Below are 288,358 nucleotides of genomic sequence, written 5' to 3'. Positions count from 1 at the left end.
CAGATCAGACATTTATAAGGTGTGGTTTTACTTCGGCATTGCAAACGTCTGAGACAAGGAGGCACTGAAGTTTGATTTCCAGACCAATTATTTCCCAATAAGGATCTGAATGTGTTTTTTGAACAAACTCTTTTAGGTTTTCAAAGTTTTCCCACCCATCCCTCAGCAGCTCTACTCTTCAAAGCCCTGTGGTTATTTAATCCAGTGGCATTCTGAAATCGTGCTGGCAAAGCAGGGCAGTTATGGATTAGTTGCCACATGGTGATCAAATCCTTACTGAGCATGAAGGAACACACACCAGAACCACATTTTCTATTAGGGGTATTCTGTTTCTGAAATCCAACTGCGTCATGGTGTTCAGTCTCCTATCATCAGTGCCTAATCTTTAAGAAGAATGAAATGGTCTGGACAGCTCTGGGCAGCAGAGTTGGGTTCACACCATGCTATGCAGCCGGCACCTGGGGACAAGGGCAGCCAGGGCGAGTGCAACTGCACCTCTGGGGCTGAAGCTCTTCAGCAAGCTCTAGGTCTTTGCTGCTGAAAAGAGACCATAATTTGGATCCTCTGGAAATTAGGACTCTTCAGATATTGCAGCTGAGATATCATTCTGTATTCACTTTGTAGTCAATAAAGAAAAAAATTTACTTTATCCTACTACTTCATGGGGGTATTAAGCATGCCCTCAGAGTGCCTCTTCTTCTTTATTGTCTATAAAGTCCATGATGGGAAGAAAAACATTTTCTTTCAAAAATAATATTTTTCTAAATTAATTTTTTTAGAATAGACTAGAAAAAAAAAATAGGAAGTATTAATGTGAAAAAGAAACAGGAAGTAGTAAAGTTTAGTTATGAGTGAAGAATATGCCCTTTCTGAGTGATCTATTGAGAATGCCCCATTGAGGAGGCTGGGGTGACCAGCTCAGATGTTGACAACTACAGTGAAGATGTGTCATGGACATATTTTATGAAAAGTCCTTTTGCTAGGATTTTTTCTCCTGAGAAGCTGAGGGACCTCAGAAATGGAGTGTAAACAATAATTATCTGCTGCTGTGGAATGCAACAGGTGGATCTTTGATTGGTCCCATGTGGATGTTTTTAATTAATGGCCAATCACAGTCCAGCTGTCTCGGACTCTCTGCTCAGTCACAAGATTTTATTATCATTCCATTCCATTCCATTCCATTCCTTTGCTTGCTAGCCTTCTGATGAAATCCTTCCTTTTATTCTTTTAGTATAGCTTTAATATATAATTTTCTTTTGATATAAAATATATCAAATAATAATAAATCAGCCTTCTGAAACATGGAGTCAAGATTCTCATCTCTTCCCTCATCCTGGGACCCCTGTGAATCCCACCACATTGATGTTAGATTTAGCTAGATTAGTCTGTTCCCTTTTGGGCCACATTCCTCATCAACTACTATCCTCACAGCTCCTCCTTCCAGTTTCTCTTTCCCCAGCTCAAAACTCCTCCTCCTGCTTAGGAAGCACAGATAACATATGCATGTTACACACCTGCTATTGTTGTCAAAACCTCTTCCTTTCCTCCTCTGTCACGTTTCTATCTTTGGTGATCTCTGAACTTCACAAAAGCTCTCCAAGACTTCATCTCTTTTCAGTCTCTTACCCATGGAATGCCATTTCATATAACACTTTGGACCAGTTTGGACTGGTATTAGTGAGCATTTTCAGCTATTCAAAATCTTACGCACTCACTGGGACAATTCAATTCTGAATTCTGCCTATTTTTTTTTGTTATCAGCTTTTTAAGCGCTGAACCACAGTTATACCTATACTGATGCTTTTGCAAGGCTGCCACCAAGAATTGCACCATGTAAGTTTTGGTGCTTATGGAAGGCTATTCAGATAGCAAAAAAATCTAATTTCTAGGCTTATGACTAGAGGCAGTTTTGTTGCTACCTGTGGTGCCTGGAACTAGAAGAGGTGTATTTGAGCCTTTGAGTCCTCCTAAATTGAATGTTCTTTGCATAAATATACAATAGGACAGGAAAAAAATGAGCTCTGATAGAAAAAATAAAAGTAACATAAAAGAAGTCTCCTTCTTGGAAATAAGAGGTTGGGACACCTTCAATTAGAATATCAAGCTGAAGAATTTGAGACATTTTAGAAAGCTGGATAAAACAATTACACTTCTTTCCCTTATTTGCATTTTAAAATTCCGGGGTGTGCAGGAAGTGACAAAATACCACAAAAGAGCTTATGTCTTAATTCTTCTGGCTGACTGTGACTGGGGAAATACTAGAAATATCAAAGGACCTTTTTCTTACATTTGCAAGTAAAGAAAGGAAAACGTAAAAAAAAACCCAAAAAAACCAGCCAACAAAACCACAGCTCAACTTCTGCAGTTAGTGCTGAGTTAATATCCGTGACCTAAGGTTTAATAGAGTTGAGTAGACAATTTCTTGATATTATTAATAAATCATATCAGGATGAGAGATGGAAGATCTAACATAAAAAGCCGTGAACTATAAAACAGAAAGTCTGTGCTACTCTTCTCTTTCATCACTGTCTCTCTCTGTGACTTTGTGAAAGGACAAGTTCCCTCTTCAGCTGGCTTTCCCCTTGTGAAATGGGGACAATAACATTCTCCCATTCCTCAGAGTGAGAATTATTTTGTGTAATGTCCTTTTTTTTTATCAAATATAGGATATCTGCAAATATTTGGATGAGTAAAAAATAATTAATCTTCTTGACACAGCCCTTGAGTCATCTTATTTGATTTGATGGTATTTTTTTATGTAATAAGTACTTCTTTTCAAGTTGAACAGTTTTAGTTACCCTATACGTTTATGGCTTCTGTAGCTGCTTATCCCTGAATTTAATTATTGATGTTGTCTAAAATACAAAATTTTAATAATGTCTGATAAGAAGTACGAAACAAGAACTGATTTTAATCTAAATTATGTAAATCTATGTATTTTTTTAAATACAAGAATCTCTTGGGTAGAACTCCTCAATGTATGAAATATATGTTCAGAGAACCTGGAGTCCCTGAGCCAAAATACCCATGGTGTGAGATGTGGCAGCCTAAGCTCATCACTCAGATGAACAACCACAAGGTGGAGATGTTACAAGCTCTTACTGGCAAATATGAAGCATAGTACCTAACAGTGGTTTTCTAGTTTTTGTCTGGGGAAATTGGATCGTATTTTAAATTAAAATTGTCTCCAGTTAACAATTACAGTGCAATAAAAGTAAAGGAAGTCTGTAATAGCAAAATAATTAAAAGGAAGGCCATTTGTATCTTGACCTTGAAATTAGTTCCTTATATTTTATAAAATGTAATGACACTAACTTGATTATTTCTGTCCATAAAGGAAGATGATTTATGTTCATGAAATAAATTGTGTACTTGATAATTGTATCTCTAGACTGCAGTTCAGCTTTGCACAGTCATCCACACATCCCTTTAGGCCTTTGCACAGCCATGCAGAAACTCTTAAACTGTAGGAGGGAGAGTAGCAGACACAGCGAGCACAAGCTGGGGGGAGATGTATTTTACATTTTCTGATGTACACAACTGTATGACGGAGTGCCACCAGATCTTGCCATATCCTCACCACAGGAAAAGAAGTAAAAGACAAATTTCACAATTGATAGCATTTGCAAGGATAAGGAAGAGAAATAAATATAAATCCTGGCCTTTTTTCTTTTTTTTTATGTTCTGTACCCAGTAGTCAGAATGCTGTGCAGGCAAGGAAAATGTCATTCAGCTCCTGAAATCTTAAAAGTATAAGTTTGACTACAACATCCTGACCATCTGACACTTAGGAAATTTCCTTTTAAAATAGAATCTATGGAGTCCAAGTCCTGCTTTGGATAAAAAAGCAAGACTGTCTTATTCTACTGCAATAGGTGTAACCTTCTCCTGACCTACCCTTTTAATTGCCCTTGTGCATCTATATCCCAACTTTTATATGATTCAGAGACTCATTTTCAAAAACACTGATCTTTCATTGCCCACATTTTTGGCAAGACAAATGCCAGAAGAGGGTTTTGAGATTGCTTTAATGCACTAGAGTTTACAGAAATTACCAATTTCTTTCCCCTTTTAGTCCATTTTCTAAATCCCTGGTTTTGGCATAGGCTATGGAGATATGCCCTGCAGAACTTGCCAAAATGCAGCATACTACTATTACCAACAATCCCAAGGTCTGTGAATGCAATAAATGCTTTCTGTCAAAGTGGAACTTCATTTGACTAGGAAAAAGTACAACCTATCATCTTGAACAGTTTTTACATCACTATCTTGAGACAATTAAGTCATTCTAGGTATTTTGAGACATGAGGAACATCTTTGGGGATAGTAGTGGTGTTATCTACATCTGTTAAATTTATAACTTCAGAATCATTTAAACTTAGGCATAAGTCATCTGCTCTTTTCCTGGAGATACAATCTGATACAGAAGGAACTAAAAAGTTCAAGAATCATAACAGCTTTATGTCTCCATAAAACATGTTACAATGCTATATAACTGTTGGCTAAAAGTTATGTATATGTTACATATTCATTTAAATTTATGTATAGCTGTAACTTCTGGAACCAACTTCTATCAAGCACATCCTTCAAACCAGCAAAAATTGCCCCTGTGGAGTTCTCATATTACAGAAATATTATAGCTCTGTTATGGGAAGTAAAAAATGGGGATTAAGAGAAATTTGCTCCTGTGTTTCACATATACTATTTGTGTACCTCTGAGTCCTGTAGTAATTATGTTATTCAGAGTTAGAAAAACATGGATGTGTAGTTTATATTTTATGTATATAATTATCTATATAGAAATTTATTTCCCTGATTCATTTTTTAAAATATTATCGTTCCTAAGATGTAAGAATCTTATACTGCAAATATGTTGAACAGCTTGCAGTTATCCTGGCAGAAGTAGAATGTTACTATTGCTAGTATCAAAGCTCAGAAATCCCCCACACTCACTGATGTCTGGTTTAAAATGCTGGAGTCTTACTAGTCTTTGTGATTACTGTATACATTGGTTTGGCTTTAAAAACTGGATAATGAAGATAGAAGAACTGCATAATACCAAAACCAGACTGTAAACTATTAACTTCAGGTGAAACACGCTCACTTGCAAAAGCCAGAAGATGACTGCTGCAGCTGGCACTCCACACAAATTCTGCATCAAGCCCCAGAATTAAGTACTTAAGGCTGATCCAGACAAGTAAAGGGTGGAAATAAGAAGAGCCTTACTGTGGGAGGAAGAAGCATATTTGGTTTATTTTCTTTGTTTTTTCAGTTGGTCTCCATATCCAGAGCATTTGCAAACACAAAGGCCCTGGTGGTGTCAATTTTTTCTTATTATCAGTACATAAACCCACAATTACACATTCATTATGAGTCACTACACACTTCTGCATGAACAAATGTAGTTAGACATTGTTCTCTGAAAAGGGAAAAATGCACCCACAGCTATTTCTAGCCCACTTAAGGAGGCCCACTGAATAAATGTCTATGTGTGTTTAGATCAGCAAAGACCCTTACAAGGCAGCAAATCCTTAAAGTCAACAGAAGTGTGAGCTGGTAGCTACTGTAATTGCGAGCAATGAGTCATGTTAACTGGGAAATGGTGAAATATGGCCTGTTTTATTATTATTATGAGGGGCTATAGCTAGATTCAACTGAAGAATATAGGACTCATGGGAAGCCTCATAAACACTGACATAATCAAGTATTGGTTTTAATACAAATTCATAAATTTTTATAGGTGTCGAGTTGTAAGGCAGATAATATATGACCAAAATCTGAATAAAGTATATAGAAAAAAAGCATTCCAGAAGGACTGCAAATATAACGTGATACAGTGCAATGCCACTGAGGACTGCAGCTTTGTTGGGACCAGAGCAGTGAGCAAAGGGGCACACAAAGCATTCCAGGCACTGCCTTTGAGGGGCTGGCCTGCCCCTGAAAGCCTTTAGTCTTCAGAGAAAGCTTCCTTGAAATGGTTAACTGAAGCTAGCAGAGGAACATGAGCCAGAAACATACTGAGTGTATTTTTCACAAGATTTCTTCTTTCTTCTTTACAAAGAAATCAGGATTATTGGGTTGGAAGATTTGCTGAAGGAAGAGATGGAGCCTTGCTCCAGTAAGTTGGAAGGCTGGGCTTTGTCCAGAGAAGCAGTTTTGTGTGCATCTATTAGCTGTGTTTCCCCAGTCAGCAGCACAGCATCACACAGGGTGCATGGAACACCCCTGTAAAAGATGACAGCAGAAGGAGCACAGATCATCTCACCCTCAGCTTTAGGAGTGGCTTTCTAGCTCCACAGTCAGTGCATGCAATGAGTGGGCTGGAGAAAGATTCAAACAGTGGCAGCCCATACTGGATAACGACTAGGGGGAAAAATAGCCTGAATGACCCCAGCAGCAGCCAATTTTACATTGTGGATTAATAAAGGAAGCACCTAGGAGGCTGCAGCTTCTTCCTGGCTCTCACATAGAAGAATGCAAGGCAGGGGCCCCTTCCCTTCTGTGCTCCATGGCTGCTCTGCTTGCCTTGAAACCCCTCCTCAGTGCTGCAGTGTGCTGGCCCTGAGCCACTCGCTGCTTCCCCACAGGCAACTACAACTGCAGTTGCAGGATGGAGGGTGTCTTGCCAATTGTGAAATATTATATTCTGACTTTATGCAACCTCTCCATGTAAAATAAAAATGCATGCAATCAGCAAGCAGAATGGCTAATAAAATGAAAATAAGTGGAGGGAGTCTAAAGAGACAGAAATTCTAACCTTGTTGAGATCAATGGCAGAATTCCCACTTTTTTCAGTGAGCCAAAGTTTCACCCTAGGTATTCATAACCCATTTAAGCTACGTTTTAGATAACTTGGCAAATTCTACAGCAGTTCATGCCATGTGTATAACTTAAAAGATTTTTATTCAACTGATTATGTTTGAGCCCTTTTACTTTGGTTACGTACCAATTCCCATCTAAAACTTATTAGCGCACGGCACAAATTACAGTTTTTCCTAAGAAGTATTATTTTCTTGGTGCTTGGAAGAGGTAACGTAGGTTTTAAGTTGGTTCCAAAGGATCTAAGGTTTTGATACCCCAGAGTCATCATTACACAACCAAGGGCTTCTGTCTGGTCTCATGGAGTCAGCTGCCCTTTGCCTGTCCCAGAGTAACCACCATTGTCCCCATGCAGCGCATCCCTGACACACCGGGATCCCGCTTGTTACATGGCAGCTCCACTGCAGTCTTCAGCCTTGGCTGCTTCCTTCTGAAGGCACTTTAAAGACCCATCGAAGCCCAGAAGTGGTGCTGCAACTTCCCTCTGACAGAAAATGTTTCTATTTTGATCAATGTCAAAGACAGACCTGATACGGTGACCTGTCCGTGCATAAACCTTGTCATGCACCGTGACAATTTGGTGTATCTGCTGTTTTGAGCTCTGCTGGTGCTCAAGAACATCAAAAGCTAAGTTTCAGGACAGAAGAGAGAGAGAGATAGGGATTTCTGGAAGTTATCTGGACCTATACAAATCCCACAGCATATTATGTAAAAAGTAACCCAACTTTTATAGAAAATTATGCTTCCCAGCCTCAGAAAGCTTGGCTGGAAACAGCATCTAGGAGAAAAACTGAGTCAAGTTACCTGATCCATTTTGCAATCCATCATGTGCCATGGTGCTTGTCTTCAGTACAAAATTACCCTTCAACTCAGACTGGGAATGGTTAGCAACCTTTGTTCAAACTGAGCAGGAGCAAATAATTCATACCCAAGCTTGTGTTCTTTTAATAACTGGGTCTGTTTGATGAATTTGTCTACTTTGGACAGTGCTTTGATCATTTTTCACTTCTGGCTCCCTCTGAAACAACCTTATATGTTATACTCTTAAGGAGAGACAACCTTATAATTTATACCAGTTAAATATATATTACAGTACCTTATAGCTAACATAAGCCTTTTGTTTTCCCTCAGAACACTACAGCAAGCCATATTATGAGTCAATAAAATCTGCTGCCTTTTCCCCTTGTTCAACTGCATACACTTGGGGCCTGGGGCAGTGCCAAAAAAAATCAACACATACCAATGGAGGTCATAAAGAAAAAAGTCTTGACATCTTCTCCTGCCACTCATTTTAGCATAGTTAGTCTGGCTGGACACATAATTTACTTTTTCAGATAATGTGCTAGTTGATTACTGCTGCTTACCTCTTAGCAGATATTTTGGTCAAATTTCTGAATTCTTTGAGCTGATACTTCTATTGTATGAATACTTGCTGGGCTACAAAATATCTGTAATAAAAAAGAGCATTTTTTCCCTTTCTTAATTTGTCCGGAAGTGAGAATTAGGCACTCTAAAGCTCATTCTTCAGGGAAATTGAGGGGGGAAAAGACAGCAAACAGTAGAAAGTTTTAACCCTGCGGGGATTTCTTATTGAAAGTCCACAAGAAATAGCATCATTTAATTTAGGACTAAAGGAAAATCTCTCACACAAAACATATGTTCCTTGCCTAAACCACAGCATTCATTAAATGTTGCCAACCACAGTTCATAGTGTATGTGCTTACTTTTATGGAACACCGCTTTGTCACACAAGGCTGTGCTTTTGTAAGCAGACTGTCAACACAAAAAGAATATTCACTTCTGAATTTCATTTTCCAGACTGTTCATACTACAACTACTCAGAAATTAACCAATTCTGTTCATGCTGGAGATGGTAGCAACCCTTGTATATTCAACAGAAGCTGTTCAAAGGCTTAGCCAAGGATGAAAAGTAGTCAGGAGAACTGGATCTGATCTGGGACTGATTCCTGCATTTCAACACTTCACAAGAAAACACTGAAATTTCAGTGTTTGGCCAAAGCAACTCATTTAACATCCCCTGAAGTCAAACTCAAAGGCCCATGTACCCTAATTCGTATCTGCATCTCTAATTAGCAAAAAAAGCCCATTGAAAACTAAGTCTAAATAACACTCTGGAAAGTCAGGCACTAAAGTACATCTTCTAAATGCTCCTCTGAATCATGACTACGATAAGAAACCATAAGAACAACCACAGGGAATATGATAATACCTCTAAATAAATATGATAAAGAATCTAAAATAATATATTTTACACTTTTACAGTTTGGAGAAATAACGCACAACCATTTTAAGTGTTATATATTATCAAATCCAGAAAACCCTCTTCTCCCAGCAGTGGCCTAACAGTACACTATATTTATAATGTCTGGTTTATAGATCTGATCCTGCAACAGAGCTACTGCACAGCTGCCCACATCACAGAGTGGTTACAAATGACCTTGCTAAGCACAGCTCCCCTGTCAGCTTGCCAGCACTTGCTGGATTTTCCTGTGGGCCCAGACCCATCCTGTCACTGTGATACTCCTCCCATTTACTTTAACAGTGTTGGAACACATCCATGTTCACAGAAAAGTTCAAGCAGAAGCAGGCCTTAAGTTTGCAATGCATTTCATTAATATTTCCTTTAAAAAATAAACCCTCATGAAAATGCAGAAAAAGTTCTTTTGATATGGTCTGAATGTCAATAGAAAAACTTGATTGCTTCCTTTTGAAAATGTGGCTTGGTGAGTTTTTTAGGCTGTGCTTTCACAAACAGTCCAGGCAGAGGGGAGTGAGCATTTTGTTATAGTATTTTTCTGGGTTTACTTTCCTTCCCACTTTTCTTTTATTAATACTCCCAGTTGTACCCACTACTCTGAAGCAGTTAAAAATGGGTGCATCCCTCTGCTTCTTTTGGAAGTGAACTCGAGCCCTTGAAGCACAAACCAGCACACAAAAAACCTGTTTCCTGATTGAGGGATAGTTGCTCACTTTGACAATTGTCGAGGTTATTTTGGACACTTTGTATTTTCTCTTTGCATTTTGTGTCACTTGTACAGAAGACCATATGAGGAGCCACACATGTGATGCGGCTCTTTTCCAGCCAGGCAACAGGGACCACTCAAAGGGATGTCTTCACCACACCAGACATAAGGGGTGACATCCCCAAGGTGATGAACGCAGGTCCCTTGTCACACTGCAGCCTCTATGACATTGAAAACCTGTTCCAAGAAGGCTCTTCCATAATTAAAGTCTGCAAAACCAATACCATTGAGAGAGGGGGTAAATGACTTTTTTGTCCAGAAGAGCTGAATGTAAAACAAAACACAGGTTTTTAGCAGCTAGAGCAACTGCTGCTGGTGTGTATAACCATGTGAAGGGCACCACCCTGATTTGCAAGACCATCTTGAATTAATTTATCCCTCAGGGCAGTCATTGCTCATAGCACTGTGATTACTTTGGAGGGGGCACCACACTATTCAGTTCACACACACTTGGAGCATTCTTTGACTGCTCCTCAGATGATTAAACTCCCTCAAGGATATTGCTGCTTCCATAAAAGACATCTGCTAGGAGGGCAATGGGAGGTATGAAGCCGGCCAGGTTTCTTCTGTGCCAAGGACACCAGGTGCCAAAATCATCTTGGATTGTCTGAATAAACCAGGACCTAAATGATTGCACAAGATAATTTTCTCTAAATAAATCATGATTTTCCCATTAACTAGTCAATGTAGGCTTTTGAATAACAAGGCTTTACATGCATTTGCTGTTCTAAATTTGCTGCACTTCATGAAAAAGGTTGAGGAAGCATGGTCCTCTTTTTCCTCTCCCAATTTTCTCTCCAGTTCCTGTCAATCCTTACAGATTCTTGGCAGCTGGCTCCTATCTATACAAGTACCAAGTACAGCTAAGCTAACTGAAACATTGCCTTCAAATGAGAGAACAGAGGAAATTGTAGAAAAACCTATTTTGACTTTTCTGTGTTTCAGAGAGCTTTGGCTTAGTTTGAAAGAGATGTAAATTCTTGGTTTATTTTAAAAGTAACAATGTTTTAATCTGTTTTTCTTCCAAGCATGTGGCCAAACAAATACCATTAATCCTGCCAGGATCCCCTTGGTTGTTCCACGAACTGAGGCATATTTGGTACACTCCTTCAGGAGTGGGTTCTCATGACTTTTATACCCCATGATCTTCCTACAACTTTACTGCTATAGGTAGCAAAGAGAAAAGTTACCCTGATCCAAGGGTGGGTTTTGTGCAGTGTGCTTCTGAAAGCTGCCATTGCTGAAGGAAGCCAAGGACAGTCCTGGGGAAGAGAGGATCCCTCTGGACTGGAATCAGCATGTCCAGACCTGCAGTGACCCACCATTCCCTCATTTCCTCTCTGCCTCCACTCTGCCCAGGAGTGCTGCTGCTTCCCATCCTTGCTCTCAGCCTGGTGTGCCGCTTCCTGCTGTGTTTCTGCAACTGTAGCATTTTGGGGTTGCTGCAAAAGTCCAGGGGGGCTTAAAGCCTGATATCAGTAAAACTTTGCTGCCTGTTTGATGGGCAGTTTGCCACCTATCTTCAAAACATCTCCATCTGTCAGATACCCAAACATCATCGGTTCTAGGAAAGTGTTGGTGTCTAGGAAAGGGCTGGTCTGTCCTCAGGCAGGCAGGTGAAAAGTGTCTAATCAACATTAGCCTGCTTCCTTGCTGGTCTAGCAGCAGCCAGAGAAGACTTGCAGAAATTACTCACTGGGTGATCCTGTGCAACAAGGGTATTGCCTTTTGCTATGTGGAAAAACTGGAACAATCAACCTCATTAATCATTCAGGAAAAAAAGTTCAAGTGTCTTCTGGTAGAAAGCAAAGAATTCATACTGAATAAAATTTAGATGTTTCTAAGAAGAATGACAAGAAATGTTTGGATAGGATGAGACCAGCTTGATATTTTCTTACTCACCCTAGCAAATAATTCAGTGAAAACCACTGAGAGAACTCTTTAGATGTACCTGCAACTTTTATTCCAATTGCCACATCAGAAAACAGAATTTCTTGGTCCAGAATATCATAGTGATAGAAAATAAACTCTGTTTTTCACTACTAATCAGTATAGGATTTTTAGGGGCGCATTTCAGTTATTCATTCTCCCTGAACAGTACCATTATGGTTAACCTTTTCTCCCAATTTATCTTTTTTCCTGTGTTCCTGAATTCTCCTGTGTTGTAAAATAAGAGTTATCAACCAGATTTGAAGACTGGTTGTTTATAGGATTGGGTTAATTGTGGAAGAACAAATTCTTTAATTAAAATGCCAACACTTGAAGAAGGTCTTGGAGATACATGAGCTGCTGCTATTCCTCTGGAGCAGTATGGAGCTTTCCTTTCCCAGTCATTTTCTTGCTGTTTTCAGTAAGGGTGCAACTTGGGCATTGCTTGGCACACCTTATGGCAGCAGACTCCTGAAGAAGAGGATTGTTATGGCATGTGGCTGCAAGGATGTGCTTACTGGATCCTGGTGTACACAGGTTTGGACATCTGCAGGCTGGAAAATGCCTTGATCTTCAGCAAGCTGCTCTGATGTTACCTGGAGCTGCAAAAGGAGAGATCCTGCCATGCTCTCTTCTGTTAGAAAAAGTTCATACACAAGCAGAGATGGGAATTTGACTGTGTTTCAGAACAGAATTTGACTGTGATTCAGAAATCCTTAAGAGTGGTTGATCCTTCATTTTCTCCTCTCGTGCAATAAATATTCTTGAACATATAGACCAGTCCTACCGCAAATGTTAACTCTTAAAAAATTACCATTTTACTTCAGCAAATTCGTTGTATAGACAGCTGATTGCAATAATACTGGTGCTATTCTTTTAACTTGACTATGGCCACACACCCTGAACAAAACATTGTGGTGCTGTTTTCATAAGCTCTCTTTTTCACAGCCAAAAACATTAGCCCTGGCTTGCACTCATAGTTACATAGGGCAGAGTGAAGGAAAATCCTGCCAGGAATCTGCCCGTATTAGCTCCAAATTTATTTTTATGCCTTGAAAAGCTAAGGATCATTTGAAGACTATCTCCAAACTCTCAGGAGAGAAGAAAGTGCCTGGATGCCTGTAAATACAGCCTCAGTAAAATGATAGGAATTTTTGAAAATATACTTTGTAAACAGATGTACATTGAGCTCAGTTTGCAAACATGCAACTCCATACTCTGTTTTTTTTGAACTGTGGTATTGGTTTATACTGGAATAAATCTAAGCAAAATTTTCTGTGTGGGCTAAAGGTTCTCACAGAATCTGCTTTAAACCACACAATACAATTCCAGCGTGTCTGGCAGAATGATAGGGGCCTTGTTGGCTGCAACACTGTGAGAATAGGAAAAAATTAATTCAGCACCATCCTGATGATAGCGAGGATAAAGCTTTATAACAATAACTGTAAGAGCCACTGGATAAAGTGTAACTGGCTGTAACCTCACCCAGAAGAATGTCACATTACTACAGCCAGAAAATAAAGATCATTTTGTTCCCAGTCCTTCTGTGTGTCACAAGATTATTAATGACACATCGCTTACTTTGAAAGCACAGGATTCCTAAAAACTGAGAAAAAGTCAAGTCTTTTACAGCAGGGTATTTACCACTCACATTAGAATTGTTTCTGCCTTCCAGTGGAAAGCTCTGGGGCAGAGATGTCCTTGCCAGGCAATCGCAAAACAATTGCTTCAGGGACTAAATACTTTCATTAAAAACATTTCTTATCCTACAGCAATCTTGTTGCTCATAAACGCCATGTACTGCCAACATAATTGGAATTAACATAAAAGGCACCTCTGTGTCTCAGGAGAGCATTTTGGACAAAGTGCTGCATGTGTCCTGTGCCCAGTTTGATCAATGAAGAATGGAAAAGCCTCATGGCTTGAAAATCTCAATGCTGAAGACTCTTTCTCTGGACAAACTGTGTTTTTTCCACTAGATTTTCACCACTCTCCCTTTTCACTGTCACGGCAGCTCCTACATCAGAAGCAGTAATGTCACCAGGAACAAGCTTTCCTGGTTAACACCTGGAGGGATTTATTTCTTTCCCCCTCTCTGCAGGGTTATATCACATTAATTGTATCAGAAAACTAAGCTTCTTTAAAAACCTGCACCAACTGCATACAGATTGGCCTTCCTAAACTGCTTTATGTTTCTCCTGTAGGAGTATTATTATATTGCTACAGATGGAAGTCTCCAAACTCTGCATCTGCCATTTTGCAGTAAGTAGGACACACTTACATACCCCCAGTTAAGACAACTTCCTCTAATCTTAATGGGACAGATTGCCCAGATTTGTGAGTGCCAACATTCCTGCTTCATTCACGTCCTCTTATCAGTTCATGTCATTGTATTTTTCTTGGCACTTAGGAAGATCTAAAGAGCAGATTCAAAGTTTAGTCTTTTAACCTTGCACACCTTCTTCTGAACTGCCAAAATGGAGATCTGGAAAGTGAATTTCTATGCATTTAAAAACAAAGCACACACAGGAAACAATTTCTGGGGAATTGGTAATAAACAAAAAGTACCTGAAAGAATGCACTGGAACCTCTCCTGTCTTAAATTTTTCCACTCACCAGGTGTTCTTATCCACACATCACTTGGTGGAATGAAGCTTGATCCTGCATACTAGATAATAAATCCCTTGCAGATATCCTTTATTTCATGCAGTGCTTCAGCATCCACCTGGACATTCCTCCCAGGAATATATCTGAATACTGTTCACTTCAAGTCCACAGCAGGTTCTCACACTTTTGTCTTTGTCTTTCATCACTTTATCTTCTCTTAAAAAAACTTCATTAATATTGTGAAGGATTTTCCAAATGTGTGTTTTCATTTCTCTCTCTCTCTTCCTCCAGAAGTTATGCCTTTTGTCTTCAGAGAAGATTAAAATTGCAAGAAATGGGAGGAAAAAACTTCTGCCAACACCTTCAGAAGGGGGATTGGCCTCACTGGAAATGGTGTGAAGATAAAGCAGAGCAGAGCAATGCTGTACAGAGGTAAAGGCTTCCTTGCTCTTCTGCCTTTTGCCATCATTGTCAGCACCTACGCTGGGAGCACTGCAGCTCCAGGAAGAGAAATGGGGCATTTGCAGGGAGGGTTTCAACACCTCATAGTGGTCTCTGCTTTATAGTTTGTTTCCTTATTTGTTCAAATCTCTCCAAGAGCAGATAATTGTAAATAGGCATCAAACCAACCTCACCAGCGCTCACACATCACCATCAGATCACTGCTTATCTTTGTCCCTTGTCTTGAATTTGGCTGCTTGCTGCTGCCACTGCTCCACCTGGTTGAATCTGTGTTGCTGAAACCTCCTTAATGTCTGTTTGATTTCATATCTCTCACACTATCAAAAACTGCTGCCTTGCTTATTTAATCTCCAGGTTTGCATTAGCTGATGCACCATTTGCTGTTCAGTAATTTCTGCAAGTGTCCTAGAGCAGAATGCATGTAGCTGGAACAAAACTGGAGGACAAAAAGATCAAAAATCTTTCATGGCTGCAATTTCACCTTTTGCCAAAACTTGGGTGGCGAGCTGTGAAAAGAGGCTTTTCTTCCTAAGAAGAGAGTCCAGATGGAGATAGCCTAGAAAGGAACTGTCTTCAATGAATTCAGGTTAATTGCAGGAAAGTGGAACATAATTGTTGATGAATGGCTAAGGACAAAACCAGAGAAGAATTAATTTAAAGAACATTTTTTTAAAAAACTTGATCTTAAAGACAAAATACCATGGAAAATCTGGAATTTGCTGTTTTTCACAGAGAGGCTACATACCTATGAAACACATGAATTTCTGTTTTGGTCATCATTATGAAACTGTCAGGCTTTTCAGATGGGTTCTTTCACCTGTAGAATCGGTTCCAGGTCATTACAGGGTAAGCTGTGGGCGCTTACATACATGAAATACATGACAATTGCTTTGGCTTCATTTGCAAGACAAAAAAGGGTGCAAAAATCTTTGTTCACTGAAGTTAAAATACAGAAAGCTACCGATTTCTTCATGCACAAAGAACCATTGTGTGCTTTTTACTCAAAACAACTTATTTCAGATATAATGGAAGCATGTGAGAAAGGACAAACCTCAGAGGCCCCAAGAGGGAGTTCAATTCACTCATTTCTTTTGGAACAGGCTGTCTCAGCTCTTTGCACAGCACACCAAACAAGCAGACTCCATGTTTCATTAAAAGGCTCAAAGCAGACAAAGCAAAAGATGAGGAATGATGAACAAAGCCCCACTGTGTAGGGTATATCTTACATACTAAAGGAGATAAGAGACATTGCCCCAAAGAGGTCACAGTCACAGAAGATGTATAGCTACACAAGTCTCCTTCCAGCATAAGGCATCAGATGTATTTCCAACAAAAATAAGCATTTTTTTCTCAAAAAAGCATTCTGTCTACCCAGATGTGGTGTTAAAAAAAAAAAAAAAAAAAAGAAAAAGAAAAAATGAATGTAATCCAGATCTTATGGAAGAAAATTCTGTACAGTTTTCATCAGGCAAAAAAAAAAAAAAAATCCATTTTTTTTGAGTATGGTATCTGTATGGTATTCTGGTATCTGTACATCATCTCTGGCATGTTCTCCTCCTCATTCTTTAAGTTGATTCTGCAGTAATGTCCTTATTCTGTCATTTTGTGCTATATATTTTTCTTTTTATGGCTTTGAACAATATGTTCTCATATGAAATGTTCTTATGGATGTACTGAATAGGCTATGAAATATCTAAGTATTCTCTTTTCAGATCAAGTGTTTGCAGACTTGATTTACCAATCATGATAGATAGATAGATAGATAGATAGATAGATAGATAGATAGATAGATAGATGTAGAAACATGATCTTTAATAGATATCACTAAAAAGGCAATTTTAAAACACTAGCTTCAAAGCAGAGAAATTAAAAGCTAAGGCTTGGAGAGCAACATAATTTAATCTATGTTTTTCATTATTATTTTATTCTCCTATGCTCTGGGACTGTAGGGACATATTTCAAGGGACACCTCAATACAGAAGCACTAATTCAAAATGTCACCATAGAAGAACACTGCAAAAGTCACAGACATTTTATTCTCTGGATTAGAATTCAAATGAAATACCTAATATCTGTAGATTGCAGAGGCATTGACTAAGCCCTGAGATCTCTCAGGTAAAACAGCTTGCTTAAGAAAAAGTAATTGGCATGAATCTAGACTTTATAAAAATATCCATCCAGAATTTTATGCATGAATTCCACATGAATTCACCTTCAGATAATGGAAAATTTTCTAAAAAGTCCAAGGTACCTGAAAATCAGTTCTATGTACAACATGGCCTCAGCAGTTCCAAAGTGGCCTATATTTTCATGGAGTTTTGCATCCTGGAAGAGTCCAGAAAAATTCTAGAAATTGTGAGACATTCTTGACTCTGTGTCCCAAGAGTACAGAGTACACAATAACACATTGAGAGGGCAATAACATTGTCCTGGCAATATTATTGAGCATTTTATTTAGCCTGTCTTAAGGAATCCTTGGTGAAGCCTGCCCATTTGTGTGGTGACACACATAAGAAAACTCCTCAAGACAACACAAAAATATCTCATCTTGTTGAATAACTAGGAAGAATACATTACTCAAAATAGGACAGCCCATATGAAAATCTGGATTTCACAATAAATAAACTAATGCTGCAATGGAATTTCTTCATTAAATTAAATTAAATTAAATTAAATTAAAATGAATTTATCTAAATGGATAAAACCTGGTGATGTTGGCACTCCCTTTGCTGTGAGTCTGGAAGCCTGATTTGTTACTGTTGAGGTGGCTTTTAGGACCCTCTCCGACATTTCAAAGCCTTGGTAGAGCAGTTTATTCAAGTCAGCTAAAAACCAACACCCAAAGAAGCTGCCAATCAGTACAAACAGTTCAAGCTGTGGTACAGCCAGCTGCAAATGCTGGGTGCAGAGATTCCATGCGGGACCATTAACTAAGTTTACAGTATTTTCATTAAGCCGGAAAAATATGTTAACTTTGATTTTCTGAAAATGTTTCTTGGAGAAGTTTTTTGAGTGTAGTTTTGAGATGGCTAGACCATGGAAATTACTTTGAATGACAGCAGTACTACACCCACCAATATCATGATTCAAGAACATTGGTCACAAGACAGTTCACTCTGGAAATAAACCAAATTACCAACTGAATCTTATTCAATTTTAAAATGTAGAATATCAGTTTGAAATTTCTGCACAACAGCAGATGTGATCTACCTTAGATGACTATTCACTGCAGAACCTGATGGAAAGCCTGTTCTGTGCTCTCCAACAGGAATACTTGAAAAAAAAGGTCAAACCATGTTCTCAGTTGGAGGTTTGGTTTTCCAATTTAAGAATTTTCTGGAGTAGTATTCCCAAGGTTAGCACTAGACATTCTGAATCACAGCCTCAAGCCTAAGGCTGTGTTAGGCTCTGGCTACAAAATGCCTTGGAAACTTCTCTTCAACATCAAGTAGACAAGTGCTGTGAAGGCCAGACCACCTTCCCCTTCATAAACCCCTTTTCTGTCTCTTTCAGACTCTGTTCATTAGAGATTTCATGTGTTTAACCATCTGAAGAATCATAGCTTTTACCCAGTATCTGATCCAGACATTACTGGGATCCTGCCTGCAACTAATGACTAAAAGGGTATTTTGTAAAACTGAAGAGGGCCTTGTGTGGCAGAGTCACAGAGTCTGGAGCATTAGCAGGTACTGAGCACAAGGGCTGTCCTTCACTCTATAAAAGGTTCTGACTCATGCATATGCACACCAGTACTACAGATATTATTTTGCTTCTTCTCTTTTTTTTTTTTTGGGGGAAACTCCTTTCACTTTACAGCCATGCAAGCTGCAACAAAGCTCTGCTCACATAACAATCCAGCTGCATCCCACTAGGACAGTAATCAAAAAATCTAAGACCTCAAAACTGCAAGAGTCCTTGCCAGATTTTCCCTCACCCTTCCTGGGTTAGCACTGCAGCCAGTTAAAACCACATTGAAATTACCTTTTAAACATGCCCTTAGGCAAAGAGCTAAAGCAAAGGTTTGGCAAAGCTCATCCTGCTCTTAATGTTCTAATGCCATATTATTACTACTCACTGAAAAGCTTAATGCATTTAAACTCAGCCCTCATGCCAAAATACACTGACGCTATTTAAGAGTTTGCCTTATAATTTGAACTGATTGTGTATTTATTGTTGGAGCAGTCTCAGATCGTAAAGCCTCCTGGTTTCCTCAGAAGCACTTACCCCTCTCAAGCTCTGATAGTCTCTTCCCACACAATTGTTATTCACAGCAGACTTCAGGGAATTCTTTATTTAATAGACAATATTTATATTTCTTCTGCCTTCCATCACTAAAGTTTTAAAGCTACGGTTCAGAGATTTTCTGCTAAAAAAAGTAACAACGATCAGCTGCTCAGATTCTCCTGTATCAATACATTTCACCCTGGCATACCCTGAGGAGCAAAAGTACCTGAACAACTGCATTTTGGATGTGTCTATACATGCACTGGGAAAAGATGATCCCCTTTCCTCGTGGAAGATGTTAAAACCAGTGTGAGCTGCAACAAATACGTTCTAGGGATACTTCTTTAATTCCTGATGCCATTTTAAGTTTGAAGGGTAGATACAGAAAAACTGAGAAACAATGGCCAGCTATTCTTTCAAAAAGAAATCTGCAACCCAGACATCCAATCAGGAATGTGCATACTCAAGACAAGAACATTCAACAGAAGTCTTGATATCTGTGTTAATAATTTTTTTTTACCCTATCACTTAAATTCCTCCTTGCCCTCATTTTGGTACCTTTTTACTTCTTACTTCTGAGGCAAATTCACAGTTGGTAGCAGGGTGCAATCACAGAAAGATGCACTTCTTGCAGCAATTGTAATACATTAAATGCCAAAAAATACCAGCTATACCCTCAAATTCCACTTGGGTAATTTGTCCAGTGACAGTAGCTCCTACCAAACCAGTCAGTTGACCCAGTCTCTCACAAAAGTGCTCCTCTCTTCTCCTTAGTTTTCCCTTTTACTTTGCATATACTCCACAACACCCAAGAATTGCTAACTACTGGATGTCTTTTCCCCATCTGCTTTCAGGAAATGCTTCCTTTTACTTGAAATACCCAAAAGTAACCCGACTTGAAATGACATGGAAACACAGCAGTGCCTTTATCATGGAGATGAAGGTAACTCTGCTATGGCACAGACAGAGCTGTTCAGTACTGGATCCTCTCTGCCTGCCTGGAAAACCCCCTTTGGCAGTGTGTTGAGGGACAGAGGTGTGGGCTGGGCTGCAGCCAGCAAGAGCAGAGCAGGTCTCAGGTGCCCCAGCGAGTTCCTGCAGTGGTAACTGGCAGCAGGGAGAAGTGTGCTCTCTTACACTGTAGCTCTCCAGCTGGCCTCCGTGCAGGAAGGCCAAAACAAGCATTTGACCCTCTGTGTATTTAACAGGATCTGTGCCAGGAAAAGAAGAAAAGAGCCCACACACAATCTGCAGATTTATCAAGTATCTTTCCAGAAGTTAGAAACAGTGAGTCTTTCTTGAGTGACAACTGTGCCTATGTTGTAAATCATCTCTTCCTCAACTGAAGATGGTACAGAATTCACATTTCTTTTTTATTTTTCCTTTCAGGCTTTTGGTTCTGTACCCTGCAAATGGCCAGATCACAAGCAGCTGCAGAGTCACCAAATCAGGCCTTACTAACTGAGATGATTTTTCTATATTATCCATCAAGCACCACGTCCCTTGTGGAAAAGTGAGACCATAAAAGAGTTAAACACTGAAGTCTTTAATTTCTCTGGATATTCCACTGATGTCAAAGTAAAATACATCTGCAGGCTAAATGGGAGGTACTTATGTATTTGAAGAGGATAGTGCTACTGAGGGTATGGGAGGCATAAAAAGAAACAAGACAGAAACCAAAACATACTGAATCATGCTGGTCAATTAAAGACTACAGCACAGTCACCCAATGGAGGGCAGCAGGAATCCATGAAAGTCTCAGCTTTCACCACATCCAAACAGGGGTATTTCACAATGAAGGCTTCTGTAGGGATCTGCAGTGAGTCTGGAGCCACCCACATATAAAGTATTTTGTTTGTTTTAAACTGACATGCTCCTTTCCTGGACTGATAAATGAACAGGAGATGGAAGTGAAAGGGAATAAATAAATCTCACATGTAGAAATAAATACATTTTCATCTTCATAACATCAGGAAAAGAGTTCTTGCCAAACTCTGAAAAGTGGGATGGCAACTGTGTGTTGTTTTATCATCTGAAGCTCATGGAGATGACTTTCATTGGAAAAATAAATCAATTTTGTCACAGAGTCTCTTTCAGCTTGATTTCTTGGCACTATACCAGCTAATACAAATTCACTTATGATATCAATGCTCGAAAGTCAGAGGCCAAGAGTTGCAAGAACAGCCAAGAGATAGTATTCCTTCAACATCTGGAAGTAAAGACCTACACATTTTCTTAAATGGCTTTTATCAAACAGAACTGTGAAGAGGGACTTGTGTCCCTCTTTGCACCCAGATACCCCCCTCTGCTGAATGCCTCTAGTATTGTAAATCTTTGCAATCTGTAGGCTGGGAATCTCAGCGCCTCCACTGCCTGGAACAGATTTTTACTAACTCCTTAGTAAGGCAGCTTTGAGTGTAGTGGAAAGTTGTTATCCAAAGAACAACAGCCCTCTGTGGATGAATCCTTACATATCTCTCTGGATCTTACAGCAGAAGCTGCTGCTGCCTGGCCTGGATAACTCAACCTTGGTAAATGTTTTTCTGTGACCTCAAAAATTTGGTATGTACCTTAAAAGAGAAAGAAAATTACATTGAACAAGTGTGTTAATACATCTGCTTTTAAATAGCCAAGGTCTGAAGAAAAGACCTAGACCATTTTCATGAGACTGTGATGATGACCTTATCATCACAGTTTTTACTAGTCCATTCTCTGCATTCAATATGATTAATAAATTTCTTCCTTAGTGTTTACCAATTCAGATCCTATTTTTTAAGTTTCTTTTTCCTTTGACAGATTTTTCATGAAAAACATGTCATACCAACCTTTCCCTGAGGAGATTTTCATTCCTATTTCTTTACCTCCAAACCATTCTATGCAGTGTTTTGAGTTTCAGTGAATCATAAGAAAAGGAAGGATGGGATCTGCCATCTGGAAATGATTATGAAAACCTATTGTACTGCATAAATATGCTTCTTTTTTTTTCCTTGCTAATTCTAACACAAAGCAGTGATACTGAAACAGATGCCAGACTAAACAGGGGAGAAAACAATGCAAACATGAACTTTGCCACCAGCAACTTCAGTATTCAGCTTGGTTATAAACGAAAGCACAAGCTGGAGTGCATGAATATTCTGAAGTGTGAAATGGTCTGTAAGGGAAAGTAAAAAGAAGTTTAGGTAGGGTTTTGGGTTTGTTTTTTTTTTTTGTTAACATCAGCAAAATTTGATATCATTGAGAACTAGCTGGACTTAAGCTGCTGAAGTGCAAAATCACAGCAGAAAGGTTTAGTTTCTCAAAAAGCTCTAGGAAAACATGCATCTCTAGCACAGAGGAAGTCAGAAGGAAATCAGCTACAAAGAATGTCTGCTCTATTTCCTCTGAGACAAAGGTATTTCTATCTCCAGAAAAGGCGAAACAATCACAGCTTGCCTTGGGCCCCAGCTCTCTCAGCCAGCTCTTTTTTGGGTTTTGTAATATATTTGTTGTTGTTGTTGGGATTTGAGTGATCTGGCACTATGATCAGTCTCCTTTTAAAAGGATTTAGTTTTTGTCCAAAAAAATCACTGATTCTACATTTAGCTGGGAATATGGCATTGGATTGCTTGACCTTATTGAATAATTCTTTTATATCCTAGAAATTCAAACAACATTTTGCATATATTGTCTGGCTCATTTATTCTTGATTCAATAAAAACCAAGTCACCAAAATTATCAACAGCCTTCTAAGGCTGATGACACAGCAGCCCAAAGCACAGAGCAGGGCTCACAGTGTTCAGTACAAAGAGGTATCCACCTGGTAGACTTTATAGTCATTGCATGCAAGTGGGAATGCACAGAGAGGGTGGGGAGAGAAAAACTAAAAATCTGCTCTGGGTACAATCAGCTCACCAGGGAGACAGGTAAAAGCACAAGGCTTTTGAGTACTCCTTCCATTTGACATCTAATTTTTGTTCACCTCACACAGATGCAGAGGTGATCTTACTGGTACAGAGGTGTAGGCACAGCTGGCAGGCAGAAGGCTGGATCTGCACTTCTAACTTTCCCTTCATCCTTTTTCCTCAGCCTCCCTCTCCATTTCCAGACTTCTTCCACTTCCTTTACCTTTCTCAGCCCTGTAACTCCATGGGACCTGATGATGCCCTAAAAGTGTGGTGAGCCCTAGTAAAATAAGCTTACCATTATTTATTAACTGTGTCTGTACTTCTAGCTGTGGCACACCTCATTTTTTATGCTGGCAATACTTCCATCACAACACCTTTGTCTCCTTAGTGACAAAACAGGGCAAAAAGAGGAAGACCAAGAAACAGGCTCCTGTCCTGTCCCATATCTGATCCCCAGTGGCAGGATGCACTGTAAGCAGCAAACACAAGACCCTCTCCTACCCATCTATGCATGGCTGCTACACAGGAGCCCTCTAGAATCTCTTCTGCCCCTGCCCCATGGAAGAGCCCATATACACAAAATCTTTAGATTTTGTCCATGCTTTTCACGTAATCAGAAGCTGGACTTGCAATTCTATTAATTGTATTTACTTTTGTGGAGAGATTGAGGAGATATTAATGACTGGTAGGCATAGAGTACTGCAAGTCAGCTGACATAAGAGCAATCTACAGATTATATATCAGGATATAAGCCTATCAGGACATTCAAATATTGATGTTAATCACATGCACATTACAAATATGAGATGGCTGCTGACCTTGTAAATCAGAAAAATTATGCCTCAGCTTATTTATCACTCAAAATCTATAGCATGTGATGTTATTCAATTTGATCTTCTATGTTTCACTGAAATGTCAGAACAAGACAATTCTCTGAAACAGTATAAAAAGTAGCAGTTATGAAAGCATTAAAAGGATATGAAAGTATAACTTTTCTCTCTTGCTCCACTGCCTTTTATCAGTGCAGCAGGGAGCATTTAAAGTTTGGAAATTCATATGAACAGAGATAACTCTGGTAAGCAGACAAAACAGCTCAGGAAATTGGTTAGCTGGGAGTGGCCACACATTGGAATTGCACAAGCTGTATCCCAGAGTGTCTTTGTTAGCCATGGCCAAATGTGGCCTCAAGTCACCAGCCCAAACTGCCTGGAGGTCTGAGTGCTTGGCAGGGCACAGTTCAGGGTCAAGCTGGTTCCCATGTGGGGTTTGGATTTTCCTGCCTGGGAAAACACAGTTGATTTGCCTGAGGCCAAGCTGAAACATGAGCCAATAACAGGAAGTGAGGATGGTGGGAGAGCCTGGACTCAGGCCATGAACCAAAGTGCAATTAAGCACAAATAGCATCATGTCAGAAAGCACTGCTGAAACCAACAAGTCAGCTCTGGCTGGAACCACCAGCCAGTTGGGTGTTATCAGGCAGTTATCTGGGCAGGTATTTAACTGGAATCACATTATCATCTGATTTTTATGCCACAGAAGGGAGGGACTTGATTGCCCTTCTTTTACAAATCTTCAGATATGACTAAGACCCAGAAATGAGCAGATTCTCGAACATCTCACCCTTAACATAAAGACCCAAACCAGCAGGAACAGCTTGGAGATGAATCACTCCATCTAGTCCATCAAATACCCCATGGGCTGCTTTCATTGATCTGACCACAGAGAGGAGTTCAAGTGGGAATTTTCAACAGCAGAGTGCTCAAAAGATATATTTTGAAATTGCTACTTAGCCTCTTAGGATTTTCAGCAAAGTCCTGCAACAGGTCAACTGCCCAAACTCTTGCATAAATGCCTTTCTATTCCTGATGGTTTGTGGTTATCAATTCTGCTATTGGCATCCAGGTGCCTGAACCCCTGTCAGGTTAAGGTCTTGGAGCTAGGGAATATCTGGAGCTTCTGCCTCAAAGGAATGAGCAAACTTTCAAACAAGAGCAAGCTAAGTATAGGACCTTGAACAAGAAGGATGAATGGGCTTGAACAAACATCTCAGGCTCACCCAAGTAAGTGTCACAGCTGAATGGGAAAGAGGTTGGTGAGGAAAAAGAGCATAAACTGGACAATGTGTGAAACAAGAGGAACACATGTGGGTGAGTAAGGAGGGCAAAACAGAAAGCACAACACACAGAAGGAAATTAAATCTGGACAAGAGGTGGCCAGTATATTCCCAGAACACCACTGAAAAGACAAAACCTAAACTCAGAAAGAGCAGGGAAAATCTGCATGAAAAGGTTGTTCAGCAGGAGTGGGGTAAAAAAAGCAAATTAAAACTTTAAAGCTTATACAGCAAATTGTAGTCTTGTACTCCTATGAACTGTAAGACAAACCTTGTACCTGAATGCTGCTGGCCCTTGAACACCATCCCACAAAACCAAACCCTAGATCAGACAGCAATGGAAATCACCTGACTTCAAAACCACAGTTTGTTGATTCTGTTTAGTCCTAAAAAGCCCTTGCTGAGGATATCACACATCTGCATTGAGCTATTTCAGGTACTGAAGTGTAGTCCAAAGTCTCTGGTCCCTTAGGAACAACTCTTTGTCTGCAAGCCTCTCAATCAGACACCTGCAGGGCTCTCTGACGTAGCAGTCCAAGCCTAGGCAGGAAGCTTTTATCCTACATATTGGCTTTTAAACGTGCAAGATTTATAATTCAAGGCCAAAAAACTACTACCAGCCTAGTCATAGCCAATTCTACTAATAAGTGCAGCATCTGGTAAACAAATTCCAGCTTCTTAATGGTATTTGATAATGCTAGTGGCACCCCACATTCCTCTCTGTATACTCACTGCTTAGCAGAGGAATTTCAAAAGCATGTTGATAAATTGGAGAGGCTGCAAATGTGATTTGAGTGCTGGAGAAAGCACAATATAGTGGGACTTGGCAAATTCAATCTGTACATGTTATTAAAAAAGTGGAGGATGAGTTGACCGTCACATAAAACTTTCAGAAAAGACAAAAACAGGGATTCAAGGGCTCCTCACTTTGAGGACAGAATGATTGAGATCTGTGTGCAGCCACAGGAGCCAGACAAAAAAAATCAAATTATATTGCAGAAGCACATTTTAATTGTGACAGTGATAAACTACTGTGGTGAAACTTCAAAGGATGTGGTGAGTTCCCAAACTCTTGCTACTTGTCATATCAAGGGTAGATGCTTTTCTGGGGAAGAAGATTTCAGTAAGCAAATTAGAAATGCAGTGCAGATCTGAGCCAAACTCTGCAGCCTTTGTTACGCAAAAAATGAGGCAAGATTGTCTGGTGGTCCCTTTTGGCCTCAAAAATCCGTGTGTGGATTCATGAACCCCTTTGCTCAGTTCTGTGCAAGGACAGGAGCAGACCTCCAGCGCTGCTGCCAAAAGCCCCAAAACCTCACGGCTCTCACCCTGCACCTGGGGCAGTGTCGGCCACCCCAGCCCTGCCCGCAGCCCTTCCCATGGACACGGCTCCATGGGACACACGGTTCTGTGGGGACAGACAGCTCCGTGAGGACACACGGCTCCATGGGGACACACGGCTCCGTGAGGACACACGGCTCCCTGGGGACACACGGTTCTGTGGGGACAGACAGCTCCGTGAGGACACACGGCTCCATGGGGACACACGGCTCCCTGGGGACAGACGGCTCCGTGGGGACAGACGGCTCCATGAGGACGCACGGCTCCCTGGGGACAGACGGCTCCGTGGGGACAGACGGCTCCATGGGACACACAGCTCCATGAGGACACACGGCTCCGTGAGGACACACGGCTCCGTGGGACACATGGCTCCGTGAGAACACACGGCTCCCTGGGGACAGACGTCTCTGTGGGACACACGGCTCCGTGAGGACACACGGCTCCGTGGGACACATGGCTCCGTGAGGACACACGGCTCCCTGGGGACAGACGGCTCCGTGGGACACAGGGCTCCGTGAGGACACACTGCTCTCTGGGGACACACGGCTCCCAGGGGACACATGGCTCCGTGGGACACACAGGTTCCGTGGGGATACACAGCTCCGTGGGGACACACGGCTCCGTGAGGACACACAGCTCTATGGCACATACACACGTAAACGTCCCCAAGCTGACCTCCAATACTCGGGGCGCAATACCCGCGGGGAGGCGGCTGCGAGCGCAGGTGCCCGGCTCTGTCCCGCTCCTCCATCGGAGGTGACTGCGCCCCTCAGCTCCCTCAGGGCAGCGGCCGCCAGGGGGCAGCGCCGCGCCGCCAGCGCCGGGCCCGCGCGGCCTGAGGCGCCGGGGCAGCGGAGGCGCCGAAAGCCGGGACTTTTCACCCAAAACAGGAGCAGCACGGGGCAGCAGAACGCTGCGAGGTGGCTCCGGTCACACCCCAGCCGAGGCATTCGGAAAGGATGTCACGGAGCTCAGGGAGCATTTGTGGTTGCCTTGTCTTTGCCCGCCGAGGCGAGGAAAGTCTCCCACGAGGGGAGCAGCTGTGACGCACGGCCGGATTTATGTTCGCGGGGAATATCCGTGGGGAAGCACAAGTTGTAAATGTCTAATTCTTCGGCTTAGTAACTGGTATGTTTCCGGAATTTACTATCCTTGTAAACTTGGAGGATTTGGAGCTTTTGTAAAACGACTGTGCGGTGAGCCAGACCTGCTGTCTGTGTCACGCCGAATTAATGTGCTAAGCGTCATTTCTGAGCCCATAAATGCCAGCTCCAAAGTGCTTGCAGAACTTGCTACACGACAGCAGTTTTGCTCTGCTCACTCTGAACCCAGAAAATGTGCAATTTTACCATAACACGAAATTTGGCCTTTATGTTTAACACACACTGATAATTGTGGCAGAAATATAGTGGCAATGGAAGTTTGCAGCAGAAATATCCATCAGCTTCCAGAGCACTCAGCAGATTTCCAGAATTTGTACTTGATACATGGCAACACTTTAAGACACAGTGGTGGCACACAGTAGGGATGGAAACATCCTAATTGCTCAGAAGATGAAGTTTGGCTTCTCTTTCTTCCCCCTCATGCTGTGATTTTTGTGTTTATTAAGAACAAACTATCAGGAAATTAATTTTAAATTTAAAATTACTATGCACTCAGTGCCTATTATATAAAACCCAATCATTAGGACTTAGGACTACTCACTGTTCCCAGTTAACCAAAGTGAGCTGTCTTTGCCATTGCCACTTTTCCTGAGCAATCCATATCCACACCTTCCTCCCTAAATCCTGCCTGGCTCTTTCTCCTTCATTGATAAAAAGCAGAAGGAGAATTGACTAAATTCTTTTATCTTAGGATTCCTTATTTGTTTCAAATACATCTTTTTCACAGAATTTGGACCCAGATCTTGAGGGGATAAGGAACAAGAAGAGTTTTTTGTTTCTTACTTCATTTTTTTGTATTATAGCACTAAAGTTAATTATCTTTTCTTGCAAGTTTATAATCACCAAAATAGTTCCTTTCAATGAATAGTTTCTGATAGATGACAAGTTACTTTCCCTGTGCTTGAAAGGGAAATAACAGCAAATAATTACTTTCAGAAGATAAATCAACAGGAAAGAGCTATACTTCAACATTATGTGTAATTTTTTTTTTTTTTTTAGATTTGTTGGTTATTGCTTTTTGTGACTACAGTTTATCTGGAATGAAGGGCTACATGCAATCTTTTCTAAATGAGAGTCTTCATTAGCTTTTCTTGTATTGTTTATAGATCTAATGTCATAAATGAGCAAATCAAAAATCTCGCTCATTTCAAACAATCGGAAGGTTCCTTCAGCTATTGCTGCTACCTACTCACTGCCCCTTTGATACTGAAACAGTTAAAAATGTCTGCAATTTCTTGACTGGGCCAAATTGCTCCCTGGTGCAATTCCACAGAGCATATCAGGGATGAATTTAGCACCATTTCGTCAGCATTATAAAAGCTGTATTCGGTCATTAGCCGGCTGATAAATTATTCAGGAGATTTTCTTCCATGTGGCTCATTAGGGATAAAGAAAATCCTTTTGCAATCAGTCACTGTCTCGTCTTTATTTTCGGTACAAGTTTAAGCACACGCGCCACATTAGCAAGTGATTAATGTCACTGGCAGGCAGTGGCCAATGGACCACTGTGTCCATGAGGAGGTGCAGCTGGAGCCCGTCCCACATCCCAAGCACCTTGGGGCTGGCAGTGGCAGCCTGGTGTGCTTTCCTGCTCCCAGGAAAGCTCCATCGCACACGAGCCCTGGGATGGCCCCGCGGTGCCCAGCTGCAAGTGCCTCTGGCTGCTCGCTCCTCACTGGCTGCTCTGCAGGGCTGCACCAAAGCGCCGATTAATGCTGCTCCTCGTGGGGAGCTCTGGGGAGCACGCAAGTCTGCCACAGCAAAACCTCACATGCCAAAAGAGATAACTTTCTGTTAGCACTGACAGAGGCCAAGGCCAAAGCTGTGCAGTGAAAACAAAAGTGAAGCTTTTTTTCCTATTACAGGATTTGGGAGGTGGACACTGAGCACAGCACATGCAGTTTTGTTAATGGTGAGGAGTATGTGTGAAGAGTATGTGTGTCATTGCCACAGGCAGGTGGGTTTGAGCTCAGGTGCCAAAGCCCCACAGTGCTGATTTTCCTGCTTCCCAAACCCTACAAATACCCATATTCTCTCAGCATCAGCTTCTGCCTGCCGTGTCCAACACAAGCACACATGACCTGAGCCCACAGCTTGTTGAAACATCCAAATGCTTTGCAGTTTTCACAGCTGCTGGATGATTATGCCCATTTCCTTGCTATTCATGTTCTAATAATAGTCAGTGAACACAGGGAGAGAAGTAGAGGCTGTTTTCTCCATTCCTCCCTCTCCAACCATCAGTTCTTGAATGACTGCAACAACCAGCTAAATAGTGGGAAATCTCAGCTAAAATCTCTCTCCCACCAGCTCTTTAAGAGCAGGACATCTAATTTCAATCTTGCCTCTCCTTCTTGTCATCAACTCTGTGGTGAAGCAGTGCTGGATTCTTTGCTGAATTGTTTTCATTTGTTTGTTTTGTTTGTTTGTAGAAGTTTTTAAGATACAAACCAGAAAATGGGGAGGGATTGAGGTCTCCCAGCTGAATGTCCTGGATATGGGGCTATGTGCTCATTGCCCTTCAAAGTAAATAGTTAATTGTACTGAAGAGCTACCATCAGGGACTACCATGAATATCTGAGATAGGTAAGCAGCCAAGAGGGAGTGAATTTTTCATAATAGCCCAAGAACAATGCAATTAAGGTGATTAAAGGCATTTTTCAATTTAATATTTAAAAAAAACCCAGACAAACAGAACTACACTTAATTGTATACACAGAGTTTTATTTGGATCATTTAAAGCAGCCCTGCCACATAAATTAATGTTGAATTTGTAAAATAGAATAATACAAGTTATCTTTTTCTGAGTTCTCTTGCTCATGGTGTCTAAAAAGGAATGGAAAGTTTTACATCTGCCTATGAGGGACGTCGAGAAACTGATCTGCGGAAAATGGAAAAAAAAATATTTCTGAGTTCAGAAGTGCAGCAACTTGTAGGTGAAACATTCACATCCACCTTATTATATTTCTTATATTTCTTATATATTACTATTTTATTATTTCTTATATATTAATATATTTCTTATATTTCAGATTTGTTATAAAATGTGGGGAGGAATTACAGAAGTTTCTAGCAGGCATAGAGGGAACTATGAACTGCACTAAAATTGTCTCCATAAAATGTCACTAGTTTTATCTCCATTTGAGTTGTGTAATTCTTTTTATATATTCACACCCCAACATAAATGGCTGGCCCATTCTCTCTTCTAGGGAAAGAACAAGCAAACCAAACAGTCAGGATATGTCTGTCCTACCAGTTTGGGCTCATTGCACCAGGCCCCAAAAGATAATGCCCAGCTCTGCAGCACAATACTCACTGCTCTGTCATGAGAGTGAAATTAATTCACATTAGGAGATAGAGTTGCACACTCATAAAGCCAATAACTGTGCCAAAGCTTTGATGCATTATATAAAAACTCAGTATCAGTTTTCATTCCCCTTCACTCCTGCCTCACTTTAAAAATTCCCCACTCAGATCTGTTATTTCCAATCCAATCCATCACAAATTCTTTGCAATATAAGCACAGAGCTCCGTCCTCTCAAAAACCAGATGAAATTTAAATTAGCTTCATCTATTTGCTTATTTAAAGCAGCATGACAGCAGGGATAGCTGAACTCCACCTTGATGGTATAATAAACTTGAACTCAGTGTTATGTGCAAGGGGATTGATTTATGCTGTTGACAGATTCTAGGCTTCAACAATGAATGTGTTAGAGGGGATGTAAATGCAAATGGCCACATGGTTTCCTGAAGACATGAGGGCTTCTCATGGTCTTATACTAATCACTTCCACATTTAGTTCTTATTTTTCTCTCTATATGCTCCCTGTTTTTCCCAGGAAGGTTATGACCATCCACACAATGCATTTATTCACCAAATCAAAGATTTTGGAATAATGGGCATTGATTCAAAAAAACTGAACTTCCCCCCCCCCCCCAAAAAAAAAAGGCAAAAATAATTTCACTTTCAGAAGTAACCCTTGAAGGTACCTTCTAATATGTGTTAGACCATGACCCTGACTAAATGAAAACTGACATAGGGTAAAAATCAGTATAAGAAATGTCAACCTGCATTTCCTATGTTGATACAGATAAATTTATACTCTTTTTTTTTACCACCTCCAAAAACTTCAATCAGAAACACACATCATCTGTGATGACAACCTCAATTTTTGCCAAAAGGTAGTGTTGGTTTTCCCTGGTTTTGGCAGCCTTTGTCACGCTTCCACTCTTGAGAACCATGGAACAGCCTTTAGTGACTCCTCTCAGACTGGCTTTCAGTGTGTGGATGTTTTAGTGGTGGCTTGCAATGTGACAAAAAATTCCCAACATGTTGTTACCTTTCCCCAGAATTTCTGCCTTGCTCAAATTAAAACATAAATTTTAAGCTATAGAAAACCTGCTAAAAGAAGCAGGAAAAGGAGAAATCCTGACATCTTAGCACTAGAACTGCCCATTGAAAACTGACTCAGTTCTTATCAAGATCATGCAGCTTTTGCCATGCTGCCAGCGTGGTAGGAAACAGTGCACCTCGAGCTCCTGAGCAAAGCCTCCACAGCCCTGTCCCGGAGCACTGCCCACCGCAGCGCCCAGCTCCTTCCCAGAGCCCATGTGCTGCCTGCAGGCACTGGCGCGCTCGGCCTTTTGGGGAAGGAAATGACCTTGCCTCCGAGGGGGCACGATCGCAGCCAAAACCGCAGCTGCGCTTCTGCAGAGGAACCACCGAGACCTCAGCTGATGCTGCCTTTTTTTCTTCCTGATTCTTGCACTAGAGGAAACAGAATACACAAATTTAGAGGAATGTCTTGAATGGCAAGAAGTAATTGAGTTTTCAAGCCTCTGACACAGCTCCCAGTGACGTAAAGAAAATTATAAAGACAAAGGGCTTGACCTTGTGTGAAACTGGTATATTGCTTTGTGAGGGAAAAGAAGTAATGGAAGGACAGACAGAGCTGTCCACCCAACTCCAGCCTGGCAGGGAGCAAGTACACACACCTGGGAGCTGATACCAGCCAGCAAGAGGTGGCCACAATTTCCAGCATAAAGTTATTTCCTTGGTTGTTTATATACTGGCAACCTAATAGCTCAACCCATCCTCTTCCTCTGTACTCTGAAGGAAGCAAATGCAAGTGAAAGACTCTCAGTTTCTCTGTGGAATCAATGATCAAATCAGTCTTACAAACTCGTGGTTTGTCCACGCTCTGCTCAGTAGCATTTTGTCAAAGTATAAACATCAAGGCCTCTGTTTGCCCTTGATCTTGAAACTGTTGGTCTTATTTTCATTTTTAAAGAGATTTACTGCCAGAATTCCAGAAAATGGAGCCTTGGGCTAAAACCAAAAAGGTCACAATGTTCACAATACCCTTGATAACAGAGCAATGCATATCTTGCAATAGCTTTGCAATCTCTGCTGAGCTATCGTGTAAAGACTCACAGAAGAAAAGATTTGGTTTAGCAACACCCAGATTACAAAAAGCCAATCTTTCAAAGCAAAACAGGAAGTCAGATCTCTGTGCCAGCTACCTGACTCATGGCAATGGAACCATTGGTAAAGTGCTGTTCAACACCCAGTCGGTGAAGGCCTTCTCACAAAAAAAACCCAAAAAACAAAAAACAAACAAACAAAAACCACAAAAAAACCCAAAAAACCAAAATCAAAAAAAACCTCCAAACAAACAAACAAAAAAAAATCAATGACCCGAAAGTTCGCTGCTACGTTTTTTTATTATTTTTGCATTATATCTTGTTTTTATTATTCAGGACAGATTTACTTTCAAAAGACTTTTATATGCTATGGGGAAGTCTATTAAATCATTACTCTGCACTTCCTTGTTCTTACATTTAACCTTTTATAAACCTGAATTCTCATGGTGTCTCAAAGCAGGCTTCATCTCTGTTTTAGAGAAAAGGAAAGAAAGCAGGTCATTGCAGTCAAGGCCAGGATTCAATGTCTGAGTCAAGATTATGACCGTGGACCTCAGCCTGTCATTCAGCTGTAGTCAGGGATAGTCTGTGGTGGACAGGGGTCTGTTGTGGCAGGGCAGCATTTTGAGCTTCAGCCTGAGCTTGCAGGGAAGGTGCAGTTCTCTACACAATTTGCAGAAGGGTTTTAGAAAACCAACAGTTAAAATAAAGTCGAAGTTATAGCCAAAACAGAGAGCAAAACTGCAGTTTCATTATTCTCAGTTTCTAAAAAAACCCCATCAACTGGTGCTGGTGTATAACACAAGTTTAATCACCTTAATAATGCCCAAAGAATTCATAGCTTGGACAGGTTTAGAATTTAAGGGGCTGTTGTTTGTGCAAACTCTGCTCAGAAGTGTTTTGCTGTCAAAAGCTGGAAAGCATCCCACAGACCAAAACCTCAGACACTGTGTTCATTTGCCCAGAGCACAGTCTTGGATACTCTTTGTGTGACCCACCTTTTTGAAGCAGCATATGCATCACTCTGCCTGGAAAGCAAAGCAGAGTCACAGATGGCTCAGAGCTGGACAGTATCAGATGAGCAAGAAGTCAGCATCTGAACAATTGAATCACATTCACTGTACTGGAATAATTAAGTTGAAATAGCCAGTGGTGCTGCTGTTCTACTGGGAGTTCCTTATGACAGACAAGGGAGATGAATAAAATACTTTACTCTAGATTTATTTTCACTCTAGCATTGCCTGTTGCAATGTTGCAACTTGATCAACACTCAAAACTGCCTTAAGCCATTGTCAGTACTGCAGAGTATCTCAAAGTAGTGAATGCTTTGTATTGAGACATTTTGCATAGTCTAATAACTCTGGCTAGAAAAAAGATAAACCTCCATTTTTAGCATAGTGCATTCACCTTAAATCACAATCCTCTGAACTCTCTCTAAATTTTAGCAAAATGGTGGAAAAGGCTGTAAAGCACCTCTCACTATTTCAACTTCTCACTATCCTTGCTGTAAATCTCCACACAGACAGCCTGGATACCAGCACACTGACTACTGTGCTTTTTAAATCATGGTTCATGGAAGAAGTTGCATATACTCTTGAAGAAAGAAATTAGTTGAATGCCCATGCCTACAGGATAATCACTTTCTAAAGTTTTTAGTTTTGTTTATAGCAGTATCGCCATTCATCAGTTAATTACCTTGCTTGGTATTGCTGTGATTTATTAAATGTTCTTTTGTGTTTTGATTACAGTGTAGAAACACAAAACAGGTACCCTCGGAGAGACCAAGATTCCTGTCCTTAACTGTAGGTGGCATTCTTCATCTGTTCTTCTAAGTTATTGCTGAAGGAATTTCAATATTGCTGAGACAAATGAGTTATTTTCATGTTCCCTTGATTAATGTTATCAGTCTTCTCCTATGTTTAATTAAACAGTACTTTTAATTGGAAGGAATGAAGGTTCATAAAATCTGGAGTTGCATAACTATGTTACTTGGAAGGATTAAAACAACTTTCTGCTGTTCTTGCCCTAGAAACTGAGGAAATGACATGTCTTTGAGTGATCTGGACTGTTTCCAGATAAATTCTTCCACCGTGTGCTATGAAGAAGAAAAAGCTTAAGGCCTGAAGGCCTAGAGACCATTTTCAATTACCTTGCAGCAACAGTGAGTAAATCCAACTACATTTTGAATTTTCAGTGCTATCTCTAGAGAAATCTCAAATAATTTCCTCTAGTAGGTGGATTTTGGCTTGCCCAAAATTTCTCATGCATACTTGGTTATCTGAGACAATTCTCCACTCTTCTAACAGCTTTAGAAAAGTTACAAGGGGAAAAAAAGAAAGAGAATTTTTTTTTCTTAAATGTAGCAAAAAATGTAGTGAGCTTAAAAAAGAGAACTAATCATGTTTTACTAGAATGAGACTGAACTACAAGAAAGCAAATTATCTATGAGTGCAGCTCTGAATACATTTTGCTCTCTAAGCTTTTCCAGCTCTGATCCTTCTTCTGATGTAATTACATCAGTGGTATCAGATTATGTACATCCTTCATGATGCAGGCAAACATCCACAGAGGAGAAGACTTAAGGACACAGGGTTCATATGCTCTTGTGACCTGGGAGAGGACACAGCTTCTAATCCTGGGAATAAATCTTCCAAATAGAAATGCAATTGAATTAAATTATTCATTTCCCTTCTCAGCTTAATCAAAGATTAAGCTACGAGAAATACGTACTTGTGCCAGATAACTGAAAACAGATGGCTGAAATTTGTTTAGCTCACCAGAGAAATTGGTAGGTCAAAGACATCAAGTCCCTTACATAGAAGGCTTTCTTTTATATAAAAGAACTTACTTTAGGGGTGACTTATTTGATATCTACATTTTTATTTCTGTTGTGACAGCAAGGTGCAGTCACAATTAAATTATCTGTTATCTGCATGGATGAGGGGATTACAGGAAACATTTCATAGGGATGTATTAATTTTTCACCTTTTTTTAATATGTGAATAGTGTTATCAAAATATTAATTTCAGCCTTCTTTATGACTGAGACAAACCCAAGTATTTTGATCTTATTGAAGGGGAAACATTCAGATGAACCTAAGTAAAATATTCTGGAAAGTTTAATTTTTTTTATGGCAGTTTGGGGCCCAATTCAAATAAAATAAAACATTGAATTCAGCTACAGAACTAATATTAGTTTTGATCAGTTCTAAATATTATCACTTTCTACAGCACTGATCAACAAACTTGAAGGAATATGAATTCTTTAACTCTTATGAAAGTTCAGCTGGATGATAGTGCTATTAAATTTCTTTTCTAGAAAAATTAATGATTGAAAGATAAAAATGACTTAGCAAATCCCTCTCCAGGAGCTCTGCCGAGATTTCACTTTACTTTGTATGGATTTTCTTAAAACAGTGAAGGGACACTAACTAAACTGTACTTATCTCTTTCCTCTGTCTCCCATTTTTATAGCTTGGGTCATTGTGCCTTCACTGATAAGGAACAATGAAGAAACTGGGATGAGTCTTGTCTCTCCCATTCACAGTGTTGCTGGGTTCAGCCTTTAGCTTACAAGAGCAAAAATACAGATCAGTCACCATAAGAAAACAGGGAAAATCCTGTATTATTCCTGAACACAACACTTAGATACACATTTTTCTTCAAAGCTGGAAAGGTAACACTGTCCATGTTTATGGTTTATTATTATTAGACATGCACAGAATGCTGTATTAGAATTGAGGAAAAAGGCAGTAATTAATTGGTTTTTGTGTTGGTTTGTCTGCTAAGTAATTTTATAAAAACTTAAGACATCTGCCCATCGGGGTCCAGCCTCAGTGGATGTCACACAAAGAACTGCATCTCCAGGCACCAGGTGAAGGCTGGACTGCAGCCTGTGGGAAATACTATGAGAGTGCAGAGTATGTATAATGACTAAAGAAGGCAGGCTTAGATTTGCTGCTGATGAGCACAAAATGGCAAAATATTTCACAGAGTTCCCTAATATCTATAGGATTATAGAATATTTAGCTCAGATTGGTAGATAGAAAATGCATTACTAAAGCTGGTCCTGTACCCTGGTGAATCCATTACAGTGCAAAATCCTGGCCATGTTCAAAGCTCCAAACTGCAACATGGTCCCTAAAGAAGTCAAATAAAAAATAGAATTGTGCAGCCCAATCTGTCTAAGCTCATGGATGATTTAAATCTCAGTCTTTCTTGCCTGGGTTTTGTAAAGGGTCATCAAAACAAGTTCTTTTTCAAATTGGACCAATATAAATGAGGTCTTTAGCAACATGGCTGATAAAGATGAACAGCCATATTCTGTGAGGAAACACACCACAGTTATATAAAGTCATCGTCTTGTATGTTTTACAGTTCCCTGTATGTTCTCAGATCTGGAAAATATGCTTCACAGTGACAGTTTAACTAGAGTACTGTGAGCTGAGGCATGCAACAGGTTTCTAGGTTTCATTTCAGGCAGAGAAAGAAAAAAAAAAAGGTTTGATTTTCGCAAACATGAGCCATTTTGGGATTAGCTCAATCTTGCAACTCAAGTCTGTTTCAGATACCTGTGGCTTTGCATAGATTTTTAGACTAAAGCAGCACATCAGTGACTCCCTCAGCAGCACACCACCATGCAGAGACAGCATATTTATAATATGCATTCATAAAGTCACATTCTATAGTGCAATGTTTTGGTCACTTCAGTGAGGATACACCTGATGTGGTGCTCCAGATGAAGTCATCTACATTACAATTCTACAGCAAATCAGGTTAGCAGCATTGCAGCCACCTTGGCTGCCTGGGATCATAAGCATAGGTATCTTTAATAAGCAACTTTGCAGCTATTTGAAGTCTACTTTAAAACAGTGCCAGTGTCTTTCCAGTGAACTGTTACAAGGGTAAACATGAACAAGTCCAAGGCAAAATTCATCCTTACTGGATATAGTTAAATCCCACCTCAGTCATACCCCTTGACTGTGGTGATGGATTCCCCTGGCTACTCACATGGTTGTAATATCTCTCCATTTTGCACTCAGTAGAATGGAGAAGAGATGGTCATGGATCCTGTGCAACAGCCTGGGAACTGAACCAAGACATCAGGGCAGCACAGAACCTCATGCTCTGTGCTATGACATGTGATCCTTACAGGTGACTGTGGGAATTAGTTCACAAATCCCTTCTCTCAAGTCTAGTAAATGTATTTGGCTAAAGTAAACATCAGCATATAATCTGGAGACAAACATTCAGAGAAGTAATAGTCACCACATTGTGGATTTAATAATGCAAAGTTTCAGGTGACCCACCTGGATCATATCTTTGCAAATCTTGCAGTGATTTTTCTACATGAAATCCATTCAGTATTTTGAAACAGTGCTTTTGGAAAGGAAGTTAATGATTCTTCTTGTATCTTGTGAATTCTGTGTAGGCATATTTTCTAATACCATAAGAACAGATAGTGCACTTTCCCACTCCCCTAGAAACTGAGTTAATGCAGAATGACTAATGTATCTGTTTGGACTGTCAAAATACTCATTGTAAACTTGATGCATAATTTAGCCTAAGTACATCACAGCAAAGGATACAGTCCAAGGAACACAGTTTCTTTTCCCTTGATTAATAAAGGCTGAAATCAGGCTTAAGAGCATTCTGTGCTCCCTCAAGGTCAAGAAAAAGATGCAATACTTAGAAGTATTTCATTCTGAGACATTAATCAGTACTTTAGCTCACCCTACATTGCTCAATAACTTGCTTTAAAAACTTCCATGTGGCTTCATCTACCCTTCCCCTCTCTCTGCCCAATGTTTTGTTTCCCTGTCAGGGTGGACAGTGCAGACCCCAGGGCTGCCCAGGCAGTCTTTGTGCCACAGTCAGTGGTAGTTGGACAGAGCTCTTGGAACAAAGCATGCACTTCAGTCTTCTATAAAGTGTCTGCTTCATGGGAAATATTGTGCAGACCTCTGACAGAGACTAGAGCAAACCCCCAAATTTATTTGCCTTTTATGTATGATTTCTTGAGTTTGGAATTTGCCACCAGATAATGCAAGCTGACTTTATAAGAGTGATATAAAACATAGGGAAAGGTCAGGTTTTGCAGGAACTACAAGGTCAGGTTCTTTAGGAGTTATGTGCAGCATCAGCAAACATTTTCCTTACAGCTTTCTTCCCAGCAATTTATTTCCAAAATAAACTGCAGTGATTGTGCCAGTACTAAAACAATCATTCCCCTGACTCACCAGTGCTAATAAACTTTCTGACACAAAAAGTACAGGGGATGTTCAGACAACACCAGGTCTTTTTCTGTCATAACACTGGTAAATAACAGTAAAGAGAAAGAAAATATTTGTGAAGAAAGATTACCAAACCAATGAGCATCACTTGGGACTAACCCAGATGATGGAGAAAAAAGCTGGATCAAGGAACAGTCCCCATGAATGGCTCATGGGGAGTGGCACAGTGCTGTACCCAACAGCCCTGGTGAGAAGGTGAAAGCCCACTTGGCACAATTGAAAACTTACCCCTGTGCCACAGCCCAGTGGTGAACAGCACACCTGCAAAATTCAGAATTTTATACCTTCCTGATGCTGTTTTGGGTTTTTAGCATATTTATAATAACATGATTATGATAACATGATTAAACAAGGTCTCCTGTATGTTTGTTTTCCATAGCATCTTATATAAAATTTATTAGTAAGTCTGAAGAACTTGGCTATAAATAATTTAAAATTGTTTGTTCAAATGACAACACACTGAAAGTATATTTTCTCTCCTGTGAAAAAAAAAGTCTTTGAGTGGCTTCTATAATATGCAGCACTGAATGTCTTGATTAATGAAACCCCAAGGGACATAGAATAGAGCCCATATCACAGGAAAAATTGGAATTCCCAGAAGCCTATTATTTTGTAATAATTACTAAGAAATTACAAGCATTCATTGCAGCATGTTCATTAGCAGCATTTCTATTTTATCATCACTGAAATACTCTAATATTAGTGCTGGTGAGCTCTTAGTGCTGGTGAGCTCAGAAATGTGGGGTTGATACAGGAGGTAAACTACTTTTAAAGGGTGGAAAGTGCTCATAGATCCATCTCAGCAGCCAGTCTGAAGATATCAGGCTAACATTGCTGTTTAGAAAAGAAGAAGCCTGGACCCCAATTACAAACATGAATGTCAGCTTCAGGTTTGTCAAGACGGCATCATAAAATCAAGTATATTAAGTACTCCAAATAGCCTGTGTATTTCAGGTGCCTTCTGTTCATCAATAAAAGGATAAAAGCGCTAAAAACTGAGGAATTGTTTTAATTGCATTTATGAATTTGAAATACCAACTGACAACAGCTGCAGTATCTTTTTACTGCTCCTTCAGGATTTATCAATCAGCTTAAAAAGAAATGATAACCAGTTTTGTGGTTAGAATAACAAATAGCTGTAAATAAGAAATAGTAAGGAAAAGAAATGTGCATAAAAAACCCAATTTCACATCGTAACACTTTTTTCCAATATCCCTCTATTCAATTCCATAGTTATCTAATAATATACAATTAAATAAAAAATAAACTTGAGGCAGATAGTCATTATGTGAACAAAAGATATAACTTATTTAGTGAAAAATTATAAGGATTGACAACAGTAAAATACTATGATCAAGGTAAGAAGAGCAAACTAAAATGATCCTCAAAAGTAAATGAAGCTTTAGTGAAAGTATGCAGTGGAAAAGAATATGGGAAAGAAAAGTTCAGGAAAAATGCAGTAAAGGGATATGGATAAAACAAATGGGAAAGAAAAAATAAACAAGGAAAATACTGTTTAAAAAAACAGAGCTTGAAATATCATATTCCCCCTTCATTGAAAACAAATCTAGTGTCTATTTCTTTTATATGCAGAAGGGTAAACACTGGCTGAAACACGCTGGCTTCCAAAAGCATTGCCAACATAAATACTGCCAGGAAACACAAGCTGTCCCTTGCATTTGCCCTGCAGTTAATTCTGTTGTTCTGACTTCCACAGGCACAAATCTCTGTGCAGGTTGTTGGTTAACGCTACACCTGAACAGCAGGCATTAACCCATACACTGCTGGGGCAGGCTCATGGTGTGTGCTCAGCAGAGAGAGGGGTACGTGAGCTGTCAGGTCTGCGTGGTGCCCTGTGGGGCAGCAGCTACAAACCCACAGGCTCCCTCTTGTCTGCTCGTTAAGCTGTGCAAACAGGGTATCTTTCACACTTGGCATTTCACCTCAGAAATGCAGGAAACTTACAACTGCATCATATTTCACACCAGTGTCCCCACAGCTAAGGAGAGTCTCATAGCTGCACACTCAAGAGCTGGAAACTTCTTTTAAATCTTCATTAGCTGCCTTGTTTCTCCAGAATCCATCCATCCACACATGGCTAAAACAAATTGTCTGTGATCAAGCTTCCCTACAGATAAGTGTGTGACAAAATACTAGAGTATGAGAACCACAGAAAAATTTGAGGATTTTAAACAGATCTTTCTCAGGTCAGTTAGAAGTTGACAGGGCTGCCAGATGTGATGGACAACATGGAAAACCTGCCCACTGGGGCACAGCTGCCAGCATCTGCTGAGAGTTGGACATAGAATCAAAGAATTGTTAAGGTTGGAAAAGATCTTTAAGACCATCAAGACCAACCCTTAACCCAGCACTAAACCATGACCCTAGGTGCAACGTCTACATGTCATTTAAATATCTCCAGGGATGGTCACTCATCTTCTCCCCTGGGTAGCCTTTTCCAATGCCTCACTACTCTTTTGGTGAAGAATTTTTTCCCAATATCCAATCTAAACTTGCCGTAGTTCAACTTGAGTGTGTTTCCTCCTGTCCTGTTTCTTGTCACCTGGGAATAGAAACTGTGCCAACTTTTCTGAGGGCTTTTCTGACTCTGTCAATATACTTTTGCTTGTTGACTTCACTTCCTTGCTAAGGGAGCAGGCAAGGTGGTGATCAAGCAGTTCTCATGGTTCAGAGATTCTGCATAGGGTCCAAAACATATGCCTGGCATTCCACATGCCTGTTCTTCCTGGGGCTGGAATTATTTGTTGCTGACATCAGTTTAATTGCCCTCACCTTGACATATGAGTGAGATCATGGCTTTTTAGCCAAAGAAGATCCAGATTGAGATCAGGTCCTCGAGCAAATCTTCCTGAGGCTGGGATGTGCTCAGTGACAACAGTCTGTCCAGCAGCACCCATGAGCCAGTCCATGTTTACCAGTACCATTGGGACAAAATTAGGCAAATACAAGGTTGTTTTAAGTTTAGACTATTACTGAGCCTGGATGAAAACCGTATTCCTTTTCCTTTTTTGAAGAATTGATATGGGTCCTTTATACCCTTAAGATAATCAGAACTACAGTTATTTGGGGAGGAAAATGTGAAATGCTTTTATATCATGTTTCCACTCATTTAAAGAAAACTTTACATGTCATGGCTTTGCCTTGAATATTCCTTCTTTGATGTAGGAAACAAAGGTAACATCATACTTGAAATATTTTCATGGATGAATGTAATATATACTGAATCTGTGTCAGGAGCAAACATTCCTATCCTTCTTTCCTGCTTCACCAATTAATTTTGCATGAAATGACAACATTTACCTTCTTAAAATTTCTGTGCTTGTGGAACAGCTAAAAGTGTGAGTGACTTTTACAACTAAAAGTGTGAGCTAAAAATAAACAAATCTTGACTTGATTGCTGTCTCCCATATATTTGAAAAGGTAATGTATGAAGGTAGTCACTGAACCAAAAATATGCAATGATCCATGGAGCACTCAAAACTATTTCTCCCATAGTCTAGAATCTGGAAATTAATCCAGACTAGAAAACACTTAGATACAGCACGTAGACAGGTAGCAAGCAGAGTTCTGTAATGACCTGTTAAGGTTCACATGCTGCTCAGTATTTTCTTACTCAGGAAGCCATGTTCAGCTATCTCAGCTCTTGAAATGAGGTAGCAAATTTCTGCTGACAATTGTGAATGCACTTGCAACTCACATTAGATTTCCCTGAAGTCCAGGTCTTGACTCCGCAAGACTGATTTCCTCTGTCACCAGTAAGCAAAGTCATTATTTGATGGTAAATGCATAAAGGCAAAAGGCAAAAAATGCAATTAAGTAGCATAAATGTATCAATAAAAACCAGAAAACCTATCTTGAGAGAGGACTGGCCAGCCTGTTACCAAGCAAAAATATTGACAGTGTTTCCCAGAGTGGTAGAATCACTTTGTTTTTTTCCCATATCCTAGCTTGAGAATGAACAACATACAAATAGGACAACATTTTTAAAACTATCCAGTGCTAATGTTTTGAACATACCAAAACTTCTGAATATTCAGAATTAAAATTGCATTAAAAAATGCAATTAATTTAAAATACATGCATGCATTGCAAACATATATGTTTTAAGTGTAAAAATAGAGTGCAAAATTGATGCATGACACACTGTGCAACCTCTTGGCAATTTTAGAAGGGAAATTGAGACGTCTGATGTTTTTCTATTTGTTCAAACATAAACAAACAAGATTTCAATAAATTTTGTTCTGTTTACTTATTTGTTATTGTTTTTTTATTACCTTTGTTTTCTTTCACTACATTGTCATTTAATTTGTTCATAGATAAGCATTCTACATTGATTTCATTTTTTTTAAAGCCAGGCAAGATCGTCAAAAAAATAAGATTAGTGGAAAAGAAATACAGGCTGTTTTAAGTCAGAAACTCAAGAAAGTTAGAGTAATTGCTCCCAGGTAACAAATTCCAGATCCTTCTGCCTGCCCTTGCATTAGTTGCTGCTTCTTTCTCCTTTCCAAGCAGTCTGAATTTACAACAGTGAAAATGCAGAGTAAATACTACTGAGAGTGCTTGACAAAAAAAAAAAAAAAATCCAAGCTGTGTCTCAAATGGAAAGCTTAAAAAGATATTTTTTAATGGCAAAGTTTTTGCAAAAAAAAAAGTTTACTCTTATAAGCCAATGATTCAGTAGCATTTTTGCGATCAGGAAATCCTTTCTCTACAATGGATACTTTGCCATGCCAAAAGACAGATCTAAAATTGCGTTGTGACTCATTCATAAGGCATTCAAACATTTTTATTTTCTTCAAATGTCTGGAGTTTGAATCATCCAAATCTCCATTAAAAAAAAAAAAAAGGCAGCAAGCAAGCAGTCTCTCCTTTCAGATGGGATGTTTTGAGGAGAGGCTACACCTTTCTCCAGCCAGTGTGGCCACATGTGGCACCCAAAGTTTGGTTGGTAACATCAGTGGTGTTTGCAGTATCCTGGGGGCTCAGGGGCTGCTCACCAACTTGTCTCTACAGATTTTAACCTCTAATAGAGCTTTTCAAAGAACAAAAGTACTTTGGCTGGGGTAAGGTATGTGTACATCATTATAACTTTGTACAAGCTATGTACTGTTGAAATTAATCTGTTTAGACAAGTTCCTCATCTGATTCACAGCTTAAGTAACATACCCTGAAAAGATTTTCATGAGGTTTTATTAATTTCCTGTTTTTATTCAAGTATTGCTGATGTAAAATTTTTTAGATTAACACAGGAACAGCAAAGATCTTAATCACTAACATTTATGAAACTCCACAAATTGCTCTCAAAAGAGGTTTTATTCCCTGGTATGCTATGTATTCATGAAAGCACCAATAATGAGTTCAAAGGGGGCTGACAGAATAAAGGGGGCACAGATATTTTAAGTCAATGTTCACTTGTGAAATCTTAGTAGTAATCTGTGAGAACTTTTTTTTTTATTCCTGAGAAAACCTACCATGGTTTTTTTGTTCCTCCTATTGTTCCTCTGCTGGTCTGTTCACTGCTGAGCACTTTTCACTTGCACAAAGTAGAAAATGAACTTTCATGGAGAAAGTTCATTTTGGTATTTTCTAATTTTTTCCTCTACTTGGGAATGATCAGGTTTTGATAATAAATTTAAGAATTACCAGATACAGTTTATTTAAACTTTATACGACAAGTGTTACACAGTGTAAAGGATCAAAAATCCTGCTTTTTTAATCAAGTGCAAACAATACCATGCCATTTGTTGATCAAGAACAAGTGCATCACACCACACGAAACAACTACTCAGCTCACACAGGTTAAACCAAATCAGTATTGAAATGGTTGGTAGAGTGACTAATGGCCAGGGTTAACCTGTGATCACAGATTCAGGATCAATATCTTGTTAATACAACAGATTCACTCCAGTAGCAGGAATTTAGGAAATGTTAATGAACACCTGAATAGTTCTAAACACATTTCTAGCACAGTTGTAGCTACTGCTGTTTCCATCCCAGGTCCCACCACCAGATGCACATCTTCCTGCTTCTTAGACCATTCACCTCTCCCAAAACTTATTGTAGCTACTAGTAATAAAGAAATGTGAAATATCTAGGTTTTTGCTTACCAGCCAAGCAAATTAACAAAGTTCTTACAATTTATCCACTTTTAGCTGTCACTGAAATGAAACAAAACACCTCAAATTTATTACACTGATCTTACAGACTCCTACAAGCCCCTACAGGATTGCCTAACTTTACCCACAAGGAGCAGTTCTATTTTAGCATGGACACACAGAGAATAATGAGAATAAATCAAATTTATGCATGTTTGCTAGAATGGTACTCCATGGCTTAAAAGTTGGTATCAACATTTAACATGTTGATTACCTTGACTTTATTTTAATGACAATTCAATTTTTAGTCTTTTCATTGCAACAGAGATGCTACAGACAAGCAGCAGCTGCTTGCTACAAGCCTTAAAAAGTGTTTTAAAGTATCTAGAATTACACCATGAGGTTTTATTTTTATTAAAATTTATTAATTTTATTTTTATTAAAATTCATTAAAAATAGCATGAATATTCGATTAGTTAGTTCACAAACTTTGTTCACAAACAAAGTTCTCTCATTCATAATGAAGGAATCTAAGAAAAACCCAGCTGCTCGCACAGCTTGGGAGCTGGTATTTTCAAACTCTTCAGAGGCACAAAAAGGCATACCTGAGATTCCAAGCCTTGGCTTTACAGGATTTCAAGCTCTCAACCTTAGAAAGCCTTATGAATAGAGAGTACAGGCTCTCCATACCCTCAATACCTGCTTCTGGCTCTTGCAAAGCAGACACTCAAATGCTGTGAAGATTGGCGTGCACAATTGTTGGTTAATCAAAGAGATATGCCATGGCCCCTATACCATGCACCTGTCTGCATTTCCACAAATGTATCTGTCTGCAGCACAGTTTTGGAGGTGTTAAATATCTAATTCCATATTTTGCAATCTAAAATTACAAAGAAGTTGTTTTTTTTTTTTCCCAGTTTGTCTCAATTCTAATGGGCCTACAAAAAATTAATTTCTACAGAGCAGTTACTGTATTCACCATCACCTAGAACATTGCAGAAAAACATTGTACCTTTTTCTACATCAGGCTATTTGTCCAGCAGAATTACCTTTTCAGGTTTAGAGATATATGTGCAATAAACTCTTTCCAGCCTTAGTTCACCTCTGTTTGGAGCTGGAACAAATCTATATAAGAATTGCCAACTGGAAAAGTACTGGTGGGGTAACAGATTTGCCGAGGGCTGGATTACACCATGCAACCATAAAAACCCCAGGAGCATGTTTCAGCCACTCTTTCTGGAATAATTTGTCCTTGTCTACTGTAGCAAGTCAAATGAAATATAGAGCTAGTTCAGGGGCAGCCTTTACTGACTGTGACCAGCAGCAGCAAGTGACATTTTAAGGTAAATCATTGTAGGTAGATCTTTAAAGGTAGATGATTTGGGGCAAAATCCTAATCTTAGTCTCTCTCTCTGGAGTGCCATTGACTGCAGTGGACAGGGGTTGAAAGATGGTTAGATCTGAACTGCATTTTTTTTGAAAATAATTATATTTCAGAATATTTAATGGCAACATAGGTTGACACTTTTGATAGGCAGCATTTTAACTTTCAAAGGAAAGTTACAGCCAGTGAAAATCACTACTGCTTGCCACTAATTTGCAGAAAAACTGTCCATTTCCACATTGTTATGTATTCAGCTGCCATTAGATTAGGTGGATGTTTTCCTTGTGGGGCTTTTGCAGTCCATACTGTTATGAAAAGTTGTGCAGTAGTGGATTGAAGCTTGACTATTGAATTTAACTGTAACCACAAACTTCCCTGGAACAGAATATCCGTAAATATACCAATCCATCTTAAACAGCTTATGAATGGTTGTCACAGCACAATAAAATCGCTTTGAATAAAAACCAATTAACTTCCAAACACTCCAACTGAAACTAACCATGAGGTCTACACAATAGTAGAACCAACAAATAGAACCTACTGGGAAAGAGCTTAGGCTATCACAGCAAGCCATGCCACGTATTTTCCTCTCTACAAGCCTCATGGATCCATGAAAAGGATCAAAACGTGATTAATTCCCCTCTGCAGTCTCTAGGTACTGGATTGTCTGTGCCTGTTGGTTGCTAGCACAGGCTAGAACAGAAATCCAGATTATCTCAGCTGTAACAACAGAAAAAGAACAATCCCACTTGAGGAAGGAGAGCTACAGTCTCTGCTATCTCTGTTCATTCTCCCCTGGCCCTGCCAGCTTAGTCAAGAAAAGTTCAGTACTACCAGATTGTGCAATGCAGAGGAATAATTTTGCATTCAAAGCAAAATATGTGATGAATATACCCACAAATAGCTCAGGACTAACAAAGAGCCCAGAAGTGTTACTACTAAAATGCTCCTCCAAAGGGGGACACGTGGCATTCTGCTGTTCTGAAATGGTTATACATAGTACAAAGACCCCCGTGTATTGATCAGAAAGCTAAGTAAGAAACTCACCCTTTGTGCTGTAGGAAATATTTAGTGCAGCACATTTGCTTTTACTGTTCTGCTCCTAACAAGAATGATCTCTCTCCTGGAAGAAGGCACTGTCAGTTTCTTTGGCCAAAAGACAGATGTCAGGAATTTCCTTCAAGTACTTCAGATGGCACAGTGGCCCCCGTGGACCTACCGATCCTCCCAGTTACAGGGTTACCCAAAATAGGATTCTCTAGGGATCATGGGGTGAGTGTCTTTCCAGATCCATCACAAAGCAGGCCTTCTGATCTCTGATACCAGCATAGGAAACGGCAAGGGGAGTCTTGGTCTAGAGAGAGTAAGAAGACAAGCAGAGAACAGTGAAAAATTACGAGCAATTACTCACAAATCTGTATTTAGTCATTTCTGGAATGAGACGATCATAGAAAAGTTACCTTTTACTGTACTCGGGTCATGCTGTTTGATCAGACTCTTATTTTAGAAGACCTGTCTGACCATTTCAGAAGTAGACATGGCATGAAGAGCAGCTCTGGCTCTTACCATCCCCCATGACCTCTGCCTGTGTAATTCAGTGGTGTTAGAAAGATCCAGAGGTTGCTGACATCTTTGTACCCATACACACACAGCAGCCAGGCATTTTTTCTTTTAAGGAAAGCAAAAAATACTCAGGTGAACATGCTCAAGCCAGGAGAGAGAAAGTGAAACATGTCAAGCCTCAGTTATTTTCCGATTGACCATTGCTTGTTCCTGGGGACTTTGGGTCATCCCAAACCAACAGAGTTTCAAATGGAATAATCTCATTTTCAGATGGAGGGCAACAGGTTAACAAGGCACATATGAAGAGCAGCTATGGCAATTCTTCAGAAATAGCCTTACTTAGAAAAAAACCCCATATTTTATCACTCATTCTTTGTTTTCACTTTACTGTGTGTGCTAAAAACCTCTGTACTGTGAGCATCAGTAATTGCAAAGCAAACATGTCATGTAATCTTATTCTACAGCTCTGTTTCCTCCATGAATCTCAAAGCACTGTAGGAAAGGAAGGGAAGTATTGCTATTCCTATTTAAAGTGGATGGTTCCTATTTCACAGATGTAGTTACCACACCACAGGTTCCCCTCAGACAGCAGAAATGCTTCCTCAGTGCAGCTCTAAGCATAAAGAGAATCATCCCAGTGATGCATTTGGACCAAGACACACAAGAGAGATGAATACATGGCTTGATGCATTTTATTTCAAAGTCTGCATCTCTCGAGGACACATGAAGAGAAGATCTTTCTCACAGATACACAAGTGCAAACACCTGTATGTTCTTTGGGCTTTATTGTATATAATGACTTCTTTTTCCATTCTGTTTAACCTGCACATCTTCCCTACAACTGGAAATGGTTAGAGAACAGCAGGAAAGTGGGGTTGGGAGGGAAGTGGGGGAAAAACAGAATGTTTGCACGCTGATTTAAATATTTTCCAGATTTGAGGTTTCAAGGTGGAGGGAGAAAGAGGAAGGGTCTGTTTTTCTAAAAAAACATGTGAAATCAAAAGTCAAAATCTTTATATATTAAATGCCAAAATTCAGTGTCATTAAGTAAAAGCAGATGTTTTATTTCAGTTTTACATTTTTAAAATGGACATAAGTTTGGATATTGTCATGTCATAACAAGAATTTCTGTTTAAAAAGGTCTATAAATAACTTAATTTTCCTTTTTCTGGAGTTTTTTTGAAGGGGGTGTTCCAAGGGAGGTCTTAGCAGGAAAAAAAGAAAGGGCATTCTGATCTAATCTACTTCCCAACCTGACTTTATTCTGCAATGAAAACAGCTCATCTCATAATCTTTATTATGCTCTGCTCAGAAAAAGATGACCCAAGAAGGTGTTAGAATATTCCCTCTTGTAAAATAGATGATGATATGATGTATTATGGGCAATGCAGACAGTACCTTTTATCACTTATAAATTATGGAGAAACTATAGGATATAGCATAAAGTAGGATATAAATCTGAAGAAGGGGAGAATACATTTTTTATTTTGAAAAGCAAAAATGTGTATTTCTTACAAATTTGTAGGTCTGAATTAATTTTATTTTTATTATTTTTCCTGATACATTTGTCATAATGTTTAACAAAGTTTTTGTGTTCAATGCTTGACATTTTACATCTTAGTTGCAATTTTTTGAAAGATGATATTACACTCACTTGAAAAAATATTAGAGCAAACCATGTAACCATACATATGCAAAGGCCCATTCCTCTGTATTTTCATTTTTAATCAATTTAATACAGCATTTTGTAATACAAAGGGTGGAAAAGAATTCTAAAGGTACATTATCTTAACTGTGTGCTATATTGAAAATGATGCTTTGTGAATTAAATAGTTGCCATATTTGCATGGAAATGCAAAATCTTTCTTAAATTTTGAAACTAAGCACCTGGCTTTTGGAATTCAATTCCTTTGAAAGGATTCCTGTACCACCACAGTGATATTTATGCAAATATGCCCTCTGAGATGAGCCTGAAAGACTGGGGAGCAGTTAAAGGGATTTTTTTTACAATGGATAAGCATAATCTGAGAGGAAGAAAAATGCAGTTTCAAATCATAGAGCTAATGGTGTGGATCCTGTGCAGAGAGAGGGAGGAGGGAGAGAAGGGAATGTGTCTCAGGATTCAAGCTAAGAAATACTAGAATTGCTTTGTGAAAGGCAGAAATAGCTCTTGTGTCTATTTTTGTCTTTTGCAAAGTAAGTCTAAATAGCACAGTAGAGCCCGGGGTCAGATTTTTTAAAACACAAATGATGCAGATAAGACAATTGGGGTGCAGAGAGGAGAAGTGTGTTTCTGTCATCCAATTCCCTTTGAGAATCGTGAGGTGAGCAACCCATTTTAACTTTAAAAATCAACCCTCACCTCCATGTGCAGAATAATATGAGAGAGTAGCATTTCCTCATTAACATGCTCTTCCATAACCCTTCAAGCCATGCTCATGTCCAAGAGCCATGAGGCAGAGAGCAGAGTGCAGTAAGGGCACCACAGAAGAGCAGGACATCACTGTTAAATCTGCACCCTCAGCTGTCCCTTTTATTATACAGTCCAAGAAAATACCTCCATTATGTCGGGTTCCTATGTAGCAGGGCTGAGCCTGTGATTTCACAGCAAGAAGAAAGCCTGCAGTTTTCTGAAAGAGTGATTTTTGCTCCCTGTGTCTGGACCTCAGTCCCACGCTGTCTGCAGGGCTGAGGCAACCTCATATTCACCCATGAATTACCAAGAACCAAACTTCAGCTTCTGGAGGGGTTCATTTACCCGTGACAGCATTTCCTGGGGGTGATGAGTGGCTCTGGAAGTGGCTGAGTTGCAAAACCCAACTCCTCCAAGGAGCCAGCACTCACTCTTTGGTCCCAGATAAGCAGTGATGTGTCACCCAGTGGGGAGGGAGACACAGGATATGTGGCAGCTCCCTGCACTCCAGGTTCAGCTCCAACCCAGGCTGTCAGTGTGGAGATCCACTACAGAACAATATTATGTTTACAATTAAATGTTTTAGCATCACCGTCCCTGTGGTGACTCTTGATTCAGCTTGCTGCCTATGGGGCAAATAAATCCCATTTTACATTGGCAGCATGCATAAATGTAGGCAAGGTGGCTTTTGGTCTGAGACTAAGCAAAGCGCTTCTGTGCTTGGAAAAAGGTCAAAGCACAGCAGCAGCTCTGGCCCAAAAAGCTCTCTCCTGTTTCTACTGGGATATTTTCTGTTCTCATGCAATTTTCAGAGTAATCAAAACCAAATGATTCCAAGCAGCAGCTAAATGAAGTTAAGGAAGAGGTTAATATAAACGACATGGAAAGATACATTCTTGAAAGAGTTTTCAGTGTAAGCAGGGAGACAGTGAGACGAAGGAGAGCACATACCTCATTCAGCAGGGAGCTGGGGGAGTGGTACAGCTTTCTGAAGCAGAACTGGAATGTCACTCATTTCCCTAAACCCATATGTCACAGTCCCCTATGCCACTCTTCACTGGCTCAGGAGTGAGTCTTCAATTCACATTTCAGTTTGCCATTTTTCAACTTAGTTTTTAATGTTTGGGTCAAACTTCCTCCTCAAGTGTGTGTTAAGATAGGTATTTCTGATTAATTAAACACAGTATGTTCATATGTGCACTGTGTGCTTCAGGACTGAAACCTTATTTCAGTGTTTACTAATATTTACAGAACACTATTTACAAGCCTCTTGACAATCAAAAAATTGTTGTTACTCAGAATGTTCCCTTTCCCCTCCGAGTCATCATTCTGAGTTCTTTTGTTTCTTTCTCCCTGGCTTGTTTGCATTCCCTTTACTTTCCAAACCCATCCTATTTCCTCTCAGGTGATTTACAAAGAAAGTCAGTGACCTTCCACTGTTCAGCTATTGTATAAACTGTCTTGACAGAATTGTGGGCCCTAAGGAAGGGGGTAGGCGGAGGAGTCTGGCTCCTTGTCCAAGGGCGCAGCTTCCCCAGAACTTCAGTTTGGGCCATACCTTGTTTGCAGAGCTAAATTACATCCTTACCCACCATTAGCTGCCCAAAAATTAAGCTGGTGTACCACTACATTCTTGTCAATCCCTTTGTTTTGACATTAGCCTCTATTTTACTGTAACAGGGTGATTGAAATATTTCTTGTATCATTTCATCATTACTCAGAGCTGAACAAGTGTGGCCAATGACTAATGGCACATTTGTTGTGGGTCATGGATACCCGGTGATCTGCATGGCTGCACTGATTTCCCAACGTTTACATTTCCCACTACATTCAGAAAACATTGTGCAGAATGGGACCTTTGTAATACAAATTGAAAAAAACAACCCTTCTTTGAGGTTTCTAAGTGTATTTTCTTACAGTGTGTTTGCAAGTAATCATGGCTATTATTCCTGTGCTTGTCCAGAGATGTGTCTTGGCATCTGCATGCAGACATTGCATATATATATATATATATATATATATATATATATATATATATGTATGTACAGATCACATTTAAAGCTGCTCAGGACTGGACTAACAGTTGCTTCCTGGCATTAACTTAGCAAGGAAATTTATTGGCACAAATAGTCGTTAATTAAAACAAGTCATAAGTGGCTCTAATAGAACTCTATATTAAATTGGTGTAATGCAAAATCTCAGTAGAAGCCCAGTTCCCTGACATATAGACATCTGATCATGGAATGTGCTGGAACACTTGCATCCAGTAAACACAAACTCAGCTTCATATGTTTGTATGATGTTGAATAATTGCAGAGAATTGATATTTTGTAGCACCACTCCCCATCCTAAAATTCCTTGTGCTCCTGCTACAACACTCTCCTTGTGGGCTTTCCATCAGCCAACAGAAGAAAACCTCTCCCCCAAAACGTCCCACAAGGAGAAGGGATGTTGCTGTCTCTGTTGCTGGGGTTGTCCAGAGAGGAACTGATGGATTGTAGCCCCAACAAAGAAGCTTCTCCCCATCCCTGCTGGGTGAGCAGACTCAGCCACTGTCTGCTCCACATCTGGTTGTCTGCTCCAGCTTTTGGCACTGAGTCTGCATGGATATTTGCAGTCTGTTGAGGGTGTGATGAACATATCAATATGATGGTCACACATGTCAGTTTTCATTTCATGTAGCATTGCTGAAGTATGTTCTTATTTAAAGTAAGGCTATTTTGAAACTCCCTTTCATTCTTCTGTGATGTCTCACAGATTATTGAAACTCATTTTGGGAAGCCTGAGGTGGCCTTGAGAGCTTAACCTCCATTTTTCACGGGCTGCTCAGGGAATGTACCACTCTTCCCCATGCTGAATGCAACAACAGGCAGATAGAATGGCTTTCAATGTTAAGCTTTGCACATGCAAAAAAAAAAAAAAAAAGAAAAAGTCCAGCAATGTTCACATTTTGCAATGTTTATATGTAAGTGTGCACAACAAACTTTCTCCCTGTTGGAAGGGGCTGGATCTGAACAGCATAAGAACTGTCTTACAACAGGAGAGTATGCTTCAAGTGAAGACAGTAAACAATAAGGAAGGAAAAATGTACAAATGAGGACACCCAGGAAAGTTAATTCTTATTTTCCTTTAAAATGGATTGGTTAAACTAAATTAAAATCTCACAAAGATGCTTTTTCTTTTCCAAAGGGATTAAGTAGTGGCAGCCACAAAGGTGTGTTTAACACTATCCACAGAACTGTTCACAGTTTGATTCAATTTAATTAATCATTTCAGAATTCACTCTTTAATTAAATTCAAGCTCACTTTTAAAATACATGATCTGCTGACAAGCCCTAAATGAATATCTCTCCTAACAAGGTTTTTTTTTGCTAACTTGAGAATGGGAAAAATAATTCTAGAACACTGGTTTTGCTTAAGGGGAAGGAACATTACGAGACACTAGTACAAGAGAGTTCTTGGCTTTGCTTTAAATGACAAACTTTTCTATTACTTTCCTTTAATTTTTCAATTCCTGCCTGAGGTTTCTAAGGAAGAATTCAAGATGTAATTAAATGATAAGAATGTCTCATTTTGGTGAGGAATCATTCTGTTTCGGTATATGTGTAATGACTTGAAACTTATCAAAAACAAGACCAAGAACATTCCCTTAGAGAAAAGTGTTTCAGCTGGAGCTTGCTTTTCCGAAGGTTCCATCCCAGGTACCAAGAATGGGCAGAAAGTATTACATTCATTTTCACACAAAGAAATGCCAGTACTTTTAGTTCAGTGAGCTGAAAACTGAGTGAGATCCAAGGTCTGTTGTACAACTGGATGACTTCTAGGAAAAAGAAAAATAAACTGAGTGACTAATGACTAGTTCATTTATGGTATAGTATGGTATTTATGTTTATGGCTTGAAGCCCAACCTGTGCTATTTGCAGGATGCACAAATACATTTGTGCATAGCAACCTTCCAAACTTGTTAAAAGGTAGATGTTGAAAGATTGAAATCTTCACTTTCTTGTATTGCTATTTATTGTTGGAGAAATTTTGGGCAGCTAAAATATCATTCCACAAGGGGTTATTAGACATTATCTTGACCCAATGCAGCACTTCAGCACCAAGCTTAAGAGCTCTGCTGCACCTTTAAGCCAGAGGGCTCTCCAGCACCTTGGTTATGACATCCCATGTGAGAGCTGCTCCTTGAAGAACAGCAAAGAGATTCCAGTCCTGTAAGAGTTAAAAGCACAGCTGCAGCATTCCAGTAACAACGTCCTGGAAACATCAGCTCCCATAAGAACACATTGACCACAAAAGTCTGTCAAACTTAAACACAGCAAATTGATTACCGCTACTTTTTTAAAAAGCCCTGTCTAGTGACAACACATTTATGAAGCAGATTTGTAGCTGCAGTTATGGCAAGTATCAAATAAATTTCCCCTCTGCAAGGAAAATAGGATAGTAGCAGACAGTGTCCTCCAAAGGTCTTGGTCAGCCTTTTCTTTTGAGTCAGGAAGAGGGAAGGGGGGCATCAGCAGCCATCACCTTCCACAGTTATCCCAGCTTTGGTTCACAGTCACCCCTAACAACATCCAGCCAGTTCTCCAGCTGGTTTACCAACCTAGCAGCACTGTAACTGTGTCACATTCAACACCCAAGCATGAGCTAAGACACTGAATGATGTGGAATGGCCCACTCAGCCAAACTTTACCAGACACCTGATCCAGGCTAATAACGAAACATAAATGGGTAGGTCAGAGCCCAATTTACTTTTAATCACCAGACCAGCAAACCCCATCATCACAGACAATGCTGTATCACTTGTAGCGTAAAGAGAAACCCTTTTTGTCCTCCAGGACTATTAATTGGGTTGGTTGTCCTCAGAAGGAGGTGGCTTGTGTGCCAGTGCAGAGATGTGCAGGAGAGAACTTGACCTGCCTCCATGAGAATCGGTGAGATGGGAAACTGCCTCTTTCTGGGTGGTATTGATTTCAGCATCTCAGCCAACTGATTCTTCCATGGCGCCTTGACAAAAATCAGATTTATCCAGATTTTGTCTGGCATTAAGTACTTCAAAAACACATACATATGCCAAGACCAGCCTGAGAAACACAGTGTGTTATCTGAAGAATACATGTATTTTTCCTACTTTTGAGATAGCTTATCTCGATGCTTATCTCTTATTTTTAATGATTACAGCATCAAAAGGCCATAATGTTAACAGAGCACAGAAGCATTTAGAGAGCAGAATTATGCAGCAGTTGAGACAAGGTCTGTAAGCAGAAGAAATAAATTTTATTAATCTTGCTGCTGCTACAGGAAGAAACAAATAAACTCTGGCCTTGTGTGCACTAAACATCTTTTGTTTACATTTCCTTCTTTACAAACTATGCCCTTCTTATATCTTATGTAATAGAGGTAGGTTAAACAAACAATAGGCAAAAATGAGAATAAGTTGGTTCTCTCAAAAATAAAACATACATATGTCTTATGTATACATATATTTATATATTTATGTATACATATAGTTATAGATATATGGATACAGATATAGATGATAGATATAGATATACCATTTTTCAAGTCTTAAGATGTTAAGTAGGAGCCTGGTATCAAGCATGGTCTGTCCTCCTTAGGTCTTAACATCTGAAATATGGCCCAGTCCATATTTTTGACTTATCACTTTGATTTTTGTGAAAACAAAGTAGCCCAAAAGCTGCTTGCCAGCCTTTCTATTTGTGCCAGGCATGGAGAAAGCACATCCTTTTCTGCTAGTTCTATTTTTCCCCAACACATCTTATGCTACCCTTTAAATCTTGGTAAAGATCTATGCTCCAAAGCATTATAACTGTAGAAAATCAGAATTGCAATCAAAAATGTGAAATATTTAGATTCTTGATTTAGAGCAATCTGTAGGCAAGAACGATTTCTCAAATTCTGTTTCTGAAATACATGCAAGTGGAGATGCAAAAGGAAAGAAACTATTTCAAGATACCAAAATTCACTGGTGATGGAATCTCACATTATTTCTTTCAACTTTGGCCAAACCTTTGCTTCTGCTAATACTAAGGAAATTTGTAGGATGCAGGAAAATTTGTAGGATGCAGGATGTAGCAAGGAAATTCTTGCCTTGCAATTGTTTGTTTAAAACCCAGTACAGCCACAACATGTGGTAGGAGAGCTGCCCTTTCAAGAGTAAGGCACTAAATTCAAATGCAATGATCACTGAACTGTAATTTACAGCTTGATCTGAAACTTTCCACAAGCAAAACCACAGCGGGTGAATCAGAGTTTCCGCCAGGGTACCAGCACTGCCACCCTGTTCAGGCAGGGAAATGTCTGACCCTGGCAGGGGGCCAGAGCCTCACCCCTCACTGGCACTGGGGACACTGACAGGGGAAAGGTGCCCACCAGCATGGCTGATGACCCAGATCCTGGTCCCTCTGCTCACAGGTGGCCAGGCTTTGGGACACCACTGAATGAAAGATGGGGCCATGAGAAATGCCTCCAGACTTTCTGGAGATAAGATTGAGGGCTGACTCAGGGGGAAACCTGCGCCTACTTATTCTTGCAGCACCCGGGATTTTCCCTGAAAACTCCTGCTCAAAAATTCACGTGGAGCTCCACCAATTTACGGGTGAGGAATCAAGAAAGACAAGTGTCATCACACAGAATGAGAAACGAGATCTGCTTACTGGGCTTTCAGTCTTTGATTTACACTTCTGTTTTCACTCAGTCAAGCTACTGTAGATGTCAAAGAAAATTTTGCCTGTGAATCATCTGGTGCTGCTCTGAAGTACGTTGCAAACCAAGATGCAATTTTTCACTGAAATAATCTCAGTTTTAGGGGGTTATGGGGTCATCCTGCTAATGGCCAATTCTACAAATGGAGCCTCTGTGATATATATCCTATCACCTCAGTAGACTTCTTCCCCAGATGTGTAATTGCCTAGAGTCAGCTTCCTTCCATACATACTATGAAATCTTTACATCACTAAATAGCCATTAGTGATAAATACTGGAAGTGTTCTAAAAACTTTTTTATTAATTATGTTGTTCTTTTACATCTTCATCTGCAGAGGCAAGTTACTAGATCTCTTTTTTGGTACCTGATTCTGCTCTTGTTTACATTAGTGCTAATTTTTTTAACAGCTTTATTTACTTTGTTTATCTTTGTATTTGTATTAGTATTTTATTGCTCACAGCAGAAATTGGAAGCCTTTTTTTGACAGCTGGTGAGCCAAATTGTACTTTCTTACATGACTATGCACCAAAAACAAACCCTTGCACTAATTCATTGCGTTTTGCAGATTCTCTTTCAGAATTCTCTTTCACAATTTTCAGTAGTAATTCCAAAGTCTTATTTCCCTTTGCATGAGATAACAAATCTCATTTTGATCAGCGTGAAAGAGCCTTTCCTTGAGAAGATAAAATGTCAGTGCCCTTGTACAAGTTTGCAAGCTAACAAAACTGCACTGCAACACTGCTTGATGCTTCTGAAGCTGACCAAAAGAACTGAGTGTGGCCCCAAATATTTTCCAGATGCTTTTGAGGTTGTTTAATTACAAATTCAAATTTTGTATTGTGGAGGATTGACACAAATCGATATCTGGGTAACAGGTTTTGCATGTTTTGTCTGGCCAGGCTTTTTGACAAGGTACTGATTATTTTTTCCACAAAGAGACAGAAACACACAGAGTAGAACTCTGTGCAAGCCCCTGCTGTGAAGAAGGTGAGTGCTCTGGATTTAGATTTAATCACATTCTGGTGCATGCTCACTCATGTAGCAATTTGTCTTTTTACATTAGGAGTAAAATATACAGTTTGTCAGTTTAAAGTATGCATTTTCCCTTCTGCTTCTGTTACTCTTTCACTGGCAGGCTGAGAAGTCCATATTCTGAAATGAATTCTAAGAGTTAGGGCATGTTTTCTTTTGGCAGATGATATTTCAAAGCTTTTCTCCTAAACATGTGAGATGTGAGGTTAGCTAAGCCTCATTCTCTCAAAAATGGGGCTACAAAGGGGCCATAAGAAAAACAGAAACAGTCTTCCAGAAGAAAGGGGTCAAGTACCCAGAGATGGCATGGTATCTATTGAAAAGAGTTTTCATGCTATCACATATTCAGAGCCTATTTTCAATTACAAAAATGACTGGCAATGGGAGATGGGTTTTGTTGTCAAAAGCAAAATGTCTTTCACCTTCCTGTTACACTGAGGTGTTTCTGACTGAATTCTGCCAAACCCAAGAGAAGTCAAGTGGTCAGAAAGATCACTTGCTGCTGATGTAGGATCCTTGGTATTCACAGCAAGTTTGATGGCTACCCCTCTTATGGAAGGGATGAGAGGACCAAATGACAGGATAGCATGGGGAAAATATTCCAGCTTGTCTTTCCCCAGCTTCTGAGGGGATGTGCTCCATCCTCAGCCTACTCACTGACCCTTCATTGGGCATCAAAAAGCTGAAAGTTTGTGAAGCTGAGTTTGGGGAAACATCACAGACACAGAAGAGATGAGGTGGAGGAGAAGACCACCCTCTGTGTAATTCATTGACTCAGTCTCCTGATAACACCCAGCAACTCCATTATGCAATGCAATCTCTCACCCTGTAATTCTTCACGCCTTTTGAGCTGTGTCCCATCAGTGCTACATGCTCCTGCTCCAGCATTTTGGAGTTGCCTTCCCCCACAGCCTATTGAACAGCTCCAGCCTGTTGAACAACTTAGAAAAACTAACATCACTTCTAGCTGCACTGAAAGCTGCTAAATTACTTTTTCAAACATCTGCCAGAGCATGGGGTTACTTCCCATTTTTGTCAGCATTCAGCCTTCTGGTCATATTCTCAGCTGCTCAGTCTTCATCCTTCTCCCCTCAAGCCTGCTTTTCATTTCCTGCCACTCAAATCCAGTCTCTCCAGCCTCCCTTCTGAGAAGGAAAAAGAGAAAATAAAACTATCAGAATATCCTTTCACAAATTTACAAAGAGTAAACTTATCTACTAATGTCAGGCACCAAAACTACCCACATCTAAGACATGCTTTTACTGGCACACTTAGCAGCAATGTATAATATCTCAGAAAAATTCAGAAAGAAGGAGTTTTTTTACAAAATCTGCATTTCCAGCTGTATACTCATTCTTTCCTTTTTTTATCCCTGCATGGAAATTAGTATATAAAATTATCTTTATGTATTTTTATTAAAACAAAATATAAAGATCTCTAAGTTTACCTATATCAAATAATATGATTCTTCATTGGTCTACAACCACATCCATACTTCAGCAGACAAAAAAGGATAAAATGTCCTAACAGCCACAGGGAAATGGAAAAAAGGATTGCCTATTAAACAGCACCAGCACTGATGAAAACCAGTGACCTGATGTTCACCTGGCTGCACCACTTGACCAAACATATTTGCTTGGGGCTGAAATGCAGCCTGCTTGGCATGGGGCAGCTTTTACAGAGCAAATGGCAATGGAAAAGGTAGTAAGGCATTGGTCAGCATTGAGTTTCCTTCACAAACCCATGAGCCCATGTCAACTACTACTAAAAGCAAGAGAGAAGTCTGCTGTGGCAACAAGGTGCTCTTAGTAACAGACACCCAAATAATGCCACAATAGTCATTGCAAGAGTGTCTCTCAATAGCAGATGGGTGTCACTGTGCTATGAGGACAGCAAAGCTTCTAGCGGAAAACAAATAATTTTGCTAGACTACTTGGTGTACTTGGAAGAAGTGAACAAGCTTTGAGGAACACAAACCCTTCTTCGAGGCACTTTCTGCCTTGAAGTCTGAAGCCACTTTCTGCCTTTCTTATCTCAGCCACTCCTCACACTCCTCAGTCTCCCAGCTGGGCTATTGCCACACTTGTGTCCCCAGCCTTGAGCTGCTGAAGCTGTGGCCTTGCTGTAGCATGAGGGACAACCCATGGACACAGGAGAGGGGCAATGCTGGAGTGACAAGGGGGTTCCTTGGCTCAGGAGCCCACAGCAAAGCCACATATTGTGGTTCTCCTGCTGTTACCTTCAGGACTTTCTCTAGGGCTCCTGGGGGACAGCTGTGCACAGTGGTCCAGCACAGCGGGGAGATTCCTGTGCACCTCCTTCAAAGCAGAGGCAGAGAGAACTCCCCCTCTTCCTGGCCCTAGGGAAGCCCACACCTGACACTGTCCTTGCCCTAAGGGGCTGTCCCCTCCTCAGCACACCATCACTTTCACCGGGTTCAACTCCTTCAGGGCCCTGCCGGCAGCACTTCAAGTCCCAGTCACAGGTGTGAAGTGGGGAATTTTTCTGTACAGCTGCAGGGGAATCCCACATGGCAGGAAGGCCAGGCGGGCTGTGCTGGCTTGAGCCGTGCCAGAGTGCCAGAACTGTGGTGAAGAAAAGCGCTTCCTTAAGAATAAAACTCCCTTCCTTTCCAGCAGTGGAAGAGCTCCTGTCACTGCAGCAATGCACACGCCTTGTTTTCCAGGAGAGGAGCAGAGTGGAGGACACATTTGAGGATGGCTGTGGGTGACAGCCAGCCCAGGGCAGGTGCCACAGTGCCAGAAGGATGAAGCCTCATTCCCAGCCTGGATCCCAGGGAGGGGCACAGATGCCAGGGAACAACCCTGCTGCTTTCCCAGCGTGCTGGGGAGGAGGCCGTTTCACACCACTGTCTGTAGGAGATTTTCTCACTGGGGAGCTGGCAGCTGCTTCCAGCAGCCCATGCACTACTCTGCCTATGCCTTTGACAGTCCTCACCTTCTCTTAAATACCTCCTTGGCTGAAATGCCAGGCTTGTGTTGCAAGTACCTCCCAAAGCCTTTCAGGTGCTCTTTTCCTGTGTGCTGAATCTGTGAAGTGAAGCCTGCCCCAGCTTGCATGCATCCCTGTGCTTCCCATCCTGAGGTCTGACCTTACAGATAAGTTACATAATGCATAATGTTGTCAGAAACTCGTGCAGCTTGTAATTTTCCCAAGATCCCAGTTCTCAGCACAAAGTTTTGGCTTTCTGTTTTATCAAGTGTAGTTCTAGCCCATATCGAAGTAGGATTACTGAAAAAAAGTGCTGTCAGTCCAGAAAATAAAGGGCAACCAAAAACAGAATCCATAGTTATTATTATAAAAAATACACAGTGTCAGATGGTCTCAAGATTTCTAAAGGCTTGGGGTTGGCAATAAAAAAAAAACAAACAACCTGCCTCTCATTCTTTGAGCCTGGAGAGAGATGTATCTGTACTGCCAAAGCACAGCAATAGAGATTTCATTCTCATCCTGTTATCATCCATCATCACTCTGCCAGGCACAGACACATGCAATTTCAAGCAGTCTGGGCCACATCCTTATTTAGAAAATAGTCTCAGCTTCTTCGTACTTTTGCTTGGTGCCTGCTCATGCCATGCAGCACATTAACATTACAGCTGACAGAATTAATCAGCAGTAATAAAAGCATTTGCATGACTTGACCTGTATAATCTATTTGAGGACATCTCTCTTTTGCCTGTTCTTTCACTCACCCTCTGTGTTTATGTCTAGTTCACTTATTCCTACCCATCATCTGCAGATCAATTTAAACGTGCTGCAGCACTTGGGTGATTACTGAGCTGCACAGCAGAAGTTACTTTTGGCAGTGGCTACACAAAGCAGGTCAAAGATAGCTGCAAAGCTGGTTTTAGGCAGCCTTTTTTTGTTTTTCTTTCTCTTAATGAAGACCTGTATTGAAAATATCACCAAAAAAAATGTCCTCCCCTCCCTCCAAAAACCCAATTAAGTTAAAAAAAATAAATTAAGAGGTGAAGCAAAAAAAAAAAAAAAACAAACAAAAACCCAACAAAAAAGCTTCACCCAGACTTGAAAACAAAAGAAACAATAAAAAAAACTAAAGAAGAGAAGGAAAAACTACTTCTTGGAAATGAGCACAAGATTTATTACGCATGATGGGAGATATCTCTCTTGTGTCCTGGTATGTTATTGTTGTTAATGAAGTATATTTAATGGAATCAAAAAACACAAAAGGGAAATGTTCTCACTAGGGCAATGAAATTTTTTACAGATCTGTGGGCCTTCCTTACAAGAAGAAATGAAAATGCCTGACTTTATTGCATTTGCAATGAAGTAAATGAGGACACAAGTAATTCTGTAAAGGACCATTCAGGAAGAAGTAGGGCAACAATTACCGTTTCAGCTATAATGCAATGCAGGTAGGGTTGGTTAGATTGAGGCTAGTCAAGCAACAGGAAACTCCTTCTTATGAAGCTACACATATGCATATTTTCCCCTGGGAATACCCACTCATGTTACTTCCTGAGGGCTCACCCCCAGAGAGTTGTATTGGTGGGATCATCTGAGGGGAGGTACTGCATGGCATCTCAGCTGGCAAGCGGTGAGAGCAAGCCTCCAGCACTGCTCTGGCTCTTCCTGTTCCCCTGGGTGCAGGTGACATCCAGGATGTGCCAGGAGAATCTGATATTGTGACTGACATGGAAAAGGATTCCTTTCTGCCCCTACCTTCTCATGCACATGGTGTGACTATCTAACCTTTCTCAGGAAAGTTAAAGTACAGGCAGATACAATTCCCGGTGCTACTTTTAAATTTGGAAGCATGCAAGTAAGGCATGGCCCAGGAGACCTTGGCTGCTGCCAGGGTAACACTGCATATTTGGGGGTGTTCCTTGATTAGTCAATTACATAACTGCTCCCCTGAAACAGCCTAATGGTTATAAGATACATTCTCCACCTGAGTCAGAAATGTATTTCCCTTCCTTCTCTCCACATTGTTGTGTTGATAGACCACACTTGCAAAATTTTTGCCTATGAAAGTATTGCAGATGAAGATGAATAAATTAAACCCTACCTTATTGAATACACTTCCTGTTTGTTTTGTCTGTATACTATCCATTTCCAGATGCCAGTTTTTCCAACTGTGTTTTATTGATAAATTGGCTCAGAACATCTCTTATTTCATACTGGGTGCTGTGCCTGTGGAGCTGCCCAGATAGACTTGTCTGGGGCAGTGCAGAGTTGCTGTTTGCTGGCTCTAGGAGATGATTAAGCTTCTAAAGAAGATGAGCATTCTTAGATCAGGTTCTAGGAACAAGCTCAGTCCTATAAAAAGTGCACATCTTAACACTAAAAAAAAAAATCTTCACTGTTAGTGTGTTGCAAAGAGCAAATCTCTAAAGAGAATTTCTTGAGATTTTTCTTTTCTGAGTGCAAACAAAAGGAAAGGATTTTTGGTACAGAGAAACAAATTTGGAATGGACAGGAAATGGTTGGATTTACTTTTGATTTTTCCTGTGTATCATCTCCTGGCAGTCCTTAATGACAACTCTCCTGTGAAACTAAAGCTATTGATCCTAATTGGGTTTGTTAGAAATATCAGCTTTTTGGATAGGCACTCTGGTGTCTCATTTAATGGTTGAACCAAACCTTCACCAATTGAAGAGTTTCTGCAGGTATTTTAATTCACTTTAAATTTCCCATGTTGATTCTAGAGGCAGTCACACAGTGGCCAGTAACAGTGCTTTTGGACTTTTCTTTCTTGCCTCCAGTTCTGTTGGTTCTTCTGAGTCTGCTGAGCCATTTCTGGGTCCACTGAAAGCTCCAGCTCTCTGAGACTAACAGAGAAACTGAAGGGGTCTTGAACAAACATATTTAGAAAGCATCACTTGCTTCAGTTCAGTGTGAAAAGCGCTGGCAGTCTCAACAATTTGCATCTAGTACATGGAAGAGGATAAGCCAGTTTTTCATAGGGTGGAAGGCAGAAAACAGTCATCAAGCCATGATCATGAAAGGGAAAAGAAGCCTCCAGTAGCATCAGCAGCACAGACTGCCAGAAAGAAGCCTTGACATTTTAAAAACAACAAGTGCAAGAAAAAAGGAAGTTTATTATAAAACTATGCGTGAGAAATTCATCTCACAACACATTGTAAAACCTTGAAAAGAGGAGCAAAAAAAATTAGGGCCAGCAGACATAAGAACAGTGAGATCTTTAAGAGAATAAGAGTAAAAGGACTAAGTTGCATGTGTTGGAACAAATGGTCATATCAGTGCATATGTTGAAACAAATGGGTCAGCTTTGAGAAGATGGCCAAGTTTTTGACACTAATGAACAAGGGAGCATGTCTCATATTATTGGGAAAGTTTGGACAATTTGTGTTCAAGAATTTTCCAAGAACTGCTGAGAATTTTTCTGAACTCCCTCCTTGAGTCACTTTTGATTCTGGATTTTTGTTTTTCTTCAGCAGCTGTTGAAATGTAGGGGAAAACCTGGGAAGAAAGATAAAAATCTTTTGGGATTGTGCCAATATTTAAAACAGGTAGGTAAGGTGAAAGTTATTACATGGGCGCTTGTCTCTGGATCTTAAAAAGAACATATCCATATATCTCTCACCAGGCTTAAGAGAGTGTATCTGTATTGCACAGTGCAGCTCTTGGCTGAGATAATATCTTAGTTTCAGGAACAATGTAGCTGTATCAGTGCAGCCTCTGCCCTATTTTAATTAGCCTGGGCATACCACTGTGCTGATGCAGCTGAACTGTTCCCAGTTCTGGAGCTGGTTCAGTTGGAGTTATGTCAGGTATTGTAGCATATTTTGGTATTGCACCATAAAGGCAGAAAGGATAGAATCCATATGTCTGGCCATGCAGTATAGTGCTCAGGGAAGGAGTCATAGTTGCACCAGTGAAGAAAACTTACAGTTAGAACAACAGGCAACAACACAATATAGGTCTCACTATCCTTCCAGCAGGGTAATTTGTAATTGTCCTCAGCAATTGTGCACTTGCAGTGTTACAAACAATGATATATGAGCATTCATGTGAAATATGGCTCAGATGTTGCCACTATATCATGTACTACTTTGCACAAGATTTTTTAGTGCAGATGAAGTCAACAAGGCAGTGCCAGCTGTAATGATTTACGCACACAGAACAAAAAGGGAAAAGAAAAAGTTGAGACAGAACTCTTGATTAGAAAGGCAAAGAAAAATAAGGGATACATAAGAAATCACCACATAATCTGCTATATGGTTTGTTGAAGAATAGAGGATGAGATCTCTCATCTGTGTATAATTTTGTTTTTTCTTTTCTGTGGCTGAGTCTTTGCTGGGTCTCTTGGAGTCCTATCATATTTCTTCCACAGTAACTGCCATGGAAGCTATTATCCTAATTGCACAGATAATTTGTGCAACCCACAGGCTAGTACTTGGACTTGGCTTTCCCCACTGCCAACTTTTCTTTTTCCCCAACAGATTTTCTTCCTTGTTTGTGCCACACTGCTTATCTTTCTCTTTTCCTCCCTGCTGTGAAAGTATGTTTCTTTTCTGCTCTCTCTAAAGCTCCTCTTGTCTGTGAAGATCTGGGGTCCTGCAGAACCATCCACAGGCTGCTCATAAAGGGGAAAACAGCACCTGCAGGTTCTGCTGCCTGCCTGGGGCAGTTCCCTCCCGAGTTACCCCAGCAAAGCCCTGCCAGCTGAGAAGCATGGCTGGTTATTCCTGCAGGAGTGGATATATTGCTTCTACTCCTCAAAGCCAGCACTTCCTGCTCCAGTGTATCCTTGTGAAGCTCACCGTGCTGTGGCTCTGGCTTTGGCATCACTGGGGCAGCTCTGTCTGTGTTGTGCTCAGGTGTCAGCTAGCACAGAGGAACCCCCTGGCTCTGCATGTGCATGGTCCCTTCATTTCAAAGGGCCTCAGTGCCCTGGCTTGAATTTATTTGATTGCTTTTGTCACTAAAATGACAAGCAGATAAAATACATGGGAGCTCAGACTAGAGGTAAGCCCACCTGGGCAGAGCAACTGCTCCTCCCTCCAAAACAGAACAGAGATTACAGACTCACATCATCTTCTCAACATCGAAGAACTTTCACCCCTAATTACAAAACATACCTCCAACATCCCTGAATGTGCACATGAAATCTTAAGAACAAAGTAGTGGGAAGAAAGAATGAGAAAGAAAAAATATTGTTTGTATCTATAGCTCCTGCAATGAAAGGGGACGAGGGAGGTAAAGTATTAAAGGAAGCCCAAGACTATTTCATGGTGACAGCAAGGCTTGCTTTCCCAAGCTAACACCCAATCTGCTTTACCACGAGATTAAGGAAGAAAGAAATACAATCTGCATGATTAGTTCCAGAATTTGCAGAGAGATGCTTAGCTCTGCTCTCACAGAAATGCTTTTGTGTCTTTGTGTATGCTTTTTAAAGTCTTTGGCAACCTCCCATCCCTACAATATATTGACTGCACACATACGAGTCGTATTAGAAACTTATTTTGTCCTTTACCTTCCCTCATCACATCAGCACTATCAGCTTCTGGAATTAATTTGATGTCCTCCTTCTCCATTCTTATTGTAATAAACCAATCCTTCTCAGCTACTTTTGTAATGTTTTGTGTGTACTATTTCTAACTCTTACAATTTGAATTTTTTTGTTTTGTTGGTTTGTGTTTTGTTTTTGTTGTTGTTGTTGTTGACTGTGGGTTTTGGTTTTTTTTTAATTCTGGTTCCTAGAGTTCTGTAGGTTTCACTTGAAAATTAATTTGCCCTCAGGATTACAGAGAAAAGTGGAAGCAACACTGAAAACTTCCAACAATCCAAAGCAAATGGAAAGAATTGCACAGCTGGTATTTTTCTATCTTGTGATTTTTAGACCTGCTTAATGATTTTTGGACTTTTGAATGCATAGGGCTGGTGCCTGAGCTTCAGTTCCTGTTGAGCTGAGGGGACATGCTGTTCACATGCTGAAATTCTGGCACTTCCTAGGGAAGAAACCTTTTCTCCTGAGGTAGCTCTGCCTGTAGTTCAGGATGCTGCCCATGTAAAGAGAGGAACAAATGCTGAGCAACAGAAGATCCAGCTGAAGAAAGAGAGGTGTTCTCTTTCCCCCCAGTAATTGTAGTTGGATTTTGTTCATCAATTTTCTGCCTGTGGTTTTTTGCTCTCTCAATCATTACCTCCCTGCTTTACACTGCAAAAGGCTTACACAGGGCAGGCATTATTACATAGGAATAGTCCATTTCTGCAATTTGGATTTTAACCTCACTGGATCAAAAAAGAACTTACTCTTGATTTAAATCTTTACAAAGTAGGAATGAATTGGGTTTATGTCAACCTATGTTTCTCCTGAGTGGTTTTTGGGGTTTTTTTTGACATGTAGGGTCTCGTTACAGTTCTGTAGGCAGAGCCCAGGGTCTGTCAGCACAAACTGCTGGTTAATCTGTCCTGTGGACACCCCGGCACTGCCAAGGCTCAGCTCTAAGCCAGTTCCCAATACACACACTGTACTGTGCAGCCCAGTACGTGTGCACAGTTGAAATAAAATAAGCCTTTTCATGCATTCTCTGCACGTATCTCTGTTTCATACAGCTCTGGTAGAAGTTATTCCAAAAATGAAGGTGCTAAAAATATCAAGACTTCAGAACTGAAATAGCAACCACATACTACAGCTTTTTTTCCCACGAGGTATATGTCCTTCTTATCAAGAAATGTTAATAAGACTCTGTACACACCCACATTACAAACTAAACAGTATCACACTTCTCTTTATAATATATTTTTAACAGCATTTACACAGACATTTAGCTAATAATTATTGGAAGTCATGGCACAACACTAGCCCAGTTCTTGCATTTAGAACTAAAAAGAGTCTTTCTTTCTCTCTTCTTTACTTTCATAAATTAAATACACAATATGCCCCTTTTGGAAAGTGCACACCACACTTCCAACATTTAGTCCTAATGAAAACCAGAAGGCCATAGTCTGGCTGCTCTGGAGCATGTGTGCACTGCAGAGAGGAGCAATAAGGTCCATTTCCTCTGTTTATGTGTCTCTTGTGAGTGAAATGATGTCTCTGCAAAATGGTGGGGTCGAGAGGCTGCAGGGTCCATGTCCTGAGATTCAGCCCTGCAAGCCTGGCACTGTGCAGGGTCTCTGCTCATGCTTCAGTTCTGATGGACATCAGGGATGGGGGGAAGAAAAAAACAGGGAAAAAACCACCCACTTTTGTATAAGCAAAATCAGATCCTAAAAGCTCTGAGTTGGAGACGTAGGAAGTGTCTCTCTCATCTCACATAAATATGTGTGTCATGATCCTCAGGAGTACATTTTGGCACCAGAGCCAAGTGCTGCAGAGGCAGTGGGCATGATGGAGGCAGTGCTGGCAGAGAGCTGGGACAGCCTCAACACAGCTGAGCAGTGAGTGGGCTGCCAGAGACATTCAGGAGAGCCCTGGCACTGCAGGGACTTGGGCAGAAGGAACTCACGGCATCGTGGGGTCCTCACCAACCTCCCAACTCCCCTGGGCACTCCTGATGCAGCAGCACTTCCTTAGGCACTACAGGAATGTGGATGTCCTGCCTGCAGTACAACTCACCCATGAAACAACAAGGAAGTGGCCGTTATGGCCCACAGAAAATTGGAAAGGAATATAGCACTCTCTTAGCTAATATACCTAAAACTCTGCTGAAGGCATTGGAGGCAGCCAAATACTTTTCTCCCTCTGTAAATACATATGATTTCCCTCTGTCTGTGCACAACACTGCTGGATAAGAAGAGCCACACACTGTACCAAGATGTACTTTCCAAACAGTAATCAAATTTGCCTCGTTTATATTCACATGCTTTTTGGATCGTCTTTCTGAAAAAATTCATCTAAAAAGCTTCTTTTTGAAACTGCTTGTCTTGAAAGAAGAATGTTGTAGAAATTCATAAAAGGGACAATGTGGGGGTTTGTAAGTGAAGAATTGCAGAGAATAAGGGGTAGGCTGAGACAAAAGGGTCTCAGGCAGGATTGCTGGGCCAGGATCCAGGTGCCAGGCTGGCATTACTGAAGTGAAACCAAGAGCTGGTGCTTGGGTGTCTCTCTTCCACTTGGGGTCTGCCTGTGCAGAAATCCACCTCCTGCACCTGCAGTGAACTGACAGCATGACTGTGTGGAAGTGGCTGAGCCAGAAATAAACTCTGCTGCCTCTTAGGGAAACCAAGAGCCCTTTTAGGCTGCAAATAACTCCGTTAAAGAACATGACTGACAAGGGAAGAATCTCATGGTGAAGGAAGGATTTGTTGTCTCCTCTGTGTAACAAATGGAAAGCTATAAGAAAGAGAGAGAACTAAATTACATTTGCAATCTGCTTGAAGACATGGAAAGTCAAAGGTAATGTGCAGTTGACAAGCAAAGCACAGGAAAAAGAAAACACTCTGTTGTGCTAAACACATTATACAGCTCTCCAAGGGCTTGCAGGAGAGAACACTGAAAACTCCAAAGGATGCCAGCATGAAGTGAGCAGGGCTGAAGTTTATTTTTTAGGAAGTTCCTCAGATTCAAACATTAGACTTTATGAAATAATGAAGGGACAATTAAAAGACCACTAAAAGAATGGAATAATTCCAAACATTTTATCCATTTAATCAGAAAACACAAATTAATGTGACTGGTTCATCCAGAACTAAACTCCAGATCCCATTGTTTAAATAATAACTGTGGTTATTCTGCTTGCATAGAAATAGTTCTTGCAAAGTATTTTCTTCACAGATAAATAGAACAATCCATACTTTCACAGTCTATAAGGGAAATGAGAATTACACTGGAAGTGCAAATAAACACATAGCTTTGGTTTGGCACTATGTGCTGCTGAAATACACTCAGGTTTGTGTGCACCAGAGGTGGATCCAGATTCTGGTAATTTTTAATGCTACTTGAAGCTAACTGGCAAGGCAGATCTGATGGTGTTGTTGCCATCTATTTGCCAGTTTGGAGTAAGCACAAGGGATCTATTGTTCAGCCACACTTCCTGCTGTGGTTTAGGAATAACGCTCAGGTTGCTGTCAGGGTGGCTGTTACAGGGAATCCATTGACATAATTAAGGCATTACAATGGCAAAAGAGGAAAAGAGATTTTTATCTACCCATTATCTCCCCAGCTTTTTCTGCCAGGTAACATTTTTTTCTGCCAGGTAACATTTTTTTTCTGCCAGGTAACATTTTGTGTATGCCAAATAACATTAGCTGTTTTTCTCTTTACAACTTCTTAATCACAGATAGACCTGTCTTAATGTGAGAATAAGGATAACATCTATATTTAGGAGGATTTGGAAGTTATTATATTTAAAAAGAAAACTTTGGAAATGGGAGCTTTAGGAAAATGTTAAATAGTTAAGATATGGCCAAGTAAATTGTTGTTATTACATCTAGGCAGAAGACTGAAAAATGTTTATGGAGATTTCATACTCATAGTATGGCTAAAAAGGGAGGATATTAACAGTAATGGAGAATGTGAATTTATAGAGCACCAATTATCCAGCACTAACTCTCTGCCCAGACACCCCTAATGCATAATGGATATGACATACCTTATTCCACTTTTTAAAGTAAAAGTGGTAGCTTTCCTAGGAATACATAAATCCAAGACTTTGCCCTCCATAACAGAGTGATGGGGGGGACGGAAGAGGCAAGTTGCAGAGAAATGCCTGTTTCTAAACTGCTATCACAGCCTTGTCCTAGATGAAAGCATGTGGTCCCAGCAGGTCCTGAGGAGCGTTCAGCATGATGCAGTGAAGAGAAAGGACTAAGGTGAGTGTGAATGTAGGTAATGTGAACTGGTGAGATCTAGTATGTGAAATAGGGTAATTTTTCCAGAGAGTAGTAGAACTTCAAAATTCCTTAATTCAATGCAGAATTCACCCAGCAATAGTTTTCAAGGACCATACATGTCTTCTTCATGCAAATCCTGCTCTAATTCAACCCTATTCCAAATAAAAAATTGTCCCACTAAAACCAAACTCTATGTGGTTTAGAAATACATTACATAGTTCTTGGTGAGGAATAAATTCCTCTTTTGAAAGAAGATTGAAAAACCTGACTTGACAGCCAACACAGAAAAAAGAGCATTCTTCCTCCCAAGATAATAACACCCAAAGGACTGCAGGGATTTCTGTGAATATTAATATAAACAAACAGATACTGTAAATTTATACCTGGTATTTATTTGTGAGTTCAGGAAGGAAGGAAGGAAAGAAGCAAGGGAGGGAGGAAGAAAGGATAAGAAAGTTTAAACTTCAAGGTATGATTTTAATTCTATACTACTTATCTTATCAACTACAGGAGGAACTGTAATGATAAATAGAAGCTTGGAAGTTTGAAGAGAGTGAATAAATGTGTTCTACCAAGACATTTATTCAAACAATGAAAGGGCATATGCTGAGTCACAGTAGTTTTTCAGTAGAGGTAAACACCTAGAACAATAAATTCAATTAACACAGATTAGGAGGTGGGTGTTAAAATCTTCCTCTGTTATTTTCTTCTCATATTCACAGCACTGTGCCTGAAAGGCGAAACTCCAACTGTATTTACTGAGATTCAGATTATCTTGACAATTGATGGCCATCCCAGCATTGTCTTGGCAGACTGAGAAAAACAAACAAACGAAAAATCTCTTTTAGAAAATAATAGGGAAATACTAGTAATTTCATACAAAATTATATAATTATATAAATTTAATTAAATTTAATTTCTTTGCAATCATTGGCATTAACACATAAAATAGAAGTTTTGTTATTAACATCAAAGAAATAAGGATTTCATCCTTAATTATATTCTTCAAGGGCAATTTTAGGGCCTAATGCAGAACCTTCTGAGGGTAACAACAAAAGACTGTGATTGATGTCAGTGGATTTAGTGGGAGTAGGTGATAATTTAATAATGCATAAAGGAGCTATGGAAAATATACAAAGATATTTTCCAAATCTTCTAGAATGTCTCAAATTCTGTGTAGTATTGAGACATATATCAGTAAGTATGAGTGAAAGGAGTGTTTTAAAGTTTGAGCCTTCTGCTTCTGAAGTAAGTGAAGTTTTGCCTCCCACTTTTATTGGAATCAGTCCTAGCCCTTTATAAATCAGCAAAGCAGAGAAAATAATGAAGTATTTGGTAAAACTGTAATGCTGAGACAAGATTTTTCATGAAAATTGCTCATGTGTACTAGACACAGTCCTTGCTTATTTTTTTAGTTTATTGCAGAATATGCTTACCTCAAGCAATTGCTGATTAACGATATTAAGCCACATTTCATTAAATGCTCACCTGATAGTTTTAATTGGTTCAAGAAAGGCTGGAAAAACAGATTGATGGGTGGAGGGTGTAGTACCAGATTTGGTGTCTTTGCTTTTCTTCCTCTTACCATGCAAATTTATCCTTTTCAAAAGGTGATGAAGAGCCACATGTGTTTATTCCAAACAAGATCCAGACTCAAGGGCTGCACTCCTGCAGGCAGCCAGTAGTCCTTTCTCACACCAGATGTCCCTGACTTCCCTGGGAGTCCCTCAGGCAAGGCCATGGATGGTGTCCATATCAATCACAGACAATTCTTCCTCATAAGGCAATGTTGGTGGGGTGCAACTGATAAATAACAGGTGGTCAGTGCAAAGGAATGTAGGCACATAACAAAGGCTGTATAGGGTTAAAACATTGGGATTTTGCCTGCAGCTGTCCACAATAAATATGCATAAGTTCATTTTTTGCTTAGTTATGGATTCATCCACCTGTTTTACTTAGAGTGCCAGACATTTTGAACTCTAATTATTACCAGGTCCTATCCAAAGTCCATTTCAGTTAGCACAAAAGAAGTTGTCAGTGATCTTGGGGAGCAGGGACCAAGCCATAAGGAACAGTTTCACTGCCATATTTATATTACAGATTCTCATTTTTGACCTTATATTTGGTCTTTCTGCAAAAGACTTAAAAATTCAGTGCTGTTCTTATTTCCAGGTAGTTTTTGAAAACAAACCTGTGCTCCTGTTAAATTATTCCAACAGATATTGCCGCAGGACCACAAAGTCAGTGCAGGGTTCAGAGCTGTGGCACCAGTGAGCAGAGATGGATGTTGCTCTGCTGATGGCTCCCAGCTGAATTCAGCCCCCAGACCTCCCCAAGCCAACTTTAAGGCTCTCTCCAGAGCTGATTCAGCTGCAGCACAACATTGTCCATAAAGCAGATGAAGTGTTGCTGCCACAGAAGTGAGCACACTTCCTTCTCCAGACCACCTTTCTGCTCCCCAGTAACACTCCTGATGCTTCTTGCTTCCTACCTGTTCTCTTTCACTATGGTCTCACCAGTTCATGTCTCTCAATTTTGGCTCTATTGCCTTGGTTCCCAGGGAAGGCCATTGGGTATCCTGCAGGCATAGTTCATCAGGAAATCCATAGTTCATCAGGTTTATATTTCACAACTCAGAATTATAACTTTATCAGGAAAATACCTGTAATCTGTGAATACTCCAGAAAATGTTGCATCATGATTTAACAAAAAAAACAACCCCAAACCATTAAACAGCAACAGCAAAGGAGTACCCAGAGAATTCCATGGACAGAACTGATCAGCTCTGTAGATAATCAGATGTACAAGCATTACCAGTTTCCAGTTAGTTTTGGCATCCATTTTATAAATCTAGAATTGCATCACATAATACACTATTATTTAACAATTCATGTAATTATGTAAGCCTTTATATTGTGCAACCTGGCCTCCTCTATTCTCCATTTTCCTTCTTAGTGAAACAAGCAGTGAAACAATTTCTTGAGCATGGCTATTCTGAATCATTATGCTTTCCTTTATAACAAAACCTCTAGTTAATCAACATCAGGCAATTCTATTTTTAGGACTGTTTATTACATTGAAGATGTTGGCTAGTCCTGAAACTGAGGCAGTAGAAATGTGGTTTGCATGTTCACTGACACCTCTCTGCACAATTAAGTTCTGCTGTGAGTCACTTGGGATGGAGATGTTTGTCAGCCAGGTTTTGGGAGGTTCATGGACATGATTAAGTGATGCTGTCCCAGGAGGCTAGTGCACAGAAAACAAAACAAAATCAGTCTTCCAGTCTTGGCAAGTTAATAGAGGAAGAGCAGGCCTAGACTTTGTTCTTTAATTCTTTAATACATCTTTAGTTGTTATTTACATTTCTTCATTTCTACTTTATACTTACATTAGCAGACTAAGCTAAAATATCATGTGTAATTTTCCTTTCTTCAATATTTTAATTTCCATTAGCTGTTTGATAGATCTACTTATGTGACCCATCAGTAACAGCCAATGGTTTGAGAATGAAAAAAAAAAAAAAACCAAACCAAACCTCCAAACCAATCAGGAAGATTATTTCCACCAATTGATTTGCTTTTTAAAGGCCGGAACACAAAATTTGAAATATCTGCTCTTAAAAATACAAGATATATTTCCCTGCTGCTGACCAGTTTTCATGCAGCACAGTCATGACTGTTTGAAGAAGAGATGGAATCCTCCCACTGGATCTGGATGTGGAATAGGGCTGCTTGCTGAGGGTGCCCCAGGAGAGGCCAAGGAGAGATCAGCTCTGGGTCCAGGTTGATGTTCACTTAACTGATCCCTGCTCTCTCTTTCTAAGTGCTCTGCCACCAAATCTTAGATCAGATCTATTCTCTTGATGAAGGTATTTTTTAAAATTAGAAAGTGTGGTAATTTAAGCATAAAACCACTGTGCAGCAGTTTTAGCTTCTGAAAGTTGCTGCAGTTCTGTGGACGTCTAATTATTTACTCATTTATTTTTGAGACATCAGCATTTTAGAAACCACTGTATACCCTAGTTGAAGATTTTTATTGGGGTATATTTTATTAAAAGACCATGTATGTAATAGAATATTAAATATTAAAACACAAGGCTCAATGCATTGTATATGTATAATATAATTATTCCTGCTACAAACTATTAATTCAGTAAAATTGATTACTAAATTATAAGTATTTTCCAAAGTCCTGAAAATAAGATATCTAATTACAAGAGAATCTCATGTAACAGTTAAAACAATTTCCATATCCCCAGGTGTAAAGAAAGCTCAAAAACCTAAGCTGAATGCAAACTGAACAGACCAAAAGGGACTAAAACCACACACATTTGTGAAAGACTTCTGCAAGCTGATTTCTTTCTGTGAGTAGAAGCCTGGTAATAGTCGATGAGACACATGATTAAAACGAATAACTGCTAGCAAGCAAAAACTGAAACAAATCTTTGCATATGTAAGGAAGATTTTACTGAACCCTGGGCCCAAAAGCCTTTTAACTGTTTCTGGTATGGCTGAGAAATGTTAAGAGCCATATTTTCCTTTTAAACTAATACTCAAAAATAAAAATACAACAGGACTTCAGAATGGAATCTCCTGGAAGCTGAATAATGCCTTTCATTGGAGTTTGCTGCAGCAAGTCAGACTGTACTTGCTACTGCTAAGAATTAAAATGGTAATTAGCAAAAACCAGGCAGAGATTCTTAACTGGATAAATTGGATTTCATCTGTACAGCTCATATGCGATGCAAAAAGACTGCCAAGACAAGATGAAGAGAGACTTAAGGCTTTGCTTTGTATTTTCCTTGGATATACAAATACAGACACACAAGATTAAAGCTAGATTTTTAATAAAGTCCTATAGCTATAGTACATGATGCAAAATTGCACTCGACTTTAGGAGCCTGGCCCACATCATAAACTTTATGGATGAGAAGTTAGTAATTGATTTGGCTCTCTATTGAAGACAAAGCCTTATTTCTCAGAAGCATCAGCATAAGCTGTAAAGGGACTTGCAGTTTATGGGAAAAACATGCATTGAAGAAGGATACTGATTTTACCATAAGTGATCTGCTCCAGGAAGAAGGTTCTGCAAAGAAATATCCCCTCAACTCAATAAAAATATGAAGCATTTCTTCCTAGCAAGCCTGAACTTTTTTAGTTGGGATTACCCCATGCAACAAATATGGAAAGAATCACCCTTAAAAAACTAACTAGTCTTATAAAGCATCGCTAATAATTTATTTTAAAATCAGACACATATATGCAAAGAGAACTTAACTTAGCAAACAAATTCTGAATTTTGTGGCAAATTATTTTCCTTGCAGATGAGCATCCAGAATAATTTCAGTGTAAATGGGCATCAATAAAAAAGAATTCAAGGGTACTAAGCAAGAATTTATCCTTGTTTTTCATATTATTTCAAAAGTAATGATCTTAAGAACCTGGAATAGGATAAACTACATAGTACTAACACTAGAAAAACTAGTTTTGTTTTGTTTAGTTAATGGTAGTAACGTTGCTCCAAATGTGGATGCCAGTATTTTAACGATACATATCTTTGATATATATCAATAAAATATATTTACATTATAAATTTTATCATTTAAGATTTATTTTAACAGTATCTTCAAAGAGCTTTAAATAATTTGAATAAAATGGGGTAAATCTAGTTCAACTGAAAATCTTGAGTTTTAGTGCTGTTCTGTTTGACATTTCTGTGTATCCTGAGACATTATGAAAATATTTTAATATTCAGAATATGAAGAAGTAAATCATTAAGTATAATTTTTCTAGCAGATGAATTCACTGTTCACTGGTGTTGATACTTTATTGTTTTGCATCTGGTGTAGTCATTTAGAGATGTGCATAGTCAGTGCAAAACATTACAAAATTAGAATCAGATTTTTCCAAATCCCTTTATGAAGGTGCTCAAAATGTAAGGCAGGAAACTGGAAAGTAACTTCCAGTGTCTTGTGGATCTCCCCTGGATACTGGGCTAGATTCTAATTTTATTCAACTGAATTCTTCAGAACTGATTCTTTTTATTGTTAATTCACAGTCAAGGATGAGATACATGGACCTGAACTCAAGAGTTCAGCCACGTACAGCATGGTTTCTTTGAACAAAATATAACCAGCGGTAAACAGGGGCAGACTCTCAATTATTCTCCATGGGGGGTTTTTTAGGCATTTGCTGGAATTCTTACAAGAAGAGTCTGCTCTGTGTGCTTTGCTGGACAGAATACGCACAAAAATATTTTCAAACTAAATGCAGCTGGTTCTAATCCTCTGATAATTCAATCTACATGCATCTCTAGCTTTAACATGAACCAAGCCATCTGTAAAATGTTAGTTACATTAGAAGACACAAATCTAGTTTTTGACCAGATCCGAGCCAATCAATAAGTCTTTCTTTCTTTGATCTTTGTGTTTTCTGGAATAATGGCAAGAAACCAAACCAAAGCAATACAAAATCAATCCAAGCCTTAATACACTCTTAAAACTACTCGGAGCAATTTTTGATGAGGGGCTTCACTGCTGGTGAAGTTTCTCTCCTTGAGACATGCATTCCAGTTGTGATTCAAATTTTTCTGCTGAGATGAGAGGATAAACTGTACTTGCAATCATATAGCAAGCAGTAGGAAGCCTAAAAAGGTAATTTTCTTTTAAAATATATATTTGGCCCTCCTTAGCTTATTTCAGATGAAATCCAGACCAATTTGTTTAAATAACCAGTAAAGACAATGCAGGAACTAAATGCAGGAAGAATGCTGAGAAAAAATAAAACGCAGCCAATTCCAAGTACACTGAAAGAATTTTATTCATATTGCATATTCACGTTACATTCAATAAGCACATTCATGTGTTTATTCCATGCTCTTACACTCAAGCTATAATGTGGTTCCAGTGACATTTACAGATAACAGCTTGTGTTTAAAAAGCCCAGGGTTGTTTTATTAAAAGACAATGAATTTGCATGAGAAATTACATTTTTTTTTGTGAAAGTCCCTTTGTGCATCACGTAGTTTTCCTCCATTTGTGAGACACATATTATTGAGCAGGATTTTCACTACACCACATTTAAATAAGAGAGACATAGTGGAGTAGGAAAGAGCATAAAGCACTGCTGCTGGAGTAGGGCAGTATTTTCATTTTCCTTGGTGCAATTGTGCAAGCAAGGGAGGGATGAACAGAGTATGAAACTGGTGTCTGCCCTCCAACTCCTCTCTGGACCTTGAGGAAAGACAGTAACACTCAAAATGCTCTCAAGTAATTTTTTTTGGCTACGTACAAAGATGATTCAAATGCAGCTCTTCACTTTCTGCTGAAAACAGCATATTTTCAGCAGAGTTCCTCCTATGTACATAAACCCATAAGGCACAGAAGTCAAGAAAAATATTACTAACTTGATTCCATGTCTGCTAAAGAGAGGCTGGTCTATCCCTCTAGTTGTCAGGTATAATTAATAAGTTTTCCTCCACATTTTTTTTCCTCTCCATTCCTGCAGTCCTGTATTTTTCTTGACACCTTATTAGCTTATTAGTTTTACAATACAGTTTTTGCAGTCCTCAAAATCAATCACTTTTTTTACTGATGTGGAACCAGCTAGAGTAATTTTATAGCTCTTCCAAACACCTGCCATCACAATCAGACTTCTGCTGCTTCATTTACCTGAAACCCTTATAGTCTATGTAGTGGTATTTTCATTTCAACAAGTAACTAAGGTCTACTACTGCTTGATGCTTTTTGCCTTTCCCACTTATCTGGTACCTTTACAGTCTCCTCTTAAACCAGAGGACTGGATGCTCATCCCCTTCTTCCATGCTGGTAAAAGACTTGGGCAGATTCCATTGTTTCACCCACTCTCCTGGTGTGGTGTGCCATGGAAATGGTTTTTCCCAGTTTTATGGTCAGTGCAGGTAACTGGTACTTCCTGCTCTGAAGGCTGCTGGAAGGCTGATATAGGTAGGGAGGGACGTGACAAAAGGAACGCTCTGGTCTCCTGGGCTTCAGAACATGACCTGAAGTACAAAATACAGTAGCAATCAAAGTGAAATTAGAAAAATATGAGAGATGAGTCAATCCCACCATTCCTATGCTGCCACCTGTCCTCTTCCAGCAAGATTTCTTTGTTGAAAGAACACTTAAAGTAGATTTTGATCTTCAAAAACTCTAACAGCTGGAGCTGCTCACAATGGCTTTCCAAATGAAGAAAATGCTGGTGACATCTCTGAATCCTTAAATTTGGCAGAGGAAAATAGTATGTATAGCCAATATAATCTGTTTGGTGCATCTTTTATTCAAAACCAAAATGTCATTCTGTGTCACACATACTTGAACCAAAGCATGCAGAGATACAGAATGAGAGAGGAAACCTTTAAAAGGCTTACACAGAAACAGAGAGCACTAGAACTTTGAGGTCACTGTGAAGCCATTAGAAATTTTACTGTTTTCATTTGAAACAAAGAACCTTCAGAGTATCACAGATGTGAAGCGGGATTGAAACAGGCAGTCAACCTGGCCGGGCCCTCTGAGCCAAACAACCTCTTCTATCTCATGGTAGAAGGGAAGATTGTGGAAGGACTGGCAGAGTAGAGAGGAAAAAAAACCCATTTAAAACCATTTAGAAATGTCTGATGAAGAGGACGAAGTTGTTTGTTCTGAAGTGTGGTAAAGGAATGTACAGAGCCTAAAACACCATTTGTAATGTTACAGGAATGGTTGAGACAGTTTTTGCCAAATTTGACCCTGTATTGTCCCTGTTTTCCTCACCTACGAAGTCCTAAAGGAAACTTGCCCTTCATAGTTCAAGGTTTACTTCCTTAAAACATGTTGTACCTCTGAAAATATGGAGCAGAACCCAATGCCCATGCTTGAGCTACCTGTGGAATTCCACCTCCACTGGTTGCTGTTCAAAGGATGAATTCATGAATGAATGAAACTTTTGTCTTCAATGCCTGTCTCACAACTTCAACAATATTAGTTTTTGAATGGCATTTTTCTTCCTCTTACAAGAAGCATTGCCTTTGCCTGTGACACTATTTATTCACCACATGATGCTCAGGAAGCACTTTTCTCATATCTTGTCTCCAGCCTAAAACATTCTCTGTATGCAGAGTAAACCCTGGGAGTTGTGGCCCATTAAGGATTTTGTCAAAGCAGCATGGTGTGGAAGGACAAATGTCTGTATTCACCAATATTCTATTTTAAACAAAACAAAAAACCCAAGTTTTTCTGGGAACTCACCTTTGCCTCCAGCACCATTTCCCGAACATTACAAACCACATAAAAGGACAAAGGATACTTCAGTGCCAGTCCAGAGAGACCTAAGCCAAGAAATGCCTTTCCAGGAGGAAGATCACAGACATTGAGATCACATGCCTGAAAGAAGGTAGATTTTTTCACTTTCTTATGTTTTCAGGACCAATTTGATGAGATATTAGCCAAGAAAGGATTCAAAGCCTACCCACCCAAGTGAAGAGGGCAAACCCCAAATCTGGACGCACAGTCAGTGTTGCTGCCATCTGCTGTTTTCATGTGGAATGGAAAATTTCAAATTACTTTTTCCCCTACCACATTTTTCAATTTTTAAATACAATCATAAAAGGAAGATTAGAGGGAGAGCTTTCTTTCTAACAATTCTTGATTTAAAAATCCTAATTTACTTATTGGACTGGATAAATTTTCCTTTAATTTAGTTCTGCCTATTTGGGGGCTGGGTTTGGGGGGTTTTGTCCTTGTTTGTTTTTTTTTTTTTTTTTTAACATGAATTCCCATTTGGGATAAAGGAAAAGCTTCTCCACTTCTACAGAAAAGCAAAGAAAGCAGATTAATAGGGGAAATAATGTATTCATTTGGGTGTATTATATACTTTCTATGACTAAATTTTAATTGGATGACTTGCATAAATGGAATGTAAATTTGTCTACAGCACAGCATGGATTTGGTGCTTTAAAAGCCAAAGTTCAACTGCTGATTTCATTAATTAGGAACTATAATTAGTAAATGTAGGGTAGGTAAAGGAAATGAAAACAAATGTGCTTCATTAACTGTTTTTCAGGCACAGGTAAATATGAGCTCATTCACTGCAACTGTGCACTGCATGCCTGAGACAGCCTTATTGGGAATAAAGTAATAACCTCTGACTACAGAACAGCTCACTGCCCTGGTTACATTTGTTAGGGATCCATGACTAGGAACCACAGTGCAAGGCAGGTTTGAAGTTTCCTCTTTGAGCCTTTACAACTGTGACCCACAGAAAGATCAATTATCACTGCCCCTATTCCACTATGAGCCTGAATGACCTTGGGGGTCTTCTCAAAGCAGGAGATATTAAGATGAATGGTTTTGATGACCATTAGGAAACCAAGATTAGAATTATATTTTCTTGATTAATTGGGCTGATAATAATATTATCAATTCACAAAGACACAATTAGATGCCTCATTAGACTTTGCAAGTGATACATGATTTCTGTAAGACCCATCTGAAAGCTGTGTGTCCTGAGCCTGGCAGAAGTTTCTTCCTACAGCTACATCTTCTCCTGTAAAGCAAAGTAAATGTCTGATACTGTAGATAGGAAAATACCAACGACTAAAAGCTCAGTTGTACATTGTTGGTATGCAGAGAACAGCCTTGCCCTCAATCCAAGTTATCTATAGGTAGCTATTATTGCAAAATTAATATTTTTTGGATGGCAATAGAGTCTCTTTCCACTTTATTTCAGTTTAGCCCATGCTGACCTGTTTTTGGTCTTCACTCTCCAGCCTATTTCTTACACTGACACCCTTGGTGGTGCTCGCAGCCTGTAGAGCAGATCACTGTGCTGCTCACTGAATTAGGGTGCTACCATTGTCCTTTCTAAAGGAAAGCATCACACACCTGCCCTGCTGCCTAATAACCAGGAGAGAGGATGGTTGTCACACCTTAAAAAGGTAGAAATGGAAATGGGAAAGAATCCTGAGAGGACAAGGCCAAACTTAAGAGCTAAACCTACTGCTGAGTATGGCATAGCTGAAAGACAATAAAAGATTCCTTAAACTGGGCAGAACAACAGGACAAAAGACAAACAGAACCTCCTAAACCATGTCTGTTCATTTTTTATTATGGGGTGGGCTGCAGCCTGCCAGCCTGTTTTAAAATCAACACTTCACAGCAAGAAACTACAGAGCAATGCATCACTTCTCTGCAGGCACTTCCTTCCCCTGACAAATGGTTCAGGCACAGTAATAGCTTAACCAGAGCTGCACCGAGGGAGGAGGATCTGTAGGAAATAAATCTGTATTTATTTACAGACACATGCACAGGCACACAGCTTATTGTGCAGAGCAGCTTCTTATTGTGGAAAATGAGCTGCATAAAATGCAAAGCTACAGGAGATGTTTTAACACTCAGGGGAAAAAGATAAATTCCACATGTTACACTAATTTATTCTGTCCCCAAGGGGGAATCTCCATAAACTTCTCAGTCAAAAAATCAGCTTCTCTTCCAGCAGTTTTAAGGCTTACTAGTTAGCACTCCTTGTTAACATCACTAACCTGCTAGCCTTACATTTTCCTAATTTTTCTAAGAAAGGAGAACAGAAAAGGAATTGTTTGAGAGCTCATCATAGTGCTCCTGAGTACAAGCTGAAGCACATTTTTTCCTGAGGCAGAGAATAAACTGCACCCTAATGTAAATGGCTGATACAAAGCCAATACACCAATTTATGCCTCAGCTAAATCCTTAACTTAGCACTTATGTAAGACATTAGACTTTTATAGCACTTGGACCAAGGTAGGAATTCATGAGGAGCTCACTAATTTGAGAAAACAACTCGAGTGTGCTTTTCAGTACGACAAACCAGACCACTTATCCAATTAGGGAGAGACGAAGGAAGATAAATTCTATTTTGCCAGCTTTCTGAAATGTTTTTCAGATTTTCTCATAGCTTGATACAAAGCTGCAGAATAACATTTTTAAGCTGCTCTCTAGTTAAAATGCTAAGCCTTTCCCCTCATGAGTAAAAAAAAGTATTGTGCATGCAGAGTTTTAACTACCTCTGCTCAAATTCTGCCAATTTTAAAATGCTTAGGAATCACACTGAATCTGCTCATTCCCCACCAGGGCTGGTAAATTAGCACTAGAGCTCTGCTATTTTTCTCTTACTCAGTAGTCACATTTGTAGGAGACTATTATTTTTTTAAACACATTAATGTAATGATGGGAAATTTAGCATAAGCTAACAGAGATTTGTAGATTCTACACCTGAACCAAAATGCACTTTTAATGAGCACCCCAGGAAATGATGCTGTCCTTGTGTAATTAATGGCTTGGAAACTGAAATACTGGGATAATCAACGCAAAGAAGCAACTTGTAAGATGGATTTTTCAGGATATGTATGCTTAGCACATCCTCATCTCTATTGAGTCTCCCTTATGGAGATTCTCACAAATCATTATATCTTTTAAAAATTTTTGGCTTTTTTGACTGACAGTAAATTGTATTCGTGCTATTAAATGAAGACATCTCTGAACATTTGGAAACAACTTTGCACATTGTGATGAAAATCTATTTGCAATAAAAAGAAAAACTAAATGCACAGAAGTGAAACAAAGATCAGCTTTATATGGCTGCAAAAGTCAACCTCTACGAGATTTTATGTTATCAGCAAAGAAGTAGTAACACTATAATCCATTCTACTACTACAAAAACAAAATCTACCTAAACAGAACTTAGCCATTGGAAAGCCTTTGACAAACTCTAATAGTTTTGTTCTGGAGGATAGTTTCTGTCCTTTTTAAGGGCAATGGGGGAAGACCAGGAGATGCTTAGGCATGTGTTAACATCAGACCTGTAGGACTACTTTATAAAAATTGCAGGAAGCACATACACAGCAATATCAAAAAGACTTGGCTTCTTAAATGCATTCTACAGGAGTAATGAGGATAGACACAGCAGTTAATTCATCCTCAGTTTAAAAATCCTCGGTCATATTTTTGTTAAACATAATTAGAAGCCTTAATGGCAGTTCTCTCAGTTCTCTTCAAGTTCCCGACAAGGCTCTTCCAGCCCATTCAGCGTTACAGGTGCTAATTCATGCCCCCGGGTAATTTAGAGTTACTGAACCTTAGGCTGCTTCTTGGGGGAGGCAAAATCCCAGCCCAGAAAGAAAACCTCCAGAGCTTCTGCGATGAAGGTAAGAAAAGTAACCTCTACAAATCAGGAAGAAGTAATTTAATTTTCCTCTAGGTCAGGCATCAAATCTTTTCCCTTACATCAGTGACCCCTGGGTACTTGAGACTCACTTGGGAGAATTAACAACATCCCATGCTTTATGGCAAGCCAACAAAGTTGATCTTCAAAACAAGGCATCCTAAAGAACCCACCTATCTGCAAAGGACACCATCTCAAAAGAGCATGGGGAGAAATCCTACACTGATTACACCACCAGCTGTGGGGCACAGCTGGTTACAAATAGCATCACCTCTTCTCCTTTTCCTAGGTCTGCAGGTTGAACAGGAAAGAGGCAGGGATCAGACTCTGGGAGCTAGATCAGACTTCAGGCTTTCTGACTGCTCCTTGCCATCTGGGCTTTTGCTACTCATCCTGAAGAGGTGCACCAGAAAAACTGCAGGAGGGAGAAGATGAGTCCTGTGGGAAGTACATTTCTCTTTCTAAACATTAAGATGAAATGGCTCAGGTTCAGACTCCCAACTTCATGTACAAGAATCTCAGTAATTTAATTTTCAGTTGTTAATAATTTTTATGTTTCCTCAGTGGAAAAATGCTTAAATGTAATTTACATTCAAGCCACCAAAAGGTTATAAACAATTCCCAGGCTGAAGGCTGCCAAACTATGTCAATCCAAGAAGGTATTCTTGCAAGAAGTACTGTTCACAAACCTGTAGTCCAAGGAAAATGTGCCACAGAAATGAAACAATGGAGAAAAAGCAGCTTATTTCCTTCAAGGGCTGTGTAAATAGCTCTGGAATGTGTGTATTTCAGGGTGACCTCCTTCTGGGGTTTGCATTTTCCATAACTTCCCTCTGGTAAGAGGGAGACTCGCTGTGCACGTCCAGGTCCCCAGCTAGGGTCTGTCAGCCTTGCCTGCTGCAGTCAGCAACACCCAACTGATTTAGTGCAGCTGAGGCACTGGCTCATTGCTCACCAGCTATTCTGAGAAGCAGAGCTCAGGCTCTGCCTGCCCCAGCATTGGTCCAGCAGGAGTCAAAGGGGTTGGGCTGCACTGCAGAGGGAGGGAGAGCAGCAGAAAAGAATTTAGATCTCCCAAACTGTGAACCTGTCAAACTGATGAAAAAGTCCTGCCCTGTGGTATCACACTTATCTTCCTCAATTTGCTATCTATATGTGCAATAAAGCACTGGATGTTTAGCTGATTGGAAAGTTAAGATGGGCCATTCCAAGTTTACTCCAATCTTGAATAGCATTATCTTTCTTTAGCATCAAAACATAAACTAGAGGGAGACAATAACTAAGCTTGTTAAAACTTTGTAACAACTCTCTGGGTCAGGTTTTTGAATCACTATCAACAAAGAAACAGAAGTTAAACCCCTTAAAGCACTACACAATTCCTCCCTCCCAAGTCAAACTTAAGTACTGTACTAGAGGTAAGAAATCACCTTTTCCTTAGGGTTTGCACCTGGAACAGTCGTACTGTTAATCAGTTTACAGCTATGTTAAATAATTTGCCAGTACCTGTCTGAAATAGACACAAATAAGATAATTTTTTTTTTCTGCAATTGTAAGTTCTTGCACCCACCAGCCAACTAAAATTGTTAAAGATTACATACACAGGGCCATATATGTACTTACTACAGATTATTTTTCTGAAGTTCTGCCTGTGTATTATCTATACTGCAATTACATCTGTTGTGTACACCACAAAGACAATCAATAAATAAATGCTCCAGTCAAAACCCCACCTAAATTTACATAGCATACAAAACTTAGCTTAGACTGAAGAATTAATCTTAACATAAAAATTTAAAAGCTGGAGTTTGCCATATTTTGTTAAGTTCTGCATAGTGGTTGCTCTTCAGAAATTCCTATATCAAGTCACATAGAAGTAAACTTCCTTTCCAAATGTCTCAGCTTTGTTCAGTCCCTTAACTCTGCAGCTTTACTTTTAAAATACTGGAACCAAATCTTGGGCTTTCAACAGTACTCCAGTACCATACTCATGTTCAGTATAAGATTATGGAGAAGTGGTTTTCTTTGCAGGTCCTTAACCTTTTTGTACACTTCCATGCAGGCTCTACACAACCTAGCTAATCAAAGGTATTCCTTCATGCTCCTAACCAATTTCAGTAGGGATTAAACATCCAGACAAGGATCTATGATGCCATCATCAATTCTGAACCTCGGTTTCCAGTCTACAAAATAGATACAACACTCACAAACGTAAGGATATTTGTAATACCTCACTCATGGATGTATCTGAAGGATGAAGAGCTGAAGAAGGCAGCTGGGCTTGCTTTTTGTTTGATTGGGGTTTTTTGTTTAACAAAACAGCACATCTGATGCACACAAGTCCCACCTGAAGAATTTGCATAAGGCTCTGTCTCTGGGAAAGGGACTTTTTTTTTCTGAAGAAAATTGTGCACAGGTTCTGAATTCCCAGGGCACTTTTCCTTTCCTAGCTTGAGGAGATTTCTCTCTGTGTTTTCCCAATGCTCTGAGCATCTCGGAAACCTGCCCTGAGGCAAGCAATAAATGGGGGTGGGGAGATAGGACTGGAGCTGTAGTGCCTGGCTCTTCTTGCCTTTGTTTGTAAAATGAAGCGTTTGAAAGGGAATTTTGATGGACTATACTGACTGCGGGGCCCATTTCTCATAGCTAGAAGACCATGAAAATAGCCTATATAGAGCCATTCTACAACACACCCCAAGTGCAGGTAAGGAACGCTAACACCTGGTAGTAATTAAGACCAGACCTTGGCAGCTAATGGTGGCTCATTTATAGCAGATCGAACACAGGGCATCTTTTCTGACAAGACTACAGGACGTGTGATGATGGATTATTAATGTAGTTGGCTGGCAGCTGCACTCAGATTCATTGCTGTGGCAGCTGCTCAGTAAAATTTGCTGGAAAATCCAGTGGAGATTAGGTTTTGATGAAAAATTTCAAGGCGCTTTTCTCTAATGTGAGCAAGCACAGAGCTCCTGGGTTTATTGAACATTGCAGATCAGCAAGATAGCGATGCTTTTGCCTAAGTGGATGGAAAGTGCTGGGAAACGTGGGCTGCTCCAGCCGGTCTGTGCTGCTCTCCAGCTCCGAGTTCTCCCCGGTCCTGTTGAACAACATCCACAGGCTGTCATTAGAGGGCCCAGCTGCAAATGCCAGGGCCGTGCTCGGGAGGCAATTACCCACGCCTCTGTGTAACTGCGGCACTCGCCTGGAGTGCATTACAGGGAAATACTTATAGCAAAACAGGATGTTGCGATGGGTACGGAGCTTTTCCTGACCAAGGAGAAAGTGCGTCATGTAACTCGATGATGTTGCTTAACATACGAAATCGCCCTGGTTGTGCGATTAGATAGTATGTAGCATGGCTGACTTGAATTTCTGGTCCTACTTTCTCTTTTCCCCCGGCATCAAGCACATGGCTGGAAGCTACAGGAGACGGTCAGGAACCCGGCTGGTACTGGGAGCGGCGGGAATCACTCCTTATGCAGTCCCAGCTATAAGAAATGCCAGGGTAAAGAAATGACAGTTCCTCTGGCTTAACATTAGCGAGGAAAAACTTCCCCCCAACTAGCATGAACGAACATTTTAAGATTCACCTAACAAGATCTATTTTGACTGCTGGCGTGGTTACATTAAGTCGCCCAATTAACCCACCCACAGCCCGTCCGACAGCACAAGCTTCTGAAGGTAAAGGGAGGTGCTGCTCCCGGCCGACCCACGCCGGAGAAGCTGCGCTGGCCCCGGCGCTGCCGCTCCCCGGCCATAGCCCAGCCCAGCCCGTCCCGTCCCGCCCGGTCCCGTCCCGTCCGCTCCGCGCAGCCCCGCGCCCGCAGCTCTCGCGGGAGCCGGGCCCGAGGCGCCGGGCGCTGCCCGCCCGCCGGCGGGGGCTGCGGGGCCGGCCCGCCCGCAGGGGAAGCGGCGGCTGCCAGGGCGGGCGGAGTCGGAAGCACGACAGCACGGGGCGCTGGGGCGGCGCTGGTGGCGGGGGCGGGAGCAGCTCGGCACTCGCCGCTGAGCTGGGGTCGCGGCGCAGGGACGGAGCCGGGCAGCGCCGGCCCCGCAGCAGCAGCAGGAGCAGCAGCGGCAGGAGGAGCAGGAGCCGCCGGAGCCGCCTCCCGCCGCCGAGCGCGGGGAGCCGCCGGAGCCGCTGCTCCGGGCGGCTTGCGAGCGCCGGGCTGCGGCGCCGCCGCTGCCTGCCGCCGCTCCGCGGGTGAATGAACCTGTCCCGGCCGAGCACGACGGCGGCTTCGCCTCGGGGTCCGGCACCAGCCTCCCTCCGCACAAGATGGACGGTTTCGCCGGGAGTTTGGGTGAGTGGCGGCGGGACGGGACGGGACGAGGTGCGGGCAGCCCGAGTGCGGCGGGGCCCGGGGCGCGCACCTGCGGCCGGCGGGGATGCCGGAGCGGCGGGCTGGGACTGCCCGGGGCCGGCCGGGCCGGTGCGTGCGAACACCGCCCGCGGCGGGAGGGGAGGGGAGGGGATGCCAGCGCGAAATCTGGTCAGCTTCAAACCATCTGTTGCGAGAGCTCCGGCTGCACTTGCCTTCTTTGTTCTTCCCTCGCCGTGGGTCTGCGCTTCCCCAGAACTAGTTGCTTGGCTTTGGGCTGATGGTTCGGCTTAGGTTGTTTGGGGTTTTTAAAAATGTTATTTTGTTTTTCGGCTCTCCCTTTTGCTCCGGGGTGGGAGGGACGCCGTCGGTCCGGGCGCAGCGGGCCCGGTGTCGCGCCGGCAGCCGCGGGCAGCTCTGCCCTGTCCCGGCTCAGAGCGGCTCCGAGGGGAGCGCGGCACCCCTGGAAACTTGGGGGCGCTGGCGGCATCCGCGGGAATGTTAACGGGGCAGTCGGCGCCTTCCCGGTGTCCGAGCATCGTCCTGCGCCCGAGGAACCCGAGCTCCTGTCTGCCTGGGCGGCAGGTTCCTCTGCCGGAGCCGTGGCGCGATCGAAAATATTTACTGCTTGCTCGTGTAAATGCTGCCAGAAAACTGATAGGCTGCGCTGCCTTCAGTTTTATGAAGGCTGCGGCAAATTCCCACCAGTTTCTTGAAGCAAAAATACTCCTCCAGCCTAGTTTCTTGACTTTTTTGGGGGACAGATTGCATGTGCTACCAGGTGTTGCTGATTACACGTGTGAACTGAACATGCATTCAAATGTAAGAGTTGTAAACCAAGTAAGTTTCCATTTCTGCAAATCATAAGGCGATTGGCTTTGCAGGGCTGCCTACCTGCTGCTCTCATCGTATTCACTGCCGCCGCATCTATTGCAGGCGTTTCATAATCAAACTCACTCCATCTTTTGTAGAATAATAAATCTGTGCCTCTTAAAAATAAGATTAATTTATTTTTACGTCACTCCCGTAAAATCTGTAGTAACAGTGAATAGTTCTCAATTTTCTGGAAAATTTGACTCATTTAAATACTTCTGAGTGTGATCCTAACCTTTCAGGTTTTTGAAATGTCAACTCCAGCGTTTTGGGCATCTCTCCAACCCAAACTGGTGCACCATAATTAACAGTATGCTTTGGTAGTTTGGCTCTTGGCCAGGTATACTGTCCTTGCTCAAGTAACTGCCATGGCCATTTCAGATCTGGTGATCAGGAAGCGACACATGGAGGAATTGTGCGGGTTCTGTTCCCAGTTTTCCGAGGGAAGATTGTGCCTGTGGGTGACATATGCAAATGTGCCATGGTTAATATTTATGAACCTCTTAACCCAGCAGAAGAACTGATCACCATATCAAAGCGCACCGATACTGCTTTTAACTCGTGCAATATTAGTCCCGAGAGAGGTCGATATTTAGAAATAACTGGCTTTTGTTGGAAGTAGGAAAAACTCAATTACTGTGAAATAATAAAGCTTTGCTTTCTTTCTCAGGGAGGTTCTCAGTGAGCAGTGGCGTGGGACCGTCGGGTGGCCCAGCACCTTGTGCTGGAGCTGTGATGGGCTCATTGGGGCATCCCATATGTCTTATTAAGGAGGGGCTCCATCTGGACCTTCAATTTGTTTCACTGTTTGTTCAGGAAGGCGCTGTGATTTTATGTGAATTTAATGAGGATTAAGCTCTGCTCAGCCTTTTAAAATGGGTATTATGATATTCACTGCTAGTTGGCCTTTGATTTTCCTTTTGTGGCAAGCACTGATGCACAGAGGTTTTCTGGACTTGGGCTAAGGGGAGGGCATTCCCAGAATCTTTTGCTTTGAAGTATGAAACTTTTCGTGACTTTTTTGTTTCCAGGTTTGAATCATGCTGCTTAGTCCTCTTCTGTATTTATAATCACTTGTTGGCTGTTCTAGCTGCTAATGAGCACATAGAGTTCACAAAGATGTGTGAATTGTTCTGAGACCTTTTTTTTTTTAAACGTCTCTAATTAAAATCTAATGGCTTGGATTTAATTAGCTGTCCGCTAAACGTCTTTTAGGAAGGCCATAAATTAATGTAATTTAGAATGAAATGTAAAAATTAATTAAAATTATTGTTGGCAAAACTGTGCTGTCTATGTATGTGCATGCTCAACCAGTCAAGCAAGCTTATTAGAGAGCAAGTTGTCCTTTTAATGCCTCTTGTCATTATCTGGAAGGCAAAATGTTATTACAGATTGTGCCCTCTAGCAGAGGCAGAAATACCTTCTTGCATGTCTCTTGCAGATGAAAATACTTTACGCAGCTGTTTTCTTTTGGCTTCCACGTTGAAATTTTTATGAGAATAAACAGATGAAAGAAACCATTTCATATGTAATTTAGAAAATTGTTTTGGTTATTGGCTTAGTAAGTGCTTATGTAGCATTCTACTTACGAGTCTACAATTACTGTATACAGTAAAAAAGAAAATCTATATGTTATGAGTTAACTTGCACAGTTGAAATAAGTATTGATTATTTTGATAAAGCACTGAGTTATTTCCCGTTTGCTGTGACTTCAGTACCTTTAGAATATCACAGTGCTTATTGAATCCCATGCATTATCTCAAGTAGGACAGTTGTATCTCACATTTGGCATTACCAATGTGATGGTTGTCAGAGGTCTCAATGGATTCTGGCCATCTGCTTTTCAGATGCATCCCTCGAAGTCAAAGAATATGCTTCTGAATGGGAACGAGCAGTCTGTGAGCCTGGGCTGGGCTCTTGCCTGGTGCCCTGGCTGAGACAGGAGCGCAGCATGGGCGTCTGGCTCTGATGCTGCCAAGTTCCCCTGCCTCTTCAGGGTCCTCATCAAAACAGATCTGCATCAGGGCAGAGAAAGCACTGCTGATTCTGCCAAAGGAGTCAAGCAGAGAGTTCTAGCACAAGGAGAAAAAAAAAAGGCAAATAAAAAAGCCCGTGTGGGAAATAGTGCAGCTAAGGCTGTCAATAAGTGTTGTCCTGCTTCATCCCTGGCTCCTGTTTGTTCTGCACTGCTGCCCCGAGTCTCTTCCACTCTCCTGCTGGTGCCTGCGAGCCCCCGGCTGAGCTGGTTCAGACATGCCCATCAGAGGGCTGCAGAAGACTGACAGTTTTGCCAATAGTAATTTTGATTTTTAGGTACCATCGGGGATTATATTACTTTACTGCCTTGCTGCTTGCCCCTGCTGTTTTGGTGTGTTTCTGCCTGAATTGGCTAGTGAGGGAGTGGGCGAAGCATGGCAGGTGTGGGAGGGGAGCAGTGGGAGCCTTCAGCTGGGGGCAGGTGGGACCAGGTGGCGCTGTCAGCTCCGAGAGTGACTTTGCTGGGTCACTCGTGCCTAAGGTGCGAGATCTGCTCGATTTAGGCGCAGGAAGAGCCAGCCGTGACGGGCTGCCTGGGGCTGGGGAGCAGGGAGTGCGCTTTGCTGGATAGTTTTCCATTGCTTTTAGCAGCTGCATTGTTTTCCCCTCTGAGAAAGCTTCTGCTCATGGAACTCTGTAACAATAACTGGTGGTAAACAAAGATATGGAAACATTAATCAGATTATATTAAATAAATCATGACACCCTTTTCCAAGTTTGCCACCAGTGTGTGATGACAATGTGGAACAGAGCATTTCAAAAGGACTCTCTCCGTTATTGACGTCTGCGGCAGAATAGTAACTCATAAAAAAATGGAGAAGTCTCAACTTCTGATTTCAAGCCATGGTTTTTGTGCAGCTGTGCAGGATGCCCTGAAGGTTAGAAGGAGTCTTTCTGAAGGATTCTCTATGGTTGAAAATATTTTCACAGAGAAATTAAAATCACTCTTATCTTGAAGTCTCAGGCAAGCGGAATAATTTAGGAATTTTTTTAAAGATTCTTTGAGCCTGTGCATTTTGTTTTCAGAGAACTAGAAAGTAAAAGAGAGCTGAAGTTACTAAGTGGAGACCAATGCTTTGCTCTGCTGTTGTTACTGGAGGAAGAACTGGAGATACAATTAAAAGGATTCTTTTTTTTATCATTTTGCGCAGTATCTACATTTTGTTCTGTCACTGTGTGTGTATTGCTACTAACTGCAGTTATATGCTAACCACTTACTGGGGGGTGACACGGAGGTAAGTTCATATAATTTTGCCCCGTTTCTTTTCCTGGGTATGGTGCAGAAGCTGTCTGTGTCAGGCAGGTTCTGAGGCAGTGTTATGAATGTGTGCTGCTCCCCAGCCCTGCAGGAACCAGCGGTGTCTGTTGAACCTGTGGCTTTGCTAAAACCCAGTAAGGCTTCTCCAAAGCCCCCAGTCTGTGGGGGCAGAGCTGCTGCAGGGCTCAGGAAGAGAGGATCTTGTGGTCGCTGGTGCCGTGAGCCTGGAAAGCGTGTGTGCATGATGATTCATCCCTGGCTGGGCTCACTACCGAGAAAAATGAGTGTGTGGGGTATTTGTCATTTATTTGGGCTAGAATATTGAGTTTTATCGTTGCCCGTCTAGACTGCAGAAGTGGCCGTGGTGCTGCAATGCAATTGCTCATAGCAACAGCGAGCTCAGCCTAATTCACAGGGCTCTGCTCGTGGGATTGCTGTGCGCTATTGTCACTGTGCTGCTCTTCATAAAAATAAAAACTTTGGCAGGACATCATTCTCCCCTGCCTGAGAGGGATGGCCTTGGCTGGTGCCAGGGGAGATTAAACTCCAGCAGCAAGGAGGGAACAAGCTGTTTGCTTTAGAAACTTGGTGGTGGTGGCTCACCTTTTGCTAGAGTTCTTTAGTCCATGTGCAGTGAGGAGGAACCCTTTGCTCTCTAGCGAGCTGAAGAGCGAAGGATTGTGTGTTTAAAAAACAATTCTATTTTGCACAGGGTAATTGGCAATATTTGCTCTCGTTGTGAGTAGTATCTCAAACACAGGAGCCTGTTAGAACTCCTTCTCTTAGAATTTCTTTCTCCTTTAGAAAGGCTTTTAATGCTTGGGATACTTAGAATAATTTCTGGCCTTACAGTGTGTTTTTCATATTCTGTAACCGAATACTTTTGATATGGCGGTAGAGTTATCTGACAGGATTGTCTCTTGCTGAAAGAACCTACTCTGAAAGGATTTTTTCCTTCTATGCTTTATATCATGAAGTACATAAGAGGGGAAAATTGGGCAAGAACAGTGTTCTTAGAAGTTCTTTGAAGCAGCATTTTGTTTTGCAAACATTATTATTATGGTGATGGATTGTGTTGTTAGTAAGTACAGGGTGATCTGCATGTCACTCCTTGCTCTTCAGAGCTGCTTCCCTTCTTGGTGTGGTTTGTATCAATTATGGAGGTTTATTTTTCCTGTCTCTCTTTAGGTCCTTGCTAAACCTAATCCTTAATGAATGTGATTCTAAGGCCAAGAATGTTGTTCCCGTTTTACCCACACATAATGTAATGGGAAGGCTGGTAGAGGATAATTAATTTTATAGCACGTGGCATGTATGATGACAGTGCAAATCTCTCTGCTCTTGCTGGTGTTGAGCATTTCTAGTAGGGACATTCTTCTGTTTAGGAGGTGAAAATCACCTGATAAAGAACGTCTCGTAAGTGTCACTAACTTCCTTTTCAAGCAATCTTTTTGCACTTAGGAGCTCAGGTGGAACCACTGCTCACCTCACCTCCTATTTTTCGGATATCTTGTTCACCGTTTAGGCTGTGAATGATTGAGCCTGAGCATAGGAAGAGCATGGCTTTGAAGAATGCCTGGGTTGAGATGTGCAGGGAGGCTAGTTCGGGGAGATTTAGTAAACAAGTGAGCACCAGGACTTTAAAGAGGAATTACTTGCCTCTTTTTCTTCATCTGCTTGTTTAAATTGATGCAGAATTCTAGTTTCCTGGACTTTTCTTTAATTGAATGCTGAAGGATGGATAACTGGACACCACATGGTGATGTGCAATTTTTTTCTGAAAGCCTGAGTGCTCTTTAGGAAGTTCACATATGGGCATTCAGCTTGCAAAAGCTGGAGCAGTGGAGCCTGAACAGATCATTCAGTCAGTGCAAGTGAATGGGTGGTGCTGATGAAAGGGTGGGATGCGGAGAGCTACACCATCACCATTAAAAACCCGAGTTTATTGCTTAATCTTGGAACATACAGAACGTTTTTTCTCATTTTGCCTCTTTCTTTTCTTCCTCCTTCCTGCTTCCTTTCTTATTTTTGTGTGGCTTTTTTTGCTCCGTGGTGCAAGTATTCATGTTACAAACCATCAGCGAGTGCTACAATATTCTTAAGCTTTCTGCCCTGAGTCTCCTTACTGGGTTGAATGAGCTGGGGGTTTTTGATCAGTTTTTTTGATTGTTTTGCCTCTCTGTGGTTTGCCTCTTTTGCTTATCCTCGATAGTTTCAGCCTAACTTATTTACTAAATATAGCTGTGTCTTGTTGTTCTTTAACTGCTGGTTTCTTGATCCCTTTCCTGACTCTTTAATGGCTGCACTGCTCTGCTTTGTCCATAGGGAAGGACAGCCACCTTTCACCAAGTGTTTGGAGAATCCACCTTCTTTCTTTGGCTGGTGGTGTTCACTGCCTTCCTGCCCCATCTAGTGATGTGGAACGCATGCTCCAGTAGCTTCTTAAGCAAGATATTTTTGAGTATCTTGCCAAAGTAGGCTTACTCTTTGTATTTAATACCTCTTCTTTCTGGAGCTGCTTGTACTTGTCACTCTAAAGCATAATAGAAATGCAGTGTGAGGGACAAGAGCAGGAGCAACAGCTGTGCACTGTAAAGGGATGTGACATATTTTGTACAATTACATGGAATTTTCTATGAATTAAATGGAAGAAATATATACTCACTGTTGTCTGTCACCTGGTTCTCTCATTTTGCTGAAGCTCCACTCATAGCTGTAAATGCAGAGTTCCAGCCTGGAGTTGGTTCCCATTGCTCTGGCCAGTTTTGAGCTTAAAAAGTATGGCAGGGGGAGGCTGAAACCAGACTGGCTTATGTTTGATTGTATTTTGGATTTGTCTAAACAGTCTTAAGGCATCAAGCTAAATTGGCAGGCTTTCATAATCCTCTGGGAAAACTGGGAGTTTGAAACCCAGTGGATAAATGAAAAAAAATGGTTCTAAGCCCCAGATTTGGCTCCCTAAAGGCATGCTGTAAATTAGTTAGATCTAGAAATGTGGTTTAGTGTAAAGTAAATGAAAAAGTGTTTTCATGAGAACCTTATAATTTTAAAGACAAAAGAGTTGGGTTTCTTTATTCTGAGTTGACGCACAAAAGCGAGAAAATGGCTGTTGACAAGAAATTTATATTTGCTGTCCAAACAAAGAGGTAATGATTTCACCACTTTTTTTTGGTTTTTAATGAAATCATGATGTAAGGGTACTAGAAATTGTTTTAAAATTCTTAAATTAGTCATTGGCTGAGGTAAGCAAGCCTGCACATTCATAACTAATTAAACAATGCCAAATATACATAAGATGAATGGTAGGACCATTAGTTTCCTTATAGTTTACTATATGTTACTTTTCTTTTGAGAACAGAAGAAAAATGTTGCTTTTTCGTCAAGGTTCTGATGAGCTTTGTGCACATCTCTGTAGAAAAGAACAACAGTAGGATGGGCTTGAGTTTGTTTCCATCCCTCTTTTTCTTGGTCACAAGCACACCATGCCATTTCCTGCTCTGTGTGCATGATATGGGTCTTTCCTTCATTAGAACTCAAGATTGCATTGCAGCTGGTACAGTTTGGGAGTTGTTTGGATGCAATTTGATTGAATGGAATTTCAGAAAATTTCTAAATTCTAAAAATTTCTAAGGCACATTTCTAAAAATGTGCTTTTCAGTATTTCCAAAGAGAGGTGTGGAAAGGAGGGACCTCCAGAGGTCAGAACCATAAATTAAACCCTTTCAGCTGCAATACTCATGTCTGTGTAGTATCACTTAGCTTCTTTAAACAAGAGCTCTAACAAGGAGGTAATTACAACTTTGTTTAACTATGAAATTCTGCATTGAACTGCTATCCCCTCCTCTCCCAGAGTGTGTTGTGCAAATGCCATCAGAGAGACCTGGCAGGCAATCTGTGGTTGGTGTGGCTGTGGTGCTTGCTTTCTGAATTCTAAACATGTCCATTAAAACCATGAGGCAAGAGGGACAATAACAGGCAGTACAAACTCTGGGTTTGGGTTTTTTTTTATAATTTGATTTTTTTTTTATATTTTTCACAGGTTAAGCATGAAGCAGCACTGAATCCATCTGCATGTCTATTTTCTAAGCATTTAATGATGGCATTTTTCCATGAAAATTATATGACATATTGAAGAAAGATGACATGTTGGCAGCGCTGTTCTCCAAATCTGGATTTTTTTCTGTATTTTCTATAATCTGTGACTGTAGTATTTTCTGAGAGATGCTTGGAGGGATAAAGTGTTGGTTATAAACAAAGAGTTCGGTGATTTGAGATATTTTCAAAGGAGTTATAAAAATAGAAATTGCTTCTCTTCCTCTTAAGCATAGAGAAAAGTGGGTCTTAGGTATGGTTGTAGAAAACAGTTCAGATTCTTGTAAAACACTTTTTTTCCCCCTGAACACTTTATTTGGCTTATTAGTGGTTCATTAGAAAGAGTATTCCAGCATGGTACCATTCCTGTACTGTTTGCTAGAATAACTAATCTGAACTGTTGGTACAAACTCTAAATAGGAAGAAACAAATGCTGGCCCCCAAGTGCTGTAGAGCTTTTGGTGGTGCATTTCCAAAGTCTATCCAGCATATTAAGCAGTAATGGTGTTACAAACTGATACACATTTTTAGGATTCAATTGGACAATTGTTGCAGTGTGGAGATAATTTCTGTGTGAGGTTAACATCACGGCTCAGGCTTTTGCCTGCCAGCTGGTTTAGGTTCAAAGAAAACAGATAGAAGCTGGCAATCTGCAAATTTGTAAACTCTGAAGTTTAGAACCAACCCAGTCAAGAACTGAAAAACAATCCCACTTTATTCATTATGTGGACAAATACAGACTCGAAATTATTGTTTAATCACAGAATGATTTGGCTTGGAAGGGGCCCTAAAGATCGTCTAATTCCAGGTGTCCCTGTGGGCAGGGACACCTTCCATTCAACCAGCTTGCTCCAAGCCTCATCTGAAGACAAATTTAATTCTGAAAAAGACTTCCATTTTTCATTTTCAGATGCCAAACCTCTGGATGTTAATAGTTATTAGTTATTTAAACTCTGGAGGGATTCAAGCTGTGGGCATCAGGTTGGTGGATGTTAGCAATCTTTGATCTCAGTGTACTGCAGAACGGTTTATTATGGGTTAAATATCACGGTGTGCATTAGGAAATATTTGTTTGGAGGAATCTTATATTGCTTTTTCATTGGGGTATTTTGTCAGCGTGCTGGTGTGGTGTTGTGTGGGACCCTAGTCTGGCATCCTACTTACTGAACTGGAGATAGGAGACCATTTTTTTGTCATATGAGTTTTGAACAGCTATTTGATCATTGATTTCTTGTGTGTGTGTGCCAGGCTTGTGCATCTGCTACAGGAATGTTTGAATGTGTGTATAGTATACTGCTTGTATGAGTTTGGGACGGCATTTTATTTAGTTAGTAGTCAAATGTTGAAGTCATCCTCCACCTCAGAAACAAAGAGTGTAAGCTGTTTACTACTGGATTAAGGTATTTGAAGCATTGTTAGAATGGAGATTTTATCTCTGCCTATCAGTTTGGTTATTGCCTAGCTAAATAATTCAGGTTTTTGTGTAGAGATTCTTGCTAACGTGCTTTAATTATCTGCATTTACTTAATTATTATTTGCAGTAGAAATTCCAATTTCCTGCTCCTATAGCTATAGCAGGTTTACCTGCAGAAGGGCTCTAACTTGGCTGCTGGTTTTTGTGAATGAAAGGCAATGTTATTGTTTGTTTTCTGTAGATCACAAAGGGGTGGTTTTTTCCAAAGCTATAGATGAAATGACAGGGAATTGCAGGAAAGGGAAAGAGAATTGACAAGAAAGCTTGTATAAAGTGTTTGCAGCCTAAATTGTATTTGTCAATTCATGCAGATTTGTGTTTGATAAGATCACTTAGGCCTGCCTTTCAGCCTTTAATTGAAATTAATTTAAACAGATACAATTTTAATAGTCCTTATTTTAGTTTCCAGAACTAATTGGGGAATTTCCAGACTCTGGTGTCTGCATATGTATATACATAGTAACACACCCACTGACATCCCCTACCCTCTCCCCCAGTTTCATATAAAGGATTCAAAGTCTGGCCACCTTTCTAGTGAAGGAACTTTTCCCAATATCAAATCCAAACCTGCAATTTTGTGTGTTGTATCACTTGTTTCCTTGGAGCCTTACCCCCACCTTATATATAACTTGTCCCATATATTATGTAGCCCTATCTGGACTTACTTTTTGTATGTGTGATTAATGCACCTTTTGGTTTCCTGTCAGTATTACTGGATGTTGATTATCTTAAGCATTGCAGTATGTACTTTGGTTTTGAAAAGCTTTAGGCTAACTTTGAAGTAGCTTTTTTTTTTTTTTTTTTTTTTTTGCTCTTTGTCATGTTGCTTTTTATGGAGTCTTTTACATGCAGCATATGGGTTAAAACTCAAAATACCTTCAAAGTTAAACTCATTAGCTGAGGAATTTATTAGAAAAAAGTGATTTGCCTCAGATGAATGCAGCTAAGAAGCTGCATTTTGCAAACAGCTCTTCTGTCCTATCATACAATCTTTGGGTATGTATTTTTAGAAGAAAAATGGGTAGGCTTGATGTCATCTAAGACTTTGTTGTTGGCTCTGAACTCCAGTTTTCTTCATCAGCTTAAGTACTCTGGGATGATACCGTCCCTTGTGTTGCAGTACTGGCTTAACAGCCTTGGGTACTGGTTCCTGCCTTTGATCTGCATCTTTCTTTGTTGAGAAATAGTGGTGCAGAAACAGCCATTTCATAGTGATTTCCATCTGCCTCACCAACTTTGATGTGTGTGCTAACACCCCCCCTTGTCTGTCATGAACAGTTCCTGTTGGGTCCTACACTCTCCTCCGAGCTCCTTGGTGACCTTGAGCCAGCCACAGGCAGCCCATGGGCACTGGGGAGCAGAGCCAGATATCCCCACTGGGATTTGGGGCAAGACCCTTGAGATGGAAACCATCTCTGCTGCTCTCTGCTGGTTCCCCTGTAGGTGTGGACCTGAGTGAGTGGTGTGACAGCACAGACTTCCATGGGGTTCTACAAAATAGGGGTAATGCTAATAATTACATATCACATATAGATTTGACTTTGTGTGAACAAACAATTTTGTAGCAGGGAGGGAAAGGAAAATGTCTGTCCCTGGAAGGGAGGTCTCTAATGGGAGACTGCAGGAGCCACCCTGGTGACCTCCCTTCATGGGGATGCTGACAAGCTGCAGCTGCTGGAGGGATGCTCTGCAGAGCACCTTGTGTTACACTGCTGTGACATGTGCTCCTCACTGTGAGCACCTAGATTGTCCAACACTCTAACTTTGTAGAACCGCCCATCCCCTCTCCAGTACCTCTGTGGATGCCTTGTTGTGATTATTTGGGGTTTTTTTAATCTTTTATTCCATGTGGAATATTATTTTGTTTTTTACTGAATGCCATTTAACTTCAAGTTTTTGCTGGAAAGCTCTTGAGGTTGTGTATGACATGCTTGCCATATTTACCATACTTGCCATGGGCTACTTTTATGTGTGTCATGTCACCCTTTTTCTAACCTGTGCTCCCCTCAGAATGCTGACTTCTAGTGGTTTCAGTGTTATAGAAGCAATTTTCTGTCTCTTGGAAACAGGTGTTAGAGTAGGTTTTAGTCACTTAGCTCTTGTGCTATGTGAACCATTTGTATTCTCGAAATGGAAAACTCAATCCCCTTGATGCTCTGATAACTTGATGTCTTTCTGGGCCACTTCCAGGGATCCTGGAGCAGGAGAGTGCTGCTGCTAGTTGCACTGTACTGGCTGTTCAGTCCAACAAGATTCTGCTCCTTGGTTCTCTTCTAACAAGAGCCATCCATCTTATTTAGTAAGATAATGGCTGCCATGTGGTTTTCTTCATTACCCTCTTCTCTTCTTCTAATTTTTCATGTGTGCCTATGTACTAAAAGCTTTGGGGGACCATCTTCCATGCTAGTAAAACACTGAAAGTAGGCATGTTTCTGCAAGTCTAGAAACTTGTCAGAGCTACACTTTTTCAACATATAGCAGCTAATCATAAAGGCATTTATATTAGTTTTTTATACTCTGAGGTACATTCCACTTATTTGTTAATCATTATTGGTTTGATTGTTTTGTTTGACGTAACCCATTTTTCCAAGGACTTTTATTGCAGCAATTACACATGTGCAAGGTGAAACTTAGAAGGAAGTGGCGCATCAGATCACTGGAGATTCTCTGCTGCTTTTACAGCTAATTTTTATGTTTTGTGATATTAAAGTTAATGATTTCTTGCTGTGCACACTGTTTCACGTGCATAGTGTATCTTGTAGCTGCTTTATTACTCAGAGTGTTTTTTTGAACCCACATGTGTCAATGTAATTCATAGGAAACTTATCTTTTGTAATTGATCACACAGAGTTGTATTTAGGTGCTTTCTAGTGCTGCCTCTTTTATTGCTCTAGCAAGTGACTTGTAGCAGTCATAGTGGGTAGTTACAATTACCAAGAGGTACTGCAGCTCTTCTGTTACATATTGTGATCTCGTTTTTGCCATGTGTGGTTCTGCTGTCATTTTGCATTTCACTTTTCTACTCCATTTTGAGTAAGCTGCGTATCGAGCAGTTCATCCGCTTTCTACCTACAATAAAACCCCCTCAGTTTTAGTTTTGAGGCAGTAATTTGTGGTCCTTTAGTAGGTTCCTGTTTGTACAAAAACATTTCTGAAGGTGTCAGCAAGAGCAAACCAGATGGAGTCAAGCTCTGGTGGTGCTCTCAGTGCATTATTCCCTGCTTGGAGGGTGGACAGTGCACTGCTGCCTGTGGGAGTGTGCTTTGCTCTGTCTATGTGAGATCATCACCATGGTACCTTGCTGTGCTGGGGGAAGAGCTGGAGCCATCCCATGGCTCAAACCACGTGGTGATGGAGCTGTGCTGGGGGACTGCAGGGGGCTGGTGAGAGACAGCTGTGGCCGTAGAGAACAGCAGAGTCCTGGCTGGGGAAGCAAGACAGAAGAGTCTTGCTCTTTTTGGTTTTTTTTAGCCGGCTTTTATAACCCCCCTTCAGGTGAATACTGAGTACTGGCTGTATTTGAGGGCAGTAGGGTGAGTGCTCAAAAGGCGAGCACTTGAAGGCCAAATGATTCCTTGTATAATATACTTAGGATTGATTAGCTGTGTGCCCATCAACATGATAATGAGTGTGTTTCTGCAGAAAATCAGCTAATTCCTGATCTGAGTTTCCAGGCTAGTTGGTTTATCTCATGGTAATGGCTTTCTCACATCCAGGGTGACAGCAGGAACTCTGTTCTTGTAGTCACGTTGGAGAAACCCTCGAGTGTTGCTGAGGAGCTTTGGGATGCTGAGCATTGTAGGCTCAGCTTTGCTGTCCCCAAGGAGCCCAGGGGCAGGGCCTGCACAGTGCCACTGCCTGTGACTTTGGTGGTCACTGTTGGTGGCTGTGTGGGAGGTTACTGGCAGGGTCCATTTGTCACTGAGTCTCTGGAGGATGTGGGGAAGTGAGTGGGCAGATAGTGGCCTGAGAACTTGGTTTGGAAACTGTAAAGATAACACTGTGTAAAGAAATTAAAGAAATTAAAGAAGGTGCCTGGGGGTGTGTGCTGCCCAGTATGGCCAGCCTGTGGTCTGGTTCCCCTTTGCACAGACCCAGCTGTGCCCATTGTGGAGCTCCTGGTGCCAGCATGGTGGGTGGAGGTGGTTCACTGCACACCCCAGAGGTGAAAACATCTCCTTGAAGTGTGAAGGCTGCAGGACAGAGGCTGTGAGGGAGGAAGAGCAGCTTGGTGTGCAGGTAGAGCACTGGGGAACACAGTTGGATGCTGTTGAACATCCCAGTACTCTCCAAATCCCAGCCACTTTCTTCTCCCTCTGCTGCTTTCCCTCCACTTCTTCCTGTCCTTCTCCTGCCATTCTCAAAAAGGGTTTGTGAAAAGACAGAAGGGATTTTCTTTTTCAAAGCCTTCTGGGAAAGCCTGATCTTACACACCTACCTGTGTCATTGTGTCTTCCTAAAAATCAAATATAAATGAACATTGTATTTTTTTTTTAACCAAACCAACCCCAAACTTGATCTAATTATCCCATTTAATTATCATTATTTGTCTTGCTGTCCTTATAAAGGCAGCTATGCATATCTTCCAGATGAGAAAATGTGTTTTAATTTCATTTTAGTGTTGCTGTATGCTAAATGAAAAAATAAGCCCACCTAATTCCCTTAGAATATATATTTTATGGAAAACATACATTCCCTTAGAATGTAGATTTATGGAAATATCTGAAATTAAGGAGTCAATAATTTAAACCTAATACTTCATTTATAAGACTTGATTTTGAGCTTCAAATTCTAAAGCTAGTGTGTTGTAGAGCAGGTAATCATAGGAAAGGCAAATAAGTATCAGATTACAAAACTTTTCTGCATTAAAAATATGACCATATGTGCCTCTGAATAATTCCAGATGGAAGGCTGCTGGTTTATAATTTGCTTTATATTACATTTCTTCAGAATTCTTTGCTTCTTTTTTTTTTTTCTTTCATTATTGTTGTAAATCCAAAGATATATTACAAGCTAAAAAAAGTAAAGAGTGCAAAATAATAGTTTTTGCCAGCAGACTTTTAGTTTGGACATTATGAAAAATTTCTTCACAGGAGGGTTAGTAAGCATTGGAATAGGCTGCCCAGGGGAGTGGTGGAGTCACCTTCCCTGGAAGTGTTCAAAAAACAGCATGGCACTGGAGGACATGGTTTAGTGATGAACATGGGTTGGTGGTCAGACTTGATGAGCTTAAAGGTCATTTCCAACCCTAAGGATTCTATTTCACTTGCTAGGTGTGTAAATCCCATTCCCAACGTTTTGGTTGCATACTTGAGCTAAGAGGGGTGTCAGGTTTGGCTTGGTCATCCAGGATTTTTCATACCTTATTATGTAGTCCTAGGATCCCATTTTAGGGTACAATTCTTTTTTAATATGTATTTTAAGAAGCATATTCAGATGCTTATTGAGAGAGTTCCCAAAGTCAATGTGAAACCTTTCAAATAAAAAGGGAAAAACTTGAGAAAATTACAAACTTCTGAAAATGTGCAAAAAATATTATAAGAAAAGTGGTTTTGGTCAGCAAGCTTGTTTCTGTTTGCTGACATTAGTGCAGCATGGAATTCCTTTTGAAAGAAACATACTCTTGAAGTTTGTCAGTTTATTCTGTTTCATGAGACCTCTTTTAACAGCCTTGTGTTACAAAAAGAACCTTAGAAATAGGCACAAGCTTGGTTCATTTGGTCAAAGGCAGTGGTTGAATATTTTGTGTCCATAATTGCAGCTACACTTTGCTGGCAAGGTGAGAAAAACGTACTTTGAGGTTTTAGTTAATGAAGCTGCAATTGTTGCTGTGTGGGAGGTCACCTGGGGCTCCCTTGGGGGTGGGCTGTAGTAATCCTCTTACCCTCCTGCCCTGGGCAGCTTGAGCATTCTTGATCCCCACGTGGAATGCCTGAATTGCAGTTCTGGTCCTCATTAGTCCTTGCTCGCTTACTCTTTATCATAGAGCCCTATCAAGTTCGTTCAGGATGATCATTTCAAGTCTTACTATTTGTGTCTATTTTCCTTGCATCTTTTTATTTACTAATTTCCTATGCATTTTCCTTGCATCTTTTTATTTACTAATTTCTCACACAGTATTTTAACAGTATTTCATAAGTCTCTATTGTAGGAAATAATAAGGATACCCATGTCAATAGATTCTTTATGTTTAATTTCACTCAAAACATCACATGGGGTCCATGTGCAATGTATTAATAACACAGATGATGAGCATGGCATAAAAAGTGCCTGTTCCAAGTTGCTTTTTCATCTATATCCTCCTTGGTTTTGCTTATTTCCCCACAATCAAATTTCAAGGCTTTAAGGAAGGCTATGTACTGTATTTACTTGATGGCAGAGGAAAGTATGGGGTTTAGTTTTGGCCATGGCAGTCACAAAGAATATCTGGAATGTCTGAATAATCAGAACAATCAGAATATCTGCAAAACTTATTTCCATGTCTGGAAACTTTATCCTTCTTTTATTACTTCTTGGGGCTAAATATTGATTAAATTACTGATTATTCAGGAGTCATGTGAAATACAAAATGCTTCAGAACCTTGTGGTTTTAAGCCTTTAGAAGCTTGCCCCAATGCCTTTGGCTGGGCCATATAATTAAAGAGGTGTTCTTCGTGTGCTTTGCTGAGCTTTTAACTGATTATGTCTTACTACAAAATGGGGATTTTCTTTTTGTCATGCAGGCAAAATGAGTTCTGTGGTATGTGCTTTTTACAATAAGTGCACATGTCTGTATTTTTTAGAAAAATCAGATCAGTTTCAATGATGTTACAAGTATGTGCAGCTTAAGAGAAATCATCTTGATTTCTCAAAAAGCATCGTCTTGTTGCAAAGTGCAATTTGAGTGAAATAGTTTCTGGAGTACAGAACCTCCTGTGCAGTGCTATTTCTGAAATGCTGCTAGGAAAGAGGCCAGGATTAGAAGGGGAGCAGAATTTAGCAGTATGGAGGACTGGGATTGCTAATGGTAAGCTTGTTCTCATGCTTCTGACTGTACCATTTTTATGAGAGGGTCTTTTAGAGAGGGATATTGTGATATTTCTCATAGGCTAAAGAACTTCTGTGGTCATCTTTATCTTTGGTTTAGACTTCTTTTGGTTCAAATTCTATACTTGTAAAGGATTTTATCACTTTTCTATGAAACCTTTGCCCTGGTTCTTTAGCATTTTAAATGAAAACTGTCCTTTGCAGCTAGAAATTGCCATTAACTGGCTTGTTTCTCACACAGAATAACTTTAAATGTATTCACAAGCCCTTGTGTATAAAGAGGAGGTTGTTTCCTTGCCATTGCTTTGAGAAAACAGGGGAGTGAAGAAGCTTTTGCAATATCAGCCTTGTTTGCTCAGTTGCTGTTAAAACAACCCCCTCAGAATTGCTGCTCGGTAAATGAGGCCCTACCTACTGTTAATTATTTTTAATTCTAAAATTATTTCAGTTTGGTGAGCATTTAACCTGGAAGACTTGCCTTGACATGTAAGGCCAATTAGCTTGCATGGTGTGGTGTTCTTTGCACGCTTTTTTGGTATTTTTTAGAGCTGATGTAGCAGCTATAAGGCACCATCTGGCGTTTCTTAAAATTTGTGGTGATTCCTCTGCATTAGGGTTTCAGGAAGACACTGTCACCACACCCTCCAGCAGCTCCCTCTTCTCTGGGGACTCCTTTTCCTGGTATTTCCTATGGTGCCTGTGAAATTCAGCCTTTTGGAATTTGACTTGTTTTAGCAGGTGACCAGTGAAAAACCATTGCAAGGTGGCAAAATCTGCCCACCTGTGCCTTTGTAAGTGATGGAAGGCAGGGGTAGGGTGTGTGTGTGTGATATCTTGGAGTTAGTTATGACAGAAACTGTATTTTGGAGTAGAAATGTGTAGCTCACTCAGTTACATCAGCGCCAATATTCTGTGTGGAGCACAAGGAAGATGGTGTGGGGTGGGTGCATAATCAGCTTAAAACATGGCTGAATTGGTTATTCAGTCTTCCAGCAGGAATTGCCTTTGAGTAGAAATCAGGAATGAAGAGCACAGGCCCACCTGGAAGTGATTTGCTGCAAGTATGAAGATGCCAGATTTGAAAAAAGGAGAGGGATGCTGTAAACGGGAGGTGTGCCTGCCTCCCCCAGCCTGTCCTTTCACACAAGCTAATGGTGTTTCCTCAGGTGAAATGTGGGCTGGCACAAGACAGGAGACAGCATTTTATCTTGAAATAAACACTGACATATTTAATTAAAAGCAGATGTGTGGGGGAGAGGATGCCTTAGGAGCACAGGTGATTGCAATAACCAAAATGTGTTGAAAGAGAAGGTGATGCATTGCATAAAAATCTAGAGGATTGTTGAGTGTTAAACATCAGTGATACAGTTGGTTTCTTCATAGAGGAAGAAGTTCCTCAGCATTACTCAAAAAAACATGTTATGGCTTTTGGCATGGATATCTTTATAAATGGATACTTTTTAGTCTGAAAGTCATCTTGTGATCACTTTGCTCTTTCAGTATGGGTATGTTAGAAATTTTCAGTGTGAGTGAAGAAGAAAATGGTAGGTGAATGTTCTTGGTTCTGCAAAACATTGATGCTCCCTAGTAAAACCACTAACTAGGAGTTGTAACTGGCTAAAAACTGTACAGGTGTTCTCGTGTTAAAATGCTTAAATATAAATGTTTCAGGTTTATGTTTCTGTGTCTGGTTAGATAATGGCTTCTCCAGGTCTTTTTGGTGGTCTAATCTGCTTACTTTAATTGTTTAAATAAGCAAATCTCAAGTGACATGGAGATGGCTGTACAGTTGCACTTTCTCAACCCACAATTGTTTTCTTGTTATTTTTAGTAGACATGCCTAAACTTCTTATTAGTATAACCTTCCTAATTAATTTATTGAACTCTAGTACTGATATTAGATGCAACTGCATACTTTGTTCAAATGTCAGAGTGGTTATACAGTTTTTCTGTATTTTATAAATGAATTACCCAGATATATCTATTTAAATCCTGTATTTCTAATGCTACACTATCTTGATTCATGGAGTCTCATTTGCTTGGGCTGCATTTTTGTGAGTGACACTTGACAAGCCAGCAGACAGGAATTTAGAAACTGATAAGTGTTGGCATCTTCAGTTACTGATCACATTCTGCCACACATGCCCTCACAATGAGTTTTTAGGTTTTTGTTTCCTCCCCTTGCATCTGTTCCTGCAGGGCTTATTCTTTGCATGTTGGCTGATTTGCAGACACATGTTAGTTGAGTTATTTTTGTGTTATATTTCTTTGCAATCAGGAGCTAACAAAAACTGTTGCAGGGAATGTGTATTTGCACGTAGCTTAAGCTATCAGTATAGGTTGCTTTGCTTTGCAACAATATAATGCATACTCAAAATGTTCCTTTGCAACCTGGCAAGAATGGGGAGGAGTTCAGCATTTAATTCAATCTTTGACATGTTTTTAGTACATTCAAACATGTTTAGGATTTTTTTTCTTTTCCTTCTTTTCACATGTATGATTGTAAAACTTGCACTCAGTTCAGTAACTGCTTGTACAGCTCATGCAGAAACTCTTACAATAGAGGCTGTTTTCCAAATGTCAGAGATGCATTCTTGATAATGGTTCAGTGTCTGCAGGATGTCTCAACCACTATTTTTAAATTATATATTAGTGCATAAATTATCCAGTATTTTAACTTCTGAAGTTATTTTCACCCAAGTCCATTCACCTCAGTCTTCATTATTTGCTTGTGGGCTTGTTTGAAAATGCCCACAACTTTAACCAATATGGAGTGAGTGAATTTTTTTTGGAGGTATTGTGCTGGATGGGCCTGTTTTCTTTTTGTCTCCCTTCGTTCTTCCCCACAGGCCATCAGTGAAAATTAAATTCTTCAAGATATTAGTTTTTCAAATGAAAATAGGCTATTCAGTGAGTAGATTAGAAATGCTTTCTGACTACAGGAAGAAGGAGGATCAGTGTGTGTGTAAGAAACAGCTTATTGCTGGCTTTTGTTTTATTGTTTGGTTCTACTGACAACTACACTTTTCATCAGTTCCTCTCGTTCCACCTAAATTATGGCCAGGTTCCAGCCTTCACAGTAAATTTCAGTTAGACTTCTAAAGCTAACTTGAACTTTAGACACACAGTATCTTTATTATATTTATTAGCAAAAAAGTAATTTTTTCTTCTGTGTGCTATGTGTGTGGAGTAGACTGGTTTTACATTCTTCAGAGAGGGGGCAAATTCTGTCAACTTCTGGCTTAAGTGATCAGATATTAAAACAAGTAATCCCTTGCCATGTTCTTGACAGACTCTCTGTTGGGAGGACTGTCCATCAACATAAATCAAAGTTATCACATCAGACTCCACTGAAGTTTTTTCAACATACACAATCAAAGCACAGCAGGCCAGAACCCCTCTCCTTGATGGGGTTGTTGATCAGCATCAGCTGAATTTCTGACCCAACGTGTGCAGTGGTCTCAATTCCCAAACACAGCCCTCCCGGCTCTGCCAGACGCCAGTGCCACATTTATATTGGAGGAAGGTTTGTTGTATCAGCTGTGTTACAGAAAATCTGTTTTCCCCAGGCTGTTTGTTACAGACTGTTCATTGTGACTTTGGCTGGCTATCAGATGCTTCTATTTAAACAAACAAATTTCTTCTCCTAGTTTTCCTCAAGATGTCCTGCAGTGAAGTACCTCTGACTGAGACAAAATGAGTGATACATATGTATGCAATAAGTGACATCAGGATTTGTTCAAACACGTCAATAAAGCAGTCATTGAATTGCGACTTCAGAATAGGTCCTAGTGGCAGTAAAACAGCAACCAGAATCTGTAAAAGTTTCCAAGACCCTTACCTTTTGTCCCAGATACTTTTTCCCCATCAGGCCAGATGAGTGCCCACAGCATGTGTACTGCCTGTGTTGCTCGCAGGTGAGCCACAGAAAGGTATGATCTGCCACATTGAAGGTAGAAGTCCTTATGTACAGATATGTCAAAGCAACTGTGTGTTTGCATTTCTGGATTGTTTTTCCCTTTTTTTCCCCTTTTCCTATGAGTTTTGACACAGCATTTTGGAGCATCTGCTGACAAGAGTATGTCGAAAGAGCGTAGAGTAGTATCTTCTATTCTTGCATTTTGGCTGGCAGTGTGTTTTGGCTTGCTGGTATATTACATTTGTAATCCTATACCATGCATGCTGTCCTAGAATAGATCATAGAATCACTGAAAAATGTAGGTTGGAACCGCTGGAGGTCATCTGGTCCAACACCCTCCAGCCCCAGCAGTGATGGCTTTGAAAACAGATAGTGTTACTCAGGGTCTTGCTCCAGTTGAGTTTTGAATATCTAGAAGAAAAAAAAAGGTTACAACTCTGGGTGAAAAGAAAAAATTGGGTTGAGGGTGTTTAAAAGCTAAAGCAAGTGTCTGAGTTGGAGTTTCATTTGTTGCCCCTTCCTTTTGCACCTCTGAAGAGAGTTTGATTCACTTTTTTTCTGTGAATGGCACTCCTCAAGGTAGTGAAGAATTGAGTTGGCTCCTGCTTTGACTTTTCTCACAGCCTCTGGTCATGCCTGATGTGCTGCAGCCTCCTTACCACTGACTCTCCAGCTGGCCCATCTCCTCTGTACTGGAAGATACCAAACTGGACGTGTGTCCAGCTGCCACCCAGATGGGAATAATAATTTCTGCCAATGTGGTGCTTGCAATTCTGCTCAGACAGCCCAGTGTGTGGGCAGCCTTGGCTGCTGCAAGGGTCCCTTGCTGACCCCTCCCAGTTCCTTCACCTGGATCTTCAGCTTCTTTGTGCTGGGCATCCCAGCCTGAATGGCCGTGTGGGATTTTCCTGCACTGCTGCAAGACTGTGTTTGTCTTTGCTGAAAATTGTGAGACTTCTGTCAAACCAGTTACTAGTTTGTCCTGAAGCTGGGGAGCAGCAGCCCTATACCCCACCACTGCAGTCCTCCCCAAAGTTGATGCCATGGATTTACAGTGTTGTTCAGGTTGGAAAAGACCTCAGAGATCAAGTCCAGTCATTGATCCAGCACTGCCAGGTCCAGCACTAGACCATGTCCTTTAGTGCCATATCTGTGTGGCATTTAAATAGCCCCAGGGGTAGCGGCTCAACCCAGAAGTAATTTATGTAATGGGATCTGAATTTTTTCCCTTAAACTGCATTAGGAGTGGGGTATTGATTACTCTTCAATAGGATGAGGGTGTTTCCATCCCATTGGCCAGATGAAGCAGTGTTGGCCTGGGTACTGACCCATGAGGGGGCACCATTGACATCAGCCACCAGCAGGAGCATTGGACCACAACCCCCGCATCTGAAGCCCAATGACCCAGCCAGGTTTTCATCCCATGCCTAAAAATAATCACATATCTTCTTCTCTCACCCAGTCCTTACATTTGAGCAATGCAGATTTAATAAACAGGTTAGTTATTAATTGTTTAATAAATAATGAAACTCAGTTAATACTGTAGACTTCTAAAGTGCGTCATTGCATTTAAGAAGGAATTGGGAATTGTTTGTGGAAAGACAGCAGTCCAGCAGAGGGATCTTTTTGTTTGGTTTTTTAACCAGTATAGATTTGTGAAAGTTTCACATTCGAAGTGATTTGAGCTGAAAAGAAACTAAAGGGAGAATTGCAATTGGTTTGAGTTAATTTTTTTGGCACTAATTTATGTTGTTTAAGCTTTATTGCACTGGCTGTGTGTGGAGGCCGTTTATAGGAAAAGCAGCTGAGTTAGAGAGGATTTAAGGAGAATGTATGGCAGTAAAACTGCAAAGTATCATGAGGGTTCAGCATATTGGAACTATTTTTAGATCATTTTTGTTTTAAAGTCACTGAAACTTTAAGACTGTTAAATGTACAGCTTTTTATTTTTTCATTTTCTTTACACTTTGTGGGGCTCTTTTCTGGATGTGACAGCAAAGAATTGTTTGTTATTTAGAATTCATTTTGTTAACTGTTCCTCTTCTGAAAAGGACTTTGTGTTTGGTTTGGATAAGCCCAATGTCTGTAAGCACAACCATCCTGAAACACTTGGGCTCATCTGAGCTTTGAGATGCAGCTCTGGGCAGGGTTTGGTGGAGACAGGGGCAGGGGTCCTGTTTTATAGGGCAGTGAGACAACTTGAGTGAGTGTTGGGAAGTCACAGCTGAACACCACAGAGTGATGAACTCTCTAGGGAGAAAATGAGAATGGGAACAAGGGATGCCTGTGAGCTTTGTGGAGAATTTTCCCACTGTGTCATTGTGAGGAATGGAGTTGCAAATAGGGGAGATTGCTGTGTGGGCAGAGTCAGGGCTTCCAGCTTTACACAACAAATTAAGGCAGGAAAAATTCAGTCCAACCCTCCTGTCATAAAGGGGGATTAGTATGATAGTCCTGTGTTGTGGTGATTGCACAGATTTTATACCTCTTTTCCTCCTCTTCCTCCCCGACACCTCCCTCTCCATCTTCTTCCCCTTGTCAAGCTCACCCACCACCCACCAGTCTGCTGCATTGACAGACCTGTTCAAACAAGTATATTGTATTTAAAATATATACCCATAGCTCTGCATGAGTGCATTCATTTTGCTCATCTCACTCCATTATTACTTACATGTTCTTTCCGTTTCTTGTTGGTTTTGAACTTGAGAAGGTTTGCACAACCAAAGGTGCATTTGCTTGCCTTTTAATTAAGCCAAGCAGCTTTGATTGTAAAAAAATCCATAAGTATGTTGACTTTGCTAGTGGACAGGTGTTTGGTAGATGACTTAAATTCCACAAAATCTATGGAAAGGAAAGTATCTTCTGAGAGGCACCTTACTGAATGAACATATATTTTCAATATGCCATAAGCCACATGCAGTGGTCAGAACATGAGCTGCAAAAGAATGTGGTGGTGGCAGAGATCAGAATTGTGTGTGCTGGAAATGAGCAAAAAATTGTTCTTCAAAATTTGCTTTTTTTTTGTCCTAAGTGTTGATACAATCTTTTTGAAGGTTATATAAAAATAGCCTTTTTTTACAATTGTGTAAGCAAAATAAAAACCTAAGAATTACTGGAATGAATGTGAAAAAAGTTTATGAATTTATACAGCTGTGCATGGTACTAGAGACATTGACTTGTCAAATGTAAAGGAATACATAAAGGAATAAATACAAATGGAGGTGCATTGCCCTTTTATCCTTAAACACTTGAGTTTGCTGGAAGCCCAGAAAATAATGATCAGTTGCTCAAAGTGCTGGATGTATAGATTGATGCCAGCAGGAGTGCTTCCAATAAAGAGAATACCTTCAGTTTTGAGTAGAATTCATACCTATGTTCACCATACCTCGAGGGGTAGCCACTCTGAAAATAATCTGCTGTCAAGTACAGGGAAAAACTTGCAATCTAGTTTAACCTAAAGGAAGATGTTTATCATCTTTAATTTTTTTCACTGTTGACAGTGGCAAGTGGGTGGGGGTTTTTTTTGGGTGTTCACTTTGCCTTTTTTTTTTTTTTTTTATTCTTTGTTTTGTTTATTTTTGGCTTTTGGTGCTTTTTGGGAGGGCTTTTTTTTCCCCCTCTCTCTACATGTTGCCTGAAACTCAGCTTGCAGTAGTTGAATATGGAATTGAGCAGCAAGCTGTACCTGCTGGAAGGGGCTGCAAGTTCACCTTAAACTGCTGCTTCAGTGAGAGAGGACTTTGGTGTTGGGGAAAATTGGGCCAGGGTTTTGAGAGGGGAAAAGCTCATGTGCAGCTGGGAATTTCCCCTTCTGGTGCTGCAGGGAAGAATCATGTGTTCTGTTTTCACTGTATACAGTCACTGGAGATCTTGGTCTTTGTGGTGACCTAATCAAGATCATGTGCAATCTTAGAATTTCTGACACAAGTCAGTAACTTCAGTTCGGAGAAAAACACAAACTTTTAGGCAATTCTGATGTTCATCTCTGCCCCTGGGTGCAATCTTAGATCTGCAGTTATAAAAGTGTTTCTGGGACTGTCAGAGCCTGATTGAAATTCAGCCATCAAAATAATTTTGGAGAATATAATTTCTTTTCTAATAATTGCTAGTGATGTAGTTATTACTGTGCAGCTGCATCACTTTGAGGAGCACTTTTATTGAGCTTTTCGTTAATTTGCCTTTTGTGCTGTTAGAAATAAGCACAAAAAGCTTATGATAAAAATCTGATCCTGGTCTGTGAGTTTGTTAGATGAAGTTAGTGGAGTTGAGTAGAGACAAAGCAATTCAGCTTCAGTCCCCAGGATTCATCCAAGTGACATTGCAGTCACTTTCACCACAAAGCAAAAGAGAAATACAGAAGTTCCCACTCCTTTCTTCAGTGTTTTTTCCCCTTGCAGATTTAAAGTGCTGACCGAAGTTTGAGCTATTTACATGTGGCTACATGTAAATAAAGTTTGGACTGCAAGTAATATTTTGTAACATCAGAAATGAAGAGCTGGAAATCTCCTTCTGTGATGCACTGGCATTTTCTCTGCCATCATCTCTTGCTCTACTCCATCCCTCTGCTTCTCTGGTTTGGCTGCTGCATTTTTTTATTTCTCCAGGTACAGGCAGGTACTTTAAACAAGCAGCTGGCAGGAACCAGCAACTTTTTCCTCTGTGTTGGCGGGATTTGGCGAGGTGGCGAGGTCATGCGAGCACTTGCTCCGGGAGCTGGGAAATTGCGTTGCAGTCAGTTCCAGTTAGGTTTTTTGAGTAATTGCAGGCTTCCCTTATCTCTATTGTCTTAAGGGTGTCTGTTGTTAATTGGTTCAGTTTCATGAAGCTATGACAGCTGTGATAAGCCTTACCATTTTTACTTCCAGTTAAATGTTTATAAAACGTGAATTTCACTGTATGTGGCTCGAAAGGCAGATGAGAGCCTCTGAGTGTATTTGTTTAATTGTCTGTAGCCAAGTACAATTAGCATGTACTGTACGGGCAGTGTAATTATCCTGTCTAGTAAGCATGCAGAATTCTCCCTTGCTAGAAGATTGTTTTATTATTCCCTTGGTGTAGCATGGGGCAGCAGTTGGATCCTCATGCTAAAAATAAGAAAGGAAGATGTGCATTTGGTGTATTGCATCAGCTTTCAGCAAGCTTAAAATAATGGGTTGTGCACGAACGCATCCTTCAGCTGATTCCCTGAAGACTATTGACAAGTTTAACTTCTGTGAGCCACACACACCTCCTGCCTTGTATGGACCCAGAAATAACATCATTCAGCTTATAAAATAACTCGTCAATTTTTATGCATTGCTCTAAATGCAGGAGGAATTTGGATTGTTTGCATGGAAGAGTAGAGGTAGCATTAGCTTTAACTAAAATATAGTAGTCTGAATTTGATTGATTTGGCATGAGTGCTGGTCTAAGTAAGTGCTTTCTGGGAAGGTTGTTTGTGTGTCCATCTACATTCTTGGGTTTCTTTGTTTCCCAGGGAAGGAAATTGGAGAATGAATGTGTCATGTGAAACACACTTTTTTTTTTTTTTAATGGATGCGTGTTGATGCCTTTTTTTTGTTTATTTGGAATTTTTTTTTTACAAGTGAAGTCATATATAGGTGTTTTGGAAAGTGAAAGGTTATTTTATTGGTTACTTTGGAAATTATGCAGTCTTATTACTTGTTTACCGGGCAGGACAAAAAAAAGGAATTTGGTGCACAGAGGGGAAGAGATCACTGTGACGCTGCAGTTTGCTGTTTAGGGAAGGGAGACTTTGTAAAAAAGGTGTTATAATAACTTTCCCAAATTGAATGGGTGATTGCACTTGCTGATGTTTGAATCAATGCTGACATACAGCTTCTAATATTTTTTATATTGGCAGTGGAGTAGAATGAGCCCATTTCGTGGAAAGACTCACTGAGATATTTTTCATTTTAACTTACTGTAAGAGGACTAATCTGAAATCATAAGTCTCTCTAATTCTGTATACTAGAGACAATCTCTTGATTGCAACTCCCGGAGAATCAGCAATAAATGCATCCCAAATACTAATTATGCATTACTGCTTGTACTTGCTCATAAGTTGACTAAACAACTGTAGTAATGTATGTAATATCTTGTATAACAGAGGTGTATTTCTAGCACAGAGGTGCTTAGAAATAACTATGCATTCTTCTTTTCCCTTTTGCTGTAGAATAATATTTTTGTTCTCTGCTTTGGTGAGTTTTGTGTGTTGCCTCCTTATAGTTAATACTTAAAGAGAGAGCATGAATAGTGGTTCCAGTAGGCTAAGTAGCTATTGACTTAAATGTTTAAAGCTTATTTTGGAGGTGTGAGATCAAAGTGTAACTTCCATAAATGAACTGTCAACTTCAGTGTTTGAGACTTCTGTTTATTTTCTGCTCTGTTTTTCACTCCGGGGTTGTTTTTTTAAGGTGTAAATCAAAAGAAATGGCATCATTAAGAAGAGAAAGCAGTGAAAATGTCATTCATATCTGTTAAGATAGTCACAAGTTTGCTTGGGCTATTTCTGTACATGTTTCCTTTGAGGCATTTATCCCCAAGGTTGGCGTGGAGCATCACTGCTCATTCCAGTGCTTCTCTCACTTCTTCTAAAACAGGTATGGCTCTAAACCATATCTGTGAAGTACCAGTGTCCTTTTGTCTGTCCAGTACTTACTGCTGTGATCTTCATCTGGCGTTTCTTGGGATGACAGAAGTGGATTTAGGAATGTGAACAAATATCTGAACTCTGACTTGAGTGACCCAGCTGTTGGAAATACACTGCAGACATGAGTTGCAGAGTAGGATTACTTTTAAAAGCATCAGTTGATAGCAGTGGTAGGTAGTGGACTGTGGAATATGTGTGCTGGAATAAACAGGATTACATTTAACTTGGAAGCAAAAAAAGAAGCAGCAGAATGAAATGTTTTAGAGTATGATTCTAATACTACAGAAGAGGAACAGTTGCAGTTTTACCAAGCTGGTTTGTTCTGCTTGAAATCAGGGAATAGGTAGCCATGAAACACATAGTCTTCACCCTCTAAAATGTTAAAAATAAACTAATTTGAATAAAGTCGATTTTTTTTTTTGTGTGTGTGTGTGTGCAGTGGTTTTCCATTTGTTTGGTTTTGGGGTTTTTGTTTGATGTGTGTCCGCTTTCAAAACTTGCATAGAGAGCTGACATTCCTGTCTGAGCATTTGTAAAAGTCTGGCACATCTACCAAAGGGAATTGAGACAATGAATTGAGGGTATTTGATGGCAATTGTTTTCCTTACTTGAATCAAAATTTCAACTTGAGTGTAGTCCACAGACTAGATTCAGAATTGCAAAATAGGTTTTTGTCTCTGAGTAATTAAAGGTGCCCAGGTGCACAGGAGCCTGAGATTGCCATTACTACTCTTTTAAACTGTATTAAGACCAAATCCATACATGAATGTCCAGAGTAGAAATAATACCACATCTAATTGGCTTTTGATATTCTCATGAACTCTACTAGTCTATAGTTAATCAAATGTTGATTCATATTTGTTTAATTTTTTTGTGGTTTGATTTTTATATCAAATTATATTACAAGGGGCTTAATCACAAGCCTTTTGCTCTTTACCTCATTTTTTTAGTGTATAGTGCAGGGTCTTTTAAAAATAAATAAATGACCTTAATCTACAAAATGAATGTTCCCAGCCTCAACTAGTTACTGAACCATGGACTATCAGAGGTACACTTAGAGCTGTGTATCTTTGAGTTTGGGGTTCTTTCTGTTTTTGTTGGGGTTTGTTTGTTTTGTTTGTTTTTGTTTATAGGTATGCCATTTTCTCATACTTAATTCTGGTTAGCCATAGAATTTTCGAGCTCTTAATTTGGTGTGACACTTTCCCTTTTTTGTGTTTCTAACTACACTGAGTGTGAAGGAGCAGTACTTTTTGCCAGTATAAGAACTGTGTGGTACAATCCTGCATTAAAAGATATTCAGGGAATTTCAGCAGTATGTACTTATCTGGAAAGATGAGCTAAACTGCACAACCTGCTTTAACAGGTTCCTGCAGTTGTGAATGCCTGCCTTTCATATGGAGTAATACAGAGGCAGCTGATTGGGGTTGGCCAAGTTCTGCTACATCAATTGTAATTACCTAAACTTAAACATGCCAGCTGCGATGAGAAAAAAATTAAGTAGGTCTTCCTCTTCTGTCTTCTGTCCCTTATTTAAAGTAAAAGCAGATTACCTCTGAGTCGAAAATGTTTTTAAAATCTTTGTGAGAGGAAACTAAGCCATGATGTTTGTTTTTTTTACATGTGAGAGTTTTTTCTAGATATTTTCCCAAATATAAGCTGAAAGAGTACTGCTGAAGTGATCACACTGAGCTGATAACTCTGCCCTGCCCAAACAAGCCCAGTGAATTTGTGGAGGAAGGAGCCTAATTCCTACCTGCCCACCCCTTCAGACAGGAGTGTGCCATCAGCAGTTTGACTGGGGAAGCAAAGAACCTTGAATAATTAAATTTGGGTGATCAAGGTTTAAGTAACATCCGGTCTCAGAAAGGATACATATGTCTGGAGAGGGTACAAAAAAAAAAAGTGACAAAAGGGAAGCAGGAAGAGAGAGAAGTACACCAAGGTTGAGTCAACAGAGGCCCTTCAGAAAAGGGGAATTCAACCCAAAGGAAACCAATACAGAAAGCCATAAAATACATCAGGCAAGGAAATATATGGGAAGGAAATCAGAAGGGTGAGAAGTCTATGAAGCAGATGGTCTACTTTGTAATGTCACTTTACAAAAAGAGGAAGTGAAATAGTTCCTTCTCTAATAGATAGTTAAAGGAAAAAAATATGTGAGGCTGTGGAGATAAGTACTCCAATTCTGTGGGGATGTCTTGTTTTGTTTGTTTGGTGGTGTGGTGGGTTTTCTGTCAGTGAGAGGGAGTCACTGTCACACTTTTGGATGTTGAATAAAGTGATATTCCAGCTGGTGCATTGAAAGACAACAAACTGTTGTGACCAGTTGGATATGCCAAAGAATTCTGGAGAAGTCAGGGATGATGAGGTTGCTCTGTTCCAAATGTGCATTTTGCTGTCAGTGTGAGCATGATGGAAGGACAAAAAGGATAAGAAAAATTAGTTAATTGGCTAAAACTAGACAAGTTTGAGACAATACAGACTAACCTGATGAGACAGTATGACTGAGCAAGGAGGAGACAAAGAGGACAGCATTTTGGGCTAGGGGGATTTACTTTACCAGAGGCTTAATTACTGTCTTAGCTTAATTAGCCAGATAAGCAACTTATCTGAGTTTACAGATAAGAGGACCTTCATGTAGATTCTAAATCTAGAATTGAGCAGCCAAATTTTAAGTACATGGAAGAAATTAGAATGCTTTATCTTAGTGCTTGTCTCCAAGGTATCAAAAAAAAAAAAAAAAAAAGGGGTGGGGGAAACATATGAGACAATGGAAAGGTAGAACATCTCCTGTGAACAATGAACACTTAGCGAAGCTAAATCCAAGGAAAAGGAAATACTCCCACCCACTCTTTTTTCCTTATCCTTGTTCTCACAGAATCAGTTTTTACATTGAATAACACATCTTTTTCAGAGGCCACTGAAGCTGAGAACTCTTCTGAGAATTCAAATGATTTTGACATTTGTATGAGTAGCAAGTAGGGGGTGTCACAGTAAACAATATTTTGTTTTTAGCAGAAGTGTGGAATTATCATGGTTTTGGGCATTGGCCAATTTCAGAGGTGTGGTTTTTAGTTTTTGTGGTTCTTCCCCCTCGCCCCCTTCCAGTATAAAGCATGTCTGAATGTGTTATCAACATAAATGGAGAACCAAATGCTTTCTCCTTTTCTGATACTTGCTGTAGGATAGATTCACCAGTATTCTCACCAGATTGAATTTTTTTCTGAAGTACAGCCCTACCACATGGACAGCTTCTGACTTCAGTGTCTGTCAGGGGTGATGGAATGAACATTCATTTACTTCTTTTTAAAGAAAGAAACAAAATCAACCTTCCCCCCTGCAACAAACAGACAAACAAAACCCCCAAATCAAATGCTTTGGTTTTTATCTTGTTTGACTTTTGCTTGGGAAAGTAATTAGGAACTGTTTGTCTTATGAACATATGAGTATTTCTCTCCAGTGTTTAAGAAGCTGCTATGAGGCTGTAGGATCAATGGAGATGATGTGGGCTGTTGTCTCTGTGAATATAAACAGAATTAAAAAGGAATTGCTCTAACTCCCTTAGCAGTTCAAGTGCTTCCATGCACTGGTGGCTGTTGGAGCTGCAATGCTTTCATCTGCCCAAGTCCACCTGCTTTGCACCCACTGCTGTCATCAGGGAAGAGGCTTTTGAGGAGCTGAGATCTGCCCTGTAGCATGAGAATTTCCATCTCAAATATGTAAATAAAAATCTGAGGCCTGAGCACAGTCTGATGTGTGAGAGTCAGCCCTGAAGCTGTCAAATATGACTGTTGATTTACTTCTTTTTTTTATTAAAGAGAAATGCAAGTCAGTTGAAATCAGGTTGGCATGTTAGATCTTCTTGTCACCCCTTGAGATTTCCATCTGATCCAGTGTGGATGGTGGCTGCTGGTCACATCTCCCTCCTGTGGCACAGGGAACTCCATAACTCATGCTTATGAAAGAAACCTTTCTTCAAAGTTTTTGATGGTCAGGTTAAATCTGATTGGTAAGCATCAAATGCAATGAAATACTTTTTCAGAGGGGCTTTAAACTTTATAATGCACTTAACAAGTACTCTTCTCTCCTTCAGTATGTGTTACCAAGCACATCTGCAAAGCACTTTACATGCCTATTGCATTTATAGTGGATTAGTTATGTTTTTTTACCTAGAGGGGTACGTGTAAATCCTCGATGCATGAATTGCTTCTGCAGATGTGTTCAAGTAGAAGCCCCACACTTCAAAGTCTGAATGTTATGGATGTAAAGTACCTGGGGCAAGAGGAGGGGCCCCGTGTCAGTGTTATCTCAATAGATGTTTCTGAGGCTTGCGAAAGGAAGGTGCTTTAGCTTGGACTTTCCTGCTTGGGGGAAGAAAGCTGTCTTTTATTACTGTTTGTGCTGAATTATATGGGAGTTAATCATTGTTCATGTGTGTGTGTGCATTGAGAGAGAATGTGTTCACCAAAGGCAGTAAATCCAACAGATCAAGATTTCTTCTGCTCGGTGCACTCAGTGCTGTATTCAATAATGATTTTCCCATGTTGGGTGCTTTGAGAGCATTTTAAAATACAGCAATCACAGGTGAACAGTGTTTACATAAAAATGCTCTTGCAATATTTGGGTAATTGGTGTATAGTTAATTATAATATAGTTAATATAGATGTAATATAGTTAATATAGATGTTATTCTAGTTAATACAGATGTAATTGTATTTCAGAATGTACAATCATACATCAGCACAGTAAAGCTGATGTATGGTTGTACATTCTGAAATACAATTACATCTATCAAAGCATTAGACATGACAACTCCTACATTGGTCAAAGGCAAAATACCCCCATGAATCACATAATTTTCTTCATTTTCACCTAGTCTTTGGTTGACAGTGTTCAGTTTGTTGTAAGTGAAGGATGCAAAGGCAGGTGAGTTAAAAGGAGGTGATATTTTTGACCATGATGAGGTAAAGCCCATAGTAATAGTTTCCACACACCTGGTGACCTTCAGTGTGAGAACATGCTGCTGTCTGTCTAGTCCAGTGTCTTTTATCTAACTTCAGGCATCAGCAGCCTCTTTCAAAAAGGGTGTAAAACATCTCTGCCTCATTTGTCTAAATGTGCGATGATCTTCCTCCCCATTCTCAACGAAGTTGTTTCATCATCCTAAAGAAGGGTGCTTTGTGTCTCTTCTAAAGCTTGTGTTCATTTTCTTTATACTCTGCATGCCATGTCAGGTTTTGAAAACAGCTTTTTTTTTTCTTTGTGGTTTGTTTGGTTTTTTTTGTTTGTTTTTTTTTTTTATTTTATGCCTATTTTTGTCAATGGTAATCTAAATGCATTTATTACCTTCCTGAAAAGAATAAGTGACATTTTTAGGACTGGTTGAAACCTTTGACAAAAATTTTTTTTAAAAGTAAATGTTTTTATTAACATAAATACAACAATACTTGTAATCAAAATGCTGTTGTGTTTTTAAGACTATTGATATAGGTTATATAGCTTATATGTTAACAAATGCAAAACCTCTTCTTTGGCAGTAGAGTTCTGAAGAAAACTAAGTCCCTGTTTAATATTTTTCTCTTCTTAAAGTGGTTTTGAAGGCAAAATTTTCTTCTACCGAAGTCATTAAAACAAGACTTTTAATTTTATTTTGCCAAAGTAATAAAAACTAATTTTGGTTGTAATGAATGTTAAAAATTAGGTGTAATAGAGAAGAATATGAACCTATGAAATATTAATTGCCTTTTTTAAGGATATTTTTGTTCATGCTTATTTGTGGTCAGTTGGAAGGAAGTAAGCACTTTGTTTCCTGCTAAGTGTGGAATGCTTTAAATATATAGTGCTTGGTGCTAACTTTTTTAAAGCATTACTTATGACTGACACATCCTGGTGTAGTTTGCTCTTCCCGCTAGTGACCTTGAAAGCATGTCTGTGCAATAATTGCTTATTGCTGGAACAAAAGATAGTTCTGTCTTTGATTTGTTTGAATTCAGGAAGCTGTGTTTGCCAAAGTAAAATCTTGGTGACGCAACTATGTAAGGCTTCAGCAGCCACACCTCTGCTAAGCAGTTTCAAGTTTTTAGTTTTAACCTTTGTTCATAGCCATATTCCTTTTCCAGCAAAACATCTGAGGTGGTTTGCTTTCTTCCTTTTGCACTAGAGCTGTGCTAAAGAAATGCCAAGTTAGAAGGAAAAGCAGCAGCAAGTACTTTTGAGATTTCCAGCCCTTCTGTGCTAAGGCAACTGGATGGTAGCAGAATAAATGGATTCTCTTCCTGATCATTGTGGTAAGGTTGATGCACAATATTCTCGAGTGTTGGATGGTATAGATGGTGTGGGGTTTGGAAAATAGGATTTTATGAGCCTAGCTATGCTTGATATCTGAGAAGCAATGCAGAACGCCATCACTGAGCTCCAGTGGCCTTCCATTGAGAAGGGATAGTGGATCCAGTTAAAGAGGTACTTCTTCACTGCTGTAATGCAGTTTTCAGCATGGCTCTGAGGTACTGCATTAACATTTGTCTTTGATATCGGTGTTTAATGCAAGAATACATTTCTAATGAGCCAAGCTGCTGAAAGTGCTCCCTCTAGGACTGTGTGAATGTAGTTTTCACTGCTTTATGATGAGGATTTGCCTTTGTGTAATTATGGATTTGTAAGAACCACTTCAAAATTAATAGGTTTTGGACAGCAATTAGAGTTTTGGAGTGTATATTGCTGTTAATGTGCCGAGCTGGTCCCTGTGCTGTACGGGCTGCGTGTCCTGACCTCTGCTCAGGACCGAGTCTCTGGCGAGTGCAACTTCTCACCATTATCAAACTGCAAGCAAGCATTTAATTACAAATTAGCTGTTTTAACTGCTTTGGGGGAAACAAAACCCCACAGTGTTTTGAAATTAAATCCTGAAGGATCAGTATTTCAGAAGCAGATCTGTCTATTCCTGCCTGCAGCCATCCATATTTATGCGTGTGCTACACATGTGGCTTTTAATTATCAAACGCCAAAGTTTTGTGTTGAGATTTCTGAAATTTGACCCTTGGATGCAAATTCTAATTTTTGTCAAGCTTTAAGCACCATGTTTGAATGTTTTCTGAGTGTGGAGGGCTGAAATCAAGAGTCATGGTCTTGGAGAGCATTAAGAACTTTGTTAATACTGCTCTCCAGTCAGATGCAATGCCAGGGGTCAAATCTTTGTTTACAGCAGAAGTAAATGAAGCAGTCATTTTACAAATGACTTGTGAAGAAATGATAGTAGTGGCGTGTGGAGCCTCTCCATTTCGTGTCTGCGTTTAGCTGTGCCTCATCTTTGTCCTGCCTGATTTACTGCCAAATTATGGGACAACTCCCAAAGACCCTCACTGAAAGCAGTTTGTAATCTTCTACCATGTTGAGTACAATACCACATTCATCATCACAGCCCACTGTTTATGAGTTAAAATGGGCATGCAAAACTTGTAATTTACAAAAATAGACTTATTTTCCTCCCTTCTAACTTGCTAATACTGTTGTGTTTCTTGCTTTTCTGTGCCTGCTTTCTGACAGGACTTCCAGAACTAATCAGCACCACTCCTTTCCAGAGTCTCTTGGAGATGCTGGTGAAGGATTCAGGCGTATTCTGTACCTTGAGAGGCTAAACTGTATTTAGTGGGGTTTTTAGTTAGGGGAAAAAATACATTTCCTCATTGAATGTATTTTCAGCCATTGATATAGGCAGACTTGCCTGCTGCAGTACAAATAAACATCATCTGTGTTCAGTGTGGTCTGACTAGCAGACTAAGTATCTGCAGAGAGAATAGCTTCAGCATACTTTAAGTAAAGTTATGATAGACACAAGATACCTGAGAGATCCAGATGCTCAAGAGCAGTTTCTCCTTAATGATTGTTTTGGTTTGGAATGGGAGGAAATTTAGGGAAGTGATATTAAAAAAAAATAAATACATTGGTAATTAACCAACGCTAAAACACCCACCATGCTCATTAGTTAATATTCATAACACATTAGTCACATTAGTTAAAAAAAATCACAAAATTAAAAAATCTAAAATTAAACCACTACAATGATAGATAAATGAAAACTGTGCATGCCTCAGAAGAAATTGGAGAATGAACAACTATCCCAATTCTAGATAGAATTACAAGTGTTTGACATGTATTGAAAATGTTCTAGAACAAATTTTTGTCTTGTTGCTGTCATATGCAGGCTTCAAATTGAAATGAATTTTAAAAAGCTTGCTGGAGAAGGTAAGAGGTATACAACAGCTGTTATAGATGAAAAAAGTCTTTCAGCTTCCAGGACTGACTAACTGTAGCCTTCCCCTTGGGCTACAAAGCAAGTGGTGAATGCTAAAGTAATGTGAAAATGGGATGGTAAAAGACTTGGAAAAAACATGAAATAATCTAATTTAAGAATGTTTTAATTGAGGCTTGGTCTTCTGGCTGTATTTATATATAAATGATACCCATTCACTTAGTGTATGATAACCTCTGAGAAAGGGCTGGGATGTGCAGTGAGATTTTTGTGCTTTGTTAGGAAATAGGTAAAATTAAAAGTGTTGATAATTGAGTACTTAAAGTTATTCTATGCAGAGATGAACCTTTTACTTGAAGACAGATTTACATGATATTCACAGCTCATAAATCATTCTTGCATTGCCTCCCTGCTAGACTATTGGCAGTAGAAGGCATTTCTCAAAATATGCCTGTTTTCAATTAGCTCAAGGAAAATTCTCTAGTTACAGAAAGAGCATCCATCCCTATTACCTGATCCAGGAATTAACAGCAAAATACGTTTGCATGAGGATTACCAAAGCTTAGTGTGTGTAAGCAATGATTAGGGCTGATTTTTGAATAGGGGAGGATAGGAAGATTTAACCCATCTGCCTTTGAAATGTTTCTAATCCTGAGGTTCAGAGTCGTGATGGGCTGTGGAAGAGCTCCTCAGACATGGAGAAGTGCAGCCCAAAGCATGTTGGGCATGGAAGGCAGGAGGATTTGAGAGAGCCAGTGTGGTGTGGCTGGAGCTGGTCAGGCTCTGGTTTGGGGGCAATGGAAAGGCAGGATGCTGCCTTGCTTGCCCAAGTTGCTCTGTTCTCCTGGGCAATTGTGCTTTTTGTTGGTTTTCCTCTTTAGCAGCAATTTTCTGTACACTCTGTGTACAACCTTCCCCTGTTTTATCTCTGGGGTGAGGCAATGGAGAGCTTCTTAGTTCTGTTTTATTATGTCTTTTCTGAACAGCCTTGACTTTTGTTTGTAATTTGCCCCCTTCATTGTGCCTTGGTTAAAAAAGGTGCTTGTGTCCATGCAATTACAGATCCTTGCAAAACACAGCTTGTTCTGTGCTCTCAGGGTATTCCTTGCATGGTGAGTTCCACCTCTCCTACATCGGCTTTGTTCTCTTAACTGAAGAAAAGGCAAGGGATGCTGCCAACTTTCACAGAAAGCTTATTTTCTTCCAAGGAGCATTGAAATAGTTCTAGTCTGTGACTTTTTCTATTGAAAACCAGATTTGTGTGAATTGGCATACTTGGAATGAACAATGTCCCATTAATGTGGTCGATCCAAAATCCCTTTTTGAAGGCAAAATGGGTGATCTTGATTTGTGTGACGTTGCCAAAGTAAATGTCACTTGAAGTCATTGGCTTGCACTTAGTTGGAACAATATACCTGGCTTTGAAATAAAGCTTTTTTTTTTCACTGCCTGATCGTGGGTGAAGAGCTAATTTTATTCTGTTTTGCTGGTAGTGAGTGGATTTATAAGGTACTGAGTTAATTAGAACAACTCTTCTCTGTTTTCCCAGGGAAAGAAGCGTGTACTTCAGCACGTACATTTCGATGTCTAGAATGACAAAGAGACAATGTTTCTAGGAGCATCTTGTCAGCTCCTCTGGTGGGGAGGGCAGGTTTCTTGGGAGCATATGTGTGTGTGTGTGTATACATTTGGAGAATCTGTGTGAACATATGTCAGCTGCTTGTACGAAGTGAGCATTTCCATAAATTGTTATGAGTGTCTAGATTAAAACGATGTGGGTGTGTATTTGGGCTGATAGGGCAATGCTGGCCATCTAATGATTTAAGTAGTCACCTTTTCAGTGGTCAAAAGAATTGTGTCATTTTACAATGTGTGTACAAGGAGAAGAATGTACTCTGTGGCATTGAGACTGTGACACATTGTGCTACTTGTTGTGATGCACTGGGGCTTGGTGCTCAGGCACACAAAGGACAATGCAAAGGAAATGCTTTGTATATAGCCTATACTGGGAATTCTTGACATTTTTGTTAATAGCATGCAAGTCTGTGTTTATGGGACTTGAAAAGCACTTTAGAGAGCCTCACAGTTTGTGGCTGTGTCAGTACGAACCTGGGCTTTTAATAAAGACTCGGTGGACAGTTCTGAAATGGCTGGAGTTTGTCACATCCAGAAGTGCTCAACAGGAAGATCTCTTCTGATCAATGTATGTGTTCAGAGATCTTTGTCTGCAGGCATTCCATGTGTCAAGATGCAAAATGTTCTTTAGTAAAATTAAAAAGAAACGGACTGTGGGTTGAATTCTGTATTTGTAGGAACAGCGTCATCTTATCATATTTTTCAGCTGGAAGGTGAGAATGGGAGAGAGGGAGGATAGCCTTGGCCATGCTAAGCTGACCTGTATGATGAGTGAAGGGGTAGCAAGCACCATTTTGTCCCCACTTTTAAAAATCTTTTATTTAATAATAGATCTGTGGTCTCAGGCTTTTGAAGGCTGGAGGAAACTAATGCCCAGTTTTTATGAATTCATGTAGTAGATGCCCATCTAGTAGTAAGGATACTGTAGGAGTTCTGGAAAATTACATTTCTCCTTTACTTGCATAATAAATTTTTAAACATTTGGAAGAGTTCATTTATTACTTAGCTATAGGTTCTGTGCTTTAATAATAATATGCCTCCCTTTTACAAATGCTTTTATGCTCTTGACTGTTGCATCCCATGATGTAACCTTTCACTTGAAAATCTTCAACTTCCAAAAACCCACAAGGTGAGGCAGGAATAGGAGGGAGAGTATTTTAAAGTGAGACCTTACTTTGTTCTTTATAAGAGTACTTACAAAATATATATAATACACATATAAAATGTGCATGTTTATTATATATATAGATACATGTAAATGTACATATTTATTTAAAAGGATAAGTATTTATATGCATGACTTTTTTTGCCAGCTTACTTCAGTAACAATTAAGAATGCTTTTTTGTTGGTGTTAAGCCATTTCTGTAAAATTGGAAGAGAAGCAGCATTAGGGTTGCCTCTAGCTTGGAGGAAGCCATGGTAGGGTGTTGTGTCTGAGCAGTGCACAGGGAACAAGGAAACACCACCATCATACACAAGGTGCCATTTGTTTCACCTGGTTGTTGTAGTGCCAGCAGTCAAATCTGCTTCAATTTTAGTAATAGTGTTTGAGTTGAGGCTAAAAAATAAGAGGTCCTGCTCCTTTTGGAGTTCTACCCTTGATTTCTAGAGAGGAGAATGGGGGAACTCCTAGAATAATTGTTATGTCTTAATATATTATTGCTGTCAGAAGTATTTTCTGGAAGGATTTTTCTGAGGAATTGCTGTATTATCACCACAGCCTCAAATGGAAGTTACTTAGAATGAGTGTTAAACTGAAATGCTACACATGGTCATGAAAGATAGGCAAAGCTAGCATAATGCTTTGGGTTGCTGTTCAGACACTGATGGTGCTCTTGAAAAAGCTCCCTTTTCTGTGCCTTCCAGGGAATGGTTTTTGAATTTAAACATCCTGTCTCTTCACGTTGTGTGGATAGCACTTGCACAAGCTTGAGCAGGAGAGAATTGATGCTGTGTGCATGAGGAAGCACTATTTAATGTAGTCAAGACTAGTATGTGCTAAATGCAGAAAAGCAAGAAGACTGCTCTCAGTTATTGAGAACTTATGTATTTAAGAAGGGGGGAAGGTGAATAAAAGGAAAGAAGAAAATCTTGTTTGTTTTTTTTTTTTTCCCCAGTCCTGACTGATTGAATATCTGTTTAATAAGTAATTTGTGGAAAGGAAATAATCCTAATGGGCTCTTGGGTCATTGGTTTATGGGCCTGGCTCCAGGAAAGCTTGGAGAGAATAATTTAGTTAAAAGGATGACACAAATGAGGCTGAGAGGGAGATGCTCAGCAGCCTCACTAACAGGGTGTTGACTCTGGTCAATGCTGTCTCTCCCAAGTCCGTGGAGTGGGGGATTCCTGGTGTCACTTGGCTTTCCTGGGTGGCACATGAGAGCTCTGCCCGAGCTTTCTTCTTGTCTGGGCTGGCTGTGTTTGCCAGGAGCCAAGGACCTGTGCATCCCCCAGGGCTCAGGCTGGAAGGCACAGGGTCCTCACTGAGGTTTCTGGATTTGAGGTGGTGCCTTTTGAAACTCAATTTCCTTAATTCTGTCTGCCAAATCGGTCAGTCAAAGGATGCTCCGTTATGGTGGGGGAAGAAATGGTGGGAATCCTGGTTTAGATTCAGTTTTAGATGTCCCCATACTTGAACAGCAGTGGTGATAAACCCCATATTTAGCCCCTTGCATCTAAAGAAAACAATCTATGTATTGGTTTTCTGTGAAAGCTTTCAGAGTATCGGGTGATTTTTTCTTCTCTTCCTACTGGTATGTGAAACTAACAGCTTTGTTCAGGATGAGTCTTTTTGTGGGGGCAAGGAGGCTGGGGTTTGTGGAATTGTCACATTTGCTTTTGCCTACATGCAAAATTAACTTATTGTAGTATATTTTCAAAGCTGGTTTATAATGGAACATACTCACATGCTGTCCAAAATAACCACATGTTCCTTTGAAGGAAAAAAAAGAAAGTGAAGGACAAAGTTCTTGTTAGCAGATCTAACTGCTTTCTTACAAGGCAAGGAAAGCTGGTTAGAGAAAAATACTACTCTGAAGAGTTTTGATTAGGTTGTACATTGTCCTTGTTTATGCTTTTCCTAATAAAAACCCAGCAAAGTACCACCACTGCTCTGCAAGTAAAGTTCTGTGAAACATTTCTAGTGCTTCTATTAAAAGGCAAGGAAAAAAGAAAAACTAATTCGTGCAGTCAGAAAGTCTTGGGGTTTTTTAAGCTGTATGTCCTACACAGCTGCTTTTCTTTGTGTGATTGCTTACTTTATGGAGTTTTGAAGGGTAGAAATGTGACATAGAGGCAGATGACCTGCAAACAGCAACACTTGAACATAAAGTGAAGTAGAAGAGGATATTAACTCTAGCATTGTACTTTCAGGTTCTTACATGCACATGCTATCTTATATACCAGGCTTGCCAGGGCTTTTCTGTGAGGTTTAGACCACATCATTCATACATAGGAAAGAATAAAATAATAATAATAATAATAAAAAAAAGCTGAAGAGGGCTTAATATAACTTTTGCCCTTACAGTTTGTTTTTTTTTGGTTTTTTAAAATTTTTTTTTAATTTTCCTGTGGACTTGCCATGTAGCAGGAATAAAAGTCATAATCAATTGTTCAAATGAAGAGCCCTTTCCTCCTTTCATAGCTCATCTTGCTGCTATAGATTTGGGAGTAGGCTGCTGCTTTTTCAATGGGGTGTGTTTGCCAGGTGGAGAAGGCAACTTTTTTCAAAGATAATTAGTGCAAAACATTATAGGATATGGCAAGCTGAACTTGTGTTTAAATGAACTTGTGTTTAAAAAAAAAAAAAGTCAAGAAAGGCTGCAGGAAGGGGGGTGGTTTGGCAAAGATGGCAGGTTTGCCAGAATGGTGTCCTGCTTTCAAGTAAAGGGAGAGACTTGAGGTATGACACATGCAAAGTCATATGTAAATTTGCTGAAAACAAATTATTTTGGGCATGCATATGATTGCTGTTGAAGCATCAGAGATATCCTATTTAGGTTTTAATGCCTGCTTTACCCAGAATATTAAAGCTAGTAACAGCATATATTCATCTCCTAACAATTTGATGATTAAAAATAAATTTTAAATGGAACTGCATTCTGTATTACACCCAGTGCAGGTAATCCTGTGTGCTGGATGCCTTGCAAACTTGGGAAGAGAACAAAAGGCATCATGAGGCATTTCTAATCAAAGAAATACAAAAGATGTGTACATTTTGTTGGTATTCCAGGAGAGTTAAACAAACCAAAGAATGTTGCCAGTAAAATGGAATTGAAATTTGCTTTCCAACATTAGAGTTTGTGTCTGTGAGCTCTTAGTTTGTGTGAGCCTGTTTTTCAGTGGAGTAAGCTGGAGAGAATTTCAGTTTAATTTTGAAAATTTATTTGAGTTTGAAAGGCAAACCTAAATAAACATTTCTGTTTTTTTTCTTTTAGCACTGAGATTTTTAGCAGTGGTGAACTTCTTGTCAAAATGCTCAGTGCATACCTTGTAATGGAAATTGTGGGAGAATGCGAATAGAACAGAAATAGACCCAGCGTTTATCTGATAGTTCAACACAAAGTAAATATTGAGATTTGTTTCTTCTCTTGTAATGGACTATTAAAGTACAGCTGACTTGGGAATGGAGGGCTAAAGGGGACGATTTCCCCAAACAGTCGTGTAGAAAAGAAAAGTGTAAATCTAGATGGGCCTGTTGCTCCCATTCCCCACGTGTTCTAACACATCTAAAGCCTTTATAAATGACAAAGTGTGAATAAAGCATAGTGTGCCCTAGGGAGGCAGCAGAAAAGTTCAGAGACATTCTTTCTACCTCTCTGTTATAGCAGGAAATGTACTAAATGTAAATGCCTGGCTGAGTGGAGGAACACACCATACCTGAGCTGCACAAGTGCCACCCAGGAAAAATTCATTAAAGCATTATAAATGAGGTGAATACATAAATGAGGTGCTGGGCAGACCCTGCTGAAGTTTGTTATCAAGTTTGTTGAAGTACAGCTTGCCAGTCCAGATGGAGTAACACCTCAAGCTCTGGGGCAGTGGGAGTCCTTCCACCAGCCTGTGCTTCCCCCTCACCCCCTTCCTTTTCCTGAGATCCATCCTGCCTCACATAAACATCCCTACAGACCTTGTGGCTTTCAGCTCTTAATTGCAAAGCTAGAGAATCCCAAGTGCTTTGGCTTCCCTTATAAAACAGATTTTTTTTTCTGTGCTCTGTTTTCTGAGTTGTCTTGTCTGCTCCTGTTTCAGGTAAATTGGTTTTGGGAAAGGCACGTGGTTTTGTTTTGTTTTGCTTTTGATTAGGTAGCTACAATTATATGTATAAAACAAGTAGTGGTTTGCCAACACCTTACATAATTGATCATTCTGGTTTTCTGTTGAAAATAGGCATTTATTGTGTGTGTGTGTGTGTGTAGAGGCACTGCAAAGCAACTGCAAACAGCAGTCGATGCTCTGATGGCTCCCTTCTCCCCCTTTATCTCCTGTTACTGGATCATAGCAGAAGATATTATTCAGAGTTGCCTTTCACTTTGTATGTTTAAATTTAGTTGCACTAATGTTGCTCCAGCTAGCCCAAAGGACTGTCCAGTTCCTGAGAGATGCCTTTGGGAACAGCTAATTCTCCAAACTTTGGTCTCCCAGAAGTCAGTATTGTATACCTGCTGTTTTGATATGGTCACATCTGTAACTTACACATAGCCCTGATGTCACAAAACCTAAGGAGCACACATTTTCTCTTTGTTTGGATGTCTTATCTCTCTGTAGCCTGTCTTTAAAGTTCTTCATTCAGCTTTAAAATGTTATATGTCTATGCCTTAAATACTACTGTTTATCACATCAGTTCTTGCTTTACTTCTGGATTAAGTTCACTGCTGTAAGCTCTTTGGTTCCTTCCTTGAGGAATAAATTACTCAGGTAGAATGAAATTTGCCTTATCTTGTCTTCATTTCACTGCTCAATTACATTTCTCTCATTTCCTTTGTTCAGATCTTGTCTTATCAAGGTCATGCTTTTGCACTTGTAGCACCAAGGTTGATCTTCCTTCTCTCCCAAACGATTTCCTTTCCCCCTCCCTCTTGTGGTGGTTTTTGGCATATCTGTCGCTGTTGTGAGTGCCAGTAATTTCAGTATTGTCGAACAGAGATTATCCAGATCCCCTTCCTTCTTTATTTTTTTGTCTCCACACTATATGTGGCAATAACCATTACTCTCTCCTCATTTTCAGTGTGTCATTTTGTTGTCTTTATAGAAATGGAAGGCAAAACATTTTCTTTGGTGTTTGTTCCAGGTTATTTTTTTCCCTAAATGATCTCTTATGCCTCAGTGTGTAGTAGGTGTCTTTCTCCCCTTCTTTGAAGCTGCAGTGCATGGGAGCAGCAATGCCCCAGGATTTCTTCTGCACAGTTCAGCTCAAGCAGGCTCCCAGTTGATTTTACTCTTCTGTTGGTACCCTGTAACCTCTAAAGCATGCTTTTCTTTCTTAAGCTTTTGTTTAGTTATGGAAAGAAAAAGGTTTCCTGCTTATTTTTAGCATCATGGGTCAGGCTTTTATTCATCCAGGTAGTCTGAGTTCCTCAACAGATTTGTTCCTTAGCTTGGAAAAGAGACTGAATGCACTCTGCCAGGCTGTTCACTGTGTCTCTGGGAAGTGGTCAGGAATGGTCAGGGTTGGATTGTGATTGCTTGAGCTGCTGGTCATCTCTTCAGTCCAACAGCAGGAGATGCCTGAGTCAGCATCCCTACTGACCTGGGACTGATCATGGCCACTGACCCAAGGAGTCCTTCAGCTCTTATGTCTGTGCCACTGCTCTCATTCATGTTTGTTTGGGTTTTTCAAAAAATAAAATATGTCAGTTTCTCAGGAGTTCACCCTTCCCTTTACATTTTATGAGAGAGGAATCTATGGACCACAGGTGTAAATCTCTGTAGGATCCCAGCTGCTCTCCAAAGTGATAATTGTCAGAAATCTTATGTTTCAGTATTTATCTCCCTTTCTTTCTTTTCCCTGATCCACTACTCTACCTAAAAATTCTGGCCTTTGTGTGTGAGTATTGGCCACCTCTCAAAGGTTATGTTTCTCTTACCCTACTTCTTGTGTTTCATAATGTAGCAAAGACTTGTCTTTTTGTGAGGCTAATGCTTTTCCTTTTGAGTCTCTGAATTGTCAGCTGTGGTAGGACACTCTGGTGCTAACATGTGGAAAACAATGCATCATGCAAGAGAAATGTGTGGCCAAATTATTTGTATGTGTGTGTTTATGAAAAACAACCTTTTCTGCAGGAGACTGTTACTTTAGGAGTGAAGGCTGCGTGGGAGAGCTGAAATTGCTGGAAACATGTTTATAGGGGAAATTCTGGCAGGTTTTTAACTGCCATACGAGGAATGTGGCTGTCTAAAAACAAGAAGTTGTATGATTCTTTTTCCAGATGTGATCCCTTTACCTTTAATTGCAATTTTAGCATATGAGAAGGTTTAGGAATGGAAAGACTGATATAAAATGTCTGATGACACCAATTATTGGCTCAGGTTGTTTTCTAATTCCACGTGCACAGTAACGCATCTGCTTGAAGATGCTTGTGCTGTATGGGCAAGTGTTCCTGGTTCCTCCCTGTGAAAGTGGGATGGAGATGTTAATGGTGATGTGAAACTGTGCAAGCTGGGCATGGTTCCTCCCTCTGAAAGAGTGATGATAGGTGTTAATGCTGATGTGAAACTGTGTAAGCTTTGAATGGTTAAATGTTAATTGTATGTCTGGATCTGCTACTATATTGTTGTACTGTTGAGATTGCTCCTTTCATTGCCCAGACCCTCTTCTGTGCTTGCTGGGGTTTTGTGGCTTTGTTCTCTGTGTTTGCTTTCTTTTTCCCCTTTCCTCTTGCTTTTTTCCCTTTTTCTTGTCCCTCTAATTTTTGTTTGTTTGTTTGGACTTTGTTTGTTTGTTGTGTTTAGCTTTACTTAAGCTCCAGAAGGGGAAGATGTCATCAGGTGTGCTGGTTATGGGTCTGTAGGCAAGGGTGTGCAGGGGGTGGGGGATTTTTGGTGTTGGTTGGTTTTTGGTTTTTGTTGCTTTTTTGTTTGTTTTAATTCTGGTGAGTTAATGGTGAGGAGAAGTGGGCAGAGGGAAGGCATTAGCAAGTAGTGATGCCTGGCAGGGGTTGATTACATTTGAAATAACTGGTTGTGATTTATGTTGTTTAGTTTTCAATGAGAAGGAAGAGGAAGTGGGACACATCCTGTCTAACAACTTCTTTTAATGCTCCACAATTTATCTTTGCAGCATGTGCAGTAAGACTGTTCAGATTCTTTTCTATGTGAAAATTGTTCAGTACTGTCAACTGTGGAGACTTCTGCCTAATGTTACCTGTAGACTTTAGCATTCAAGTAGCCCCAGGTATATTGCTGCTGCTGCTTCCTTAACAGGTGAGCATGTTTTTAATGGTAATGTAACCTCCCCATGCCAGAGAAAGAATCTCAAAAGTTTTGAACCCCAAACCAGCTCGTTAATAAATACAATTTTGTCATCTCGCTTGACACAGTAATTCCTTTCCTTTATGGTCACTGAACAGATGTGGCCCATGTTGTAACTCAGTTGAATTTTGCAGAAATCACCTCCAGTCTTGGTGCTGCTTTGTCCTTTATGACCCTCAGTGAGCTCCTCTGAGGGGCCAGGTCAGTGCCTGGCTCTGTGGGCCATACATTTGCATACAGACAAATTAATCTTCAAGGCCACTTTTTGGTCCTCTGTGCAGGTGGCATCTTGTTTATCACTGAGGAGCCTGCTTAACTCCACAAGCAGGTGGGTTTTAAGATGAATACATGCTGAGATCTAGGGAGTTTTGTAATCAGGTCCTGTTTTGTTAAGAAAGGGAGCATTTAGCCTGTGTTTGGAGAAGTGCAAATCTTGTTGAGTTCTATTATTTGCCACTTGACAAAAGAAGGATTACTTGCCAGATCTTTCAACTCTGTTTTTAGACTAGGACTCAGAGGGAGGAGAGAGAAAAAACAAGAAATAAGGATTTGAAAGAAATGTTTTTAATCTTTGGTGTTCCAGGGGTAGGTTTCACTTTTTCAAGGTCGTTTTGGAGAGTGAAATGAAGTGTAAATTTTAAATCTTTTTTTTTCGGTCTTTTGATGTCCAGGTGGGACTGGAACTGTATATGTGGTGGAAAATCCTGGACTAAGATTATTTGTTTCTAGGCAGAAATACTAGGAGAAACGTACTAGATTAAAAAGTTAAAAAACGTTCTTTCATGTAAGCACCTCTTTAGCATAGTAAGAGCCTCAAAACAGTTCCTGTCATCAACAATTCATGGTTTAAATAGGCAAGAAAAGCAAAAACAGGATAAAAGGAAATATTTAAAGGAAATAAAGGTATTTTGTTTGCCATCTGTTCTCCCCTGTTTGCTAACATCCCCAAAATTTTATTTCCTGCCTGATCCTTAGTGTCAAACATGCCAATATGACACCACCTCTATTCCCAAACCTGTGGAATAAGCACCTTTGTGCATGTTGCCAAAGAGGAGTAAACAGTTTTAATGTCATTATTTAAAGGCAATCCCTGGAGGAATTTGGAAATAGACCCTTTGGGCAAGGCATTTGTGGCTTTTCCTTCCATGGTTCCCCGGGAGGTTGTCCTTGCTTTGGGGACACCGTGGTGCTGGCCTGTCATTCGTGTCTGGCACAGGGCTGCAAGCAGCTCTTGCCTTGTTTTGGCAGGAAAGTCAGTGCAGCCAAGGGTGCCCTGGGGGGCCCATGGTCAGTGTGAGCTTTGGGAGATGAAATACTGGCTGAGGTAAGGAAATCCATCCCATCTCTGGGAGGGTTGGCAGGGTGGTCGGTGTTCATGTGGCTTGTGTGTTGGTTTTCACTTTGTGTGCCTGGAATCCTGTTGTGGATCTCTGATTTGTTCAGCATGGCTAAGAAATTGCTGCCTTGCTGGATTTTCCAGTGGATTGGGAAATGGACTCTTACTTTGGAAAAAAAACTCCGAGTTTGTTTTCATTGATATGCTTTAGTTCTTTGTTTTCATAATCTATAAAGGAGTTACAAAAATGTAATGGACACAGAACTTCAGCTTCCATCTAGAAGAATGAGTAGAAGCAAAAAATACACAGTCTTGTCTGGCTTAAACTGGAACTTCAGGAATTTTGCATTGATAATTCAGACGTGTGGATTTGCTGTCATTGTGCAGCCCCTCCTAAATGTGCTGGGAATAATCCAGCAATGTCAGCAATGCCTGGAGCAAGTTATGTGGTTATTTTTTTATGAACCTAAAATTGTGTTAATCTTTGTGAAGGTTAGAAAGGCAAACTCATAATTCTTTTTTATTGCTTATGTGTTTTGAAGTGACTTTGTTACCCCACAAGCCCATGTGTATCACTGCAGGTTATTTTTCAGAATGGCACATGCTTCAGTCCTTTCTGATACAGCCACTTGTAATTCAGACAGGTTAAACAGAAAAGAGTTTTAAAGGCTTTCTGCTTAATGCTCCAGTGCAATTAAATCCTGGCTTTGTTTGTAGAAGATAGGATCAGCATGCTTTGGAACAATTGGTATGGCCCATAAAAATAAGAGGCTTTTGTTCATTTTTGTCATGAATTCTCAAGTAAGCCAAAGTGAAGTGAACTTTATGAAGAGATGCATATCCAGGAGTTTAACCTCCTGGTAGAGGAGGCTTTGTACAGCTCCAGATGTGTTTGTGGGTTTTTTGCTTTGGGGTGTTTAGTTTTTGGTTTTTTTTTTTTCATCAGCTCTACTGCTAATGGATATGATTTCATGGGAATGTTTTAACAGTTTGGTTTTCTTTAATGCCATGTTTGATGAAGCTGTGAAGTATAAGGAAGAGAATTCATGTGTTTGTTTAGCAAAACTGGAAATTCAGCAGCCCTCAAAGTTGCAAAAGGAAAAAGCATGGAAATGTGTAGGGGAAGTGATCCTGAATTAACTGACACAAGGTCAAAAAAATTGCCCTTTTCCCAGGAAGTTGGGTTCTGAGGTTGGCTTCAGCACACAGATTAAACAAAGATAGTTAATTTAACCTGACACTGCCTGGCTGTCCTGCCCAAACTGCATCTCTGTGAGCAGATCCTGCTACCCTGTGGCTCTGCCCAGCAGGCAGCCTCACTCACCTATGGGAGCCTTCACTCTCCTCCAGCTACCCAAATATTGAAATATACTTTTGCAGTTGGAAATTAAACTCCCACCGCCACCTCTCAATAGGAGGCTGAGATTCCTCCCCTACTCCTTCTCTTTTAACAACAGATCATTTCAAAAGTAAATCCTGTACTGTACTCTAAAGCAGTTTTTTTGTCTGTAATTCCATTAAGTCAGCATACTACTGGTTTTGTCATCTCTATGAATTTATTAAGCTTTTCTTTTCTTAGAAAAAACAGTATGGGAAATCAAAGTACTTGAATAATTTGCAAAAGCAAATTTTTTAGCTGATGGAGTAACAATATTAATAGCCATTCTTTCTACAAAAGTTGCTCTGATACTCAGTCAATGGGAACATGATGCCTTATATGAAGCAGTGAAAGCATCCTGTCATATTTAATATAGCCCAAGTTGTCCAAATGCTATTAGGGTTTTTTGATAAATATTCTTTTTCTAAAGACTTTTGTATCTATGAGGATACCTACTGTAATAACTTGTTGGAATTTGCCATGTTATGTTAGATTGTATTAGAGCATAGTACATGGGGTGTAACAGTCTGGAGGTGAGTCCTGGTTCCCTTTCAGTCAGCTGGAGACTCTCCCAGATTTTTAGCCTGTCCCTCACCTTGCTTGTGAGGTGGTCCATGTTCAGAGCTGTGCCCCCCTTCCTCCCAGTGCACAGCCACCAGCCAGGCTCCTCCCTGCTAAATTGTGCAGTAGGATCCAAAACTTTCTTACCAAATCAAATCTTCCAACAGTGAGTCCAGTTTAAACTGCTAATTTGCTAATGATCTAGACCAAACTCCTGACTGAGAGGTTTGTGCCAAGTACGTGCTATTTCCACGCTTAATCCTTTTAGTGGAGAGTGGTACCTTGCAAGCAGTTATCTGCAAGTGTTCTCTGGCCTGCTTTCAGGAATGGTTGGCTCCATTCCCACAGCCACTGCCTGACTCCATCCTGTCTGCAGGAGAGTGGACCTGTGCTGGAAAGCCACCCTGCTGTCCCCACCTGCATCAAGGTGCTCCACACCACACAGGTGTGCATGGGGCACAGAGAGCACAAGGCATTGCTTTGAGTTGTGTTCTTGTGGGCTGGAGGGCTTCATGGAAATAAACAGCTATTTAACATTTAAACATTATTGTTACTATAGATTAATGCTATTTTTATTTTTGAAAAAGTGATTTCTTTAAGTAGACTAAATGCTCATCATCTGTTGATGCTTACATGTGATGTCATTGCTCATGATCTCAGGTGTTCTGCATAGTTGCAGATCACTTTGTGTGGCTCTTCAGGTGGGTGATTAAGGTTGGATTACAAACGCAGCTTACTGTTTGCTGGTACCTTCCTTCCAATGTTCCTTTCTATCCTGCCTAAGAATAGCAATTGGTTTATAAATGTTGGTTTATAACAATTGGTTTATAAATGAGAACAGGAAGGAGACAATGCGAATAAGCCATGCTCTCTCATGTCCTTTTTAATACCATAGATCTGATTTCATCAGTGAAAACAGTAAGATGCTTCCTCCAAATTATTGGTTAATTTAATTCTCCTCTTTCCACTTCTCCCCATATCCCTCCAATGCACATATCCTCTATGGGCTTTTAGGATGCTGCAAGAACAAACTTGATTTCATCTGATTGCAGGTATGCTTGAAAACCTGTAATTTGCCTTAATGGAAGGTAGTGCTGACCTCTTGATAGCAATGAAGCAGATAAAATCAGCTGCCTGATTACCCATCAAATGAGTTACTCATTAAATCAAGTAATTCTCCTGTGGTGAGACAAAACGAGGGATTTGAATTCTGTCAAGAGCTTAGCAAAGAAAAGCACTGAGGTATAAATCTTCTGTGAAGAAAAATCTTGAAAGATACGAAGTATAGTCATTTGCAGTCCTCAACTGCTCTCTCTTAACTTTGTTTTAGACGAGCTGGGAGGAGCTTCCTCCTTTTGAGCCACCTTGCAGGGTGACAGACCTTCAACAAGGTGGTTTTGAGGGTTAGTTCTGCAATACAAATATGTCTATGTAAATTTGTTACATGTCTGAGCTATGCAAGTGTAGGAAAGCTGCACAAGTGACTTGCAACAATTTGTTAATTCCTGGTTGCTGTAATTAAATTTTACACTTTATTTTCATAGGAGGTGGCAGAATTTTGACCCATTTGACAGAATAGTGAAAAACTGTGTACTTGATGGCAAAGAATATGCTTCAGATCTGTTACATTGCCAGTGGGGTGCATCCTCAAATGATGCCTAAGGAAACATATGCAACATTTAGTGAAGACTTCAGAAATGGGGACTGGAGTTTTCTCTCTGTATTTAAGCCAATCTTCTCATTGCTATCTAATACCATCCTTTTGTTCTGATGTCCTCCAATATCATTTGGTAGTGCATGCTTTCCTGTAGAAGCCTTCATTTATGTTGGAAAAACCCTCAAAAACAAACAACTCAACAAACCAGCACATATTCATGCTGCAGATACAGGCCATGGAGAAATAGAATAAAATGTCATTGCAGGTTTGCAATGACTTACTTTCAAGCAGATTTTCCTGTGGGCTGTGTTAAGATACTAAGCCACTAGCAGTTGAAGGAAATAGCTGAGTCTTCCTGTTTATAGAGGTAGCAGGCAAAAACATTGCTACTAAATAAAACACTGAAATTGTAACATTTTCTGGTGCTCAGTGTCCTATAAGCTTCTGTGGTGATTACAGACTTATGGATAAATAAATCACTATTACTGTTTATCTTCTTATCTTGTTTTGACTAAAACTTCTTGAACATTCTATAAATTCTTTTGGCCTGAGGATAGGAAAAAAAGAGGAATGTGTGGTTTTTTGGGAACTTGTATATTGGATTGAATAATTCAATGGTCAGATGTAACCTCTGATGTGTGTGATTTGAAAAAAAATATTTCTGTTAACTAATTTGGATCATTTTACTAAGGTTTGGACATCTTTTATATCTCAAGACTGTCTTGAGGTCAGGTGTCACTTTAAAAATTTGGAATACTAGAGAGCATCATAGATGCTCATTACATAGTTGCATAGATGCATTGCAATGATGCATAGATGCATCATTACATTGATTACATCAATGTAATGATACTTTGTTATGTCTATAATTTAAAATCTATGTAACCATGTGCATTTAAGAGTTCTGTAATTCTCCATTTGGTTTTGTGGAGTGCTTTAAACATGGTGCAAGCTGATATGAGAGAAATTATTTGTAGTTCATTTTGTAGCTTATATTTATTTCAAATGGAAGTTGTACGTTCAGAATTTAGTGTTAAAAAAGAAACACACACACTCCCTGAAACTTGGATTAAAAGAAACTATGTGTAAAGGTGTTTGTCAGGTTTCTGCCTAAAACTCTTGTGCTCATTACTCCCCTATGAGGAAAGGTTAGGTGATTTGGGATGCTTCAGCATGGAAATGAGAAGTTTTTGGGGCAACATAATTGTAATCTTCCAGTAACCAAAGGGACCCTACAGAAACAATAGAGAGGGACTTTTTCCAAGAGCCAGTAGTGACAGAACAAGGGGGAATGGATTCAAATTGAGAGTAGGTATAGATTCAGTATGAGGAAGAAATTTTTCACTGTGAGAGTGGTGAGGCACTTGCACAGGTTGCCCAGAAAAGCTGTGGATGTCCCGTTCCTGAAAGTGTCCAAGGCCAGGTTGGATGGAGCTCTGAGGAACCTGCTCTAGTGGAAGGTGTCCCTGCCTATGGCAGGGAGTTGGAACTAAATGAACTTTAAAAGTCCCTTCCAACCCAGACCATTCTGTGATCCACTGTGTAAACCTGCATGCTAGAGCTAGTTAGATGAATACTGTGACCTTCATGCTGTTCCATATTAAAAAAAATACAGTTGCTTCTGTAGTCTGTATTAAAAAAAAAAAAAGGGTCAGGGCATGAAAATAGGTTTTAGTTTACTTTGTATGCAAATATATAGAGTTTATTCCTTATCCTAGGATGCTGGGAGCTTAGAGCACTCAATACCATTGTGTCTTTTGCTAGCAAAGAAGTTGCTATTCGTTGTAGCCCTATCACCCCATGTATTCTATTCACTTAGCTCATGAACTTTATCCTTCTCAAGGAACAGATGGGTAAACTCTTCAATTGAGGCTCAATTAAATGCCTTTTAAACTTGTGATTTCAGTGTGTTCTAGAGTGTTCTCTTGTTTTCCAGCTCTTATTACTTGATGGTAACTGGGCAGATCAGGAGTACAGGAGTTTCTTGTGGTGAAGTAAGGACATAATAGTGAGCTTGATCATGTGTTGCCATAACGATCCCCAGCTCTTGGGGCTGGTGGTTCCACAGTGTGTGGAAATGCCTCTTAGGTAATAGGATACTGTCAAACTCCTGCTGCTTCTGACCTTTAGTCAGTCTCTGAAAATTTGGTAAGCTGGATTCTTGAAAAATGCAACTGCGTTTCTTAAAGCCGTCAGGGACCTTCTCCATTCTTTGTTGTGTGATGTTTTCCCCCTGTAGAATGATGTGTCCTTGTCTTGACACAGCTTTAGTCTGTCACTTCCCTTAGACCTCTGCTGCACATCACAGTTCCCTCTCTTTCTTTCTCCCTCTTTGAAATTAGCCTGTTTGCTCCTTGCTTTGACCTTTAGCTGTCATAACAAGATTGGTGATCCAGAGGAAGAAATTATTTTTTCTGACCTACTGAATGTTTATTTTCTGGCAATACCAACACACTTCAGTAGTCAAGAGCTGACCTTGGTCTCAACTCCCGTGAAAGAGCTCCCAGTTAAAATGGTGGGGTTCCATTACTCCTGTCTCTTACTGTCCTTTGGTTACTCCAGAGAGAGGGGCTGGCAGGGGTGTCAGTTGTGCCAGGATTTTTGTAATACTGCTATTCCTACAGGAAGGAAGAATGTCCATACGTTAATGTCCGTGGTGTTACTCAGGCTTTCAAGTAAGCAATCTAGTCTGGCAGATTTTATTTTTAACTTAGTTGAAAGGTCTCTTTTGACTTCTGTGTGTGGATCAATGTGACTCCTTCTAAAGACAATTTTTTATTAAGCAATTTGTGGAATTAGTATGGCTTGTTCTTCACATTTTATATTCACCAAGTTTTAGGATACTGAGAACACTACTGAAAAGCAAGAGAAGTAAACAGGAATTTCCACACTTGCCTTTTTGAAAAAACACAAATGTGTATCTTGTGTGTTTTTCCAACAGCATAGGTCGTAAACCCTGCCTTGGGATTTCACAATAGTTCAGTCCTACATTTATAAATAAAACATGATGTGTATTAGTGTGACCCATTTTCCTTAAGGGTACAAAAATCTTGTTGTCAACTAAATTTAAAGGAATGACATGGATATAAAGCTGTTTCTACAGATTCCCTTTAAACCACTTTGTTTGGTAGTCTGTGCCATCAGAAGGGTAATTAATTTATGGACTGTACAGCTGCTATATATACTATGTCAAAACTGTGTGGCTGTAAATGATCTTTTGATAAGGTCAGACTCTGAAGTGGAGTAATAGCTTAAGGTCTGACACCTACATCACAATTGCATGTACTAGGTAACATTTAAATGAGAGATGCTGTGTTTCTGCTGCGTGATCACAAATGGAGACGATCACCCCAGCCCTCGGGTGGAAGATTTGGGTGATGCTGGCTATGCAGAAGCCTGGAGCCAAAAGCTGTTCCTGTCAGTGTGGATGAAGCCAGACTGGCACCTGTGAGGTTTGTCCCTCATCTACATGGCTTGCCATGTGTCTGAGCCACCCTTTGGGATGGGCTGGGGTGATGGCAGTGCAGTCACATGTCACCCAGTGCGCAGCTGAGCTGGTCACCCATGGTGCAAGCCCTCTCTGCATCCACAGGTCCTGCGGTGGACATCCTTAATCAGAACTAGTTTTGTGGGAAGGATTGTGCTTTTTGGTGGGAGGTTTTTCATAAAGGCTCTTCTCCCTCCTCATCCACTTCAGAGTGGATAGTAAACAAGAAACTCGTTGGTCTCTGTCATAAATAGTGTGCTCTTTCAAATTCTCTTGGTTTTTTAACTCCTAGTTTATTCTTTACTTCTTTTAAAAGCAGTAAAAATAGTCACCATTGCAGCAACATGTTAATGGAAACAGCCAGCATCTGGAGATGTTTTGACATGCAAGAATGACATTTAATCATTTTCTGAAAGGATACACAACTCTTAAGCAGTGTCATATTTCTAGAAGTAGATATTTTATTTTCTAAGTGCTTTATTGGAAAACACTTTGTAGATGGTTTATGCACTGCAGTTTCCCCAGTTCTGCATGGCAGAAATAATATTTATCTTTCTGTTGGTATAAGCAAAATAATTTAACAGCAGTCATTTCACCATAGCTCATCCAAAACCATAGCTTTGATATAACTAAGACCACCAATTAGTTGTCATTATTAATCAAACTTTTGCTGATCACTTTCAGAGAATGGAAATGAGTCATACTGAACAACCTTGTACAATTTACCTGTACTTTTAAAAATACCTCTTATGCAAATCTTGTGCGCTTGAAGTTCTGCTCTTGACCAGAGATGAAACTGTGATTATCTCCACAAAGGTACAGACTGTGTCTAACAAGGATGCCACTCTTCAGACTCTTTGTTTCCTCATGGACAGGGTTGCACATTTTCATAGGCCACCACCTAGGTTATGTGGTCTGAACTGTGGTCTGGAGCTTATGCCTAACACAAATTTTCAGGAGTAAAACCTTTTTCTGCCTGTGTTTTAGATTTAACACTTTTTCACCTTGTCTGCTGGATAGGCAGGAAGGCAGCTGCAAGCAGTCTGCTGTGCCCTAGGCAGGCAGCGGAAGGCATGCTGCAGCTGTGGTTTGGTGTTGTGCTCAGGGAAATACCAGCCTTACACATTGCCACCCTTCCTACCCACCACATCAGCCTGCTGCCACCTCTGTCCTGTTGGTACAGCTGCTGCAGCAGCAAACCCCCTGACAAAAATAGGCATTCCTGTGGTTATTCTTAAAATATGCATTTGCATTTGGTGGGCTCTGTATTGTTTGCAAGTTTTTCTTTTTCAAATTAAGCAATGTGGTTTTGGGCAGCAAATATAAAATAAATTTTCTCATTTAGATCACTTCCCTAGGCTGGTTGACCTAGGTTTAGTATGGTTTAGTTTAAAGCTGGGTATGGTTTAGTTGTGGAGGACAGCCTCAGGACAATTTTGCAGATCCAACATACTTGCTTCTTGTTTTCTGCCTGCTCACTTGCGAAAAATGCCATAGGATGAAGGAGCTGAGTTTAGTCTAGGAGGGGCTGATAAGGGAAGGGCTCAGGCACTGCTGTGTGCTCTCTGCTGCATCCTGCCCTTGCACTGCTTGCCTGGGACTTCACTCTTTTCTATCAGTTCTTATTTTGCTCGGGTTTCTGGCAATGAAATGTGGTTTACAAATGTAGCTGTTTCACAATCTCCTTAAGTCATCCACGGGCAGAGCTGCTGTTGACAGACATTATTCCCACCGCTCTTTCCAGAGGGTGCTGCCACCTCCCTGCTGCTGCAGCATGGCTGGTTGTGCCATACGCCATATGACTGGCCTGGTGAGTTTCCCTGTTTTGATGTTGATGAGTTAAGTTTCATGCTGTTCAGTCTCCTGGTGTGCTTCCTTGTGCAGCCCCATGAGCTGTGTTGGCAGGAACAGGATGAGAAGGGGAAGGATGCAGGAGAAGGGCAGGGATGCTTATTTTAGCAGTAATGCTGCTGTATGCCAGCTCTAAGTGACCTTAATCCTAGTCAAAGGTCCTGCTTTTCATCACTCTGGGAATTAATGCTTCAGAGAATGGAACCTTATTAGGGTTTATTACAGTGCCTGGAGTGAAGAGGAGCGAGCAGCAGCTGCCACATCCCACAGGTGTTAGTGGGAGCACTGGATCCTGCTAGATCATCCTTGTCCTTTTTAGCTCACTAACCAGCCTCTGAACACCTCACAAGTACTGCTGGAAACAGGCTTGATGCAATGAGCATCCTTAACCAAAGTGTGTCTTGTAAAACTGTTTAATTACTTTGTCTCACCTGATGAGATGGTTTTGGTCTGTTGTGCTTGCTGAGTGATAGCAGATATAACATGGGTTTAAAAACAAACTGAAAGAAACTTTTTCCTCCTAAAGATAAAGCAATCAAATTGGGAATTGGGAGGTTATTAAATAAATTACTTTTATTCTCTTTTCTGTGGGGTAAAGCTAATGAAGGCAGCTGCTGAAGGGTGATACTGTTTGACAGTGAGGTTAATTGCCATCTGAAACATTGCTAGTTTCTTTTCAGAAAGAAGAAAGCAAAATAATTGAAGGATCATTTGCTAGTGGAAACATGATTGATTTCATATATATGAGGAAACAAAATTAACTAGTGCTGCCCTCTTGCAGTTCACCAGCAAGACAGGCATTAAACTAGTGTCACTACAGTTACCACTTTGTGATGTTTAGTGCAATTACAGGTTTTATAAATAAAAGGTAGATAGGGAGAGTTTCCAGTAATCTTCTGGATGGAATATAACACTGTGATTGCCTCATGCAGCAGCTCTTGGATTTGAAATCTCCTAAATCTGAGGGAAATTAAGAAACCCTATTTCTGTGAAAGCCAATTTCCAAAATTCATATGGCAGGTACTTTCTTAGGAGCAGTATGACTTGCCGAGGAAGCTCAATAGGTAATCCTCCCTTCTTTTTCCCTTTACATACTAAAAATGTCCTGGGTACAAGTGTCTGTTCTGCAGCTGGGGACATGGTGACTTTGGTGGGGGCTCCTCTGGTTTCCTCAGTTAGCTCTGGGTGACTGGAAGGTAATTTTTTGGGTATGGACCCACAGGGACCTGCTTTGTTCTCCTCTTCCCGTGGAAGCGGTGACTCTGAAGATTCCATGCCTTCCTATGGCTGTCTTCAAAAGCTGGAGAAGCCATTTGCTCCCTCCTCTGAAGAGAAGGCACATTCAAGTGTTTTTTAATTCCTGAAAATCTGAAGTATGTCTAAAATTTGTACAGTCATAAACTGGTGCTGCTGCAGTCTTTGAGACATTCACTGTTGCGAACAGCACCAGATGTGTGGTGTTCCTAAATGTGTGTATGTTGGGGATAAACAAGCAATGAACAAATCTGTACTTGCACAGTGTGCAGAGCTCCATTTGTGGTCTTTAAGAGGCATTTTTTTGTCAGAGTGAAGAGTGTTTGTTAGTTTTTTTCATGGTGTAGCAATGCACTCTGCACTGCTAATAATCTGAGAGTTTTTTCCTAAGCAAAGACTTACATTGTGTATGTGTTTTATTTTGGTATGTGCCATATTTTAAGGGGTTTTTAAAATTATTTGTGCCTATGTAAAATACTTCAAAAGAGCACTTTGTCATCACCCACCATTCATGTTAAGTAACAGCAGGGAAGAGGGACCTGAGATGGTGCTTAGGCTTGAAAAGTGTGGAGACAGACAGGTGGCTTAGAAGGACAGGTATGATAGAAAGGCCAGAGATAGAAGAGTGAAAAGTCCTAACGAGGAGGTAAGGTTATCATGAGAGGTTTAAAGGCAACTTAAGGAGCTTTGATCAAGTCTTCAGCTGAGCAGGGAACAGCAGATGGGTGGGTTGAGAGTCCTGTCATTTTCAGTGTGAGCTGTATTCACTGGGCCTTCTGAAATCTTGTTTCAAAAGTTAGAGTTCTGAGGATCATTCCAACAGTGCTCTGACATTTGCTTTGGTTCCTTCTGCCTCATCCTGTATGCTTTTGATGGAGCAGACACTAAGCTCTGTTTAAGATACCCAGAAATAGCAGTGTTTTGTACTCATTTTACAGAAAGAGAGCCTAACTCTTTTAATTTTGTGTGCTTTACTTACTTCAAAATTGATATATTCTAAAATAAATGTGTTGGTGTGAACTACAGTGGATGCTTTTTGCCAGTGGCATGTAACCTGTCATTGTTCAGGGCACTAATGGCCGCTTAAGATTGCAATCAAGGCTCTTTCTGCTCCTGGCACTGATCTAACCAGTACTACAGTGTCTGTTTGGTCTCATGGGGCATTCTGCCTGTCGTTTCTTCCAAGGCTTCATAGTTGGATTGGGAAGCACGTTGAGTTTGAAAGGATACCAAAGTGTGTGTGTTAAATTATTCTGTCTGCCCAACCCATCCAAGATAAGACTCACTATTTCATCTTGCAATTAAGATTGTTTAATGACTTGATGCAACATAGGAGTTGGGACAAGTTGGGCTTGGTCAATCCCAGTGCCACAGCTGTGTGTTGAGGCTCATGGCTTCATTAGGGTCCTTAATTGTGTGCCCTTGCCCTTTAGGCTTTATCATCTTCCACCAGGCAGTTTCCTAGTCCTTTCCCCTTGTATTAATCACAGTAGTTGTCTGGCTGACTTCATGCTGCAGAGCTGTGTTCAGCTGACTGCCATCTCTTTTTTTAGATCACTGCAGAGGTCGATTCCTCCAGTCGATCAGGAGCTGCTGGAAAAGAAATACACTACTGTAGTTATGTAGATTGCTAATCCTGGGAAAACACACAAAACCAATTGTGTGCTGTCCTAATTATATTAACCTATTATATTAACCTTATCATCAGCCGTTTCTGATGGTGGAAAAAAAGTGCTGCCCCTCCTTGTGTTTTGAATGGAGACCTAGACCTCCCCTCCCCCCCCCCTTTTTTTTTTTTAACTATCCCACTGTTGTCTGGAAATCTAAACTTTAACCAGAGTTATTTAATATGCTTGCAAATCTCGAAAATAATAAACTATTTCAAGTATGATAGAAGAGTCAAAATACATGCAGTACAATATTCACAAATAGTTTTGTTTTGACATTTATCTTGCTGTAGTCGTTCTGCCAATTGGCTTCAGACACAGCTACCAAAAGAATGAACACATGTTGCATTCATTAGTTCTCATCTGGCTGTGCTTCGTCTTGCAAGACAGACAAAATCATGATCACATTAAATAGATTGTAATGCATTTGTAATACGAGTTCCCTTCTGCTGAACAGAATGATAGCTTTGCAAAGCTGCTGCTTTTAAGCCATGATATTTTGCTTAGCTTTCATATAATGGATATGAGTATATTGCCAGTGATGTCATTGCTTTTTCGTCTCGAAACGATGTCATGTGAAAAATATTCCAATATAATACTGAGTGAACTGCTGCCCCCTTCTTCCCCCCCGTGTGAACTCCCGGTGTCACTGCTCCTGTCACTCCTCGCGTCGCGCTGTGGCTGGCGATAGATGGATGTTTGCCGTTTCTGACAGACAGACACGCTTTGAAACAATAATGGTTTATCTGCATCTGCCGAGGGAGGGTACTGTCGTTAGTCAGGGCTGCTGGTTCTTTATGCCCGAGCGCGGACGGACAGACGGATGCTGTGGGCTGTTGATGGTCCGTGCGGCGCTGTGCCCCGGCCGTGAGCCCCGTGCGGCGCGGCGGCACCGGGGCCGGGCTCTCGGTTCCGATCGCTGCGGTTCCCGGTGGGGAGGGCGCAGGACCGTGCCCGTGTGCGGCCAGCTGCCGCTTTCCCGTTCGGGAGCAGCCCGGCGAGCTCCGCTTCCCGGCCGAGCAGGCCCCGGGGGGCCGCGGCCCCCGGCCGGTGCCGCAGCGAGCGCGCCTGCGGGCGGCCCCTCCCCGGGCCCGGCCCGGCCCGCCCCCGCCTCCCGCGCTCGCTCCGGGGCAGGGGCGCGGGCGGCGGGACCGGCAGGGCTCGGTGGCCCGGGACCGTGTGCTGGGCGCCCGCCGGCCGGGCCGGGGCGCGGGAGCTCTCGCTGAGGCGCGGCGGGGCCGGCTCGGCGGCGCTGGCGGCCGGGGGGATGGAGGAAGGCTTGTCCTGCCTGGCCGCAGCCTGCGACCCCTCGGCGCTCGCCGCCTTCTGCACGGGTAAAGTACCGCGCTGCGCCGGGACGGCTCGCTCGGGGCGATCCCCGGCGCTCTCCGCTCCGCGGTCCCCATCCCTGCAGGGCAGAAAGGGAAGCCTGTCAGCCCCGGGCAGGCTCTGCCCTGCGAGGTGTGAGAGCGGCTCCTTGCCCCCTCGGCAGCCCGCAAGGTGTGCCTGCCCCGCGGCTGAGGGGCTCGCCGCCGTGCGGCATCCGCACCGCCAGAAAATCGACAAAAGGAGGACAAGTAAATAAAATCGGGAAGTGTGCGGATAGCGGAGGAGGCGACAGGGCGATAAAGATGAAGCTAATAGTGGCTGGAGAGGAGGCGCGGAGCAGCGCGGGTCCCTTCGGGCCGGGCTGGGACAGGGAAGAGTTTGGATCGAGGGACCCTCCGCACGCAGCCCCCGTGGAAGGGCGGGCGGCTCTGGCGTGTCCAGCCTTCCCTTTGGAGCGCTCGCTTTGCCGCTCTCCGAGGGAAGAGCCGGAGGAGCCCCGGCGGGACTGGCGGGGCCTCAGGCAGGCAGGCGGCAGTAAAGGCTCGCTCAGCCGGCTGCAGCTTTCTCTGCCTGAAGAATCTGTACTTGCCCTTCAGAACTAAGGGCTTCTTCCTCTTCTCCCTTTGTTTTTACCGGTGTCATAGTAAAAATGAAATATTTCCGTTCATATTGCCTTTCTTTAAACAGCTGCTCTCCATACAGCCTCTCTTGAGCGCGAATTAGGTAACTAATTGTAGCGTTCTGACTGTAGCTACCAAAACTAAATGGTCTTGAAAAGACCAACCAACCAAGTAACCCTAACCAAGAAATGCTATCAGAGATAAAGCATGTTCCTCTTGTACACGGAGTGGAAGGGTTTCACTGCGAGTGAAACAGACATCAGCGAGCGCCCGTTCTTTGTTTGCTGATTCATGCCGTGCGATCTGGATACAAACGCAACATCTTGCCTGTGAAACTTACGGCCAAATATACGATGGTCCACAGAAAAGTTTTCTTCAAAAAAAAAACCCCATAAAACAAGTGCTCAATGCCTACATTTCTGTGGGCGTTTTTTGGAAGAAAGGAATGACCTTCCTATAGTGTACTTTGTTAAAGTGAGCGATATGCACTGTACTTCATCTGCTTCAGAATTCAAAGCATTTGGTTTAGAATTCAAGATGTTGCAACCCTCAAGAAAGAGGGGAGGGTAAATTGGAAATGTTAGCATTTTAAGTGCTTTGTGTGATTTTTTTGCAGTCTTGTAAGGATTTTTACTGTAGAGAAGAAAAGCTAATGTTTAGCTGTTTGTCTTCAGAACAAAATTCAAAAGAACAGCATATTTTATGGCTATAGCTTGGGGCTTTGTTACCAATATGTAGAGGTTTATGCGACCAACATTTCTACTGACTTTAATGGCTTTTAACAGGAGTTTCTGTGATTGTCTGTACAGAATGTAATAGTGTCTCAAACTTCAGCTTGAGGCGTATCTTGAAGTTCCAAAGTGAGTGGGACATAATGGACTTACTTACCTTTGAGTTTTGTATAGAAATCCAACAAAATAAGATGCAAGAAATGCATTCTTTTCTGAATCCACGTTCTATTTTAATTTTTTTCTGTGTCTTAGGGAATTATTTTTTCTAAAATCTTGATAAAAGACTGAGCATTTTGCTTCATAAGAGTTGGTATGTGTAATTAAAAGAAAGTGTGGCTTTGGATATTCTTAGCAGGGTAGTGTGTTTTGTTGATTTAAAACTTGATTCTTATTTGTATGGTTAAATCTAATATACCTTTATATCAGGTTTTCCCATGACTATTTTGCGTTGTGTGTAAAATTAGAGTGATAAGAAACTGGTAGGATGGAGAATCAGCAAGCGCTTTGTTCCTGTGAAATTTCTAACTTCAGCCTTGAGGGCTTTTAGCAAATTTGCACTGGTAACAAGTATGGAAATGCCTGAGATTAAGTTATAGAAAGTATCTTTTTTTTCTTCTTTTTGTTGGGCTGGACATGCTCGTTCTTGCTTTATTTTATGGAGCTTAAGGTTTTATACTAACAGTAGAGTAGGGTCAGGGTTTTGCATATAATTTTTTTTTTAATAAATATCCTATAGTGATATGCTTTTCCATAGGAGCTTTACTACCTTTAATTGTGATTTTTTTTTTTTTTTTTGTGCACAGGTGTCATTGTACATACCTCTCATTGCCCATTTCTTGCCAAAGCTATAAATTAATTCCTAATTCAGCAGTAAAGAACTAGCATTTCCTTTTAATACATAGGGTACAAGTGCTGATAAGTGGCTTAATCAAATTTTTTTAAAAGCTTGTCTAGTGTCAGTAGGAAAGATTTATTTTTTGTTCTAATTAGCCCTTTATAATTAAAGCTAAGGCAAAGACATGTCCCTTAGGAAGAGGGATAGCTATCAGATTTGATATGGGCTGGAATTTATCTCAGATAATACAGATCAGGATAGAAATTTTCAGTTTGACCAAGGGGAATATTTACCTGCAAACAAATCTTCAGTTGGCATGCTTCTAGATTAAATATTCACCTCCAGTGGCATTGAAATTTGTATTTATATATGAGGAAAAAACCAAACAAACTCCAACATCCTAGTATTTTTAAGCTTGATTGCTTTCAGACTCTTGGTTTGTATGCATTTGTCTTTAATGTTAAGACTGGTAGAGAGTGTGCTCAGGGTTATTTCACAGTGGGGTTGGCCAGTTGCTGGAGACATTGGTGGCAAAGGTGGGGTTCTGTCTGTGGCTCTGCAGGGTTTCTCCAGGGTGACACTGAGGCTGCCTTGGGCTTGGTGCCCCTGGCAAGGGGCTGCCCCCGTGGAGGGCACCTCAACTGGCAGTGGCTTTGCCACCTGCCTCGCTGGCAGGCAGTGACAGTAGCTGGCACATACTGCTGTTCCTGCTGCCTTGCTTCCCTGCTGCACAGGTGCTGGTGCAAAAGTATTTAATTTGAATTAGTATCTGACATAAGGGACTGTGCTGTAAGTATTTGGGTGTTACAAGAGCCTTTTTCTTTCTAGTGCATGCAGGGCTATGTGTGCACAATATAAAATTTCAAATACTGTAGAGGTCAGGAGGGGTTTTTATCTAACACTATTTAGAAGCCCAGTGCCTTGCCTCAATAGAGGTCTCATTTCTTTAACTTCATAGTTACCTTTTAAAACTGTAGTATCATTTTTGAGTAACTTTTTTTTCTGCTTTGCCAATTAAGATCTCTAGCTGGCTCCCAGCAGTTCTAGGAACATGTATTAGTCATCAGAAGGGGGTTGAGGGGATAATAGTGACTTGTGCAGGGTAATGGTAAGTGGTTTTTAGCAGTTGCAGAAAGTAATTGCAGGTTGAAGTATCTGCAAGCCACACTTGGAAGTTGCTGAAGTATCGGAATTGGTGAAATGTCAGAGGTGGAGTTGACGCAGCAAACTTGTCATTAAAGGTCAGCTAGAAAGGTTCTGACTGCAAGCACTTTCTCAGCACCAAGTCTTTGCTCTCAAATTTTGAGTAATGCCCCAGTCAAAGAAGTATCTTTATGAACCCTACATCACACCCCTGCTTGGCACAGAGAAGTAAGTTCAGCAGGAAAGAGGGGGCATTGGAAACTTGCCTCTTGCAGCAGGCTTCTTCAACCTGCTCCTCCTGCACAGAGCCAGAGCAGCTTTGAGAGCAGAACTTGCAAAGAAAGAGGGGGAAAGTGCTGGACATGCAGCTCCTGCCCTGTGAGCAGGGAAGAAGGAATAACCAGACATGACAGCCATTAGTCACAGCTCTTTATTGCATGGTGAGAAGATACCCTTGTGCATCTAAAACAGGATTTAGACATGTCTTCTCACTTTGCTCCACTCTTCCAGCACCTTTTTTGTTCTTTGTATGTTCTGAAAATGCATTAATTTGTTGGGGTTTGCCCTTGTTTGCCTGTGAAGCTCATCAGAAGCATTTACAACCATGGGAATATCCACAGTCTAATTTCTGATACCTATGAAGTGCATCAAAGGGAGTGTTTGCTTCCATGAGAACGTGGTTTGAGTTGACCCTTCAGGTTTTTGTGTGATTTTACTTATTTGGTAAATAAATGCCACAGTGTCTTGAACATTAAGGTATTTTTTGAGATTTTTTTCACCTCTATCATCTAAGAAAAGCAATCAGAGCGGCAGGTGTCACCCTGAGTGGTTTGCACTGATGGTGTGCAGTTTCTGTGCTGGGATAATGTTGTGTGTGTGATGGCAGGGATTTGGCAGGAGCTGGCCAGTGAGCTGATCCAGCTGAAAACTAACTGGGGGTGCAAAAAGTTTTCTATGAGGTAGCCACCAAAAATTATGTCCTGAAGCAGATACTGGGGCAGAAAAGAGAGTCTCATCCTTCAAGGAAAATAATTTCTTTTAGCATCAGCCCATGGTTTGACTGGCTTAAGAGCAAGTGAAACCATGCCAAAGACAATAGTACTGCAGACTGAATCAATATTAAAATTAGAACAATTTATTGTTTTAACTTTTGATTTGATTTTAATGCATGCAAACAAACTCAGTGTCTTCCAGTGTTTCTGCTTGCTTTCAGCTTCAGAGTCTTGAATGATTATTTATGAATGACATTGAACTGAAGAAAACATCTCATAGCTTTCACTGAAGAAATCTTTTAATTGCCCATCTTCACAATATTCTATGCATTTTTGCAATCAAGGAAACCTTTAGGCCTGTAATGACATGAAAAACTGCTGAGAAGAAAAAAAAAATTGACAGACTTTTTTTCTTTAAAGGACGCAGTTCAAACTTTTAAAAATATCACTGTACTATAAATAATTCTAACTGTTTTGTTAGAGTTTTGTTCAGTGGAGGCAGAGCTGCGCTCCTGGTGCTGCTGTGGCAGGGTCACTTGTCCTCTCCACCTTTCTGGGAAGTGTTCCCCAGCTCCCCCAGAGGTACACGTTGTGTGTCACAGAGTTCTGGCATGAGAACTTTGTCCTGTGCAACTTGCAGGCTGCAAGAATGGTCACACCTCCTTAGAGTGTGGGCTTGCACAGGAGTTGTGGAGTTATAAGTGAAGGCAGAGACTTGGAGCATGTTGACACAGTAGGTTAGTAAATGTGGATTAGTAGGTTAAACAAGCTGGCATTTAGTCTTGAGTAAGAGCAGTGTGCTTGAGTAGTTACAGCATGGAAGCTGAGATGCTGTTAACTCACTCCCTGCTGATTTATTTGGCCATACCCCATGTTGCAGCCCAAAAAACCATATTTCGTTAAAATTAAAATAAAAGTTGTCAAATGAGATTATGGGAAAGGTTAGAAGATGGTGAAAAGTAATAAAATAATTTTGTTCCTGTTTGTGTATTCTGCTGTGGTGGGAGGAATATTTTTCATGCATGAAGGATCCTGTTATTTTGGTTGGCAGTATTATGTGGAAATAGTATCCTCCTGGATGGTTCTTTTTTTTGTATAAATAGCTGAATTAGCATAGCTAATGCTTAGTAAGTGTATGTGGAATTAATCAGTCCTAAAACATAAGCATTAGTGGAATGAACTAGATAATTCAGTGGTTTAAGATAATAGCTGCTTTCAGAGTAACTATTATCTTTTTGGCTTTAGATTGTTCCCCACACAGTTATCAAACAAATACAAATCTCCAGGGTTTAAAAAGGAGAATGAAACTGAATTGCAAACACTGGAGACCTACAATGTGTAGCTTTTTCCAGAGTACTTTTCACTATGAGTTGAAGTGTATTAGTAAAAAATTTGTAAACTTTATTTCTGTGGGTTCAGGGAGGCCTAACCTAGCATTGCTGTTCCTGATGTGTTACAAAAAGCTGGAAGTGTTACCCAGTGATAACCAGAGAAGAGCTTTGGCATGGATCTGCAAGAGACTGACAGCTGATGTGGCAGAGGCTCTCTGGTTGTGTTGGTGCTCGTGTTCTTTTGCAGAAAAACCTGATTTTTTTTTTAATTGTGTCTTTTTAGCAAATAAAAATTCCTCTTTCTGAGGTGGCTTTGATTGTTATCGGTTCTTGATTGATTAATGCCTTTATTTTGAGGAAGAAGAAAGTAAATGGGGAAAAATGCAACTTACTTGTAATTTTTGACACTGCTGTTACTTAGTCCCAACCATATTCAAGTCTTGTTTTCCTGTCAAGTATTTGTAGCATTTGCAGTATTTGTAATACTGGGCATATCCATGATCAGTCACTATTGCTATTTGCAGAACTATGTTTCTTTACCTAAAAACTGTTACTTTGTAGCAAATACTAGGAAAAGAAACCTGAAGTTTTTTTATGCTTCAGAGACTCCATCTGTAGGAAGATCAGATAAGTAATCTGTTCATGATACAAAATGTGATGTATTTAAGCAACTTTGACAGATACATCCCTTTTGAGTGTTCAAAATTTGGCAAGCATTCCACACAGAAGTGTGCTTCTCTACAGGGTCCTTTGAGAAGAAAGGAAAAAGCATCCTTATGGAAAGGCATTTTTCCTGCTAAGCAAATTCCATGCACACATGCATGTGATTTATCAACAGTGACTGTGATAGTTCAATTTTGTGTAGAACTTGAACATAAAATACCTTCAAGGTGAAACTTTAGAAGGTCTTAGCCTGCCTCTGCCAACCAAAGTGTTCTGTTCAGTCATTGATTTTTCTCTGGGAAGGTTTAGCACCATGTAACACTGTTAGCCAGTGTTTGTGCTTGCTTTGCTTCAGTTCTGAAATCTGCTCTGTGGTTTGGCCTAAATAAAGGTGAGACTTAATTCCTCCCTTTTTTGGGGAGTTTTCCATTTTAGGCGTAATAGTGCCAGGTTTAGCAACTGAAATTATGTTTGAAACTGGCTTCAGTTTTATGTATTCATTTCTGCAGAAGCGGCCTAACTGCAGCTTTATAAAATATATGTGCAGTGACACATGGAGATGTCTGCCATGCTGTTCAAGAGTTCTTCCCTGTCATGAATTAAATCTCTTTCATTTCACAATTACCTCATTTATTTATTTCCGCATTTGTGGGAACTTGTTGATAGTGTCCTTGCTAAGGAGAGTGCAGCAACACTTGGTGAGAGGTCTGCAGGCTGAATTGTCTAAAATACTATGTTTGCAAAATAACAACTGTTAATATTGGTGTTTCTTCAGCTCTTGAGAAGCAGTGTGTTGCAGAATAGTCAGTCTCCTGTCAGGCAGCAGCAGCCACAGCAGCAGGAAAGGTGTGAGCAATGCTTTCCACCCACACCTTGTTTACAGCTGTTACTTCACCAGGGCTGTTTAACTGCTAGCACAACAAAACAAAAGATCTTAGCTAAAGAACCAGTCAGTTTAATTGTATTTATGCTCAGTCCCCATTTTTGAGGGTGGCTGTTGACTTTCAGCAGCATAGGTACTTCTTACTGCTCTCTGGCTTGTGTTTTCTCTGACACACAGTGTGCAGATATTCCATTGATTTCTCACTAGTTCCTCCTGTGCAGTAACTGAATTGGAGACTGTGACTAATGTGTGATGAGTAGTTGTAGATACCACCTTCCAGGTTGGCTGTGGGAGCATGTGCTCTATCCTTGAAATCAAGCAGATAGCTGTGTCTGTAGTATGACTGGTCTTTATGGAGATGGGTTAGTTCTTTTCTATGCAAAAAAAAAAAAACCCAACCAAACCAAACTGCTGTGGATTTGGTTCTACCTGGAGTAAATATGAGCTGTTGTAGAGACATTCCTCTAATACCAAAGCTGCAAGCCGCTGCAGAAGCTGTGGAAGCTTCTTGGTGGAGGTAAACAAAAGCAAGATTTTGATTGCTGCTGTTGCAAGTGCTGTGTTAGATCAAGTTTGTGACTAGAGAGCTTTAGTCTCGTGTTCCTAAGAAACAGTGGATTTTTAGAAATATCAAAACCAAACCTTGTGTCTGTTCTTGCTTACAAGACAGAGGAGAGGTAGAATGGCTGTGAGATGGTATCCCCTGCAGCAGGGAGGGTGACATTTGTGTTGCAGAGCTGGGATGAGGGATGCCTTCTGCAGGAGATGCTGCCCAGGGGGATGGGTGAAGCATGACAGCCTTGCAAGCACAAGCAGCTGCTCCTGCCCTGCTGCAGCAGAAAGACTCCCACCTGGAGTACTGGAATGAATACTCCCACTAGAGGGCTTGTCTCTTAGAGGTTTTTGGTTTTTTTTTTTCAAGGGAGGGAGCAGATGGTCATCCTTAGGTTTTGGGTAAGAAGATACAAAGAGGGACAGTAGCTCTTCAAGGTCACTTCAGCGTGGAGTGAAGTTCACAGTTGGTGTTACTGAATGGGCTCTAGTGTGGAGAGGTGTAATAAAGCAGCGGCCACATAAGGCTGTGAGTAAGTGGAAGGAATTCCTATACCTGAAATACCAGAAAACTAAGATAAGGCAGTGAGTTGGTGAGTCTGTTTGGAAACAGGTTTTCCCTTTATCTGAAATCGCCGTGTCCTGTGACTTGGCGCGATAAGAGCTGTGAAATAGCGCTGTGTACACCAGCGCCGGTGCCTCTCCCTGCTCTGGGGTAGGCACATTTCTGCTGAGCACAAAAATGCTCACATCCTGCTTTTTCCAGCAGTGCTGAAAGGGAAGGCTTTCCCTGCAGGGTAGATGAGTGTTTTGGGAGAAGGAGGTCCGTATTTCTTTGGCAAAGGAAATGAATACTACAGGCCAGGTTTCTGTTTTTCTTGATGGAGTTTTGCATAGTGGCACTTAGGATAGATTGGCTTAGAACAGCGCAGAATGAGATCAAAGAAACGTTTTGTAGAGTGGTATTTTTGATGTTACAAATTAGATATTTATGAGTCCTGGGGGAAGGAAATGCACAATGAAGCAGCCAGTACAAAATTTAGGAAACGTTCCAACACTTATTTATAGGGATAATGTCTAACTTGATTTCTAGATAACAGAAACTAGAGATTATTAATTTGTGTGCCAGGATTTGAGATTAGTATAATTTTGTAAGTAAACATTGTATGGTACAAGATAAAATGTATCCATAAAAGAAGAGGCTATTTTGCTTTGCCTGATGTTATCTCACTTAATGATTTCAGTGCTTTTCTGTTTTGCTGCTGAAATGGTACTCTAGAATTGATGAGATTATAGCAATCTTAGAGTAGAAACTTCTTTCCTCTAGGGCAAAAACGTACTTGTTAAAAGCATACCACAAACAAAAACCTGGTTAAATTAGTTGGCCAAATTAACTATAAATATTTAAGATATTGGAAGATTGCCATAAGTGTCAGATTGGTACTACTGAATTCAGATTCTTTGCAGCAGAGATGTGCTGCCAGTAATGGGGAATGTTGGACTTCACCTGTGTTGTTGCAATCTAAAGACTGAATGTTTCGCAAACTTGGATTTATTCACGTGTTACTAGAAAAGTTTATGTTTTGGAAATAGAGCTTGGATAATCAGAGGTAAACTGGATGAATTGAGGCTTAAATTCTGAAAAAATATTTCTAAATACATAGACATTTCTTTGAGCATGAATTAGCACCATCACTCTGACAAGAGCAGTTAAAAAATAAGTGGTACTGCATGGAGGGAGGAGAATCTCAGATGGAGAATCTGAGATTACTGTGAGTGCTCTTTTTTTTCCTCTCTTTTTCCCTCCTTCCTCTCTCCCCTTTTCCATTTAGAAGCCTCCACACCAACTTGCTTGCCTGCCACATAACAGCTGGTACCTGTCTGTGCAAGTGAATTTGCACAGTGCTCCAGGAAAACCAATGTTTCAGATGGTCCCATGTTTCTCTGTGAACTCTGTGCGTTCACTGCGCTTTGTGATGTTTTGGATAGCAGTACTTTTGTCTGAGCCCGACTGTGGTTATCATCATTCATTGTGTTGGGCAGGTCAGTGACACTTCATGCTGCCATCTTTTTGTAGATTTGGGCATTAAGGACATAAGGTTAAAGAAGAGTGTTCCAAGTGGGAAGTCAGACTGAATTTACAAGCCAGAATTAGGGTTGTCCTTCAAAACTATATTGAAATCATATAGGTAGTGAGATGCATGGAGGAGGTCATAATCTCTTCCAAGTTAGAACTCTGAAAAGGTGATTCTTTCTATAAAAGCAGCTGGTTGGTATTTTGAGTTAACTTTATTTTCTTTGTGTGTCTCTCTCTTATTTTTATGGGAAGGCTCTGAATCTTGCTTCTTGAGAAATTGCATGCATTTAAGTGCTGACCTTGCTACAGCACTTAGGGTACAGCCCACAAGTGTTAATTGACCTTTAGGCAGTGTGGGATGATGAATTTCATTTCATTTAACAGATGAAGAGTGTCGTTAAAAAGAGATTAAGGTCAAAAGCATCTGCTAATTATCTCATTTTCTAATTAAGTAGTCGCCTAATTTGAGATTAGAAAAGCTTGTTTGTCAAAGTGCCTAGGAAGGACTGCTCCTGGTGGGTTTACCTGTGAGAGCCGAGCACTTTTCCTCACTGAGGTCTGGCCTTTTGGGTTAGGCACGGCAAGCAGCCTCCTCTGCAGTGAGGCTTTGGGAGTGCAGGAGAGATGCTTTCCTGTTCTTGGTGTCCTGCTGTGGCCAGCGTGGAGCCCAGGCAGTGGCTGGCTTTGTCTCTGTCCTGCAGAGCTAAAGCCTGTTGAGTTTCTCCATAGGGTGGCTTGGGTGCCATCTGCTTTTGGTGCAGGGAGCTCAGTGGTGGCTGAGCCCTTGGTGAAGAGGAAGACTTTTGGAATGTGGGCCCTCTTCAGGATATGAGAAGTTGTTTTCTTAGAAAATATTAGCTAGATCAGTTGGGCATTAGGGAGGATGGGGATTAACCTACATAGTTTCTTGCTCACTTAATTTGTCACTTTTAAATTAGCATTTTAGAATGGAAGTGTTCTAACACTTCTTGCACAATATGATTTCCAGTGAAGGAATACTAATCTATGTGTGCTAAAGTGTTAATGCATGTGTAACTTGCAGTAGAGTGGTTTATTGCAGCTGTCTCTGGTTTCTGTGTGAATTTCCAAGCCTCTGTGTTAGAAAAGATGTCCCCTGCCCCTCTCCTTACTGTGATATGAAAAGGGGGTGTCACCAAATATTGATAAGAGCTTGGGGTGGCTGGGATAGTTGCTGGGCCATTTATATGGGCGATCCCAAGTGGGTGCCCATAGCCACTGTGGATACTGTCTGTGGTGTGTAGAGGTCACTGATTTGTAGCAGAAGCAGTATTTTGGAAGGGGAAGGGCTTGTCTTGCAGGTTCAAGGCCAAGCATTGAAGAGCAATATCAGGAGCATCAGGAGGCAGGCAATGTTAGGGGAAGAAAAGTGCTTAAAAACCACAAGGCTTTTTAAGCAGTGGGTGGGGAAAAACCCGTGAATGGTCTTACTCTTGAGATGCATCTCAATGGAGGTGGAGCTGATAGGAAGTATGCAGTTGGGGAAGGATATGAGGCAGTGCCTGCATAGTTATCTGCCTCTTCAAGTAATCAAATGGATACCCGTGTCAAATATGAGAAATGTCTGTAAGTGTTTGTTCTGTTTTTGCAGTCTGCCTAACAAAGCTAGTATCAGCAAGTATGAAATATAAGATTTTTGTGCCCAGTAAGTTATACAGTTACTGGAAACTTAGACCAGCAGAACACTCATGTTGATCAAATATGGTATGGATGGGCCTGTGCCCTGTGAATCTCATGCTGATGTATTTCTAGATTATCTGTATTAAAACTGAGTGTTTGCAGCAGAAGATTACACAAGCTTATTACAAAAATATTTTTATTTTCTGTAATTTGTGGTTATTATTGGGTTATTTTTTGTCAGGATGTTTTTGTGTCATCTTTTTTATCTTTCCCCTTCCTTGCTTTTTCATGTCAGGAAAATAAAAATATATGAAAGCCTTTGTGCACAAATCTATCTAGCATATACAAGTAGAGCTACTAATTGTTAGATGTGAAGTGGTAAATCATCTTATGTGTCAGAATAACTCTTTGAAATAAAGTTGCTTGAAAACATGGATTGTGTTCCTTATCATGTAATGATGCAGGCTCACAGACATGAGCATGCTTCAGACTGACCACAAAAAGGCCAGTAAAGCACTCCACAAAGGCCAGTAGCAACTGTTGCACTGCAGAATATACATGGGCTTCAGCAAAATAATCTCATGGATCATCTACAGACAAATAAAATACTGCTTGCTCTGGACTTGTGATCAAAATGGTTTGTGGAATGGCTAGTGTAGAGTGCTATATTTTATTATTATTATTAACTACTTCTAGGGGATAAAATTAGATGGGTGTATGAGACATTAAAAAAAGATCTCATGAGCTGTGCAAGGAAGACAGTCTTGATGTGATGGTCCTCGTGCAACATCAATCCTGAGCAAATGAGTGGAGTGTGTTCTTGACACATCTGTTCATTCAAGACAATGTGTTCTTCCTGAAAACCTGAAGAAATGTCTTTGAAGGAGACAAATTTAAGGTTTAGCTAGTGTTTGAAATGTTAATATACTGCACTGTCTACAGTCAGTGACTTACCTGTACCTATCTCAGAATGTCTGCATTGTTATTCTAAAAAGAAAATAATACTGCTTTTGTCACCAGTAACAAGTGTGAGATCAAGCAGTGCATTGGTTTTAATTTGGTGCAGGAAAACTGGAAGGTTAGGGAAAAGAATGAAAAACTAGCAAAGGAAGCCAAAAATGTGTGAGGTAATTGAGAGAGTTAAAAGGCCAGAGTCTTGCACTTGCAGGAAGGGAGAGCTGGGGAGAACTTCCCACTCCACTTCCATGCCATAAGCTCTAGGTTCCAGGATAATGCAGTATCATTTGGGTTGTGGGGGAGCTCTTTGAATCCTCTGTGATCACGTTGTGTGCTGTAATTACTATTCTTGGATTCTTTCCATGACTCACATCCTTTACAAAACTGAGATAATTTGTGCATGTGCTGGCATTTGGAGGAGATACTGTGAGCAAAAGTACAGAGCCTTAATTCTACTTTTTTTTTCGTTGTTGAAAATCCTGAATTACAGATATGGAACATAATTCTTGATCTTTGCACCTTTTATAAGCTACTCTTAAGACAGATGATCTGCAGAAAACTGCAGAGAGTTTTCTTTCTCATAATGTATAGGAAAAATAAATTTGTCTGGTATCTCTCTGGAAATATAAGCCTCATCCAGAGTCAAATTTTTCAGTGCTCTTTAGAACAAAAATTGGAAGTTATACCAATACATACTTTCCCTCACATGTGAGCAGATCATGGTTCTCATGAGAAAAGGTTCCTTGGGGACAGTTATCTCCTGAAATTGTCAGCCAGATCTTTATACCAGTCCCAGTAATTTCTGTTCCTTTTCCCTAATAAAAGGCTCTTACCACTCTGGGGAAAATACAGAAAATGCTGTGGGTGCCTTAACAGCCAGAGGTTTAAAATTACCTGTGGTTTATGTGGCTTTATTGGATAAAACATAGGATTTTCCACCCCGTGGTTGAAATTTCCATGGGCTGGAGTTTGTAGAATTTGTTTTTCTGAAATGCTGCTTACGTCTAAAATGAATTCCTTACTTAGATTTAGTCAAAGCTGGGAGGAATTGACTCAGAGGGGTGATAATGGATGCTCTGGATTTGTTGAGGGGGCCCAGAATAGATGGTTCAGTAGTAAGATTTTTATTTTTTTTTCAAATATAGCCAGTTCAACATTCTGCTAGGCAGCAAATGATGAAGGGTGATGCTGTTCAAATGCTGGTACCCTCACATGCCTGCTAGATGAAATGTGAGGAGTGATATGTGGTGTGGAAGGTTTGTGAAGTACCATGACTGTGTCCTGGATACTCGTTTTGGAGCTCCTGGCCCAGGCTGAGGGGCAGTTTGTGAATTGCTGCCTTGTTTGATCTGCTGGGAGGGGTTTGGTGCCTGTGGCTGTGAGGAGTCCCACACAGAGTCACCTGTCTGTTCAGTGCTGTGAGAAATGAACCCTCATTTCTAGAGTCGTCCCTGTGTCTCATCAGTACCAAATACAAGCATCCCATGGATATCCCTTCTTATTCCAAAAGCAAGGGAAGAATTGATAAATAGCTAAAAATAAAAAATCAGACTGATGAACTATGAAAAATAACAGAACATCTTGTTTTGAAAGTTGTAGTACTGTATGGTTAGACCTAGAATGTTTTTGCTATCATTTGAGTGCCAGTACTCTCACCTTAAACCAGTTTTTAAGACTGAAATACCTTGGATTCACATCTATGTGGATGTGTCCTCACTACTACCAGCAAGCACTGTGGATGGTACTTTTTGTCCACACTGGATCTTGTTCCCAGCATGTCTCTTAAAGGCATAAGTCCTCAACAGCTTAGAAAACATGACCAGCGCATCAGAAATGGTGCTGCTTGGTTACAATAAGAATAACCAGATAACTAACAAGGTATTTTTGAAATGAATCAAATTAATTAATCAATAGTTGACGCACTTACAAATTACTTGCTCTATTTGCCTAACTGGTTTCCCTTTTGAAATAAATTTCCCTCTGGTTTAATAAAAGAAGAGCAGCTTATGGAAGGCCTGGACAGATGCATGTCTATGTCAGCACAAGGGAGAGGACAGATGTTCAGTAGTGGGAGAAGAGGAAGGGAGGAGATGGAATTTTGCTTCCCATTGACTGACTTTGTTCTTGCATAAGAGCTGTTTCCTCTCTGAAGGAGGGGGGCATGTCTTTGAAGGAAGGGTTTTTTTTTTTTCGCTTGAACTTCTTTTGAAGTAGTTCTTTAGATTATAAAATGTTTTAAATGAAAGAATAATCTGGAAGATATTTTGAAAACTTCTGTGAAGAAAAGGTGTAATTGTGCAGATTTGTCAGAATGATCTCATGGATTCCAGCTTTGTTTACTTTTAGGGCATCTTCTTTTAAGATAATCCCTGCTGAGTTACTTTTCAACACACTGCCAAGAAGGGCATTTGGAATTCAGTTGAATATTTGCTGCAATGGGTGAGATATTTGCGTTGGGAATTATTAGTTTTAATTCTCTAATAGTTGCCAGGGTAATATATGGTTGTCATCACTTGAAACAGATGCTACTTCTGTAGAATGATAAAGAACAATGAAATGTCTTCCAAGTGTGCTACTGTATTCTTCGATCAACCAAAGTGATCAACCAAATTAGTCTTGATTTCCCAGTGATATACTTGCCCTCCAGCTTCTTCCAGTGTCTCCTGTGTCTCCTATGTCCTCTCTGCAATGCAAAGCAGCCACTGGTGGTTTGGAGCCTCCCATTGTACAACAGGGCACATTGCTTTGCCTGGTTTGGAATCAGCTGGGTGGCTCAACCTTCTTGGCCTTCTGCTGTGCCCCATTTCCCTAGTTGTGCCCTCTGACTGTCGCAGACATCTTCTGTGAAAATCCTTTTCTTTAGGATTTTTTCCCTTTGAGAAGCTGAGGCCCCAGAAACAAGATGTAAACATTGGTTATCTGCTGCTGTGGAATGCAACAGGTCCATCTGTGATTGGCCCATCTTGGATGTTTATAATGAATGGCCAATCAAGGCCGAGCTATCTCAGACAGAGTCCGAGACACCTGGCTTTTGTTATCATTCTTTTCTATTCTATTCTTAGCCAGCCTTCTGAGGAAAGCTTTCCTTCTATTTCTTTTTAGTATAGTTATATTGTAATATATATATGTCATAAAATAATAAATCAAGCCTTCTGAACATGTAGTCAACATTCTCATCTCTTCCCTCATCCAAGAACCCCTGTGAACACTGTCACACTCTGACAAGCTGTTGGGTTGAAGTTGAGTTTGAGGGCCCTCCTGCCTGTCTGTGCTGTGCCAAGGCTTGATCTCCCCAAGGAGAGCATTGGTCAGCTCCTCTGCTGTCTCATCAGAGGTGTTGAGGAGGTCAGAGCATTGCAGCTCACCCTCACAGAACAGTTGTTCTTCCAAGTTCTAATTAGTGACATGACTGTGCCTTTGGGAGCTGCAGCAGCCAGCTAATGTGGCTGCAGCACCCCAATTTTGGGGCGCTGGGGTTCAACAGCAACAGTCTGGTCAATGTTAGTAGTTCATGGGAAATAAAGATGTCCAGGGATGTGCAGAGCATTTGCTTCTGTGCTCATCAGAGAGACTGATCAGCAGTGGAGCCTTTCCTGGTTTGGTAATTACTCTTGTTTGGACTCTACACAGGGAGCACAGTAATATTTGGCTTCTAAAATGATGATCTGACATCGCTACTTATTCCTTTTACAAGTGTTTTATAGTGATCTGCTGCATATTTATGCAGCCTGGGAATGTATCCATAATTTATCCATTATAATGGATAATATCTATTAACTGAAGACATTGGACAACAAAAAAAGCAAAAAAAAAAAAAAAAAGGGAGGAGTTTCCCCCCTTTTCCCCCCCACCTCCTCTTTTTTTAAGGAAATGTCAAACTGCTTTTTTCTGTTTGGACTGCTACTCAGTGTAAGAGACGTTAAAATGTTTATAATATTTTGAAAATAATTGTTCTCTGGAGTGTTTATTCTGTCTGGTTCACTGCAGCTAATACTTGCAGGATAGTAGAAATATGAATTATATGGTATTTTAAGTCCATTTGCTTTCCTGAAGTAAAAGCTTCTCTTCATGGATTAATGTACATTTACCTTGGTTCCTTTTTGTATGCCACATAGGTGTGTATGCATATAGGAACTTTTCCCAGCTCCTTAGAACAGATGGGGATTTATGTTTTGAACATAAAGATTCTAATACAAGAATCTTACATAGTCCTTCCCAACCTGTGGTAGGTGTCACAGGTCTGGGTTTGTAAAGTCTCCTGCTGGCAGAGCATTGTATGTGCTGGGCTGTGGAGTTACTAAAATCAATTTTCTGTGTATAGGGAGGTACAGTTATGGATGGTGGGATTAAAGGTCTTTTTGTTGAGTCCTAATCTGTTGTCTCTGGGTCTTGATTTGATTATGTATCTTATTAATTAATTAATTCCCCTGCAGTTCTTTTCATCAGCCAGAATGAATATAGTACTAAACATGTGCTGCTTTTGCATTAACGAAACAGTGAACTAAAACAAAATGCAAAACTGTCATTTAGGGGCTGGCTTATTATTGTAACCTTAAGTGTTCCTTTCAGTTCAATAATAATCTTGGATACATTTCATTACTAAAGGGTTTTTAGGGTTTTTTTACTAATTAATTGTAGGATTTCTGTTTGTATTGTGAAAGTATTAATTATGATGCTTTATTTTGGTTGGTTAAATTCTTGGTCATTCAGTAGTGAGTATCATGTTTTAACTGAGTGGAAGTTGGCATTAAACTCCTTAATCTCTTCTGTAGTGAATTTATTGGAGGAATTTGGCTCGTATTTCTTTTGTTTACATGTATTTTGAAAGTATCCCAACCCAACTATTTCAAAGATGAAGGCTTTTTTTTTAGGCAAAATCAAAGTATATTAGGATTGTGGCTTATATTAAATTTTTTCTCCTTGATATGTCTTCCTAAGATTAGTGAAAATTAAACTTTAGATTGAATAGAATCACAGTAATAATACCAGCTATTTACCTTTACATTTAAATTTGCTGTGTTTATTTTGTAGAATACGAACTTAAGTGAATTATATAAGACAAGTGAATTTTTGTTAAGCTATATTAGAAGTTCCTTACTGAGTTTTTAGGAAGCCTTAAACAGGATGGGTAAGGAATTCAGTACCTTGTGACTGAGTAACATACTCTTTTACAGATTTTTTTTTTAAGTGATTGGCCTATGATTTATTAAACCAGCCAAATACAGAAATCTGTTATGTGTTATTTTGGCTTGGCAGAAATAATGCAAAGAACTGTCAAAGGCAAAGAGTAAGCAGAAGCTGTAATTTCCTTTTTACCACTGAAGAATAGATTTGGCTGGCTTAGGCCTTCAATGCTAATCTATCTCTGTGTGGCCAAACAGATTTTTGGAACCTTTTTGTAGTGCATTTATTTTCTCTTCGCTTCAGGCCAAGTGTTATAAGTTTGTATGTTTTTTGGCACATCCAGGGTAGTGATGTGAAAAAAGTTCAAGAGGGGGAATTGAAATTAAGAAGTCTGATCTAGAAATTGAGATTGCCATTTGATGCAATTAGGTCATTGTTAACAGTACTTGTATGTTCAACTGTGGAATTTTTTTTTTTAACTTTGAAACTTGCTTTAATATTAAGAGTCATAGTTAAAATTCTTCAACAGTTCCACAAGAATATGTTGCAGAATTTTATACCTTTTTGGTTAATTTAGTTGCTTGTTTAAATAAGGTTAATTTTAGTCTTCCTTCTGCTTGTAAGGATATTTTTCACGGGAAGCACATTCTCTCTTGTGGTTTTAGTAGGTCCACACACTCCTTAAGCCTTCTGTCTTAGCTAATGATTAGTAATGATTTCTGTCTTGAAGCACTAATTCAATGTTTGCCGTAATATCCGTTCCTTATTTGCCTGAACTTATTTGTTGGAATGTCTTTAGTATTTCAGAATGATGGGACAGACATACTGGTGTTGTACATGCCTCTTTCTGTGGCTTTTAATTCAGAACAAAGCATTTCAGTGCCTCTTTCTGCTCTGCTTTTCCCCTGCACAGATGACAGCATCTCGGCTGCCAGCACCTCCGATGTCCAGGACCGTCTTTCCGCCCTGGAGCTGAGAGTGCAGCAACAAGAGGATGAAATCACCGTGCTAAAAGCAGCCTTGGCTGATGTGCTGAGGCGTCTTGCTATCTCTGAAGACCATGTAGCTTCTGTGAGAAAGTCAGCCCCAAGCAAAGGTAAGCCCAAATTTGGTAAACTCTTCCTAGAGTCAGGCTGTGTTATCATTTCAGAATGTTCTCCATTGGTCACTTGTTTTTTCCCTTTTCTGTCTCATTTGGGAAGGCCAATCCATTTTGAGCTAGTGGGGTTAGGTTTATAATAGTGGCTTAAATATATACAGCCAAGAGATATCTAAAATATGCTTGGTAACATTTTTATGTTCTTGATACCCCTGAAAATTTTCCTTATTTCTTGCTAAAAGGTTCCTGTTTTAATTTCAATGGTGGAACATTAACCTGCCACCAGAGGTTCTGGGGCTTATGGACAGTTTTGAGTCTCAGCTTTGACTTTGCCTGGAAATTACTCACCTGAAAGGGCATATTAGAGACTACATTTTCTCTTGCTCCTAAATGATTACCACAACAAAAGCCAAAATACATTGCCATCAGAAGACTTTCTGGAAGTAGTTATTTTTTGTTCCAGTACAGAGATAACTTACCACCAGTAGATCTCATGTAAGAAATGACCATGTAGCAGCAATATCTCTTTTGGTTAGTCACTAGTAACTTTTATATTGTAGCACTGATATATGTAGGATTGTTTAAAAGTAAAGAAACTAGATACTTTTTGCACTAATTTTTATATGCTTCACCCCCATCCCCCATGGACATTTAATTTTGTATTCTGGAGAAGTGTTTGAATCAAGTTTTGAACTTACTCCAACTTAAAGTTGTGTATTTGAAGATAATTATGTCTGTGTATGTTTCTGGCATGTATCAGGTCTCTGGTTATATAAAAGATTAGATCATGTTTCGAATAAATCACAGTTTTAATTCACCATAATTACATGTAACCACATCATACCATGCAGCATAGAGATCTCTGGGATGTGAGTCCTGTGTGAGTCCTGCAGTGCACTAATTACAGCAGTGCCAATATAACACTGAAATGATACAATGTAGCCTGTGCTTGTTTGGGTGACCGCTTCATATAGGCTGAAAATGCTGAAAGTTTGAATTACTTGAGATGTGACAGAGGGATCAAATTCCTTAATTAAGTGTTTTTGCAGTCTCTCTGCCAGATGGAAGGAAGTCATGATGCTTAATTGGCTTGGGCTCTGAATCCTGCCATTCTCTCTTGCTTGCTAAATGGTGGACTGTTGTCATCTCTGCTTATAAATGCAGCTTTTATCTACCCAATGTACATGTCTGGTCTCATCAAGATTGAAGCTTCTTTTTCAACTCCTTTTAAATATAGCTTTAGTAGATATTTTTACTAAATCACTCTGCTGTCTGCTATCCATTACAAGAAAATGTCCATGTGAAAAACTGTGCACCATAGTGCTTTATTCTTCCTATTTAAATGCAGAGGAGCTGGGATGTGCACAAACATGGCTAAAAACCTTTGGCTTGGAGCTGTCTAACACCCAGCAAACTTTGTGTACAGGCAAGGCAGTCTTCTGTGTTCTGCAAAATGCCTTGGGGCTGTCTCCTTTCTGGGGGTCTTGGGACCATACTCAATTCTCTAGGTCCATTTGTTTGGTGAGAAATAAACTAATTATTTGGGGGAGGCAGAGCAGAGGAAGGGTGGAATGTCTTCAGTTTGGTTGTATTATATCTCTACAAATGAATGGCAGCAGCATGGAACTGTGAAGAAAGAGATGGGAACAGGGACAGATAGGTCCATGTATGATCTAATTCATTGGACTTAAATGAATTATGACTAATTGTCACTGTATTTAATTGGTGATGGATGTGTTCCCATTGTGTTCAATTACACAATATAACCAGACAACACATTAACCTCACTGTTAATCATGAAATCAGCTGTATATAGAATTCACAGAAGAAAATGCTTACATACGGAGACTGGAATTTTAAGAGACTAAAATTAGACTTGAAGCATAAACTTGGGATTAAAACAAGTTCATGCATTGCTTTTTGCAACACCCTAGGTTCTACTTTTTATGTCTGTATTTTAAATTTTTTCAATGGCCAAAAAACTCTTGAAATGTTTTAACAGAGATAAATGTGCAATTTCTTTGAATAAGTAGGATTAGAAGATAATCTGAATTGCCATTAAAAAATAATACTCAAAGAAGTTATTGTTAGGTTTTCTTTAAAGTTTTATGCATGCATATAACAGAATCTTACTAGTCAAGTCATGATTGCTGCAACGGTAACTGTATTCCTCCAAAACTCATTTTGGTGTTTGTGATCCTGTCAAGAATCTGAATTTCTGCATTACAATAATTGCACTTTGATGTAAAATATTATAGGTAAATTGTCTTTCAAAATAAATGCTGAGGCTTTCAATCACAGAGATACTTTTCTCTGCAGCAGCCCTTAAATACATACTGACATAAATAATGAGTAAAGAGAATAGCTGTGTGTATGTCCTTCTGAATACATGGGGAGAGATGTGTTTAATCTGAAGTATGCCAACACAGTGAAGTAAATATTTTTAAAACAAACTGAACTCAACAAGAATAATAGTACCAGAAAACACCATCCTGAGTCTTTCCATCAAACAAAGGAGTTTCAATACAAGGTGATTACTAACCTAGTTTGAAGGGTGGCTCTTCTACTTATTGCTGAAATGAGTTTTTTAAAACCTCTCCATTTTTTTACTTGTTGCCACCTTGGCAGTGTCTTTGAAAATACATTTTTCATAGGCTAAAAATAAGTGTTATGAGCAGACAGTGAATCACACCGAAAGGGACAAATCCATCCTGATCATTTTTCACTGATTTTTCTTATTCTGAAGTTGATGGCTCGACTTGGTGAAAAAAGTGATCTCTTCATCCTTTGTCGGATTTGTCTGCATGGAACATCTGGTGATCTAATTCTGTTCCTAATTTCCTTTATTTTAGATTGACAGATTGACACAGTAGCTGAAGATAAAGTTTTTTGCATTATCCTTTCAATCTTTGTTTTTCTTTTTTCCCCTACATTTTTGTCACATGCATATTTTGAGCTTAGTCCAGTCTCCAGTGAAAAAATTCGTGTGGTTTTTTCATAGATTTTTATTTCTAACTCATGGGCTCTCAGTCAGGAGGCTGTTACCTAGGATTTTATGTGTAAAGCTCTGTCTCAGAAATAAAAGGCTCTTCATTCAGGGGTTTGTGAACTGTAGAAGATAAGATAAAGGGGAAAATTTTTTAGGCACCTTAGTGTCTCCTAGTAAAGCATGCAGTGGAGAGACTGTTTAAGGAAAACACCTCTAGTAGGGATTGCAGCAGGATTAGCACTTGTCTGTATTTCACAGTGAAAAGCAGGCTGGGAGTGTTTGCACGTAACTTCCCAATGCAAAGTTATTCTAAATTGAGTAAATCTTTTCAATATAAAAAGATTGTGATAATGCTTCTCCATCTCTGCATGGAGCTAAGAATAACTACACAAAGGAGAAATTACCAGGTCCAAAGATAGTGTTGAGGGTTAGAAATGAGAAAAGGCTTGGTAAGGGACCCTGTCCCCAGCAGCAATGGGGCTTCTTAGGATCATAGTGTGGGGGTGAGTTTATGGGTTTCATTTATTTTCTTTCTCTCTTTCTTTTCTTTATAAATAGATGGCTTGGTAAGAAGAATTTCTTTGGTGGGAAATTATTTGCATTTGGCAGCTCTGCACTCTGTTGCCACATGCCTCTGCTGTTGATGCATGATTGATGTTGTTAGCATTCACAAAAAGTTCCAAAAACAAAGATTACCTGGACACTGAAGAAAAGGAAAGCATAAAGCAGTCTGGTACTTGTGGCTGCCAGCAAGATAGATTGGCTCCCAGCTGGTGCCTGGTAAACGTATTAAAATCTTCCAGGGTGTCAAAATGTGTGTAACAGGAGAATTCATCCCTCAGGCTCTGGGTGTACAGACAAGCTTGTGGCACACTATGGCACTAGTGAAATATCTCAGACTAATCATTTCACTGGAATATGAGCCTGAAAAAGTACATCTGATGTCTGCCTGTAGAGAAACAAAGAGTTCATGTCCTTTTTCTGGACTCAGAAGTAATGAGGAGACTTGACAAAGGTTAAACCTTTGGAGGAATATTTCTTATTGCTTGGACAGGCATTGATATTAAATAACTCATATGCAAATTTAGCTCACAAAGTGAAATTGGAATAGTGAATGGCAGTTTGCAGAGAGTGAAAAGTTTGCATGACAGTGAAAAGTGGCAAACTGAGAAGCATTTTATTTTACTTAAAGCAGTGGTCTTGGGGACCTGGAAAATCAGGTATGTACTGGAAATGCAGTTGATATGGGGTTTTTTGCTTATTTTTTTCTTTCCTTTGTGCAGTGGGCTTTTATAAGGGGAGCCCATTGAGTTTTCCTTCTTTTCCTGCTCCCTTCTCTTGTATGAAATAGTATATGTATCTCATTGCACTCCTGTAAGCAGAGTACTTCAGATGTAATTTTCACCTTATCTCAATAATGGCTTAATTTCATTAAGTAATTTGGTTTTATGTTAACAAAAATTGCTTTTCAAGTGTTCAGCAAGCTTCATTAATGAAAGCATAGGACAGATTTGAGGGGGTTTTTCTTTGTCTTTACACTATTCAATAAGCAGAGTTGTTCTAATAACTCATTACATGTTTATGTTGTCTAATCAGTAAATGTTAAAGAAACAGAAATTAAAGTATACATAGGAAAATGCTTTATGGTAGTGATAGGATATAGGTTCTTATCCACAATATTAAAACTAGCCTGGCAAGCTTGTGTGTGGGTCATTTTACTCATGGGAATAGTCCTATTGAAGTCTGCAGGCTGCATGCTCACATAACAAATAATGATACTCTTGAGGTCTTAATGCATTTCCCAGGGATTGGCTGTAGTGCCATCTGTTCTTTCTGCATTTCTTACAATTTTTTCCTATCTTCTGCTCTGACTTACTGAATATTTTATTTTCTTTTGTTACACTTACCTTTCTGGTGTTCTTCATATATTTTTCTTTATTTAAAAAATTTGGATCTAGAGGGCTGTAATGAACTAAGGGTTACTAACCAGCTAAACCAAGGTTAGGATGGAGAAGTGAAGAACAAAGTTCAATGGGTTTTTTTAAAGTTCTGTAACCTAATAATCTTGTTCATTGTAGAGGGATATTTTCAGTTGTAGTGATAAGTATCCTTATTCTTTTTCCATATGCTTCTTACAGTTTTGGGTATGTTTTGTGCATCTGTGTACTTCTTTTAGAACAGTGTGAGCAAATTTCCTTGAGTGGTACTCTACTGTTCTCCATGATGCTTCTCAAACTAAGAATTGTAATGTTGGAAGAGTTCAGTGCTGTCACTAAGTTTTTCAAATGAAAACTCCTTATTTATAACACTTGAGTGGCTTTTTCATCACTTGTTTTCCAGAGTCTATCAAATTGTTTCAAATTACCATAGTTAAAATTTTATTTCCTTGGCTTGCCAACCAATTGGCAATTGGTTGAGCATGGAGATGGTGCCTCTGGGAAAGTATAGCAAAATAAGATAGAGGGGAGAAGGAAAAGGGCTGTGTGATTTGAATAAACAATTGGCCAAACAAGTCTTTCAGTTTCCTGTAGCATGTTTTTAAATGCCTAACCAAAGAACAGAGAGGTGCCTCCCCTAACACCTGAAAAATTAGTTTTATATCCCTATGAGGATCATTTAAAGTTGGAAATATATGGGTTAAGTCACTATTGATAAAAATCTAAAAATAAATATTTAATTACTCTTAGCATCTCAGTTAGTTTATCTACCTACTAGGAGAGATGCTCTTGGAGCTCAAGTTGTTTATGCATTAGCTATGCATTCTCAAACTGTTGCTTATTATTTACATGCCTCTATTTGGATAGTTCTTTTCCTTTTAATAGGAAATGACAAATAATGTATGTTTAATAGCTGTCTGTTGAAATCTGCAAAATTAGGCTTCCATTTAAAAAATATAAAAGGAATGTTTATTTTTTCAGCTAGTTGTAATTACTGTAATAAAGTTTTTTGAAACTTAGTTGTCTTAAAATTTGATTATTAAGCAAGAAGAAGCAAACCCATAGTTAGAGAACTGAACTATTGATCCTGACTTGTTCTGTTCCTTATTTGAGACCTAATGTCTCACTCTGACTTCTCTTCATGTGATAGAAGGACACTTTTTCAACCTAAGAAGTATTAATCCAAATTTGACTCTTTGTATGTAAGTGAAGTAGTTGAATAAAACAGAATGCTAAAGAAAATATTTCCCTACCCTTCAGAATTCAGTACTCTCTTTGAAAAGAGTTTTGGGGCTCCCAGGCTGTTTCTTTGCCAGCATCTTCCATGGGCTGAGGGACTTGACATCCTTTGAAAGCAGAGCCATGACTAGAATTAGCTGCTTTTATACAATTCATTGTAACACTTTGAACCAAGTCTAGGATTTGTCATAATTTCTATTGATTTTGATACTGTTCTATTAGGAAGGAAGTGCAGATAAAATCTTATGTTCTGCTATACTTATAACTATTTCTGTCTGGTTTTCCACAGCTCATTCTGTGGGGTCTCTGGAGATTTACACACACTGTACACTTGTTTAGTAAGAGTACTAAATTGATTTTCTGTCCTTCCAGGTAGGAAACCCCATGGCATGTTAATGTATTTATAATCTAGAAGTCTTTATCACGTTTTGCTGAAAGTCAAATAGTTTAAGATTGTTGAAGGATTTGATAATGTATGCCTTAATGGAGAAAAAAAAGAAAAATCTTCCTTCAAAAAAAAAATTTTTTTTTTTGTAAGGTGTCATTTCTTGAGCTTTTTCTTTTAAATCCACTTGAATTAATGCCCAGAGAAGTAACTTAAATGTAGCTGCAGCTACTTACTTTGAATTGAAATTACCTGAAGAATTGGAACAAGTGTTTGATTTTTCCTTGTAAGAAAGGCAGTTTCCCTGTCAGAATATTAGCAAATACAAAGATATTGAGGAAATTGTTTCAGCACATATATTTGATAACAGAATCAACTACATTTTAGTATAAAATATCCTAAGTTTTGGGTTTGGGAAGAGAAGTGAATTACTAATTGATTCTCAGCTCCAGCACCTTGTAAGTATGTTTGGAGGAAAGAGCTATCATGTTATCACAGGACACACATTTTCAAACTTACCACTCTCAGCTTGGCTTCATTTTTTCCCCAGTTAGCTAATCAAGGCTGATAAAGAATTGGAAATAGATTTTTGGTTTATTGTGGTCTGTTCTTTCTAATCCTACTTATCTTTCATTCACACATTTGTATACTTGACAGATGTTAATAAAATGTTTCTTTTGAACTCTACAGATACTATTCTATGAAAATTATCAGAACAGAGATGAATCTGTCCCATAAAAGACATCTTTACCACTTTGATCTCTGACAATTTGGCTTTAATCCTGGTCACCATACCCTGCCTTTCATTCTGCTTTCAGTTTACATCTGGCTTTTGTTCCAAACTAGCAGATAAAGCTAAGTGCTATTCAGTCTGAAATATTTCAGACTGCTTATGCTAGCAGGTGGTGAATGACATGATATTGGCAGAGGTGTGCAGCCCAGTGCTGGGAGAGCTCAGTTGTTTCAGTGTATTGATCTGGAATTTGTGTTCTCCTGTGCCACTTCATTATTTCCAGGTCTCTGAAGCAAAAGCACTTGACTGCTCTGAAGGATTATCTCTGCAGTGGAGAAGGTGATAGTGTTGTTAATTTTTGACATCTTTTGACTGCAGAGATGCCCTGGTTAAAAGTCATTAAGAGAGAGGTGTGGTTTGGGCTGGTGGGTCAGCTTCCATGGACTTCTGACCCAGTTGGGAAGATCCCCCTTGTGTGTCTCTGTCAGTAGCCAGGTTTCACTGTCTGGGATTAAGCTTTAAGTGCACAGGACTTAAAACTCGCCTTTACTTTTCATGATTTAAAATATGAATGCGTTTTCTTTACTTATAATTGCAGGTGATTAATTGAAGTTTTTTCTTCCCTTTAAAAGTAGGTATTCTAAAATCACTTTTTGACTATCTAATTAACATACAGTATATAGAGAATTTGGAAGAGGTCTTGTTTCTTATGGGTGTTGAGAGTGGGGTTTGGGCATTTTTTTTTGTTGATGGGATTTTTGCTGCTTTTTTTGCTTTTTTACATTTTATTGCACATTGAGTATGGCACACTGATTTTGTTCTGGAGTATAAGAAAGCCTGATATATTTCTGACACTTGAAAAAAAAATTGTCACTGCAGTTTTTAATCTGGGTTATGTTTAATTGTTAGGCATTTTGCAAAAAATGGTTTTTACTTCAACTCAAAGATCTTGATCTCAAATGTGATTTTGCATATCACGTGTTGACATTTAGAAATACTTTGCCGATCTACCATCAATACCCACAGTACTGGAAAACAATCCCAAAGCTGCAGTCTGGATCCCTTTCTTTATTGTTGTTGTGTTCATCATTGCATGGAGCAGTGCATATTCCTGTCATGAGTATATACTGATGTAGTGTTTTATTTGTAATCAGTTTAGTCCCTGGACATAAGCAGGAATTAACACTTTCCATACCTAGTAGGGGGAATTATTCTAGATGTAGCCAGTAAAAAAAGATAGCAGTGTGCTCCTTGCACTCTGAGAGTGTGTTCCCCACCTTAGCAAGTTCCTGTGTGCTGTCTGTAGCACTGTTGTCCTTTACACATCCCACTGAGTGCCTTACCCAGCATGCTGGGAATTACTGCTGATTCTCCTGATTCATGTTTCTGGAAAGCCATGCTAGAGCTGGTTGGAGAGACATTAATCTATTACAATGGGCAGACAGAGATGTTAAGGTCATATAAAGTTCAAGAGTGAATCACAGGCCTTGATATTATGCATCTCAACAAAGAAGATGACTTAGTTTGTCACTGAAAATAAGAGAAGCTAATTTATAGGCTTCTACAGTAAATGTGCTTTCTAAGCTTGTGCGCTTTGTGTGCTTTTGTTCTTGAGTCTGAATTACATGGGCTAAAAAAATCTCTTGAGCTTCAGAGGTTTTATGCAGTATATTAAAACAAATTCTAAAACAAATTTCATATTCCAAATGTTTATCTTGCAAATAAAACAGTCTGTAAAAAGTACCACTTGGAAGGAATCATACCAAATTGACTTATACAGAATTTAGGAAGAACAATGATCTTTGAAGTGGTTTTGGATTTTAAGTGTGTCTTTACTTTCTTCAGACTTCTTTTATTCTCATTTCTGTCTGAGATATTCCACATGCTCCTTTTGGCTTTCCTGATCTGAATTTCAGATGTGATCACATGCTGCTTGGTGCATTTGAAGCACTGTTTGGTTTGTGTAGGCCAGTCCATTTCTGCATTCATCCAAATAGTTCTGACATCTAATATTCCCTTGATGGGTATGTCTTGTATATAATGTGGTAGCTTAAAATAAGAATCAATTTGCCTCTCAACCTGCTTGAAAGAGCTGTGCTGTGACACATGGCTGGTAGTGTTCAAATGAGGCATCTGTGTGAGTTTGTCCTCTGTGCACAGAACTGTCCATTCTCCCCAGCTGCTGTTTTACTCCTCGCTTTTATCTTCAATGTGTGGGCCTCATGCCTTATCTATCTCACACTGTTTGAGGCCTGCCACAAACACAGACCTGTTATTTTTCTGTCAGTCGTTCATTGTGTTTATTGCTGAAGTTAGAGTGACAACCTTATGAGAAGCAATAGAAATTTGCTGTCTGTAAAATGGGCATGTGACACAAGAGGGCCTCAAAAGTGACCACTGATTTTTGGATGCTTAATGTGTAATTACCTCAGGAATCCTTCTCCCTTCAGAAGGGAAAAGTACAAGTCTAGCACTTTAAAGGAGGAAGGGGCAAAATTCTGCTCCAAGTAATACCTTGGAAATAAAACAGGTACACAAAAAGAGAGATGCAGTTAGTGGGTAAGGATGAAACAGCAGGTTTGAGTAAAATGCCTTGTATTTCACTGGTGTTCTGTGGAAGAGTCAGGTCTGGGAGTTAATTGCCAGGCTAGCGTTCAGCTCTGAAAATAGAAGAGCCTTTGATCCCCCTTGTCTTCCTTGCAATCCCTTCCCACATTCACTGCATAGTTTTAAACTTCTGCAATGAGTGAAGTGGGCATCTGACAGACAACAGCCTTCTTCGCATACATGCTCTTGATTTGTCCCTGGAGAGAGTCTGTAATGCTCACTGGATGTGGCAGATGTTCTACAGAGTGAGCAGTATCAGAAACTTAATAGCTATACCATAGGGCATATATTGAAAGGTATTTTAAGATGGAAGGGGCAGCTGAAATGAAACTGAAAATCTTGAGGCTTTTTTTTTTGAATCTTTAGAATCACAGCCCTTAACTTAATAATTCTTTCATGTCATCATAGCAGTAGAGGAACTGACCTCTATCACAGCATATTCTTGCCTGCCTTAGTGTCCCAGGTTTCCTGGTTCCAGCTGCTTAGGTTAAGGTTTCATGGATATATATCACCGGATGTTAGTCCTGAATGCTCAGGCTGCTGCTGTGTGATACCAGGTCCACATCTGAGAGCTTTTTGTTGTTCATGTGGACCTTTGGATATAGCTATAAAACCTTACAATCTTTAATATTGCTTTTTTCTAGGTCAGCCAAGCCTCCGAGAAGCTATCTCGATGTCATGTATAACTAATGGGAGTACAGGAAACAGGAAAACAAGCCACAGTTCATCTGTTTCTGTTGCCAGAAAAGAAACACTTTCATCTGCTGCTAAAAGGTATTGTTATTAAAATTCAGATTTTTATATATTAAAAAAATCCCAAAACTAAACCGAGCAAGAGTTTGAGTTTTGTCTCTGCACAACACTCAGCAGAGCTGCCTGAAGTCCAGTAAGGCACAAATAAACTTTGGAGATTTACCATGTCGTTGGGCTGTGTACAGAAGAGTTCTAAAAAGAATTCAAAAATGGAGCGTATTTCTGTGGAGTGTAGTGTCCAAAATGAATTCTCACTAAGGGAATAGGAAAATGTATTTCCAGTACAAATGGAAAATTTTTCCTTCTGGTATTCATATGCGCTTTTTTGGTTGTTTTTTGTCCCCCCCCTCCTTCCTTCCCTCAAGGAAATTAAAGGGCAAAACTGACTTCATTGTCTGGAGTGTAAATAGTAGGCAATAGCAAAATGACTATGAGACAATAGTAAATTGTGTAAGATAAAGGTTTACATTTTTGGGTAGAAAATCTAGCCCAAAATATGGCTACTTAGTCCTTATGAAAAATATCTGTATCAGATGTCAAATGTGAAGAAATTACATCGCTTGAGTAATTTGGAAGTTAAATGAGCTAGGAACTAAACAGTAGTGGTTTTCCTCCATGTAATACTTTCAGCTTCACACAGTAAATGAAATGTTTGCTTAACTGCTTTTTTCTGTGGGTCTGTTAGACAGTGATTGCATGGCTTCTTCAGCAGTAGGTTTTTTACCTATTCTTGTTTGTTGTGAAGAACAAGCTGCCAGATGTAGCCACGGGGCAGAGAATACTCTAATGTGTAACTGTGGTAAGTTATGTGAACAAATTCTTGGCCTCTGTAGAGTACTCTGGTAGCTCCAGTAGTTGGTTTATCTTGTAGTGTGGATGTAAATATTGTGCTGTACAGCAAGGCAGGGAAATTATATACTTCAGAGAATAAAAATGCTGCAAGCAAGTATAAACTATTAACAAACCAGAAGAAGCTCTAGTGCCATTAGGAATTTGGAAAGCGAGGGTAGTGCCCCACTCTTTGCCCTTCTCCACTGTGTAGCATTGCATAACTTTCTTTTTATTGAATTCTTACATTTACTTTTCAACAATAAATCAGACAGGGATCAGTGTATGTCTCTATCTGCTGGTGCGACAGGCACAGGGACAAAAGACATTCCTGCAGGAAGGTATTTCTTAGTTAGCACTTTTCCATTAATCTTAGCTCTGTGGCTCTTGGCACTTTGATGAGAGCCAGTCCAGTTCCCGTGGTGTTCAGCTTGCATTTGTGCTGAATCACCTGCTTGATTCATTGGCTGCTCAACCCTTGACTACATAAGAAGAGCAGAGTGGAGTGGCCGGCATCCCTTTCATCTGAGTTAAGGTCTTTAAAAGGAGACCTGCATAGGCCAAAAGAGAAAACCTTCATTTGCAGAGGGCAGCTCTCCCTGGGCCCCTGAATAACTATCCAGGGGAGGTGTTGGTGCTTCCAGTGCAGCTGAAGACACACAACTCCCTTCATCAAGACATGTTTTAGAAAGGCTTAGGAAGTTTCTGTTTTCAGGAGTTCCTTTGTCATGTCTTTTTTACTTACATTCGTTTGGTGTTTGCAAGAAACAAATTTGCCCTTTTGTAAAATTACCAGCTCAAGAAAGGGGAAAGTCAATAGTAGTATTTTATAATAAATGTCAGTAGTAGTCCCATCTGCTTACAAAGGCAGAGTAACTATGTTTATTTCTAACACTTGTTGTGTTGAAAAGGAGGGAGGCCAAAGGAGACTGGAATGTTTCACCCCACCTTATCCAGGCCTTTTTCAGGCTGAAGCTTGAACTATTGCAGCAGGTGGACAAGGTCATCTGTTGACAGAGAATTAACCTTTAGGTTCTATACAGACCCCGTAGCTTGCCTAGGACTTACCATGTTCTAAGTGTATGCAGCCATACATCTAGCCAAAATACCCAAAGGCCTACTTGTGTCCAAACTGTAACTGGTGTTGAAGTTCAGTGTGTGAATTTCTTCTAGAAATGAGCAGTTTCATTTCCTGGACTGTTTAATCTTGTCCTGTGAACCTGAACATTGGGACCATGGATATAATCACCTGCCTCAGTAGCTCCACAGCGGTAGGATGTCTCATTTTAGCAATGGCATGCTAAAATACCAGCAATCACTAAAATCAGAGCCCAGGAATGTTCCCTGAACAGCAGATAGATGATGACCCAGTAACAAAGATGAAGTCATGGATGTGTTGAGAAAATTTCAACCCTGTCGTTTGGACTGGAAACAAAAACCAGCCAATGACTGTCAGAGACCTGTTTGATCATTTTCCTTAAGACTAAACATGCTTCTGAAAGCAGCATCTGATAACAATAGTCTTGATGTTTCAGAGTGACCACCATCCACAGTAGATGCCAGTGTGTTGTGGTCCAAAGGATGAAACACTGTACTAAGTGAAATTAGAGAAGCTGAAAAATCAGGACAGATAGTAATAGCTGTCAACTCCTCACTTGTAGACTGAAGAAACTCATCAAATTGGGTTTTGGAAAGAATTTTTGGATGCATTAAATGACTGCTTCCCAGAACTAGCCTTTAGAAACCCACAGGAAAAGACACTGGTTTTGATTTGATTTCAGCAGTTACACAAGACCTACTAGAAGAGGTATTAGTGGGAGAGCCACTCTGTACTAGCCAGTCATAATACAATTAAGCTGAAGATTTTAGCAGAAGTGAGCAAACCAAATTAATTCAGAGCAAAGATATTCAGTACTCAGACTGCCACATTTCTACATTATTTCCTTCCAAATGAAAATGCCAGTCACAAAAGAAGCCTTCTTGCAACCTGGTGGTAGATAAAAGCACTTTGTTGGAATCCAAATGTACCTTGTGCTACAGTCTAGAGTGAAACCAGAGTGGTCCAGTGATTCTCATGGCCCAACAAAAAAGTTAAGGCGTGAACCTCATGGCAAAGAAATGGATAATGCACAGTGACAAGCTCAGTGAAGACATTCCCATGCCAAATCTGTGGTGTCTAGGAGACAGATCCCATGAGTTTGGGTAGGAACACAGAAAATATGAGACCGAGCTGATAAATTAGATTATATGCTGCTCTCAGCAGGTGGCATTCACCTGAGCCTGCTGGGGGAGTGCAGAGGTGAATTGCAGAATTGCTGATGTGTCACTGTTCAATAGGACATTACAAAAAGTGGTGTGTACCTGTCATAGTAGGAATAGAGAGGATTTCTGTTTGCTTCAGTGAAAAGAGATTCTGAGAATTTATTCACTATACTGAATTTCTAGCAACAGAATGCAAAAAGATTAGGTGTAGTGTGCTTTGCATCCAGCAATACAAGCTAAGTATTCTGATTAAAAAATAATAATAAATTTCTATGCTACCAGTTAATTAAGGATTTTTGACTATAAATTATTAATCAAAACCCCACAGTTCTCCAAGCTTTGTTCTCTTTGATCACATATACGCCCTCAAGGAATGTGAAAGCTCTTTGTTTGGTTTTCATCTGGTTTTTTTTGAAAAGAAAATGTCACTTTGATTGATTATATTGACATTTTAAACTAGATGGTATGTTTTACAGTAGAAATCCTGAGTGATCCTTACAGATTTGTCTGGGTTTCATATTCATGTTTTGACCTGTTTTTCAATGCATCTCTTCTCTGAAAGCAGTTGGAAAAGTTGAACTCCTGTAAGCCTTGGGGGCTTTGTCTCAGTGGTAGATGATACAATTTAACTGAAATAACAAAAGAAGCAAAAAAAAAAAATGTTCCTAAGAATTATATGTTAAAATTGGGTGCCCATTTTTTATTGATTTATTTTGAATGATGCTTTACTGTTTTCTTTGTGTTTTGGGAAAAGGTAATTGGGAATACAAATAATTATGGTAATGCAAAAATTCAAGGTGGGGGGAAATTGTTGTGAGGAAAAAAAATTGGATTCTCATGTTCAGAAAGATACTCTTTCCTTTTTACTTTGCAGGTTACTTTGACCCTAAGATAAAAATCTTTCTATTACATTTTTAGCTGTTGTTTGTATCTTGCTTTATTTATTCACTGAAAAATCTGTCTTGTAAGATTTAATTTTTTTACCTTAAAAAAGAAATAGGCCGTGCACTTGAGAGTAGTCTTCTCTTTCAGGTCCAGGTATTGTTTGTGTGATTCAGTATATTACAAAGTATGTGACTTCATAGAAGAGCCTTTTAATTAATCTTTCTGTTTACCCTGCAAACATTTGGTTTGGGTCTTAATAGATTTAAGTTTGGTAATGATATGTATTTAAATCTGGTTCAAGTCTTAAACTAATAAATACAGCACTATGTAAATAAGGATGTGTTCTTGGCTGTTGTGGCTGAAGGTATTAAAGTGGCAAGACAATCTGATATTAGTCAACTACAGATCAAATCAGCCAGGAGTTTTCAGGGATGGTTTCCTTTGAACTCTGGTGCTGCCACCAAAGCCCAGGGACCAGCAGCAGCATTCCAGGGCTTGGGTGGCAGCTCAAAGATAGCAGCATGGATGTCCACAAATACAGTTTCATGGGGGCTTACACTAATGAGAGACAGCCCAAGTCACAGTCCTGCCTTGACTTGCGCTGAACCTTGGCTGGCAGCACAAGGTGGTCAGTGAGCTCTGAAGCAGAGGATGGTTTTGTCCTGAGGAACAGCAGATTTGTGGAGCATCAGTTTGTGTCAGCTTTGAATGCTGTGGGGGAACCTGTGAATGAAGGACACACTCAAATCAAAGTTGTGTTAATTTTAAAATCATAGGTAATCTAGTACAGCTGAAATATGTAAATTATCTTCCATGTCTCCCTGACTGTGTTTTATTGTTGGAACTAGTGGATAAACCTTATTTCAGCAAAATGTTAACATGAAAAGATAGAGTAAATAATCAAGGTATTCTTTTGATGATTGTTTATAGTAAGTTGTTAAATGCCTCTCCCATCTTTTCACAGAGGACATTTTCTCCCACCTTGCTAATTTATTTGCTTGTTCTCTTTTTTCCCTCCCTATGTTACACTTTCTTTTACAGCGGTACAGAAAAAAAGAAGGAAAAACCTCCAGGACAAAAAGAAAAAAAAGAGGACTCTCATTCTAATGATCAAAGTGCACAAACTCAAGCATCACCTTCTCCCCAGCCCTCCTCACAGACTCTCCAAACACACAGGCAAACTCCAGAAAGCAAGAGTTCTGCTCCAGCTAAAAGGTTTTCACAGTACCACAGTACAGAACTAGAAATTACTGTAATGATACTGAGTTCATATTTGACAACAAGTCATGTGAAATAGTTCTAATCTCATGATCAAGCTGAGGTTTGATACTTTTTCTGCTAGAGGAGATGCATTCAATATGCATTGCAGCAAAACAAATACATAAACATGCATATTTGTCTTTGAATCTATTTTTAAGATTACACAGGTTTTTTATTCTCAGATTAAAATCCTAATTTAGTAGATTACCTCTAATCAGCCATGATTGTAAAATATTTAATGATCACTCTGACTTGATTCTTCTCAAATACACTTCATAGATTTTGTCTGACATAGCTGAACTATGGAGTGTATTTTCCACATGGACATTCTTATATCAGGATTTTTTAAATACTAGAATCATTGCAACTCTTGGTTCAGAAATTTTTACTCTCAAATTACTCCATAAAGTGACTGCAGTTCTGTTTTTGTTGGTGTATTTTTTAATGCATGGCCCTTCCCTTTTTAACTCCTGCTAGGTTGCAGGATGGCTTGCTTTCATTCTTTACATGAATGAAGTTCTGGTTTTATACCCAGATCATAGAACTACTTGATTTGAGTAAATGCTGAAATTTATTTAGGATTGCCTCTTAAGTTCCCACTAATTTTTTGTGGGAATTAGGCACAGGGGGGGAAAATGGTTCATTTTAGAGATACTAGATTGCATTTTGAAGTCAAGAAAATGGCTTTTAAGATTTGGATCCTAGCTTCTGAGTTTCAAAGCTATGCAGATCACTTGGCATGGTTTCTTTTTGTTTTATTTTGTTTTTTTTTATTCATTGTCACCTTACTGTTTTGGAAGGTGTACATTTTTTTTTTACTCTGGCACTTAGAGACTGAAACAAAATGTAAATTAAATTTATTACTCTGAAATTTACCCGTTTGGTTCACAAGATTGTTGTCTTGCATCGCTTGAATTCACAACTCTTATAAATATTTAAACTTCCACTTGACTGGTGCATGTTATAACACTCCATAAAGGCTCTGTCTCCATGTCTTGCACAAACCTGTGAGTTGTCTGAAGCTGAACTTGCAGCCTGTTGTTCTCTTGCCTGGTATCTCCCTGTAAAGATGTCTGAAGTCCTGCTTACTAATCTTTTGCAGTGTGGGGAAAAATAAATGCCTTTTTCAGTCTCCTAAGGGTTTAACTTGATTTGATTAACTTGTTTGTCACAGGACCTTTGAGCCTCTTGAGGTGCTGTAGAAGGAGCTTGCCATTTCTAAGGTTGCATTTCAGGACTTAACTCCTGCAAAAAGCATTTCTGACAGGATGAAGTGTGATACTATTAGCAAGACATGTGCAAACTCTCAGTCAGCTGGGTGAAGGATAATTTGGGCTAGGTTACTTTTTGAGCATTGAGCATTTGAGTATTCTGTGATTAAGGCACATGTGAAATTATTGAACTAGTGACTGCAAAATTTGCAAGTTCCCATTAGTGTAAATTGGCTGCAATAAGATTGCTGAAAAATTACATCCACATTCATGGATTTAATTGTCTGTAGTCTCAGGCCCAACCTAGCTTGTCTTACTCATGCAAGAGGTTTTCAGACATTTGTTTCAAGAAGATTAAAGCCATTAATGTGATTTAGTGTGTGCTAACTGCAAAGCTTCTATATGAAACTTTAATCTGATAGAACTGTTCTGCCTCCAAATCAATGTGCTTAAGCTGGTGAACAGTTAATCAGGGGAAAATTACATTGTTATCTACTTAATTGATTTTTTAAATATAGTTTATTCTTTAAGGCTTATATACTTAGCCTCATTTTTTTCACTACTGTAATTTGTTAGTGATGTAGTAATGAAGTATAGAGTTATTTTGTTCAAGTCTTTATGTAAGAGCATTTGGAAATGAAAGAGAATGGATAAAACATGTGGCAATTGTCTTGCTCAATTGTGTTCATTCATCCAGTTAGAACTTTTTGACTAATCTTTTTTCCCTGTTTCATGCTGCAGCTTGAAGGAAGATCTAGCTCTGCTTTTGTCTCCTGCTGCTTGATCTGTTCATTTGCATATGAGTTCCAGTTATTGTTACGCTATTATCTTGTAATTGTAAAACTTTTTTTTGTTTCTTCTAGCATGAAGAAATCCTTGACTGTTGAAAAAGCTCATGGTGCTTGGGAGAGTTCAGATGAGAGTCGTAACAAGCTGATGAGAGTAGCATCAACATCTAAGTTAATATCAAAAGTGGCAAAGAATGCAGACAAGTATGTATTGGTTTGGTACATAAAAGCATGAGAACTTGAGAGTCAAAATATTATGAAATCACACAATTCTAGTGAATTTACTGGTGTATATGCTAGGACCTTTTGCATCTTTGTTTTTACTGTGAGTACTTACATAACCTGCCAGTTTGGTACTCCAAGTGCCCATTGAATTTTAAGATTATTATAAAGTAATTCTTGTGTAAATATGTTTTAATATTGCCTATTTGGATTAGCAGAATTATGGCATTTTATGGCTTAATGCCAGTGATGTGAAACTTCCAGCTGGCTTTTTCTTCTTTTCCTAATTAAAGCTGATTTGAAAATGCAAGTGTATTTCCTCGTAGTCAGTTTCTGGATTTCTCATAGGATATGTTTCCAAAGTACACCTCCATAGTAGGAATATACTTTCATGATTTCAATAGGTCTCTCAGTTTAACTGTTTAGCAGGTTCTTGGTTGCACATTCTAGATGACAGGTAGGGATCTTTTTCAGTGTCACCTTCAGCAGGTGATGTGCTGTAGCCAACCATTCCTCTCACACCTTCCTCAGCAGCAGGTTTTCTTGGTTTGGGGTCTCCAGTCAGTGCCTCTGGGGGTGAGTAGCATGGAGTAGTTACTCCTGCTCCTGTCAGCACAGGGGCAAGATTTTGCTTTTTACTGTAGCCCCACACTGTTGGCCCCCGTTGTGACCCGCTCTTGTCCTCAGTACTCTCTGCCATTTGGGTTTCCCACTTCGTATTCACACAGTTTCTCTTCTTGACTTTGTTGAAATTTTGCTGAAATTGTTGTGTTGATTTTTTGACTGATCCTTCTCCTATTTGCCAATATCTCCCCAGTGTGCTGGCAGATTCTTCCAGCTAGGTGTTGTCTTCAGTTTCCTAGATCTGCTCCTTAATATTCATGCTAATAGCCCTTAAATGGTCCAAGGTAGAACTACCTGAAAACCCATCCCATTCTGAAATAAAACACTTCAGACCTTTCAGAGGTCTGAAGTGCTTTATTGCCAGGTTTTTATGATAATGTCTGTAGTGCTCTCCTTAGTTTGCATCTAAGACTGTCAAATACCTAGTCAAGAGTGCTGCAAGTGCATTCCTTCTTCCCTGGGAATGGGAAGAACAAAACAAACTAATCTTGGGTGTGGATAGCGGGGCATTTATTAAAAGCTTTATGCTTAGCCTGAAGAGTTTTGCAGAGCAGTGGAGTGCTATGTGTGAGGGGATTATGTGTTACATATTTTGCAAGTATTTCCTTTCCTTTTGTAATTGGTTTTCACTGCTGGAATTTAAAAGCCCTTTGGCAATTTAGATTATAGCATGGCACTGCTGGATAATATTTTGGAATGACAAAACCCTCTGCCTTGTTTTTTTTTTTTGCTAGGGTGTTTGCTATGCTGCTGAAATACCTTTTGCAGTGTAATACATATTTCAAATTTGCTAAAAGTAAAAAATAAATTTTACTTTTATTGATACTTTATATATTGGTTCAGACATGGTTAAAATAGAGGTATTTTGTTTAATTTTTCTGTGATTCAGCTTATTTCTGAGAGATCTCAAATGTTGCCCTTCTACAGTCTCTAATGGAGAATAAAAGTCAGGTATCAAACAAAAGCATGGAGAAGAAAAGATTAGTTTTAATTATTAATAGAGAAAGCTGTCTGTTCATAACTTGAAGCTGTTGTATCTTAACTATATTTGGCAAAAACAAAGCCTCAAACATGAATTGTAGACCATCACCTGCTTGAAGTGTGGGTGTTGTATTGTTGTGTCCCTTGTTCTTAAGCTGAGATTTGTAACCGAGGCACTGTTTGCATACAAGGACATACATTAATAATCATTTCTTACTCACATTGTGTGCCACATCTCCATAAGAACTCGTTGGTCCTGAGCAAAGACGTATTGTTGTATTTAATTTATTGTTCCCAATGAGAAACGTTGGCCTCATCTGCTTGAAGCTACGGAGGTCTTGTGCAAGGGAACAGAGCTCAGCCCCTGGTGTGGGCCCCAGGACAGAAATGTTTTACATATGCTTTGCACTATCAGCCCAGGATATGAACTTTGTTTATGCAGCAAGGTCTGTAAGGCAGCACAGGGCTGTAAATCAGTCTGATAAGGCCCTAAGAAGGAAGAGGGTTCCCACAGCAGCCCATCATTCAGCTGTTTTCAGGCAAGACTGGGAATCCACTTCAAATTTTTCATTTGGCAGTGTGGCAAAGGGTGATTCCACCAACAGCCAGAGATTACTTTCCTCATGCATGTGCTTGACCCTTTGTCACTGTTACAAAAATTTGACCTCCATCCAGCTAAAAATACTGGATGCCACTCATACCTTTCTGCTGAATTTCAAATGAATTCAAGAAGGTGTTTTGTGCAGCGCCTTCTCCTATCCAGGAGTGTTATTCTGTTAAAAAGTAGGTCTGATGCTGGAAATTAGTATTTCTTCCCTCTTCACAAAATAAAAAATTGCTGAGTTTTTTTATGAGTAACTCATTTCTGGCTCTGGTAAGGAGAGATGTCTAAACTATGCTCTGTTGAAGACTTTATGTTGCACATCCAGTAATGCTGCAGAGATCTGGTTTAAGTGAAACTGCAACTTGCTTACATTTAATCCATGTGTCCAATAGAGTTAATTCCTAGAAAAAATTGTGCTGTTGTGTGCTGACAGCTTATTTTGACAGGTGTTAAATGCTTTGCATGCAGGCCTGAGGATATTTGGCAGCTTAAAACATTTGGTTATTACAAGTTCTCGTTCTCAAAATGGAATTTTCTGTGCAAAAGGAACATGCCCTCTATAATTTATTTTTAAAAGCTTTTTTAAGTTTGTAATTTTCAGATTAATTCTTAGAAGCCCTTCCCACAGGGCCAAAGACTAAGTTACTTGAACGGTACAGTGAGCTGCATAGAATAATATATGAATAAAAATGCACTAAAATGATCAAGATTAGCTGTTGAGCATCATATGCTACAGTTGCACTGTACACAGAATTTGATGAGATTACCAAATGCAGTAATGGGTAAAAATGGATGGTATTGCCTTGATAAGCATTTTGCATATTATTAATGATAATATTTTGAATTTTTCCACAGGCACAAAGATGTCATTGTCAGCCAAGGTAAATAAAAACATTTATTTTTAAATACTGGATGAAGTTGAAAATATTTGCTTTTGACTGAATAGTATTTCCTGTAAATTGGGACATATGCTGTTGAAGCAGGGGTTTAGAGGTAAAATGACATTAATCAACTCCAAGAATTCACTTCGCAAAAAGTTACTCCAGACACATATATGAATCTTTAAAATTATGGAGAAATACCTCATGAGATTGGATCTTTAGTGAGTACAGAAGTTTTGAGTAGGTGGGTGGTGGGAGGATTTGATTTATTTTTGTGAAACACACCATTTTCTAAAAATGATTTTCTCTATGTATATATGCACAGAGAGAGATTATAAAAATAAAAACCTAAAATTTGACCTATGTGGCAGTCTTCATCCAAGCAGGTGTGAGTGAGACTTTAGAAATAGTTTTAAGATATTTTATTTCTGTCCCATAACTAGCAAAAATGTCAACTCGTGAAAAAAACAGCCAAGGTAAGAATTAAGCTATGCCCTTTGGTCGCTTTCTTCTAATTTAGCACTCTCACAAATCTTTTATTTGGCTTTTCACCATCAAAGAGCATCAGTCTCTTAATCATTCTCTTAATATTGCAACTCTCTTCTCATGGAAATTTATATGCATATGCACATTGCAGTCTGTATGGGGGACTATTTGGGAATAGTTAAAATAAATTATGGCACACATAATTTCATTGGAGAGGAATATGTGTTCAAATAGAAGTCTTGCATTGTTGCCTAAGATATCAGAGTATTAAGAACTGCCAACTAAAAGATTTGTTTTATCTCAGCTTTCTGTCTTGCCAAAATTACAACATATAAATGCTGATTAAACAAGAACAGAGACTGAAAGTTTTAATAGCCTCCTGAAATGAAAAATGAGTCTCTTCTGAAGTGTATGTCTTTGCACCAATGAATCTTGCATTCTGTGGCTACCTGCTGCTGCTGGTTTGTTCAGTCAGGAAAAGGAACATCATGGGATGTGACAACAAAAGAAGTCCACTTCTGGTGTTGCAAAACTGCTCTGCTTTGAATGTCCTGCAAACTGTACTGAAGCATGCAGTTCCAAAACTAAAGCATGTAACTAAGTGCATGCTGCACACAGCAGATCTATGTACAGGGGTTTTGTGTTGTGCTTTTTTGCTGCTAATTAAAAAATCTGTAGTCTTCAGATTCTGTGCTGTCAGCAAGTTTACATTATTCACACTTCGATTGCTTTTGGTCTCCTTCAAAAAAGAAAAAAAAGCCCTCAGACTTTTTGAAAGTTAATATATGAATTGCTGGAATGAAAGCAAAAAGCAACTTGGATGCAATTGCTTTACCTTTTTCTAGTTCACAGAGAAAAATTACAGGTATAAAAATATTCTGAACTGATTCTTACCAAAAGCATCTTCAGAGACAGGATGTATGAAAGGGAAATGAATAACTATCAAGAACAAAGAAGAAATGTTTCATTATGCCATGGTGCCTAACACCAGCTGTGGAACAGTGCATATATGCAGCACTGGCTACTGTACAAGGAAAGCTAATCAGTATTGGCCAGATCAGGTGCAATTTAGCTTTGCAAGTTTTTGACTAAAACTATTATATTAAAAATGCCTTTCCTAGTAAAAAAGGGCTTTTCACAAAACGAAATTATGTGTAGCTAAAATACCTTCAGTATTACTAATTACTTTCTTACAACGTGCTCCTACAACTCTGCTTGTTCTGCCCAAAATGGACCATCCTGAAGTTCTCTCATTCTAGTAGCTGTAACTTCAGGGGCCTCAATGTGCTCCCTATCTTCTGTGTTGCTGTGCAGAGGATGTGATGCATGGGCCCCTCCCAGGTGTGTCATGCCATAGTCTGTCCTGAGCCTAACTGGAATCAAAGAGAAACATGATGCAGATAGCAGGGCCCCACACATATGGGAGGTGGAGGGAAAGTCTTGTCATAGAAAATGCATTTGCTCCATTTTAAATACATGGAGTTGCAAAATATAATTCTGTCTCTAACATGAATGCAGATACATTTAGGGGATTCAGGGTTGTTTTGGTTTTTGTTGTTGTTGTTGTTGTTTTAAATATGGACAATTGAATGTATTTTTGACAGGTTTTAGAGTGCGTCTGTGTGTGTGAGACTGTTAGCTTTTATGTTGTGTTTGCTGCCAGAGAAAAAAGCCTGTGTAGGTTGCTGTTGCAGCAGGTTTACCCATCCTTCCCAGTATCAGCTTAGCAGTACTTGGTCACTTCTCCATCAGGGCAGATGACTTTAGCCTGTTTTGTACTTGGGAATTGCCACATAAGTAAAACAATGTCCAGTTTGCACCTTGACCCAACTGGTCAGGAAGCTGAAGAGTTGCACAGACAGTTAGCATCATGTTTCTGAGGTAATCCTGTGGACTTGGGCAGTGTTGTCTTGCATAGAGTGGGATGAAGAGTTGCCCTTGCTCATGGTGTTTGTACAGAAACTTCCTGATCTGGAAGGCAAGGACAGAAAAATTTACAGCTGCTTTAATGCTCCTTTGTGGCTTGCCAGCCTTTGCCTCTAGGGGTGAGCAGTCTCTAGCATGGTGTTAATTAAGTTACAGCAGCTCCCCTGAGCTGCTCATTTCACTGAGCTGTGTGTAAAACACTGTGTATGCTCCCAGCACTCATCTCCCATAAGGATTGCATCCATGTGCTTCCTAGACCTAGAAATTCTGTGAAGGAGGCTCTTGGGAAGACTGCTGGTGTGCAAACTGCCAAGCTTCAAAGCAAATCTACAGTAAAAATACATCAGTGTCTTTATACAGACATAAAATAAGTTTGGAATCCCTGTGAAATTGCAGATTTTCTTAGCAGAAGGTGTTTGCATAGGATAATGGGATGGAAGATGACAATTTTGTGTTGCTTTGAACATCCTGGAATCACTTTGTTTCCTTTTTTGATTCAGCTAATAAAAGCCAGCTTTAAAAATGTTGGTATGGTATAGTACCACAAAATATAGCTGAGCACATTTTTGCATGCTTAGCTCTCAGAATGTAATTTTTCTAGCAGCAGAAGATACTGCAATTATATCTGTCTTCTGATACTCTGCAGATTCATTGTGGTTTCTGTTGGTGTTGGTATTAGCCATTAAAGTGATAGACTTGGGGAGCAAGTGAGAGTCATAGCTGAGCTTCAGCAGTGAAAGGCATTAGCTGTGGTGTCAGAATTGGCTTTGGTTTGGTGTGGAGTCCCCCTGAGAGTGCTGCATGTAAATGTCAGCAGGACCTCGGCAATTCTCTCCTCCTGCCAGGAGCAGCAGCAGCATGGGGAGCCCCAGCCTGCAGCTGCCTTGTGGGCAGCCACTTGGTTTTTATCTCCATGCCAAAGCCACAAGTGTTGCAGTGTCATCTCGTACCTTCTCTGTACCAGTTTTGTTCCCTCGGTGCCTTCATCCCTTTATGTTGAATTGCGTATATGTCAAGTGAGGTTAGTCCTGAGCTTTAGGCTGCTGGTTATGTGCTGCAGCAGGTCATAGGGTCAGTTTGTTTGTTGGTCCTTGTAAACCACCAGCCTTTTTACAGTAAAATCCAGTACTAAAATTCTGTGAAAATCCAATAAAGCTATGGGTGAAATGAACAGGTGCTTACTACAGCCTTCAAAAGACCCTAACTAGAGTTACTCTTTTAAATTCTTTACCAGCAGGTGTTTATAATTCCCTATTAAAGTCATCTTGCTTCTCACTTCAGCAGAAACATTTTTTAAAGTATTAATCATAAGGCATTCATATTTTTATACCCAGAAGTTAAAGACCTGGCTTATTTTGAGATAAAAGGTAATTTATTTCCCTGAGACTGTGTGTTTGAATTTGGTTTTCAGTGATAGCAGCTCCATATATGAATCACTTGTTCACTTATTATAAAGTAATAAGAGACACTTTTTGGATGGCAATAAAAACCATATGTGAAAGAATTAATGAAAAACATGTACTGCATTCCTAAGTTTTTTGGTTGCCTTTTTTTTTTTTTTTAAATTGTGCTTTTTTAGTTTCCAGTACTTTTTCTTCTGTTAGTTTAACAGTGTTATAGTTTTAGCTTCATGGACAGAGCAAATGTGGAGCACACAATGGAAAAAATGTGCTCTGCTGACAATGTGTGCTGTCTGCAGAGAGTGCAGAATCCAGTGGCTACCTCAGACTGCTTTCTCATCAGACAGTGATTTTGTATCAGATGGTTGTTGAAGGTGCTCCTGTACCTGAGAGCAAATGGAGACCCCCTTCTATCATTACTGGGCTTCTTGCTCTTGTTCAGGCACAGTGCATATTATTAAAAACCAGCAATACTGTCACCAAACCAAATTGTATACTTGGGAGTTTTTATCACTGATTCTTGGTGAAGTCAGGATTCTATAATTTAAGCAGGAAGCATTTACATAGGGTCTTACTGAGCTTGTTTGGGTCCAGTATTCCTTGTTCAGTCTTTGTTTTTGTTTTTTGGTTGTTTTTTTTTATAAAAAGCTAGAGTTTAATAATAAACTTCAATTGTTTCAGTGCTAATGGTAACTGTTGTTAATATCTAGATTCATAATGTCACCCAATAAATGAAAAAGCAAAGTTCACTTATCAGATTATGTAAAATTAATAACCAAAGATCTGTTAAGAAATTTCAAGGCAAAGCTGTAAAATCATTCCAAATCAGGGCAAGTCTCTCATCTATTGTATTTGACTGTTTGGCTGGCACTGCACCAGGGCTCTGTAACAACAGTGCATGTCTGTCTGTCAGGTTCAGCAGGCATTGGCACATGATAGCTTGGGGTGAGAGGTGGCAGAGCTGCAGGCACATGGGAATTCCACTGTAAGGCTGAATGTAACGGTCTGGGCTTGGTGGCTGAATTTGGTTATTTGTCTCTGTGCTGTTAGCACTGGTTTAAATTAGAAACAGGCTTCTGAGCTCTTGTCCCTCAGGTTAGTGGTCCTGCAGAGTTCTTGGACACAGGCCTGAAAGCAGAAGGTTTGTGGGAAAGAAGCTATTTGTAGTTTTAAAAAGCATAGCTTCACTGCTCAAGCAACTAGAAGGTGACGACAGATTAATACATGTACCCTGGATGTGGTAGTTTATTGTATATTATTAGAGTGTTCTGCATGGCCAAGCTAGCTGGAGTCTTTTGGGGTTTTTCATTTGCTTGTAAATCACTTTAGGGTGCTGCTACACATAAATAGAACTGAGCTGGGGTTTTAATGCACCGCCCCATGTTGAACTTTCAAACTAGAGGGGGTGGGACATACTGAAAAATAGTCAGTAATAATTTACAAAATTACTGTAGTAATTCCTTTAAAACTAAACTTGTGTGTATGTATATAATCTTCTGTATGCTCATTAGACATCCCATTATGTACACACTTGCTAGCTGAAGAGCAGTTAATTACAGCACAGACTTGTGGGGCTACCTCAGTGTCTTGTCTAATGAGGAATAGTGCAATATAAAATACATTCTCTGATATTATGTCCAGTCTTGTTGAAGAAATCATTAATTGAGGGTGAAGGTTTCTCACATGCCTCTACAAAACTACTTGATTTTTTTTTTCTTTGTGGCATGTTTTTTGGAAAACATAAGAGGATTTTGTAGTTTCACTGTCTTCAAATTTCTGAAGTATCTAAGTAGTAGCTTTCATGTCTTCTGAATTGCTTTTTGCCCTAGATACTTCTGAGTTAATCTACAAAGACTTCTTTGATCTTTTTTTCTCTTCCTTTCCTATTATTTTTATTATTTTCCTTTGCAAGCTTTTCATATTCCCCTAAGAATATGATTCAGGGAAAGTAATAAATTTCTTGAGTGCCATTGCCTGAGTTTTTCTGTGCTGGCTTCATGGAAGCACTAATTTCAGCTTTTCAGATGGTTTGAATTGCAATATCTTTGCTCTCTGTTATCACTTGCAGGGTTTTTCATTGGCCCTACCTTCCAGCTTGCTTTCCCTGATTTGCTGGGTTTTAAACTTTCTCCCAAAGGTGAATTAATAGAAGTTGTTGGGATTTGAATTTTAGTGTTATTGACCTGCTTTTTTCTTATTTCTCTAATTTTTTTTTAATAAGGCCTGATTAAATGCTTATTCATGCTCACTATTATTCTACAAGTTTTATTTGCCCATAGTTTTAGTCAGTCCTGGATTGCCATTCCTTGCATGCAAGGTATCTGTGCTGGCTTGCAGTCAGAGAAGATGCACTCATTTCCTGGCAGGACAGCCAGGCTTTTGGAGCTCCCTCTCATTAACAATACCTTGTTTCACCAACATATTTATTCCTTTCTTCTTTGTCAGGCTGTAAACTTCCAAAGAACTTGCTGTAGATACTTTGGTTGCTAATATCTACCTCCAGCCTGCTGGGACCTATTTGGTTTAGTGTTTACACTAGTGAACTTCACACAGGAAAGTAGAAGCACTGAAATTTCATTGATGGCCCAAAGCTGGAAGGCCAGACTGATAGAGTTGGAAGCTGAGATTTTAATGCAGTAAGACCTAGATGTTCCTCAGGCTGAAGTAGTATTAAAAAAAATAAATAAATTATTCATGCAGGCATTGCTAGCAATGTTCTAGCTATAAACAGCTGCTTGCCAGGTAGGGGAAAGGGCTCTAACATGCCCCTTAATTGTACAAAGATTGAACCACTCACTTATTTTGATAACACAAATGCAGTCCCAGGATGAATCAGAAGTAATTCTAATGGAGATAGAGGCCTTGTGGAAAGTGTTAATGCATCAAAACCATGGTAGGTTCTCCTGTGTAGTACTGCATGCACCCATAACCATAAAGGGTAAATGTTGTTGTGCTGTGGAGACAGACTAAACCTTTATCGTAGAAAAAGAGAGCTAAATAGCTGGATGTTTTTATTTTTTCAGAATATGAAGGCTTTGAGGATTACTCTTTTCATGCTCACTTAATTCACTTTCTGACAGCAGATGGGCAGACTTGTGCTGAAATGAGCAGCCATGCTGTCACACACACACAGAAAGAAAACAACCTCGCCTTGTGTTATTGTCACCTGGAAATTGAGAAGTTCCCAACTAGTAGGAAGAGGTTTTTGGATGCTGATCTGAAATCAGCAGTGTGTTTGTGTCTCTCAGTGACAACCAAAGCTCTGCTCCCAAAGCAGGTGCTGCAGTACTCTGCAGAGTAAAAAACATCAATGCAAGCAGAGGCAGGGCACTGGGAGGGCACTGTCAGGCTGGACTAGGCTGACTCATTACAATAATTTGCATTAATTTTCAAAACCACATGCTTGAGCAGTGTACCTTTAGATGTGCCCTCACCATGTCCTGGCTTCTCTTTTTGTGTCTCTCCTTCTGAGCAGTGTTTTGTGTCACTTCAGCTGACTGGGGCCACATTTTAGTCAAATTAATTGTTTCTGCATCTTTAGGGCCGAGTTAATAATTTCCCCAAACCTCTGGGGAACCCACAGAGAGCCAAGACCTGCTTGCAGTCTGCTTAGGTCCAGCACACCCAGGGGGCTGCTATGCCTGAGCCAGTCCTGGGAGCATAAATTGGGAGTGCTGATCCCGTGTTCCCTGGCACTTGTGTAAAGAGATTGTTGAGGCGCCAGAGGTGAAATACCGTGGAGCCAAGCAGAGTTTGGCAAGGGCTGTGAATTTGAGCTCAAAGCTGCACAAAAAGCAGCTACAGCTGTTCCCAGTGAAGAGCTGGCCCCTGGAGCCAGGGCGCTGCAGCCGCTCGGTGCTACCTTTTGTAGCAATTCTGGGCTTGAGCTGTTCCTTTTTCTGTGCTGTGGGTAATCCATGGCACCTGGGTGTGCTACCTGCAGACCCTCAGCTGTGCTTTTCAGTGGGTTTGATCCATATTTGAAAGTATTTATAGGATGTCTGCAGTTGCAGATTAATTAACTTGGCAAGTGCCAAGGGTTCTTCATGATGCGCTCTCCTGGCCCTTTCCACACACATCCCCCAGCATCCCCTTCCCCAGATGCTTCTGCTCAGTGGATAGTGGGATCTGAACATCTCTTTATATGGAACAAAATATTTTTACTTTCATACCTAGTGTTTTCAGGCTGGTAGAATTGTCAATGATTTTTTGTTGGTACCCACTGTCTTCAGAAGTTTTGACTTTTTCTCCCTTGTCATCCCTTACATACATATCTATCATAACATGACAGGCTCTTTTTTCCCTAGAAGGAAATAAAAGTCTAGACATGCTGCTTTGTATTGGAAAATAGTGAGGCTGCAGGAAAGGGTCGTAGTCTAGTGCTCTTGATCGTTCACTTGAGCAAGTATAGTATGAAAGAGTTAAATCACTGATTGTCTTAACTTGCAAATACAAGAATTTGGCCTCAGGCAATTAACTGCTGTTTGAGAATGGTGTTGGTAGCTGTCATCCTCTCTAGTATTTCAAAAGATTTTTACATTAATATTATATCTGCCCTACAGGTTATTCTAACAAAAGGAAATTTACAGTCTTAGACTAAAAAGATCTTTCAATGGGCTGTCTCTTTTTCTCATACTTCTGCTTCTTTAAGGAGAGGCTTAATCAAATTTTACCTAGTCTGTGTCCTTCTAACAAGTGTTTTAAATATGTATCTTCAAAGGTAATGTTGAGTGAACACAGCTAGTTAAAAAGGTAAAAAAATGTTCTTTCTTTAATGGGAACTTCAGAGAGCTAATTTGTATCTGAATGCCCTGTAGATATTCTTTTCCCTAAGCTCCAGGAGAGCCTCTTCTGCCAGCAGCTTGACTGAATTCCTCTTGGACTCTTCATGCCTCTCATCTGCAGAGTCCAACAGGTGCAACTGCCTCCATCCATAAGAATTTCAATTGCAGGTTGTCTCCACTGTTCTAAGCAACAATGAGAAATTTGATCCTAAATTTGTGGTGTCACTTTGCACTGATCTTGTGGAACCAGAAGTGTCAAGCTCAGTGTTAAATCAAGAATTTATGGATTAACAATGAGCAGTCTTTTGTAAATACCCTCAGGCTTTAATTTATAAGACTGTTGGTGCCAGATTTTAATAGAAAGGTCATTGTTAATACATTACTCTTGGGTTTGGCCAGTGTTATTTTATCTCTGAATATACATACTATAAAAAAATATATTGGTAGATAAATGAGACATGGTACTAGATTGGAGTAATTATCTAAACATTTATGTCAAACTAGTGACAGCTCCAATGTTTAGCTTTTCTTAGTGATGCAGTTAAGCAATGCACATGTGGTAAGATGACTGTTGTGTCTAATTTAGCAACCAGAGAGTGAGTTTCTTTGTTCCTTTTTCCTTTATCTGAGACAGGTTTTCTACTGTTCTCAGTGGAGAGACTCATGGGGTTCTTGTTCAAAGCACCCATGTTTTTTCTTGGAAAGAAGTGGAGACAACTGTTTTTCATCTTTATCATATTTGCTCCTTTTGTACTGGACTTCTATGGCTCAACTTTCATTGTATTAATATGCTAAATAAGAACAAAACCTTTATGTATGTGTTAGTTTTAAATTTTTCAATTGTTATAATTATTGACCTGGTTTCTTTTGCCTTTTTAGATCTCTGAGTTTGACTTGATCTGTTAAGCTATGATTCTGTGGAAATAAGTCTGAGTTTCTCATAATTTCAATTTCAGATGTTTTAGGGAATGCCAGACATAGATTGCACAATCATGCAGTCTGAGTATTAATCTTATGCTTAATTTGGGAAATATTTCCAAGCATTCCTTGAGGATTGTAGGGAAGTCTGTTTCATGTTTGTTTCTTAAAGAAGTACTAAAGTAATTGTTGAAAAAAATCTTAATTTTAGATCTTACTGTTTATTGTTTCAAAGGTGATTAGAGTTTTCTTAATACCATATTGCTAATTTACAGTTATTCTTCTACTCAACTCCTCTTCTATTCAAATTTTTCTTCTTTACTTTTCCTCAGCGATTCAAATTTTGGTTTGAACGCTGAGTTCCCTGTGTCTGCTACGATTTTCAAACCCTCACTCGTAAAAAAGTGTCAGTGGTCCAAATTCACAGCAGAATATTATGTTACTTTGGTTAATATTTTTACTAAAAATGGATATTAATTACTAGTGAAGTTGAAGAGCAATAAAAGTTACTACTTCATTGATGCAAAGTTCGGGGAATATTTGGCTATTTGTCATCAGTGCTTTTTGAAATGGAACTGTAATTTTCCCTGGTGGTAGGGAAGCTCACGTTCCTTCAAAAGGAACTCCTAAAGGCTTCCAAAGTGCTCACATTCCCACAGAGATGAAATACATGTGTCTTGTCACAGCTGTGAGCAGTATTAGCTGGAGTCATTCTGAGCTGTTGCTTTTTTCCTTTTATTCTTCAGGATACAAAGCTTAATAACACAGGTTGCTGTATTAGTTTGTGATGGTATATAATTCTTGATTATATTCATCTGCAAAGCTCTTGACACTTCTTCCTGTGGTGTCCTCGTGCCTTAGCTTGGCCGCTAGGATTTGGAAAGGTGGGTGGCTGGGCAGGGGAAAGAACCACTTGGAGAGTTGGCCTGGGAGGGTTGTGGTTAATGGATCATGCTGTACCTGGTGGCCAGTAGGTGACACAGGGAGTCTGCAGGATTCTGCTCTGGCCCTGCCCTGCTCATCATCTCTAGCAGTGGCCTGAGGTGGGTGACACAGGGCGCTCTCAGGTTTGCAGTGACAGCAGACTGGGGGCCCAGTGGCTGTGCTGGGGAGATGGGCTTGTGGGAGCCTCGTTAATGAAGCAGAGACAAATTCCAAGTCCTGAGTCTATGGAAAAGAAGAGTCTCTGGCAGGAGCACAGTGTGGGGACCAAACTCTATGGGAAGGGCCCCCGAGGTGCTGTCAGGTGCCAGGAGATGCTGTGCCATCTCCATCCTAGGGGTTTTTTAAATCTGCATTAGGCAAAAGCCTGAGGAACCTAGTTGGGCCTCATGTCCAGGCAGAGGTTGGACTTAGACACCTCCTCAGGTCCTTTTCAACCTGAAATACCTCATCCTGTAATGCTGTGACTAATTATTTATTCAGTTTCAAATTTGAATTTTGAATTTTGCCTTTATAACTTAACTTGCATGTCTAAAGTCCTACATGCTAAGTCTGTTCTATCAAAAATTCAACTAACGCTTGTTCTATGTGCCTTTAATGTTCCATTAAAAAAAAAAAAAAATCTGGGCCTTTACCAAGCTCGCATTTCAAAAATAATTGTTATATAACCAGTGTGATTTGCATCTCTGTGCTTATTACTGTGCTTATTGCTGCTTATTCTTTTGTGTAAACTTGCCACATGATTAATGTGCCTTTTTGTTCCAACAGAGGGAGAATATATCAAGATGTTCATGCGAGGCCGACCAATCACAATGTTCATTCCTTCTGACGTAGAAAACTATGATGATATTAGGACAGAGCTGCCTCCTGAAAAGTTAAAACTGGAGTGGGTGTATCCTTAATATCAATAACTACTCACTGTTCCCTTTTTGTCTTGTCTTGCATTTGTCCCTTTTAGAATCCAGTCTTGTCTCTTCTCTGTTGCGAGGTTAAAACTAAAAGGTGAGGGAAAATGTTCAAATTAACATAACAATGGAAATGGTTTGTAACTCCTGTATAGTACAACTTTAAATGACAGGCTACATAGGTATGGAAATACTGTACCTTTTCTTTTATTTGTTTTGCTGTTGACACTAATTCTAATTTATTAACTGACTTATATTTACTGCAAAATAAAGCATTTTTGGAAAGTTAGACAATTTGAAAAATGTCCTCCTCTACATCCCACTATGTTAATGTAGGCTTTGCTTCAGGAATAGTTAGTTTTCAACTATGGAAGATGATGAGTTTGTGTCCTTTTTTTTGGAGTGAGGATTGGAGAAGCAGCCACCCTTTGCACTGCTTCTGTATTTCAGCTCCAAAGTGAAACAGTTAATTTCTTGGAACCTATTTTTGTATTAAATGCACTAAATTTGTCATTTGAGGAACTGAGTAGGTGTGTGGCTGATGAAAATTCTCCAAGTTTACTCGATCAGACATAAGGTTAATTTTAAGAGATGTGCTTTTGCACATGTTTGGGTCTTCCTGTCTCTCCCCCATCTCTGCAGATTTTTCCAGTAAGCTGTTATTGTGTTAGTAAGTCTCTTAGTACTTTAGTAAAATAACATGTCTAGGCAGCACTTGAGTTGTTGTAATAATCTGAAGTTTGATGCTCTGAGGTTGCTGAAAGCAGGGAGACTTTTTAGCAGCGTTGATGATACACTGTCACATGTCAGGAAGAAAGTTTTGGATTAAAGTCTGACTGGAAGGAAAACAGAACTTTTATTTATGCTTTGTAAAACTGTGGTACCCAATTTTCCAACCATCACAGCTCTTGGTTCCTGATGCTGGTACTATTGACTGTGGAGTGAATTGGGTCAGTTAGTGATCTGGCTGAAATGTAATCTCTTTTTGTGAAGCTAATTTTCAAGCAGGACCAATACATTAGTTTGATTAGCCTCACAAATATGCAAGGACTGGAACTGGCATGCTGGAGGAACATCAGCTCGACTTTTCCAGCATCAGTGAGCAGTTTGGACTGATGAAAACTGATCATGAAATCACACCCTCAGTTAAGTAGGTGCAAATCCCAGTGTGGACACATTTAATGTCCAAGAACCTTAAGTTCAGGTTAAACCAGTTGGCTGCTGAGGTCTAATGAAAGTGAAATAAATCTAGTTGAAAGAGACTGTCCATATGTTTTGGAATCTGTTAAGGGAAATGTCATACCAAATCAGACCAGTATATTTATGAGTGCAGGGTATCTTTTAGATGGAAAGGTGAAGAAAATGAGGAAAAGGCAGTAAAATTTATGAGGACTAAATATTGGTCTCTATTAATTTGAACTTGAAAAATTGCTCTTCAGTTGGAAAATGCAGCAGCAGCAGACCTTCTGCCTTATGCTTAGGTTTAGCAAGGGGAACAAATCTGCAAGGTAGCTCTATCTTGCAAATATGGTGGCAAACTGAACCCTGTACACCTTATTAAAAAGGCATGGGGACAATGATTTACTGAGTATTTTACTAATGTCACTATTTTACTGATGTCACCTGAAAGCTCAGCTGAGTGTTGAATAATAGTTCCATTCATAGGTTTTGTTTTGAATTCTTATAATTCTCCTGTCTTCTGGATGATTTTTATTATTAGGTTTTCCTTTGTTATTACTCTTTTGGAAAATGCTGATCAGCTATGACCAACTGCAAGGAACAACAGGCAGATTATTGGGGTGGGTTTCTTTTGGTTTATTGGTTGGTTTGGGGGGGGGGGGGGGGGTCTCCTTTTTAGATGTTTCCATTAGGTTTATTAAACTCCTGATACCCTGTACTGTAGATTCAACTAGGGAAATACAGCTTTTGTCTGCCTTGCAGATTATTGTCATTTGAAGAAATGCCTAAGCTGCTTGGCAAGGTAAAGCAGCTCATGGGGGAGTCTGAGCTTTTGACTGTGTCTGGTTCCTGAGTGATATCATTTAAGTTGAATAATTTAGTTTGAGTATCCCTGCTTTGTACTGTAGTCTTTGCTACTGCACTTCAGAAGTGGTTAAAGCATATCTGACATTCCTAGGAATAGCAAAATTGGCTTATTTAGTGGCTTCAGAGGTCACAGTCAGTGCAGCCTTTGACAGTGACTTTGTAGATTCTTTCTCCCAGTGCATAGGAGCTCAGTTTCAGAAGGGTATTTCAGACTCTGTTTTATGAGATTATTTTTAGCAGTAGTGCACTTCTTTCTAAGAATAATTGAAGACAGTTGTAAATATACTGCTGAAATCTGGTGTATGGTAGATCACTTTTCATTGAGGGCAGTAGCTATTTTTAGCCAGTTCAAACAAACAAACAAAAAAAACTGAAAACTTAAAGTTTTTAAACATATCAAATGTTGTGACAAAACAGTCCTTGTAATTGGTGAGAAATAATTACAATATCAAGGCAACTATCTCATAATTTCCATGATTTAATCATCAGTTTCGCTGAAATGATGATATTAACATTGAAATTCGGTGGAAATCAAGCATCAAAGTTGTGTCACCCCTTTTTCTGAATAGATACGGTCAATTATTGCATTAATTGTGTTGCACTATATATGCTGCTTTGTTCTGCATGTGTGGAGCAGGAAAGAAATGCTGTGGAGCAACAACTCTTTTGTTCACTCAAGATACTCTAGAATGGAAAATGAAGAAAGCAAAAAAAAATTGTCTTACAAAACAGGTGGTTCATTTAGGTGTTTGTAACAAGATGTGCTTCTAGAAAATGCAACCACTCTTTGGTACTTTATTTTGTAGGAGGGGTAAAAGAAATGAAGGTACTGAGAAAATGTAATTTTTTTTTTCTCACAGTTTCATGAATGTCAGAACTCAGTGGTGGGTGCCAAAGTATTTAGCTCTAGCTTGGCTAAGCATGGAAGACTTATGCTTTGGAAAGACATGTTTGTGTAAATCATTAATACTTTTCTAGGATGAATGTTCAAAGACGTCAATCTTCCTAAATCCTTATCAATACATTCCCCATTGTGTACAGCAGATGAGCCAAATCTGCCTCTTTCCTCTGAGAAGGTATTTAAAATAGCATTCTTAATGCTTCAGGATAGAAAAAATATTTTCATTGGTTTGTAGCCCATTGCTTTTGAAAGTTCAGTTTAGTTTGTTATTTTTTGTAAAAGGCCATTCTGGAAGTTTCTTTGAGTTCCATCAGCATTTAAAAGAGGAAAGAGGAATTGAGTGGAGAAGTAAATGGTAATGGAGGAGAAGCAGAGGCATCCTTTTTTTCTGCCCTCAGCATTGTGTTGTACCAGCATTGCTCTGGATATTGTTTGCTTAGCAGGCCAGTGAATAATCTCTGCTTCAGAGGAGCCTTTGTGTTCTTCCCTGCTAAGGGAAGGCAGCAAGATATGAGTCTGTTTTGTTTTCTACACTCCAAAGGGGTTTAATTGACAACTGAATGCAGTGTCCCTCTTTGAACTATTGTTTAGCTACAGCATGTGTTTTGTTTTGCAAGTGTTCCTCTGGTCTGGTGGCACTGCAGAAGAGGAAGGGTAGTGGGGTAGTGCAGTGGGGCATTTTTAGGGGTTCAGTGCTATTTTTGATATAAAGGTGGCCCATTTTATAGAGAATAGAGATTAGGAGATACCAGTTTAGATATTCCCAAACCTGAACTACTGCACCTGCCTTCATTTATGAGAAAGGGCCATCTTCATCCATCCAGCTTTCTCCACATGGGCCTTTCACTTCCTTTTCTTTACCTTATTAACCAGGACCTGAAGCTGGAATCCTTTAGCTAAAGCTGCATAATGTGTTTCCCATCTTTTTCTTGCTGTTGCAGGTGTATTAATTGGCACTGAAGTGGAAAGCTCTCTAAAGTGCACGACATAACAGGAAAATAATATTTTTGGGGCTACATAGTTAGATGTTAAAGTCTGAGTTATGATGTTAATTGTTCCTGGTGACCCAGGGAAATGAAATATAGGCAGGCAGCCACATTAATAGTCTAGAGGAGGAGAACTGCACCTGTTCCAAAGAAATAACGAGTTGTAATAACGTTTGATCAGTGCCAACCAAGGCTTGTTCACAGTGTGTGAAACTTCTGAATGTCATTAGGACCTGTGCATGTTCCTACAGAAAACATGCCTTTTATATATTTTGGGTAGATTTGGATAGAATATCTTTTACTGTGTAAATTCCTTTTAAGTTTGGTTTGTTTAAAAAATACTCTTAAAACAGTGTAAAGAAATCTTTTCTAAACTTGGCAGCTGCTGTGCAGAAGCTTGCCTTTTTATGTAGGGCATTAGGAATTGTTTTAACAGGCCAAATGAAAGTGACAATCTGCTGCCCAGCCTGATGATACACAACTCTGCTGCTGTAAAAAAATGTTAAATTAGAATAGCAAGTCCTGCTGTTATCTAATGAAATTCACATGAAAATTTTTACAATACTGCTCTTGCTTTACTTCTACCATATTTTATTTTTAATATCAGTGATCATAATTTCTTGAGGGATTTGGGTCTTGAAGTACAGGTGTACGGGAGTTTTTTGTTTTCTTTTTAAACCGTATTAGTGAAATTGTGCTGTAGTTCTAGAGGGAAAACCTTAAAGAGCATTTGCTGATGTGAGAGCTCCCCAAGAATCCTTTAAGGGAAAAAAAAAAATGGTTGAGTTTTTTCTGGTATTCAGTGACTATGAAATCCTTAACTAAAAAAAATATAGATATGGGTATCGTGGAAGAGACTGTCGAGCCAATGTTTACCTCCTTCCTACCGGAGAAATTGTGTATTTCATAGCCTCAGTGGTGGTACTGTTTAACTACGAGGAGAGAACCCAGCGGCACTACTTGGGTCACACAGACTGTGTTAAATGGTTAGTACACAACATTTGCATGTCAGTGTGTGGGTAATAATGCAGAAATATTTCCTTTCCTCCCCTGCTATATGTACAAGCTAATTAATGTCACTGTAGTTGTAGTTATTTCCTGTTTAATCAGTCCCAGTAGATTTCACTGCAGTAAACACAGCACAAACAAATGCTATTAAAGCAGTCCATGCTAGCATAGGATGTCTGGTTTACATGTAAAACAGGGGGATATGTATACAATCTAAGAGTGCTAGAAAGGATCTTTGCATAAATTGTTCCAAATAGTTGTCCCAGAAATTAAAAATTGTTGTTAGCCTGACTCTAAATCAGTTGTTTACAGACAATATGGCAAAAGTGCAATCTTAAAGGAGAACTAGAAAACCGTGTTGAAAAATGAGCAGTCATACTCTCATTTTGTAAAAGATACATGACCCGAGTATAAAGAGAGTCAGGAAAATCAGAAAGAAGTTTGCAAAAAAAAAAAACCTAGAGAATTAAAATTGAGGCCATTTTCATTGTGTCAGGCAGTTACAGAATTTGCTAGGTCAGTCTGAATGAAGAGTAGTGCACAAAATGTAATGGTGAACATAAACACTCTACTGTGTGCAGTACCTGACTGGAGAAAATTTGACATCTAAAGCTCTTTTCTCTTGTCTGTGTAATTGATTCCTGAGGGAGGAATGCTGCCAGTTTGTGTTCTTCACTTTCATTCAGAAAATTGAACTGAATTGTAAATTTTTTTGGTGTCTGTCATTATGGCATCTTCAGGTTTGCCCTGGCCCCCTTTAATCTTTCAATGGCTTTCTTCCCCCTTGCAGTTTTACAGAGAAAGCAATTAAGAATATAAATCAAAAGAACCCGAGGACTGAGAAGATGTATTCTCTAAAATCTGTTTTGTCACATGAGCTTCAAAGCAAAATGTGATATGCAAGGACACGTTTTTACTTCCACTAGTGGTGCACGACACTGCTTTAGTACAATTACATCAGTAACTCATTTCAAGTGATGGTAATCCTTGACTCCTGGGTGCATAGGCAAGCCCTCAGCCAACTTTTCTGCCTTTTTTCCCCCAGGTTCATGACATCTCTAGGTTCAGGCATAAAATACACTGTAGTGTTTATAACTATGGCACATAACTATGTGTAGGAGGTTCACTACAGACCATGTAGATTGTGGTCTCCCAGGGTAGTGCAAACCTGAGGTGTGTCAGGGCACGTGTGGAGGTGGCTCTTCTGGCACTCCTGGTCAGTACAGTGTGGAATGAAATATCTGGTGAGAAACGTTCAAGTTGTCTCCTTAGAAGTGGGATTTAGGATCATAAGTGTCTTCATGGGCTTTTGTTGAGAAACAAATAAAAATTTACAAAACACCTCTCAGTTTTGAAGACGTATGACAGCAAAAGCAAGTCATATTTCTGTCTGTCTTAGTCTTGCAGTTCATCCAGACAAAATTAGAATTGCAACAGGACAGTTAGCTGGAGTGGATAAAGATGGAAGGGTAAGTAATAGAGCTGTTGAGCAGTAGTATCTTGTTTTGAAAATCAGGAAAAAGTGGTTTGGGGTTTTTTTAATCATCACCTTCTGTCTGCAGTTTATATTAAGCACTGCATTTACTGAGGTATTTTGAGTTTCTCAGGTAACAGCCTGTATCTCTAGCAAAAGACAGTGACAGAAACACTCAACCATACATTAAAAAGAGCAGAAGCTCATAAAGTTCCATATCTGCAAGCAAACATGAAGCTTGTAATTGATTTATAAGGCCACATCCTTTTTGTTGTATTACTTTCAATATGTGTTCTCCCAAGGGAGAGCAAATCCCCATTTCTGTGGGTCAGTACAGTCTTAGGGCTTCATGGAAGAGGAAACCAACTTTGAGAATTCATGAAAAGTATGCCTAACTTTTCTATAAACTTGCTCATTTGACAGCAAGTATATTTAAATGCTGCTCTCCACCTCTTAGCATAATTCTGTCAGAATTTGAATAATTGGATTATTTTCATGAAGTTATAGACAGAGGGGGGAAAAAAGGACAGATGCTGTAAAGTGTAGAAGCCTGTTAAATATAACTCTTTTTCAGGTCTTCGACTTAATTTTTTATATTTTGTAAGAAATTTATGTGGGGGGTTTTGTATACAGGATTTCCACTAAGCATTTTCTGAATCTTGTTAGAGTTGGTTGGTTTGTTTTTCCATCAGTACAAAGATTTATCACTTTCAGTGGTGAATGCTGTTAGTTTGTGATTGTTTCTAAGCTAGTGTGGGATACTGATTGTATGAAGTGGTAGTATAAACATGGACATTTTCATTGAATGATTGGTGGTGGTTAAAAGGCTCAGTGCACCAGTGTTTGTTTCTTTTCTTTATTTCCTAATTTATTTATATAAGCCCAGATTTGATTATTATTTTCAGTTGTTGCATAATATTACTAGTCTGGGGTCTCAAATGCAAGATGACTCTTCCATTATTTGTTCACTTCCTTGAATTGGTTAAAGTATTTCCACAACTACTAAAAGCCATTTTGCTGCCTCGAGGGTAGCCCAGACAGAAGGAGCAGCATTGCCTTGGCTGTCCCCTTTAGGCTTTGAGGGTAGTGCCCAGCAGCATGACCAGCACAGGTCATTGCCCTGCCTTTACCCTGCAGTCTGTGGTGCAGGCAGCAGCCTGTGTTTCCCTGCTGTGACCTGTCTGTGCTGTTGCTTCCCACGCAGCCCCTGCAGCCCCATGTCAGAGTGTGGGACTCGGTGAGCCTGGCCACGCTGCAGGTGATCGGCCTCGGCACCTTCGAGCGCGGCGTGGGCTGCTTGGATTTCTCCAAAGCGGTAAGATGGGCACCGTGCCATTCCACAGCACCTCCTGTGGAAACGGGCAGGAAACCTCTGAAGTTTCTCTTGTTGTGATCTCTTTCAGTACCAAAAGCGTGTCACTAAAGTTTCTGTATACTTTCTAAAAGCAGCTGACAGCTGGGAAAACAGGAAATGGCACATGTAAAACCAAACAGCACGATAAATAAATAGCAGGCAAAACAAACCCTGAAGTAGAAATTGAAGTCCACGCTGGGTTTGGTGGTTTGGTTTTGTTGGGTCTTTTTTATTTTGATGTTAAAAACAAATTTGTTTGTGAGGTTTGTGATGACAAAATTTAGTGAGTTCTGATAGGAGGGTTAACTTTTTTGCTTTCACAGCTGGAGTAGGTTTTTGTCCACCAACAGGAAATTTAAAAAAAACCAAAACTTCACATTATCTTGTACTGGTTTTTTTCCCAAGGAATAGCTTGTTCACTTTTTGCCTCTTCTTTTACACAGAAAATAAATAGAGGTCTTTGTTACCAGACCCATAGAATTTATCAGGAAAAATTGGTAGCACATGGAGTACATAGAGATGCACTGCTTGGCATTCAGAAAGTTCTCATTTCAAATTTGAAAATGAGTTGGGTTTGTTTTGTTTTGTTTGTTGTTTGTTTGTTTTTAAATGTGGGCATATTTTAATCTTGAAGCTGCTACTGCATTTTTGCCAAAAGACTGAGACATATCAGACCTCCTGAAAACCCAAGCTGGAGTCTTGCATTCCATCAAGAGGAATTAATATAAGTGAAAAATGGAAAATGCAGACAAACAATGTCTGCAGTATTTTGCTAATAGAGGAAGAGATTTAGAGGACAGCTGAGGTGGGAAGGGATGTCTGGAGATCACCTCATGCACTGTCCTGCTTACAGCAGGTTCTGTCAGAGCAGGCTGCTCAGGCTGTGGTCCAGCTGGCTTCTGGGAACCTCCCAGAATGGAAACTCAGCAGTGTCTCTGGGTGACCTGTTGAAAAGAAATTCCTGCACTCTCTTGCTGCAGTTTCACTTAGGGTTTGGAAGAAAGAAAGGAATCGAAAGAAATTTCATAGCATTGAAATGTTGCTATGTTAGATATAGTACATTGTGTGTTTCAGTAAATAATGTGAAAGGAGTGCTGGCATTCCTGTCACTCCAATAAACCAATGAAATTTACATACTTGGATAGAGGTCTTTTTCAGTGTGAATAAGAGTGCATTCCATCATTTTAAAAGCAGGGAATTTTTTGGGGACTGGATTTTAGCTTTTATTGATTCTGTTTTGCAGATAACTGAATTAGATTTCTTATTACAGTCTCACATGATTGCTCACTGGACTGAAACAGTTTGTGTGCAATATCTAGACCTATGTTTTTTACCACAGGATTTATTAACCCCTCCAAGAGTTGTGTACAGTGCCAATGCTGTCTTCAGGGTTCCTTCCCACCTAATAATTCACATGTATATTTGCATATTACTGCTCAGAATAGTGCTTGGGAATAATAGCTTTAGCCACTTCTATTTTCATAATTTGTTAGAGAATTAAGTGCAAGAATCAACTTTATGATGATTAAAATCTCCTCCAAATCTTTCTACAAATGTCCTTGAAACAGCTGGTTTGTGCAAGTGTGCATTGCTGGGAATAAGTATGGTTTTAAGATTTTTTTCTCTGCTCCTTTAATTGCATGTAGCCATATAGTTACCATTTTGTTGTAAAGTTGTTCAAAATAAGTGGTTTCAGTCATTTAATACTGAAGATGCTGCTCTTCCTCCTCTGTAAGCACTGTTTTGTTCAGAAAGTGTTACTTTGGCTGCAGTTTTACCAACTACATGATGAAACTGCTGGTGCTTTATGATCCATAAGGAAAAAACTATGCTTACAGAATCTGATAATGTAGTTGTGTGTATGTGATGGTGGCATTTAGGGAAAAAAACACAAGTGGAGCTGCGTGTCTGTCCTCTGAGACCTGAGGAAAAGCAAAATATTTATAAGAATAGCAAAAGAAATCTCTTTGCTGTCAGTGTGAAATTGCAAACAAGAAAAAAAAACACAAACAAAAAACCCAGCGTAAAAATAAACAAAACCAGAGTAAAGACTTGGTAAGATACTTTTAAAGCTTTCCTAGAGTGTTATTTGAAGCATGATCATTTTTTATGAGATTATACAAAAATTTATGTCTGTTTTTAAGAAAGAAAAAAAGGAAAATTCCCTATATTTATTGAGGTTGTAATTACTTTAAAAGGACTTTGTTAATTTATATTTCTACCTTTGTGGATTTTTTTTAAATACCTCTGCCCTGCCCTGTTTGTCAGTACTTTGCCAGTACTTCTTTTTTTTTTCTTTTTCCTTTAGGATTCTGGTACTCATTTGTGTGTAATTGATGACTCTAACGAGCACATGCTTACTGTGTGGGATTGGCAGAGGAAATCAAAAATAGCAGAGATAAAGGTAATTTTTGCACATGAACATTCTGAAATACAAGTGGTTTTATTCCCATAAATACAAGTTTGTGAAACATGCTTTTGATCTTACTTGGAAACTGCAACTGTGTAATTCTGATGGCTTGTTTAAGGGTTCCACAGAAATGTATTCTTGTTTATTGGAAGTGGTTTGAATATTGAAGGGTTTGGAATTGCGTTTTACTCATCCTTAAAAGCCAATGCAAATAAAGCAATTGTCCAATGGTTTCTTAATTTAAAAAAAAAAAATCCTGGGAACTTAAAGAAACTAAACTGACAATTCAGGCTGTAGTTGTTTAAAAAAATCAACTACTTCTAAACATTCCACATTTCAGTTTTGTCCAAATCAAATTCCGACTATTGATTCTCATTATGTGTCTCTTCTCATTTGAAGTCCTAAGTTATTTTGTGGATTACAGTCATGTCTGCTTTTCTGTTTCTTTTTGAAACTTTCCAAATATCAGAGCACTGAATATCACTGAAACAGAGATGTTTTCAGAGATGCTGCACTCACTGCTCACTTAAGGTTGATTTCACTGGGAATACCCAATCCTTTGTGTTTCCAGTATCAAGCAAGCAAATATTTCATGCATGTGGAACTGAGTATTTGTCTATTTTTAGAAGTCATGCTCCACAGGAATATATGTCTATATCATTACAAACTTGCCATTTCAGGTAACAAAGTCGTGTTGGTTTGACCTGTTTTCTATAGATTATGTTGACCAATACAAGCTTTTTTCTACAAGTTTAATTTAATTCTATAACAGTATTTTCATTTCCTTTTTGATATTTATGTGAAACTATTTGGCATATGCCTTGTATTTCCCGTTCACTGACGTTATGTTTTGACTGTTTTTTCACTCAGGGGAGTTCCTTGGTGTTTCAGAATTGGCTAAAAATTATTTGGCAGGGACAGCTTGCCCTTCAGAACTTACTCAAATCTAGGACTTGGTCTTACAGTATCTTAAGCACCTTCCACGGAAGATGGTGTGAGCAAAGTTGCATCCCTTGAGCTGGGATGCAAAACAAAAGCTGTTTCTTAGCTGAACTCCATTAAGGTTTTCAGTCTATAAATTCCAAATTATTTTTTTGACATAGCAGATTTGCTCCTGTGAAAACTCTGTGAGAAAGATAATTCAATAAATAGGACAATAAACAACAACAACAAAATATTCTTTTTGTAAGTAAGCCAAAAGTTGTGAAGTTGCTCTCAAAGATGTGGTTTAACCGCGCTCTTATGTATAGATCACAGAACAGCTGGGGTTGGAGGGCACTGCTGGAGATCATCTGTTCAAGCCCCAGGCCAAAGCAGGGCTCACCTAGAGCAGGTTGCACAGGATCCTGCCCAGGCAGGTGTTCAGTACCTCCAGAGAAGGAGAATCCACAGCCTCTCTGGGCAACCTGTTTTGAAATCCTGTAGAAATAAATGCATTTACTCTCTTGTTTTGTAGCCACTGCCTGCAGGGGATTGGAACTGTCTTCAAAGACAGTTTGGTTGAGTATATATTAGAAGTTAAGTAAATGACCAGTCAGTTTGTTATTTTTATAAAATCTCTTGGTAAAATATGAAATACTTTAAGATGTTGGTAATTCAGTAAAAGTACATGCAGCCAGTAAAAATACAACTCTATGTTTCAAAGTTTTGAGTTATGCAGACTTTTTCTTCTTTGTGACGAGGAAAGGAAAGCAAAGAATCCAAAAGAATTGTTACAGAATTTCAGAAAGAGAATGATGGATATAATCCTACAATATTATCATTGTCTTACTTGCCTCTGTCACAGCTTTTTTATCCAGAATAGCAAATAGTCTGTGTAAAAACTAAGCAGGGTTTTCAATCCAAAAAAATGTCTTTTATACATTATTCATTTTCCTTGGCAGAAGTCTTAGCTATTTGAGAGAGCAGAAGTTTTTTGTGATTTAAAAGGGAATGTAAAACCCAAACTTGTGTACCAAAATTTAATAAAGATCTGTTATGTATGTGAAAAATCAATATATATAAAATTATATGTGCAGTCATTTGGACAGCTGACTTAGCACAGAAAACTTTAAAAAACATTTCAAGCATACTATAAGCTATATAGTTTTACATATCTCTGTTCTGAAACTTGGGGGTTTACATGTGTTTCTAGTAGTTAATGTCCTATCTGAATAAATATTATTTCTGTTATTATTTCAGACTACAAATGAAGTTGTTCTTGCTGTGGAATTCCATCCCACTGATGCAAATACCATAATAACATGTGGCAAATCTCATATATTTTTCTGGACCTGGAGTGGCAATTCATTATCAAGGAAGCAAGGGATATTTGGGGTAATAATATGTTGATACCAGGACAGTTTTAAATCAATGGAAATCATATTTTCTGTACATTTGCTTCATTGTTACCGTGTACTGTCTGATCAGAGAGGTAAACACACAAAAAAGGCTAAATTCTGCTTGTGTGTATGCAGGGTGTAAGAGTGTGGGCACACTATTCTAATTATGTAACAAGTACAAGCAATTACCCCTTTCTCTTGCTTATTTTGTTTCAGAAATATGAGAAACCCAAATTTGTTCAGTGTTTGGCTTTCTTGGGAAATGGTGATGTGCTCACTGGAGACTCAGGTGGGATAATACTTATATGGGGCAAAACTACTGTAGAAGCTACTCCAGGAAAAGGAGCTAAAGGTAGGACATGTTCAGGGTTAATCACAGATTTTGCATAGTCTGTAGAAGACAAACATAAAGGTTGGCATTAGGGAAGGAATAGAGAAAGAGGCCTGACTCAGAGCATACACTTCCTCTCAGTAACGAGCGGTACCAAAGTCCTGCAAGTCCTGTGAATTTGCTGACTTAAGAGCAGTCTGGAATTTCTCTCTAATTAAAGAGACTGTGCATGAAATGAATGAAAACTACTTTATCTAAATGTTTTGCATTTTTAAAAAATGTGATTAATCAGCTCTCCTTTGATCTGGTGATTTGAGAAAGGCTGTAGGATCAGTTTAGGGATTCTGCAGGCTGCCTTTGCCTCTTAAGGCTTATGTTGCACCATGCTTAGTCTCAGAGGAATTCCATTAAGTGGTGGAGCTGACATTAATAGGACTAGTATGTGAAGTACAATTACAATGCTTAGTTGTAGCAGTTACATGAAGAACAGTTTTTGGTTTAGCAGACACTCACGTCTTGATATACTTTAAGAAAATAACTTTGAAATTGAACTAACTCTTTAGAGCAAAGCTTTTGTAAAAAAGAAAGGAAAATCATTTGTTACCCAACATATGCAGACCTGGCAGAGTTGAGTCCTCATAAATTCAATGATAATTCATTTTACTTGGCAGCTATTTCAAACACTCTGGTTTAAATTGGTATGCCAGGAAAACATTCATGTAGAAAGTACGTTTTTAACAGTAAGTCTGATTTTGTAGGTAAATCTTTTTTTCATCTTTCAAGTTAACTGCAATGGAAAAGTAATTCAACATAACATCTGATATTTAATTTTTAATTTCTTGTGCAAAAATAACCTTTTTTCAGTATAACCCTAAGCGTTATCAGATAGAATATTTATTTACATTGGCTTAACTAACATTGGGGTTTTTAGTTGGTTTATCACATTAGATTGGTCACAGGGCTTGATCTCATACTCTGTTTCACAGTGTGAAAGGACACTGATTTGAGCTGACTTGAGCCACAGGCAGAGTCAGCAAAGTTCAGCTCATAGCTGGGTGCTGCTCCACTTTTTCTGTGATTGCTGTTTGAAAATATGCAGCACCAGAATCTTTTGTTTAGTTTTTTTTTTTAAATTTTCCAACAGCAGTTCTTTTGATGTGAAGACCCAATGAGGATGCAAAAAGCTTCTTTTGCTACCCTTGTTGTTTAATTTTCTCATCTCTTTCATGCTTCCAAGTATTTTCCTTTGGGTAGACTGCTGTCTTGATAGATGCCAAATGCTAGTTGTACTATTTTTATGTGTGGCAGCACATATCCAGCTTTAGATATTAGGTTCATGCATCCTGGAAACTTTGCTATAAATAATTGGCCTTTTATTCCCAAAAGACTATAGACAACAAGTCTTCTAGTTTCTTTTAATAAAGTAGCTTTACTTATTTTCTAATAATGACTTGCTAAATATTTTTTGACTCTAAAAGACAGTTTCTCTTGCATCTGGAAAAACTGTGTTCTTTTGGAAAGCAGAGAAATGAAAGCATTCTACCAGTTGTTGGTTTTGGTTTTGCCTTCACATTTTGTAGGACAGTCAATCTAGAAAAGTTTTTCTTGAGAAAGGAGAGCCCTTTGTTTTATCTTTTTATCCTGTAAGAAAACACTACCACCTTGTGTTTGCAATACTAAGAGCCTGACAGTCCAAATGTAATTATTATTATACACTTCCTTTATTCTTCTGCCTAAAGGCAGAGCTTCTCATAAACCACAGGTAAAAAAAATGAGAAGTGTTCTTTCTTATTTTCTTTTTTGTGCTTATAGGAGTATATCAGATAAGCAAACAAATCAAAGCTCATGATGGCAGTGTGTTCACACTCTGTCAGATGAGGAATGGAATGCTGCTAACTGGAGGTGGGAAAGACCGAAAGATCATCCTGTGGGATCATGATTTGAATCCTGAAAGGGAAATTGAGGTAAGAAAGCAAGAGTGACAGGGAAAGTGCCTTGAAGAAGGTATTGGCTAGCAAGACAGAGCCTTCCCCACTCTTAGTAGGGGAAGTTAGGAAGAAAGAATACCTTCTGGTTGCTGTTTTTTAAGTGGATAACAATGTTTTAAATTTTAGCCTATAAATGAGCCTATATGAGACTTCAGTTTTCCTGTGTTTAAATTGAACAGAAATGTTAAGGGTTTTCTTTCTTCAAAACCCTTCCTTAGTTGTTTGGGGGTTTTTTAATTCATCCTGTTTGAGAGGACGTGTGAGGATATTCTTTAGTATTGCCTGTGTTTTTAAAAGTTTGCCTCACTGGAGAAAGACAATGTCACCAGCATTTGAGGGTTTTAGTAGAATGTTTGACATAAGGTAAACATGGGATAGAATGCATACTGGAATTCTGTAATAATTAATAAGCTGTGATGAGGAATGTCTTTTAAATTTAGCCTTAACCCAGTGTTCAGTGAATATGTCCGTTTTTTGTGATTTGGCAATATGGCAGTGCTAGGTCAGTGGGAATGAATTGAAAAAGGTCATGTATTTTGGATTTTAAAAACTTGGGTTTTCCCTTATCTTGAAATAATGTGTTCTACTTAAACAGTTCTTTAAACCCTGGTTTACTCCACTTACCCATTGTCTGTTTGTAGTAACATTTTTTTCTTAGCACTTATGTAAGTTTAATCTAGGATTTGTTACTGCCTTGAGTCTTATACTGACATCTAGAAAACATGGCAGTGAAGGTAACCACTGACTATGATATACAATTCTTAGGCTTAAGTAACATACTTTATTCTTACCAGTGTCTCTGTTTTCCTTTTGTTAATTATATTTTGTTAAAGCTAATTTTTACATTACCAGAATCCTGACAGATTGATTTTTCTATCTTCTGTTATCACTTAATATTAGTGTATTTTCTCAAATGAAATAATTTAGAAAACAAACAATTGCACACTGTAAAAAAAAGCAGTGCCTTAGAATTCAAGCCTGCAATAAACAGTCATTAAAATTCAGAATCATTGCTAACATAAGGCATATGAACATTTACTTTAGGCTCATCAGGAAACATTAAGAAAATCAGGAAGCATTTACGGTGTGCTACAAGATTTTTCTTGGTTTTCAAAACCTGTTTTGGAAAGTAAATAGTAACTGCATATTATCCCTTTCCTTATAAGATGAGTTGTAAGGCTGCGGACTGCATTTGTTTAGTGAATTTGACACTTAAAAGCTATTTAATTTAATAAGTAAATTTTTTTCTACTTATTTCTGGTTATTAAAATGATATAACTGTGATTGTCTCAGAATAAGATCTTGTATGTCTGTACTGAACAAATGTTCAGTACAGACATACAAGAAAAAAAAGAACTAGGGAGGTTTCAGGTCAAGCCCTGGTTGAGGTAATAATAATTGGATTGTTCCTTTTTACTGGGAGAACTCCAGTTCTGATACTGTCCCTGTGCTCTATTTGTGACCTGTCAGGATGCCTGATGTGGTTTGACAGATGTTTCTTTTCCCAGGTTCCTGACCAGTATGGAACAATCAGAGCAGTAGCAGAAGGAAAAGCTGATCAGTTTTTAGTGGGTACTTCGCGAAACTTTGTTTTGAGGGGAACATTTAATGATGGTTTCGTAGTAGAGGTACAGGTGAGCATAACTTGTTTTTTTCATGTATAACCCAAAAATGTAAAGATTTTCTGGTGTGTTATTTTAAGAATTTTAATTTTATTAACTGTTAAATCACATGTGGTTTCTTTCTAGGGACATACAGATGAACTTTGGGGACTGGCATCTCATCCTTTCAAAGACTTATTTTTAACATGTGCCCAAGATAGGCAAGTTTGTATGTGGAACTCTGTGGACCACACACTGGAATGGACCAGGCTGCTAGATGTATGTCTACCCCTTAATTTAAATATAAAGCTAGAAAATAGGAAAAAGCATTTAATCTCTGAAACACTCTTGTCCCACCTGATTGCAAGCAAAAATCCTGCAGTTATGCTTTTAAAAACAGCTATCTGAAGCTTTGATAAACTTGGCAAGGTTCATCATACATTATGTAACATGTAATCTGGTTACCATTGCTTGATGTCATTTTGACAAGCCAATTGAATAAGTCTTAGTCCTTTATTCTTGTTACAGTTTATTTTTTTCCCTGTTATTCAAACAGTCTGAAGAGGGTATCATACAGTTGTGAAGGTTTGGCTTTAGATGTCCTTTCCTTACTGTCATTCATTTTGTAGTTTGGCTAGTTCTCTGCTAATATCCAAGCAAAATCATTTTTTACAGAGAAATGTCTGCCTTTCTGTGTAACACCTTTCTCAAGGTGTTCTTGCAGTGCGTGTCACTGTTACTCTGAGAGCAGAGCTGTCTGAGGGTTAGCATGCTGCTAAGGGGTTGGTTTTTCCTGTGTCAGCTCAGCAGAGACTTTTAGGACAGCCTTGGTGCAAGGAGAGGTGTTGTGCCCTGGGGATGCAGCCGGGGCAGTGACGTGTCTGTGCCTCCCGTGCAGGAACCCGGGCACTGTGCGGATTTCCATCCCAGCGGAGCAGTGGTCGCCATAGGAACCCACTCGGGCAGGTAAACGCCTTCCAGCTGAGCTGTGATGACAGAAGGTGCAAAGGAGACACTTTACACAGTGCACCTTTTCATTGGAGTTCATTTGCTTTTTATTCTTTTTACTTGAGGTTATGGAGCCTAAGAAGCATGGCAAAAGGAGGCAGAGCATCTTATATGTCTTAGAGAGAGAGAGAGGCATTGTTTGGTTGTTGTTAGGCTGGTTTGGTCTTTTTAACATGAAATGTTAAATGAAAGTCCAAATCTTGATTTTTTTTTAAACTAATTTTTTGCAGAGATTTCTATGAGCACTCCTTATTGTCTGTTCCGAGTATTACATATTTTGATGTTATGTGCACGTTACATTTCTTTTTAAGACAGGTACAGTACAGATCTTTGTCCTTCCCAAATCAAACACACTTGCAACCTTTTAAACTGAGATGGATAGGCAAGTGAACAGACTTGTATTTTGATTTTTGTGTAAGACAGAGTTCAGCAAGGCACACTGCTGCACTGAAGTGATACTGAACTGTTCCTATTCTTCCTGAAGTCATCATGCCTTGCAAGCTGTCAGAGCTCAAACTGAGTCTTTTTGACTTGGGCTTCTTACAGTGGAAGAAAAAAGTTACATTATTTTATAGTCAGACTCTGGCTTGGCATCATCTCCCAGGAAGGGAGTACCAATGTACCAATTAAAAGAAAAAACTGGTTGTTCATAGCTTTAGAAAGGTGAGAGGAGCAGATATTAAATCTACTAGCATTTTTGTTCTGTGTTTCACTTATACTCATGGTTGATAACTTGATGATAAAATAATGCCTGGTGCATGTAAGAAAATTGTGAATATTTTTGTGTGTTTAATTTGCCAGCTAGAATTTTTTTTTACCTAACCTCATGCCTAAAGACCATTTGAAGTTTGGTTTTTAGAAACTGCTGAGCATGTGCAACACCCTTAAAGTTTCCTGAAAAATGAAATGCTAAATATTTTTAGAGAGTTTCCTCCAAGATGAAGATGCAGTCTGCACTAAATTCATTAGGTGTAATATCAGGCTACAAAACCAAGTTTACCTTCTAGTAAAAACCTTGCTGAGCTCTTGTGTATTTGATTACCACGTTGAACCTTTCCATCTTAAAATTATAAACATTAAGTTGAATGAATGTTTCTGTCTTCATTAAACACAGCAGAATATACAGGCCTAAGAGTACTTTAAATGGGTAAAAGCAAAACAATGTCAGGCTGTTTCTTCAGAGTTTTTAGATGTTTTTGAACTTCTCTTAAAGCACAGTCAAGGCACGTTGCATGGCCAAAGCATTCGGTCTGTTACTTGCTTTTGGTTGACTTTTTTTTTTTCACTCTCCTGGAGCATTTAGTGTTATGCTTTAAGTTTGGCACATTCAGTTTAAATTCTTATTTTTAATTTACTTGAGGCAATGAGTTTATACTGCGTTCAAGAAGTTTATGATGATGGCCTTGGAGTTTTTTGGGTTGTTTTTTTTTTTTTTGCCTTCAGTAAAAAGAGTTTTTAAGCAGTTATATTTTCACCATTATATTTTAGTGCATTCTGAAATTGTATAGTTCAATGATGGGTTAGAGATATACAAATGAAACTGAGTTGAAATGAGATCTGGTAAGTGTATAAGTGGATGAGAAATAAATGGAGTTGAGTCAAGATAAACAAAACAGTTTTAAAATTACTGCCTATGCAGCAGCATCATGCAGTGCTTTCTGTGCCAGAAAATCTGGTCCAAGGGAGTTATTTCCCAAGGAATGAGGGCTGTATCATATATCTCGATTAACAAAAGAAAAAATAATCTCAAACCCATAACAAATATTTTAATAATTTGATTAATAGCCTAAAAATCTTAAAGCAAATATTAAATGAGACTAATCTGTTTAGAACTCAGTAAACCCAAACCTTGAGTGTCTCTGTTCTAGTGCTGCTCAGCTTTCAGCACAGAGGTGAGTAAGACAGGGACAAGTAATGGAGCACTAAGAAAGCTGGGTTTGTTGGTTAAAGTTGAGATACCAAAAGAAAACTGACTTTTGTCCCTTTTTCTCTATTCTTGTCTGTTGTTTTACAGTGGTGTGTTTTTTATCAGGTCAAACATCATGCTTTTGCTGGGTTTTTCACATATCACTTTCCATGATAAATATTCCAGTATCATTTCCCCTTTTGGGCTGTCTGTACAGGGTCTACTGTAGGTTTTGCTTCCACTTCCATAAATACCTGCTGTGGACCTGCTCATCAGTTGTTTGGCAGTACTAATTCTTTCTGTGGATCCTGCTGCTTGCTGAAAAAGCACAGCTGGAAAACTAAAAAAGTTTTTTTTGAGGCACTTTTCAGATCCTTTTGCCATGCTTCCAGTGGTACTGTTTGCAGGGAATTAGATCTTTCTGTGACTAATCATGTAGAATATCTTGAGTACTAAGCATATGAATAATCAAAGGTGCTGTGGAAAAAAAAGACTAACAAGATTCTAAGAAAAATGCTAATATTGGTAAGAAAACTGAAGGCCGAAGGGCAAGGTTAGTGTAAGGCAGAGCCACAAGGAAATAAATCAGGCAATAGAGGCCAATCAGGTGAACATTACCTGTTTTCCACTGGTTCTGTCTGTCTTGCAAACAGGTTTTTTCGCAGTCCATGCCATGTGGGTTGGGGGTTTTCTATGTGTATTTTATTTGATTTCTTTCATGTGGCTCTCTAACCACAAGCTGGCTTAAGCCATTGGGACCAGGCTGCTTTCTAGATGCCTAGCTGTTGGACCCTGGATGAGCATGAGCTGGAATCTCATCCCCACCCATGGAAAGCAATGTGTGATATTGTTCCTGGGGTTCATTTTACACCTTTGCTGGGGAATAAATGGTCCCAGGTTTAGCAATGTTCCACTGAGTTCACTTTGAGACAGAGGCTGGAATTCCCTTGTTCATTTCCACATTGTTCCACACATTTTATCATTAGGGATAGAAGCCTACCTGTGGCATATGTTCATGGTTCATATGTGCCTATGTGGCATATGTTCATGGCTGCGAGAGCAGAAGTTTGGAGCAAAGAAGTTAAATTCTGAGTACAGCTCCAATGTATTAAGCCATATTGACACCTTCTGTTTTCATGATCTGTGGGTATGAATACATATTTTTTTAAATGGTCATTGTCTCTGTCTTGCTAATGTTCAGTGTATTTAGGAGTTGGGTGGGCATCAGAGCCATTGCAAAATGCTCAGTTTCTGCACATATTGCACATCTTGCTGTCAGTGGCCATTTTGGTCTGTGTGCCAGTGAGTTTTTGTAAGCATCTCACATGTGCCTCATAAATAATAAACTGCAAGTTAAAAGTTATTGTTAAAGAATAAAAAATGGAATTAATTACCTTAGCTATAAATCATCCAAACAAGAAATATAAAATAAAGTGGTAGTTTATGAACCATCAATTCTAGTGAATGGTTGGTTATTCCTTCTTTCTTCAATAAAATTATTCATAGAAATGAAAAGGATTGAGAGAAAAATACCAAGCTAGAATAGAATTTGTGTTTGCAATGAGTACAGAAATGTTTTCCACTTACATCTGCTATTTCTTTTTTTTTTAACTTTGTTTTATAAAAATAGAAAGATCAGTTTTTATCTCAAAACTTATCTCCAAAATAGGGAAGTAGAATGAAATTCAGCTTAAGGCTTAATAATGATGCAGTCTTATTTTCTGTTTGGTAGCATGTTTGTTGTCCAGTAGATGTTTTGGTGATTATTACAGTGTTCAGGAAAGGGGAAAAAAATTAAATGGTATTTAGAATCTTTCATATATTGTTCACTGAAACTTGTCTTGCTTTGTGAACCAGAAAAGTGTTCCATTAAAAACAGATGTGCTCTATGCTGCCCTAGAGGGGCTACCATAAGATGATGAAGGCAGGCAGCAGTTATGGCTCTTTTACTTGTTCTTTTGTGTAGTGGAAGTGATGCTTACTGGAATTCTCCTCTCTCTAGGTGGTTTGTTTTGGATGCAGAAACGAGGGATCTGGTTTCAATACACACTGATGGCAACGAACAGCTTTCAGTGATGCGCTACTCAGTAGGTAGGCAGACTTGGACAGTCAGAATAATTCTGATAAACCAGATGGATGTTCTGTTGAATGGTGTTAAAACTAGTCCCCAGACATTAGAAAAGGCACAGCTTTGAAAAAATTGTTTCAAATGCTTAATGTGTAACTGGGGATCTGCTTACAGATTTGTTTGTGTGTACTAATTCCTGGAATTTTGTAAGTGCAAACATCACTATCACCTTATTACTCTTTTCTTCATGTTCAACTGTGCTGTCATAATAAATGCTAGCTTTGGTCCTCCAAAAAGAGTTCACAAATAGTTGACAGGTTAACAGAAAAGTCTGTAAAATATTTCTTAATATTTCAGTGATATTTTAATATCCTTTTTAGTTAGTTTTCAAGTTCATTAATGCAAGCCTGTAAAACTAAGCTCGTGTCTGTCTGGAAGTCAGAGCTGTTTGTGAAGTGTTTATTTACTCTGGGGTTTCATGGAGTCCAAACCAGTGTTGAGTCTCCTCTTCAGACATGATATGACAAATAGTCAGAGGCTGACTCCTCTCTGTTAAAACAGGATGGAAGAACACGCTTGTAAATCTTTTTTTTTTGTTTGCTTTCGGCTCACATGCAATGTCAGTGAGCAAAATGTTCCTCTGATGCTGCCACATGTGCCAAGCACAGTAATTTATTTTAAATCACTGATATTCATTGACACTTAGTGGTGTTTGATTGTGATTTGTGGCAGCTCTTGTCCACATATATTTTTTTGAAGGGAGACAAGACAGAATAATGCCCATAATTTTTGAAAATTCCACGTCTTTGTATGTTTAGTGTTGATTTATTTGCAGTCCTCACCTCCAAAGTTTAGCTATCCGTAGACTAAATACTCTTCTGCATTTTTGTGGTGCATAAAACTCAAGTCTGCCTGCTGTCAACAGCTTTCACAAATCTGGTGCAGTCTGAGGGTTTATATCCTGTCCATTGAACACTTATTCTAAAAAAAGCAGAAGTGAATGAACTTGTCCAAAAAACATAGCCACAAAGTAAACAGATACAGCTGAAAAGAAACATAGTGTAAACTGTTATAAATCCTTCAGTACAATTCATATGGAGTAGTTTAACTGAGACTATTGTCTTAGCAATAAACCTGAAATAATTAAAATTCACAAAACAAACATTCTATTTATTTATATCAAATATTCTGTGTTGCAGATGGCACCTTACTTGCAGTTGGATCCCACGACAACTTTATTTACCTCTATGTAGTAACAGAAAATGGAAGAAAGTATAGCAGATATGGAAAATGCACTGTAAGTTTTGGAGCATGAATAATCAATTACATGATTATTACATCTTGTACATGCATTTTGATGTTATACATACATTTAGATGTTAAGCAGTGAAACTCTCTCCAGATTCGTGTTTTTCTCTTTTGGTTATATGTTTTATAGTGTTTTTTCAGCATTTGGTTGATTTTAAACTTCAGTCTCTCATGGCTACTGCATCTCTTAGTGTGCAGTGATCACTTTTGCAGCAGATATGACTTATTTATCAGATTATTGCTTTCTTTCTCTGAAATGGGAAATTAGCAGTAAGATAGAGAAATGCCTTGTACCTATACACTGAAACTTGTTCAAGGAAAATATTACATTTGTTTGGAGATTTTTTCCTGCTATTGGTGAAGTACTTCTTGAACCAACATAATATTAGGGTAGTGTAATTCCATTAGAATGTGTAGTCTCGGGGGCTGAAAATATACACTGTTTTCAGTTGTAACTGTTATTACAAAATTTGAACTTGAGGGTAAATAGATATAAATGTAGCATGGATAGTGGAGCCTGTTCTTATTGTTACTGTGGATGAGGTTGTCCCAGTGCTGAAAAACAGACTATTTTTCTGTTAGTGTTTAGTTATATAATATTCTGGCCTTAACTTCAGCTATCTTTCAAGGTTAGTGAAAATATTTACATTAAGAACAAGTGAAACTTAATGAGATTTGCAAATTATGTCATAAGAATAGTTTCACCTTTGAAATGTGACACACACATGTGTGTGCACTGGGGTCAGAGCAGCCTGTGTGCAGCTGTGGTGGGGGTACAGGGCTGCCAGGGCAGGCAGCAGCACTGGGTTTGCCCCATCCCTGCAGAGCCCACAGGGAGCTCAGAGCAGGGCCCCAGTGGAGCTGGTGGAGATGGCAGTGGATGTCTGCACCTTAGTACAGCATCTCACCTCAACACTTATTTTTTAACCATAGAGTATAAAATCACTCAGAGATGGCTAATCCTAACATACATAATATTTAGTTTTCTACATATTTCAAGGCCTTTGTGAGCTCTTTGAAGATATTTAAGATCATTTATTTCTATGCATTATGTATGTGGAGACAGCATATTGCAATTTAATCCAACATCTGGATGTCCCTCTATCCAGCTGCCTAGGCAGGAAAGAGGTTTGTAAAAATTGGTGTGGGAGAATTGAGCATTGTTACACCCAGGCAGAAGTGTCAAAGCTTCAAAGCAGACTTCTGTTCTGCTTTTCCATTCAGTGTGAGTGACTGCATGTAGAATACCAAATCAGCAGCACGGTTTGTGTCGGGGCTGAGCTCCCTGCCCCTCCCAGCCGGTGCAGAAGGCAGCGATGTGGAGCTGTCGGCCAGAGCTCGCTGTGAGGCTGCAGATCCAATTTCACTTGCCCTGTGCCTCCCCTGTGCTCCCTGCCAGGCCCATACCAGCTTGATGCTAAGCAGGGAGACACCCAGGCATGCTCAGGACCCGGAGCACTCTCCTGGCACTGCATCCTTCTGGCATTCTGTCATTCGGTAGCCTCACGGGTGACCTCCAAATAGTATGACTCAGTCCTCCTGGTAGTTAACTTCTGGTTGTTTCTTCCAGCTTGAATACATTATTTGAATTCTTTCAGAAGGATTTTATCTACTGAACCAGAATTAGCTGGTTCATAAGGGCTGTATGCCTGCTGTTAGGTTTAAATCCCCTCTCAGTCACAGCCAGGCGTTCTGCTGCTGCTAGAGAGGCAAGTCTCTAGACCTGTGGGTCTGTTTCCACAGCAAGGGATAGTGTTGGCTGTGATCAGAACCTCAGATGAGCCAAAGCAACCATTTTGACTAGTGCAGCTGTTTTTTGAGGGCTCCAGCTATGCAGTCAGCAGTGTGAAGGTGTGGGCTGGGGCTGAGCTTCCAGCGTGTCAGCAATTCCCGGGTAGCTGCTGCTGTCTCCGTTTGCCTTACATCAGAGACACCTTAGCAAAACAGGAGTCAGTGCTGGGCATTTACTCAGAGGGCTGTGGGGTGAAAGCCACACAGACAGCCACTCTGAAGTATTTGGTACACTGAAGTGATTAGTGTGCCTGTCCTAGAGGCTGTGGGCATTTTGAACCTTGAAGTCTGAAACAGATAAACACTGCCAATGGAGGAAGGAGTTTCCATTTAGTCAGATAGTTTTCGTAGCTGGTAGTAATATGAATCATTCATTGTATATAAAGGTACAGAGAAGGAGAGAGTAAAATGTTGCCTTATTGGTGGCCAGCTACAAAAGAAAGATTTTAATAGAAAACGGGATCCTCCTATTGCAAATATGATAACAATGTTGTGCTCCAGTTCGTCATTTGGTGATCACTTGCCTGAAGGGATTTTGCAGCCTGGAGCCCCCTGGCCAATTGCTTTGTTCCCTCCCCCCCACCAACCCCAGGAATTTTAACAGCTGCCAAATGTCTGTCAGGATTTTGTAAATGACTGACCGATTCTTTTCCATGTTGGAGTTCGATTGCAAATTGGAAGACTTGGAAAAGAAGGGAGGGAGAAAAAAATCGTAGCCAATTGTGCCCTTTTTTTTTAGTACCAGGTTTGCATGTCAGTATCATATGTCTCACCCATGACTGCAAAGCAGTTATGTCAATACACAGTTCCTCTGCTTGAGGCAGAGACTCCTGCATAAGTAAACAAATCATAAAGGCCAACTTTTCTCCTAAATGTTTTTGCAGTCTCTCACAAAGGACCTGGGAACAGGGAGATGGGACATGGGTGTATTTCTACATGTTATTCTGGAAGCAATCAGGATCTCTTAGAGTTCTCTGTGGAAGAAGCTGGTGTGGTGGGTGGTACAGCAGCCAGTGCAGAGCTTTGGGATGGCCCTGGTGTGGCTGCTGCAGGATGTGCCAAGAGACCCTCTGGGGGCTTTGGGACATCTTGTTCATAATGCCCACTGAGGGAGGGACATGGATTGACATCTGTCAGTCAAGAATGTGGCAGTTTGTTTCCTGGCAGAATGACTTTGAAAGGGAGAAAATAGATGGTCTTACAAGGGGAAAAGGAGCACTAAGAACAAATAGAAGGGTGGAAGAGTGACATTGATGTCACTTTTATTAATTTCCTGCCCATGATTCCTACCTTAGATAAATTTGTGGCTTCTCTGGAACCTTTCATAGCTTTATTATTACTGTTATTATTACTCTTAGTTTCCTCAAAAGAAGTTTGTGCACAGAAAAAATACTCTGTCCTGCAGCATCTTCCTCAAAGATCTTCCTGGTCTTCTTCCTCAAAACCAAAGCCAGGTCCTTAACCCTCAGTGTGCTCTTAATGGTGATTACTAAGCAACTAGACCAAAGGGTTTTGATTGTTAATAAAGGTGACCCAGTGCACCTTTCAAAGCTGGTGCTAACATGGTGCAGTGCACAAAGCACAGCAGACCCTTTCAACAAGCTTAGAAGTGTATTCTTGTTACACCAGTCCATGATCCTGCGCTTCTGCATGGTGGTTGTTAACCAAGGTATCCTAAGTTTTTAGGATGAGCAAGGGTTATTTGCATGAGTGTGCATGTAATGGAGATTATTGTAAATGGATAGAGAAATAAAGAAATCCTATCTGTCACTTTTTTGTTAGGATCTAAAACTGATCCTGTGCAAGTTACTTGCTTTTCCCAATCAGTAGCAATGTGTATGTTCCTAATTCCAGTATAAACTGGGGCTCATCCATATTTCAGCATCATGCCTTCTAGGAGTAAATCATTCTGGAGTCCAAGAGGGCCAGGCTTTACAAGGGACAGCTGGAGAGGCACGATGCCCAGCCTGTGTTTGTTTAGCTGTTGGGGAGTGTGGCAATGGGACTAAGGAGCCTCTAAAGGCACACAAGTGAACTGCAGCCGACCTGGGGCACGTGGGAAGGTTTTTGTTTTTTGGGGTTTTTTTTGTTGGTTTTTTTTTTTAATTGGCTGTTAGCTCTCCCATCTGTGGGTGCAACTTCTGCTTCACTTTCAATTAAAATCAGTTGTTTCACACTGGTGTTACTGCATTCTTCTTCAGGGACATTCCAGCTATATTACACACCTTGACTGGTCCCCAGACAACAAGTATATAATGTCCAACTCAGGAGACTATGAAATACTATACTGTAAGTATGAAATTAAATACACTGGAAACAGAAATATGTATTAGCTGTCAGATTATTTAGAAAAGTGTGTTTGATCAGGACTGTACAAAATGCTTACTGACAAAGGGACTGATTTGAACTTGTGTAACCTGATATCTTGATGTTATTCAGAGCTGTGTGTTACCTAATGGCAATGCCAAATATAGCTTACTTCTTTACAAGGTCATAAATCAGTTTAACAGTGTAGAATTTACAGAACAAGTGGCTCTACGACTTGATGTTGGCCAAAAGTTCTGTAGATTGAAAATAATATATACAGTTGTCTAATTAGTGTCAACAATACCAGTTATTTTGGGGGAATAAAATCAGTGGGCCGGTGCCACAGTTCTCTCCTGGGGTTTCTTGTTTGAAACATTATCTTGGCTGCTGGTGGTGAAAACTAAGAAAAGCAGTAATGCTACTTTAATGAGTTAGTGGTGATAATGTTTTTGTGTTTGTCTTTTTTTAATATGTGAAAACATGAATGTAACACATAGTGGTTATGCCAGAAGTTCAATTTCAGTAGTGCATATAATTTTTGTTTTAAATTGGGGTTTTTTATTCCTGTCTTCCTATGGCTTTAACTGGGTCCAAGAGGATTGTTGGTTTTTTCCCTTTACAGGCAAGAATTACCAACAGTTTAAATGTTTGTCACTTTAACATGTTTTTTCTGCCTATCACAAGTTAAGTTTCAAATCTAGATAGTGCAGTCTGTCAAAAGGAAGTGTTGGTGCTTACAATTTCATGTGTAGGGAAGAAAAGAACTGTGACCCATTATTACTGGCTTGGTGTATTGCAAGACAGTCTTTCCTTTTCTAGTTAAAAGTTGTCATGCAGTCTGAGGCTTCTCTGGCAGTAGTTGCTCTCTGTTTTAAAAACACAGCTTCCTGAATGATTTACTGAATTCTAGCACATCAGTGGAGCTAGTAGGAAGAAGAAATTATTCTATTACAGACTACATTAAAGCATTTTGTAGAGTTAGTAGCAGGGTACTCAAGTTGCAGGGAAGTGGTTTTGAGGTTATGCTATCAGAAGAGGGAAATGAGAAGTAAATGTGACTCATAAAAACCAAGCTTCAAGTATCTGGAATTTTATAAAGGTGCTGGTCTGTCTTTGCCTCTACAATTTAATTCCAGATTGGATTTAAAGTGCATTTATTTACTGCATTAGCATCTCTTCAAAGAGCACCTATGGAAATAAAATTTTGCATTGCATAACTCATCATTCACTTTTTTTTTTACAGGGGACATTCCAAGTGGCTGTAAGCTAATCAGGAATCGTTCTGACTGTAAGGATATAGATTGGACAACATACACTTGTGTGCTAGGCTTCCAAGTGTTTGGTAAGCACTCTTTAACTTGCTTCTAAGCTACTAACACTGTGTTTTTGTTTGCTTCCATTTCTCATTGAAAGTACACTGTTAATGATTATTAAGGGATGGTGCTGAGATCACACCCCAAAGTGACTGACCACAGTAGTTGTCTGTGCTAAAGTGCACCAAGTGTCCTATAGACAATGTACAATTATTTCTATTTAGTTCTTGAAGTAGGGGCTTTGACTCTCCCACTATAATTTCAGGCCACCAATTAAGGAGGCATTGAATCAACAGGCTTATATTTTAAAGTGCTCATATGGCACATGTGCATTCTCCTTTGTTTACCTTGTTTTGGGACAGGAACAAGAGTGTTACAAGTGTAGGTTATAGTTCATAAATGAAAATTATGACAGCACTTTGATACCTGTAGCCAAAGGTGAGTAATAATACTCTGTTTGTAAAGAATAAAAATGCTTTAAAGCATGAACAGATTTCTACCTACTAGTTTATTTTTAAAATGTACAAAACCAATTTTAAAAATCTGACAGATCTGCTTTTAATAGTACCATTTTAGACTGTGGCAAAACAGTTCAAGTTGCTTTTTCTGTAGGCAGCTCTGTTGGCCATAAATGAGGAGCCCCTCTGTGAGGGGTATAAAAGTAAGGTTCAGCGTCCCAGTGAAGTTCTGGGACCAGGGTTGGGAACATCTCTCTTCCACCACTGAGATCAGGCACCTCCTTCTGTTCTGGTTGAAATAACAAAAGCAAATAAATCAGCAAATTCTTTAGAGGTGAGGATTAGATCTACATATCTTCTCTTCATAGCTGCTAGGAAGTCAACTTTGAATACCAGTTTACATGCAGGATAGAAGAAAATCAGTGAAGTGTGAGTCCTTTCTGTAGCTTCTGACACATCTCATGTGTATTTAAGGGCTGTCATGTGCTTGACAAGCAGGTAGCCTCAAAGGATTGAGGTTGGTGTGAGGGCTAACACTGACACACTTGTGTGGCATATTGGTTGGGTGGGGGGCATTTGGTGCTTAATAACCAGGCATGAATTCCTTTTTGGATACCAAAGATCTGAGACAAAATAGGAAAAATAAAGGGGTCAGAGAAGGAAGCTAATTGATTTCTGATTTCTTTGGAGCTTGGTATTTAATAGAAATAAAAAGGAGCATGCTCTTTCTGGAGCTAAATATTGTTGCTTATTGCTAGTTGGATGAAAATATTGGCTTCCATTTGGCTGAGAACTGTGAACCAGACTGTGTATTTGCAGGTGTTTTTTATTCAGTCTGTCTCAGTGAAGTAGAAGCTTCTCCTGATGCTCTGATCATGTAAGCCTGGGCTAACAGGGAATTGGACCACAGCAGTCATTTCCTCGCTCACTTTGCTACTGTGACTGCAATGATAGTGCAGCACAAAAACCTTTTTTAAAACAGTATCAGAAGATTCAGGAGAGGCCAGAAAGTGAAAAGCAAAACTCTGATGCTAATATTTCACCAGGAACAAGGAGAACACTTTGTAAGGACTACATTTTCCATGTAGAATAGGCTTGGAGCTGAAACATTTTACATTTTTTGCAGAGTACTTAAATCTACCAGAAACATGGAGGTAGCAGACTGTGTTACTACTGAATTTTACCACTACATTTGGTAGTAGAGCAGACAGAATTAGGGCAGCAGCTCTCTGAATCCCAGGGCTTTCCCAGAAGTGTCCTTTACTCCTGACCTAAGGAGGTGGGATGTGGGAGTGCAGAGAGAGTTTGATTTCACATCTGGACCACTGGCTTTGTCTTTTTGACAGCTGTTAGATAGAAGCTGTTATTAGTGACCGGGGCCAAGCTGGGCAGGAGCAGCTCCCATAACCACTGTTTTGAGAAACCATTTTACTTACTGGTTTTGGAAGTGGATAAGTCTCCTGATCCTGTCTGCATTTTCTTTTGGATTAATACAAACTTCATCCACTCTGAATTAAGTTTATTTAGTTTCAACTACTCTCAAAATCTTCATTGTGCCAGAGAACCTGGGCATGATATAGATAAAGCAGATAATGTGATGGTGTTCCAGAGCACAACAGAATATATTTAAACTTCCTAGCCAAGACTCATCATGCTCTAATTTTATACTGTCTGCTAGTCTGACACCCTTTGCAGAATCTTAAAGTTATGGTTTGACCTCAAACAAAGGCAAGTATTTTCCCATTAAATCAGACAGTGCAGCTAAGCCAACGTATCAGATATTTGCTAATCTGGCTTTGACCCAAGGGTCAGCTGGCTCAGGGATCCAAGCAAGCCAGGGGCTGCTCACTGATGCTTAGGAGAGAGGGTTAAGTTTGTGGGATTTGGGCTTTGGGAGTGTGTTTTACAGTTCAGCTCTGTAGGTAGTGTGCCATAGGGTCAGGCATCACAGTGCTGTCAGCAGGAGGAGGAGGAGGATGGAAATGTGTGGTGTGGATGAGAACAGCATCACTTCCTTTGGCAGTGCTGTTACTGTTGGCTCAGCAGTGTCATCACTCTGCACCCCGAACTCTTGAAGTCACTCTGGGCTTTGCTGCACATTTCCCACAGTTTTGCCTGAACAGATTCTTTTGAGAGGCTTACTGCTGTCGAGCAGAATTTGTTAAAATTGATGTGAAGTGCTGCTGTTGTGCCTTATATAAAGTCCTGTTACTTTGGGGGTTTTGTTATTTTTACAGTTATTAAGAATTTTTGCAGTTATCTTAAGAATTCAAGACTCAACCATATTAATGTCTTCGATTTTTTCATGCTTGCCTGATGCATTATTTGCAAAAGCAAATCCTGCTGTCTTATGACGAAGCAGCCTTACCTTTGGAGCAGCTAAAAGACTTGGCAAACATAAAAGATGTTTAATAAAAGCTTCAATCTTGAATATTAGTTCCTTTTAATCTTAAATGAAAAAGAAGAGGAAATTAAAAAGAAGAGGAAATTGCATAGTTCTTTGTCAAACCCTGCCTAAGGTGGTAGCTGAAATTTCAGGCATTTATTACTCCCACATGATAACAGTATTTCATATATAGAATGAATGAGGAAAGGTAAAATTCATTCATGTTGAACTACTTGAAAATTCTTAAATGGTATAGATTTTTTCACTTTAATTTCATTCATGTGAGAAAACTAAAATGTTTCTGAATACTTTCCTTTGCACTTCATGTCATTATTTACCAAATTACCTACAATGTAGCTTATTGGCATTGTAACAAGTTTAACAAGCTTCCTTTGTTATTCTTCAGAGAAAATAAAGTTCTTATTCCACCCACTGAAGAATGGGAAAAACAGCTTTCAAGTTAAACGCTCTTTTCCATTTCGCTTAAAAACAAGAAGATAAGGCAAATCTGAGTCGGCTTTTTGTGCTGTATAAAACAGTAGACAGCACATCATTTTTTTAATTGAAATCCGCAACTGTAAGGGAGGAAGAAGATATTTTCATATCTGATAATCAATAGCCCTCTTGGTCAGTTGGATACAGAGTTTTTCAGAGTGGGAATGAAATTTGAGGGGGAAAATTCCAACTAACTCCTAGACCTAATCAGAAACCCAAATCTGATTTTAAAAACATGGTACCTTTGGCATATTTTATAATTCCTTGTTTATCTTTTGTTCAGCTTTTCATGCTGATGTGAATTGTCTGTTTTATTATGGGAATCTGTAATGTCTTTATGTTTTGTTAAAATAATTTTGTTTAGAGTCTCCCCCATCCCAAATTTGATCAGTGTTTTTCATCTAGGAAATGTTGTTATTCTTTTGTCTAGACATATCTGTGTCATTCTTTTGACTTAAAACCATATTGAATTGTACTTAAGCACTTCACAGCATTTACATCTATGAAACTTGCACAGGCTGGGTTTATGTACAGAGTTTCATCAATCAGTTGTCTTCTTTGAATTACACAAACACTAAGGTACAAGAAGTCAAACAAATGAAACCAGAGAAGAAACTAGTAGGACCACAGTGTACACTACCTGGGTTTGCCTTGTGCTTCAGTATCACTGTTGCTTTTAAAATGTCTGTGCATGAATGACAGTATTAAGAGTTACCAGTTTAGCAGCAAACTTTATTTAAAGATAAGGTTTAAACAAGACTGAGGTTTTGAACAGGAAACAAATGTTAAGCCCAAGATGTTATCCTGGCTGAAACTGAGGGTTTGGAACAACAGGTTGGGGGGAGAAGCATTAGACTAGCAAAATATTAATGACATTTAATGTAATGCACATTCCATTTTCCAGCTGAATTTCTGTCTTACCTTTAGTTCATCTTGCCTTTTGTCACAGCTTTATAGATTTTATTTTTGTTCATGAATTGTCTGTTGATTTGTTTCCAAAACCACCATTGCTGAATATCTGCTGTGCTCTTTCCTAGGAGTTTGGCCTGAAGGATCCGATGGGACAGACATAAATGCCCTTGTCAGATCCCATAACCGAAAAGTGATAGCAGTGGCTGATGATTTTTGTAAGGTCCATCTCTTTCAGTATCCCTGTTCCAAGCCAAAGGTAAGTCTAGACCAGTCTAGTCCATGTGCTTGTTTACATTGCCTGAAGCTTTCCTTGCTTCCAGCATAGTAGTTTTGGAGCCTGGCAGGCAAATACTTCTTTTATATCCAAGAACCCCCATTAATTTTACATATAAGATAGAAAGTGTAAGACAGTATAAATAGGAAACAATATACCTAAAGGAAAAGTGTCAATAGTTGTCCTTAAATTCTGGAGACAAGACTTGATGCTTTGTGTTTGCTGGCCTTAGAGTGAGGTCCATTACTTTTTCTATAAAGATCTAACTCTGTTCCAAGTTGCAAAGAAGAGAGGAAATATTGTGGGAAATCTAATATAAATATAATTCCTTACTCTTTTGTGAACTAAGATCTCTCTTGGAGGGCTAAGCAAAAATATTAGTGGTTTTAAATTTCCATATCATGTGCTCTTCCAGCCAACATGTGATTTCTCTTTCTGCTTGTTTTCAATAGGCCCCAAGTCACAAATACAGCGCTCACAGTAGTCATGTGACAAACGTCAGCTTCACCCATAGTGATGGTCACTTGATTTCAACTGGAGGGAAAGACATGAGTATTATTCAGTGGAAACTGGTGGAGAAGGTAACTCTGCCACCAAATGACATTGTCCTGGATATCGGTGCCACCAAAGTGCCCATCCCTGCCAGTGAGAACGCCGTGCAGCCTCCGGCACACCTGCCCCAGCCTTTTAACGAAATGAACCAAAATGAAAGCGTAACTGGCAGCTCTCCAGCTTCCTTGGAGAGCAACTTGGAGCAGTGTGCGGAGCAGAGCGAGGAGCAGAGCGAGGAGCAGAGCGAGGGCAGCAGCCTGGACCCCGCCGAGCCCAGCTACGAGGAGCCCTCCAACGAGCTGAGCGAGGAGCACAGCGAGTCCACGGTCACAGAGGAGCAGCAGGATAACTCACCGCTGTCCTAGTGCTCCCGCCTCAGGTGGTTCTTGTTTCCCCGTGGTGTGCGTGCTTTCATTGCAAGGGTGAGGGTTCAAATAGGGAAGAGTAGCTGAGATTCATGACCACTCCGGATTTTGAGTTTCAGTGAGATTTTTAGTCTGAGCTTCAGTTCAATGTGTGGAACCATCCCAAGGGCCTGGCTTGATGGTCTGTAGCAAGATCTGGTCGCAGTTAGTAGTGGACATTACTATAGATCCATTTCAGTTCTGAAATTGCTGTCAGGAAGTGGCATGAAATACATACTGGAAAAAAGGTTAGCTCTGAGAATTAGCTGAAGTAGACCACCTTAACTACGTGGAAGTGCTTTCTAGAAGAACTGAGCTGATGGGAAGCGCTGAGCTGTTCCAGCTGGGAAAGCACTGTGCTGCTTTTTCCAGGTGCGAAGACAAACAGAATGAAAAAACCAACCAAAAAGCTCTTTGTAGGGCTGTTTTCCTTTGTTTTTCCTTGAGAAAAATAGAGGAAAAATAATGTAACAATGCCACATGTATGGCAATGCCTTCTTGATCTAACACATATGCAATTTTCTAACACTACTAATTCCTCATGGAGTCTGGATGTGTTCAAAGTTGGTCTGCCCTGGGTGCTGCTAGTACTAAGGCAAATCCTGTCGAGAAACAGTGTCGACTGTTCCATTTTCACAGACTCTTAACTGGCAGACTAACCAAATACTGGCATGTTTCACTTTTCATGACCTGAAAGTTGACTTAAACTAAAGGACATAATTGTCTCTTCAAAGAATTGCTTGCCTAGAGAGTTGGAAACTTGAGAGAATCTTTTACAGTGACTTTGATGTGAACAGCAAAAGAAGCATGACAAGAATACAGAAGTCAGATGGGCTCCAGAGTTAAACTTTAAGCCTTCAATCAGAACTTGCTCCATCCCTAGTATGAAAAATATAAATACAGTTAACTTAAATTATTAAATTGGTGCTTAGAATTAGTAAGTTGATACATTTTTCTTCTGAATTTTTAGAGCTAATTCTTAAAAATCATTAAACTGCGATCTCTACTTTCTGTTTTTTCCCCTGGCTCCTTTAGCAGTTGTGATATAAGCATACAGTAATTTAGATGATGATGATGATGATGTGATTTTTTTTGTTTTCCCTAGACTTGCTGATCTATTGTTTTTGTGATTTTATTTGCACCCCACCCCTCCCCAGGTTGCTGTAAGCCATGCAGCTCTCATGTGGCTATACCTGGCCAGTTACGGGATATCTTGGCATTTGTTATGCATTTGGAAAGTACTTTTTTTTACAAAGTTTGTCAGATAGCTACATTTTTTTCTTAAGTGCATACATTTCCTACTTTAAAAAAGATATAGATTTACTGGCAGATATCCATTTCCTATGTACTTGTTTATATTTTGATTACATAGAATTTTCTTTTTTTAACTCGCTGCATTGTGCTGGTATTTTAGTTCTTAGTTAGAATATCATGTTTAGAAACTTTGGATGAGTTCATAAGTCTTAATTGTGCAAACGTTTACGTGATTGTGCCATTCCAAAGTGCATCAAAACTGTCATTCCCTTTCTAGTATCTTCTCAGGAGAAATGCTACAGATCAGGTATTTAGTCATCATTTGGAAAGATAAAAACAAATGGACTCCCAAAGGACATTTAGAACATTTATATATAAAATATATAAATATATATATACACACATATATATATATAGAAAAAAAAATATCCTCTTGTTTACAACAGTTCCAGAGAACCTCAAAGTAGTTCCCTTCAGATGGAGGGAGATATGGATTCCAAGCAACCCATCTGTTTAAACTGTGCTCTGTACATAGAGTTTCACTGGAGAGCTCTAGTATGCCTGACTTGCAAATCTGCCAAATAGCAGCAGTGGAAGGTAAAGTTCATCAGCTCATCAAAGTTCTTGGTTACAAATGAGGAATATGCTGTAGGTTTAGAAAATAATCTTAGTAAAGGAGAAGGGATAGTAGAGCTAACGAGGCACAGAGAGCTCTCTGTCATTTTTATGAACTCCACATAAGCAACACATTTCTCTTTGGAACATCTGTCACCTGGGGTTGCCATGTAAGTGAGAGTTAGAGTTGTGATATTCTTGTGTAGTTCAGAAGACTCTACTAATATGCAAAAAGCCTTACAGCTTTCAATTGCTGGCAACTACTGTTTAACAAATAATTAAATCTGTGATAATGGATGGAAATGGGATTATGTAACTGTAGATGTTTTAGAAAAATAATTGTGAATGAATTATGATTAAGAGTGTTTCATGTGAAGATGTTTGAGCCATTTCTATCTATCATGCATTCCTGTCTTGAGGCAGAAAACTTTGAAGATTAAAAAAAATAAAATAATCAAAATAAAATATTGCAGTGTCTTTCTCCATATCTGTTCTGGTTCCTTCTGTACATAAAGTGGATGCTGTCATCACAGTCACAGTGTCTGGGTCTGTGATTTTGAAAGAACTTTCTCAATGTGTGCTTTTTTGATAACCTCCCAGGCTGTCTAAAAATAACTCAGCATCATGTATACTATTGTCAGATCTGAATATTGCTCTTGTTTATGTTTCATGAGTTCTGTGACATTTCCCTTTTTCATGAACAGCTGGCATTATCCTTCTGTAGGCAATTGATGAGTGGCAGAGTGTTACAAACAGATTTTTGTCCTGCTGCAAAGTGCAGTCTTCCTTCCAGGGTTCTGCCCAGAAGCTTTCTTCTGGAAGTCAGGAGAGAAGTACAAACTTATTTTTGGCTATGATGTATTAAATACCCCAATGTTTCCCCATTCCTCATAGTCTCTCTCCAGCTGCAGGTGCAGAAGTTCACAATATGCTGAACATATTCCTTGTGTGAGATTGCATCTTTTCAAAGGCTTTGAATCATTCCATGTCTTGCATCTGGTTTCTGCCCTTCACAAAAGGGGAGGGTGAGGTACAGAAGGAAGAAACCTGCAAGATAAACAAATACCTCATGTTTATCCTCACTTAAAGGAAAAGCAAACAAACACCACCATTGCCACCCTGAGTGGGACTGGAAACCTTGACTCTTCTTTTCCACCAAATTGTCAGGAGAATGCTGACACCAGGAGAATGTTCTGCCATGAGCAACAAGCAGATGTCCCAAGGTCATGCTGTGCTGTTCCCAGCACACCTGCAGCTGTGGAGTTTGTGCTTTTCTATGCTCTGCTCCCTTCCTCTCCAGCTCAAGGCTTTTGCTGCCTCTTCTCCTGGGATTCCCAGTAAGGCAGGAGTCTTTCTGAAGAGCAGGGAAGCTGGTCTTCGAGTCCTCCTCAGTGATGCCGGTGGGACAGGGCTCCCAAGTGGCCACTCTGCTCACCTGGGACAGCAGCAGCTGCTGTCAGTTCAGAGCTGCAGTGATGGTGTTTGTGCTGAGGAGATGAAGTTCAGGGTGGAAGCACCCCTGAAGGCATAAAACTATAACTGCAGGATGGAAAACTTAAAGTCCGTATTAAAATGTTCGTATGGCTTTGTAGTAAAACACTGGAAAGTTAAGGAGTGCCATGCTTGTGGATTCTTGCAGTCTGCATCCATATGGGTGAATCAGATAAAGTGATACTGGGTTTTGTGAATATAATCACATATCCATATGGGGTTTTATTTTCCCCATGGAAGCTTCAGGATAGGTGAGGAACAGGCTGGGTAGTGGTGAATGATGATTTTCTTTGGTTTGATCTGGCTGGAATTCTCATACATATATATATATATATATATATATATTATTTGTTATATAAATAACAAGTACTCATTTTTGCACATGATGCATCTCAAGGTCTAGCTGCTTACTTTTTTAGTCATTCCTAGAAAGCAATGGTTCTGATTTTGTCTGTGAAAATGAACAAAAATTTTATTTGGTTTGTTATATTGATTAGTCTGCACTGAACAATATGCTGTGTTTTCTACTTTGTGCTTCACTGCATAAGATGTGAATGTTTCCTTCAGTGCAGTATTTCAGTTGAATCAGGATGAAGTAAGTAGAATGTCCTTGTGAAATTTAGGCATGACCAAACCAACCAACCAACCAAAAAATTCTCATTTCCACAGCCTCATGCTAATAAAATGTGGGCTCCTGGCAGTGGAAGGGTTACTATTACATGAGGTGGATTTTACTTGAGTGATATTTGTGCTGCATATTTGCTTTCCTTCTGAACAAGTCCAAGCCCATTGCCTAATCTTTATTTCTGACAGATGTTTTGTGTACTAATACTTTAATCAACTGAGAATGAAAAACTGCTTACAGTGGGATTATACCCTTTAGAACCCTGGCCAGTGTACACATTTTAATGTATTTAACACGCATGGGGTGGCTTTGTGTGCAGATACACGTATGCAAGCATCAAATGGATAATGGATGTGGGTGCTCTAGGCCTTTTTTTTTTTTCTGGCTTGAAAGGGAGATGTGGGTGACTCCACAGTTAATTAAGAAGGTTTAGGAGCACAGAAGCCTTCCCAACAGAATGGTAAGGCAAGAGGATTGGGAGAGGAGGGGCAGTGGTGGAACTGGTTTTACCAGAGCTGTTTCCTACGCTGGTTCCCCACCACACACCCCAAATTTCCCTCTTCTAGTTTTTGTCCGTGTGCTAATGTCTATAAAACTTTTCACTTCTGTTGGATGTACTGGCTGGTTAAAAGGTGGGTTTGAGAAAGGAAGTTTATGGAGATTTTTGCTGTATTTTACTTTTAACAAATTATTCTAAAAAAACAGCTTTCTTCCAAAAAGTTCTTCTAGGGAACCAAAATCTACCAACAGCCTACATCTTTAAGGGATATGTATGTCCTCATGATTTTTACAGCCCAGTATCCTTTTCAGTCGGGGACCTCTGGACACTTCCCAGCTCTCACCAACCAAGTGATCTCCAGCAGATCTGTCCCCTGTCAGCAGCCTCTGCTGTGTAGCTCTGTGTGGGTCACATTATTTTTGCTCTCAGGTAACCACCACACTTGTTGGTTCCTTTTTATCCCCCTCCAAAGCTCTATCAGAGATCAGTCCTTGCACTGGCAATAATTTTTTTCCTTTTTAAGTCTGTTCACATTCTGCTGTGCACCTATAGCTGCATACAGGAAAATCACAGAAGAGGAAGGTCATAAACTGGGTGCATCAGACAATGGATACAGCTTCAAATGCTATCTAGGATGTAAGTATAAAAATCCCTGGAATTTTGTACTCTGACAATGAGTGTCTCTGGTGTTGGGGGGACACTGGCAATGGAACTGGGAACGTATGAAACTATATATTTCCTAAGTAAAAGGAACTTGGAGCAAACCTTGGTGTTGTTGCTACATCAGGGAGGCCTCGGGGCTAACCTCATAGCTCAGGAAAACAAGCCAAAAACCCCCAGAAACAGACAAAATTATAACCAAAGCTTTTGGCTTTAGCAAAGCAGGCAAAAAGCTTTCCATGTGACAGCAAAAGCAGAGGGAGCAAACAGAGCTGTGGTGTGTGTGCACAGAGCAGCCCACTCCCTGTATGCCAAAGTGCTCTTGCTACATTTCCTCTGCTCCAGAGTGGGTGTGAGCAGCATCCCTCTATGGGTGGGCACTCTCTTTTCTCTGCTGCTACCCTGGGCAGAATTTCTGTGGAAAACCTTGTTTTGAGCATTGTGTTGATTGGAATTTTTACTTGAAGAGCCAGACAACACAGAATTGAGAGCAGAGGGAGAGGCAACATCTTGTCCAGACACAGGTGTCCTCCAGTGCTAATGCTAAACAGAGATTTTTCGTGACTGTTTAATGTGAAATGGCTGTTGTATAGACAGGGCTTCTGAAAGGATCCCATTTACCCCAAGTTTGGCAAAGGGAAAATGAAATGTCAATTGAGCATGCAAAGCCTGGTTTCTTATGTCAAAAGTTGTAATGCATTTTTAGATTGATTCACAAATCAGGAGATCTGCAGTTCCGTGGGTTTTCTGCCAGCTGGGAAGGAAACAGATGTGGAGCATTTTAAACTTTCAAAAAAGCATACCTATGAGGGATTTTTCAAGACAGATGTCCATTCCACCCTTTGCCAGGACCATATGGATATGCTTACATTATATTTTGTGGGGGTGTTCATAGAAATTCTGCTTATGTTGGAGTATTTTGTATTAGACTCAATAATTCTCTAGGGAAAAAGACAAAACCAAAAACAAACTGCTTGAATAGCTATCTTCCAAATTGCTCTCTCAGTGGCCTTCCTAGGGGTGTACCTCTGAAACATTTTTCTCTGAGTAGACCTCTTGCTCTGATAGATTTTCTTTCAATTATACATAACATTTCAGAATGTTTTTTTCTCTCTTAAGAACAGGACAACCTCAAGGTTATTTCCAGCAATTAAATCAGAGTTGTTCTCCCTAACAGCAAAGAGGGGAACAACTTCAGCATGCCTAGGAGTCATGTCTTCAAAAGCTTTGGACTAAGGCTAGAGGTGTCCAGGTGGTGCTTCCCTGTGCTGATGCTGCACTTGGAGGCTCCAGGGGATTGCTGTGTCCATGGGCTGCTCTGTATCCTAATGGGGGCTCCATGGGCTGCTGTGTATCCTTATGGAGGCTCCAGGGGATGGCTGTGTCCATGGGCTGCTGTGTATCCTTATGGAGGCTCCATGGGCTGCTGTGTATCCTTATGGAGGCTCCAAGGGCTGCTGTGTATCCTTATGGAGGCTCCAAGGGCTGGCTGTGTCCATGGGCTGCTGTGTATCCTTATGGAGGCTCCAAGGCTGTGTCCATGGGCTCCTCTGTACCCCTTTGGGAGTGGCAGGAGGTGGCTGTGCAGACTCTTCCACCCACCACTCCATGGAATGCTGACAAGGTCATGTGTTTTGGTGAGCCTTGCCATCATCATTGCCAACCCAGGTGGTGTTCCTGCAGCAGTTTCACTTCCTTGGATGACTTTCTCCTGGAGTATTTGCAGTTTATCCACAGCATGCAGGATATTGCAATCCTTAAATTTCTCAGAGGGGGAAAGGAGAGGATTTGGTATGCAGCCTTCTCATTTACTGCTTTGATATTATTTTTTTTCCTTCATTCTTCCACGGATTTAAATCTGTTTGGCTGGAAATGAGTGAAGGAACACTTTGACACAAAGACTGACGCAGGTTTGACTGGAAAGTTTATTCTTAAGTTCCCCCCATCACTTTGGAGCCTGACCAACATCAGAGATTTTAATGTCACAGATAGCGTGATAGAAATTCTGGCTTAGCTGTGCTGTAAGGAAAGATCAAGGGGAACTATGGCCTGTATCCCATTTTTGGGTCCTGAATTATTGCCAATTATAATATCTCCCGCTGCAAGCACTGTCTCCCCAGAATCACCCTGTGGGAACTGATCATAACTCTGCAGCAATGTACAGAAAGAGGGTTTGTGCACAGGGGGAAGGGCTGCAGATGGGGAGAGCTGCCATAAATGGCTTAGCTGACAGTCCAGCTTTTTGCTGAATTGAAAACTTGCCTCGCTGGAAATCATGGGAATCGGCTTATGAGTCTCAGGCTGGATTCATCTGCATGGGGCTGCGTATGCAAAGAGCTTGGCCTGGGGGTGCTGTGCTCTGTGCACGTGGTCCTGCTGCACATCTGATGTGCCACGTTGCTGTAAAATGTGTAAAATTGAATGGAATGTCCGTGGAACAGAGGGAATGAGTATCATGTGTGCAAAGTAATAAGCAAGTTTTTGATCAGCCCAACATGTGACCCTTTTGTCACCCTTATCCTGATTTGTTTGTTTTGCCTTCTTCCTCCACATTTTCAAAGGCCCTTCAGGAGGTTTGTTCCCAGTAGTTCTCAAGGAGTTTCTGCTCAGAGTAATTTTCAGGGCAGAGCCCCATTTTAACAGCAGTAGAGCACACCATTGTTCTGTCCTGTGATCCAGAATCAGACAGCTACAGGTGATGGAGCAGGAGAGGAAACATTGCAAGAGTGAGGCTCCAGAGTTACTGGATGTGGTGGTGAGAAAAAGCCCATGAAAATAGTGGTGCCAGCTAAAAGCCCAGTGCAGTACAGGCACACCCTTTCTGCTGCAGGTATTTAGGTGTGATGATTGGACTTGTTCCCCTTAAGTACTTCCTTTGGATGAGCAATGCCAGTGCTTGCTTCTCTTTGATTCATATGCACCAGCCACTGCCCCTGTATATAAATACATATATATAAGTTAATATAATTACAGTTCCTGCCCCCTGACCTGTAGTGCTGCATGGGAACTTGCAGCTTTTTGTTGACATTCATTTGGAAAAAGAACTTCCCCTTCTTATCATGAATATGGAAATTTCACACCAGGCAAATTCTAATCTAGCATGAAAAAATAGTCACAGGCCCAAACCTAAGTCTGAAGTGGAAAGGTGACTCCAAGAGTTGATTATGGGAAGGAAATAGGATGATACAAAGGAAGAGGGGAATGCACCACTGGTTTTCTGCATCATAACAGACCAGTGGTTTCCAAACACTGGCATAGGGAATGGGGTTGGTTCAACAGTGAATATGTTCTGGGAAATAATTTCATGTTTCTTGAACAATATGAAAACTGAAAGGAGGGAGAAAGCTGTAAAAGGAGAGGGATTTGCCTGGATGGGCCATCCTACTCTTGGCAAGAGTGTGCTCAGCACTACAGTACATTGCAGGCTAGAGGGTGGGTTTGTGACTCTCATTCTCTAAACTACAAGAATATGACCTGTCAAAAGGTTTTCTTCTAGAAAAGAAGAGGCAATAGGAAGAATGCAGGGGAATGTTTTGTCAAAACCTGTTACAAGGCAGACTTTCCTAAAGGATTTTCCTTATATCTATCCTTATATCTATTATATTAAAAAAAAAAACTTGTGGAGTCAGTCTGTGGATACAAGCCCTCTGTTCCTCAGAAATTATACCCTCACCCTTCCCTGCACCCTGTGGGAGGCTTGGATTTCATTATTTTCCTTTTCTATCGAAGGTTTCAAATATCTTCCCTCCTTCGTGTATGCTGTGGCTCTGCAATAGCACTTTCCTTAACGTACAGAAATTAAGAGTGGCTAATTTGACCACTGCCCTTAAAGGAAAAACATATTCAAGCTTTTCAACTTGTTCATCCAGTGTTCCCCTGAACATCCCATCTGCGATACAGGCTATGCCTTCACCCATGAGATCCTGGACATTCTGTGTGTGGCCAGTCCCGGTTTTCCAGCTGTGTTCCAGTACCCTTCACTCATCTCTGACCACCAGCTTGGTACAACTGGAGCTGGGCTGATGACTGCCTGTGCTGCTGTCTTACCAGAAGGTGAAAATCACACCTCCCAAGTTAGACCTGGGAAGCACCTGCACCCACTGATGACAGGAGGAAATGCAATAAGACAATTTTCTGCCTCATGTTGGAGCTAATGGATAGCTTGGAAAACATTACAGCTTTGCAGAAATTTATGCAAAGACATTCCAGAAAATTTTTAAATCAGATTTTCCCCATTCTTGATGAAATATTTGGATTAATTTACATTGCCTTTGTTACGCTTGTGATTACCTAAGGTGGCTTTGTGGGCTTCTACTAACACTGAAACCAAGCAGTGCTGCACAGCTACATTTTAACTTGGGAAACATTTTCCAAAAATATATAGGTTTTTTTGTATTTTTTATTTCTCATTCACTTGCAGAACATCTGGTATTTTAACTTGCTGCAGGTAGAAACTGATTATATAATCTCTCTGCCAAAACTTTGACTCCATGGTGAATGGTATTAGTTATCAGGATCTCTCTGTCTTTTGGGCAGTGGCCAAAAAGGTGTTTCTTTCTCTTTTTCACCAGAGTAAACAGTGACTGTGTGAAAATAGGATTTTGCCTTTCAAGAACATATTTAGAGAGGGAGTTTTGGCAGTGCTGTTTGTGGTGGTGGTGGTGGTGGCTTGGGTTTTTGTTATTGGATTTTTTCCTAAATTAGCAAGCTGTATTTTGGTGTAGCTGGTCTCTCAAGTTTAAGCTGCTCATTTTCTGGGAAGGAATGCCATGGGTATCCTGCTAGCACTGGCAGTGTCTTGTTGCCACATTGACTTCTGAGCAAGCACTTCTCTCCAGCTCAATCTCTGCATTGCAACAAGCTTTGGCAAGAAACAGCAAAGAACGAGAGAAACTTCAAAAAATACATTCAGCAATGTATTAAATCCTAGAACTATGGAATCATTTAGGTTGGAGAAGACCTCTAAGATTATTGACTCCAACCATTAACCCAACACTGCAAGTCCACCACTAAACCATATCTCTGAGTGCCTCATCTAGATGTCCTTTAAATACCTCTAGGGGTGGTGACTCCACCACCTCTCTGGGCAGTCTGTTCCAATGCCTGACAGTTCTTTCAGTGAAGGAATCTTTCCTCAAACCCAATCTAAAGCTTCCCTGGCACAACTCAAGGCCTTCTCCTCTTGTCCTGTCACTGGTGCCTGGGAGAAGAGTCCAAACCTCACCTCACTACAACCTCCTTTAGGGCAATAGAGTGGTAACAGAGAGTGATAAGGTCCTCACTGAGCTTTTTTTTCTCCAGACCAAACAGCTCCAGTTGCAGTTCCTTGCAGGCAATGCAAACCCATTGCACTGGTGAGATGCAGGTGTGGGATCCCCAGGCTGTGCTTCTCACTGCCAAAGTTGTTCTGTGTGTGCACTGTGAGCCCTGCCACAGTGAGCAGCTGCTCCCAACCACCACCAGGGAGCTGAGCTCTGCCTTGGAACATAAATTCAGCTGCTCAGGCTGGTCCTCCACCATGTGGGACGAAATGTTGGTGTCGCTTTGGGACTTTCCTTTATGCAATATGCTTCTGCTCAACAAATTGCCTCCATTCAGCTTTTCCACTGAAGGAGGAAGGCTACAGCTTATAAATTCAGTGAGATGTGCCTGTGTCTGTGTGTGGCTGTGGCTGTCCAACCAGGCAGGTGCTGCTGGCTGTGCAGGGGTGTCCCAGGAGGGAGGACCATGCTGGTGCCAGGCTGCAGGGCACAGGAGAGGTGTGCCTGGGCTCTCTTGGCTGACATCCCATTTCCTATCAAATGCAGAATCCAGACATAGACCTTCCACTGGCCTCACTGCCAGGACAAGCTGTAGATACCTGCTGAACATAGATTGTTTTCTTCTTAATGCACTGCACCTATAAAATGTTTAGTTAAGGCTAAAGGAGGGAGCTTGTATCCATTCCTTTGCTGAACTCTTCTGATGGGCAGAAAAGCCATTTTAACAGACAGCTCTCACTCTGCTTCTCCTTAGCTGTGAAAGACAGACTTGTTAGTGAATTAACTGGTTTCTTTTCTGTAGGGACTGTGGTGAGGTAGTAATGACTGAGTACTAATAAGCTTCTTGTCAGAGAGAACAGCCCTGAAAAATTGTAATTTTATGGAATAAAGGTTTATGAAGGGGTCTGTCTGCATGGACATGTGAAATCAGACCTGCCATCCTAAAACTGCTGGTAGGTGAGTGAGGAATCCTGCAGAGAGCAGAGCCAGGACCATCCTAGCCCTGTTTGGCAGCTGCCATCTGGGCTGGCAGGGCTTTCCCTTGCCCGGCCCTCGGAGGTGATCCTCCTGTGACAATGGATTTTAGTGAGAGCCACATGGCTCACCCTGAGCTCTGCCACACTGCAGTCAGTGTTGAAACATTTAGACACCAGGGATATGACTCAGATGCCTGTGCTAGATAAGCAAAAATAAAATAAGAAGCAAAAGGAAACCCTGCGGAAGGAGGGGAGAGCCCGCACGCAAGTTTAATTGGACAAAAATCAGGCATTTTGAAGTCTTGCTGAGAAAAACAAGCCTAAGCCTTCAGCTAAAATGCTTTACAGCCATTCCCTCAGCCATTTGGACAGCCATTCCCTCCCCTCCAGCTGATATAACAAATGGAACCAGTTTCCACCCCCACCCCTCTTTTATCTGTTTCCTTTCAGTAAAGTCTGAAGAAAGTATTTCCGCTCCCTCACCCTCCTTCAACCAGGAGGCTGCCTGATATCCCCTTGGTCCATGGGAAGTGGGATGAAAACTGAAACAGGATGGTTTGTTCCAGTACAGATGTGCACAGCTCCTTCACCCCCAAGGCTGCCAGAAGGTGACAGCTCTGTGTGTGCCTGCAGCTGCCTCAGAAAAAGGTCAGAAATACATATATGTGGTGGGAGAGAGGTTTAAGCACACATTTATGAAAATATGAGAGCTTAAGAAGAATTGGGTCACATCTGACTGCTACCATCTGGCCCACTTCACTCCAAGATTACCCAGGAATGTATTTCACATGTGCCTTTGGAACAAGATTGGGAGCTGCCAAAAAGAAAATATTTTACAGCTGAGTGTTGCATTTTGCTCGGAGCAGCTCAAATGCAATATCCCAAGGAGGAGGATTCCATCGGCAGGCAGGGAATTTGGGCCCAGTCCCTTTGTTTTGTCTGGGCAGTTTTGTAATATGGGACGCCTAGATGTTTGCTGGATTGGTTTTAAAAGGTCCTTGGTTAGAACAGAAGCTTCCTAATGGAGAGTGGTTTATTAAAGCAGAGCCCTGGGCAGGCAGCTGAGCCTGTGTTGGAGTCACAGCCCAGACAAGGAGCGTGTCCTTGTGAAATGCCACCTCAGGAGAGCCCATGGGCAGTGCTGTGCTGGGGGGAGGCAGCTTGGATGCAGGCTGGAGATGCCAGAGTGCTGGCATCCCATGGGGATGGAGCTTCCCTCAGTGGGAAAAAGGGCTTCACCCTTGTGTGTTTCCCTGGGTGTAGCATGGGGGCATCTCACTCCTGTGCAACAGGTGTGTGTCACTAAGATATTTTCTGAAAAAACCCTGTGCTAGGATTTTTCTCTTGAGAAGCTGAGAAGCTTCAGAGGAAAAGAAAAACAATAATTATCAGTTGCTGTGGAATGCAACAGGTGCATTTTTGATTGGTTTATGTTGTTTTTTTTAATTAATGGCTAATCACAGCTGGCTCAGATTCTCTGAGAGTCATGAGCTTTTGTTATCATTCTTTTCTATTCTTTGCTAGCTTTTTGATGAAATTTTTTCTTCTATTTTTTAGTATAGTTTTAATATATAATTTTCTTTTAATACAATATATATCATAAAATAATAAATCAGCCTTCTGAAACACAGAGTCAAAATTCTCATCTCTTCTCTCATCCTAAGACCCCTGCAAACACCACCACATTTGGTGACCCCAAGTGAAGAAAAAATCCACAGGTGTGCTGCCTTGCCAGACTATATATATAGGTAAATGTTATCTGATGTGTTTTGAAACATATAAAAATAGGTTTTGTGGTGATCTTTGCACACTTGGGAAGAGGCACACGTTTCTCTGTGGCACACCAGCACGTGGGACAGAATCTCACATGGTGAAAGAGCTCGTGGCACCTGTTGCACTTGGGCTGATGTGGGTTCATTCCCAGAAAAACAGGGAATGTGGGAGCAGCAGCACTTCACTTTGCCTCTGTCTGGGCACCCTGTAAGAGGAGAAGGAGCTTTTTGAGCATTACTCTAGCGAGGATGGAGTTAATCCTCTCTCTGCCTCAAGCAAGGTTTGCAGGACCAGAGAGCTGAACCAGCTGTGGAGGTTTCATTTACTGCAGTGTGCTGGAGAGTATGGACTGCTGAGGTTAGTGACAGATACAGGTTGGGATAATCCTGAAAAGCTGGGGGAGTGCATCCTTGCCTTTTATATATATATATATATATATATATATATATATATATGTATGTATGTATGTATGTATATAAATTAGAATCAGCCACAGTTCATTTTTTGTCTTAATTACTGTTTTAGGTTTTGAGTGAGGGGACTTGTGGTATTTGTGAGGGTCCCCAGGATGAGGTGAGAGATGAGGAATGTTCTCAGAAGGCTGATTTATTATTATATGATATTAAAAGAATGCTATACTAAACCTATACTAAAGAAAGAAAAAGGATATGAACAGAAGGCTTAACAAGAATGATAATGAAAAAACTCGTGACTGACTCCTCAGAGTCTGACACAGCTGATGGTGATTGGTCATTAAGTAAAAACAATTCACAGGAAACCAATCAAACATGCACCTGTTGGTAAACAATCTCCAGACCACATTCCAAAGCAGCAAACACAGGAGAAGCAATCAGATAATTATTGTTTTCATTCTTTTCTGAGGCTTCTCAGCTTCCCAGGACAAGAAATCCTGGTGAAGGGATTTTTCAGAAACCATGACAGTGACAAGGACTTCTTATTTTTAAGATGTAGAGGGTAGGGAACTTCTATCTATCCATGGGGTAGGAGCTCAGTCACACAGAGTGCAGTATGAAAGGGTGTGCAAGTGCACAACAGTTTTGCTGGCTGGAGCCTCCTGTCCTGAGCTTTGTGTGGTGGGAAAGGGTGCAGTGGGACCAGCTTCAGGCATCAAAAGTGTGATTATGAGCAAGTCTTGCCAAGGCCACTGGCCCCAAGGCATCCCCACACCCTGCCAATGTTCTGCTGGGCTTGCACCAAGTTCTTCCACAGGTTAAAAATGGGAATTGCCTCAGCACAGTGGCACTTCTCATCTTTTGAGGCTTTTGGGTCAGAGCAGATGGCTTCTGCTTATCACACAAGGAAAGTAGTTTTGTTTGTTCCTACAGTAGTTGCACAGCAGACAAAGGGTTCAAATTGCCACACTGTTGTGTTTCATTCCTCTCAAACTCAACTGCTTTGAACCAAAAACCCAACCAAAAACCCAAAAAACCCTCATCAAATTGTGTTCTGCAAGTGTGTATTTTTCATATTTAGAAATAGTTACTCAGCAGCCATGAAGTCTTGTTTGTCCTGTAAAACAGAAAGATTTGATAACTTTTATGCCATGGTCCATTCTTGTAAGTTATGATGGGCTCCAAAGGCCAACAGCAACAGTGGAGTTTTGTGCCTTTGCTGGAGTCAGAAAGCACTGATCAGGATGAGACAAGAGCTGGAATGGTAATCCAGAATAATTCATTGTATTATTTCTTGCTCCATTCTGCCCATTTCTATTAGCCTAAATATAGGCTGTGGTTTTGCTAATAAATGTCAGTTAATCTCAACTTTTTCTCAAACACACCCAAGGAAGAAGACAGAACTGAGCAGCAAATAGACTTTACCTCAGACTGTGTTTACCTGGGAATATCTGTGCTCCACCCCGAGTCTGTCTGAGCCAGTTGTTCATTACCACATGTAGCACTCACCAGAGAAGGGACTGAAATTTCTGCACTCTGGCTATTGTTTTCTGGGAAATCTCATTTTACAAAACACCTGTTGTTGGGTGTGTTAGGAAATTTAAAAAAAAAAGCCCACGTAATTTTTGCTTTGTTGGTCTCTGAGAAGAAAATCTACAGCATGGGAACATCATCCTAGCCAGGGAAATGTTTTCTCTAGCTTAACAGTGGGAAATGCTTAATCTCTGTTGGAGCTATCAGGGAATTTCTTCCTGCTCCCACACTCTGCCAGCCTAATACATCCCTTTGGAACACCAGTAAATGCATTTAAGGAGTGAAAACCTTTGTCTCCCTCATGCCTGCTCATGTCCTTTACCATTTTGAGAGCCCACAGGCAGAGTTTTCACCTCATGTCTCTTCAGGGAGTTGTGGGACATAGAAATATTTTGGTTGGTGTTTGCTGTGGTCAGTAAATGCCTTTCATCTGTAATACAGAAAATATTCCTGGCTTGTGTGATGTGCTCACTTCAGCCAGGGGGTTTAGGTTGTCTCTTGGTGGGACAAAAAGTCAATCAACGGAGGGCACATGTGACTGAGAAAATGCACTCACTGCAGAGTTTTGCTAGTGGCAGGGCCTTGTCAGCTTTGCAAAGAACATAATTAGTACAGACTCTCTTATTATTATAATAGAGGGTTTCTTACACTGCCATTACAACTGAAGAATTAATTTGTAGTCAATATTTTCTTATAGATAAGAGCATGGGTTTTGAAATCAAACCTGCTTAGCACTAGGTGGCACTCTGCTATAATCTAAATTAGTTTGCTTTAGTTCTGGAGTTTGGTAAACATTTTAGCAATCACAACAACAACAAGAGATTTAATTCATCAGCAAGTTGCCAGGATAGGCACCCATGTTGTGAAAGGAGGGGAAATTTAATTAGATTGTAAAGCCTCTCTAATGTCCACTGGACAAGGGCAGGGTGGAAATGAGATCCATGCCCTTCTCCTAACAGTGCCAGTCACTGCCCTTGCTATTGAGAAACCAGTGTGGTGTTTGGTGGGGTTAATAATATGGTGTCCTCTGAGGAAATGGTATGGAGGTGCATAATTCACAGCCTTGTCAGTAGAAAATGAAGTGGGGGTTGTGGAACACCTCCTAAAAGAGCAGCTGTTCTGCCCCACTTGTTCTTGGTATGTTTTGTACCATGGAGGCCAGGAGAGTGAAAGCTGCACTCTTCATAGTTTTCATTGGTTTGCACTGGTAAGGCTTTTAAAATTTATTTCAATGGACTGAATTCATAGGGTGTGTGAAGATTTAATAGACAGGTGGTTTCTGGGTCAAATATTGCCTGAGTGGGTGTAGGACTGACTCTTTATCCAAGGGGAGGATAGGGTTCTAGAGCTGGGTCATGATGGGGGCATGTTTGCAGAGTGAATCCCTAGGGGAGGAAATGGAATTGAGGTGTGTAGGGCTGGAACCCAGTTTCTAGCAGTAAAGAATAACCCAGAAACCTTGGAGTTGCACTGCAGTTCATCCAAGCTGTATTCTGGATGAATATGTATATTTGTATGTGTGAGTACTGAATTTGTATATGGCATGAATTTGTATACATATGAATATTTATATGATGATTTCTCCTCATCCACAAGAAATTGATAGTCCTAGAAAAACTCAAGTTGTCAATGCTGTTAAAAAAAATACATGACTTGGCAAATGGCTGTCAGCCACTGATATGAGTGCTGTTTCTGGGCTCTCTGAGGAAGAGTGACCCATGGCTTGGGACACAAACCCAGCCCTGGGATTGCTGCTCTGGCAATGGAAGTCTGAGAATCCAGACTTCCTATGGGACCATGAATGCAAAGGACGGAATCAGTCAAAGGCTCATCTGCTACAGCCTCCTTCACCCTCCAGCTGGCAGAGACTCTGCAGCTGGTGCAGGATGAGAACTCAGCCTCTCTGCTGCTGACCAGAGAAGAGAGAGAGCTGTTGGTAAAGCTGAGGTGTGGGGGCATTCTGTGTGCTCAGCAGAGCCTGAAGCATGTCTGAGGCTGCTGCAGGCACCTGTCCCCTTGGGAGCCAGGGGCTGAGGCTGTGCCAGCAGGGAGGCAGCTGAAGGCATTTTCTGGGAAAGCTGACCTGAACTCACTGTTATCCTAGAAAATGAGGCTGGCAGGGGAGGAGAAGGGCACAGGTTTTTCTGATCTAATGCAGGTATTAGACAGCTTTACCTGGTATCCTGGGGACCCTGAGCTGTCCTTCTTCCTTGGCATATGGGGATTTGCTGTTTTCCAGGAGAGAGATCCAGGGCACCTGCAGGGCTTCCACCTCCTGCAGGAGCTCAGGATAGCAGGAAAAGAGAGAGAGCCTGGCCCAGCTCTGTGATTTGGGCATTTATTTGGGAGAGAGGAGTGGGCTTCAGGTGCCTCCACATGCCAGGCTTTGTCAAAGCACCAGATGTGTTTCATGTGAAATGTGTGTGCCTCTCTGTGTGTGTCTGTGTATTACTGGCAAACACTGACTTTTTAATGCCACTCTGTGACCTTTGTGGTTTGGGTTCTGTCCCTAATATTAAAGGCTCCCTCCTCAAATACCTTTTCTTGTTCTCTGTGTAGACCAGTTCTAATCACCCCAAGTGACTGGTGCCACTTTCCTTGGCTATCTGGGCATATAATCTGTTTAACAGTTTTCTTCCAACAGCCAGTTTCCTGGATTGTTTTCTTTTTCCTTGAATTTTAGCCCAGCCCTTGTTTTGTCCTGTAAGGCAGCTCTGATATTTTGGAATGCCTTTATTATTTGTTCCCCTTCAAATAATTAACTTATGTTTTTGTTCCACAGCACATCTTTGGTTGCTTTAATGGCAAAAAGGACAAATTTTTCAGTTGTCTTATTTTCTAATGGATAAGAAAGATCAAGACTTCTGTGTTTCTATCTGGAGGCATGTGTGCAAAGAAAGATAAAGCCAAATGAGAGCAAATGGCTATCCATACACACTTGTGTACAGGCTGAGGGTTTTTCTCTAGTCTTTTTGGGAGCTATTGCTTCCCTCTCTGTAAAGATTACATGACAAAATTTTCCATATAAATTGCAATCCTTCTGAGGTGCTTCATGATGAAATGTGCCCTATTGAACTGTTTTTGTGGAGGACTACAACTGCAGTTGGTGGTTTCAAATCAGTCCAACATGTGGTGGAGCACTGGTAAAACACACTAGGCAGCCTGTCTTCCAGTGTATATTTCTGCTGGCAGAGACCCTAGATCTCCTTGGCCAAGCATTCAGTGCTGGGATAAAATCTAGATTCCCAGCAAATTCTCAATTAAGTGCAAGATGTTTCTTGAGCACAGAGCCAGAGATCAAACTGAAATAAGGCTCACTCTGAGAAATATTTTGAAAACTGTTTGAATAACCTAGTGTATACAAATATTTTAGGTCAACTATCATATTCTCTCAAGACTTGTAGGCGTTTCTGTATGGGTGCCAGCAGCACTGCATCTCTAAAGAATGGAACCAATGCTGAATTCTTACTTCCACTACTGTGTCAGTGAATCCACCCACGGCTTGATAATGTCAGTGCAATGCGATGGAAAGTTTTAATTATTGTTTGGCCCTCGTGTTGTTTTAAGGATATTTTTGCATCAGCTTTGTGAGGAAAAGGAGAGGAGGGTAGTAACCAGGGATAGGAAAGTAATCCATCCAGCTCTTTGAAGGAAAACTCACCTTGTCTCAGTTTGCAAAGTCGTGCTGGTACGCAGCTTTGCACTTTTTCACCTTTAAAACTTTGGCCTTAAATGAGAGGAGAAACAAGCCTAGACAATTTCTTCTCCTTTGCTTCTGAATCTGAGCAGTGCACACCCACTCAGTGCCTTCCTAGAGCCACAGACAGGTTTGGATAGTCTGTTGGTGGCAGCAGATCTGACTGGGTTTGTCTTGTAGCAAGAGATGAGCCCAGCCTGTCCCCCTGGGCAGCTGCCAGCCTGGTTCCCTTCTGGTGCAGGCAGAGCTGCACCAGATGTGCCTCGCTCCATCACAGAAACCACTGTGCAGGCTGCTGACCAGCTATGCTCAAGCATTTTGGCAGAATCCTGTTCAACATTGGAAGGAATGCTTTTAATAGTCTGCATTTCTCCTGGAGGCCTGCATTAGGGATGTAGTTGCCTCCCACGCGTGCTCAAGTCTGATTGGAAAGTGTGATATGGCATGGATGTGCATTGTGGCTAGGGGATGTCAGCAAGACAGATTTAAAGTACTGCTGGAGGAATGACAGAAGAAGTATGCAGACCTTTCAAGATCAGAGGCCAGATCCATATTTTTCATATGTGAAAGCAGCAGTGACTTTGCTGAAGGCAGTGGTGTTACTGTTCTCTAATGCATGTGAAGAGTTTGTGCATTATTCATTATCTGAACCAAAGAACATCCGTGCTTTTATGTCACTTTGATAGTTGGTGCATGGAGCTGTGAACCTCCTAAGGAGGCACTTGCCAGCTGCTGTTAGTTTTTATGCAGGAGAATTCATCTTATCCAGAATTCTTGCAGCAGCTGATGACAAATGCACTGCTGCTCTGCAGTCTGCGGTGTTGGAAAAGGAAGGAGGCTTCCATACACCTCCAGTCAGGCTTTTGGGGGCTTGAAAAGATACCTGGATGCCTCCAGAGTTATTTGCAGTTAGAAAGGGCTCTATGGGTTGCATGTACAAAGCCTCAGATGTTTGCAAATACTGTAATGAGGCTGTGTTGGCATGTGGGATGGATGAAAGGGTTGTCAGCCACAAGTATTCACAGCTTAAACATTATTCTCTTCTCTCCCTGCCTCCCTTCCCCAGTTAAACTACAGTGAGAAGAATTTATTTTTATATTAAATACTTCGACTTATTCTTTAAATTTTTTTTGGCTCACAAAATGAAATTATGCTCTTGGATTGCACAATAATGGCTCCTAGGACTCAAAACTTTTAAAAGACAAGCAAAATGTAACCTAGAGATGAAAGAGAGCATATTTCCAAAAGCTGCTGATTCCTAAAGAGGCTTGAGGAAAATACCAAAAAAGATAACACCAATATTCAGGGGCTATTGATAGGACTTCAAGAAGAGATAAAAATAAAGGCTCTCCTTATTTTGATATTTTAAAAAATCTATTTTGTAGAAGCTAAAGCATGAGCAAAATAAGCAGAGAGTCAATTATGCCAATTTGAGCAATTTGAGAAATAGCAATTTCCTGGAAAACAGTGATAGAGCAAAACCACCTGGAAAGGGGAATGTGTAAACTGTGATCCTGTGCATCAGAATTTTGCTGAGCAGAGGAGAGCATATTCTACCTGGTGGTAAGTAGTGCATCCCTTTGTGATACCTCTTTTTCTCTGAAGGATTAGAGAAAGCATCAGTCTGCTTGAGTTAGGTGAAGTGGATCCAATCATACTCTGCAAATGGGAACTTTTATAGCAACTTAATATTTTGTGGCACTCAAATATTTTTCCAACATCTCCATAAAGAATTAAGGAATCATACGCTGGTCGGTGCTGTGGATGTCACTTCTCTTTTTGATATATATTTTCTCTATCAGTTACTGTGAGGAATGTGAGTTGTGGTTGTCTCAGCAAACCTGAGTGTTTTCAGACTGCTGACAAGCCTTTGAGTTGTCTGTGTTGGTTATATGCTGCCTGTTTTTTGGCAAAGCAGTTGTTGAGCATAAGGAGGTGTGTGAACCTGTGGGTAGGTGATTTCATCCTTAGGAGCCTTGGTAGGGAATTCTGAAGCACACACACCCATGCCTTTGACAGCAACTTGGTGAGGATATGAGTTGGAAAGGATTTCCTGGGATGAAGTTGTACACCTAGAGAGGCTGACAGCCCCACCTCTTCCAGCAGCAATCGCGGGGCTGGCTGGGACAGCAGCAGATATGGATGGGTGCAAAGGAATTTTATTTTGAGAGAGATGTATTTGTGGTTGGGAGATTGCACATGAAAAAGTCAAAAGAAGGTGAATTAGGAATAAAAAGATGTCTGTGAGTAGACAACACAAGGTAGAATACATCTTTTCACCTTTCACCTGATTCCTTTTCAGATTGATTTGGATGAGCTCAGTATTTCTCTGATGCTCATGTTAACAAAAAATGCTCTGCATAGAGAGATCTGTGTGGCAAAACAGTGCTGGGGAGTCTGATGTCTGCAGCAAATGCCAAGGGGAAATTTATTTTTGAATAGCTCTAATCTGATCCTGTTGACTTGCTGCCCACTAGCACAATGTGTGCACTCCTGGAGCACATCACCCTGTTGAATTTAACTCATTAGGAATTAATTGTGCCCTCTGGGTCAGGAGCACAATCCTGACGAAAATCTCTTGGTTGATCCCACTCACCTCATTTTTGGCTCACATCCCAGAAATATCTCCAGTGAGCACAGGGTCACTTCAGATCACACAATTTATCCTCTCTCCCTCTTTTGGGAGAACTGTGCCTCCTCATGTCTGCTCATGTGTCAGTCTGTCCTGCAGGAGGCTTTGGGAAGCATGGCCAAACACCTCTGCTGTCCGCAGCTTGATTGTACAGAAGTGAGGGATTTCTCCAAGTAGGATTCCATCCCAGGCAATCCAAAGCAGGACCTTCTGGATCCTGGCTGCTCAGTTTTAAGTATGAAATCAGCATAAAGGGAATCAAAAAGGAAGATCAGAATAGATCTGCTTGATGTTTGCTATTTACTGCTCAAGCATTCATCTCAAAGCCTGGAGGCTGGAGAGGGAAGGCTCACCTGCTGGCAGCATGTTAGTCCCTATATTTTAATGCTGAAAACTCCTATGCAGGGTCTAAAAAATCTGCTTTTTTCATATCAGTTAAAAAAACTGTGTGCTCATCACAGCATGGTTCCCTGTATTAGTAAGTCCTAAAACTGCCTTCCCTATTGTCTGAATTTCCATTTTCAGTTTACAGTTTTTCTATTCCTGTGGGAAGAGGCTCCCCACTTTCATTTCCATGCAGTGCTGAAACTGGGAATCCCATTAGCATTGTTCATATGACCTACAGAATGTGAGTAAATGTTCCATAGCTGTGTATCCTCTTGGCTGCTCTCCAGGGCCTGTAATTAACTCCACATATATTCCTCTATCTATCATGGGCCTTTAGATCTGACCTAACAGAAACAGTGAAAGCTGGAATAGAAAGTGAAGCTTTATGGAAAAAATCAAAGAAAGTGCTTTGCTTGCTGATAAGACTTTAGGTGTTTACTGTGCATGCTGTCCTTTTAGCAAAATTTCAGTCCTAGGAAAGCACTGCAAGTATAAAGCAGCCCTTTGAAAAGATCATGTGACTTTCAGTGTGCAAGAGATGCTTGGGCATACTTTAATTTTTTAAGCATGATGTGAACACGTCACCTGTGAGTGGGTTGAATTAATCTTTATGTGGGTAACAAAATTTTTTAATTTAATAAGTCATTTAACTATCTTGTCATCCTGGCTAACTAGAACAGTTTTTAAAAGTAGCTGCTTTTCAAGTAATATACTTGTCTTTCTTCCTTTTGTTTTCTATCATATATGCTTCTAAAAATATTAATTGACTCTGCATTTAATTATCTTACAAATTACATTAAGTTTTTTACAGGACTGTAATAATTCTAGACCGGGTGAGGAAAAAATGGTAGCATTCATAAAAATGAGATACAGATACAACATGCATTCTTTGTGGGGATTTCATTTGATTCTCAGCCTATACTGAGGTTCATGTCTTTGCTATGTAAATCTGGAGTAATAGCACTGGAACAAGTGCACCAGCAGAGCTGGAAGTTGAACTTGGCCTTTGTTTTTTTAAGTACAATATTAGAATTTCAGATCTAATCCATTTGGTTTTCTGTTAGCTCAGTGTATCTTCCATATCTAATTATGTATATTTACATCTGATTAGCATAACTGTTCAGAAACAAAGGCTCTCATGATTTTTAGGCTCAGGCTGTTAAGATGCTTAAGACACTGATTGTGGAGAAAGGTTAGTGGCCCATCCACCCTTGGTATTATACTCCAGTTGATGGCTTTTATGTATGTCATTCACCTGGAACAGATGTTTTCCCTCTTGCTTTAACTGTTCCCCAAAAATATCTGAAAAGAATTTGAAAATACAATTAATATGCATGTCTATCCAATTAATTTAAATAAATTAGCATTAAAATGGATTCTGGATTTATTTTGACACTTTCTGCAGCAGACAAAAATAATCTTGATGCAGGACTGAATTTTGTCAGATGCCTCAGTAAACAGCAGAGACTCTGCTCAAAAGAGGAATCTTTATTAGGAGATGGTAATTCAGTCCTAGAGCTCTGCTTTTTGTAACCAGTGTGAATCCTGGATTTTGGTCTGCTGTGAAAATGATGGAGGAGAGCAATACCTTGAAACAGGATGACAGTCAGCTAAATCTACTGAGATTTTGGGAGAGGAGCAATGCAGATCAAGTGTTGTTTTAGAGTACAGACTACTTTAAAATTCTGCACTGAGCATTAGTTAGTCCAGCAACTCCTAAGCTAGAGGTATTTCTAACATGCTGGAAATATGTATTGCAGGGTGTTGGAGGCTCAGCTAAGGAGAATTATCTGCCAAGCTTAAAGGGTGTCAGATTGCTGAGCAGGATGAGGAAAGGGGATGGAATTAAAGCTTTTGAGGAGGATGTGCTTTCTTTAAGGGGCACTTTCTCCTGGTAGGAAGTTTAGTTAGGTGCAGACATTATTTCCTAGCTTCCCTAGCTTTTGCTTTCCTTTGTTGCAAGGAGTGAATTAATTAAAAAAAAAAATCTATCTTCTATAAGGTGCCTTTCAGCAGCTGCTGCTTCCATCCACAGCAAGTTTGTCAGCTCTTTCAGAGACCATGGACCAGCTGAGATGCCAGTGCAGGTTTGGGAGTTTGCAGGTTTGGAAGTTTGCAGGTTGGGAGTGTATCTCCTGTGAGCTATGCCAGATGCCAGCTCCAGTCCTTTCCAGCCCAAGCTACACAAATATATCTTAGGGATTTGCCATAATACCATAATTAAATAGCTGTGTTGGACTGTCCTGACTATAGCTGTATTTGAGATAGAACATAAGCTTTCCCTCGTTTTTAGGATTGACAGAGTTGGAAATGTCATGTCAGGGTGGAAACCAAGTTAAAGACAGATGTAAGGGCTTCTGTCAGGGACATTTCAAACTCAGTCAAAAGATGACAATGGAGTCTGACCACTAATATATTGTCTACTCATAATGTGAGAAAAATTAGGAGACACTGAAGGGGTTGAGAATAGAACTAGCTGTACTTGCTTGCATGGTGTTCTTTCTGAGGCTGGAGATGCACCCTCCAGGCCATGGTATTCCAGTCTGGGGAGAGGGCTGGCAGAGGCAGGCTCCTGGTGTGCCTGTGGCTCCTGGAGATGCCAGCAGCTCAGGGAAGCAGCTGCTCCCTGCAATGCTGCAGGACAGCTGGGAGCTTTGCCACCAAGGAAGGGATGACTCCGAGTTCTCTGCTGGGACTCCTGTCTCCCTCCCTCTGTTGGATTTGCTCTCGGGCATAAAACACTAAACCATCAAACAAGTTGGATTGGAAGTTCCCTCATTGTATGTTTAATGAAGGCTGTAAAAATAGCAAATAATAACAGGACATTTTTAAAGAAGGTACAAAAATATGATCATTTTCCCTTTCCTCCCCCAGAATATCAGATGTTAACCTTGTTCCTCCCACAGGCTAATGATACCAGATGCTGCAAACAACAGGTGAAAGCTAGAGGTGAACCAGAATATTAAAGAAAATGTACTCTGAGATAGTCATAAACTTTTACAAAGTAAAATGGAGTCAGCTATGTTTTCTCTTTTGATCTAAAGCCTGAGCTTATTTAAAATGGATAACATGACACTTGTGCCTCACTGCAACAAAGTCCACATAAACATACCAAATACTTGTAATTTCTTTAAATGAAATTATGAAGTGAAAAGTTCATTTTGCTGCCTTAATAAAAGTTTTGTTCAGCATACCAGTGAAAAATATTATTTATATTTTGGTGTGAGCTACCTTTTGAGGGTAGTTTATTACACTCCTATAAGCAGCAAAGCATTGGTAGGCTTTTGGGAGTCTGCAAAAACAAACATGTAGATGAGAATGAGTCATGATGTACTTGCTGGTTTACTTTCTTTTCTGAATTATTTAACACTGATTTTTTATGTGACTTGGCAGTTTATTGCTTTGAGTGATAAAACCCTTTGAGCTGAGTAGGTGTGAGGGCAGGTGTGGGCTGAGCACGTGGGATGTCAGTGCTGCTGCTTCCCCCACCCAGGGAGGTGCCCTGGTCAGGGTATGATGAGGCAGTGTCCTCAATCTGGCAAGGAATCCATATTAATATAATTGATTGTGAACTTACTGCAATGATCTTGCAAAATCAAACACTGCATGATGGAGGTAGACATCAAAATTACCCCTTTTCAATCTGGCACAGCCTTCCTCTTCTGAGGCTAAAATGTTGCTTGAGAAAGGTAGCCCTTTTTCACAGTTTAATAAATCTCTGTGAGATGCCTGTGTTCTGTTTGTAAATGTAAAAATAAGAAAAAAGCCCCAATATTTTCCCTTTGTAAAAACATTTGAAAATTAATATTTGAATAGCTCTTTTGAGAACTGACATTTGGCCATGATTACAGCTTTCATTGGGAAGGACTTTAGAGCATTTCAGTGGAAATTGGTTCTGATTTGGCCAACTTTCTGAGCCTTTGAAAAATACAAAATGGATAATGCCCAGTATGTTTTTTCCACTAGGCTTGTATAGATATATTCATCATGCATTCCAGTGTGGATAACTAGCAGTGTTATGAAATAGGAAATGAAAATCCACAGAAACCCACAGCTCTGGGTTTCTGGTAAATCATCTGTTCCATGCTATGTGTGCTACAGATTGCTGTGGTGAGGCACCTGGGAGCTGCTGCTGGACAGACCTTCCTGAGCTCTGGAGATGTGCAGGGTCACAGGGGGGAAGAGAGGGTTTTGTGGTGGAGTTTAGGGGGCAGCACGACGTTGTTTAGAGAGAGGCTCCACTCTCTGTAGTAAATATTTGTCACAGACATGTTTTATGAAAAATCCTGTCCTTAGGATTTTTCTCCTGAGAAGCCTTAAGAACAAAATGTAAACAATGATTATCTGCTGCTGTGGAATGCAAAAAGTGGATCTGTGATTGGTCTCACGTGGTTGTTTCTAATTAATGGCCAATCACAGTCCAGCTGTCCAGACTGTCTCAGTCAGTCACAAGCTTTTGTTATCATTCCTTTTCTATTCTTAGCTAGCCTTCTGATGAAATCCTTTCTTCTATTCTTTTAGTATAGTTTTAATATAATATATATCATAAAATAATAAATCAAACCTTCTGAAACATGGAGTCAACATTCTCGTCTCTTCCCTCATCCTAAGACCCCTGCGAACACCACCACAAATATTGGGCATGCAGTACTTAAAACCTGCCAAACTGGGTGCAGTGGCCTTAACTTTGAATGTTTTTAATACATGTGTTACATTCAGCTGCTTGACTGTCCCTTTTTATGAAAAAATAAGAAGTGGTAGCATGTGATTGTAACAGCCGCTCTCTTTTTCTGCTCGGTGCTCAGTTGTGCTGTGCTTCATGTCGCAGTGTAAATGCCTTTTTGGTAACCTGTGCCTGTGTTTCTCCACCTGCATGATTAGAATTATCTCCTAATATTCAATTTGCTACCTCTCTGACAAGTTTTTGTTCTTACAGAGAGCAAAACACATCTCTTTTCATAACAGCCTTCTGAATGGCAACTAATGACAAATGTCATTATTCCCTCTGCCTTGACTTCTATCAGTTGCTCATGCTGCTCTTCTCATTTCTTATATTTCACCACAATTCTCCTTGGCTCTCTGCAATCAGGTCAGATGATCGGGTCAGTAGGAAAAACCTGCCCAAAGAAATTTGGCAAGTAACAGCCTGGTGGGCACATTCAGACACTAAGCATTAAGGCTGGAATGAATCCACACACTTATTTTTTTCCATTTTTTTCTTCAGGTGGTAGAAAATGGCCAGAGCAAGGTAGGTGGAAGGCACATCCTCTGTCTCCTTCTCAAGCTCAGCAGTGGCTGGTGAAGAATTCAAGAGTGTACCAGTAAGCTTGGACCTGCCTCAGCAGCCCAGTGGCTTTTGTTTAGGAGCAGCAAACCATGGATTCCCATCCGTGTACCACTGTGTCTGTGCCTCCTTATGGAAAACACAGGTGAGTTTCAGGAGTGGAAATCAAGGCTGGACATGCTGCCATGTGTGACCTCAGCAGCTGGCAGGCAGGTGCTTTTCTGCAAGCAGGGCCATAGCCTCCAGAAGTTTATTGAAATAATCTGCTGGCACTCCCACCTGGGGCTGCAGAGAGGAACTGGAGACTAAGTAAAGGAGAGGGAATTTGTTTACCAGCTTTACATCTAGTGTGACGTTTCTTGAGTAGTTGCAAGGCCAAAAGTTGATGGGAAGCAGGAGGAAATCTCTTTCCCCTCCTCAAATGGGAGGAAATTGTGTGGAAGAACCCATGCTAAAGGTGACCTCCCAATGGGCTGTGGTCCTTATTGGGAACAGCATTAATATCCCCTGGTAGTCAACATTACAACTTTTTCAATAAATGCCTCTCCTCTCTTTATGAGGAGATAGAACTTCACAAAATCTCTTTTTATTTAAGACCTTCCAGTAAATTATGAATGTAAAAGTTTTTATTCATATTTTTAAGCGTATCAAGAGAAGAATGTTCTCTAAAATATTTGGCAGACTTTCCTCCCTTCTTTCCACAAAGAAATTTTATTCTTCTCCATTAAACATCCCCAAAGACTTCAGTTGCTCTCACATAAGAGTATAGAGCTTTTCACATGTCAGGGGATAATTTATTTTTTGAATTAACGAATGTAATTTCATTGAGTTTAATATTTTAGCCAGGATTTATTATAGTGAAGTCTCTAATTTACATTCAGCTCAGGTGAATAGTACCTTTCATTTGTCCTCATAATAATGATTGATTGGAGGTCTCATTGCAAAGCAGTGGTGTGATGGTCCCCATTTTATTTTGAATAGCAGCAATGACAAAAAACACTGCTGTGTGGCACTTTCTTGTCATTTTTTTCTGCTCTCTCAGCTGAGGCAAACTGAATTGCAAAGAGTTTTCTTTATTTCTCAGGTTGTCTTTTGAGGTTGTCTTGCCTTGTCTTGCCGTGTTTGAGGGAAGTGCATCAAATTTGGGACTCTCCCAACCAAAACTTGCATTTCTGGTGTCTGCTAGGTACCTGTGCTCTTTGGCTTTTAAATTTTTTATTTTCTTGGGCCTAAACCTCACTGCTAGGTAGAGCACTAACCTTACCAAATATTGTTATTTTTGTGACTTTGAATAAGCCATTGCTCCCCTCTGCCATAAAAATTATCAAGGCAATAAAATGTATCTGAAGTACATCATTGTCTTTATACCTATAACATGCCAGCAATATCCTTATCTAACTAACTTTTTGCAAGAAGAACTGAGTATATTCTGCAGCTATATTTTCTGTCTTTCTCTAGAGGTACAGATTTTGGGTTTTTAAGTATTATTTATGTCAGCTGCAGGAGTTAGAGTAACTACAACTGGGATATTTGGTGTTTGAAGTGTGAATAATTAACAATTGACTGACAAACCTGCTCTGTTTGGCTGTGTAAATAAGTAGAAGGACTCTATTTTGAAGGGGCAGCAGACACCACAGACAGAGGAAAGGATTAAAAACTGTCCCACAGATGAGCACAAACACACTGAATGGTGCTCAGGTGCTGCAGCACTCATGCACGCACACCAAAGGCTGATCAAACTTCATAACTCTGCAGAGCATAAAAGTTAAACCCCAGCATCTCTTCTGGACCTGACACAATCCCAAACCAGCCAAGGCTTCTGCTGGGATCTAAAGCTTTCTGCTGGGGTGTTCTGAGAGCATAAGGTGCCTTTAGGCCAAACTGAATCTGAAAATCAAAACTCTTGAAGCCCTTGTTGCTCTTTTGCAATTTATCTTAGATTAAAGCACTGTTACATAATCAAGGATTAAAGGCATTAAACTATCCTAAAGAAACATAAGGATGTAATTTTATCCAAGTTACCAGATGATAGATCTGAGAGCATTTTTTGATTGTTCAATTAGAACATATTTGGTTTAAACTGACTAACTGAGTAATTTGAAAAGAAATTATTAAAATTTGGGGGATTCTCTTTCTCCTGTGGAGATTTGGCCTTAGAGAACATGTCACAGCCTGACCATCTTTCTGACCTACTTAAGCTTCAATCAGGTTTAAGTGTAGGCAGCTCACTGAGCTGCAGTGACATGCATGCCTCATTGATCACATGAGAATTGTAGCTGGGGCTTAGCCTAGCCAGTTATAATCATGGTGACTAAATTCAAACAGCAAACTTAGGTAGTTACTACTTCTGTATCAGTAAGCTGCCAGTAATTTGCATCATTCTAATCACTTCCTTCAATTTAAAAATAATACTTTGAAATATTTAAATTAAATATTTAGTGTATGCCTTCAAAATTAAACTCTACATTAAAGTTGTACTTAACAATTATTACATTGGTATTAAAAGAAAACAAAAAATACTACTCCTTACCTTCACAAAACAGACCTAATTTTATTATTTTTTTAATAGCCTACATAATATACCCTAAGTGTTTGACGGAAATACAGAATATATTTGGCTGGAGAGATTTTGTGGCATAAACTAAAGTTATCTAAAGTCCAGATTTGGCAGAAAGTGTCTCACTAAGAGCTGAAACAGCCAATCATGGTTTGAGAGAGTGGCATGCAGGACACACTGAGCCAGAGAAGACTTTCTCTTGCTTTCCACAGAGGGAATGAAACCATTCCAGGTCATGAACCCAGCTGTCAGAAACAGTGTGTGCTGTAAGGAGGTGTGTGGCACTGACAGGGAACACAAATCTCTGGTGGCACTCAGGAAAATGTGCAAAAGGGGACTCAGATGTTACACCCAGGGTCAAATTCTGCGCTCAGCCTTCTGCAGGTATGTGCTGCAAAACACTGCCCATGGGTTTTATATCCTAATTTCTGGTTGTTTTCAAAGCTGGAAGAGTTCCTAGACCAATTTAGGCAGCTCACGGAGTTCTAAATTTTAGAACCTCCCCATGTTTGTCATTGGCCTTCATTTTCACCACTGGGCTCATTTGTCTCTGTGTTTTGTGGAACAGGGAGCAGCCAGCACCCCTGGGGCCAGGAGCCTTGGACAAGGACCACCAGGACATGCTGAAGCCTTTGTCTGAGCTGAAAACTCTTGCTTTCAAGTGGCACTCAAAAATGGAACAAAAATTAGAATATTTCTGAAGTGTATTATGAGTGATTGCAGGCAGGCAATTTCCCCCTTGCTCTCCCAGTAATTGCATTTTATTATTTTGTGGCTGGCCCCTCAATAAAAGGGAATATTTACTTACGTTAGTGCTCTCAAAGCCAATTTGGATGGCAACTACCTTGCTTGTTGATTGCTACACCCACAAAGAGAGGAGGTGCTGTCCCTGATGTGAGGATCCAAAGTGTCAACATAAAATTTGCTATTCTCAATAAACACTGTGTTGTGCTCTTGTGCCAACAGAACTGCAAAATCTTGATTTCCATGTGTTTTCCCATCTTTGCTCCAGGAGTGCACTTAAACCAAGGCCTGGCTCCCAGAGATATGGGACTTGTTTCACCAGGAGCTCTGAAGGAATGTAATTATTTTTTCTGCAGGTGCTCTGCAAACACTGGTGAAGTCACAAAGAGCTAATTTATACAGAATTAGCTGTTTCTACTCGCCTTCTCAGCATATGACTCAAAGTACTTTGACTGGGCAAATCAAATTTTCTAGGGATCTGCAGATAAAGCAGCTGAGTATTGAACTGGTAGCAAATAGAAATTTATTTTACTAGTGCCTGGCCACCAAATCACACGAGACTTGTAAAGACAGCTGCTGGCAAAGGATGAGAAAGATGTTTAAGTTTTTATTATTGTGGATTTTCTGAAAGACATTTTATGGGGAGGGAGAGGGGAAAACCACCAACCAACCACCCCCCCTGTGCTGTTCTATTTGGATGCATTACATTGGTAAGTGGAGTTTGTTCTGCTGGTAAAACCCATTTCCAACCCTGCAGCTTGACCATACCAGTACTTTCCTGTTCCTCTTCTCCTGCCTCCACAAAGATCCAAGCTTTCCTAACTTTCTTCCTGTTCCTCACCAGTTTTTCTTTTAGCCATCATACACTGGTGCTTCTTGATCTTCCCTTCTCTTGGACAGCCTCACCTTTTCTTGTGCCTTCTCTGATGTGTGGCTCTGGCTCAATTTGCTCTTCAATCACAACAGTTCTTAGTGAGCCACCCTCTCCTTTTACTTGCCAGCTGTAGAATAAATGTTTTTTTATTCAAAAAGCATGTATTATATAAATGCTTATGCATAATTTTTGCTGTTGAATAATCCTGGTATTCCATATTTTTCTCTAGTTTGCCATCTGGTCCTTGAGGTCATGCTGCTGTAGTCCTTTGCTGATTATGCCTTACAAAGTTGACCCTGCAAGTTGAATTAATCTTGCCTAATCTAAACAGAAAGCATTATTTTCAGGAGTAAGTATTCTGATTTAGAATCCTGGGGTAAATATTCAGTGTGGGAATGTTGTCTAACTTTTTTGTCAACAGCCCTGGCAATAATTCCATAGGATAAGAGGTTACTCTGCCATCAGCCCAGCTGTCATCCTTGCTTTCAAGCTTGTTGGTAAAATGCTGTTTCACCACGAAACATGCTAAAAAAATATTTAAATTGACTTATCTTACACAGTCAAACGAGTTCAAATTCATTGTGATCTACTGAGAGACACTTATGGTTATTTAAAAAACCAAAAAACAGCTTGTATTTGTTAAGTGTTTAATTCTCTGAATATCAAGTGCAAGAGAGTGGGTGGCATTAGTCCCATGCTCCAACAGAGTAAGGGAGAGGAAAACACAGAGACTGATACCATTGTTCAGCCTGTACTTTAAGTAATGTCACATCTGTGGTCAAGAGATAACGAGTGATTTGTCTCAGGAACCCTCAGGGAGGTGGTAAGTAAACTATTGGAACAAATGGAAGGAGGATTATGAGACTTGGAGGGAATAAAATTAAGACTGATAACATATGGAGTCCTGCAGCTATTTTTCCTGTTTCCTAAAGATTAATTTTTGCTGGTAATATTTTTTAGAGTGATTTAATAATGAACAGAAGGTTGTGGCTTAAAATGCTGGCAAAGGGCAGATTTTAGCAAATGACTGCAACATGGAGATCACAAGAGCTGAGGATTGTTATGGCCAATTTTTACTAAAGAGATTTTCCTGAAAACTGATGAGTGGTAAATGTAGAGGAGATACACACCATGATATGTTTGATTATGGTCAAGCACTTTGATTCATTTTAGAGCTGTGGATATAGGTCCTGGTACTTCTCTCCATGAGATGCTTACAAGAAGGTTGGTGAAGTGTGTGATTTCTGTGTAGCAGGAGATGCTGAACAAAGGACTCCCTGAAAGACAGTGATGTTGCTCAAAAGGGCAGATGATGACAGAAACTTTATAATACAGGCATATGATATTGAACTGAGTTCAAACAGGCTTCAGACTTGTATGAACCACTTGGGTCAACTTCATTTGTCTACATATTATTCATATGACTTTTGTCTTTCTTAAGGGTCAAAATATATTGTGTTTACTGTGTTTGGTCTTCTTTGTGCATGTGGGAGCAATGGAGGGTAGGTGATCTTTGCTTCCAGTGGCAGACACTCCTGGCATCCCTGGTAGGTTGTGGCAGTCTTTGAATTGATGGGAGTGACCAAATCAGTCAGAAGAGTGAAGAGTTTACCATGTCAGGGGATGGAAAGAGGTGTTGGAAGATCTTGTTAATGGCTTGCTTGAACATTTTCATGTACAGTATGGACTGAACCCTCTCCTCCCATAATTTAAACTCCCATATCTGCAGGATGGAGCTTCTGTGCCAATATCAGTTGAATGAAAGGGCAGAAAAATTAAAGGCTGATGTCCTCAATTTCATTATTTTCCTGGACTGACAATGTTAGAATCTGCCACTTTAAGAAATTTATTGTAATCCTATTTCTCTGTTTTGTAACGCATGCTTCTATAAAAGCCCACTTACAGCAGTTAATCAAATGCCTTTGTGGATAGATAAATAAAGAAGAAGCAACAGGAATATTTTAAAAGCACTCATTAGCATGTACCTCACATCAAATAAAAAAGTACTGCAATTAATCATAAGGACATAATTTTCCTTAACCCCATTTCAGATTGCTGTTTCAAGTGCAATTTATACCACACACCCACCCATATCTATTTTAATCAAACATTTTGTGCTGATGCGTGAATTAAAGTAATATAAGAACAGAGAGCTGAGATATGTGATAGAACAAATAAAAGGCTGTTATGCTCCTTGTTCCAGAACCCCAACGTACCAGGTAAAAGAGAAAAAGAAAAAAAAGAAGGCATCTTTTTAATCAAATAAAAAGACTTATGGATGTTCCAAATCAGTCTGACAAAAGGTCAAAGTAACATAATGTCTTTTCCATTAACCATTTGGAGTCACAAGAGCATCTACAAAACAGTGGAGAATGTTCACGAATCTCATGCAGACAGAAAGTGTTCTGATCACTGCTCATCTCTTCTAAGCATTGTAGATAAGGAAAAAGTGATTTCATTCAAATATAAATAGATTTTTTTAACTGACAAGCTTTTCTTGTATAAACAAGACAGGGTCATTTGGTGTCATTTATAAATGGCATGGACCTGTTGATGCTTTTGGTGCAGATCCACTGTATGCTGCCTGGATTTGGCTGCCTCTCTTGGCTTTGAACTGATTTTGATTGCAAAGGGGAAATTATCCAGATGAGCCATAGTAAAGTTGCAGAGAGAGTGTCTTGGCATCAAAAATTCAGCAAGCACTGCTGTGAGCTGTTTCATTATGTCACTTTCCCTCTGACTGTTCCTTGTGCTTTAGTTCCCTCTCAGTGAAATACCACCTGTGTGTACCTGCTGAAACTCCAAACTGTGCATCCACTGAACTTCTTAATGACCAAATATTAGTGTAAGTTAATCTTGCTTTTGCCAGGAGTCTAACAAACCTCTCAGTCTAAATCAGCAGGAACCATTCATTAGTCCAGCCTATGACATTTCCCCTCACAATGCAACATACAGGGAAACTGTTGCCAATATCTGTATTTTTGACCCTCCTATAGGGAGATGTAGCTCAGTGCCCCCACTCCCCTTTCTTTTCTTTTGGAAAATGTTTGTTACACTCCTCTATAATGTTATTTTCTGGTCCACTTCATTCCATCTCAGATATATGGCTAAGATAGCTGCTTTTAATATACTGATAAATATATTCAAACTTAGTCTAAAGTAAGTAGTCTCAAGTCAAAGATCTACAAGAATCAATGCAGAAATGTTCAAAACACTTGTTCTAGTGAAAGCATCAAGGTAAGTAATCTTCTGAATGAAAGACAAGGGGAAAAAAGTGAGCTTTCCACTTGAACAGAATTTCTGTTTAAAATTCTGTGCTTCTGAATGAATAATGAATCTGTTTCAGGTTTCCTTCAATTACTCAAACCCTGAGGTAGATGTGTCCTGCAAAGGTCCATCTAATCCAGTAGCCTTTGATGCAAATGGCAACTAATACTTCAGGAAAGGTATAAGAACAAGGGAGACAGAGAGAGATAGGCATAGCAAGCCTTCAGCCTTGAAAATCTGGCTGGTAACTTCCTGAAATTATAGCAAACAAGGATTTCATGTTAGTGCCCAGTAGTTGTACCAAAACTGGAAGTTTGCAGAATTTGGCTCAGTTCTTTTTTAATGAGAAACAGCATTTTCAGTATTACCAAAAGAAAACAGCAAAGTGTTGGCATATCTATTCCAAACAATTCTGATGTTCAGATGCAGTCAGGATTTGCCTTTAAAATGGTAGGAAAAGGCACTGGAGCCCCTATAAGATTATTGTCAATTATTATTAATATGGACTGAACCTACTTTGAAACCAAATTGTATGTAAATCAGAAACCTGAGACTGTGATCCAAATTTACTAATTATCTTCTATTGGTATGTATGATTTAGAATGTGAAAAATGTTGTTTGATTAGTCTCTTGCTGCTTCTGCATCCACTTTTTCCCTTGTGTCATTTTATTTATCAGAAGCATTCTGAAGAGGAAGGAATTACCACAGCTGATATTTGCTCAGTCTGGAGAGAAATGGTCACAGTGGATGATTCTGCCTTTCAAGCTCTGGGATGAAGTGTGGATATTTGAACTGTCATGTCCACTCATAAAATCCCCATTTTACCTGGGCTCAAAGCTTCCAGGGGCACTTGGACTGCTGCCTTCCTTGAGCTGTCTGTGATGGGATGCTGCCCTAATCAGTCAGTGCCTGGGTGTGGGGAGAGATCTGATGAGCTGACCTGGCCTGAGCTGCTGCACTGTGCACTTCACTGCAGGCACTGAGCTGGAGTTTCTTTGGGCTCTTGTCATTCAGGTAATTCAATCTTGCCTGGAAGCTCACTACACCCAGGCTTGGTTAGGGAGCAGGTGGCTGCCACTTAATCCTGGCAGGTAATATCATGCTACTGCCTTGGAGAAAATCCTGTGTAATTACCAGGGAAAAGATTGATCCCTCAGCTGGGTTTGGAGAAATCCACTTCCTTGAAACTTGTGTACGCAGATGTAGGTTCATCCGTATTGCGTTGTTAAAATCCCTCTGGCAGGGTTTCTGCCTGTAAGCCCTGCTAATCAAATCTTGCCTACTTCAAAAGGTGCATTCTAGTTCCTAAATCTTCTCCCCTGGTGAGCAGTTTCCATGCTGTATGGCCCTGCCCTGGGGAGGGAGAGCACAGCTCACCAGGGAGGGCTGGGCAGGGGAGGTCTCCTCTCCTTACTGTGCCACAGGGAGACACAGACTGGGTTTGCAAAGAGGTCTGGGACAGTGAAATGAGGGGTGCAATAGGCAAAATAAGACTGCAATCAATAGCCATTGGCCAGCAATTTGGTGCCTCAAAGGACAAGGAAAACCTGGAAAAAGAACATTGGTAAGAGAAACTGGATGGCCACCAGAAAATTTTACTTGGAAACTCTGACTTGGAAGGAAAACAAAATAGATAGATCTAAAACAGTGCTGCTGGAAGCTCTGCTATCTCCTCTTCTCCAAAGTTTTTTTTTCTAATATCAGAACTCTTTTCAGGGCTACAGGAGATTTGTGCTCCCTCCTCAAAACTGTTCTAGAAGACTTGACCCCAGATATGTGTGCGCACATGCACACACACACAGAGGCATGTTCTCACTCCCTAAAGTGAGAATTCAAACAAAACTCTTATTTTCCTTGCATTCCTGACAGCCATCCTATCTTTGTGTTTCTTACAGAATTTTCTCTTCTCATATGTTTTGGTTTAACCTGTGGCAAGTTGGAGTTGCAGAGGGTTTTAGTTATGTTTTTGCAAAACCCCATTGGCTCCCTTATGTTACAGATGTTAGAAAGAACAGAAATGAAAACTTGTACCAGATATAGTGAGGCATCTTGATTAGCAGAACATTTTTCCACAAACAGGCTTATATTTTACATTTGAAACCCATCTAATTACCCCAGAACAGGAGAATGAGTTCAGGATGTTGGGAGGCTCTGGAAGGCTGTTGTTTTACAGTAAATGGCTTTAATCATGCTGATAACAGAGCTGTGCTTTGTGCATAGAAAGTCCTGTTTCCCTTTTTTCCCCTCCATCAATGTGTTCCATATCAGCTTTCTCTCTGAGCTCAAGCCACAGAGGATGTGGACAGTCATGTTATATCCCATTTGCTCTGTCTGCTGATTAAACAGGAAAGATTAGGTTAATGTCATGTTACCCTTTAAAAAAATCATTGCTCTTACAAGTGCATTTTTTGTGTTTTAAAGACATTTACCTTTTGAAAGAGAGAGGTTACAAGAGCATAAAATCAATGTAAAGAGCAGTAAGAATTGTACCTAGCCCACATTTTTTGTCTTGTATTGTACCTTGCATTTTCACACAGCTGGATGCTTTGGAACAGATCAGCTTTCATTGTCTCAGATGTGGATTTGGCAGGGAGCTTCTGTGCTGATCTGAATTCTGGGAAGTCTGAACTCTGCATGGTTTACTTCTGTCAGAAGGAAGAAGTTCACAGATAACCTTAATTGTGATAAACAATTTTCCAAAGCTATTGAAAGTCAGTTGGACACACACTGAATACTTTTTGCTTACTTAATAGTAATGACTCACAAAAGTCACTCACAAAAATGATGTGAATTTCATAACCTTCACTTCATTGGAATCTTGTCACCAGCCCACATTTATGCAAAACCTAAACTACTTTCTGAACACAGTTATGCCTTACAGTGGAAAATCACATCTGCCCTGGGCTGTAAACCCCTTCATGCTGATTATTTCATGCACCCTGATGGGTGAGGGGCTGGAGACCCCAGGGTGTCTGCAGGGAGCTGAGCCTCTGCTTTGGCTCAGGTCCTGCTGCTCAGCGTGTGCTGAGTTCAAGGGAGGCTGAAAATAACGTGAGAGGAAGAATTCTTGCACAAAAAGCTCATGTGCTAGGTCCAGGGTAAATCATAACTTCATCCATGTGCTTCCTTCATAAAGAATGCTCCTGTGGCACCATTTTCTCTCATTGCTTACTTGCTATTTTCATTATCCCAGCTGCAAGGTTTTGGAATACACACAGGTAAGTCTGAAGGCAAATACCCACAGACAGTCAGAAGGCACAGCCTGACAGGTTGCTTTGCCTTCATAATCTACTACTGTAAATAAATGTCCACGCTGGAATTGATTAATTGCTTCCTTTCCAGTGCAAGCACAATTAACCATTGATGATTTTTTTTTTTTTCAGGCATGTTCCAGGTCATTTTACATCTCACAGCTTTTCCTAATGGAAAAGGGAGGTTTACCACTCATGTGAAACACCTCACTTGGTATTTAAGAGCAAACAGGCTGTGGGAGATGGGGGTGTCAGGAGGATCCAGGAGCAACCAGGCTGCAGCTGGGGACACCCTTGTGGTGCAGAGCCCCAAGGACTTGCTGCTGGGCAGGCAGAGAGAGAAAGAGCTGCTTCCTCTGCCTTTGTTTGAGCTTTGCAGAGCTGTTTAACAAAAAAGTAGAGAAAAGGTCCTAACAGTGAATGTCTGGTTAACATTTCAATTTTCAGGTGCTCTTTTTCTCTGTAGATCAAGGTTGAAATGTATAAACAGACCTGTCTGGAGAGTACCCAGCTGTTCCCCAGGACCTCAGTGTGTTTTTTCCCAGTTGTCTCCATAGAAGAAAAACAGGCAAGAAATTTGATGTGGTAGAAATCCAGCTGGTTGGCCAGCCATAACTGATACCAAATAGCCTCCATATTTTATTTCCTAATGATGTGTATGTGACAAAAAGCTGCTCTTTGCAGGTGCTTAATTTATGGAGGTTTTTTCAGTCATTGTTACAAGTGGTGTGATAGTTACATCTTGGGATGTTAGAGATGGAATTTCCCATTTAGCCATCAAATCAGCCACCTATGGCCTGAATCTCTCTTGAGGAAGGGTGATTTTGGTGTGCTTGTAAAAGATGTCCAAGATGTTCTAAGCAACTAAGTTACAACTACCAGGAAACTATGCCCAGTGTGAACAAATGCTAAATAATCCTTGTGTTAATTCACTATTGTGTGAAGCTCAGTAGAACTGGATAGGACTTGATAAGGTGCCTTGACTGATATCTTGAAATTGTCCTCTTGAGGTGGATTCTAGCTTAGGTTATGGATTACTTGATTTATAAAGAGGTACAGGATGCTACACAGATTTTGTCACAGGGGTCTCCCAGAGGGTGTATAGAACACCTTCCAAAGCTTTGGTACTGACCCCACAGAATCTTCAAAAATTAGCAATACAGAGGTCTAGCAGTGAACTAGTTTACTCTTAGACCTTTTACAGTTTATTACTCTTGTTATTTTTATTTTTCCCAAGTATTTAAGAGGGCCTCTGGGTCCCAAAGCCCAAGGACATGGAGACAAGGAAACTCTATTGGTTGTGCTCCACAAGACAGCCTGAGCAGGGGAGCTGGGGCTCTTTCTGAGCCTCTCAGGTGGGGATGTGCTTGGTACTGCTGGGATTTTGAGCAATAAAGATGCTTCAACTACAGCACTTTTCATGCATCCTATATACATTTAAGGAAAAATAGGGGAATGAAACAAAAAGGGGGAGAATTTCCTCTTTAGATAAATGTCTTTGCACAGTCTCCCACCCACATTGCAGCCACAGGCAGCTACAGCCAGCCCTGTCTATAGCAGTCTCAAAATGTGTGTCCGAACACAGCTGTGAATAATGTTTTAAGATATGCACAGGAAGACCAGCTATTCTGTGTTGTGAGACTGGAAGACTATGAAAGGTTCTGGGATGCCTCAGTAAATCCAGAAGGAATGGTTTCAGCACTGTGGAACATTAAAAGTTCCCAATATTTTAATATTTATATAATGCAGTGACAAAAAATATCACTCAGACTAGGCAATCTTAATGGAAATATTTAGTCTGCTATCATGTGGGAAACAGAATGCTGTTCTTAAATTCTCTTCTGCACATTCAGAGTCAAAGGGTAATGATTCTCCACATGGGCTAAAATTGATATATTATACACAGTTGCTGAGGGTAATGATTAGGAATTAGAAGATCTTGAAGGGCACCTGAACTCCACCATTTTACTATGTCAGTGATATTGCTTTAACAGAGATAATTTAATAAGTAAAACAATACTGTCCCTAAATGGACATTCTTCATTTTTTCCACTGCTTTGGGCTTTCTCTTGCATTAGACATATCAGCCTAAATTCATCCTTGCCATACATTCAGTGGAGTGACTGGAGCAGAGTGATGGATGCACACATGTGCCAGTCTGCAGCTGTAGCACGTTGGGAAACTCCTGGTAGTGAGCAGAGCTGTCTGAACTGAGCAATCTCTGCTGGTTTTCTGCAATCTCATCCTGTTTAAACTGAAGGCAGACAGTGATGGGCAAGAAACCTCCTGTTTAGATAATCGTGCTTTTTGGATATTCGTTGCAAAAAAAAAAAAAAAACCACCCCACAAATATTAGGCTGAGTTAGATATTCTTAAATTATGTGTTAAGTAATTTTATTTCAGATTAGCAATAGGTATATGGTAACTTCTGTGTTAAATATAAAGATGGGAAGACATCCTGCAAGAGCTTAATAAATTGGAAAAGGTGCTCCTTATCTCTCTCCTGCTGGCTAGAAGCTGTCTTTGCTGCTCTATCTTTCTAGCTTAGGTGAGCTAGAAAACAAGCTTAGGCTTGTTTTCCCCACTTGGGAGCACAGCAGCCCAATTTTTGTCATAAATCCTCCCTGTATCTAGCAGGAATGCTCCTCTCCAAAACATGTGTACCACTGGCCTTGGGGGACAAGGAATGACTAAATGACACAGAAAATCTGCACTTTACCTGAGCTGGCAGGGAAACAGGTGCTCCATGGCTGCTAGAAGGCCCATGGGGGAGGATTGTGTGCTAATGGGCTGGGGGATGTCAAATCTCCAGGTGGTGACTGTGACAGGTGAGAGGAGATAATTCAGCAGCCCTGCCTTGCAGTGAGCCCTGGCTTTTCTCACCCTGCTGAGGCACACAGAATAACTCATTACCCAGTGCTGCTCAGGGACTGTCAAAAACAAGCCATGGGCTGGAGTTTCTTCATCCTTCTCTCCACCTAGGAGACTGCATTTTGAGTATAATGAAAGTTTTGCATTACACGTTTTTCCTTAGGGTAACAGGTCAAGAATTAGGATTTTAGTATGAATTTGTCTGTTCATCTAGCACCTAGCACATTGAAATATCAATATCACTTGAGGGAAAATCCATATGTCATTACACGGAAGAGTTTTTCACCTAAGGTTTGATTTGGTCACTGAAAATATTTTAAGCCATGTTTTATTTTCTGTTACTTCATTGAGTTGTCTTTCCAGAGAAAGGATGTGTCAAAACAATACAGGAGGTGATTTTCTCTCTCATTAGAAATATGATATGAAAAAAAAATTGTAAGGAACTCCCTAAAACCTGCCTTTTATTGATGGTTAATACCATAGCTGAGCATGTGGATATGATGATGATCATTCAAACAGAAAAAGGAGCATGCACCCTTGCCCACTGACATTTCAAGACATTTGGTGCATTTTGCTGCAGTGATAGAGACATCTGGGTCACATATTTTTTAGTCACTGAATTGTGGTTTTAAGTCCCTCATACCTGGAGGAGCAGTTTTTCCCAGCTAAGCAGGGAGATGTCACTCAGTGACACCTGGCTCAGGCATGAGCAGCACTGAGGATTGTCCTGTTGTGCTGCCACTGTGCTGTCCATAGGGGATGCTTCCAAATCTGTAAACTAGGAGCACCTGGGGAAATACTTTAACTATGTAGGGGCATTTCATGCATCAGAGACTGAGAAGTTTTTACCTCTTTCATCCTCCCCTGAATTCCTGAGAGGTGAGCATTGGAAAGTACAGAAAACTAAGATGACAATACTTGTGTTTAACTGTGTGCTGAATTCTCATTCTAAAATACCTCAATGATTACTGGGAGATAGACAGAACTATCCCACCTGTTCTTGGGGAGAAGAGCAATATACTTTGTACTGTGCCCAGGGCAAACTATGGTGTTTCCAAGGGGCTTAGATACAGTCCTAAGTGCTGTTCACTAGAGAGGGGAAATTTTTCCCTCCCCGCCAACTGCAGAGTTCTCAGCCTCAAAATTTCCTTGAATCACACTGAAAATGAAAATCTGAAGCTTTTTATCCTAAAATTGAAACTTAATTTTTGGGGTGTGAGAAGAGTTAAGTTCTTGATTTTTCAAAGGGATCTTAGTTTGGGTCTCAGAATTTATTATTGCTCTTTCATCTGCACACAATTATGTCTAGAAAAATGCATATAATTTCTTTCACTGGTTGAAGGCTAAGTATGCATTTGTTGGCACAACCAAATAATTATCTGTCCAAGTAATATAAAACAATTGTAAAGATATTTGCAGCTCCCTTCACTTTATTCACAATTACCATAAAACTAAGGGAATGTGAGGAATGAGGTCTGGATTCATCTTTGAACAAAGCAGACTTCTAGAAAATAGACTTTAATTACATTCCTCCTCTTGTTGGAAAGGTTATACATCAGGGAAAATCTTCTGAGTCTTTTTTTGTAGCAGAAATGTAGCCACCATATAAAACCTGTAATAAGAATTGTCAAATATAATGATTTTATGATGTCTGTTCATCATCTGGGCAGTGAAGATTTTCTTAATGAATGCATTGATCTGACAGACCAGGGCCAAGGCAGGAGCAGCACAAAAGCAGTACCACAGCTTCAAGGGAAAACACAGAGGTGAATATTTGAAAGTCAGAGGCACAAAGTTTTCCAGTTGCCATTGCCAGTGGTAGGAGGCTGAAGGTGGATGCTAGGTGTGAATTCAGCCAGGGGGATGGGGCAGGGCTGAGACCTCAGCTCTCATTGCCCAGAGAGACCAAGGAGAGGGGTCTGAGGCACAGGTTATACCATGGAGGGTGTGTAAATGAGGGCACATGCTGTTGAAGTGTGGGTCCTTGGATTTGTTTTAAAAACAGTGAGATTACAATAGACTCCTGTAGATTATCTATTTATATCATGCTGAATAAAATGGCAAGGATTTTGGAAAATCTCTCTCTCTCTCCAAGCTGAAATATAGCTTTAGCCTCTGTGTGAGTGGCTAAGAGAATCTCACAGTGTCAATAAATGATAGACAGCTTGCTTTTTGAAATCATTTTTAAAGCAAGCTTTCCAGGGGCTTAGAGACACTTATTAGAACAGGCAGGACCTGACTGCTGCACGCTCCCACTGCCACCAGTGCAAACCTGCCAAAGTTACTCTCCAGCAGGATCAAATCCTTCGGGCTGCATCTCCAGTTGTTTACACAGGTGTAAATTAAGTGTGACTCCATTGTGGCCAGCACAGGCATTAATCATCATGTCAGCCTGTGGGAGCTGCCTTCAACCTTGCACTGAACTCCCTGAGGTCCCTCCCTAGCTCAGAGCACGAAGCAGCATCTCCTGGGGACAAGCTAATTCAGCAACAGCTCTGAGGCACTGCTGGGCCTGGAAGGGAACAATGCATCAGCTCCCTGGAAAGAAACCTTAATGCCTGCTATGAGTCTAGATTTACATGGTAAAAGAGACTACTAGCTACTGCCATAAAGTATATGTAGGAAAATGTTATGGATCCACGGGAAGATGGTAGGGGTTATAAGAAGAATTTATTATTGTGGCAGTCTGGTTCTTTTCTTTTTCACTGAATTGTAAAACTGAGTTTCATGTTGAGATGGAGTCAGTTAGTTGAGCTTGTTCTTAACTATTTGTTATTGACATAAGTAATACAGATTATAAAATATGGCTGCAAGGTTTTGTTGATCTTTTAATTTAAAACAGACAGAACTGAAAGTTCATACTGAAAAGTTGACTCTCAGTGTTTCTAAACACACACACAAACACAAAGATAATTTATTTGCACTTAACTGTGTCCTCAGAGAGTAGCTGCATTCTGTGTGTGTTTTCTTTTTATGCTGGGTTCTGCAAGGCTGCCTAAAACAAAGTAAAAGAGATATCTTTATTTTAAGAAAAGATATTTCACTCTTCATAACTGATGACTCCATGGTTGTGGAATGTTCAGGATAAATGGTGCTTTATTAGTATTATGTTTGGTGCTTTTAGGAAAGTAAACAAGGGCAAGGACACAAGCCTTAGGCTTTGCCTGGAGCAGACCAGGACCTGTTCCCTGTGAGCTGGAGCAGTTTGCAGCTGTGCTGTGGGGAGGAGGAATGTCTGTGCCACGTATCCAGCCTGCAGGAACCCTCTCAGGATGCTGTGAGTGAGCCTGAGGCACTGACACTGTCATCATCTGAAACCTCCCAGCAGGTCACATCACAGGAATGGGCCATGTCCATTCCTGGTTCCCATGTTCATATAAATATGGAAGAAGTTACACTGAATAAACAAAGGTGGGTATTTTGACCCATGCTCTCCATAAATCTGTTGTTTCATAGTTTTAGTCATGGAATACACTGTTTTGAAGAGATTTTGTTTCATACCAGCAGAACTTTCTCAACTCAAAAGTTCTGGATTAAAGAAAGCATTTGGGAACAGAAAATGAATCATGTCAGTGGCACTATGAATGTATGTTTTTTACATTCATAATTTAAGGCTCTTCACACATTTTCTTTGGAAAGCTCAGGTTTCTATTTTGAGGATTGAATTTGTATTTTAATGAATCAGAAAGTGTGAAAGCAGTATGAAAATAAGTTGTTAAGTTTTGGGGGGAACTTTAATTCAGAACAGTCTAGCAATAGAAAATTGCTTTCAAGAGGCTACATCTTTGCAAAATTTGAAGGGAAAAAGGACTGGATTATAATCTACATAAACACAGATGTTCTAAGACTGTAGAGTGCCTACCTTTGTCCTCAGAAAAGTGCCACGAATGAAGTTTTAGTATTTTCTGCATCTATTTCACAGTTAACATAAAAATACAGAATGGACACTTACATATAAGTAATATAAATTTCCTAGTAAAAATGAGGAAAAAAGAGTAATCTGAGTGAGCAAAAGCCTGCTAAAGGAAGTTGGAATGAAAGCCTGACTTGATTTCTAACTGCCCAGGCAGTGGCCCTTTGGCTGCCCTCGAGAGGCCTGATGTGCATCCATTCTGAAGCTTGGGATGCTACAGAGTGCACAGGAAATGCAGCACTGCAAACAATTTTGATTTAGGAATTTGGAGTGATTTTTTACCTTCTGAACTTGGATTACTGGAAGGATCTCTTCTTTGTTTTTCTTTTTCCATCATGGATGTGCTAAAGGAGGATTACCCAAATGGTTTTGCCCAAAATATGATGAGACTGAGAGCTGAACATGGGCATTACTATCTCCAAGCATTCACTTGGTCCAGAAATTACAAAGACTAAAGTGCATCTACAAGAGTAAAACCAATGTTTAAACAGGCTAAGCAAGAATCTGTGGTGTGATTTATCCAAGGGAGCCACATAGAAAAAACACAAATGCAATTCATAGATGAAACTATTATGAGAAATGGTGGCAGCATTGCAGCATTAATGTTTTAATTTTTAATGCAAATGAAATTACAGATTTTTTCCTTCTGATTTTTACAATAAAATTCTTCCATATAGAACACAGTGCTAAATACAAGATTTGGTCATCAGCTTGTTCACTCACATCTGAACAATACTGGGTTTATGAGAAGTCTGTGGTTTTAAATTAGGTTTGCCAAGTGTTACATTAAACAATCAGACATGCACAAGTCAGAGCTGTGTAAAGCCTGGATTATAGGGAGATAGAACTCAATGACCATTACTGCCAACAAATTATCTGTCCTGTTTCTACCATCAGTGTGCAGTTCCTGAGATACCTGGTGGGACATTTTAGTTAACAATGTCAGCTGAAAATAAAAAATAACCCTGAATGTCCTGTGACTTGCAATCAGGAAAGACCACAGTATCACCAGCAATTTTTCAAAGGTAGACAGAGCCTGTTTCATGCTGACCATTTTATATGGGTTCATAACTCTGAGGTATAACAGCACTTGGTCTGTTACAAAAGTCTAAACAAAACAGAAGTGTCCCTTTTAAAAAATCTTTGCTTTACTTAAAAGTTCTACCAATAACTATCTTCTTAGGGTGGAAAAAGAATTATCAATATGTCTTGCTGGAAATCCTGGTGTGCCTTTTAAATGTTTGCTTTGAATTGCCAATATGCTTTTCTTTGGAGTCCTTCTGCTTTTCTAGGTAGCAAAATGCAATATTAGTTCAATCAGCTCAAATGCAGAGCAGACCTGTGTTGCTGGGTTTCCCAGCACAGTTAATATCAAGCAGCACTCTTGTGGTTTTAAACCTGAATTAAATTTGCAGAAATCAGGGGAAAACTGGGGACTGATTTATGGTTACATATTATGCCTTGAGGTGGTAGCTCTTTGTTTTCCTCAGGACTGTGAGACCTTAGACCAACCTGAGTGTTGGTTTAGCCCAACTCAAAACAGATGAATTCCACTGGACAGCTCAGGGGAGCTTGGCAAAATAATGCCAGTGAGATCTTGGCTCCCTCTGGAAGAGAGCAGGAATTTTGCCATTAACATCATCTGGGACAGATTTTTTTCCTTTTGCTCCTCATCCCTGCTGGAGTCTGCTTAATCCACTCTTGGGCCAGTGAGATGGAGCAGCACTGAAGAAGGTGTGGTGATGTGAAGCATCAGGGATAAATTATAAAAAGTTGTGTCCAAAAGGCTAGATAAATATTACTTTATCCTACATCCAACCACAGAAGGAAGAAGCACTGATACATGTAGCTCTTCTTTCCAGCACAGACAGAAATACTTCCTAGATTCTTATAATCTCCAAGCAAAGTTTCTCCAAAATCCTCTTTCTGTTGTGGAAAGTCTTAAAACTAGAGTAGAGATTGTTTCTTAAAAAAAGGCAAAAAAGAAGGGGGGAAAATATCCTTAACATGAGAATATTAATGTTTCTTAACATAAGAAACCATCTGTTTATCATATAAATCAAATGAAAAATCTCCTATTTGTTAATCTGCATGAGCCAAGATTTACATATGGGAGAATAAAGTAAATTCAGAATACAGAAAGTATTCCAGAATTGAATGTGCTACAAATTGCTGTGTCTGACTAACTTGTCATTCCTGGATTTATGTTGCAAAGGAGAGTTTCAGCAAACACAATTTTGTCATAAATAATCCTTAATAAAGGTGATATTTCAGTGAGGAGACCTGGCAAACCTGTTTCATTTGCCAATGTCTTTTCCAGGATCATGTTCAGTCCATATTTCCTACAACTCCACTCTGTCACTCCTTATTTAGGACTGATTTTCAACTTCCCTCTTTTTTAAACTGAATTGAGCTATATCTGCCAGGGAAGCAAATCTTAAAACTAAATCCAGAGTTATTAGTAATGGGGTATTTATAGAAGAGGAGGTAATTTCCTGTCCCTTACAGGTCTATAAACAATAGCTAATGTAAAGATGGGTGTTTTGCTCTAATAAAAGAGCAGCAAATCAGGAGGAGAAAATGGTGTGTGGTAAGATAATGCATTCTGTATTGACTGCAAAGATCTGTCTTCATCCCTAGAACCCCAGCAGTTTTGCTAAATTGCCAAAGTGAATGTTATACACCATCAAACTGTACATTTTTTAAAATATGTTTTACATGAGCATCCAAATATAGGTTGCATTTTCATTCCCTAGGTATGCTTAAATATTTGCAGACTGCACTGGACGTAGTCCATATGTCCCTTCCCACCATCCAGTGTCTCAGCTCACACCCAGACATTGGTTTTGATGGCTGTAGTTGCTGAGTCTCACCTTGTGTCAGTGATGTTGTCTTGCACGCTGCTGTTTTAGGTGTGATTATTTTTTCTTGATCATGGTGACATTTGGTATGTGATCAGTGAAAATTTATGCCCCCAAGCACATGATGAACAACAAAGCCAATGTTCCTATATCATCTAGAGGCCTTATACAAACTAAAATTTCCTTGCCTAAAAGAGCATCTCTGTCTCCCTCTGTCTCAAATTTCTTGATTTCAAAGGGTCATAATGTAATTCAATAGAGGCTGAATTAATTGCAAAGTGTTTCCCAACTGCATAGTAGACAAATTGGTCACCAGTGACTTCCTAACTGGAATTCTGCCTGAGTATATTCATATCCCATAGTCCAGACTGAAATAACTACTAGATTGTTTGTATTTTTGAGATGGAGCTCCACAAGCTTCCCTTACATAGTTCCTGTAGCATGGACTGGCTTAGGAGGAGTTACAGACTGATAACTTGTGGCCTGTGGAGGAAGGACTGGAGTTCAGTTCCTTTTCCAATGAATGCTTAACAAAACACCTAAACAGGTGCTGGAGTGGTGGCAGGAAGACAGGTTCCTACTGAAGGAAAATTCTCTCACTTTTTAATGGTGCCCAAGATCATGCTCTGTCAAAAGGCATATTTAAATAGTCTGTTGGAGTTGAACTGTTTCCAAAGACACTAATAAATGTAGTAAAGCAGTTACAGGTGTGGCTCAGCACAGGCATGCTGGGGCTGATACTTGAGGTGGTAAATCAGGAGGGAGAAAAAGGAGATGGCGAGGATGAAGGAAACAGAAAAGGAGAGGCAAGAAGATGTAGAAGCTGGCAATGAAGCCAGCCTATAAAAACAGACTACTCTGCTCCTCTTCCTTGCAGGGCCCAAGCCAGCAGATGTGCTTTGAGAATTCCCATCAGATCAGGCTTCACAGAGGAGCCAGGGCAGTAACAAGTTCATAGTTCCCAGCAGGGTTCAAGATCAAGCTGGAAGCTGTGCTGCTCTGGCTTGTCAGCTTGTGGATGCCCAGAAGCAAATCCTTTCCTTTCCCTTCCTCTCCAGAGCTTTGCTCTTCAAGTGCCACAGGAGGAGGAACATGGGGCTTGAGAAATGAAATTTTACTCTTTGATTCTTGGCTCAGCAGTTAGCCTAATTATTATTGTAAATGTGGCAGGCAAGTTTTCTTTCTAATATGTTCCCTCTCTTTTGAACTACCTATACAGATTGTGAAAAAAAATCTGTATAGCTCTAAGACGCCAAAGTTCAGTTTTTAAATTAAAAAACCCAGAATGCAGAAAAACCTTGCTGTGCTGTCAAGTATAACCTCACCTCCTAAGCATTTGAAAGCCTGAAGGGCTTGGAGAGAAAATGAAGGAGGGTATCTAACTTGCATGGAAACATGTATTTTTCCCCTGATCTCTTTATTTATTTTGGTAAGAAGTATACAGAAAAAAGGACAACTATCTTGAAATTAATCATGTGGAACTGATTTCTGCAGGAGAGGCCATGAGATAGCTGGGGAAACTCAAGAAAAGTACAGGTTCTGCTGCTGTGATGTGCTAATGTGCATGGCAAGAAATGACATGGGCTGTGAGATGTACAGGATTGAGTTGTGCCATTACACTGGGCACATTGAACACCAACTGGAAGACAAAACCAAGGCCTCATGCAGTGAATAACACAAGTAGAGAGGTGAGGTGCAGCTGTAAGGGGTCCTAGCACCACCAAGAATTGTGAGTGGTACACACCGCCTTCACCCCCTTGTGGAAAAACAACTGGCAGCTTCTGGTGAGGAGGCTGCTAATATTTAACTATTTATATTGTATTTTTGTGCTGTGGCCATGACCAGACAGAGAAATTCCAAGAGAATTACTGTTTGGTCGGTATAAGATATACAGGCATGGATAGTGGGTACAGCAAAAATACGAGGACTGTGCTTTCAGCAAGCCAAGCACTGAATCTTTGGGAAGATTTCCTCCCAGACTTAAGATGTTGTTGTGAAAAATACACAGCAATTTAATCCATGACGCATGAGATTGAACTTTGAGAGTGAGATCTTCCAAAATAAATCGTTACCAGCAAGGTCTGTGCAATCCTGGAACATTTTGCAGTTAAGTACTGTCTTTTTTTTCTCCACAGGGGTATAATTTGCATTTTGATTGAACTAGCCAAATATTTTGTCAAACAAAAGAATTTCTTAGTAAAGATAATTATGCTTCTAGTCTAGATGACTTTTTTCTTGATAAAAAAATCCTGATTACCTTTTCTATTAATGAAAAGTTGATTAATGTAGTTGGATGAATTATTAAAGAAGAGATAACTGAATTAATCATACTTAATGTAATAGCAGATTACTGGGAGTTTATAGATTAGTATCAGAATTTCCCTTCCTGTTATAGGCTAATATAAATAGATCTAACTGAAAGGGACCATGTCCACTTTTTTTCTGGCCTTACTCATGAATTAACACTGCTCTTGTAAATACTCCTGGCATACAACAGACACAGGGTGACACTTTGAATCAAACTGAGTGTTTTTCAGCTGGTCTGTGTTTTTCACTTCTTGTTTTAATAGAGCCTGGAAATCTGTTCTGTTTGAAAATATAGATTTTAATTGTCACACACTAAAAAGAAGTCTTGTATTTATTCAAGGCAGATTTGGAGATATTCAGACCTTATGGCTGATAAATCAATTTTGAGCTGCTCTTTAGCTACCCAGTTGCTTTGCTGATGACTGTCCTGTTGGTGTGCCTCCTGAGATCTGAGACAGATCATGCAGCAGCTGGCTGATGCACATTCTCATGTTTGTACTTGGAGAGAAAAGAAAGCCAATTCCGTTCTTCCTTTTCTTTTCTAGACCTTGCTATCACACAACCTGCACTATATCCACGGCTGGGAACGTGCAGAGGATGAGCAATGTGAGCAGGAGCCAGGTGACAATGTTTTTCCACTCTCTGGGAGTGTCTGATTCTTCTTGAATACTGTCTGAATCCATTGGATTCCTGCACAGCTCAGCCTGTGATAGACACAAAGTGCAATCACAGCCCTTGAAATTAATGAGCCCCTCAAGTACAGTGAAACAATTCCAGACATATACATGTGACATGGGAAGAGCCAGGTGCCAAAAATTTCTCTTTTGCCATAAAGGGTAAAACTATTCGTTCTAAAAGGTAAAATACAATGAGCTGTCTGTGTATATATATATGTGTGTGTGTGTGTGTATTTATATATATTTTTATTCTGTCATACTTCTGTTCAAAATCTTTTAAGCACCTTCAGAAAAGGTTGGGTTTTTTTTTAAGAATCTCCTCCACTATTTAAAAGGCTGCTAAAAAAAACAATTTATTTTTTATGCATGTGAATGTAGCAGCATGTATGTAAATCCAGGGGTGTAATGGACCTTTAATATGACCCAGCTCAGCAGATGGTGACCAGCAGAAAGTTCTATCCAGCTTGTCTGGGACACATTGGTGGCTCCCATGTTCCTCATGAGCTTGTGGATGAGATGAGAGGGAAGATAAGGCGCCACCTACCAAGCAGAGACTGAGTGGTGCACAGACAGGACAGGAGCAAAAAAAAAGTGGGTGATGTTCAAAAGAAGTTTTGCGACAAGCAGTCCAGGAGGTAAACTCAATTTTAACAGCTGCTTTGGTTGAACAGGGCTATATCCCATCCAGGAGACTCCTTGGGGCCCTCTTTCTGTCTTCTTTTCTCTCCCTGTCCCCCGAGAACACCTCAGGGGTCACGAAATATGAAATATGAATATATAATATCACTTGGGTGATAAAATAGTTGAGCTGTTGAAGGCAGTGTGATGGTTCCCAGGGAGAAACCTGTGAGAGGATGGCCAGATTGGCTCAGGCCAGGAATTTGTCTGGTTGAACACCTCACTTGTCATCAGAGCTAGCTTTGAGCACGTGAGGAAGGTGCAACACATACAGCAGAAAATTGAAGGAGGGCAATGAATCCAGCAACCCTTGTGGTTGTAGTGGATCCCATCATAGCAGACAGCCTCTATTTAGTCCTTCATTATCATTTATATACCCTTCATATTATATGAAATATGCATGTTATTTAATATAATTCATAATGTCATTTTATCATCATAACATTTGGTATTTTTCTTATAAGTTTAATGTTCCATTCTCTTTCAACTTAGAAATTCTGACAGAAGGAGTTTTATAATTTAACTGCGTGCATGCTTTATTGGGAAGGATGGAAGGTACCCCTTTTACTGGTTTTTAAACTTAGAAATTCTCATTTTTACAGAATTTAGAATTTCCATTTGATCTGAAACTGTGCCTGGTGTAATCCCTGCTTTAATCTCCATCTAACGGTTACAAATGCAAAGAGCAAATGCAGAGTAAACAAATGAAGGAACACACTCTATTTGTGACATCATCATTTAAAACATTCCTGAGGTAAGTGTTTATTTATCAAAGACATTTTGGAAACCACATTTGAAAGGTTAAAAGAAAAAAAATCCCTATTTTTTTCTCCCAAAATCTTCTTTATATTTAGGTCCAGAGTAGTCTAATATTTTCTGTCTGTAGAAAATAAGAGTTCACATTTCTCAACCTGAATGGTTCTAAAAAGACCATGACACATTTTCATTTTTTTAAAAAATGTAGTTAATCTGAAGCTTAAAATTGCCTACAATCTGTTGAACAGCTTTCAAGACAGATATATAAGCATAAGAAAGGATGGTCTCTGGAGAGCTAATCTTGCAGCAAGTAAAGCCTTGGGTTTTCAGCCAAATAGGATTGGAGACCAGGTTTTCTATCAAGAGTGATTAAACTGTCTATATAAAGCTCAGATTAGGAACTAAAAAAAAGCTGTATGTGAAAAGGCTTTAGTGGAAAACTAAAATCTCACAAATCTCCTCTTTCATTAAAAACAGTGCTACTCATTTCAATGGAAGAATCCTCTCCTCTCCTCTCCTCTCCTCTCCTCTCCTCTCCTCTCCTCTCCTCTCCTCTCCTCTCCTCTCCTCTCCTCTCCCTCTCCCTCTCCCTCTCCCTCTCCCTCTCCCTCTCCCTCTCCCTCTCCCTCTCCCTCTCCCTCTCCCTCTCCCTCTCCCTCTCCCTCTCCCTCTCCCTCTCCCTCTCCCTCTCCCTCTCCCTCTCCCTCTCCCTCTCCTCTCCCATTGTTATCCAGGAGTGAAAGAGAATAAAAATGTATTTTTACATCTTGAGCAAACCCAGATTAGGACATTAATGACCCAGCAGAAAATTCTGAGGATATCTCACTTAGGTCGAGTGGCTTGAAATCTAACCTTTTATAGAGAATGGAACAACTATCATGAGAACAGGGCAAAAAGACCAAAAAAAATTGAGATAAAACCCTGTGGCAAGTCTAATTTTGGTAAAGTTCTAAATGAGAGCTAAAAAGGTAAGGTAATTAAATGAATATTCATTCCCATAGTCTTCCTCTATTTTGTGAATAACAATTGGTGTGGAATTGCATTGTATAAAACAGTACTCCAGTCAGGATTAAAGCAGTACGTTCTTGCCTCTTTCTGAATTATTAAAAGCTTTACTGAAAATGGAGGTGTTCTAGTTTTTACAGTTTCACCCTATTGCTAATAGGAAGAGTAGCCAATATTAAAAAAAAAAACCAAAGAAGAAATTACCAGAAATGTGATCATAGCTCCAGGAATGGTATAAAAGCTCCTTAATAAACTCAACAAAACAAAGCCATTTCATTCTCCTTATATTATCACATATCAACCAAAACCACTTTGTAGACTCCACTTATAAAAGAAATGTAATCAAAAAGGTTGGAAAGAAATATGTGAAGAAGATTAAGTAATATAGTGTATCCCATCCACCTCCAATGTAGAAGCTGTCTTTTTTTCCCACCCTTCATGTAAGTATTTCTGAAGCCTGGTAAAATCAATCAGTCAAGGAAATTTTTGTGTAAATGTATTAGTGGGAGCTGGGGGACAGAAGTGGAAATGCAAGTTATGATGTCAGGATGGTGAGGCTGACTTGGACTAATGGGAATCAGAGAGGGCTTCCCCAGTAAACACACGCCATAGGAGAAGAAGAGACTCTGGCTCAGTTTAGCATGGAGGATGTTGGAGAGGCATATGGGGAGTGTAAGGATGGGGAATAGTTCAGAGTACTCCCTAGAAAGGTAAGCCCACAAAGAAATACAGCTGAACTGAAAGCTATTATGTATTTTTAATGGTACTGGAGGAATCCACGTGTATGAAGCCAAAATATCTCCTCATTTGTAAGTCAAATGCTTACATGCCGCAGACTTGTCGCGTTATTCCTAGAGGGTTCCAGTACACAGACTGCTCACATTTCCTCTAATCCCATCACACAGCAATGCAAGGCTGCTTCTCCAAGGTTCAGAAAGATGGCAAATAATGGAACAAGTCTGGCTGAGCTGAGCAGAGAGCAAGCCCAGAATTTTCAGGTGCTGCCGCCCCCCACACAATGCATTAATATCTTCTCCAAGAGGGATTTTTGATTGATCAAGGTGTCTTTACAAGACTGGCTTTTGGCTTACTTTAATATATTTTTTAATCAGAGTCCTCCAGATGCTACTGTGTTCTCCTCATTCGAAAATATCAACAACCATATGCTACAGAACCAAAGGCTTAATTGCAAAGCTGTATCTGGAATTCAACTGAGTCAGGGGAGAGGAAAGGGAATTTCATTAGTAATCAGGCAAAGAAACACAGGCATGATGAATAAGTAATGAAGAAATATGCTCAGCATTCTCTCTATTGATCAAGTTTTCAATACTCCCAGGTCCTACAAATAGGGGAATGAAATTGGTGTCTGATGTACATGTATGCACTCAGCCCTTATTTCTTTAAATACGAAACAGAAATTCTTACAGGAGAAGTGAAATTAGGGAAGAAAATAAAATATGAAAAAAACCCCCACATATCACTACAGTTGGGTGATGCCTCAACACTGATTTTGGGAGGAACCAACATCTGTCCAAGAATGGAATTGCAGTGGACCAGATGCCATCTGTGGATGGAAAAAACTGATGCATCAAGATGAAAATGTATGAGACTGTTGTAAGAATTTGTGGTTATTTATAATGATCACATGGTTTTGATC

General features: G+C 40.0%; 1 protein-coding gene and 2 long non-coding RNA genes across 7 annotated transcripts; 2 read left to right on the top strand and 1 right to left on the bottom strand.

Annotated features, from left to right (window-relative positions):
* Positions 1 to 78,125: 78,125 nt before the first annotated feature.
* Positions 78,126 to 80,943, bottom strand: LOC143693738 (uncharacterized). Its single transcript, XR_013181681.1, has 3 exons — positions 80,788 to 80,943; positions 80,564 to 80,698; positions 78,126 to 79,338 (listed from the first exon to the last, which is right to left on the bottom strand). It is a non-coding gene; the product is annotated as an uncharacterized LOC143693738 (long non-coding RNA).
* A 7,740-nt stretch (positions 80,944 to 88,683) lies between these two features.
* On the top strand, positions 88,684 to 236,192 carry EML4 (EMAP like 4). 5 transcript variants are annotated; one of them, XM_077175850.1, is made up of 24 exons: positions 88,684 to 88,816; positions 167,501 to 167,683; positions 178,221 to 178,350; positions 183,346 to 183,519; positions 185,639 to 185,767; positions 188,850 to 188,875; positions 189,319 to 189,351; positions 200,100 to 200,223; positions 205,006 to 205,155; positions 206,577 to 206,646; positions 207,856 to 207,966; positions 210,314 to 210,409; positions 212,597 to 212,731; positions 212,953 to 213,088; positions 214,880 to 215,031; positions 216,564 to 216,689; positions 216,804 to 216,935; positions 217,555 to 217,622; positions 221,573 to 221,661; positions 222,838 to 222,935; positions 226,939 to 227,026; positions 228,288 to 228,386; positions 232,734 to 232,864; positions 233,335 to 236,192. In XM_077175850.1, exons 1-24 carry the CDS (start codon positions 88,792 to 88,794, stop codon positions 233,797 to 233,799), a joined length of 2,970 nt encoding a protein of 989 aa, XP_077031965.1. In that variant the 5' UTR covers positions 88,684 to 88,791; the 3' UTR covers positions 233,800 to 236,192. The 5 variants fall into 5 exon arrangements, with proteins under 5 accessions (XP_077031965.1, XP_077031964.1, XP_054486004.2 ...); XM_077175849.1 differs by lacking the exon at positions 88,684 to 88,816 and adding an exon at positions 148,435 to 148,477; XM_077175851.1 differs by lacking the exon at positions 88,684 to 88,816 and adding an exon at positions 148,533 to 148,554.
* A 9,590-nt stretch (positions 236,193 to 245,782) lies between these two features.
* On the top strand, positions 245,783 to 285,687 carry LOC129118932 (uncharacterized). Its single transcript, XR_013181680.1, has 5 exons — positions 245,783 to 245,868; positions 260,880 to 261,084; positions 265,344 to 265,463; positions 284,131 to 284,206; positions 285,543 to 285,687. It is a non-coding gene; the product is annotated as an uncharacterized LOC129118932 (long non-coding RNA).
* The last annotated feature ends 2,671 nt before the right edge of the window (positions 285,688 to 288,358 follow it).

The sequence above is a fragment of the Agelaius phoeniceus genome, chromosome 3 (genome assembly GCF_051311805.1).
Source record: "Agelaius phoeniceus isolate bAgePho1 chromosome 3, bAgePho1.hap1, whole genome shotgun sequence".
NCBI lineage: Eukaryota > Metazoa > Chordata > Aves > Passeriformes > Icteridae > Agelaius > Agelaius phoeniceus.
This window is presented reverse-complemented; position numbering and strand designations above follow the sequence as displayed.

What these genes read in the sequence shown, in the direction of transcription:
- EML4 (XM_054630028.2), top strand. Translation starts at nt 148,980, where the DNA reads ATGGAGGAAGGCTTGTCCTGCCTGGCCGCAGCCTGCGACCCCTCGGCG. An exon ending in AGTGATGCGCTACTCAGTAG is followed by an intron (nt 221,662 to 222,837) that starts GTAGGCAGACTT and finishes TCTGTGTTGCAG; the next exon opens with ATGGCACCTTACTTGCAGTT. An exon ending in AGACTATGAAATACTATACT is followed by an intron (nt 227,027 to 228,287) that starts GTAAGTATGAAA and finishes TTTTTTTTACAG; the next exon opens with GGGACATTCCAAGTGGCTGT.